At 40.7% G+C, this 225,165-nt stretch overlaps 1 protein-coding gene across 1 annotated transcript; it reads left to right on the forward strand.

Moving 5' to 3' along the window:
• Window positions 1-49,487: 49,487 nt before the first annotated feature.
• kirrel3 (kirre like nephrin family adhesion molecule 3) lies at window positions 49,488-205,996 on the forward strand. The gene is made up of 17 exons (XM_022746322.1): window positions 49,488-49,553; window positions 49,693-49,760; window positions 146,306-146,455; window positions 151,522-151,671; window positions 164,386-164,543; window positions 171,405-171,555; window positions 180,960-181,065; window positions 187,039-187,187; window positions 187,371-187,498; window positions 187,975-188,101; window positions 194,954-195,054; window positions 198,323-198,521; window positions 200,023-200,130; window positions 200,636-200,719; window positions 201,022-201,131; window positions 201,904-201,990; window positions 204,959-205,996. Exons 2-17 carry the CDS (start codon window positions 49,718-49,720, stop codon window positions 205,418-205,420), a joined length of 2,313 nt encoding a protein of 770 aa, XP_022602043.1. The 5' UTR covers window positions 49,488-49,553; window positions 49,693-49,717; the 3' UTR covers window positions 205,421-205,996.
• Window positions 205,997-225,165: the final 19,169 nt, after the last annotated feature.

A 225,165-nucleotide genomic window follows, 5' to 3' on the forward strand; every position in this document is an offset into this window, starting at 1 on the left:
TTTTTTTGCATATGCTCTTTGCAAAAATTAAAATGTGCTCTAACCCATAATTTAATGTAACTTTAAGGTTTGAAAATTGGGTGAAGCCTGAAAACATGTGAATATGAAATGAGCACTGGGAATTGATTAGATATTTCCTGTTGACAAACCCTTGAAGAAGAATAAATCATTCATGAGTCAAAGAGTTAATTTAGACTGATCTGTGAATTCTGACGTCAAGGATTAGATGCATTAAAAGCTAAGATGAAGGAGAAGGAAAGCCTGGCCAAGCGTGTGTGCATCATTGTTAATCCCTCATTCCTGCTTTTAGGGGTTCTTAATTAATTAAAGGATGTATGGCAAAAACTGAGCAGTAATCTCCAAAGCTGTGCCTTTTAATTCCAGCTTCATGTTTTATGACCAGAGTCTAAATGAAGTAATACTGTCATGGCCAGCACTTATCTCTCTCTTCTTTCCTTACTAAAATTTCTATTTCACCTCTCTCCTATAGTCACTCCCATCTCCCTTGCTCAACATCCCTTTCACTCCCACTCGTACTTGTTTGCTGCCTCGCTTTTCTTTCCAGCCATCTCTTTAAGGTGTGATCTATTTTGAATTGATGATAGTTTAATGCGTTTTTTTTTTTTTTTTCCTATTTCACCAGAGTCTTATCATGTCATTAGCAAAGAAAAAAAAACCCAGATGAATAATAGATCTAATGGTGAGACATCCCTGGAAACATCTCCTATAACTCTGCTGGTGAGATGAGAGGGAAAAGACAAGGTGCTTTTGTTTAACAGGACTCTGTATCCTACTAATCAATGGCTCGTGGCTGAATGTGAAGGACAGCTGACAGATGTTAAGCAGGAAGAGTGATGGGAAATTGTATACTGCGCCACAACGGTTGTATTTTCTTTTTTTCCCCAGTGGTAAAGGAGTCCTCTTTTGGAGCTGTGTGATGTCACTTCATACCCCAGCAGGGTTTGTGAGTGGGCTAAAGTCAGCGCAACCCTCCCGTAGGTCCCGAGGCTAGCACACCCTGCCAGTTTCTCTCCATACACAGCGCTCTCAGCTCTGTCAGCTTAATTGGCTCGCCTCCCATCAGTGAGATACCCCAACCCCGTCGTAATTGGCTCCCTTTTAGCCACCCAGCCAATGCTATTGTTCAGGTACACAGTGTGTCGCTATGGATGCGGTGATCACTCACACATGAATTCAGGGACAAAAGGCCCATGGGCTGTCTCTCAACCAGTTTCCTGAACTGCAGCTATATTTCTGCCAACAACTACCACAATGCACTTTTCTTTTTTTTTTTTTTAAATGTCTCTCGCCTTCAAGCCAATACCTTAGTGCCTTGTTTGGTAAAAGGTAATTTATTCACTCTCTGCAGCTCCTCCACATGATGTAGGGACCCCATGCCAGCAGCTGTGCTAGCGCTGCCGTATGTGTTTAAGTTCATCTTGTGTGATGTTTACATAGGAAGATCACGGTGCTCCTAAATGCCAGTCAACCCACAGAGACAGGAGTGAGAGATAATGATTGAGAAAAGAATGAGAGAGCAACTGTGTGTGAGAGAGAGAGAGAGAGAGAGAGAGAGAGAGAGAGAGAGAGAGAGAGAGAGAGAGAGAGAGAGAGAGAGAGAGAGAGAGAGAGAGAGAGAGAGAGAGAGAGAGAGAGAGAGATATAAGACTTCCCACAGACTGCATGGACCAATTCTGGTTCTGTCTGAGTAAAGGTAGTCAATGTTACCCCGTGTGCCACTTTCACCCCGGCTGGGTCAGTCACCTGCCAGTGAGTAATGAGCCCCAATGAGGGTGAACTCCCTGTTCCCCTGTGCCCTGGCCTGTCTCTGCTAATGAGCTTCTGAATAAATCAATGTTGGTGCCCCCCCCCTCCAACTCCTGGTCCATCCTCCTATATCCCTTTTCAGTTCACTTACCCCCCCATGCCTCTCTCCACTCGTACCCGTCACCTGGCCTTGTCACCTTACCCCGTAATGAGCCCTCAAGAACACCTTACATCCCCTACCAACATCCTTGGTCTCCTAATTGTGGGTATTTGTTTGTGGGACAGTCTGCCTTCTCCACGTTTGAAGAGTGTGATATCCAGATGAATCTCTTCATGTTTGTTTGTCAGTGTTGCTGCTGCCGGGAGCTGAGATTGCACGTCTGTGTTTGGAGTGATACATTCAAACTCTTTGCAGCTTCTTTCTCTCTCATCTTTTCTACTGGTGTTCGGGTGATAAATAAAGATATAAAAATACATCTTGCTCCTGCATGCCCCATTAGTCTGGTCTTAATTTGGTTCCCACTGGAGCATGGGGGAGTGAATGTCCGTATTTGGCATCCGGTAGACAGACATAGGCTTCTTTGCAAGAGGTGATGATGAATATTGCTAGGGAAGGATTATTGGACCACGAACCTGCCCACTCTGTCCCATAAATAGTCTCAAACAGTTGGACTCTGACTGGTCAGAGCTGCGTGTGAAATAACCAGGGGATATTTCATATGCAGAGCTGGATAAAGTAGGCCATAGCTTCTGGTTTTGGTGATGAAGTCATACATGGCAGTCTGACTCACAGTAAACATTGGGAATTCAATTTAGAATATGAAAATAATAGCATGTAGATAAAAAAGCATTTATTTGTGAGACATGGTAATCCTTACTGGGGAATCTTAATACATTTCTTGGTTGGGAAATTACTAAACAGAAAATCAGGCAGCATGCCGTGATGGTGATTTTCCAAAATAGGCATTAGAACACAAGCAAACGCAGAGAAAAGAAGATCTGTGTCAGAGGCAACTTATTGGGGAACCCAAAGAAAAAAAAAGTAAGCTCTGAGGTAAGAGCTTTACAGTATAGTCAGCACTGCTGTTCCCCACAGATTGCCTTTTCAAGGTGACTGACCCCTGAGCAAATGTTACTAGTTAAAGCATTGGCTGCCATGCATCAGGATCAAACATCTTTTTTTCTTTCACCTCGACTGATTCGTTTCTTCACAGATTGCCTACCCCAGAAAACTTTGGGGGCTTCATTCGACATTGGGGAATCAATCATGGGGTGACAATATTCCAGACCAGAGTGTTGTTTGCGAATCTGTTGTCTGTGATGCCTGCAAAACCCCGGCTGTGATTGCCAAGCCTCTCGATGTGTTGGTTTTGGAGTTATTTTTCATTGTAGGCCTTTTTTCCTCTTTCCTTGGCTTCGATTCTCTCCCCCTCTCTCACTCCTTCATATGCCTCTCTCTCTCTCTCTCACTCTCTCTCTCTCTCCCCCTCTTCCCACTGTTACATTTATGCCTCTCAATGCGAACCTTGGAGAGTATTGATGTAAGGAGTGCCAGTGCTGTTTTTGGAGATGCTAACAAATAAGCTTGCTCCACAAAGGTGACTGCCAAGCAGGGATTAATGTAAAACAGAAAATATTAGTACTCAGTGCCAGATCTAGGCAGAAAAACAGTGCCGAGTCAAGTAGTCCCCCCCCCTTCCTAAAGTGATTCATCTTCTCTTTTCCCTTCCTATAGTCCGTTCTCTGCGTTTGGCAGGATGATACAACCCATTCATGTCACGTTGTGTCCCTTCTTTGAATATATAAGGCTCTGAATTATAGTGAGCACAAAGAACTCAGAGTGTATGTTTACTGATTATATATGTATGTTTGTACATAAATTCAGCGCAGCTCTAAATACACCCAAATCACAATATACAGTAATTGAATTAATTAACATTCACCCGTAGGCTTCATACGGGGCTTAAGGTACAGGTGTACCTAAAAACCAGTAACTCAATGTTGTGTTTTAGCTTTTCATAAACTCCCAATGCCAACATCCAAAAACAGGAGCTTATCTGAAGTGGGGCAGGACTTCAGCTCTTTATTTCAACCTTCCTGTTACACCCTGTCTTTCTTATAAAACGTCTCTCATCCCAATAAGTAGACCATGCATGTGTGTGTGCTGTGAACTGTCAATATGCTCTTTAATATTGCCATGTAAACTGCTGCTATATAAAAAAAAAAAAACAAATTTCCTCTTGGAAGACAATAAAGGATTTATCTTGCCTATCTTAACTTTCTGAAAGACTGTCTTAGCCAAACAATAACAAGCTAATCTATCATGGAGTAGAGAAAGGGGGTAGTGATCCAGGAATAGTTTAAGACAAAATGTCAGCTTGCATGATGTGCATAATTTAAACGCAGAAGAGTATTTCTTTTGTTTTTTCAAGCCTTGGTTTTTACAAACTTGATACAGAACAATGGCTGTTTTGGTCAGACATGACTGTGGTCAAACCAGGTGCCTTATGTGTTATGAGGACAGATGCTTACTGGTTTAGGATCAGTTGCAACTTGGCATCATTCCATCTACTGGATATGAGACTGTTGAATAATTGTAAGCTATTGACTTTATAAACTGTTTCCACATTAGATTTTCCACATTACATTTCTCATTTCTCTAATTAATGAGAATGAGGCCTGTTCTATTTATCCTTACTGAACAATTACACAGAAGGTAAATTAATTAACTGTAGTCAGTGGTAGCTATGCAGAAGTGACTAATGAATGCCTTTAACTGAATTAATTTCCTTTTAATCACAATAACAGAAGATGTTGCTTATGTAAAGACAACAGAAGAGTTTGGGCTTGTTGCTGATGAGACTTGTGTTTATCCAGATTTACATCATGGAAGTCATCTCCAGATTAGCCACTGCATACACTTTGCTCCAACTCTCAAATATAGAAAATCACAAATTATTTTCTCCATACCCTCTAGCACTTGATTAGCATTCCCACACCAGACGCACAGATATGGTTTTGGTTTATTAGCTCCATACCAGTATTTCCATACATAAATATTCGTATGCATACTAAGCTGTTCCACCAGAAAGACTTAGGACTGCAGCAGATTGCATGCACTGGAAATGTGTGTGTGGGCTGCCACAAACTAAGTTTCACTCTGGTGACTTTGCCTCAGGCTACATATGTAGTGTATCCAGACATGAAATGGTAAATGCATATTTGAATACGTTGCTAGTCCACCACATTTCCACCTGATCAACAGAATAAGAAAAAAAAATTCAATTTTGCTTGATATTTTGATTCTGATGATCTATAGGGAACTCAACTGGATCTCCTAACAACTATGCTCATATGCAGCTACTTTGTATTAGTAGTTTAATTACATATTTTTAAATACACCTTCTGCCTAACTGAAAAATCCAAAATCTATAAATATATTTCACAAGTTTAATTACTGGATACAAAATGTCTACTATAAAACCTCCATACTCAGTGCATGTGTACAACAGCCTTCAGCTTTCCCAGTCACACTTGTGCAAGCTGCATATTGAACCACGATTTCCTTCCAAACTATTTGTGATGTCACAAAATCCTGTCTGAAAGTATGCGTTTTTGTAGAACTCTGCAATTACACATCACGCTGCAGTGAAGAACATCCCTGTGAAGTAACAATAAAAACACTTGGACTGGTACTGATGTTACCACAACCACAATTTGTCCCAAATCCAAACCAGCTAGTGTTTTGTTGTGTAACCTTAACATTACTAGAGATGCCACACAAAGATGTTGTAGGAATACACAGTATACTTCCCCTAAAATATATGAATTATAACTGCAAATCCGAAGTAGAAGCATATGGATATGATATTGAAGATATACACTTTTATCACCGAATGCCAGTTTTGGAACGGGCAATAAGTATTTATAATCATACTGCTTGAGCCCAAAATAAAAATGGCGGAAGACTTGGTTTCAGTTTTACTTTGTTAAATAAGTTAAGTTAATTTAATGATGACTTGTGTAGTGTCAGGCAGTTGTGCATCAAATATCCACTGTTGCCTCACTTACATTTGATTTGAATATCCCCTGGCACTTGCAATGTAATATATTTTGCAATTATAGGTATGTCAACGGTATGTTAATTTACAAAATATTGTTATTTGTATATTTCAGTGTGTATTGTAACATAAGCATTGCATGCTGAATATTATAACAGGGACACAAGTAGCAATATATAACATATTAAACTGTCTACAGTATTATTACAGATAATTTGTTTCATTGTCGAATTTGAAAATGCTTTACTTTGACAATGGGTATCAACGTGTTTCAATATTTATTCCGTTTTAATTTCCTTCACTTCACTTTTGCCTTTTCAGGCTAATTAATTTTATGCTTATCCAATCTGATGCTTATCATATTAATTACTACACTTAAAATAACTACAGCATAATGAGTCTTTGTTTCCTCTGTGTCAGATGGACTTTTAAGGCTAGTTGAAAGATACCATGAAATTAATCATACCAGGTGTGACAGATGTCCCAGATCAAATTATTTTGTAGTTCCTTTTAGGGTTCAGGTTAACATTTTCCCTTGTGAAATTATCTAAGTGTTGCTCTCAGCAGCTCTCTGGGAGTTATAGTCCCATCAATGGGTTTTGTCCCTAGATCTCCTGCAGCTTCCTGCCAGGTACACCTCCAAAGGGACTCGCACATGGAGTTCATAGCGTAGGTTGAGGCAGGGAAATTATCTCACTCATATGTAATTCAATTTAAGGAGCTGCTGCTGCAAAACACTATTGTCACTAACAGCTATTCACTGGCCAGGAGTGGTGTGAGAAATACTCTGACCCTACAACAGGGATTTTGAAAATATAAAATAGATATAGATTTTTGTTCATAATTCATAAATATTTTATTTTGCATTTCACAAAAAAAAGCACCACACAGCACATCTCCCGTGCTATTTAAGTGATGTTTGCTTGGGGCTCAGAATGTTGCCCTACACAATCAGCATTGCTCTTCCTGGATGTGATTTCTGACAACTGGCCAAATACTTCTTTCCAGCACCTTGGCCCATGCTTTTCCCAGAATAGCATAGCAGTGTGTTTCCTCATTAGCTGAAACACAACATGCTGTTGTTTTTTTCTGGTGATCTATCTGAACCACTGAGCATCTCAACCAACCAATGTTATCCACAAAACCCCAACAACACCAGAGATGACTTGTAGAGTAATTTGGGTCATTTTGACCTGGAGGCTTTGAGAATCATCTTTTCCTCCTTCAGAAAATGCTGTCAAGATAATGAATGGCGCAGTGTATGGCTATACTTTATGTGAGCATTTACAATTTCTGAGGGCAGATTATTTTATGACCATCAGTTACAAAAAAATTGGTTTCCCTTCTTAATTCTTATTGTATGAATATAAATATACTTAATCTAAAAGCCCCCGACTAGTTGCCTCACCCTTGATTGTAAAGATAAATGATGCCCAGCAGTAGTGTCCCATTAACTATATTATTGTAGGCAATAATAATGCATCATTATCTGATCCGTGTCTCCAGTTTCAATGTATTGTCTTTAGAGAGAATGTATCCCCAGTTCAACCGAGATGACATTCTGATAATGCAGCTCTGTGCCTGAGGAAATGCTGCATGAATGCTTGAAGCTTTTTCATCTGAAAACTAGATAGAGAAAGAGGGACACCATTCTGGTGACATAACTTTCACTGTCTCAGCAGGGTCACAGAGATCATTACAGTGTAAGCATCCATTACATAAAGTCCCTATTCTCTTTCTGTAAGATTAATAGAAAAATATTTGCTGAACTGCACAATGCATGATGGCATAGATATTTACACTGAGACAAGATGAAATGTAATGGTCTACAACTCAGCTGACTGACCAGATGGAGAGCCCTTGCTGAGGGTGACTCACTCCTCCTCTGCGGTACTCCTACTGCCACCACTTGCATCTCCTGTCCTGTCCTTTCCTCTCCAATCCACCTGCTACCACTACTGCTGCTTCTACCTTTTGGATTGCTATATTTGTGACTGAGCCCATTGATGTGGAAAAACCCATCATCTGGGCCAGTAGATCTGGAAATAGAGTACTCGTCGAGGTCGGCCAAAGACAAGCCTTGTTCCGAGAGAGCTCACCCAGCCAAGGGTGCAGGGGGCAATGAGTTCCAGCTTGGGAGCGCCGGAGGTCTCTGCTGGCTATTTTCTCCACATTCACTCTGGGGCCTGTGGTGTTCTGAAGCTAAGACAACACTTCCCACTGACTGGAGGCTGCTCGGGCCTTTGGGTCACCATATCACTACAGTGCTTTGAGATATTCTCGAAAACACAGCGTGCTAGATTCTGCCTTCTGCCTGAAAATTTGAATTTTTAAATGATTAGGTGCAGTGGAAGCTGGAGGCATGAATCAATAAAGCTAACTAGATGCAGGGCTGCTCAGTCAATTAGGCCAACTGGGGGCTTTTGACAAGTAATATAAAGGCTTAAAAGGAAACAGAATGAGAAAGGTATGGGTGGTGGTGTGGTTTATCAGTTATTGTGCTGCATTTGATTGCATCTAATGAAAATTGCAATACTCAATATTATTAAAGCTTGTATGCCTTTCCTTTTGCACTCTTTGCAGTAGTAAAACTAAGGTCATGTCCTCATATTTGATACACTGACAGTATATCAAATACCAACTACTAAGACTCTCTAGTGGCAACTGAAACCAACAATCAAATACCTATTTTAAAAGCTGAGGATGTGGTGAAAAGACGTGTTTAAATCCTCATTAATTTAGTCAGTGATCAAAAGCAAAACATATTATCCCTGCTATATTTAATGAAATATGCCATTATTGCCTAAACGTCTTTTTTTCCCCCATCAATTACAGGTATGTTTTAACCCAAGAGATTCATGGGATCACAGCACTTAGCTCATCGGGGAGTGAGCTAACCTCTCTCCTTCATCCCACTCTAAAATGACCCTTAGGCCTATACTGTGGCATAGTTAATGGAGTGCGCCTACATGAATTATTAACAGTGCTTACATTCCCTTTATACTTGCCATCCTATCGATATTCAACCCTTTGCATACCCAGGGGTATGTGGGCGAATTTTTACACATCAGGATGAATTGCCCTTTTCACATACATGCTGCTCCCTCTCAGATAAATATCTCTTATACTGTGGGATGAGCAGACTATGCTGAATAAAACATCTGCCTCGGAAGAAAATAAAATAAAATTGAAAAATATGTCCTTCCCACAGTTACAGTCAACAGACCAGAATTTAACTGCTGGTGACAACAGTGAATTATGACAATGCTGCGCTCGCAGTCCTCCAGTTCTTTGGGTTTACGCTGCAGGGACACCTTGAGGTGTACATTATTAAAGCTTACTTGGATTTATAACAACATCTTCCATGGAGAGTAATCCAAGAGGTAAAATCAATGGCCAAAAAACAGCATCCACAAACTATAAAACATCTCCTCTTTTGCAAAGTGCTTGTAAACCTTTTTGGGCTATCATCACCGGACTCGGCTGGATAGCTCTGTGGAGATTCACGTTAAGCAAAAAAAAAAAAGAGGGAAAAGCAACCTCCTTGAATTCTTATGAGGTACACTAGGGAGTCATAAGGGAGCTATTACATTGACTTCGTCTCCTGGTATGGTGGGACCTATGGCTGGATTGTTCCCAGTGCAATATGATGCACTTAGTTCCAGAACCAAATTCTGGGAACGTCTTCCCTAGGGTTAATCATCTTGGTAGCTTAGCTATTGATTGTTTGTGTGTGTGTGTGTGTGTGTGTGTGTGTGTGTGTGTGTGTGTGTGTGTGTGTGTGTCTGTGTGTTGTGTGTGGGGGGAGGGGGTTGTTTGTGTGTTTGAAAGATATAGAGACTCCAAAGCAGATGGCAACTCATTTACCACAGGCAAACGAGAGAGAAAGCCTTTAAGCCATTTCATGTAAGCCATTTCATGTAAACAGTCAGCCTGTAAACAATCATGAATTAAGGCATTCTCAAAGTGCCGAAGACACCACAGCGTTGTTTATATAAGTGATGGAAGAGGAGTGCAGGGGTTTCAGTGATCTAGATCAGGTTCTGTGGTGTCCAGTCTGGATTTAGATTTTACCAGTTGTGCAGTGACACTTCAAAATTAAAATAAATGAATCACTGCAAACCTAAGAGAATGTATTCACTGCAGACTTCAAGAAACCAAGAGAATAATAAATGTATTCCCATATGTGATAATAAACATTTGGAGGTAATTGCAAATTATTTTTATTTTTTTCCTCCTCATGCAACTTAGAGATTGTTTGTGTGCTGGGTATAGATAGCATGGTGATAAAGGATGCTAACTATCCTGGCTTTAATAGCAGCTCTGAGGTGATGAATGTGTGAAAATGTGTGGTATTAAAATTACTTAAAGCAATTTGTCCTCCTCCCTCGGCTCTCTCATTCTCTACCCTTTCCCCTTTTTTTGTTCTCCCTCTCCCATCTTCCCCCATTTGTTTTATTTACCTCTCCATTTCTCCCCTTTCCTCCACCCCACTCTCACCCTTTCCTCCTGCCTTTCCAAACAGTCTCCTCTTTGTACTGCCAGCCAATGTTTTCTCTCTCTTTTCTGACTCAGTCGGCTCATGTCCCCCCGAGGGCTCTGGGCATGCTGGGTCCTCGGTCTCCTTAGCCTCCATGGTTCCCTGTCTGACTATATGAGAATGAATTTCTATGGCTTGTTAATAGACCGCCCACTCTTATACATCTCATCACTCTCTGACATCATGAGGCTGATTGCCCACAGTGAAAGCATTCGTCTTGGTATTAACCCTTTCAGCAAGAGATCCCTTTCTCATCCTCATCAGTTCAAACACACTCTGACCGAAGGCACACAGATGATGGGGAAGCCTGTTGACTCTCCAGGCACTCCCATACACGTCTATCAATGGTTAAGCCTATGTACACAACAGTTTGGCTTATAAGCTTACATATACAAAGATTTACTTTTACAGACAACTCTTACAATGCATGCATCATTGTTATTGCTATAATAGAAGGATTACTATTAGTATTGCTAGTCCTCCCCCACAATTAAAGTCAAATGGTACAGTATTCAGCATTGGCATGAAAATGTAGCTGCCACCAGTATAACTAGAGGTATAATATGTACTGTATTTACGCACACACATGACTGGTCACACAGCAGTCGTTAGTTAACTTGCTGTGAATTTGACCTCCAGTGCAGTTAGAGGACACTTAATAAAGTGATGATGGGTCAGGAGACTCTGGACATATGGCACTCAGTGCTTAATCACAGTGATCTAACATTACATCCTCAGGGTTTTCTTTTTGCTCAGAGAACTTCTTAATTACAGGCTTATATGCAAGGCTTGTGTATGTAGTCCTTCACTGTTGAAATAAATGCACCAAATGAATGCTAATGAGATGCATGGCAAAAAGAAAAAAATGTGATACTGTGCACCGCTATTAACATACTTCTTCTTGAGGAGCCATTAGAAAATAAGATTCTATTCTGGTAACTGGGGAGTGGAGGAAGGGGCAGTTTGAACTCTCTAAAATTCATTGTAGCATTGCAACGATTTTCTTTTTCATTAAAAGGAAATGTGTGGCTCTCCCTTTCTCCAGAGTATAAACTGAGTTTTGGGCGCAAACTATTCTTAACTCTGCACCCAGCAGGGCACATTTGAGCTATTTCTGTTCTTATGCTAATTTGCCAGTAATTGTTGAAGCCACACACCGACATAGTAATTCAAGTGTCCATATTAATGTGCCCTTACAGTAACAATTTCTATTTCCAGCGTGTCAGCACCTCTTGGCAGAGATGGTATCTTTAAACAGAACCTCTCACACTCATTACAGCACAGAGACACTGAAATAGAACAACATCTTTTTTGTGCAGCCAAAAGCAATATCCATACTGACAAAGTTGTTTCACTATGATGAAATATTGACACTTTGTGTAGAAAACTGTACTGCAAAGTAAACTGCTTTTGTCTCACACAAAGCTGAATGGATCCTGACATTCAGCAGATTTAAATTTGAGATTACATTGACTGATTATTACAAAAGAATTCAATACAAAGCATTGCAATTCATTTAAGCACTGAGTTGTAAATTCAAGGTGAAGCAAAACTTTTTTTTTTTTAAGTACAATTAGAAACTTGATGACATTCAAAACTTCTTAAGTCTTGTAGTGGTAATATCAACTGTAAAAATAGGTGCTCCTTATGAAGCATGGAACAAGTTGGTGTTCTTAATGTAGAAAACTATTCCCCTTTAAAAGTAAGTAAGTTACAGTTGTAAGTTGTGTCCACCTCTAGCTGTCTATATTTTCTCGTATTTAAAACCCACATTACACATTAGAAGGGGGATTTTAACATCCATTTATTACTGTTGTGAGGCAATGTGCGTATTCCTTATACGTTCGCACCAGCCACATCCATGTGATCATTTTCGAAGTGATAGCATACACACAGAACGATGTATGACTCATTCTTTGGTCGAATGACTGGGGAAAGTTTTGGCCCTATAGAAGAATCATAATACTGTATAGGCAGTTACACACAGCTACACACAGAGTGGTTTGAGAGCCTCTGCGCTGGTATGGAAAGATGTAAGCTAATTTGATGAAATATTTTCATTTGATATTTAATTTTTTTTTTAGTTTTCCTCAGAAACTACTTCTTTCTAAGGTCATGTAAGCAGTTACATAAGGAAGTGCTAATAACATTCTGCTAGCTGCAACATAGTGTTGAGGTCATGAAACATTTATTGAGTATTTTGTTCTGTTTAAGAAGACAATTCACACCAGCGATGTAATTATACATTATAATTGGACAGATATATTCCACAAAGGTTTTTATTATGTAAAAGTTTATAATAGCTCGGTTAAAATGCAAACAATTTAAACATAATTTCTGCAAAAAAACAAAACAAAAAAACATTAAATGTCAGTAGACAAGATTATCACTGTTGCTGATGTGTTTACCACTTTGTTGGATTTGTCCATCTTCTTCTGACAGATATCATGAGCAACAGTAAGCTAAAGCACAGTGCCATCCTCATCCCTATCGTTAGTACATCATTTGTGCGGAGGATGCCGTCCTTGAAGATGTCCCTCGATGCCCTCAGTGCATGTTTCAAATGAAAATAAGCTATATTGGGCAGTTTTAATCTCCACAACAGCACAATATTTCAAAGCTAAGTTGTTTTCACACAAATCAAGGAGTCACATTTTGTTCTTTGTGTCTGTATACTGTGCTCAACACAGTCTCACTAATGCCAAGCATGAGACTCCGTTTTCAGGTTTTCTTTCTTTGTTTTGTTTTTTTTTTTTTATTGCATTTCTCATCAGAGATCTAAAAGTATTTCTTAGAATGTAAGGGGTTATTGTGCTTGTGTGCATGTGTGTGTGTGTGTGTGTGTGTATGAAAATGTGATTGTTTTTTCTGCTAATTATGTAGAACGGTGTGTTTTGCTGTGGGAGAATCAGGAGAGGAATGATTGCCAAGAGTTTTGTTTTACAGCTAGAAAAATGTTGGAGGCCTGTTTTAACACGGCACACTGTCACACATTATATCAAAGGTCTCTCACAACCCATTTTTTTTTTTTTTACTTTTGGGAAAAGAAAGTGGGAGAACATTCATCACAGCTTGCATGTCCAATGTATTAAATAGCAGGACATAGACAAATGTAAAACCTAATGAAAAAAGATACATTGATACATTTACTCAAGCTGCTCACCACAGAAACCAGCATTGTATGTAATGGCTACACACTGACAGTCCAACATTTTTCAAACAATGTGGCAGTTACAGTAAGTTAATCATTCTTGGTGTTTATGTTAATCTACCTAATTTGAATAAACACACACGGTCTGACTTGTGCATAAATCCATACAAGAAGAATGCTTGCTAATTATCAACTTTACTGATGTAGCAATTTGACAAACACATCAGAACATGAAACAACAAAACTTTTATTACATATGTCCGTGGCTGCGTCCGACCTCAGGGGCCGCATCCTTCAGAGGACGTGATGTACAAAAGTGTAGCCTTTCATAGCCTTCATAGACCACTAAGGCCTAACCGAAATGAGATGGTCTGGTCTACAGAGGATAGCCACTTTGCCATCTGTGGCCGCCCTTACCATTGCGTTGCAAAGCGCGGCTTCTGTCGCCAAGCATCCTTGACAACTTTATTTCATTAAAGGTTGAGGTTTTAAGGCCTTTGGCTTCAACAGTTGTAACGTTAGCTGTTGAACTGAGCTGAAACCCAATACTTACATTTAAGTGTAATCTTCAGGATCTCTATCAGCGTTGTTTGCTGCCATATTATTTTCATTACTGGCACGCAATGAATCTTGGGATAGACTGAGCCACGAAGGATCCACCCCTTGGAGCCTTCGTTGCCCATATTTTAAGGAGCCTTCGAAATGGGACAGCCTTGTCACGCCACTGTGATGCAGTCATTTATTAAATGCAACCCTTGAAGGATGTGCCCCCTTTTGTGATGGTATTATGATTCTGAGGGAGAATTATGAAATACAACTGTACATAACTTATTATACTTATTAATCTTAGGTATGATTTTTATTTTATGAAAGCAAGTTTCTTTAATAATCTTAGCTACTGTTTATTAGACTATTAGTGACATCACAAGAAAGCAGAAAAAATTTTAAATTCAGGTGTACACACATTTGTTACAAAAGACAAAAGGAAAAGGGGGAATAACACTACAGAGCTATGGTGGGTGAAAAGTTGAGTACCAGAGATCAAATCTATTTTGAAGATGATATGCGAGCGAAGCAAGGAGTCAAATCAACAGCATAACATCTTATTTGTGAATTGCAGATTAAAGTTATCAATTATGAAAGCACCAGGGTTTTAGCAAGTTTTTTTTGTGAGGATACTTGCTTGCACCCTGGTGAGTCCTCTTCTCATGTTGCACAGTTGGGTCCAAGTAAACAAAGTCCTCATGAATTTGTTTTGTACTGACGGGCTATTCCTAATGTTGGACTGTGAAGCTGAAAGGTGATGACCAGTCCACCAGAGTCTTTGGATCTGGATAGGATCCTCTGGAGGAGAGCTCCTCATCAGCTGGTGACATATTGAAAGATTTTCTTGGCTCTCGACTCCCCCTTGTCTCTCAGGTGGGGGACTTTTGTAGAGTTTGGCAGCCCTGTCCCAGCAGATAAGTCCAAGGCTGAATTTCTTTCCCAGTCCACCCACGGAACCAACGTTGCTCTGGATTTACCGAGATGGAGAGCCCTACAGGCCGCTAAAGGGCTCCACTCTGACTCTGAACTGGCTTTTCTTCTCTTCAATGCGTAAGTCATTTGATGGATGCATAATGTTATATGTATGTTTTCATTAGTGACAGTTACAGTAGGCATAGTAACATAAGCTGCAGTAGCAGCACAGTGTATTTTTTTCTGTCTTCTGTCACATAGTTCTGCATAAAAGCAGTTAGCTGTAACTTATCTCTGTGCTAAACACTGCTCACCTGTTATGCTGGCTGTAGCTTCATATTTACTGTATAGACACGCAATCTTCTCATCTGACTCTCAGTATAGTCAAGTATATCCTTTTAATCATTTGAACTTTAAATATGTATCTATAGTAGCTCTTTAAGTTTCTACTTTCACATGCTGTTAGATGCTTTCACGCTGTAATTATTTCATTACTAATAAGGATTTGCAGGTAGAACTGCACTGAGCTGATGGTAATGAAGAGGCGTGTGATGAGAGGGACATGCAATGTTGAATTTATTGCCTGGATAGCCCATATTCTGCCAAAATATGAGCAAAAGAACTAGACTTATTTTGCTCACACTAGATAAAGGAGAAAGGCTGCTCAATGCACACCGTTGTAAGACCTTGAGAACAGATTAGACATAGGTCCCCGGACTGAAATAAATAAATAAATAAATACACAGTGGAGATATTGGCCTTCAGACTGGTTTTAAGCCTCTTTTAGCTGATAGCTCCTGAGGTGATCAATGTTAGCAAAGCCCCTTCAGAAATGATCTCGATCTGAAAAGGGCACCCTGTGTAAAAGGGCAGATCTCTGCAGTCTCTCCAAATTACAATAATAATTCTTGACGAATACACTCATAAAAAGGAATGGGTTATTAATCAGTGTCCCTACTGGACTAGTACCTGCAGAAATTTTATTAACTTTATTTTGAGCACATTACTCTTCTATCACCCAGTTGGAATACACTATATTCAGAGGTGCGGCTTAATTGTCTCCATATTTCTACGTTGCCACTGAAAGACAATGATGAGGGGTTTTAGTGGGTCTCTTAACTTCGTTTGCACACTGTAATTTCCAGAGATTAACAGATGTGTTTCATTACCTTACTGGCCCAGCGAAGATACCGAACCTGGTGGTGTTTTGCATGACAACCACACCAGACAAGTCTTTGGATACCATTGACAACATTTAAACGGGGGGGAAATTGATGCTGTAAGCAGAGCCACTGCTGCCAGATGGCAATAGTGGAATGAAAAGCAGGTAGTAAAAGCCTCAGGTCATGATTAAGCGGACTGCTGGATAAAGCACACTGCTGCAAATGCATGTTGCATAGTGATCAACAAATGCCAGGCAGCACAGGAATCATCCATTCCTTCCCAACAGGTTTCAGGTTCGTGTGGATAAATACTGAGGATTTGTAAGACTTAATACATGTTTATTTGATGACTGCTGTAACCTAACAGAAACAGACTTTAAAGATATCCTGGTAAATTCTGTAAGTAAACATGCCAGTAATCTGTACCTTTGACCAGTGTGTTGGTAGCTGGTAGATGCACTGGAGCTTTATCTCGCTTGGTAAAACAGCACAAACGGAGCTTGGCCTAGGGCAAACTAGAGTCATCCACAGCGAAGATGGGCCTACATTTCTATCATCTTCTGAGATGGAGAACCTATTTTAGGCAGATGAATGACTGAGCACGAATGAAATACAGATTTTGAAACAAAGACAGTTTTCCTCTGCAAATATATCACACAGGTCAGAGCGGCTGCGACTCATGCGCCAATTGCTGCCAAGGCAGGGAAGAATTCTTAGAAAGAGAAAGGCAAGTGTTATTCTAACACTACCAGTATCATTGCCCTTAGGGATATGGTGAGGTATGTTAATTAATACATAAATCATAAATTATCATCATTCCTTAGACTGGGGAACATGAGCTTCAGACAGTGTGTGTGTGTGTGTGTGTGTGCGCGCGCATGGTTTTTTGGATGACTCTGAATTTGGAATAGAATGAGGAGGGAAAAAAAAAAACCTGCTGGTCTCCTCCCGTTCTTCGCCCTCCCTGCCCACACCAGCCCCCCGAGGAGGTGATCGGACGCGTCTGTTTCCCGGAGATAAAGGGCTGCTCACCACATCCCCAGAGCTGGGAGAAGTTGGCACAGAGCACGCTGGCAGTCTGCTCATGTAACAGACCCTGTCACTGACACTGAGAGAGAGAGAGAGACAGAGAGAGACTGACGGTGAGACAGAGGGGCGGGTGAAATGGGCTAAATAAGAGAAGAAAAGGTAGGTGAGATGTTAAAGGGGTGCTGTCTGGCTCTGCACCAAGAAAAAGAAAAAAAAATCATTCATGGAAACAAGTGTTCACAACAAAACATAGAATCCTTACATTGGAATTGCAATGTCAAAAAAAGAAAATTGTGTTACTTGGATTCAAAATGGTACAAAATTTGTACAATCAATCAGTTCTGCTGGAAGTAGAGGTTTCACCTATTGAATCAATTGCAACTTTTACTATTAACTGTCATCTTGGATCATTCACTAAATTTGACAACACATGGGGAGCTCAATGGCCAAACAGGTCCTCTTACCTGAATGACAAAATAGATGTCTGTCTGTGTCTCCCAAAACAATCCATAGCAACATTTCAGAAATGACTCAGGGGAGCGTTTGCTCAACTTCTACTGCTATGGTTAAGTTATAGTTAGCCTATACTTCAACATGTTTGGAATTATTTGCTTTCTTGCTGTTAGTTAAATGAGGAGATTGCAACAAGTCTTCCAAACTGAACACCCATATAGGTCGCTTTTTGAAACCCTCTGATATGATCCATAGGAGTGACTCCAGACATAGTGCCCCTCGAGCAGCAGGTGTACCTGACCTTGGTTTTCACGGTTACAATAAAAAACACACAAACTTTACCGACAGCGGCGTACCTACCTTTGGTTACCTATAGTAACGCTCATGGCTTGGTTAGGTTTAGTTAGGTTAGGTTTAAATATTGTCATTTGGGTAAAAATAAGTACTCCCTCAACATTCAGTTATTACATCACCCAGTTATGGTTATAACATGGTTATTACAATAATGACAACATGTTTAACTTTGTGGAATGGTCATGGATAATAGAAACTGCTGCTTTCACGTGGGAATCGAACACCACTCTCCTGTGTTATGTTGACCCGTCCATCCACTGGTGCTGACATCACCGCACGTTCCCCTTTGCTTCTGTCATAATTACTACGGTCGCTAGATGTCGCCTAACAACAAAACGTAACTATGGGTCATAATAACGTGCTGTACAAATGACCTACGGGCTCACTTTTTACAGGAAACAGTCTCGGAGATTGATACCACTGTCATGTCCGTCCAGTCTTTGTGCTAAGGTAAGGTATCTAACTGCTGCTGCTACTAGCTTCATATTTATTGAGCAGACATGAGAGTGTTACCAAACTTATGTAACTCTCTGTTCCTCTCGGCTTTCCTTCAATGAACTAAACTGAATCTATATGGTTAAGATTAGAAGAAGGTGTTTAAGCCACATAGTTTAAGCGTTTGAAGAAAAAATAAAAGAAGAAAAGAACTGTTGTTTTTCTGATGAGGAAAGTCTCAAATAGCTATAGGCAAGACAAGACAGAAAGAAAAATCAATATTGATCTTTAAAATAAAGTGTAAATGGCATACAATGCCGTCTCTTTAGCTTAATTTCAGCACATTAAAGTGTAATTGCATTAATCTTTTACTTACTTTCCCATTTAAGGGCTTCTAAAATCCTTTTAAGTTTTTCCATTACCTTGCATCTCTCCTTAATATCTGCCCTCTAATTAATTTCGTTAGGTGAGCAATCTCTCCCATCTCTTCACACATGAGTGCATGCCGGAGGCACATGAATCAAAATACAGATGTACACAGACACACATACACACCCACACACACATAGCTTACACACAAATCCACTGAGACTAAGCTCAATATCGGTCTGGTTACAAGCATACCACTATAGCCTCTCTGCTTTCATTTTCCCAAATGTAGGTTGTCCTATACGCTCCACCATAGGGAATATCAATAGACCAACTGTAGTATTCAAAGAGATCAATACTGTAGAATATTGTTTCTTTCTCTCTCTCTTTGTGTCACTCTTTTTCTCCTCAGATCATAGGAGGCTTTTTATGCAGAGTCACTGACACAAATCCTACATGCTGCATTTCCCCAAAACACTAAATTAGAATTTTGTTGATCAATGGTCTGTGTGACCCAAATAAGAAAGATGCCCTTGGATTTAGGTTGAGGCAGTTGTATGAAAAATGAATCTCTTCAGTGTTATACTTGGTGATGAAGACTTACAAACCTTACTTACAAATCTTAACAGTTTGAGCAAAATTTTTAACTGTTTGATTCTCAGTGATTGACCCCGTTAATTAGGTCTTTGGAGAGAGATGGAGACAAAGGACCAGCTGGATATGCAAATCAAACCCAACACAAGTAGAACTATATTTACATTTGGGGACAAAACTAATTATTATGTTACTGGTGTATTAAAAATGACTCACAGCTTTGCACAGAGAGAAGACCTGTTTAATGTACACATTCAGAAATACTAATACTAAGTATTTTTGGACATTTTTATGTCTTTATTAAAAAAGTATGCATTACAGAATTAACAGGAAGGAAATGTGGGCAGAGAGAGGAAAAATTTCAGTTTTGTGCAAGTAGGTGTGTAGTGGGTCTCAGTTGTGGTCCTAATCTCAACCACAACCGCTCTAGAGATTTAATGAAATTACATTTTTATAAAAAATTAAAATAATAAACATATAAAATCATTCAATGAAGAACAGCGGACAAGAATCACTGTAGCTGTTTTAATGACAAACTGTAACTCTGTGTTATATTGTAATCACATAATCTCATTTGTAGTATTGTCACATAATTCAGTTTGTGTTATGTTCACATAATTTATGTCCACCATGATCAATTTGTGCTTCAAATCTGCCTTATTAGTTTAGGAATCATTGCATGAAATGGCACTAAGCCTGTTCCAATCACTATAAGACAACATCATCGCCCTGAGAGCAAAGTTAACAAAAACTGATACAATAAATATAGAAACACTTTTAGGTGAAACAAAAATGAGACTAATATTCATGAAAATGACTTGTGTCTGGTGTTCTTTGTCCATTTGGCTCTATGTTTGTTATCTGTGTACAATTAATTGTGAGCGTAATCATTCGATACACAGCGGATCAAAGGATCTCTGTGGGGCCTCTGATACAAGGGATACACATCTCCTAGCTAATTATTGATTGGTTACAACAGTCTCTGTAAATGGTTGTCAGTGCAGAACAGTGATAATAGGCAAAGAATTGTTATCAGTGTGTATTAATGATTTTGTTATGGTGTTTTATGAGTTGGTTTCTTTCTTTTTGTTTCCCTTGTTAAAATTTTCTTTCTAATGAGGGGGTAGAGTGTGCCAATTGGCATTTAGTCTTTCATGTCACAACTTCTAATTTAGCTTGCTGCCTTGCTTTGAATCAATACCCCATTATTTGAAGTTCATTAGAAACCTATTATTGTTTGACAGTACACTCATTAAAATTGTGACCTGGGTGGATAATTGAATTGCATGCCTATTAGAAGAGATGTATAGAATAGTATTTACTTATTTATTTTAATCAGTTGTTTATTAGATTGTTCTGTAGGTTTGCTTTGTAACAGTTACAGTTTCGAGACCGTTGTTTGCACTTTTTGCTTTATATTTTCAAAGGTGAACATGTCTATATTACTGCACATGTCAATTTACTTCCTTTTCTTCCTTTAGAGAATTTTTAACCTTGTCAACATGTCCATATGGTGTTTCTTTTCTTTTTTTGATAGTTTCATGAAAACGGATTCAGACAGCCACAGTTTCATACACAACATACCTAAGGAACCAATCCTGTCAACTTGATTGGTTGGATGGTGGGTGGGCAAAATAAACCTGACACTTCGTCGGTACAGAGAGTGAGAGTTTGCATGAACACAAGCAGTAATGCTGCTTCAGCCACTGCCAGCTAACACACAACATAAACAAATAAAGGATGCTTACTGCGCTAACTGGTCGAAGCTCAAGCTTATGGTCAAGGGTATTCCACTTGACGCTCCCCCTGGAGGCCTGGAGCACTTCCTTTGTGTTGTGTGAGTATTCAGCACTTTTCTCTGTTGCATTTGTTTGGGGGGGGGGGGGGGGGGGGGGGTTGTGTGTTTTTGTTGTTGCGTCGTTTCTGTAGTTGCAGCGTGTTTGCTGTTAATGTGTTTGTTTTGGCTTCCTGGTGCTGTTGTATTTGTTTTATATTTTTGCATTTTTGATTCTGCATCGTTTATGAATTTGCACCTTGTTTCTCCAATTGGAAATGTTTTAGGCCTTTGCAGCGCGTTTGTCCTTGTCAGCCACCGTAGGAAAACTATGTTAAACAAAATATCAATCATAGCAGAGTATTTTTACAGAGTTGAAAACATGTCTGGAGAGGAACTAGAAAGTATATTTTGATAAAGAATGTTTTTTCTTGTTTCATAACAAGTGGTGAGTTCTTCAAATCTTTCATAATACTTTATGTAAATTCTGTTTCATAACACATGCCCTACTCTTGACCCATGGCTGATTTGTTTCTTCTTTTCTATGTCTTATTTTTTGTCGTATAACCTTGTCTCACTTGTTTGTCTTTAATTTAAAAGACTTTTTTGTTTAAAAAAAAAAGTGCTGATATGTGTTTCAAATTAGTTCTATTACACAGTATGTATACTGACAAAACACATTAATGAAAATATTCATGTATAATCTATGTGTGGCACAGGTTTACAAACTGATTAAGAATTATTTAGCTATTCATTCGTCCATTTTCCACTCTATTCAGGTCGGAGTCACAGAGATAACAGCTGACCAGTCATTGCTTACAGCAGCAGCTTCCTCCGGCTCATCCTCAGCTGAGGTTCTTCAGGGGATTCTGAGAAGTGATGTCTGTCCAGGATGTCTTGGGTGTGTACCAAAGTCTCTTCACAGTCAGTTATGTCGGGAACACCTTCACGGGAACATGCCCAGGAGTGTCTCATTTTCTGTCTGGAGAAGCAACAGCTCCTCACCCTTCAATCTGCGGCAGGAAAATCTACAATCTTTTTCAGACCGACGTTATTAAGACCTCAGGTTAGGGTCAGAATGCAGATCAGCTTTGCTGTGACTCAGCTATTTCCACTTTTGTTGATATTGTAATTATCTAATTATGCGCAATATTACAACTCATCTACAAATGTATTACTCTTTTATTCCATTAGCAAATGCTGACTCAATGTAGAAGGATAGGGCTGGCAGTAGCAGTGCCGCAGCAGCAACCCTGGCATTGTGGACACGTGTGCCAGATGCAGCAGTTCAGTGAGGTAGTCACGTCATGTGAGGTAAGCGGCAGCTATTTTCCCATGTTTTTTTCTCAAGAAACAGGCATTTACCATACGACCAAATTAATTCCTTAGCATTAATCCAAAACCAGGGGACGCCCCTAGAAATTTGTCCCTTTCATGTCCCCCTTTTTTTTCCTCAAAGGAGAACACAGGACGTGATATACTGAGCACATACTGTATGTGTGCTGTAACATGTGGAGAACATAATTAGTTAATGTCAGCCAGCTAGCATAGCCTAGCTGTCTTCTTAGATCACATGATAAACTCACCTCTCATTAATATGATTAAGATAATTTTTAAATGATGAGCAGTGATTCATTTGCTGATCATAACTACTTTTCGATGATCTAATCTTTCTGACTTAGACACTGCTCGGTTCAGTAAGAATAACATTAGCCCTGCCCACATGAGCGCACAGCCATTCACAAGAGCAACACCACAACTATTTTCATCACTCAGACAAATTTAAGATGTGGAGGCGATTCAGAGAAACACTGGCTGGTTTTACATGGAAAATCCAGAAACATGACAGATCTGTTTGATTTGGCTGGGTAAATATGTGTGCTGCTCATCTTATTGCGCACACAAAGTACTTTTGAAGCCAACTGATGCTTCCTCAGAAATCTTCCTAGAACTAATCAGTTCAAATCACAGTGATTGCTCTCAGAAGAAAATTAATCTAATTTTCTGTCAAAGCAGCTGCCAGTTACTTAAGATCTGATCTCTTTCATTCTTTCACTCTCATTTTCCCCTCCCTCACTTTCCCCACTCTCTCTTTAGGCCCTGGTTAATTAAAATGGAAAGGAAAGGATTTGCAGCCAGTAATTCAGGACAACTTATAGTGGAAGTTAATTATAGAGCACAATGAATCATATGAAGAACACTTTCAACTAGTGGTGAAAAAAAAATTAAAAATTTTCAACCTGTTTAGATGGACTGCAGATGACTAGTGTTCAAACAACACTTAGAGCAGATGAGATGAAAGTGTTTAATATGCAGACACAATTTTACTCAACTGAGCACATGCTCTTATAGATCAGATCAGCTGTGTGTTTGTGTACAGTATTTTGATGATAAAAGATGTCAAACACAGACTTCCTCGGGTTTGATTTTAGAAAATGTGGCATAGAATATGCAGATATTTTGACTTGATAAAAGGTGTGACTGATGCTGAGTTTCAGACAAACTATAAATCACCCCTCTGTCACATCTGTGTTCCTGTAACTCCACTTTAGTTTTTTTAGGAGGCATTTATTTCATTATTTGAATCACTGATAAAACATAATGCATCAACAATTGATGTAAATCCCAGTTCATTATCAATAGAAACGTCAAATTCCCAGTGTTGTGATGTGTTAGTGACTGTACTTCTAATAAGGAACTGTTTTCATCCGTGTATTAATGTTTTATCTTCACTGTGTGTATGCCATCTTTCCATCTTTAATAATGTGTCAGTATATTGAGTATTTTATGCTGGTAAAAATTTATACTATATATTTTTTATGCCAAAGATAGAAATAAAAATATATATGAAAATGTCTTATGGCTATAGGTATATGTAGTTGTGTGACCGACACTATTATCCATGGGAGTATCAACACACATTTTTAATAGTCAGTTCTAAAGTAAATCAACACTTTAAATGATATAAAAGCATTTCATAGTTAAGAAGATATTTGCTCTTTAATGATTCACAAGATAGAAATAACAACTGTGGGGACAAAATGCTAATTTCTTTGAATTTAATCTATTTACAGCAGATCACCCAGTTTAGTTGCAAGGGACCAGCCCGTGACCAAACTCCACAGTTTGGTGTAGTTTGTAAAACATGAAGCTATCAAACATTGAAGTGAAGTGTTGTGGGGACCACACAAACACAGAAGGATCAGTCATTTGGAAGTGGCCAGAAATGTAGAACGACCCAGACGCTTTGCAAAGCTCCTCATCTGACCAAACTGAGCTCTTCAACTTAGAGCTTGGTCAGAAACCAAGATCCCATCAGACAGGGGCTGAAACTAATTCAGGCCAGGATTTGACTCCATCCCAGACTGTTAATTTTGTTAACTTATTTGTTGATATAATGGGTACCGGACTAGTTATAAATTTGGCCACTGTGTTCATCTGGGAGTGACTCACCAAGAGATATGAAAATGAATTATGTTCCATTATGAATATTTTTTAACCATTTGTAGCAATTCTGTGCTATAACATAAGAAAGCGGAGGCTACATGTGGACTATATAGTCACAGCAGATGTAGGCTGTAATTATATTGTGTCAGTAAATTAACAGAACATCAGGTGAAGGGCTGAGGTTTTCCACTGTGCTCTCTCTCTCTCTCTCTCTCTTATAGGTCTTCACTTTTCCCACCTCTCATCAACACTGGATAATTACTATTTTTGATGGCCATTATCAAAAGCAAATTCAATGTAGGAAGGCAGGGCTGGTAGTAGCAGCACCACACACACACGATGCGAGCGGTGGTAGCCGCTGGTAGCATCATACATAGGTGAGGTGATGCAAGAGGTCCGCCAACTCGTTGCAGCTTGTTATATTATGGCCGGTCAAGTTGATTGTTCACAGCACAGGCCAAAACGACCCTCACACCACAGGGAAATGACCCAGTGCTCCCGACGGGACGAGTTTCTTGAATGCATTGCAAAGTAAGTCAATACCCCACTTAAAGCAGGAAAATATTGACTTAACTAAAACCCCTCAGTTATGATGCAGAGTGCTATATCTGAAACCATTCACCTGAGGTGGCATCTGCCTACAAGGCTTAATGGCAGAGAACGGGGCAATAATAGCGGGCACGAATAGCGGCTGTAATGAATGGAAGCAAATACAGGTAAATTCATGAGGGGAGAACCTGTGTTAGAGCACTGTGGACATTTATGTAGGACCGCTGCATCTTTAGGCCAAGGCCAAGAATTGAGTCTGAACTTCTGTAAAATGACTTTAAGAAAATGAGCATATAATTATTACACTACAATATCAATTTATCATTTCAGAGGAATAAATAAGCCTTAATAAGACCGTGATCCGCCAACAGCCACCATAACAGCTTCCTTGCTCCCCTTCACGATTTTCCACTTCTCTAAAACTCGATGGATGAACACCATTCTTCCAAAATTTATTCCATCCTATGGTGTTTTGATGATGGAGCTAACAAGTTGGCCTAAAATCTCCTGTACTGACTGCGAGAGCCACAGCATATGAATTATTCATTTGATTTTCATACTAATCAAACCATTCAGTAACGCGTCATGCCCTATAGGGAAACATCAGCCTTGGTTATGTTTCTTCATTCGTCATTTGGGGTTTTCCTTTCATTTGAGTTAGTCATCTGATATGTACATTATGTCTACGACAACCAGAATATAATTAAATGCCACCACAAAAATGACTGTGACAGACATTTAGTTAGAAATCCACATTTTCGTGTTTTTCCTGGAGTTTTAAATACAAAGTTATTTTTTTCCACAGAAAGCTGATTTATTTCATGTTTTAAGTTTTGCACGTTTCGGTTTTGGTTTTTTCCTGTAAAACTGTTCACTGCCATTTCATTTGACTGTCTTTAAGTGGTTTATTTTTATATTAAATCAGACAAAGGGAATACAGTGTGGAGACAGATGGTTATCATGCCTAGCGATGAGCATTAACTATTGTTAGCATATCTCTGCAAATTTATGCTATTTCATGCTTCTCTTAGTAGACCCAGCCTTTAATCCCATTGTTCGCTGCACAAAATCCAATTTGCACCAATTTCATACACTGCTGCACTGAACTTACACCAATCTACAGTATCTACCTTCAGCATTTGAATCAATTTTGCACTTAGTGTATGTTGTCTTACATGAAGTGCTGCTGGCAGCTCTATAGCTTTTTTTCTATTTTTTCTTTATTTTTGGGCTGCACATACTGTACAGTCATCACTGTTATCACACGTTTATTTCTGATTACAGGAGTAGGAAGCAAACCTGACACTGAGGGTTAATATTTCATTTGTCATCTCAACATTCACATAATTTGGTCGCCTCATCAGATTGTCATAAGATGACATTGCACTGCTTTTTCCAATTATCAGAGAAGAGAGGAAATTCAGATTAAATGTGAGAGCACGAAAAGAGAGAAGGGAAATATTAACACAGAAATATAATTAAATGTCAGTCATACATAAAAAAATAATAATATTACCACATAATTGTTACTGCAGAGAATATAGTGGAAGAGTTGGTTTCAAATAGATTTATATGGCAGCAGACTGAGAAAAGATGATGTGTATCATCCAAACAATTCAAAGAGGCCTAATGAGTTTCCTTATTATTGCAGCATGCCACTGTTTCAACTTCTGTACGACTTGCATTATTGATGCTGCTGAAGTTATTCAGAGGATGGTGTGTATGTGACATTTCATTATTTGATATCCAAAAAGCTTTTGAATATTCTTTATTCTATCATTTAGGTAATCAGCACAACCAAACAAGCTTTGTTGCCTCCTCTGCGAATGGATGAATCTAACCCCCCCAAATAGCAACATGGAAGTCGAGTATTAAAGAAACGCATATGTGCGCATCTGGAATAGAGGGGAAATCAATGCAACAACATGGTTAACATTCATTCAGTCGCTTGTGTGCGGAGACGAGTGTGCATTTCAGTGTGATGATGCACTCGTTCAGATTTCATTGATTCACGGAAGAAAACTGCTTGTGGATGCAGTCGGGGTTCATTAACTGTGATACTTTTCCAGGATGCTCGTTGTGTGGACCATTATTAAACTCCAGTTAACAGCTGCAGAAGACCATATTAGCTGAAGAGAGATTTTTTGTTCATGACACACTCCCAAATCCCAGCACAGCGAGAGCACTATGAGACTTTCTGCCATGCTAAGACATCTGCTTTCAAACATTAATAATACTTCATAGCCTTAAATGGAATCCCTGTGGTGAATATGTCCATTTTTGTGCAAGTGTTACATGCAAAATTCTCTACATTTATTCATTCTCTTTAGATAATTTCAATACGTAGATTTTTTTCTTATGCGTGCATGCTGTTGACTCTTTCTTTTGAACTTGTCATAACACACTTATTGGGTCGGAGTAGCTGTAGCATTTCTAAGGACACACCAAAATGATGAAAAAATACTGAAGACAAAATGTTGGATCATCCATCCAGCTTAGCTTGCATTGTGTTCCCAAAACAAAATGTGAAGTGACAGTAAGGTTTTTGTTCTCTTGTGTCAGATGCTACTTTTTCTTCATGTAACCGAAGCCACCAGTCCTGAAAGATAAATGTTGTCATGGCAGTATTCTGTTATTACAGCACATGTACGGAATGACTCTCCACCTCACGGTTCATTTTATTGCAGGGCCAGCACGTGCTGAGTCTCCCTGCAGTAACTAATATGGGATTTTTCTCATTACAGGCTTTGTGATCACGAGACAGAAACGGGTAAGGCTGTAAGTAGAACAGGAAGAAAACACAGATGCACCATAGAAGATAAGATGGTGTTGATCAATAGCTTCAAATTCTAATAGGATTGACCCCCCCCCCCAGCAAATTGCATTGATCTGTAACAGAAAAAAAAAAATGAGTGGACACATGGCAATGTTCACCCTCTGCATTAATGTTTCTGTTGTAGTCAGCAGTCACTTTGTGTGGGAATGCATGATGTTCCCATACAGTCAGATTGTTTTTGTTATACAAGTTTAAATAGCATTCAATGACATTGTAAAATCAGGATAATATTGAACATAATGGAAAATGTGCATGATTTATATTACTTCTGAAAAGCCATGTTCAGTATTATCTAACATTAAATAATGTGAAAATGTCAGCGACTCCTCAACAATACTCAGCAGATGTGGAGTCATACCTTCGCGCTAATAAGGAGACAGAGCATTTTATGACCTCTTTAACTTTTTCTTTTTCAATACAACAGGACAAAAAGTGCAAGAACTTCCTAGATAACAGAATTATGCATCAATCAAATTCAGCGGATGCATTTTGAAACTAACCTTTAAAGTCGCTCTGTTCTGCACAGTTAATTGCAGAGCTGGCAAACTCCAGCAGGGCCAATAATTCTCAAGATCAGGCCACAGGTCATTGGCTTCAAACGGTTGAGCCAGTATACTTGATCATCACTTTATGGCTGCCCTCTTCAGCTGTGGATGAATATGTTACTTAGATGAAACAATTTACTGTACGGGCCTGGCAGGAAACTGACAACTGTTTCCTCCAAAATCACACGAACATAAACACTCTCTAAACACAGTCCCTGAATGCCTCCTATATTGTACAGCTTAGATTTATTTGTGTAGATAGATTGTTGGATGAAATGCCAGACTTGCTTGTTTACTGTGCAAAGACAAGAGACTTTTCTCATCTTTGGTTCTTTCACGTCAAGTCTGGCCATCAGTTATAAATAATAATATTCTTTACAGAGTGTTGAAAGTCATTTCTTGCGGCGCAGTGACCCAGTATGACATATCGACGGATTGAAGTCAAGGAGTCAGACTGAAGATGAGTTCAAAACCAACTCTGCTTCCTCTGTCCATTCGCCAGTGTTACATGCAGCGTATTACATATTGAAAAGCCTTCATTTGAAACATATTGTTCTTTATTATAAATGCTTTATTTATCTACCTCCTTGCATGTTCTGCTCTGTTAAGCATCAATACACTGAGCCTATATAGTAATGGTTTATTCAGCAGTGATTTGCCATAGTCTGGTAGTTTAACATATCCGTACATTTTGACTATATACAGTGTATAATATTTTCTAAATAGTTCTAATACAACATAGATATTCAAAGGTGTAGACCCCTCCTCCTCGGTTGTTGACAAGACAAGATACGACGTTTAGACACACATACACACATAAAACTCACTAAAACACTGGCTCACTTTATAGTCTTCTCTTGAAAGCCCCTTTGAGTGCAGTGGTGCCATAAACAATGACCATTATTTGAGCGATAAGAAAGGATGGCATGGAAAAAGCAATGTCTCTCAGTGGTTGTGCGCGCTTGGCTCATTTATTAATTTATTTTAGTATAGAAGAAAGCCCCAGGGAGCAGAATGTTTTAAAAATCCATGATTAATGAAACATTAATCATGAATTTTGTAGAGGAACAGGAAGAGTTGTCACTCTCTATTTGGCCCCATTAGGAGTTGGATGGAAGGAGGAGACAAGCAAAGGGAATAAGGGTGGCAGATTGTGTGGTGGAAGAAGATGATTTGGGGGTGGATGTCAAGGAAGGAGAGGAGGGAGGGGGGACAGCAAATGAAAATGATGGGAAACAACTCTTTGGAATTCATAAGATGTAGACATAGGAGGAAGCATCTGACAATGCTATGGAGGTTTATTTTAAGCCCCTAGATAATCAGCCAGAACACTGCGTGGGCAATAATAGTATGGGCATGAACAGGAAACAACGTGCCAGCTTTACCTTTAGATCACTAATGGTGGCACTTACAGAGTGGTGTTACAAATTTCAATTTTTTTTAATCCTGAATTAAATGGCAGTTGACTGAAATTAAAAAAAGAAATGCAAAATGCCACAATATCAATCTATGCAGTATCAAAACAGTAAAGTAACAGGTCATAGCCTACATGTTAAATTATATATATATATATGTATATATATATATATATATATATATATATGTATGTGTAGACTATGACCTTGTATACTATACTTCACACTTTAAACTGCACTTTAAATCACTTATGTCACCCTCTCCCTGAAATGAATTCATTTTGGCATCCATGTCTTTGTGCTCTGTGTGTAACATATCCTCCCATGGGTATGCAAATCATGAGGCTTATAGAACTACAATAGCACTTGTCAATATTTGTGCCAGGTACAACAATCCCCTCTTGCCTAACCTTCTGCTGAATGCTAAGTGCCCAAATCGAAGTGAGAGACAGCAGTGAAAGGAGACTTTTCAACAGCAATGCCTTTGAGGCAAACATTTCTGTGTAGAATAGATGGGTAGGGATGGGTGGAGTGAAAGGACGCAATGAAACAAACATGGCAACTGTTTCTGTTGTGAACTTCCAGTGATTTCACAGCTCTTGGAATTTGACAGTGGAGGCACCATTGAGTGACTGCTGATAACAGTGGTGGGGGCTTTGAGGGAACAACAAAACTCAGCAGTGTTAACCCTGCATACTAATTCAGCCTGCAGACAGTGTGTTAGATCTGACTTACTGAGTGTTGGATGTAGATGATGCATTGTTTTTTTTGTTAGTTTTTTTTTCACATTTTTTTTTTGGCATTTCTGCATTTATTTGTTCTGACAGCGATAGTGGAAACTGACGGGAAAGACAGAGGAGAGAGAGCGAGGGGGGACGGCATGCAGCAAAGGGCCTGGGCCGGATCCAAACTCAGGCACTGTAGTTAGGACTGTGTCTTGACAAATGGTACACACTCTACCAGGTGAGCTACTGGCGCACCCCAGATGATGCATTGTTTATTAGACCAAGAACTCAAGTACACCCACAAAGATTCTAAGTGCAGGAGGTTGACAGTATAGAAAGGACTTTGAATAGAGTTACATTTAAACAGATATGATAATCAACATTTTGGTAGATGATCCAAAGTAACACAAGTGAAGCAACAGAGGAAAAAAAGGAACAGCAGTTGCAAGGTGAAACCAACAACAAGGACATTGTAGACATATGCACTGCATAAAAGACTCAGTATTTGAATGTAACTTAATTTGAAACAGTTGTGTTGCAGTGTTTGGTAATTTAGTGGTGACTTAGTTGCTCTAAATTAAAGGTCTTTTCTGAGTGTATACACATATACTGTTGCTATCTAGCATAATGCAAGGATCAACAAGAAAATAGTATGATATGGATGGATGGATACTACATCACATATTTGAATGTGTTTTTAAAAAGTAATCAAAAACATGTAGCCAAGCCTTTTCAAATTTGAATTATAATAAAAGCACCCACATGCGCGCACACGCACACACAAACACATACACACACACACATGCAATCGCTCCAAATTGTTAATATGAGCACAATATCACACCAGAAATGTGTTGTTTAAGGCCTCCGACTCATATCTGGTGTGAAATTCAGATCTGTGAAAGTAGTCTTGATCTTGCAAATGAAAACGGAATAAGGTTCTGATTCATTGCTTTCCTCTGGCCGAGCGCAGCGGTGGTGTTGGGTGAGGGAGAGGACATGCAGGGCAGCAGCGCAAATGGAACTAAAGGTGATCTAATGGTCTCCGGTAGCAATCAAGAGGTACAGAGAGCCTCATGGTGGAATGGATGCAGGGGTGGTTGGTGGCATGTGCTAGAGTGGAGTTTTCCTTTCTGTATTCCTGCCATCACTTGCCCTGAGGGCCAGGGTACAAAGACATACTGGGGCCAGGAGAGTCAAGTCATTTCCTCCCTCTGCACCAATCCAGCCCTTTGGCATAGCTCGCATCTGACACTGATCCCACATCTGTCAGAGGCTAAAACCTGCCTGGCTTTTGATAGCAAACCTCTTGCACTCTTTGGCCTTCTTTTGACAGAAGCTCTGGCTATCCTGATGGGCCATGCATAGCTGAGCAACATCAAAGACATGGCCAGACCGGTGTCCTCCATCAAACCTGAAAAGAAGTAAATTATGAGCAGGCCTGATCGCCAGCACATCCTGTAAATACTTAATGTGTTTTAACAATGATATGGTTATTTGAAATGATTATATTAGAAATTAATAATCATGAACACAAACATTTCTGGTCAGTGGAATGTCATGAGTGCTTGATCCATGATACACAGCAATTGAAATGTTGGTGTTGGTGTATCAAAGGCCTTCCTCATGTTTTATTAGAGGTGCTCACAGTCAGATGCATGCCCCATGCTCCCACTTGCAGCCGCCCCACCCCACCCCCACTACCATGTTGCTCCATTTATCAAAAGCTGAAATAATGTGGCAGGGATTTATTATCTTATTCAGGAGCCAGGCTTCATTTGCACAACAGAGGCCACAATCCTCAATCTGGCATTGATTTCTTTTGATTTATGTGGAACGAGCAGTGTTAGGAGTGCATGTTCATTGAGCCTGGTGCCCCTCTATTCTCCTTTGTTTACAGTGACAGTGATGTGGACTATGATGAAACATAGAATCAAATCAACACAACTACCTTTCCTGTAGATGAGCATTTAAGAGTTATGTGGCTCAATATTAATTCAGGAGGAAAAAAACAAGGTCTCTCGTGAGCTACACTTGTCAGCTTTGCCCGTATCCTCATGTTACACTCCTTGAAATACATATTGTTTGCATGTTTTCATGTGATGCTGATGTTAGCCTACAAGCAAGAAAACACCCCAGGAGCGATGTGGTTTAAAGTTAAGTCAGAACAGTAGCTGCACACAGGCAAAGTGTTTAAATAAGGATGTGCAAGAGCTTTTTGCTGCAGAAAAAGTCAAACTTCCAGCATTTAATGAAGACAAGCAAGGTCTTTTCCCTTCCACGGCAACCATAACTCTGCAGCTGCCCAGTGGATTTCAAGATGACAGCTCGGGCAGAGGCACGGGCTCTAAACATGGCTGATCAGGGTAACAACATTGTTTATATAACAGCGGCGAACTACCCAGAATGCCACACATCACAACAGGCAATTCTGCTGCCTTTCAGGTTTAATTTGAGGGTGTTTACATCCACACCCAATGAACCATGTAGAAATCACTGCCCTTTTTATGGAAAAAATACTCCCCTGCTACTTACACTCCTCACCCAGAATGGATGTGAACACCTGCTGAAAGTCAGCAATTTAACCTCACAGTCATTGTTTCATTTCTAACTCTAGTGTGGTGGAAGAGAGTCAAACAATGAAAAATGTAACACCGTCTTCAAAATGCATTATAAAGCTACTCCTGAAACCTTACAATGTCCATCACTTCCTTTAGAATACATTAAAAAATGTTATGCAAAACATATTAATTCTGATATAAATTATCTGTAACAAACATGTTTTTGTCTTTATCAGTGTTTTATAATTGTTGTCAGTGGAAAATGCAGCTAGATATTGTGTGGATGTATGTGACTTCTTCTCTTTTTGAGAAAGCAGCTCGAAAGTGAATACCTAATAAAGCCTGTGAAGTCAAGGGTTAGAATAATAAGATACGATTCTATAACTTGAACAATTGCTTTGGCTCATTGAAGTCTGTTCCTATCTGGGTCCTTGTAATCCTCTTGGTGCATGCGTTGGTGCAGAGAAGTTGCTGCACCTCGTGAAAATGATGGGTAATCAAACTTTGGACCAACTTGCTTCGCTCCAGACAGGTCAAGAAGGTTCTTTTTTTCACCCTATTGTCTTCCTCCTACTCTCCTCAACAACAGCTGTGCAGCATGCCTGCGGTGGCAACTGCGATTTGGATCACTTGCTCACTGATCACGCTTAACATGACTTGTCAGTGTTGTTTCTTTGACAATCTTATGCAGATTCAGAGGTTATGTGCGCGGTTGGAATGCAAAATTCATTCATTATGCTGTAATATAGTTAATGGTATACAGTTAGAAGGAGTTTTGGAAGCAACAGCACATGGATCTTCAATCAAGGCTATTGAACTTTGTATTGATTTGAGCCGATGCCGTTGGAGGAAAGCTGTTGAGGCCCATGTTTTTTAAAGGTTGTGTGGTTTTGATTATGACTGAAATGCTAATATGTGTGGGGGATGTTACTGTATATTAGTGGGTTGTAGGGTTAGTGAGGTCTCTCCTGTGCATTTTGACTATTTGCTATGTTTCACAAAGGAAGGAGATTTTCAATCCTATAATGATTGAAGAGCTGATGTGGTGGAGGTAAAGTGCTATTGTATTTACTCTGAGATAGATAGAGGACATAAATCAGCAATAATTTAAAATAAAGAAAAATATACAATATATTCTTGGTTAATTAACTTGTCAAATCTATGGGGACTAATAGTTCATTTCTTACCAAAAATATGTTAGATGGTAGTGTCAAACCTTCTGACAAGCTAGCAAGCTAAGGAACTGGAAAATGTTGCTGAGCAGAGGGATGTCTGGACTACCTTGCTTTACCTGCTGCCATGGTGACCCAACTCCAGATAAGCGACAGAAAATGGATAGATCGATGGATGCTTCATCAATCAAGCTTGTGATATGGTTTAGTGTGCATGCTGCACATGCACTGTGTAAGCTTTCTTTCAGTTTGTGCTATTTCACTTAATAACAAAATATCTCCACAGTTACTTTAATGCTCAAGTACAAGATAGAATAGTGATGTAGTTCAGCTTGAGGTCAAAGGAAATCAAACTGTCCACACTTTTTATGAGATTGTTCCCACCCAACCAAATAATAAGTCAGCCATTTATTCATTCATCTGTTTGCTAAACCCATTTTTCCTTTCCTTCTGGTTTTCTGGAGGGAATCTATCCCAGCATGCTTTTAGCAAAAGGCAGGGAACCACCATGGTTCACAGCATAAGACATTAACGATTCTTCTTTTGTTTTAGTGTGTGCTTGGATTTGGCCGTTTTAAAATGCATTAACAGCAGTGTAGGTATCAAACACCCTGCTCTTCTAATCTAACACCCTGTATTTAGCTCCCTGCCATTCCACCGCCACCAGCATCAAGGTGCTTTTGTTGTTGTGTTACATTTGCTGAACAGCAGCCACTGTGGACACAAGTGTTAATTACAGGATCATGGCCCATCGAGTTTCCCTACACTTCCCAAGATTCTCTTGAGCCAGTTGCCTAAATGACATCATCGCTAGGCAATCTGACAGAGAGCAAGTGGAACGAGACCAAAAGGACACAACAAGCAAGTCCTCCAGTGAGGTGTGTGTTTACTTCCTGATTTCTCTAAAACCACCAAAATGTAACAGCAGCAGCAAGTAGATATGTTAGTGAATTATCAGCATGTCAGACTGTAGCAGGAATGTCATGATACACACACACAAACACACATATATATATATTATATATATTATATTAAACATATTAAAATGGAAAACAAGTTTCTGTTGCTTGACATGTAAATAGTATTAAGACATACTATCTAAACTTTACTTGTAATATGTATGTATAGGTATATAATGTTGGCAGCTTTAAACTACATTAACCAATTAGCAGGAATCACAATCATTTAAACGTCTTTATAAATCCATACCGAAAAACACTTCCCCATTAGCTACCGCATCTATCCACTTGGAATTAAATCACCCAGGCGCCTAAAGACACCGCAGTGAATACTACCTGAGTATAAAGACTTGACATTTGCTGCTCCTCCCTTTCACTGCTGCATGCACAACAGATAAAAGAAGGTATTAAATTCACTGTGTCTTGCAATGTGTAGGGGAACCTAAAAGAGATTGTGTGAACTCCCTGCCACACCTCCCAATTCTATTCCTCCTCCTCCCCTATCTTCAAAGAAGGAAAGAAACTACCAAGAACAGGGTTTAGGTCCCAGGAGACACACGACGAATGGGATCCTCTGACTACTGCATGTAATATTTCACAATTTAACCTCCTCGGATGATAGTTGAAGGTGGATTAGCGCACATCATTAGAAAGATAGTGATTTTTCGATTTAAATGTAAATCAGTCTTATTTTTTTCAATTATTATTATGCTGTATAACTTTAGGTGTGGGAGCAAGAATTGATAGGTCTCAAACTTAAAGAAGAGTCCCTGAAAAATTAAGACAAACCTGTAAAGCATGTTGGGTTTTCACTGACAACTTGTATTGATCAATGAATCGGAATTTATTGTGCTGAAATCCTCATCTGACTGAACACATGGGAAAGAATTCTTAAAGAAACTGCATCATATTGATGATTTTTACCGCAAAGTTTGATACAGCAAGAAGTTTTAATGAGATCAGAAGGATGTAGTGATTCATTCAGAACATGATAAGACTTGTGAAGAACACAATAAAGTCCAACACACAGCCTTAAATCCTCTGACCAGTTTCAGAAGTCTGGATGGGTAACTTAAAAAAAAAAAAAAAAAAAAAAGCTTTCTTGGCAACCTTCCACCAGTCAGTCCTGTTATCACAAAGATGATTTTTCACAAGAACTTCAGTTGTGGGCGCCCGTCCAGCAAGACCGTACTATTGTGAAGAACAATTCTGACAGGAGATGTTATCACTGAAGTGCTCACAGCAAAGCAGAGCCTGCTTGACATGTGGTGACCATTATATGCATGGGAGCAAATCAGTTTGAAACAATTTACTGTGGGAATCTGCAAATCTAGACCGACTCATATGAACACTGACCACCACATTTTTGACTTCCTAGTGAGTAGATGAGATAGATCTGCCCCAGTTTACGCGAACAGACTCCCTACTGCTCCTTGATGGTCCGGCCATATCACAAATCAGACTTGATAGGGAAGGACTAGTTGCACACATATGCAAATTACCCAGCAATTACACACGCTAGTTAACACATCCGCATCCCAGCATTATACCCTAAAAGGTAACAACAACCACTTATTTATACTTATATATTTGGAAACACTGTGTTAGAGGTCTAACGGATACCGGTTTCCACTGTATATTTATCACTAGTTGCTTTTTTAGTACTGAAGTCCACATGCTGGCATCCGCAGCACAGTTTCCTCCTGCGCTTGTGGGCGAATATGCAAACAGTGTTGAAGAAATGACTCGGAGTCTGGACAAATACGGCTTCACACTCAACGGTCGGTCTGCTTCTCCTCTGTTCACGCCCAGTCAACAGGACAAAGACGGGCGTCACAAATGAAGATGAGGAATCACACACAGCCCAGTTCTGTCACTCATAATTACTCTCCCTTTGTTCCAGAACACTTCGCTGTACTAACTGTTACAATATAGAGCTTCACAGAATAACAAAGTACACCAAACATTGAGCCGTAACTTTAGGGCATCAACTGTAATTGTAATTCTAGTGGTCTTGGAGAAGGTTAATTCAGTAAATGGTTTTGCCTGACATCAGAGTAAATACATAACATCTTTTTTATGTTGAAATACTGGTTTATTTTATTCAAATTATGTAAGTTTGTTGAATACAATATATTAAAAGTCTGTATTGTGGCATGTAGACCACAAGCTAATCGTGGAGTTTTCCTTTTCCACTGTCGACATACATTGTTAGATAATTTTAACAAATCTGTGGTTGTCTGATTACACTGTCATAACGCTGTGCCTACGTAATTTGGTTACCTGGGTCCTCAGCGACATTACACTGAAGAGAAGTGAACGGGATAGATGAGGGCCCCAGCGAGGGGGGCTGGCAATTGAAGAAAGAGCTGAACGAAATTAGAGGGCACATAAAGTGCTTCCGACACTGGTGAATCTGTTTTCCTCAGCAATTACAGGAAGATAGCTTTTATTTCATCTATGCTGGGGGCTGGGGGTTTGGGGGGTGGGGTGGGGTGGGTGGGTTGCTGCGGCACTATGGCTGTCAGCAAATACAAGCAAAATCTACAGCCTAGAGGTTTTTGAGGATATTTTAATGACCTGCCTTGTCCTTTACACGGCTCACAATCTGATTATTAGTAGTGGAGGACAAGAGGCTAATTGAAGTGTCACTCAGAGCTAAAGTGTCTTTCTTTTTTCCCTTTATGTGTTGAGAGAGGAGAATCATCTTTTTGAATAAGTCATCAGCACTTGAAATATAGTGATGGCCATTGATTATTTCTTAAAGGCACACTGAAGTTGAACAGAGGGAGCAAGCATAATGCATAATGAATGAAAAAACAGGATGCAGGATAAATTCCATATTTGTATATGCATACAGTATAATGTGTGCATATACACATATATTTATCATTATTTCTGGGTTAGACCAAAAACAGGAGCTGTTGCCTTTAAAATGAAGGTTTTAAAAAAAGGAATGACTAACCTCGTAAACAAATCACTATGGAGACTTTCACCATAGGTCACATAGATTGTTCAATGTACAATACATTCCTCCTGTGTTACAAAGAGCGGTGCCTTGGTTCCTTTGATTCACACCAACGTCACTGAGCTTTGCAGAGAGCGGTTAGTTTGACTTGATTTTGGAAAAAAAAAAAATGACAGCAGCAGAAGAAATCAGTGTTTTGTTTGGATTGTAGTGTTTTGTTGTGTCTCTGACAGCGATCAGCCATCAACAATTTCCATCTCAGGTCAGTGTAACACCCTCCGGGCCATTAATCAAGACTGCAGCACAACAGCAGCGTTCAAGGGTTGTGAAAGGAAAACACAGTCTGACCCACATAAAGCTCTCATTCAACGAAAATAGCCCGATTAACACCCATAGGATTTGCATGGAGAAAAAGTAACTGATTTCAAACCTAATGCTACAGCTGCTACAGCAATGAAGACAATGATATTGTTATTTATATTATTATTTTACAGTGGTATATTGATTTAAATGCCATACAGTATTTACCTTAATACTATTCATCCTTTTTATGACACGTAATTATGTAGGGTGCAATTAATGCTAACTGACAACATGTTAGGGCTACACAACCTTGTATATTGTGGAAATGTCAGTTTTTTCCCTTCCATGACCATTGCACCAGATGCACCCAGTATCCGAACATCAGAGAAACTAATTACATTTTCACTAAGGCATAAGCAGAAATGAATATACTGCTTGCAGTTTGAGGCCACTGCCTCCCTCTCCCTCTCCTCTGTGTTAACGCCCCTCCCCTCACTGCCTTAAAGTACCTGGCTAAAGACCAGCAATTTCACTGTTGCCTTTTCTTAACTCCTGCATATTTTATAACAGCATTAAGGCATCATATTAGTTTTAGCATGCTTTATTGCAACTGGTTGAAGAAGTCAGCTGCAGGCTGCTCTCTGTAGTTGCGCTTTTGTGCACTGTGCTGTAAGCAGTAAGCATTATCACTGCATACTGCTTACACACTGTCTGAACACTGTCTGCTGCTGTAGTTAACAATTTTCTTCTGAGAATAATTGCTGTTACTGTTTTAAAGACTATTTATGTCTGTTTGCATACCAAAGCTAAACATGTGCTCTGAGTTCAACAGCTGGACACAAACACATAAGTGAATGATTGTTATAGTAAAACAAGGGGAAATTAATATGCACATTAATATGGGCATACATCGAATAAAACAGTTGTGTGATTCGTTTCTTGAAACAAAATAAAAGGTGTATGGATAGCGGAAGATTGTCTTTCCCTTATGTTTTATATATTGAAATCTCCTTGGCAGAATGTATTCATGCCGGGAAGCTGTACAAACAAAAGATAGATTTACTGGAAAAAGAGGTTAAGGTGTAACACAAACACCATCTAACAGGATTCTCCACAGCTGCCAAAGAAACCTTTGGCATCCATCAAACTAGAGAGAAGGCTTTTACTTTGAAAATATGATTAACCTTTTGCAGCATCACCAAAGACTAAATCCAAACAATAAGAGCAGCTAAGTTTAAAAGCAAATATACGTGGCTGCACGTTGAGTGTACACAGGTACTACTGCTAGCATGAACAAATGTGAAAAACAAATCCCAAACAGACAGCTATGAAACACAGTGCTGACTGCTTTATTTGGTGTGTCAGTGTCAAAGCTAAAATTGATATCACACAATATCTCCACAATCAGCATTGCTTTGATGAAATACATGTGCTATTGGACTCTTGGATGTATTTGTGTACAGCTTGATTAATCTTTTCTTTGTTAGAGTTTCACCAGAACCCGAGTGATCATCGGTGCAGCATTTAAGAAGGTGGAGAAAGCGTCAGACAGCGGGAAAAATCTCAATCTGGATGAACTGTAGGCCTATTTGGTTGACAGTTAAGCAAGCTCGTGTTTATTGTTGATGCACCATAGCAAACTTTAGCTTTGCTATGCTTAGCAGTGCATTCTCAACCATCTGATTCTGCTCTCTCCATTCTCTTTTGCTACAGTATTGACATTTAAATTTTCACTTTAAGCAATTTAATACATCAATACATATTTATATTGGAGGAATTCTGAAGTTTTTGATTCACTGATAATGTGAAAACTTGTCATAATACAAAATTTGGAAATGTTGGGTTCCCAAATATTGAGTATGTTTGCATACACACTAGTATACCACTTCCTGGGTTGTGTTGCACATAAATATTATATCCTAGTTTCACAAACTTGGATAAGGCCTTATTTTAGTTTTGAGAAACCCATATTTTCTAGCTGATTTAAAGCCTGGATACTCCTGCATGTAAACACCTTGTCAGGGTTCCATTGTTTGCCATGTGTGCAGGAGCATCCACAGAGGTAGTCACGGTGGAATTTGTAATTAAAACAAAACAAAACAAAAACAAAAAGTGTAACACCACTCAGCTATGATGCCCTGTAGTTATCACTGATACGAGTCTGGCACTGATGAATAAGAACTAAGCACTTTGATCTGTGTTACAGTAAGAACATATCTTTTCTTGCTTGGAAAGCAGCTTCATATTGTCTCCAGCTGCTCGTTGGTTACTGTTTGTTTTCAATTGTTGTCTTTGAAATTCAGTGCACTGGTGTTGAATCAGTATGGTGCATGTTTAATGCACTCATCTGTGCAGCTGATTAAGATAATAATGTACATAACAGCACTGATTAATAGTGTTTTATTGTACTGCAGTGCTTTGTCTGTATGCCTGTGAGTAATTATTGTGTGAATTTGGTATTGGATCAGATGGGCATCTGTGAGGTGTACACATCTGTGATGATTGTGTGTGAATGGTGTTAATTGGCCACAGCAAGAGCTGCCGACAACCCAACTATTGAACAACTATTGAGCACAGAGACCCCCCAGAACGCCAGCTGCTGTGTAATTTGAGCTGGATTGTTGTACTGGATTGATTAAGTGCAAACAATGCTTAGATTTTGTAATCTGTCAAAAAGTTAAAAAGCTGCGCATTATGCATTATAAATGTAATATAAATTACCTTACCTTTATAAATTTATATTTACATCAATATAAATGCAGTACAAATAAACTTTATTTTACCAGCCTCAGCTGATATCTAGAACAAATTGATTGAAATTGAATTTTGATTAGTCAAAAAATTCAAGATTTATATTGTAACTGTCCATTCAAGGCAGTTACCACCACAAATCAATGTTGCAAAAGAAAAGTAATGTACCAAAACACATTTTTTACATGTACCATTAGGAAAATTTATGCTTAACTGTTTACCTGTTACACCTTTGCAAAGGAAACACACCCGATGGCAGTAATTTACCAGGTGAGTGCAGCATTATTAGTGAGGTTCTCGATCAACTCACAGGGTTAACTTCATGAGAATCACATCTAAAAAAAACCTGTCTGTGTTGTACCGTAGTCTGAAATACATTTAAATTTAAAGCATATAATTTTCGTGTGGGCTTCACTTTTTCGCAAGAGTAATTTGTTTATGGCGGTAAAGGCTTGTCTTCGGGCGTGTGAGAGGCTCAGATTTTGCGGCTCATTCTGAATTTTCAATTAAGACCACTGGCAAAACACTTACAGTAGGTTAGCTGAATATTATTAGTGTAGGCTAATAATGGGCTGAATCATCACATTTTTTTTCATGTTCTTTTCTGCACAACATCAGCGCTTTATGTATTTTACGAGGTCTATGCTATCCCAGTGCAGACCAACATGTCCTCCACTGGGATGCTTCCCTTTGGAGATGTACCCTAAAGCACCGTGCATGACTGTATGCAACCAAAATAATAATAATCCTAATAAAAAATAGAACTGTAAAAACATGGGCTTGACTTGTTTATCTGCTCAAAAATATTTTGATAAAGGAATTCTGAGTCTGATTAAAATGTGAAGGCTTAAATTAATACAATTATTATTGATTTGATATTTTATTTTCTTTCATTTAAGCTCACTATTCATTTTCCTAATACAGCCATGATGCCAGGCACCTCTACAACCCAGGTTCATAAATTCACACACGAAATACAATGGCAGTAACATCCAGGAATTTTGTTCTTTAGCTTAATGTTTTCCTGTAGGCGATGTGTTCACCTCTCTACGATTAACATATGGACAGTCCTCTTCAAGCCTGAGGGGGAATCCATAGTTCAACACACTGCTTTTGTTTACCGCACGCTATGCCAGGGAACAGAAGCAGCAGAGGTAATGCATGCAATGAAGATGTCGATGTTCGATCTGTCAGATGTAAAACAACATGCGCCCATTTCCCTATCAAGAAGGGAATCCAGCTTGACTTATGCAAAGACCCGTGACCCCTGACAAGCTTTCTTGAGGTCACACCGCTGACCATTGCTCTTCACTTGTCTTCAGCTGAGCATGGCAAACAAATCCATACTGCTATTTTGCATACCATGTAAAAAGCTCATTTCCATGGTGCAATTAAGATGCAATTCAAATGGCGGGGAGTCAAATGACCCAGCTGCCCTGTAGCAGTGTGAACTTGACTGAGTCAGAGAAGAGCTCCAGGCTTGAGCAGGCTCTGGTCTTGCTTTGGAAAAAAAAAAAATTCACTTTAGATCAACAAAAGTACATGTTTGCAAAGATGCGCCCGCGTTGACTTTGATGTGAACGAGCTTGCTAACTGTGAGGATTCACAGTTGGGGTTCTTAGTCCACTAGCACCCAGTTTGTGATCAAAATGTATCCAACATGCAGTGTGAAATATAACATTTCTGGTCATTTCTGATGGGAGGATATGTACATTTCATCAAGCAATACAAACCTGCTTGGTGCAGGTTTGTATTTCTAGTTGCCCCAACGTTTTTAGTTGTAATCTCATTCTTCCTGTTGAACCTTGCACTCGTCCTCTTTGAGTCATCCGCAGCCCGAATTTCACTTCATTTCAAAGCATAATTACGTCTTAAGTTTATATCAGCAAAGTCAGCAGAGTTCTGTCCCAAGGAGAGCAAGTGATCTTTCATGTAGGTGAGACATCAGTAAGGACAGAGTATTCAGATAAAGGAGTACAGTTCAGGAAAAAGTGATCCCTGAGCTTATGGTCTCCACTATGCATAAAATTGCTATTAATTTGTCCTTTAGGCTTTTTTTTTTTATTCTTATTCTAACTGGCATTAATGTCAGTCAGATGGGAACTATCAGTTAAGAGCATGAAGGAAGATGTGTTAACTGGGAATATACTCGTAAATCTATGATATACAGTAATTGTTTGATTAAGATTACAATATCATAACAACTGTCCACTTTGTTTTCCATTTGATGCTAAATGAAATGCAAATTAAATGAACAATATTCCATCAGCTTCCTTTTTCTCCAAGCGAGTGTCCTTGCCTTAAAAAGTGCTGTGGATGAAAATGAGAATGTCGTCATTCTTCTAGCCTCCTCTCAACACCTTGCCATACTGTTTAATTCCATTCATTTAGGTCCTCTGCTCTGCCACTTTCTAGACTTGATTAGAATGAGAATCTGAGGCACCAGGGATATAGAGATGTAGCATCTCTGGGGAATCATCTGACTGACAAAGATTGAGTGGATGTCCTTCCTTGAAAGACAACTGGCTGATTTGCTAATTTCAAAATACAAATTGATGGTAACACACACTTAACATACACATGAACACCGGGACGCACACACGTCTGCAGATAGCAGTGTTTCAGACCTTTCGGTGTCTCAACAGCGGATGTGCAGGCCCAAGAGAAATAAACAGATGTGTCACTTTCTATTTAGCTCAAAAACAGAGTGCCTGTCCATCATCTTAATGTGTCACTTTTTGAGTATGAGGATAAGACTTTGCATTTCATCTGGTGCAGGAAAAGGGAGGAGGCAAAAGATTTCATGGGTGGAATGGAACTAAAAAGGCGAGCAGCACAGCTTCAACTCTCCTTTTTTCCCATCATGGCAGCCATAGTGTTACAAAAGTTACAGTTTATGTATTAATTTAATTAATTATTAAGTTTGTTTATTTTTCTCCGTGCTATATATTACATCTTCTGTCAACAGTTTACCATTCAGTGCCATGAAGCATTACTCATGTCTTCCAAATTGCATTCTTTTTCACTCTGCCTTTAGTTTTGGATTGCTTCTCAATCTGTTCTGGTAATTTTTAAGCCTTCGGGTTTCAAAGGTCACTTTGTAACCCAGCCTGATTAATTAAATTAGTTAGGAGCTGCTGTTTTGCAGTGTAGTTGCAAGATGTGCTCCTTGAGCTTTGAAATGCAGGCTTGAGAAAGTACTGGATAAATAAGATTTATTGCCATTTCTCACTTAAAAAGAAACCTCTGGCTGCCTTGAATAATCCTGTGTCTTGAAAGTCAGTCTAACATGAAAAGCAGTCCGTTATCCTGGTGTTACAATGCCGACATAAGCATTACTCTTTTAATAATACACATATATTTCTTTGTTGCTCAGTTACATTAAATGATAAGGCCTGGCTTGAGGGCTTCAGATGAGTGTTAATAAAATTCAGGCTTTTTGCCATTTTAAACCCTGTGAAACCAAAACTGATGTTATATTGGATGGATATTTGCGTAGGGCTTTACGTATGGGGTTTATTGTTCTAGTACAAGCAAGCAGCAGTGAAGCAGCCCCACACATTTTTTGTTTTTGATACAATGATTTCTTTTTCAACTGTTCCCTTGATTTTTTGTGGTAGGTTTACATGTTATGACACCCCTGTCTTCCACATATTATTGTTCCATACAATTAAACTGCGACCAGATTACATTTTCTATAAATGTAATAATGAATGTTTTTAATTTATATATTTGGCAAATCACAAATTTGACAAAAAAATCCTATTTGAAGTTGTTGTTTAGTTGCATGCAAATGTAGTTTCTAGGAGACGGGGTTGGGTGTTGAGGTGGTCATGAAACCTTAAAGGGCAACTCCACCAATTTTACACATCAAAGTCTGTTTTGGGGAGTGCTACTGCATAGGTGAAAACAGTTGTAGGTACAAAGAGGCTGCTGCAGGAAATCTGATGAATTGTCTCGGTCAGCATTGGTTGGATCTGAAGACTACAAGTTTGACTAGGAAGAAAAATCCATGCAATATAAAAGACAATACCTGTGGTTGTGCTGCATCGATTTTTTTTTTTTTTTTTTTTTTTTAACTGTCCGTTTTGAGTTTGACAGTGTTATACAAAAGCTCTTTTACAGGCAAATACTTCTTTTTGGTCTCTTTGTTTTGGATTATTTGAAGTTAAACATTTCTGTTAGCGAATCATTCCAAGTTCAGCCCTTAAATGTCAACTGTGGAATACAGACAAGATGATACCATTTGTGTGAAGGAGGGAATATTATAGTTTATCAAACCAGATGCGATCAGCAGCGATGGTCACAGTTGAATCCCCATGCACACTAAAATCTGAAGGTACCTCACTCGTTTTTAACACACAATAGAATTCCAGTTGATGGAAGCCACAAATTAAGAACTATCTAATACCAATAATAAAATACTGACTTGAAATGTACTAATAACACAGATTATTAAGATGAGAGAAGACATCCTTGCAATAGAAGCTTTTCTTATGAATAAATATAAAGCACACAAAGTATAAATTATAAGTTCAGTACAGAATGACCTTGAACTAACTTTTATAACACATCACTATTATAGAGATGGTCTGGAGTTAACAGTATGGGTGATTTACAAGCAGCGCTGACCGATAAATGTTATATCTTCTTTTTGTTTTAGCTCACTTCCACTTTCTCCTGAGCATGTCCTTTTGACTGTGGATTATGGTCATGACTGGTATAAAGAGGCTCTTAAACCCTGAGAAGAAGAGCTCCCTGTCTCCCAAGTCATTTAAGATTATGCCCCCTGTGGGTGCACTGTGGGTTTAACAGTGTATGAGCGCTTTACTAGACCTCACATCTTCTAATGTTTCCCCTCTGCCTGTGTAAGGACATTATAATACAATGTTGTTGAGGTTGTATTTTTTTCCCTTTTTCTTTCTTTCTTTTTTTCTTTTTTTTTTTTTTTTTTTGCTTTTTGTATGTGTCATTTTTTTTCAGACTGGCCAAGAGTTAAGATTTAGAGGTCCCCCTGCCTTAAATAGTTATTGTTAAGGCATCTGTTATCAATGCACAAGTTGTAAAAACATTAAAACATTGGTTTTGTTCCAGGTAGCAGTTGGGTTTAAATGACCAAACATATGAATGAGATGCAGGATGCAGCTACAAAAAAAGTAGATGCATTTTAATTAAGTATGAGCAAATGTCCTTGAGTTCTTTTCATTTGTTTATTTTTTTTTATTTTTTACCTCAAATTGAGTCTGATTTAAACTTACACAATAAACAAGATGGCTTCTGTCATGGCTCAGTTCATCATCCTCAAATGTGTCCAAATATTTCAGACATTTAAAAAATGTAATCCAGGCTAAGGGTTTATAGTCTAAAGTAAAGGATTGTGAGTATTGAACATAAAAATTTGTTTGCCTGTTTACCTCGTTTACCCTCATTGCTCACCCCTCAAGCACATAAGCTCCATTGTTATTCTTTGCCCCTACTCATCATGTTCTTAGGCAGAATGCAAATCTGTTATCCTCTGGTTCAGCCGCAGAGGGGTTGTTTTTGTGTGTAGCTGTTAGTTGCACTGATGAAAAGACCACCTGTCATACTCTGGCCCTTTGATTAGATTAGGAGGTCAAAGGGATGGATTAAATTGATATGAAGTAGACATAGGCCCTCATGCGGTGCTTACTGCGTCATTATCAGAGCTTTGATCTGGAGATACTGGGTATTACTGTACATCTTACATTAATAGAGGATGTATCCCTCAAGTCCAGATTTTAATGTTAATTATCTTTTATGAAAAAGATGTAATGATGTATTGTTTAATTACCTCACCTATAGTTTCTAGCTATGTTACCAAAGTCATCCAGGTCCTAAGACGTCTTCAAGGACTAAGGCAAAGGAGAAGTAGAAGTGAGGTCTTTGTAGAGGATGTTTTCCACTCATTTAAGAGGCTTTATTGGTTCCTGATTATTTGAAGTTGCTATAATCCATGATTTTACATACAAAAATGGATCAGATGACAAGCTACTTCTGCGTGAAAAGAGCCTGCTCATAGTGATGAACCCACATATAATTATCACTCAGCTCTGCCATCCCCCTCAGTATTACAGAGCATTTCAGCTTCTTTCAGCTTTAAGCCAAATGCTACCATGCTGATGTTTAGCAGGTGTTTTTAGCATGTTGGTTTCAGCATGCTAATATCACTCAACGGAGGGGAATGGTATTACATGTCAACTGTTGGACAAATTGAAATTTTGGCATGATGATGGTAGATAAGAAAATTTGAGGATCACAAAAATGATTCCTCCTGAAAAGTTGTCAAGATGTTTCACCCAAAACCACAAATGTGAACCTCTTGGAGATAGAATGAAAGTCAACATTCATTGGACGTTTGTATGAAATCTAATGCTAATCCATCTGGTAGATGTGAGATGTAAGATTTCACTGGATAAAATAAAACTTTGACCTGTTGGATGCATTATTTGGTGACTATGACTCAGGCCTGGGTTCGAATAACAGGAGGGAACTGTGGGGGGTGGGGGGGTGGGGGGTGAAGTTGGACCTCCCCTAAAGAGCTAAAAACAACAGTTCAGTTCAGGGGGCTTTAAACATCTATATATTATTCTTACCCGTAATTGTAAACATTGCAATATATTTCCCAAGTTCATGCCAGGAAGAATCTTGTAATACGATTTCAGACACCCCTAGAATGGACCATACCATTTCTTAACCATGACGTTAGTTGAGCCTGCCTCTCTCCAATCAGTGGCTTTCGTCCTCGTGCGTCTCTCCACCTGTGCGTCGCGCAGACACTGCAGGTAAATATGGCAGTAGCAAGCTATCTAGCTTGTTTGTTGTTGTTGTTGTTGTTGTATAATTCGCACTGTGAATACGAGTGAAAAGTTTACTGACCTTCAGTCCAAGAGTTGTTGAGATACATCAGTCTTGACCGAAGTGGAGGAACGACAGACTTGATATTGTTTTCCCTAAAACTTTCAAAATCCTGGAGAGATTCAAATGAAATTGGAAAGTTGCACTTTGTACTGAATGCACCCCCATGTACAAAGATACAAATTACTGTATTTATATTTATTTAATGGAATAAATGAATAATTTGTCCTATCTCAAGGGCAGAAATGCCAAAATTACTACTTTGTATTTGTCCACTAATCTCTCTTTTACTAACAGTACAGTGGTTTTATAGGACAACACATGTAGGGCTCTCTGATATACGTGGACCTTGCTTGACCTGGAACATAAAAGAAGAGAGAAATGCCCCTTTTTAAATATTTAACATGCATAACCCAGAAACCTTGTTAGTAAGCATGCAGTGCATTTGGGCATTTGATGACGTCTTGCATCATGGCTCCTTGAGTGAGTGACTATGAATCTAATTCACCCCTGATAAAAATTGAAAACTAATGAATACTACAGCTTTGGTCTTGAATGCTAATGTGATCTTTATCCATTCTCAAGGAAGGCAGCTCACAGATTTCAAAATTCAGTGCCCCCCATAGAATCCATAAAGAGGCAGGGTCGTAACTGGGGGGGGGTGAAACTGCCCTTTTTGTTTTGTTGGATGTCTGTGTTATTTGTAGCTATAGAGGCCAAGTCGCTCCTATTCTCATTTTAATTGGAACTGCACCCTCTGTCTTTCTCCCATGGCAGCTTTCATTCCCAGAGTGAGGACCCGAGTCCCCCAGCCTCACACTCAGCCACAGCCACCCAGACAGCCAGGCTGAGAGGCAGTGAGAGAGAGAGAGAGAGAGAGAGAGAGAGAGGGATGGAGGGAGGGAGGGAGGAGTCTAGTTAAGGAGCTCTATCCCCTGACTGTGTCTGCTCTGTGAGTGGTTGAGCAAGAGAGAGAGAGAGCGCATGAGAGAGAAAGAGAAGGAGGGGGGGCAAGTGAGGGCTGAAGAGACTCAGAATGGATGGGCAACGAGAAAACCGTGCGAGCGAGAGAGAAAGAGTGAGCGTGTGAATGCTGAGACTCAGCAGCGAAGACGCACAAAGTCTACAAGCACCACACCAACAAGAGAGCGTGTGAGGCAGAGCTGACCACGGACAACTCTGAAGAGTGACACACAGAGGAAAGAGACACAGAGAGAGACAGAGAAGAAGAGGAAGAAGAAGAAGAAGTAGAAGCAGAAGGAGAGAAAGAACGGAGACAGACTACCAGCCTTCCACTGGTAAAGGGAGACACCACTGAGGGACTGTAGCATCCGTCCCCCCCCCCCCCCCCAACAGCACAGAGGAGCACTGTCTCATCTCGTGCATGTGTTTGTGCCTGCCAACTTCAATTTCACACTCGCCCACTGTTTTTTGTAGGTTTTGCCCTCTCCACTCCCCAGTCATGATCCCTTGGGTCCTTCTGCTCCTGTGGATCTCCAGACATGGTAAGTTTTCCAGATTAAGTTGCTTATTCATCACATCTTGCGTGCTTGTGATTGCTATGTGACTTGCTGGCTGGGAACTGTGTCTCTGAATTCATCTCTTGCTGTGATGTCTGAGCTTGTGCTACCATTTGTGTATTTTTTTTTTTTACTGCTTATAATATGGCACTCCCGTGTGCGCTGTTCTGTCTGATGCAAACGAGAAAGGAGGAAATTAGAGGAAAGAGTCAGTGTGGCCGTCTTAAGGTTAAGCAGCTGTGAATAGTTGTAGCCTGCACTTTTCTCTGTCTGTAGTTTTTCATAGCTTTCAAACCAGACATGTTGAATACTTACTTTGTGGCTTTGATATTCCTGTCACAGACACACACAAACAAAAGCCCTCTAACCCTAGTCCAGTTCAGTCAAGCGTTCACTCCTAAGTCACATTGTTTTGAACTGACAGCCCTTCCCCGCTGAGTCCAACTACGGGGGGTCTGGTCAAAAGAAAAGAGAGAGAAGAAGTTAACGGTGAAATGCTTCAGAGGGCAGACTCGTGAGTATAGCGTGGCAGGTCCAGCCCTGTGGACACTATCTTCTGTTATTTTTTTATTCCTAGACAGTCTGTTTGTGGACAGAACGAGGATGGATTAGTTGTTTCCCCTGCTTGCCACCAGGTGGTTGTCTTTGGAAAACAATAGAGGAGTGTAAAGTACAGCAGAACTCTACCTCTGTGGTGTCTGCGTGATATACGGATGCATACAGGGCTGACTCAGACAGCGGATGTTTGTCATGCCTGGTCCACAACGAGCTCCCTGGGTTACGCTGTGAGGGGGTCAGGGTCAACGACACAGCCGCCACCCCTTTTCAAAGTTTGACCCCGTCACACTGGACTACATTCTAAGGAGGGCATTGACTGAATGAATGGATGTGTCTGTGAATCTGTGTGTGTGTGTGTGTGTGTGTGTGTGTGTGTGTCTTTGGTAGTTTCCCAGAGGGAGTTGTAACCTTTAGTTGAGAAACTGCACAGAAAAGGCCAGTCTTCTCCAATCAGAGATCTCAGTTTGTTGACGCATCGTCTTGGAATTGACAGCTCAAAGTCGGTAACACGCTGCTAACACAGCGGCAACAAATGAAACTTGGTAAACAAGATCATTTTCTACGGCACTGAATTCACCTGTTCCACATGTTGATTTATAGCTGATAACAGAGGGGGGAAAAAACACTTCTCATCAAATACAACAATTTACTGTGATTATACTTTTCTGCTGACTCATTTTTCTTGTAAAAAGAGAGAAAATAATGATATCAGGACAGACCAATTTGCAACTGACTGGAGTGATGAAGCTTCTAATTCTATCTCAGCTTCGCCTGCGCTTTAACAAGTGTAGATCTTTGCCAGAGAGGCTGTGAGCTTTACTGTCTGTTTCCTTTGCTTGTGTGTGACCCGGGATGGTGCCACAAACTGTGTCGACCCAGAGAGTGAGGGAGTCCACTGCCCTGCTGAGAGTCAGGGCAGTGGAAGCTTTCTCTATAGGTCATGGAGTTTGTTTCGGGGCAGTTATAGAACATCAGACGCTGTACCCTGGATGCCGTAACTGCTCCTGATGTTGCTGCTTTGCTATATTCTGTTCCCCTGATTTCACTGTCAAGTATTTGTGCACCATCTGGCTTATTGTGATGCTGAAATACACGATCAGTCATTAGTTTCTTCTCCTCCACTCTGCTCAGCATCTGCTAAGTTTTGTATCTGCAAATGACAGCACTGTGTATCTGTACTGCACTGTAATTTAATTTCTCACAAGTGTATAGCTTGAGTAATATCCTGGTTAAATTACACATTATTGACGTGCATGTCTCTTTGTTTTGGACTTTTATTCTGTCACCGTCACATTTTCATTCACATACCATCACAGGCATGGCCCCAGTTCTGGGAACAACATATTTCAGATAGTACCAGCTGGAATGAGGCGATTGCTACAACTGGAATGAGATGGGATTGCTGTGCATTTCAGCACAGTTGGTTATTACCATAATATAAAATACTGCTTCCCTCTGCCAGGTAAACAGGGGATAACAACCTACCTTCTCTATGCATGCCTCTAGGGGGAAAAAAGTGCTTCCCTGTAGCTTACTGTTGTTGTACAAATTACGGCTCTGTTTATGTGCCGAGCCGGTGTCAGCAGAAAGCTGCGGAAAACAATCTCGTTTTTATGAACAAGGGGACAGAGGGGAGTTGTGGTCATAGCAGTCATATACTTATACACAGCTACCCTGTGAGGGAGCGAGGAAGAAAGGGAGCGTGAAAATGCAAGAATGAGCATGAGAAAAGCAGAGAGAAGAGTCAGTCCGTATGCAGAGGCACTGTGCAGTTTTTTTTCTCTCAACTTTGCGAAAATAAATGGTTGAGTGCGAGCTTGACGGAGAGGGAGAATAAGAAGAGGGAAAGCTGTTGCGGGATGCTCTCCATCCTGGCAGTGCCGTTACCGCATCTAGGACACCTTTTCTTTTTTGCTGTCACCTCTCCTGACAGTGACAGATGACACAGCACCAGTCAGGAGGATTTGGGAGACAGTCTCCAGGAACATATTCACCTCAGGCCAAACTTGTCCAGAACCTCGTCCATCTCCTCGCACCGCTTCCTCACCATTCCTCCTCCTATCCAATCTATACAGTGTCCAACAGCTCTCACATTCTTCAGTTGGCTCCTGGTCTCTTTATTTCACTCCTCACCTTGCAGCGGCACATTTTTTCCCTCCCTCCCTCCCTGACTAACCGTCCCTCTTTTGCTCTCTCTCCCTATCTCTCTCTGTTGTGTTTTTTTTTTTCTTTGTTGTTTTTTTCTCTCTCTTTTGCTGGGAGATGCAGTGTGATTGAGAACCCTGGCCTTTGTCAGGGGGAAAGGGTGAAATATGTGAGAGCATGATGTTCCAATGGAGGAAGGGCAGTTTAAGAATAGTCTTGTACTGAATGTGCCAGACTCTGAAGAAAATGTGCTAGAGAAAAATCACACATTGGGAATGTTAAGTGTATGGGCTCAGTCCCTTTTTCTGCGCCTCTTTTCTTCTGTGTCTCTTTTTCTCTGCCTTTTTCTCTCTGAGTGACACCTTGTTAAATTAATATGCAAACTGTCTGGGTTTTTGTTTCACTTTTCTCAGGGAAATTAAATGTTGTAGTCGAGCTACGCTTGGCTCAAGGTTTGCCCACTAGGGGCAGTGCTGCTACACAGGAATGAAATCCCAATCTTCTTAAAAATCTCCTGCCCCCCCCCCCCCATTTGCCTTCATTACCCCCTCATATATCTCGTGTCAGAACTCCCGATTTCACCACCCAGCCAGACTAAGCTGTTTCTTAGTCCTGGAAATCATGTCTTAGTACCCCCAGCAGCCCCTATTTCATTTACTGCTGTCTATTAACTGCTGTCTGACGACTCTAAATCCGCTTTTCATGGGCGGCAGGCTTTGATACATATTTCTCAACCAAAGTATAATTAAATGTCTTTCCAATGTCATGTTTGGATGTGTGGATTTTTTATGGATGGAGAAATCATTCTCGCTTTTTCAAAGGAGGAAAAAAAAAAGAAAGAAAAAGAAATACAGCCCATTACATTGCACAACACTACTCAAACAGAAATACCAATTTTCAGTCTCATTATTATGAATAGTTATTTGTAAGCAAGGCTCACAGCTGTCTAATTCATGGATTACGACCATAATAACTCAGAGGTAATTAATTGATTTATCCTCATTCTATCGGTATGCTAAAAGCAATGTAGCATTTTTCCTGCATGTTGTCATAAGCTGTGTTCTTCCTGCAGTCGTATTTTCAACACCAGCAGCATGACTAACAACTGCTGAATAGAGACACAGTTTCTCATAAGCGTTGTCTGTATTCTGCTGGGAGTCTGGTACAGTACAATTAATATGCACTTTTCCAGTCACCATAAATGACAGTTGGATTGAGTAATGCTAACCCTGTCTGGATCGTGACATGCAAACACAGTGAGTGACAGATGATGTCATCAGTTCTTGATGGGGCCCAGTGGCATGCAGTTTGTTTTCTTGTTTGTGCCGCATGTCCCATCAAGGCTAGCCATCTTAAGTCACCTCAGCCGCTGTGACCCCTGCTCATTTCTGTGCCACGATAGATTAAGCCCACTGTAATCCCTCTGAGCCGAGTGCCCTGTTGGATATTTATGGTAATAAGTAAACATATGAATAAATAATCTAAGAGGCTGGCGCTGGGCAGCTGGAACTTGTAAGTCCCAATGTTTGTCAGTGCTTGTGGCATTAAAGAGAGATGCTCCTTCCAAGAAAAATCAGTTTTGGCTAAGACTTTGTATTTGGTTGGTGCCATGTAAGAAAAAAAAAGGAGTTTGGTCTGACTATCCAAACATTTGATAAATATAGACATAGGGATGATATTAAAGTGGTAGATGTATTCGTGTTAAGAACTCAACCCTCCAAATGTCTTAGTTATATGCAGTACTAAAATAAAAAAAAGTACAGTATACCCAGTGACTGCAGTCTGCATGAAAGCCTCATTTCGAGTCTTTCAGGATTCAGGTCAGCCGGGGAAAAGGAATATGATTAGTTTGGAGTCTTCTTGGAAAACCAGGCAATGATCTGCTTCCTCTCATGCAGTCAGTCAGCCAGTCAACAAAAATCAAGCTGTTTACCGTTGGGCTTCATTATCCATCCAGAAGACCCTCCTCCCAGCCCCAACAGTTTACTTTAGCACCAACCAATCAACCCCAAAGCCCCTCATCTCCTCTCTCTCTCTGAGACTTCGCCGCTGGATCTCATTCCTCGGGGATGAATTTATCCAGATTGGAGCACTCAGCAAAAGGGCATTATCCCGGATTACATGTCTGTTGGGCGGCAGTGTTAAGTAATTCAAGCAGATGCTGTTGTGATCACTGGGTCACCTGTGAAGCCAGGGTTAGCAGCTGCACTTCTTCATTCAGCTCTTTATTGTCACATCTTTGTCCCTCTGAGACCTTATCCTTGAGTGACACGAGAGAGATAGCCGGAGGTGGTCACATTTAATATTAAAAAAAAAAAAAAAAAAAAAAAAAACCTTCATGTAAAAATGCTGTCAAATGTATGGGAGTCTACAGAAGCTGTCTCTAGCCCCAGTCAGGATTTTATTTGGTGACAGATTATAGGATGGATTAATGGCTTCAATTGCAGTTTAATGCACAGGAAACAACAGGCTATGTTTTCCTGCTAAAGCAACTAAGGGCGGCTCCACAGGACTGTGTGTGTTCGGTTGTGGGGGTGTTTTAAGTAGAGTAGTGGTGCATCATACTCTGTTATTTTTTCCTTGGAGAGGACAAAGCATTGCCACAGCTGGGATGAAAGAAAAATGTTGGTGCTTTTTAGCTTGACTGTGTCTTTTCTCTGATAATCTTGTCTCTACCTAGCCGAGATTTTGATGGAAATTCTTTTAGGTTGCTACTGGGATTTGTGATTGCTTGTAGAACACAGGTTCTCTTCAAGGTGGGTTCAAACAATGTAACAAGAAGAAGTTTATTCTTTCCTGTCAAAACCCTGCTTTTGCAAGTCTGAGGCATTAATAAGCCTTTTGTTCAAGACATTCACACTGAGAAAATGTTAAACTCAAATGTTCATTTTGTCTCACATTCAGCCTTAACATATTTTTTCCCCACTTTTTTTTCTTCTTTTTTTTTTTTTTTTTTTTTTTTTTTTTTAACTGAATGAAAGCTCTCACCACAGGGATGAGTGAATTACATTTTTCAAATACAGTTTTGCCTGTTCAAGTAGTTATACTGCACAGACGCATTGAGTTGAGAATAAGGCACTCACACTTCATATTCAAAACACACAAAAAACACCTATAAAGGAAGGCTTCTGCTACTGTGAGGTGTGTGTTTCTAGAAGTGCAGTGCACGGCGTAGTTTAACGCGTATGGGTCTCACCACTGAGCTTGTCTCAACATCTGTCACGGAAACCATTGAGCGAAACAAACACAAGGTTAGGTGGGTAAAGGTGTAAAATGTGTGAACAAAAGAATGGTGAAATTATATCTTCCTACATGCTTGTATGTGGGGAAAAAAAGATACAGATTGCAGCTTTAACTCAAAGGTTAAGTGAGGTTTCGCTAATAAAACAAAATGCTTTAATTATTCAGTGTCACATAGAATTTATTGAATTTATGCCTCATACTTGACATCTGGGTCAGTGCACCTTTTAAGTGTAAGGGTTAAGGTTAAATTTACACATGTTCATGATCAGAGTTGTTGCTGTAGCTGAGTAGTATACAGACTGCATGCCTCCTTTTGAACATACGGCCAGTTACTCATGTTGTTACATCTCCTTAGAGGCTGATGCATGTTCAGTAATGTACATGTGACCCAGGCAGAGAGCTGTTGTGACCTGCAGAAACCTGCGTGCCATGTCAAGCAGATTTCTTTGGATGTGGGGGGAAAAAAAAAAACATTCATGTATAAATTGACTGCCCAATTTTCCTTTGGGATGGTGCAGATATGCAGCTATGAGCTTGAGGAAATCACATGCACTGAAATGCACTGCTGTACAGTCCTGCAACTGGTGTCGTGCACGTGTCCCGCTATTGCTTGAAACATTTGTGAGTAAACCAGCCAGCCAGTGCATTGGTGTGATTGTGAAAGGCTGTGTTAGCAAAGAGCCAAGAAGATGTATGTGGTGCTTCAGCAGAAGAGGCACTTGAGGAATAGGGTTGCTGATCTGATAACGACTTCCTAGTGTTTGGCGGGAAGTTTCTGGCACAGCTCAATATTACACCTGGATGAACTCACCCTTCTCTCCTCTCCCCTGTTTTCTCCCCATTTTTTCTCTGCTTCTCCCTCTCCCAACATTCTCATAATTCATAACAATGGACTCATGGAAAAGGTTTTTGTACTTCACACTTCACATGCATTCTCTACGCGCGTGAGTATATGCATGTGAGTATGTGTGGTGTCTGTGCATTTACTACTGTGCCACAACAATTACAGCTGCAAGCCTTGAATGGCAATATAAATGCAAATCAGCCTTTTAACTTTCTACAAGCAGAATCTGGGGAGGAAGAACCTTCTCACCTGTAGATGAATGTGTGACTGTGGATGTGTCCGCCTACCTTCGCAACTGCTGAGAAGTTGTTTTGAAAACAACAATGGCAATAGACGGCATGTACAGTACTTCCATTTGTAAGCAAACCTTGAGGCTGTTGTATGTGTCTGGACTCCAACATAATAAAGTCCACTCTTGGGAACAGATGTAAAACACCATGGTGGGGGACAATCGCGTGAAGAGATGCAACTCTTACATTACCTGCCTAAATGTGTGTTTCCATTGTAGTAGATACATTGAAATTATGCTCAGCAGTGCTTAAGAGAAAGACTCGGTAGCTTCTATTTACAGGGTTCAGGGCCAAAGACTCCAGCTGACTCCAACCTGGGTTGGAGCTTGTACTTCGACAAGATATAAATTCATGCAATGCCAGGAGAATACTGATTTAATAATGTCTGGCTTTGTTAGGAGTAGTATAAGGCACCAGGGATGTGCTAAATGTGGACTGCGTAGTAAAATGTTCAACATTTTGGAGAAGCAGAGCTAGCTAGTCATGCTCAAGGAGCTAAGCACCAGGCTGCCGCTGCCGCACACGAATCAGTCTCAGCCCCATATCTGGCTTTTTCACGCCAATGACCACTTCCAGCTGCAGCGACCATTTTAGGGCTCTGTATTCAGAAATGAAGCCCTAACTGCAGAGGTGCTGTGGACAACAAAGGTGGCTAATTCTCACTATTCCTACAAGTTATGTGAAGACGCAAGCCAGTTTTTCAGGTACTCTTCCCCAACGGCCAGATAGATACACAATAAGTTCTCAGGGGTTGACACATTTTATTCTGTAGACTTCTTACTGGTGTACTTCAATGTTTATTATGTGTCAAACCACATTGCTTGTCATTAATTTTAGTTAAGATATACTGACGTAAATTTTGACATGGATTTTTATCTTTTTTTATGTACACACAGACCTTTCAGAGACTGTATGCTCATGAAAATTTGCCCTTAAAGCATGAGGAAGTCATGACAATGTGTTGATAAAATTGTACATGAACCGGTTATTTAGTAAACAGATAGGAAACCAGTTCTCTCGATGGCACCAGACACCAATGGTGAGAGGCATGGCTTTTTGAAAGGCTATTTGATCTGGCACTGATACCAAAAGATGTTTTATTCAGCAAAGCACATCAAACACAATACCAGCACAAACTTGCTCTTGATCCAAGCCAAAACTTTTGAAATCTGCCAAGGGGGATGAGCCTCGAGAATGAAAAAATGTCTAATGCTGCCACCCCTCCCCCAACACACCCATACACTGTGTAGATGTGTGTAGATTTTCTTTTTTTTCTTTTTCACCAGATGCCAAATGAGGCTTTGAGCCACCTGCCTGTCCCGCTAAGACAATTAAGCAATTGGGAAGAAAGAGCCATTCACTAGTGGGGTTTGCAGTGTTAGCATAGGAGCCAGAAACTGCCCTGCATACCGCCCCTCCCCCACAAAAAAACTCTTTCAGTACCACTAATATTGGCGCTGTGCCGACTTCTTCTTCTTCTTCTTCTTCTTCTTCTTCTTCTTCGTTCCTATTTGTGTATTTGTTGAGGGAAATGCAGGAGCATTTGACAACGGTCTAAGGAAACCTGTGACACAGGGTGCTTCATTTGCATGTTGATAGAAAATCCCTCAATTGGTCTCCAGACGAATTCAGTGTGAGGCCTCTGTGTTGTTTACAAGGCAAAGCTTCATCTGGCAGAACCATCATACAAAAAGGCGTGCGTTGAAAGACACACACGCAAAAGCACATACACACATACATTCCATACCCTCACTTGCATTACCAAAGCGCAGTCCGCCAGAGCACAATAATGGATGAGAAACCGTCGAGTATTTGAGCACTGGGTGCTGAACAGTGTTGCTAGATTCTATAACATGCTATAAATAAAAGTTTGTATTGATCCTTGCACATTAATATATCCTAATATAAGAAAATAGCTGTATTGATTGTAAGCCTGTGCCTGTGATGTTTCTTTAATATGGTACTGCTGGGATTCACTCTGACCACTTTAATACATGGCCTATTTTTATCCACAATAATAATGTGGAGTCACAAGCAGGATCAGCTAAAGGCAATCCCTAGATATGTTTAACTGCTCTGGGTCTCTGCCACACCGCACCTGTCAATGCCTTAGCACTTCTTCTATCTTAAGTCCTGTCTTTATCAGCTGGGCTCCTCAAGTGGATGTCAGAAACCTGATCAAGTAAACAAAGCCATTTATCGTATAATTAATTTCTTAGTGGCCACTACAATAGTCGCTTTGCTGATTTGGAGGTTGAAGAGCTCTCGTCACACTCTCTGATTTTTATTTTATCAAGTGCAATTTAATATTGTGTAGGCTGGCCTGGGCACTGAAAAAAAAAATGCTAATACACATTGGGAAGTTTAAATGATTTGCTATCCTTTCAAATCTGTTGGCAGGGGTTTCAATCTGGCTGGTGTCCTGGGGGAATTCGCAGTGGTCATTGCTCAATGCCTGGGGGACATTAGTGCAAATCACAAAGGAGCCCAGAAGTCATTTCACTTTTCCACTTTCCTTTGGCCACTGCCCAATGCTAAATGGCACAGGACTGGCTCACAATACTGGGCAGGGCAAACCCCTTGCCTCTCTCCGTCTCTAACCTTTTAAACCTGATTTAATCAAATCAAAATACCACAGTGCAGACCCATTTGAGACAACCTGAAGACAAACAGTTGAAGAGGAAGCAAAAGGCCTTGGGTGAACTGAGGGCAAGGCCATCCATTACTTCCTGTGCAACGAAGAGCACAGGGACACGGAAAATGCCTGCGGTGCACGATGATGAACAGACTCCACATCAGAGATTGGATTAGAGTGGCACGACAGAGAACCCTAAAAGCCATGCGCAGTTTATTGAAGCCTTATCTAAAGCGATAATGTTACTAGAGAAAGGCTCATGTAATGATGGATGAAAGGACAACGCACTGTAAAGAACTAACATCAGGTGAGACGGGTATGGTGGATGGGCAGGTCCACCATGGTCAACTCATCTTCTTTAAAGAGCAGGAAGTATGACCAGTGGATAGTTGCTATAAAATGGACCGTCAATTGCTAGCACCTTGGTTACCCTGCAGTGTCATCATCACAGGTATATCTAGCTTGAAGAGGCTTAGTGCTCAGGTTCACTGCAATTTAGGTCCCATTTCATCACTGATACCCATGAGGCATTTTGGTGAAAATGGTAGCAGTGTTATTCCTGAGATTTGTAGTCTCCCTGAAAGCACTGATCTCTGCAGTGGTTTAGTTTATGGTATGTGAAAGCCATGTTTGACCAAGCCTCGTCTTCATATGCAAACTATTTTTGTGTGTGTGGAGTGCAATGGTCACCAGTGAAGCTCACAGAAAATAGAGCGAGAAAATGAGATGAAAATATAAAGTACATCTCAAGGATTTCATGGCGTCGTTTGGGGAAAGCAAAGCAGCATTTAGGTAAAAGTCCTCTCTTCATTTTCTCAGGATGACGAGAGGATTTTCTCCCCGCTGAAAGGCAATGTTATCTAATAACCGACGGATGATGGTAATGACAACACAATGCCTTCCAAGGTAAACAAAGATATCTATTGCTTTGGAAAGGAAGTGAGGGGAAAACAACGAACAACAAAGACAGAAAAAGAAAGAAAGAAACAAATCTCAAAAGGAAGAGAATTCTTGTCACAAATTAAAACATATCTGTGTCTCGCAGCCCTAATCCTTAATGCCAGTGTATTTGTTGTCTGAGTAGAGCATTTGTGTGTATGTGCAAACAAGCACAAATGTGATTATTCCTCGCTTTCGTTGTATGCTAATTTTATTACTTCACATTGTTTGCCTATCTTCCCCTAAACAGCTTTGGTTCAAACTACCTCTCAATGGCTTTCAAAGGACTCTGTGTTGTTTGTTTTCAGCAGAGTAGAAGAATAACTAAGAGATTTATATTATTATTATTATTAAAAAAAAAAAATCCCTTGTGGGACTTATAGCTTATGTTTCTCTGTGATCTGGTTGAGAAAAGTCAATGCCTCTGTCCCAAAACTGTGCGACACCGGCACAGCGGGACATTAAAAATGCAGAAGGGCATCTAAAGATGATCGTGGCAGCACACAGTGGGATGCTCAGAGGAGTCACCAACCCCCCCCCCCCATCACCTCCAGTGCATGGCCCCTGAACTATCCCCAGGTTATGAGCGTGAATTATTGATAAGACTTTCATTAAGAAATGCAATTTGCTCAGACCCTGCTGTACAAACTCTGACACAGCCTCATTTGAAACATCTATCTCATAAATTTATGTTGGATCTCTTGCAGCCCAAAGAGTCTCCTCCAAATGGATGTGCTCCACATCGAGTGCAGAGTTAATGGCATGGAGTCTACTGGCAGTCTTCATCCGCCACTACTTAACGCCTGATATTTCTCTCTTTTTTGTGCATTGAGATGTGTAGAATTAATGGATTACTTAAACATATGATTCATTGGATAAATATAGCAAAAAATGACAGCTATAAGTGTGTTGAAACCATTAAGATTCATCAATACCTAATGCACTTTCAAATACCGAAATACTGATGTATGTGCTCTCTGGCATTAGCTGAAGGACAAGCCTTAAAAGAGAGCCATATGTGGGTCCGGGGATTGGTTTTGTTGTTGTTTACTCCAAAGCAGACATCTTTTAGCTTCTTCCTCAGCTCTGATCCTTTTGATCATCACCTCCATATTGGATATAAAATGGAGAATGAACAGCTCTGGAATACAAGTGACTTTCAGAGTTCTGTGACTCTTTGAAGGCTGCCAAACAAGTGTCTTTCATCTCAAAAAAACCAGCAGCCACCTTGTACAAAAGGAGAACAGGACCAAAAAAGAATGAGAGGGAAAAGCAGTATCCTGGGCTTGGAAATGAAAAAGCGAAGATTGTGGGGTCTCTTTGTGATCGTGTTTCCTCCAAGGCTTCCTGTGAGGGAGATGACATGTATTTCATACAGCGCTGATAGCTGGGCATTTGTAAAACATTGGAAAAGCGTGAGAACAAAAAGAAAAAGTTCGACTCCATTTAGCAGGCCAAGTACACTATTTGCTTTCTGAAATGTCACGCTAATTCCTTCCATCCCTCTAGAGATGAAACGGTTACTGGTTTCACGCTATATCACGGTAGAAATGCCAGACGGTTAGTATTACCGTTTCAATTTTAATCATCATTATAACCGTGGCCGATTATCGCGGTTAATTACTGTGGTTAATTTGACTCAGCCTTCTAAAAACTTTTTACACCAAATTTAGTGGGTATAAGCAGGTTTTTAAAACGTGACAACCCGGCTCAAAAGGCTATTGACTCCTTTGACACTGCCTTGACGAGTTTGCCTTTCTGTTCGGAGCGATGTCACATGACCACGGAGCGCACACACACACACACACACACAGACGCAGGACAGGAAGAGTGAGCCGTTAGCCACTGAGGCGCCGTTAAAAACGCTCTGGTTAGTGATTGCGTGTTTTTAAACAGAGCTGCAGCTCACTGTCAGTCATCCCAAAGCGGAGCGCAGTGTAGCCGCGACGTTTCTGGTTGAACAGCACCGTGCTGGACAGGTGTGTCTGCAGTGTCTGTGCTCTGAAAGACGTCACAGCAGGGGAAAAAAAAAAAATGCTTATCCCCTTGTTTACAGACTTGCTTGATAATGATAGATGTGTTGGACGTGTTATTATTTTGTCAAACAACACTTATTTAAGTGCAAACATTCAGGTGGTGAAATGATTTTTCAGCTTGTGTTTTATTACTTTTTGAACATTTTCAGTGGATTTTAACAATACCGTGTTAATACTGATAACCATGATAATTTTGTCACTATAATCATGAAACTAAATTTCTATACCGTTTCATGTCTACATCCCTCATGATGTGACGAGCCGGAAGTATATTGATGCTTAAATCAGGTGCAACAGTTAACATATAGACATAGGCTACTGATGGTATTGAAATCCATCTAATTTGATTGATCTCGCTCCTTTGCACTGCGAGTCATGATAGCTTTTTCTATATCAATATACAAGTGGTTATCACGCTTTGATGCTGGTATTGTTGGGTTGCTAATGCACAACATGCATCAAGTTGATTTGAACAACAAAGGTCCTGACACATTAGTATGGAGAGAGCGGAATAGGGAGGGAATACAAAAGAATGAAAATGAACAAATTAGTGAATGAGAAAGTTCTGTTGTGTAGCAAAAAAAAAAAAAAAAAAGAAAAGAAGAAAGAAAGAGGCTCGTACTTCCAGAATCTGTTATCCTTGAATTAATGATGGAACAGGAGCAGTAGTGTTCCCCCACTGAGACATGAACCAGATTTCAACCCAGAGCTCCCTGGAGGTGAGGGCCGGCATCTCTCTGACAGGACATCTGGTCCCTGAGCATGGCCACCAGGGGGTCGATGTCGCCACCTTAATTGTAATGTCTCCCTCTTCTTCCCTGTAAAAAACTAGGGCAGCTTTCCATAAAAGGAGAAGAGGAAGGGGGGAGCGACTATTTGCTGGGCAGTGTCGGCATGCCACATCATTTAAGCTGACAGCTCTAATAAATTACAGCAACAGATCGCTGTGAACAAACAAAGCCTAATGGAAATAAAGTGAGAATTATCAGCCAAGAAATAAAAGGAAAAAGAATGAAATTAGTGCAAAGAGATTGGATGAAAGGATGTCAGGCCCGCATAACACAGGCATTAAATGGGCAAATTGTCACTTTGAGAGATAGGAAATGTTTCGTTCTCATCATTGCCTCTGTTGAAAATAGAGAATAATGAGAGAATCTTTGAGCAGACTGAACACGTCCTTTATCTGACTCCTAAAAATCTTCCCCTGCCATTTGCTTTTCTTTTCTGTTTCTCCTTGTTTTGCCTTCCAGAAAAAAATACATAAAAATGTAGATTTTTCTGCTCTGTAGGACCCTTGCTCCGTCAATTCAGCCAGGGCAGAGAAAGCCTGGAAGCCAGTGTTGTTAAAATGCTTAGGCATGTGGAAGAGAATGACGGAAGATGGGAGGAGGTGAAATGGTATGTCAGGGGAAACATTTGTCAGGTGCTATCAGGATGAAAGCTGTCCATCTAGAGACCTTTGAAAGAAAAGGCAGGTCAGAGAGGGAGAGAGGGTCCAAATAAACCACTCCAAAACTTGTGACTTTGTACAACCGGCCAGAATATGCAATGCAAAAGAAGAAGAGCCCCCAGAATATACCCCATTAGAACATGAACAGCCAGGTGCACAGTAAATGGTTTTTAAGCTTAATCTGAGAGAATGAAAGCTCCCACTTTGGCGAAGTGAACACACTGACTCTTAAGACCAGACAGGAATCAGAGTCTGAGTCATGGCTGAGTCATATCGGCTTGAGAGAATACAGGTGAAGCTAAGCTGAAGCAGTCCTCTGTGACTTTGATAATTTGGCAGCATGGGGAGATGAGGTCAATCACGGAGGTTTCACTGACTTTCCTTTTCCGTCTGTGATTTATATGATCTTCAGCTTTTTTGGAGCTATTCCCTTTGTTTTTGTTTCCAGTCGCTGATTCAACTCACCTAGTATTTATTTTTAATTTGTGTGTGTATGTATGTATGCATCTATGTGTGTGTGTGTGTGTGTGTGTAAATATATACATATATTTACACACACACTTTGTTTCTTTTTTAGAAAAAACCTATTGTCAGCCTTTTCGAAAAAGGCTTTCTATCCAAGTTTAATCAGGTCCCAGAAGATGACAGACTGAGGTAGGGAGAGTGCCATTTGGCTTTTCCAGAAAATAAAAATCTTTTTTAGTTCTCAGATTAAGTGGAGTGGTTGAAGATGCCACGGGGGTGCTGTTGTGTTACTGAATTAAATAGTGAAGCATCTGAGCCCTGCGGGGAGGTCCGTAACCACAGGCTGAAGTTTTCTCTAGCCCACTTTCTTAGCCAGAATGTATTGGACACGAGCCAAGGTTAGCCGGCACCATGGCCGTACAATCCCATTGCTTTTATAATGAGCTCTGAAAAAGAACTCGAGAGGTCAGACACCACGAGACTGATGAAAACTAATTGAAAATTTCACTCAATAACAATAAACCAATAAGCAGAACTGCTACCTCTTTATGCATGGGAGCTGTTTAAGTAAGCACTTAAACTGGAACAAGGAGGGTATCGAGGGGAGAGGGGTGTGAGACATAATATGTGTGCCTGGGGGACATAGTGCGTCCTGCTTTTTAGCCACACTCTGTGTTTATTTATGCCTTTGCATATTCTTGTGTTGATGTGTGGTCCCGCATGTACCTGTGTGCATCTGTGCATGCTTCGTGTGTGGCATGTACTCTACAGAGTTTGTGAGCTTAGTCGTGGTGTGTATGCATGTGTGTGAGTGCGAAGAGACCATAGAGAGCCGTCCAACAGAGAGCACTGCATTTCTAAAGGTGCCAGAATGAGTTTGTCACAGAGAGCGTAAACTTAAGGAGAAAGGGGACTGCGGAGAGAGAGAGACTTTCCCCAGGCACCCAGAGTCTGTCAGACCGATTAAGTCACACGGCTGGAGTGAGAGTTGGGAAACTGAACCAGAGCATGCTAGGGGAGCATAGTATGACAGCAAAGAAATAAAGAAATAAATAGCAACATGTAAGTATTAACATGACTTCATGTCACATGTGCACTTACTTATACCTGACCCCGAGAGACTCATGCTAGGACAGAGCACACCAGCCTGCCTCCCATCATCCCACCCCGCAGCTTCCTCACCCTCCGGCGACATAAAGCAGGTCAGGGGCATCTTAAAGTTCAAGAAATGCAACATGACAGGACAACTCTAACATATGCCTGTGTGACAGTGAAGCAAACAGATGACTGATGGCAGAGTGCAGTGTCTTAAGGGGAAGCGAGATGGAACACTGAGTTTATCTCTCTCTCCCTTACCTTACTTCTGCTCTTAGTTTCTTCTCAGAAACACAAAAAAAATTGGGACAAAAGCTGGAAGTTTTACCTTGAGAATGTATGGCCATATTCTTATTTTTGCAACACGAACGCAAAGAAAACATCAGCCCACTTGCAGGCCTGGCCTCTCTGTCACTGCTGCTGTATGTGCCAGAAATGCCAAGGACCTTCAAACCCTCTAGAAAGAAAGGCAGACTACCATGCCACGTGGCCCTATCATCCACCAGACTAAAAGATGAACTCTTGTTTTTTGTTTAGGAGATCCTGGCTGCTCTCAAGATGCCCTACTTGGTCTCTACCTCTTTCCATCTGTCTCTCTCTGCTACAGTGGGGAGCACTGCAGACTTGTTGGTATATTGCAGAAGGGCAGCATCATTAACAACACTGAAGGCTACCCACATAGAATGACACGAGAGATAGAGAATCGCTTCCAGTAGCAGGCTCAGTGAAGCCCGGTACATGGTGGATATTGCTCACTCGCTATAAATGTAAAAAAGGAAGCCATCTCAACTTTGTCCTCCCACGACTGACCACCCCCACACTGAAATTAACATCACTCGTCCTCCACTCCACAGGCTCTACAGTCCCACTGCTACACCAAAGCACAATCTATAGCACCTCTAGCATCAAATGCTAATTGCTCAGTATTCGAAGAGAGAAAAGGGCTCCCTGAATTAAGAGTCATTTAGCGAGAGACCGAGTTCAGCACAGCACTGCAATGCCTGTGAGCTAATTTCTCTGCTATCTTGCATGGAGCTCTAAAAGTGTAGTGCCAAGTGAAAATGTGCCCTCTCCACATTAAAATGCAAATTCAAACCCGTGTTTTGTTTCACTAGTCATGGCTGTGGCACAACAAAAGCACAGTTAATAGGTTCAAAGTTTTTTCCATGAAACAAGAAACTAGAAAACTACCTTTGTGGGAGAATATGGCTATTGTCTGTGTTTAGGGCTCGAAATCAATGAGTGCTAAACAACAACTTTGGTCTTTGCGCAGATTTTAATTTGTCAGACAAGAACTTGATTCAGCTGTGTTTCTTTCAAAGGGAATTGAAACAACTAGATTCCTCGGTATCGAGACGCACTGCAGGAAGTGTTTTTCCCTCCTTACACTGGTGCAAACAATGGGGGCAGTGTGCTCCTTTGATCAAGGGCACGTCTATGTTGATGACAATGAGATATCTGCAGGCTGTCCCAAGAGTGTTGTAACCCTATCTTCAAAGTACACTTATTTTTCCTTCTCGACAACAGCCTCTTTTCTGCAGCTTTCTTTCGCTGTGTTGACTGAGTCTTTTATTTGTCAAGATCAGTCAGCAACACCAATAGAGCATCACAGGACTGAAACTGCTGATTATAAATGCTGATGACATTTTGGTCCGACATGCAATGCAATTAGACACAAAAACAAGTAAATCAACTATTTCTTAAGCGGCCATTTTAAAAAAAAAATAATCATCTTTCCCTCAAGGAATACTATGTCTTCATTACATGGTGTCATTTTGAATATTTCAGTCAGTGTATGTGTGGGTGTGTTTTGGGCGCAAATGTGGGAGGCCAGTTTCTCTTTCTGGTTTTCTTAGGGCCACGCACTGCCACTTCTTTGTGCCCTCTGTCTTGAGTTGTAGCAGCAAGACAGGCATAAAGAGCAATCCTCTATGACTGGAACTGACCCCAGTGCTGTGTCTGGGTCAAGGGCTGGGCCAGTGGCACCAGCTGGGTCCCTCTGCCACTTGCAATACATACTTGGATAGTGCCATACAACTGTAGACAGCACATGGGGGTCGTAGTGACACGCACTTGAAGAGCACTGTGCTGGTACTACTGAGCTCTCTGATCTATCTGTCTGTATACCTGTCTTTGTGAGATTGTATTTCATAGGAAATCACCTGGATCTAACTGACAATACCCCGATCACTCTAATTAGGCAGATAATGTGGATCAGCGTACTTGGCTCACCATTGAGCCTTGTGTATTTAACATATAGAGGCCTAACTAGGAAGCTTTCCAATGTGCCAGCCTTAAATAAGGCTTTAATTAAGCATGAGCTTGCAAATTAGTAGTTCCTTAATTACATGGATAGGTATTTGGTGGACACTCAATCTTTGTCATTGGAGACAAATATCAACTTACAAAAAAAAAGAAAAAAGGACGAGGTGTTCATTGCGCTACAGAATGAAAGGTTGTCTTACCAAGAAATTGACAAAAACAAAACAAAACATAGACTTTACACTTACAGTACACATAGACATCTACAAATGGGAAGAACTGATCGTTAAAAGCTCTATTTTGTTTTCTAGAAATAGTAAGTCTGAGCTCCCACTTGTGGCCTGCAGATGCTCGTGTATTCACTACAACACACACATAACAACAGCAGTGTATGGATCAATCAACAAATTGGTGATTTTTTTTTTTTTTCCAGCAGTGAAGGTAATGTTTATCCTGAAGGTGACACTAGCCAACAGGCCCTGGAGTTAAACAAAAATCAAAAATGATTTTCCCTTTTTTGATCATGAATGTGCTGTACATATCTGACTGAACATCCCCCACTGGAGTATGCACTCCATTATCTTGCAGTGTTGTAGAAAAAAGGGTCCACAGAAAAACCAAAAATAGCAATCATTGTAGGAGTTGTTGAGTTACAGTGTTTTGCTTTGGATGAACAAACAGAACTCACTCATACAAACCTGACTATTCTTTGACTGGGGAAAAAATGGTAGATGGTGTTAACCTCACCTGTGTACCAAATGTAGCCTATAGTATGTTGTCTGCTCCGTGTGACTTGTTAGAGTGACTGGGATCTGAGCTCTTTCCAACAAAAACAAATCCCATTTTGTGTTTAAAAATATGCAATTATGTAACTCCATAATTTGATGTAGATTTAGTCTTAAAACCCTTAGGTAGACGCTGCGGTGCATATTTACATGTTCAGTCTCACTGTCAGCTGGTCAATAAAACAATAAAACACAACAGTGTAATGAAAAGAATATGCCCACTGAGCCAGACACAGAGCCACAGAGCCAGCTCAGACTCTTTAATCCAAGCGCCCCTTTTCCTTTCACTTCTCCTTGCAGAGTGCTCTGAACCTGCTGCGAAATTGAATTTTCCACCTCTGTGTGTACGTGAACCAGCCAAGCACTGCATTGTCAGAGTACTCAATTAGCTCCCAAGGCAGAAGCCAAAATGTTTTCCAACAGCAAATGTATTCTTCACAGTGCAAGCGCTCATTAGCATAATACTTCTATTCCTATAGTGCAGAGTTAGAGTGCCCTCCATGCCATATCATATCATACTTAGGGATAAAGTAGCCTTCAGTGAAGAGAAATGTTGACCTCTGCTTAAAATGTCTCATTAGCATTAGTAAATACCCTTCCTGGTGTGTGTAGCACCTATCATCTAGCAGATAGATTCTGTATAGGTCTGCATTTCTTCATTTTCCTCTAGTGCTCGGGTTTTTTATCAGACTTCACATGAAACCGAAAGTAGTCCTTGGAGTCTCTTGTGCAGTAACTCATGAAAACAGATGTTGAAATGTTCTTGTCCTCGTTCTCATTGGTGAAGCTGAGCATACAATATGTTAGTCCTGTAATAAATCTAGAGAACAAAAGAAATTCAAGCCTTTAAGACCTTTTAATGTTTACTGAAAGTTGTTTTAAGTTTGCAGAAAATGAATCACGTTGTTTACTGAATGTGCTGACATTGAAACACTTGGCTGAAGCATTAGAAATAATCTGCACTGACAAGTAGCTAAACAGTTCTCTGACAAAGTGACATTGAAGTCACACAACTACACAAACTTTTCTATTGTTTTTCCAGCTGAATGGCTGAAAGGAGGCAATAGAAAAGAAAAAATAAAACATAAAGACGAAAGCATGTCTCAACAACTGGAGACACTTGGTAACTTGGCAACTACTCGCACTTGGAGCCCACGCACTCATTTTTGTTTGACTAAAGTGGCAATGTGGCAGTACAGTGGATGGAGCACAGTCGGCCATACAGACAGGGTTGTTATCTTGCCCCCCAGTGCCCTATAGTGCCCGCTCACTCTCATTATTAAGGTGCCACCGACTCCAAATTTAGAGCTTCTGTGTTTGTCACCTGCCCTGAGCCTTGTATATCAGCCCTAGTGCACACAAACACACACCTATGACAGCTCCCATCACGCAGACAAGGCATGGATATCAAATTGGATGTGGAGGGTTTTTGTTAATGGTTTGCAGAAGTGGGAGTCTCACTCACACCCCATACTGGTGTAAATTGTGCCATCAGCCTTTTTCACACAGGGTCACGTCACAGAAATTGGGCAGAGATTAAAAGTGAGACAAAGTATCACTCTGCCAAAGCATCTTAATACAAGTGCAACTAAAGGCAAGGAAAGGTGAAATGGGTAATGCGTGTGATTTTTTTTTTTGTTGTTTTTATTTTTTGTTTTCTAATGTTCCGCTTCTTAATTGAACCTTTGACTAACAATTTCAACACAAAATATGTATATATATTTTATATATATATATAGTATATGTATAGTTTATTTCAAGGGAATAAAAATATGAAGTAAAATAAAATAAAATGAAGTATCTGTTATATTTTCCATGCACATGGTGTTTGGTAACTGATGAAATTATCTAACGTACTTAACATTAAAAGTCTGAAATAGACAGAAAAAAACCCACTCTTAATGAGTTAAAGTGATTTACTTTATAGTCCTGTAGCTATTCAATTTGAAGCTGAAGTAATTAGAGGGAAGAAAGTGTGAAAAGGAATGTGAGAGGCAGCTTTCTTCCTCGGTGGAAAACAGAGTTGCAAGACTATACATTAACTTTGAGATGTTAACCATAAAGAATATAATTGGAAAAAAACATTACCACTGTCTTCTTTTTGTATTCCCCCTAGGCTAAAATGTTAACTGTGTAGACACAAGTGTGATTGTGTGTGTGTGTGTGTGTGGGCATGTCTTTCAAAGTGGGCATTTGTGTCTGCAGTAAAGCTTCAGAGTTAACCTTCCCAAGGCTTTTAATGGAGCACTCAGATTAGTGCGCCCTCTATAAGGCAGAGACAGCGCCAGGATTAACCTTGTTTTAAATGTGCCGTGTGAGAAAGATTGGTTGACCTTGCTGTGACCTAGGCTTTGGACAAACCATCGCACTTGATAGAAACTGGCCGTTAATGGACTTCACAGTGCCAAGAAACACCCTGACGACATATGCTCATGTTTGAGATTAATATTGTTTGCCTTCCAACGCTCACTACTTGCTATAGCTTCAAATTAATTTCCGTCTTTGGCAAGTCGTTTTGGCCCCTGTCCCTTGGCAGACCTGCTTTGAAGCAGCATTTTTTTTTCTTTCCTCAGAATGACTATGATCTAACTTCGTGATTTGCTCTCATCACACCTGCCTTAACCAGTAACAGTCTAAATCTTGAGAAGTCAATAGTGTCTGTGCGACTTGTGTCAAGGCAAGAAAAGTGATGCATAAACAAACACAGAAAGACAAGCCAGTTCTGTCTTTCTTATCTAATCGAGAGGCCTGCACATCAGATGTTTCACAATGTTGGCATAAATGATGACGTTTGAACCAAAGGCCGTCCTTGTCAGGTCAGGAGGGAAACCGAGTCACTGCAGAAACAGGGGAAGGGGTACCTTTAATCCTCCCCATTAACTGAGTTCATTGCCTGGGATTGGAGCAGTTGGAATCTCTGCAGATGAGCTGCACTTCCTGAGAAAATGAAACAGGATGATGGAGATCAGTGACAATACCGGCTGGATAATCATGCCCAAATCACAGCCATCTGCTCTCAATATCCACTCCGATCTACACGCACTACTGTCAATCCCTCCCCACCAAATCCCTAAATCCTGACAATCTGTAGCACTCAGCTTAGGACCTCTGTTAATCCACCTAGCAAGCCCACATTACTGGACAGGAAGGTACAAGATCCCCTGGACCCTTCCTCCCTCTAGAAACCAAATTTGTCCCTTCATGTCCCATTTTTATACTCCACATCAGTGATCCATCGGTGTTTGATGGCGTCCTCTTAAAGCAAGCAGGTGTAAACTTTTGATGTGATTGTATCTACACTGATTCATGAATTGCAGGAAGCCAAATACATATGCAGAGTTAGTTTTAGTCTTCAGCAATTATTTAGTCAACAACAACATCCAGGATTACCAGGAGATGCCTTGACACCAAGCCTGATGTGGGTGGAATGTGGATTTTTTTTTTTTTTTTCGCATGGCCTGATTCAAACACATAATGCCACCACAGAGACTTGGATGCACTGTATTGCCACAGCTTAATCTACTCTTTTTTAACAGTAACAAAGTACAACTAACAATATTTCACCAAAGTGTGTATGTGTTGCTTGTACATTGTTGGAAACAAAAGGGTCCCAGCCCTGTGGCTAAAGGGCAATTTCGGGGGCCTGAAATACCAATTGGCTCACTGTTGAGTTTGATAGGATGAGGAATCTTGATAAATGAAATGTACCTTGACTTTTCCTGATGAATCCGCTCGGCTGCAAACCTCAGCTGCAGTGCCTATTATTGCCTTGAATCCCACTGTTTGTGATTGGTGTGACCGCCAGAGAGGTCAGCAACGCAGATACAGAAAATGTTAGTAAGAAAACCATAGAGTCTAACCCCTTTACAAATAATGTAGAAGAATGAAGCAGTTTCTCCTTGACACCCACATTGGTTTCAGCACATATCTAGACATCAGTACATTATCTATTATGTGTTTTGTGTTTCTGGACCATTCTGACAACTATTATTTTGATTTCCGTAGTATTACACTTGTTTATGCCAGCCTCTCTTATGATGTTTTTTGTTAAATGCCTCTGCTGCTATCTGTTCAAATTGTAAACCTGTGCTCATGAAACAATAGGCTGACTGCAGCGTTTTGTAGCTTTATCTTTCCTCCTGGGGCCATGTGAAGGTCTTTCTGGCCATATACATGCCACGGCAAGGGAATGATTTCTTCTACTACTCTCAATATATCTTCCTTGAAGGGAACATTGAGGAGCAGGGAAAAGGAGCTATTCCCACATTGCTCATATTGTCACTTTCAGAATAGAAGGACTAATCTGTGTTAATCATGCCATAAACACATTGATTGTTTACTTTGTGATTGTTTTAGTCCGGCGATTTGGACAGATGTTTCGAAAGGTTTCACATGTGGCTCACGATTAGCTATGAATTCATCAACCGGTTTGACTACAAGCGAGGGTCATTATCTACCTTCAGCTTTAATAACTAGTGTCTGATTTCAAAACCCCACTGTTAAGCACCTGCATTTTTCCTCTAAAAATAATTCAGTTAAAACCATTGATTTTGCGTATATACATTAGAGGTGCTTTAGTTCCATCATAATTAATTGGTCATCCACAAAAAAAGAGCTGTTACCTCATTCTCAGCTGTGAAGTTCTGATTTAGTAAGTTCATGATCTGCATCCAAAAATTCTGTGTCCTTGGGGATCTAAATTTCATTTACACTGATAAACAGTTGCAAACAGTACCAGTTTGATTAATTACTAAACTTCAAATAAACACAGCTAAGCTCAAGTGCTGACTGTAAACCTGCAGGAAACTGATGAGCCCTCGTCCTTGCTGAACAAAAAGGAGTGACCGGCTCATTGAGTGGCGCTTATATTCTTCTCATCTTCTTTTGAGGCAGTGGAGTCTCAAAGAAACTGGCAAGCACCTCTGGTTTCATTTTCCAAGAAAAGTACCCCAAGAGCATTGAACTTAAGTAGGATTAGACCGCAGAATACAGTCACATTTGTTTATATAAGTACTGCCTCTTGGTTCTCGATGGAAGTCTGCTCTCTCCAGTAAGAGTCAAAGTAAGAGCTCCGTGGTCCTTTTGTTGACAAGTCGTTGAAGAGATTTATCACCATCTGACATTCCTCTTTACCTGTCATTTTGCTCATATATTAAAATTCAGCAAATATATACATGTACCTATTTCTAAAAGCCTTGATGCATAAAAATATTTTCAACCAACATTTTTGTTCACTTGAGTATAGGTTTAGTGTATATATATATATATATATATATATGTTTGTCATTTTGTTTGTCATTTTGTCCCTGCATGTTAGCACTGCTTTTGATCATTCATTACATTACATTCTTCAGTTAAAAATCTATCATGAAGTTTACCCAAAAATACATCTACAACATATGCTGCATATACAAACAAACAGCAGCTACCAACGACTGTGGCGGATTAGCCCTTGAAATGCGAGACATGGCGCTGATTTCTAAGCTCTGTAATTCTTTGAAAGAATGACCAGGCATTCCTATTTTAACTCTGAGTGATGGAGAGAGAGGACATGAAAAAATAGATATTTCCCCACTTCATTGTTCTATACTGACAATAGATAGACTCAAGTCCACTTTTCCATAGGATTTACTACATTATTGTGGGCTTCAGTTATATGTATTCCCCTTGAGAGTTCACAGTCTTCTCATCTGTATAAACTATCTGGCAAGAGACAGTTTGATGTCTATCATCTGTTATAGGAATGATCAGGATAAATTCTTGGTTTTGCTCAGTAAAATTGTCAAATGCTTGTAGATGGGATATGGAACCAAAAAGCCCGGACTTAAAAGTCTTTATTGTGTAGACATCAAATCTTCTCTGTGAGTTGGGAGTTCTTAGTGTAAGTTGCTATGGCAATAAGCGAAGCAGGCATGTTGTTGGGGGAATTCAGTATGGGGCATGATATGGATGACTAACGTGCTGCGCTCAACTAGCTTTGTAGATGCAAAGATCATATCTTTATGCAAGATTGAGCTTCTCTCCATTTAGCACGAGCTGGATTAGATGGGTGCACACACATAGCCCGCCCCATTTTGATGGTACTTAGGGGATGTTACATGGGACACATTTAAAAAAAAAAAAAAAAAAAAAGCTGACAATTTTGAATAGACATCCTGTAGGCTGATGCTCAAAACACGTGCCTGTGTAAAGCATGGTTCAAGTCTTTGGTGTCATGTCAAGTCAAAAGGTATTTTCGAAATGTATTTTCTAAACGTGCATACCGGAAGTAAGCATGTGCATTGAATGGCTGTTGTTCATAATTGATTTTTTCACAGAAAAAAATACTGACATGAGGTCTCCATGTTGAATGTGCTTGAAGTACATTTGTGTGGCAACTTTCATTTACAAAATGTTTCCTTCTTTTAGTTGTTGCTAGTGGTTACACAAATAACCCGAGCTCCAAGATCTTGAGCTGAGGCTCACCTGTTGCTGTTGTTACATGCAGTTTTATTCTGGTGAATTCATTTAGAATAGCAAAAAAAATGTATCGGTGTCTGGTTAAACTGTTTGGTTACTAAAAGGTCATCCAATTCAGACCAATAAGAATCCAGAAATTTCAGTGACCATGGTACTTTGGAGTACACAATAAATCTTGGTGTTCGTCATCATCAAATCCTCTTGCCTTACAAAATTAATATTAAAAACATACAGTGTTTTATTCCCCTATTTCCTGAGAAAAAGAAAACCAAAATAATGAGCCCTATTTATAGTCAGTGGACATGCTGCTTATGACTGCAGCTTGGGCAAAAGCTGCATTTGATCACATTTTCATCTAAATGAAACGCTGAAATATTTCTAAATATTTCATTTCCTTGTCATGTTCTTTGGGAGACAAGCGCAGGTATTTCTAATCTACACTCGGGGATGCAGAGTACAGAAAGCACTTGTTTAATAAATTGACTTTGATATTTACTGTTCAGTGCAACATGCATTACAGCGTAGTTACAAAGTCAAGGTGAGCATTTGAAGTAGTGGAACACCAACGACCGTTCTCCAGTGAAGATTATCTACAGCCAGCCCAAGAGCCATCCATTTTAGTGACTTTATCATTACCCCGCACAGAGTATGGATCCACAGAGCGAAATGGAATGGCTGGGAAACTAATGGCACTTGACAGATACTGGTGTGAGATAGCATGCTTATCTTTGTATTATGTGAAAAGAAGGCATTTTCCCAGATCACACTTTGTGTGTGCGTGTGTGTGTGTGTGTGGAATGTGGGGGTGGTGGGTGGTGGAAGTTGTGGTGGGTGATTTGGAGGGGGTGTGGATAGGAGGGGGGTTGGTAAGGAGAGAGGCATATAACATAATGGAACAACCCATTCTGTCACTTTCAAACCAGTAATTTGTAATGGCTGGTTAAATGTTCCTAGCTATCCTCTCGCAAGCTTTTCTTAAAGGGAACATGAAATGTACCAAAAGTGTTGTTTTTAACCATCTCTTCAGTGGGAAGCAATAAAAACAGCACCGTGGCCCTCCCCAGAGCATTAAATGTGTCTTTGTAATACTGTGGTGTGAATATACCAGACTAGGTTCAAAAAAGAAAAAAAGAGTAGACCATAGACCAGTGGTTTAAGTGAATAGGAGCTGTCTTGTGGATGGGGTTTCTATAATCACAAATTACAGTTGATTTTTATATGAGATTTGTCTTGTTGCTGTAGCTTATACATTAGTGTATGCCTTATTAATTCCGCTATATGCATAAGATGATTGACTCATTTCCCATCCTGGAGCTGGGTCTCTCCATTGACAAGCAGTAAAAGTGACAGCCGGGTTGTGAGCCTCCCCGACGGTAGACGTACTGCTCTCTACAAGGTGGGTGGTTCCACCCCCTGATTGCTAATTACAATTAGTTACGATTCAATTACACAAGGTCATTGACTGAATCAATCTTTTACAGGAACGTCTCTGTGTCAGGCTATTGACTGAGGGGTAGCACTCAACATGCACAGACCTATAATTTGTATATTTTCTCAGCATTTGGAACAGCATGTGGAAAAAAAAAAAAAAAAACTCCTACAACTGTCATAAATAGAAGTAGGGAGAAGGCTGTAATATATAGGCTTTCCTCTCTATGTCACCTCATGTGGTAGCCACTTTGTCATGAATGATGGACTGGGGGAACGGGGATGTGCCTGTCGCTTTGTCTTTTTTTTTTTTCCCTCACCGATCTGAGACTTGAGTGAGCAGCACCAGAGATTGCATTACCTCCCCATTGGCTGTTTACAGAGCCTAAGTGATAAGAGAAATGACTTAGTAAATAACTAAGACGTCCCTGCAAGCTCTCTTCCTCCGTGTGGGGGTGTGTGTTTGTGTGTATGTGTGTGTGTGTGTGTGTGTGTTTGATACACTCATCTACTAAACTGCTCTCAATTAACTGGGTGATTGTTTTCACCAGATTGGCCCCAGTGATTAGAAAGTGTGTCCCGAGCCCGAGTGTATTTGTGCGTATGTGTGGGTGTGTTTTTAACAGTTTGAAGGTTGCTGCGATCAAGGTCGCGCTGGAGGAGAGCCTGATTAGACTTGTATAAGACGATATGTAACATATCGCTATCTCTCCCACTGATGCTGTCAGTGTTGCCTACTGAACACTGTCATTACGGAGAAATCTGCTTGTTTTGATTCAATAAACTGTTTACTGAGGCATACTGATCTGACTTGGATATTGCTGATTATACACAGAAAAAGCTCATAAATCTTACATTGGTCTATGAGATGAGGTCATTTAAATGCATGGCAGGACATACTGCTAAACATCCCTATAGAAAATGATTTTCAGGCTCTCTCTCTGTGTGTGATGCATAATGCAATTTCCACTACTACTACTGCTACCGCATGTTATAAGTTGTCTAATTTAAAGCTACCAAGACTGACCATGGCTTTCCAGAGCACATTTTTAAATTTAGCCAGACATTTCCTTTATCTCCTCTGAAATAATTGGCATCTGTTACTGCTCTCTTTGCTATCATTGCAATTGTTTTTTTTTTCCATATGACTCCTATAGCCATATGGTTAGAGTTTTTGTCCCACCCATCATTTTCCAGGTCCACCAACCTCTGTTTCTTTTGCATTTAACAAGCAGCTCGGTTACACAGGCCAAAATCAAAGCTCACCCACTTCTCCTTGCTGCACAGATTAATCTGAGGCACTCAGCATGAAATTAAGAATTGATTATTGTAAGACGACTCTGCTTGGTTAACTCCATTCAGTGGCATTCTCACACACAGACTGACGCGCCATCCTGTCCCCGGGGCCCTGGCATTAATTCTCTTAGATCTTTGCAGGTGACCTCACTGTTTAAAGATTTACACTGGTGAGACTTTGCTCCCAGTGTCCTTGCCAATGAGAGCCTCGGAGCTCACTAGTGACAGCCACAGCTCTTTGTTGCCTAACAGATGAAGAACAGAGGAATCAGCCATGCAGACCCTCATAAGTCTCCTCTACAATTACGGCTGTGCTCCCCGCCATGAACTCTTTATTGTCCATCATAATTTTGTTAAGGGTTTGCTCCAGGCATGGCTGATATGAGAGAAGAATAAACAACTTGTACGCTGAGATGCACTGCGTCGTGGTGGCAAGCAGCCAGGCGCTGACAGGTATGACAGCAATGTTCTCACAAGTAAAAGATTTTAGGGCAAAGTTATTGTATATTTGATGAGTTGTGGTTCCTCCCTTACTGTTGTGGCTGAAGCTCAGAATTTCTCAATAAAGCAGTTGCCTCTGCTGTGATGAATAACTGTAATCAATGCAACATTTTTTCCCCAAAAGTACAGCTAAACTTCGCATAGCTAAAGTACATCCAGCACATGTCACTGTGTGTGTTTCTGCACAGAAATACATCGAAAACATCTCTACATGGATAAGCCACTCTGCGATGACTCTTTGTATATGTGAGAGTCTGTGTCTGTCTGCCTGTCTGTCTGCCTGTCTCCCTTGCCCCTCATATTGGAAACAGATCATCCTCACCCCTTGGTCGTAATCCTACACAACGTGTGGTCCAGACAGGGGCCACAATCTTGTGATAAGTCGTCGGGGTTTTACGGGCACACACAGAGATCCATCCGGGGAGTCTGACTGGTATCCCTCTCCTGCCTCTGTCCCCATTTCCTTATCCAACATAGCCTTTCCTTAAATAGCTGTCTTTGAACTAATCTGAAGAAAATCTGTCCTGTAGATGATGATAATCAGTTTCTACTCTTTAATAAGGCAAAGCAGATAAATGCTTCCATGCTGATAACTATTTATAAGAGCCAAGGGTGTAGAAGGTACACTGGGAAGAAAAGGTGGGCTGACAGCTAATTATGTTGTTGTAATTTATTTCTCTAATTATTTATTTATTTTCATAGTTGTGCTTCCTTTGAGTTATATTTAAAGGAATCCTTTGTTGGACATAGTTTCATTTTCCCAGTTTGGGGTTTTTTTTTTTCTCCAAGTCTCTGATCCCCGGCTTCGCTATTTTGAAAGCAAAGAGTCATATGGGACATAGTATCACTGACTAGGCAATTTTACCTCAAAGCATTGAAAGTTCGCCGCAGGTACACTAACTTCTCACACTTTCCACACCTACATGCTGTCAACCAATATCCAGCAGAAATAAAAGAAATAAAGGTTTTGGTACTTTAGGCTTGCTTTCCTAACACAGGGCATCGCTTGCAGGGTCTAAGAAGGATTCAACCCACGATTTTCTTTTGTTCCTTATGTTTTTCTTTTTGAGGTGAATAGTGGGTGGGGGTTACACGGTCTCCCAGAGGAGTCGCAGCTAATCAATATTGGCTACAAGTGGGTAGCTCATTGATGCTTTGTCTGCTCTGTACATGATGGAAATCTCTGGTGCTACTTTTACATGTCTATCCCCTCTCAGATTTTTTTTGCTCTGTCCATCCTTGTGTTTTTATCATCTATAGTCTCGCCCGCCTGCTCTCGCTCTGTCTGTCTTGTCTGGATCCTCAGTTCAGTGCTCCCCACGTTCAGGTGCTGCTTCGCCTGTGGCCAAATGACCACCCGCTCACTATGCTCGCTGATACAATAATTCCACCTCATGCACTGGCCTGATATTTGTCAGCTTAAGGGCTATGAGGGGGCTCTGTCTGTCATTTAGTAAGACAGCGGTGCATACTTATTTGCCATTCTATTTTGAGGCTTGATTGACGGGCCGACAGCCTTGACATTCTTGCAGGCGTTGTGGAGCCTGTTATTATGCATACATTAACATTCTGATAAACACATGGTCGGCCATTGAGGAAATAATTACATGCCATCACTCTACTGTCTGGAAAGAGTGCACTTTGTTGTGTGTGTGTGTACGCACGCACACGCATTCATCTGCATGTTTCATCCCATAACTACGATCTCTGTTCCTCTGCCCCCCCCCCCCCCCCCCCCCCGTCCATTAATGACTTCAACAGCACCCCCTCTCATTTGGAAAGCACTCTGCTCAAGCTCATGGCGTACCACATCTCTCGGAACCCACGCAAAAATCTCTAATAGTTTTTTTTTTTGCAAGGTAAACATACTTCCCAGCAAGATTTGAGTTTTAACTCCACAAATCGCTTGTGTCTCATACCCTTTGTGTCTTGAACAGAGCTGTGGAGAAACAGCACGCAGGCTTGTTTGTGACATATTACATCTCCAACAGTTAAGTTAAAAAGAAAAATATATGCATTGAAGTTTATTAATAGAGCGCTTCTGTGCCATAACAGTTTATGAATTCAGTCCCGATGATAAGTTAAGCCAGTGAGGGGGTCATGGAAAGTTTTTCAGCAACTAATGCAGTTTTCATACCTTTCATGCCTTTTCACGATCACGGCGACGTTAACAACGCTGCCACCAGTAAAGCACATGATGTACTATTTTATAATGTCATCAAGTCGAACATTTTCTCGTCTAAAACATATAATACGCTATGACACTTTTGTCAAACCATCACTTTTCAAAACCGACATCCGTATTAAAGTTGGCAGTTGACTCACAATGTTACCTTGCCCCAGCACAAATGACCCACTGGGCTAATTATAGTTTGGCAAGCAACATATTGACTAACTTCCCAGAGGCTCTCAGTCACCACCTAAATCGAAGTCTGTTCACAGCAAAATGACACATGGTATCAATCAAGCAGCCCGTATCTCCCAACACCTCAGATCTGATTGATGGGTCATGGCAGTGAATGATCATCAGAGTGTCAGTGGGTCGTCCTGCCTAATCTGCACCACTCTGACATTAACTTCTGAAAACGAGTATATAAACAACTCATTTCGCACAAACAAGAGGAGCATTGCAGTGTTTTGCGGTGCATAAGTCTTAAGAATAATATTGTGTGTCTTGGTTATTACAGCCCACCCCCCTCACTTCCTCACACCTTGATCTGCAGCCCTGACACTTTGTAAAATATACAAGTGTCAGCAAATGCAGTATATGCAGCTCCCGGAGCACTCCTAAAATGCCTTTATAAAATCATGAAGCAAACAATAAAAAAAGAGGCTAAGAGTTGCAAGTCTGGCAGAATGTGTCAGATTATGCTACAGTCAGCCAAGCTAATTTGGCGGTAACTCCTGAATTTTTGTGAGCACTTGCACCTGGTACCGTGCATGTGTGTATGTGCTTGGTGTTTACATAGTTACATCTCATGTGTGTAGTGAGTGTGCTTGAGAGCTTGGGATTTGGCTAGCAGCTTGGGGTCAGATGACCCTTTGGCCCAGAATCTGTATTCCTGTGAAACCTGCAACACCCACAAATCCTCACTCCGTCGTCATGCTGATTCTGTCGAAGAGGAGAGCCCTCTGGAGGCCCCATAGGGAGAAAAAACCCCTTGGTAAAAGTGCAAATGGCAACATGAAGTATGTCAAGCTGACAAGTAGGACCCATTGGTCCTAAGGGAGCCTTGTCGGTTAACTGCTGCCTGCTAAACCCAGTATTTGGTGCAGTTTGACTCCCAAGCTCCTTTTATCTTATAGGGCCCCCATCGGTAAATCAAAGACTGCAAACACTATCTCCCCTTTGTACCTTGAATAGAGCTCAGGCACTCATGAGAGAGACAGCGCTTACATGAAAGAATACCTAATGCCTGTATGCCAACGGGGGCTGCCCGGTACTAGAGCGGAAACCGACTGGAAAAGTGAAAGCAATGTGATGTGATCGTCAGGCTCTTTTAACACATAGTCCTAGCGAGAGTGGGGCTTTCAATTATTCAACCTTTTTCTATGCCCTTGAAGTGTACATTAGTCTTGTTTCATTCTCTGTGTGTTAACAAGCAATGTCTGGCCGGCTCCAGCAAGGATGTGGCTGTCACCACCATTTCACTTCATTGCTTTTTCGGTCGGGTTGGAAAAAAAAGGCCAAAGTACAGTGTTGTCGTCAGAAATCAGCTAAAAGCAGCGTGGTGACAAATAAATGGAAGTGCTGCTCTTTATAACACAGAGTTCCAAATCATAATAACACACACCTGAGTTTGCAGACTCTTGAGGATAGTGGCTTTGTGTGGGGGATGATACATTAAGTAGGCAGATCAGTGTGAACAGATGTTAATGTAAAGGTTTTTGAGAATGGGATTTTGAATTTTTTTTTAACATTACTGCTACATTTCTCAGAAAACTGTTGGATTCCATATTATGTGTTACAAATATTAATTCATTATGAAGAAAACATGTACTGCTTTAAAATATTTGTTGTTTTAGCCATATTACATATTGTCAAATTGATGTCTAAAACAAACTTATTACTGAGTGTCATAATGTCCTTACTGCATTCATTGAGCAGTTATTATACAGTACGTGAGAATCAAAGGATTAGACGGGTAGACTATGAATGACAAGGATTTAGTCTTAATCATATCATTTCATATGTGTAGAAATACATTTCCCATTGTCACCCGAAACTTCAATGTAAATGAAATTCAGTTACAACAGAGAATACAGTGAGCATCAAAATGAGGAATTATAAAAGTTAAGTATGGTATAACTAGCTTGCAAGAGAGTACACATGCTATCTATACCACAAGCTAGTAAAACAAATTTTCAGCTCATGAAATCAGATGAATTCTATGTTTCATATGTTTTCAAAAATTAATTATTTTTATTTAAATGACAAAATACTAGCCAGGTAGTATGCACCTTGCTAGGGAAAACTCTACATTTAGTATATTTGAGCATGTACATATCAAATACTTCAAAGCAGTTAATGACTGGTAGGAACACACAGATAGCTTACAGCAAGGATATCTCCTCCTGACCTGGATTTCAACATTGTCTCAAGACTGGATCTTCATGGTGTGCCAGCCAGCACAGCTTGAGTGCTTATATTTAGACAAGATTGCCGTCTGCCCCAAAATTACTCATACTGTGGCTCCCCTGGGATTCCTGTTAGCTCATCCACTGCTCCTTTCTTCAAAAAGCCAAAGGGGCTGTGACCTTTCCTTGCTGCCTGTGGTGTTTGTCCTTTGCATCCAACCATACCTTGACCTTTTCAGTCCTTTTAGATTCCAGCAGGTAATCAATTAGCTGCTACTTAGATTATCACAGTCAAAGGTGAATAAGACCGCAGTGAAAGAGTCCTGTATGAAACACTTCTTTTAATGATTTCTCAGCTTCCTTGGTCCTTTGGGTGTGTGAGGTGAGCTGATGTATGAAACATGTCTGTTACTTTCTCTTTGTGTACAGGGAGTAGGTATGGTGTTGTGATGGGATTTGTCCTTGAAGACAATGAAAGGACACAGGAAAAATGCCTAGGGTGGTTTTTAGATTGTTAACGCACAGACTTGGTTCTGTTTGTCTTTGCTACAGTTTGAGGGAATGCAGGCAACAACTGAAAAAAGGTCTCGGAGAATGATGGACATTTCTCAATCTGTGCCATTTTAATTAACTAAATACGCTATCAAAGTCTGATAATTTGCTTCGTCAAGCCTTATCTAATGAGCCCATTTTTCCACCTTTCGAGGAAAGACTCTAGATTTGGACTCTTTTAAAAACAGTTGATTGGGTTGTTTTTTTCCCTGATAATTGCTCTCTTATTCAATCTGTAGTGTGTCTCTAAAATAGATTTTAGGGCAAAGAACCAGCATTTTTCCAGGATTAAAACATACCCTCTGACTCAAAAGTGAGCCTCCCTGGTGACAACAAAGCCTGTTTGGTGGATCATCGACCTTCAACCTGTAAAGGAGCCCAGTAGTCTGCTGGGATCATGGAGCAGATGCTCATGGCTGCCTTCTCTTGAGTGGGTGGCCTGGGTTAAGGATTTGCCAGTGTTTATAGTCAAGTATGAAAGTTATTTGGCATGAATAATAGCATGTGTACCCTTGATGTGAAGCTTGGAAGACGTGAAAGCTCAGGGTGAGTCATAAAGATTCAGGTTTGGCAGGAGGTAAAACAAAAGCGTTGCTGGAGTTGATCGGAGACGACAGGTAGGTGGATACTTCAAGAGGGAAGCAGCCTGTTGCTGTCTGAAATCATACAGATAAAATGATAAGCCTGTTCAGTTGTGAGGTGTGACAACAGCAGGGGTGATGGGTAATGGCCTGGACCATTAGATCTGGATTCCCACATGACGACCTTGTGGCCAGTAACAGGTATAGTGGTTTAGAAATGGAAATGTTCAGCTTAACTAAGGTGGTTGGTTTAAGTCTATCTCGGTAAATTTCATTAGAGGGACGGCAATGTCGGTCTTTCAGTCAGTCCACCCACTTTGGTTAAGGGGTGAAATGTCACTATTGAACTATTGAATGGATTGCCATGAAACAGATATTCATGGTCCCCAGAGAACAAATCATAATGACTTTGGTAACCCGCTAGCAGGTCAAATCCCTCCCTTATCCAGTGAAACAGCTCAATAACTACCAGTTAGACTGGCGCAAAATGTAAATTCAGAAATTCATGCTTCCCAGATGATGTACTTGATCGAGCTTGTTGCTACCCTGAAACTTTTCCTCCGTGAAGAGGCCAAAATCTGTGGTTTTTGTGAAATGTCTCGAAAACCGTTGTTTGGATTGTCATTACAACTGATAAAGATACAGGTTACAGATACTGGTTTCATGCTAATTGATAAGTTGTTAGCATATAAGCATGTTCACACTCTATACTCAGAGAGTGAACATGATAGGCATTTAACTACTTAAATCAGCATGTTAGCATTGTCATTGTGAACATGATGCCACACTGACGTTAGCATTCAAATCACCGCTGTGCCTAAACCTCACAGAGCCACTTGCATGACTGGAGTCTTGCTTACTGACTCATGTATTGAACATTATGTTGCTGCTGTTTATTGTTTTTCCTTAATCATTACCGATAATTGATTATAATAATTGTTAACATAATAACAACACAAAGGGATCACTGATGCAATCAGTGACAAGGCTGAGTTCACACCCCCAACACCCATTCGTTCACAGCACACTGTTGTTCATTGGAAACAAACACATACTGTATCTTCACCACTCACATGCCCATTCTTGGGCGAGCTCTTCTCTCTCTGTCATATCATTTTTCTTCCCCTCTATCCCCTTCCTTCTCTCACTGCTTCTATTCTTCTCTTCTCTCACTCTCCTTCCCTTCCCAAGGCTTCCTTTAAGGGACACACACCACTTTATCACACTGATGAATCTGGTGGGCTTCTCAAGGAGAGGCCGTCCGCCCGTAATGCAAAGACAAATGCCCCCTGTCCCCCGTCAGCCGCTTCTTATGTTTAAGGTGATGCAGAGAGACAGGTTGATTAAAAGAAGGTTAAGAGATGCGCTGGGGCCGTCACTCAGCCATCATGACGGATTGGTGACAAGCGGGTCAAGGGTGTTGCAGCCCAGAGATGGTGGTAGAAGAATTGAAATGGTCCCCCAAGAACACCCCCTCGCCTACATACACGCATACACACAAACCCTCCTCTCCTCCCTTTTTCCCCTTGCTCTCACCGTGCCGCCACAGTCCAACTGGATTTACGATCGTACAGGTGTTCACGGAGACGTCTCGACCATGTTTTAATTAAGCCAGACATTTACACAGGAACAGTGGCAAAGTCACATAGAGGGGAATGGGACCTGAAGGGATGAGGAAATTGACCTTTTCTCAGTTTGTCTTGCTGAATGATTCAAATTCACTGTGTTCCATAATTCATGCTAAATCATGTAGTATTCTTACAGGTCAAGGAGTGTGCGCGTGTAAGAGGAAAAAATAGATTTCAGCCAAACAGAGATGTTATTGTTTCATACAAGGTTCTGTACGTAGAAAACAAGCAAAACCATAAAAATGAACATAAACTGGGAAAGAGATGCTTTATTTTACTGAAGACTGTTTTAAGACTGTTTTCTCAGGTAGTTTGTTTGACCTTGAACATACTTTAGGTGTAAAAAAAAAAAAAAAGCTTGGGTAAGAGAGAAAAGGAGAGGAGGTAATTCCCCCTGCAGCCGTTCAGCCATATCTAAACCAGAGATCCATGCTGTCACTGCAGAATCGCATATGCTAAGAGTCCCATGTGCACGCAAACTTGGGGCATATACTGTATGAGCATCCACTCACACAGCTGCAAAGACAATTAATAGAAGGATGAATGTGCCATATCTCAAGTATGGCATATTCTGGAAACTTGAGGAAATAAATTGGTTTGTGATTATTTTCAGGCAAGTGATTAAATATCAGGTTCAATTATGCTAAACTTGAGTAAAACCAGAGAAAGTAAAGAAACATCTAAAATTAATCCTTTTTTTCTCTAACAACATGATGAAGCCCTTTGAATATTAAGCAGCTTCATTTTACTGAAGAGCATAATGATAACTAGCTGTGGTACTGCAAGCCATTCTCTGCTAATTGTTAGCAGAGGGTCAATGTGTTACGCTGGCTTTACTATAGAATCAGATACGCTGTGGCGTGGTGTATAGTCTCATACGCATGTGACTGAGTCAGATGCACTGGGGTGATGATGGTGGGCTGTGAGCTTTAAAGAAAATACTAGAAAAACTCCAGTCACAGTTAAACAGTAAACCAAAGCTAATGTTATTATTGTTGCTGATGTTCTGCAGCTGTTTCCTTCCTGTCTTCATAATGCATGAGTTAGACTGCGCGCCTGTTATTATTTTGGAAGCGGTGGCCTTGCAACATCAAACACAGCGACTTAAGGGAGGAAGCAGGCACCACATCCAACTAGTATAATCTCGGCAGCCATCTGTCTGTCACACTGTCTCGGGAGGGAAGGATCAAACCAGACAAAGATGGATTCTTGCTTTTCTGGATTCCAATTCAGATCTGTAAGAGTATGTACAATCGCAGCCTTGTTTAGCACCTGAGAATTACACAGCAAAGCCAAGTTTGTTGACTGAGGAGAGTTTATCTAAAATTCCTTTAAATTTTTTCCACTCTAATTTTATTTGCCACAGAGTTTTGCTCAGGGATAATGCCTGAAGTTAAATTCGGAGGGAAGCTGAGTAATCTCTTGAAGAGAAAAGTTGTATTTTTGTGAGATTTAGGAGGCACCAGTCTCTCTCACCCCCGCCCTGTCTCGAATGACCACATCATGAGTTCCATGCGTCAAATGTGGACCCGACTGTCTGTGGGTTTCCATGTATTACTGTGGGAGAACTTTGCTCTTCATTTCATTCTGAAATGATGAGGAGAAGATCCATCTTTCTATTTTTTTTTCGCCCCCACCTCTCCTAGTGGCATCTGAGGTATGCTTATCTGAAGCAGCAGATGCACAGGGCTCATGGGACCTCATCAGAAAGGCTCTGTGAAGGCATGCCTGCTGCTGGTGAACCGTTACCTCCATTCCTTCTCCATCCTTTTGAGCCCCCTAACCTCTAGCCTTCTGGGCTGAGGGACAGGCACACCAATTACTTAAACCAGGGAAGAAGCTAATGTCATATGTAGTGGAGTGACAACTTGCCTCGCATAGGAAAGGTCCCATCTAGCCTCAATAAGTTTTTCCTCATTCCTCAAGAGCAAATGCATAGCAAGTGGGGCCTCGAGAGAACAGTGGCAGAATACTGGTTAGGGATGAGCATTGGAGATAGTGCTGTGGAGCACTGCTTGAGGAAGTGTATGCAAACCAAAACCATAAATTAGAAGCAGCATTTTTTTTCATTCATTTTTTTGGGGGGGAGGTGGAGCCAGTGTCAGGGTGAGACACCTGAGTCCGGTTTTGGTACTGAGCCAAAATGCTTCTGCAGTGTTATCACAAGCGTAGGCCAATCTTAATAGGGCATTTAGATGTAGAATTTGTAGCACATTAAGACCCGCAATTATTTTTAAATGCATACTTTTCTATCATATCGTATTAGGCTTAAACTAAACCCCAAAAATGGGTTAAAATGGTCTGGTAGGCATGTTGTTGCATGCTGCTGAATTCCAGTGCCAGGGAGGTCATAGCTAAATTAGAGCACCAATCTGCTCAGAAACACAGCTATAAGGGAATAATCAGATCTTTTTTTTTTTCCAGTGGAGAAACTTTGGAGCCTTCACCAGCTCCAAGACACAAACTAGACATGTCAGGGTCGAGCTTGGTTATTTGGACGGGATTATTTTGGTGGCCTTGGAATGCCATTCACAGTGTGCCATGCTTGTGATAATAAATACTAGTATGATTAATGAATGCATTTGTTGGCAATGTGTGCGTCAATGGCATGATTTGTTTATGTTTGTGCACTGCTATAGAGAGGGGAAAGATCTGTGTAAATTGTGTGTGTTATATGACCATTGACCGTGAAGAGGAGCAGGGGACTCACAAGGTTAATTTTGGTCCGCCTGGGTACAGGACTCACACATCAGCTCTTACTGGATTCAGCAAGTTGCACCGTGTGTATGTGTGTGTGTGTGTGTGTGTGTGTGTGTGTGTGTGTGTGTGTGAGAGAGAGAAAGACAGCTTATTTTTGTGTGTGACTGTGTCCTCGACCATGTCCACATATATATATGTTTGTTCTATATTTAATTCCTTAATTACTCTACGTACTGATCATTTGCCATGTTGTGAATATTTCTCCACAGAAAGACATTATATTTCCACATTTCCCTTCAGTTCACCTGCCTCTGCCTTTCAGCGGCCCCCTGTCTCCTCTTCCTCTTCGGGTTTGCATTTTTAATTATCAAATCAAACAAGATCTCCAGATTATGACGCTGCTCATATCATCCCACCAGGTTCTGTTGTGATAGAGAAACAGTGGCTTTTCCTTTGCTACCGTTATCACTCTGGGAGCCGTTGTGTTTGGTAAATCTCTGAAATCTCTCCTCCCTTTATCAGGAAACTGCAGGTGTACAGTTCACACTGTATATCAGCGCAGGCTACAGAGTCTCTAAAAGCTCAGGGGTGAAAACAATGTGTTTGCTGCTCTCAGCCCACAGCTACTGTAGGTGCAGTGTGATGGTGATTGTTTAAAAGCAACTAACCTTTCCATTACCTTGAAAGAAGGTGTCTTATAAAGAAATCTGCTACATGTGAACAAAGATAATGGATCTGGGGAGAAAAAATAAAACAGGCATCAAAGAATGAACTGCAGGAAAATTTCACATTCATAAATAACCTTTGTCCTTCTTTTACCACTGGAGTTCACAGATTTCACACACTGGAATTACTGGAGCAAATATCAGGTTTAAAAATCATCATGACTTTGGAAATTGTCAGTACTTTTTGTAGCAGAGAAAGACTTTTTATCTGTTGCTGCTTTCAGCAAAACCTCACATTCACACCTGTGAAACCCAATCTGATTTGCCAGGTCCATTGTAAGGTCTGCGAGTAGCTCTACTAGAGCATTTCAGGGTTAAGTGCCCTGCCCCTGCTTTTCACTGTAAGTTACAGTCAACTGAGGTAAAAAGCTTGCAAAGACAAGCAACAACACAACAGTGTTATTGGGACCTGAAGATGAAGTGAAAACATGGGAATGCCAAAGCTGCTTTCCAACCTTTAGACACTTGATTAGAATTGATCCCAGTGAGGTCCACAGTGGAAACTTCTGCACTAGTAATTGTTTCTTTCCTTTGTGTGTGTGTGTATACAGTATATGTGTGTGTGCGTGTGTGTGTGTGTGTGTGTGTATCCGTCTGCGTGTGTGCGTGTGTATGTACATTCTGTTCCCTAAAGAACCCTTCTCCACATAGTACAAGTAAGAGTCTTAATTGCTGAAAATGTTGTGCTGCAAAGCACAGACATTCTGCTTCTCTGGCAGGTGCTAATTGATCACCCTTTGAAATATTTTTGACTTAATAAAAAAAAAAAAAAAAAAAAAAAAAAAGAGAGAGAAAGAAAGAAAAGTTTGTTATTGTTGGAAGCACAAACTTCTTTTAGTTAACTTCTCTGGAGTTCTGCCTTCAATAAAAAATGGTGCTGAGTTACAGCGCTAAATAATGACATCCTATCCATTTGTTGAGCTGAAACCTTGATTGATTTTTCTGCACTCTGAAACAGGCAATTTGACTTACATATACTGAACCCTTGGGGGATAAAGGCAGCTGTACATAGAGGACTATAGATACGCACAAACTCATTGTGAAACTTAATGCAATTTGATGCAATTATCGCCTCTGTGCTCTTCTGTGACAGTACTGTAAGTTGTCAATCAGACAAAGTGTGCTGAATTGATTGTCACATACATCCCTGTCATTACTGTTAAATAACATTTATTGTTTTATGTACTATATAGTGACCTCCATTTATGCTTCCTTAGAAAAAGAAGAAAAACACTATTTGCCTGTTGGCTGCCCAACATCCAGAGAAGTAGGAAGAAGTTGTGTTTACTTCTTTATTGAGAGATTTCTTCTCTGTGATTTGCCCAAACTTAGAGTTCACATGATTAAACAACCTTTTTGGCCCAAACTTGTAAACCCCCCTGACTGTCACCGCCATCGTTTAATCCAGTATAGAGTGCATATTTTTGGAAACGACCAAGGGAATAACAAATCCAGTCCCCGCAAAGCCCTTGGAAGGTGGGCCACAGTGGAGCTTGTATCCGCAGAAGGTGAAGCTTATTGGAAGCTGGGGAAGGGGAAGTGGGAAAGCTGTACTTGAGATAGGGCCAAGGAGGAGTTGTCAGCTTTGATTTATTAAGTGCAGCTCCTGCTCTGACTGCTGGTAACTTGTCAGTCCCCACATAATGGATGGGGCTCACAGCTCACTGCTCCGTGATTGGCTTTTTTTTCCCCCGGACCCTGTCCGTCGGGCCTCTCATCCATCGCTATCTTGCTCCCATTTCTAATTAATTTGTTATTCACAACCTCTACTACTTTTTCTCTTTGCTTGGGTACAGAAGACCCAGCAGGCCCCTCTTTTTCTCACTTTCTCTCTGCCTTCCACATCCTTCATTCAATATTCTCACTTGTGTTTGACAATGCCTCCCTGTGGTGTCAAAGTTGGCAAATGACTACTTCCCTCCCAATCCCATTCTTCTAACATGGTGTCGGTCCACAGAAATACAACTGCGTTCATCATTCACTCACCGGAGATGCTTGGACGCTTTTGTCTCTATCCTTCACCAGGGAGTCAGTGATAGCATAGGCTTAGAGCTTGGCAGAGCCCTCTTACCAATGTTATCCTGTGTAGGTATGTTAGGTTATAAAAATGTGACAAGCTTCTTTAGCTCTTCTCTGTGCTAAATGTACCTGGAGTGAATCGAATCCTCATCCCAAGAGCTCTCAATAATTGCAAACGTGGACCTGAGGAATGAAATACACATCGATGCTACAAAAGAAGGATGTTACAAGATGGTATAAGAGCACAGGAGAAGCATAGTGGTTTAAAAAGGCAGGGCGATCATAGTTAAATAGCACAGGTCTTTTCCATTTCCAGAGGCTTGCTAATTCAGACGAGAGCAGACAGACGGCGGAAATACGGCGTGCTCATGCTCGCAAATCTTGTCAACTCGCACAACGGATGTTCATAAACAAATACAAGTCATATAAAAAGATGAGACAATGTGGTCCACTTTATTTGGAATAACATTAAACTAGAGTGATAGGGGCAGCAATGTAGAGGATGACAGTTGTTGTTTGTCTTGTAAACAGTCAAGACAGAGAAAATGGGCAAAAGTGTCTTTCATGTTCGGCGCACAGCGTGGGGTCGTCTTAGCTTTTAAGGCAAAAGTTGCAAACAAGCATGCCTACTTGCACATACACGAGAAAAAAAACACAAGCCACGCGCTCAAGAGTTTGAGGTAAGCCTCTGTGATGTTTCAGCTATGACCCCCGCACTGAGCTCATGATCGAAGTCGCACACACACACATTTCCACACACGAACCTCACACCCAGCGTGAGCCTCGCTGCCCTGCGGTGGATCCCATCCGCCGTGATTCCCTCACATCGCCGTCCTCTGCGATTAGCTTTGTCTTTGGCCAGATGCGGTGCAGCGGGCCTGGAGGATCTAACACAGTGCGTGGAGCTATTACTCAAAAACAATCAGTCACAACCCACTCGGATTTCATGTTTTTTTTTCTCTGTTCTTTGTACTTCAACTGCCTCACAAGATCTGAGCACAGCGGGATGGCTTCCTTTGAATTTACAAGACACCCCCACCCCACCCCACCCCCACCCCCCATCCCCCAACATAAAGACAAATTTGTTATTGTAAATGTCATTGCTTTGGCCAATTTATCAACCCCTCCTGACAGTGTGACACAACTTGTTTAAGACAATGAGGCTCTTGCAGTGGTAAGCATCTTGGCCTCTGGTGCATTTAGCCACTTCTTGGGTATTTTACATTGAGTTGACCAGATTAGCGCAGTCATGACTGATCGCATTTGACAAATTAAGCTCACATTTCTCCACCACAGTGTCAAGCGTGTGCTGCATTTCTTGCTATCGGCTATACCTTATTCCACAGTATAAACTAAACCTGAAATCTTTAATTATATAATAGATTTTGTGTTGATTTTATTATTTTTTTTATTTGAACAGTTGTTGAGTCTATGAAATGTCAGGACACAGTAAAGAATGCGAGGCGATGACAACCAATCCAAAACCTAAAGACATTCAGATCCCATTGATATAAAACAGAAAAAAACAAATGACAAATGCCTAATGTTCGAGAAGCTGAAATCAGAAAATGTTTGGCATTTTTACTGAGTAAATTACTTCAACGTTTAATTGCCTTTTTAAAAATGTTGATTCATTTTTCTGTCAGTCTACTAATAGATTAATTCCTTCTCCACAAATTTACAAAGACGACAATGATAAAGGTGTACTAAGATAAAAATTAATGAAATGGTTTCTGGCATTTGGACACTGCTTTCACAGACCAAACAGCAGCGAGCAAAGACCAAAGAGGGGTTGACGGGTCGTGCACTTGCAGTTCCGTACAGCACAAGTTACATGGTGCGGGCGATGGTTCACAGCAGATATACGCATGAGGGAAAGAAAAGTGTGATTAGAAAGTGACATGGTAAACAAATAGAGGTGTCATTATCTGACAAGTCTGGACCTCAAGGGAAGGAGGTGGATTCTTTTTACAAGACAGAGTTATCGATTTGAATAACTCTACCCTATACCTAATGGGGTGCGTCATTTGGTGCTCCCCCTGCGGCGTCCGCAATCCATCTCTTATCTGTCAAGTGTGGCATAGGGGTGCACACCATTATTTGCGTGATTTATGAAGAATTTCATTGAAGGGGCAGTTTGTCATTCACAATCGTCCAGGATTTGCTCCATCAATAGGCCCATGCTGACTTAAATGGGGGAGGAAAGAGAGAATAGGAACGAGAGGGATGCTTGTAGGCAGGAAGTTGTGGGGATGCCAACAAGGAAGCAAGAATCAATACTTTTTAATGCTGTCTGAGATGAAGGGCAAGTTCAAATTTAATGATTTTAAGTTAGTCAGCCTGGTAATAATCCAATACACGTTACTATTTTATCACTCACAGCTCTCAGAAATCCACTTTTCCTCATTCAAATGACAAACACACTTTTGTTTCCTGCTCTCGCTGCTCTCCGATCAGATTCTGTTTTTGTCAGTGAATATTTAATAGTCAATGACAGCTGCAACCTCAGAAAAATAAATAATCACTCACGATAAATTCTGTAATCTCACACAAACACACACACACACACACACACACTTACACACACAGTACAGGCAGAGGAATGTTATTCTCTCTGATGCAGGCCTATTTGACATGTGAAGGTCAACACACGAATTGCAAATCACACGCTGGTTAGCAGCTTTTGAGGGCTGCCAGTAACTTATTTGTTTGCTTTCTTTTATCCCCTGCAAAAAAAAAAAAAAAAACTTCCAGTGAGCACAAAAACCCACGTGCACACAAACTTTCCAACTCAGATGTGGCAAAAAATAAAATAAAATAAAAAATTTGTTAGTGTGTGTGGGCGTCATGAGGAAACTGGTTGAACCAAAATTTTATTCTCTGTAACACCATTCACCTTGACTGAATTGCAGTCACTGGGGGTATGTCTGCTTTTGACACCAATAAACCTGCTGGCATATGTTCAATTAGCACGGAAACACCTGTCGGCAAACCTGTGGAAGATTTTGTTGACTTTTATATCCCTGCTTCTTGCCTCATTAAATGCATAGCTGTAACCGATGGTTCATCCACTTCCCAGTGAATTCCACAAGTCGAGGTGTACAGCCAGTTTACATTTTGCATTTCACCACAGTCTATTACAGAGCCCTCCTGTGGAGATAATGTATAGTATGTATGTTGCATATACAAGATACTGCAATCAGTACACCATCAAGAATTACACATCATTTTGCACTCTGTGTTGCTGCCATTACTATTTTCCTTGACAACCTGTTCAAGAGAAAGGCATCAGCGGTTGCTGCCCAGGTAGTCTGAACATCCAGTACGTTGGTTTAATCAAGTGATAAATGAGAACTGTCGCAGGGATGTCTGGAGCAAAGGCAGTCAAATGATAGTATTACTGTATCAATGCTGGATTACTTTCAAGCTCTGAGGTAAAACGGCTCCTTAGTTCAACAGACGAGTGCAGGTATGAGACATACAGAATGGCAGGAAATCTTTGCAGAAACCCTGAGATTGATCAGTCACTGCTCGGTTAGGATTTTTCTTCGGAAGCAAAAAAAATCTCAATTTGGCAGAAATGTGGATTTGAATGCTCCCATAAGTAAATGCTACATGCAGAGCAGTTACATTCAAGACGCTGAATTCCCCTGACAAACATCACATAAAGAAATGACACACAAAATAGATCAAATCTAGTCTAGGACTCAGCTCAGTTTGGAATATAATATAGTTTCTGCTCACATCTTTTGCTTTATGCCTTCATTAGGCTGTGGGGAGGCATAATACAAATCAAAAGTTTTGAAATTGATCGGCTATACTTTTGCATTTTGTGACTCATTGTAAGTTTTATTGGGATGCTGCCAAAGCTTCTCATACAGGATGCTAACTGGTGATGCACCATGCCTTAATGCATTTTTGAGAGAGTTCCAAAAACTTAAGTAAAAATGTATTCCAAAAAAAAAAAAAAAAATCAGTGCTTAGCCATCTATCTCATGGAGTTATTTTTCAGCTGATGACTACCCTGAATAAGATTAAGATCTAATAATAAAAAAAAGTTTAGTCCAACTAAAAGTTTGAGTAAAGTGTGATAAAAATAATAATCATGATCAAACATGAGTAGTACCTGCTGATCACTGATCAGAGGCTGAACATTTCAGACACATGAGTAATCGCTGTGGGACCTGTATGCAGACAGTGCCAAGCATATGCAACATGATGCCATTTCAATCTAAAGTTTTCTGCCGTTCAACTGCCTCTGTATTTGCTCAGTGTCTCTACAGTTTGCTTAACACATGCCACCCAAGTTCTTTCTTAGCAAATTACAGTTGTTTAGCGGCTGTGAAGCAAATCTTCGGACACATCATTATTCCAGGAAAGCAGGATTTATTTCTCTTCCTTAAGTGAACAGTCCGCTGACCGTCGATGTGAGACTGCTTCATTCAGGGACCAGCTGAAGCATGTTCAGGTTGCTCTCAGTTCTGCTTTGCTCCCTTTTTATGTTGAGAGAAGACACAGTATCACAAATAAGATTTCTTAATTGAATATGCATAAATAAGAGATTCACATTCATTTCATATTGATTTTGCCATTAACCTCATGTCAGCCATTTCTGTTGTTATTCATCCTCTTGAGGTCAAAGATACACAAGGTGCAGTAGATGCAATATCTGCAGTAGACTTAAGGATGGAAAACAGCAAATAAATACCTTTTGATGTCCAGGAGGTTAATGTCTGTACACTTCAACAGCTCTCTACGGGCCAGATTCCTGCAACCCTGGTAAAACTTCTATTAACATGGAGGTTGCTGATGACACTGTATCCAGTGTATAGCACAGAGCACCTGGAATTAATCAGAGGGGGATAAAAGATTGTCCCATGTGTTATCGCTCACTGCTTGTCCTTGACTAGACTTTCTGTTCTCTGTGATTGCCTTGTGTTTTCATCACGGCACTCCTATTTTTTATTTATTTATTTTTTCGTATCACAGTAATTCAGTTGCATTTTCCCTTGTATGGTCAGCAGCTATCAGCACCTTAGTGGTGCACAGTAAATTACGTCCAAGTCCTTTAGAAAATGCAGGACATTCATTGTGTATGATTGGGATAACAGTTATTTTCTTTTGTGTCTTTTTTTTGTTTTTTTTCACTAATCTTCACCTTGAAGTTAACAGAAAGCTTCAGGATAGTTCCAAAGAAAAACACATTGAGTATTTTGGCTTTTCATCAGTAGGTATAGGCAAAGGTCATATGCCATTAGTGCAAAGGTGGAGGTAAACAGAATCTATTTGAACTTGGTAAAAAAAAAAAAGAAATCGATAATAGTAATTGAAATAGTCACCATCTAAACTTCTTTTGTCATGACCAAGGACATAGCTATAGGTAACCTGTGAGAATCAGAAGAAGGAACCATTACCAACTCTTTCTCCATTTTCTTCTCTACATGCTTCCTCCTTGAACCCCTTTTCATCTCTCTCCGTCTCCTGTTCGCTTATTTGCCAGCCCTCGTTTATCTCGACAATCCAATAATTTATACTTAGAAGCGACTGGGCCAAGGGAAGCAGTGGAGGGTGAGCCAAAACAGCTAGCGATAGTGGCTAATTAGCTACAGCTGCTGATGGGACTGCTCCTCGCCGGCTGCCAGAGGAGCCTTGACAAAATTGTTATCAAATGCAATCAGAATAGACGAGCCATTTTTCACCGCATTACGATCCCGGGCAAATTGCAGATAGTGGGTGGGAGAGGGATGGGATGACAAAAGGGTGTTCTGTGAGAACAAATTTATGTGTAGGTATGTGGGAGTGAGGGAGAAGGAAAAGAGTAAGAAAACAGATTCATGAGATGCAGAGAGAGAGAGACAGGGAGACACATGGGACCCATCTATGCATGAGCACGTATATACATTACTAGTTTCACTGAGCAGTTGAGCCATTTCTTTCTAATTGAGGCTACAGAGTAGGGTAGCGGCAAGAACCCAGGAGAACACGTTTTATCTTAACATCCTCGCACCGTGGCTGCTTTTACATTCACCACAACAGTGTACCTTGCCACTCTTGCATCGTGTCTCTCTGTTACGAGCAGATGGAGGATCGTTCCATATGCAGCATATGTGTGGGCACAGCGCTGTGTACAGTATCTCTGTAATTTGCTAATTTTTTTTACTAAACACGTATATATCCATGGGGCTGTAGTCGAGGCAGTCTAGTCATCCAAGAATTTTCACAGTACAATAAGTAAGGAAACCTGTTGCTCTGCTAAGAGTAGAGCCGGTCTCAGTCCATTTTGTCCTGCAGGTTGGCCGTAATGAGGCCTTCTGGAGGAAGAGGACCACTAACCTGTCTGCTGCAGTGACAGCAAGGCTTCTTCCTCCTCAGACCTGGCTATAAATAAAGCCTCGCATACAGAGACACAGACATAGAAACGCAGCGCATGGCATGGTATCATAGACAGTGGCACAAACAGCATGTTGCTATACAGGATGTTGTGCTCTGAGGTATAACGGGGCACTGCTGGATGTGGCAAAATGTATTATCGAGTAATTTATGCAACTACAGACAGCAGAGTGTAACATCACTCATTTGATGTTTCATTTTATGTTAACTGTGGTCAAATGGATTTAGCTCGCTCCCGCCTCTGCATCTCACGCCTGCGCCCTCAGTTATTCTGAAATCAAACTCTGGCTTTTTAGTACAGCAGAGAACCTCGGACGGTCATTTTCAGGAATCTGTGCATGTTTGTGTGTGGGTGAGTGGTGTGTATGTAGGGTATATGCATGAAAGTGTGTGAGTGTGTATCTGTGTGTGTCTGTGGTGTCTTTCCCAGGTGTTTACCCTGGCGTTAGGTCTTGGTCTATGGAGGCTTGCATAGGCCAGCCTGCTGGCAGCAGCTGGAGAGTGTCAGCAGATGTGAATTGTCAAGCGTTGTGTTTGGTTCATTAGCTGCTCTTCCACTTGCACCAAACACAGCTGTTGCCTGGCCCACAGAGCAAAGGGGAATGTGTGTGTGTGTGTGTGTGTGTCAGAAAGTGCATGAGTGTGAAAAGGCTAGACGAATGTTCAGTTTATATTCCTATGTATTGTTGTACACACACACGTGTATTTCAGGTCTTTCCAATAATGTAGATACATAGATGAACCACTGACTCCTGTCGTTCTTCTCTCAATCACCTCAGTATGGTGTTGGATCCTTTCTTTCCATCTCTATTTTGCTTCAATATCTCCCTGCCAACTGTTTGGTTGTTCTGCCAGCTAACTAGCCAAAGTATAGATTCTGACTCTTTTTTTTTTTTCTTTTTTCCATCTGTCAAAGAAAACTTCTGCAACTCAACCGTGTATTTGTGGTGTGTTTTCTTTGCTCTCACTGTGTGTGAGCACACAGCACATAGACAAAGAACACGGACAACGTAGGAGATACTGTATTCTTTTTTTGAATGTATTTTCCTACACTTTTTTATTTGCAAATGAGTATCAACAAAAGCAGAAGATATACACTGACATGCGATATGTACATATATAAGAGCACAATGTAATATGTTGCTGCAGATGCTGAAACTGATTCTGCTATCGACAACAAACACAGTCCAAACCAATACATAAACTGCCGGTTGCATGAATAAGTAATATGTATTGTATTGTATTTTTCCTTTTCATAGCCGCGTCTGTACGCAGTGCAGTTGACTCCAATTCACTCATTTACTTTTTACATTTATTTGAATTTACTGTCATATTTCACACAAAAATGCAGTAGATTTATGATGGCCTGACCCTGTCACCAGCACAAACATTGTCAGCTATTGTTTCTTCTACCACTGACCTTCTAGGTAAACAACATTTCTTTGATACTTTGATTCAGACATAAACTTTTACCTTTTTTTCTGTTTTGCTCAAAAAAATATTTGCTTGTCACAGCTGCAACATCTCATTCTTGCCTCAAAAGGTTGAGCACCATATACTGTAGTACCTTACATAAGTGGCAGTGCATCCATTTTTAGTATTTGTGCCTTGGTGGTAATTAAAAGCACTGTGGTGCTCTACCCACACATCTTTGTATATACAACTGTTATTACTCTTGTCATTCTCTTATGATTATTTCTGTTGTTTGCCTGCAACATATCCGACCATTATTCTGGCTGGCCAAGGCTTGGCTGTGTACAATATGCATGCAGATTGCTTTACCCTGTGAATAAATATTTATTCAGAGCCAAGGTCTGTTGTAATTAACAAGAAGGCGGCTAGAGAAATTCTATTATCCTTCTCCCTGGAGTCACCAGCAGCTCTGCAAGTCTCAGGTCAGCTGGTCCGGTTATGGAGATGTCTCGTTCACACATGTATACACAGAGTGTGTGATGCGTGCTCAAGAATATGTGCGTATCTGCATGTTCCGTGTGTGTGTGGGTGTGTGTGTGTGTGTGTTTGTGTGTGGAAATGTTGGCAGAAACCAGATACAGAGGATTTCAGTCAACAAATGTCATAACTGCATTAAGCTCTTTCTCTGCCAGGAGTCTTGATTGGGTAGTAAATTGTGGTTGTATTTAGGAGATTATGCTGGAGATATAAAATCAATGATGACAGTAAAGTCTTACATTATTTGTATTTATAATGCAGATGAGTGTGCACAGTAAACATGTTAAATCCCAGTAAATGTCACTTCTGTATCTGGTGTTCATTGCACTGATGAAACCAAATAACATGTGATTCCCAAATTAGAGCCACAAAGATTGCAAGGATTGGTTTGAAAGATGCAACTTTTTTAGCAAATTGGCCCCAGTGGTCCTCTAACCACGAACACTTTGAAATGTTTCAATGCATATTTTGACATAAAAAAACAAAACAAAAACACAAAAAAAGGGGAATGTGACACTGTTAAGCTTGAGAGCTGAAAGAGAGTGAAGGAGAGGAGAGAGCACAGGGATAGTGCCTGGAAGGCAGTTTATAGCAGTGGGTTCTTCAGTACTGCCGATACAAGTAGAAAGCCCCTTCGCCTGTGTTTTAGTGAAATCCCTCCAGCCTAATTAGGTGAAAAAGCACAAGATGTTTATGAAGCATTCTAGGCAGCCAATGACAGACACTAAAGAGCCATCGACTGCAAAAGCGGCGACAGGGTGGATCGACGTGCCCACAGAAGAATATGCCGTGGGGGTATTTACCCTGAACCTGCAGAGCTTGCACAGATGACATCTTAATAAGCTGAGCACTATGATACATTTTTAACAGAGCCCGTCGGTCTCTCCGGAGGACTGTGCACCAGTGCCCACATCTAATTGGGTTTTCCCTTCCCCCAGCATCATTGTAGCATTACATTATTGTGGTATGAAGTTGTATCCTCATCCCCAACTACTTCACTGAGGATTGTCCGGCCATGACACCTTTCTCTTTTTCTCTTTTTTTCATAAAGTCCCTGTCTATTACTTTTCTGTCTAGAGTTGGATGACATCACGTACAAGACAGAAAGTATTCAGACCGTTGATTTAGTAACCTGTAATTGGTTCCTTCATCATGCAAGTTTTATAGTAAAGAGACTGGGACTGTAATTTCTGAAAACTCTTGCTTGACCTTTAGTGAAATGACATAACAAGCATCCTCTTGTCTATGCCTGATGTATTAAAAAAAGAAACCTAAACAGTGCTATGGTCGCTGCAGATCTGAAGCCGGGCAGGAGTGGGATTTGCTACATTTTCCCAGCAGACAAAAATGTTGTGACAAGTGGTCAGGGGCTGCTATTTGAAAACCCATGTTCTGCTGAGTAACCAGGCTCCCTCTTCCTTCTCATACCGCTTGCGAAGGAGTCGGTGTGACTTCAGCAAAAAGTGTTAAGCAACAAAAAGAGGAGCTGGTTAGGGTATGGAAACAGAACAATAACTTGGTACATGCTGCAGACGTTAAATGCATATGCATATGTTTGAAGGAAAGTCCTTACAACTAACAACAACAACAACAAATGTTTCAACACCCACACTTCCTGACAACATGAGGTGGATTGAGCTTTTCAGAGTATGGGTCTTTAGTGGTACCACTAGGCAGCTTTCGAGTGTTCGGACATGTGCCAGAGCTGGCACTGCTGCCAGTCTCTCTCACCCAGTGAGACACAATGACGAGGAACACAGCTTTGATGTTTTTATTCACACAGCTTTTGTTTACATGTTTACTGTTTCTGGCCATGCACATCACGTAAAAGACTGCTGCGACAGTCTGCATCAGACACGGGCGAGGTCAACGGGACAGACAGCCAAGCAAAACATTTTTCGAAAAAAGATAAAAAAAGATATTATTTTATTATCTGTCTCCTCGGAGGCTCAGCAGCACAATGGTACTCTCCCAGCCTCCCCACAAATTGCCCACCTTATGAGGCAGTGTTGTGGGAGTTGGATCTCTGGAGACCCGGTGGTTTAGACAGAGAGGGGGAACCGTATTCAGCCTGCATGAGCTGCCAGCGAATCTGTTAATTAAGCAAGCTAATGGTTGTAATTGTAGCTGGTGGTGAACCCAGCTGCTGAGGTAAATGCTAGGTTTAGTGCACTGGTTGTCAGGGTTCAAACTTTCTGTGTGTGCATGTGTGTGTGTACGTGCTTTAGGAGCAGGCACACATTTTTTTTTAATTTTTTTTTTTATGCATGAGTGAAGAAGAAAGCAGGCAGAAAAGAGGGAGATAGAGTCTTGTGTCTATGCTGAGTGGGAAGGAGGTGAGAGGTGAGCAAAAGGCAGGGAGGGTTATGGGAGATAGAAAGTTGAGGGAGAAAGATGGCTTTTTTAACCTCATGGCTTTCCTTTTCCTTCCTGGCATCAGGCGTCATTTGTGCAGCTGCTCTCGGCAAAATATCCAATAGGTGTTTGCCCTCTGCCCAGGGATCAGGGTGCTGAGGCTGGGCTAATGTCAGGCTAATGCTCCCAAGTTGGGAGCAGGTGTGCTGTGGCAGCTTCACAGACAGGTGTAGATATAATCTTTTCCCCCCGCTCAGCGTGTCAGATATTTATTCCAATTATCCAGCTATATTGGTGTTTCAACTTATTTTATTTCTTTTTATTTCACTTGGTTTGCTCAAGGACACATACCAGCTACATTAACTGCTGGATGGAACTTAATGAAAGGCACACACAATAATTCATTGATTTCCCCCGAGAGTGGTATTTTAAAAATGATTAAATTACCACGTGTGCTAAATATCTCTATCTCTGCTATATTTGTGGATGTTGCCCCAGCCTGACCATTTGTGCTCTGTTTGCCTGCTTGGATGTTTGTATCCTTTTTTTTTCCACAAGTAAAGACTCTTTACTTTTACATCTGCCTCCTGGGTTTTGCTCTTGGGTCCCTTTACTGAGAATTGTGTCAAAATCAGGATGGGAAAAAAAAACAAATTGTAAGCGAGAGAATGAGTAAGTGATAGAGTTGCATGAGCGATGATGAGTTGTGTTACCCCATTGGTTGGCCGAGTCTTGGACTTTTCTCATTGGCTTTTTCTCCTTCAAAAAGGATTTGACGTGAACATTTTCTATTCTGATCAGAAGGCGTTTACAGTGCGTCCATTCTGTGCAGTGAGTGGCAGAGAGGCTGTGCTCTTTGTGAGAGACAAAATAAGAAGGATATTATCGCTTCTAACTGATAAATTTACAAATAAATATAGCTGAAATCACAGCACAATTTACTGTATGTGTTTGTCGATCTTGTCAGACGACGTCGCGGTCATAAAATCAGGATTTTAGCAGTGGCAGAGCAGCAGCTTGGAAGTGACTGCTGGTTAATATGTGCTGTTAACGGGCTGCGATTCAGTCACTATTTCAAACTTGCTCTGTTGTCTGACAACATAAACATGTAAATGAGAACAGCCTTTTTGTGCATTTGGCTGCGCAATTTTATGAGCGTAGAGAGTAGGAGAGACACACTGATATCAATTGACTGTTGTGGCTACATCGATAACCTATGTTAGCCAAACTGTAGCAGAGGGCAACATCACTAGCATGACTCTTCTGTTTTTGTTGTAGTTTGCCAGCATATAACAATTAACTGATTTCAGCTTAAAATCTTTTGGAAAAGAGGTAAAACTGTACACAAATTCAGCTTGCTCTACCCCCCCCCCCTCGTCATACTGCAGTTAGTATTATCACATGCTTTCCTGTTCTTTTTGAATGTTAATCCAAAAGTGATCTCAGCCCATTTGGCATAAAGAAACAAGTTCTCGTTTACATCCGGAGATGAGAGAGGAAATCAGTGTTAGTCCTGCTATCTTATCTTTGACGGTCACACTTTGATCAATGGGTTAGCTGCCGTGTAAAATTTACCATGCCTGTATCAAACGCATGTTAAGCAGCAGTGGTCATCAGGGCACGAGGCTACGCAATGTTTCGTAAACCTCCTGTGACCTAATAGTGTCTGTCAGAAACCTTTCTTGTGCTTTTGATGAACTGCGGAGCATTTAGAAGAGGAGCTATCTTATAACATGATGATGGACGACATGCTTTACTGTGGTAGCAGATTTATTTATTTATTTAATTCTTTTTCAGAAAACCTTTTGACACGCACACATAGCATAACATCAAATGTGTCTGCTGTGTGCTGTGTTTACCCATGCACATGCTAATACTCCATCTACTTATAATTGTGGCTGCATAATCGAGGCTTATTCAAATTCTTAGCTGATTGTAGTTGTGTTGGATACATGTATCACCTAAATGCTTAAAATTGAAATGTAAATGTACCCCGTTGCATTCACTGCTATAAAAATGCATGCTCCTATTCTTATTGCTGTGCCACCGTGTGCAGCACATTGTCCATATGCAAAATAGGAAGTAATGAAATCTGGCATTGGGGTAGTAAATGCGTTCTTTTGTTGCACAAACCTGTGCATCGGCTGACACAGGAACCTGTCACAAAGCTGTTGCATGTGCAGGCCTAGGGGGAATTACACATTGATTTTATGAATAATCTCTGTTCAAGTCTATAAGCAATTTTATGTTACCCGTCTGTTAATCACAGAGGAGCCATCGAGAAGGGGAAGAAGCTGTGTGTTTTGCAGGGAGAGTGGGACAGTGTAGGTTTGTGTACGTATAGTAAGAGAGACAGACATAATCTAGATAGATAGATAAATAGATAGATAGATAGGGACAGAGAGGAAGTGAGAGGTAGAGAGCTGTAGTTCACTAACACATACACACACACACACACAGCATGCCCTTCCTCTGTCCTGTTGTCTGCTGCCCTGTTAGACCCTAATCCTTTTTATCTGTCTGCACTGTGTTCGCGGGTCTTTGTGTTTGTTTGGGCATGCGTGCGTGCGTGCGTGTGTGTGTGTGTCTGTACGTGTGCGACTGAGCAGTCATGTGTGTTTGCGTGTGGCTGTTTGTGATGAAGATGTCAGATGGAGCTGATTAGCCGCCTGTTACCTTCTCTCCCAGGAGATGGGGTCTTGCCACGGGCAGAGAGTGACAGATGCGGACCCATATTATTACTGCAGGAAAGAAAACTGGGTGGAATTTCTTTTTCCAAAACATTTCTTAGAGGCACTTGTTTAAATTACTAGTTGTGTTTTATGTATGTGTGTGTGTGTGTGTGTGTGTGTGTGTGTGTGTGTGTGTGTGTGTGTGTGTGTGTGTGTCCCTATGTGTTTATGTCTTTCTTAATGCATATGGTTATATATGTATGCTTTGTGATGTGTAAATGTATGCAGAGATTTACAAACATATTTAAAAAAAAAAAAAAAACATGCACACGCTCAAGTGTGTAGACATGGACGTGCAAAATATCCATGTGAACTTGTGACCTTGACAGTGTTATAAACCGAAGGTGGTTTATGCACCAGAGAGTCTCAGAGGTACTTAGACCGCTGTAGAGAGCCGGAGGACACAGCAACAGTAGATCAGAATCTGTTTTCTTGGCTTCGGGATAGCTTCTGATATTGAGCTTGGAATTACTTTCATGTAATCCATTCATTTTCATAGCTGATTCCTGGAGGAATCACATTCTGATGATTACTCTGGTAATCTCTTCCAAAGGCTTTTGGTCTCTGTATCAGTCAGTGGTATACAGTAGTTTGGACATTTCTTAGTGGTGTCAAAGAAACAGATGCTGCTATTTAACCAGCGGTGCTGTTTTCCTTAACTTACCCGATATTTTGTCACTCAGTCAATCTGCTGTGGGAAAATATCATGAAATTCATGTGTTACCTTAAATCATCATTTGAAATTATTTCACGTCAAAGGATATTTTTTTTCTCCTGCAGGGTAGCTTTGCTCTAAATAAGACACTATCAACACTCTGTGCTTGAGGTGGGCTACAGTCCCACATCAGTCACAAACCCTAGCCACAGCCAACCTGCATGTCCTTGATGTATGTTCTGGCTGGCGGGCCATGAGACGGGCACAGTAGGACAAGGAATTTTTATTTATTTATCTATTTATTTTTTGCATACCACCCCGCTGACCTGACACCACCACCAGCTCTCCAATGCCAGCGATTCCCCAGCGGTGCTTTTTGAATCAGTGGGAAAGAGCAAAATGCGAGAAGAAAGGAAGCTTCCCCATTGCTAGTGCATCCTTTGCCTCTGATCTGTGCTATTACTCCTTTTGACACCTGGTTCCGTGTGACTAGATGGCCTCCAGGCTGGACAACTAAGACAAGGAACAGGGGCAGCAGATACAAATGACCCCCCTCGGGCCATTCTTTTCGTCCTGTAGGAGATGAGGAGGCGGGGGAGGACAGAGAGGAACGAGGTTCAATGGGGTTACACTTTCTGTGCCTACGTGCTATGTGGAGGCACCCCAGCTGAGGTGGCCACAGAGTCTCCTTAAAAGCATTGAGATGTTCTGAGCTCTCTAGCCGATAATGATGGACCTCGAGTGGAGAGAGAATGGCGGTTAAACTAAGGGCTGTACATACACAGGAATTCAGTGATTACAGGGACACATCCTGCAGATTTCTTTGTCGGGTGTTCTTGTCAGCTTGTGTAGTTTTCGTCGTCTGGCAGCTCGGGAATAGCATTAGCGCATAGCACCACTTGCAGCACAGTGACAACATGAAACAGCTGCTCAAAAAGTTGAGTCTTCATCATTTTGTCTCGGGTTTCCATGTGGAAGAGGACAGCGAGGCAACAGGTTGTGTGAGGGCCCATTAGTGAAAGACACGTAACATATTTAAGGGAGGATTTTTTTTTTTGTCTCCTTTGTCTCTTTTTTTTTTTTTTTTTTTTTTTTTTTTTAAGGTTGTTAGCAGTGGCATGCTATAGTGGCTAAAAGCCATTATTGATAAGGTTAAGATAGCTGGGGTCTTACATCAGCAGTTGGGTTTTCTCCCTGCAAACCTGGTGAGCGTCATTAGCAAAAGCTGCAGAGGGAGAGTAACCAGCACTGAAAGCCTGAGTGCACACAAACCTGTGCGACAAACACAGGTGGCAGCAATAAGAGTAGTGGGCTTTCAAGTGCCAGCAATGGCTGAGTTATCATCATGTTGTCACCTCTGTCCCTAAAAAGAGGACTAAATGGCCAGTCTGCTTCTTCCCACCACCTACGAAAGGTCATTTGCAGAGAGGCAGGGCTTTCAAACAAAATGTGCCTTTTTTTTCTGGGGGCTTTGATGAAGGCGCAACGGCTTCTGTCTGGGCAAAAATATTTATCCTGCGATTTAGGTTCCAGTTGTTTTTTCCTCTCCACACAGTATATCCGCCAGCTTGTGTAACTTTTTTTTTTTTTTTTTTTTTTTAACACCATTTGGAATATGTGTGTACCTCAGGTGTTCTTGTGCTAAAAACACTCCATGTAGCTCTACAGTCCAGAGAGGGAGGACTGATGAAGAGACCATGTGAGTGGGAGTGAGGGGAATTTATGTTTTGTTCTTTGCAATCTCAAATGTGATGATTAGGTTAGGGCACCCTGCAAATGGATAAACAAAATAAACAGAAATGTTAACCTGCAAAGCAGCAGCAGCTATAATTTCCCTCACCAAATTATAGTCATTCAAACTTATATCTAGTTTCCCTTTATTTCTGGTTTGCGAAATAGATTGTAAGACACACCAGCACTTGAATCGTATGAGCCCGTCCGATTCCACCTCCCTGTTCGTATCTGACTCCCAAATGATGTTAAAAAAATAAAGAATCACCTCAGACCTTGCTGACAGTGCATTTTGAGACCAAATATTTAATTTTTGTTAGCTCACTCATGATGCTTTACAATGACCATTACTTCATACTAGATAGAATTCTATTTCTCTCACTGCTGGCCTATTAGTTGGAATATGCGACAGGTATTGTAATTCTGATCATAGCTGCACCATCCATTAGAGAAACAGATACACAGAGGTGAGATGACTAAAATAATCACTAGTCTTTGTATTGACCTTTTTGTGGGCAACATGCGTTGCGCCGTTGTCAGGTTCATCTGGTGGTGTTCAGCTGTGGTGAAGCAGCTCAATGAAAATGGCTGAAATGTCTTTAAAAAAAAAAAAAAATTGTGTTTGGAGGTGAACTACAGCACAGACGGCTTCACACGGGTCCAAATGTCTTAAAAAATACACGAGGGTGAAGAGAGAAGAGGATTTTTGTGGATAGCAAGGATGAGTGATTCAGAGAAAGATGGGGGCGTTTTTTAATCCGGCATGTCGCCACTTAAATCCCAGTCACTTAATTTAACCTCCTTTTGTTTAATTAACCTCAGATTTCAGAGCTAATTAGGTTCAGGTATTAAAGACAGATTATTTTTTTTCTCACTCTAGCTGCTGGCAGAAGTGTGGCTGTGGTCTCGCCTTACGTCAGATGAGATCCGATCTGGCGTCAGATTGAGCCTTTGGGGAAGATGGAATCCAGTGACGAGGATTGTGTGTGTGTGTGTGTGTGTGACAGACAGTTAGGATGTAGGGCTCAAGTGTTGTGCCAATGCCATCACATTGAAATGCTATGGTTTTTGTACGTGCGTTCAGAAATATTTAGTATACCTTGAGATCCACCACACAATCAACACTATCACAGTGCAGAACAATGGTGAGCCAAGCAGAACAAAAGCTTATTTTTCATGAACAGAAAAACTAATTAAGAACAGTAAAAAGGATCAAGGCTTTCTATTCTGTTTCTTTTCACTTCTTTTTGTTGTGACTTTCTGCCTGTAGATGCTTGAAAAGTCAGTTTCCAATTGAATTTGACAAAGTGGGTTTCTGTTTATGTGACCACACACACACACACACACACACAGCTCTTCTGCTTTTTCTCCAGATACAGAGTATATGTTCTTTTAGTCCCAAGGGCCTGATCTCATAATGTATGCCCTCAAACATCTTTCCATGCTGTTAATGCTTTCTACTTGAATATAAGCATTGAAATGGATAACACAACTATTGGAAATGTTGACTCCCGTTTTTAATAAGGCCCTATAGGAGGACAACGGCAACATACTGAGAGGGGATTGGCACCAGTATGTACTGCTCAGTGACAGAACATGCCACAAGCAGCGTCCTCTGTTCACCCAATCACCAAAGCTGTCACGTCAGGTCTGAATAGTCTGATGAAAGATCCATGGCAAGCGGCCCCCGCACTAACCTCCCATGACCCACAAATCAATGGGCTCACAGCAGGGTGTGGGAGGGAGGGGTGACAAGAGCATCCGTCATGTCTGGTGGTCCACAATACTTGGAGGTTAATTATTGAGGCGGTGATTGCAAATGGCCGAGCCACTTGTGCGAATGGAGCGTAAACAAAAGCAAATTGGAAGCAGGTATTACACAGCTTCCATATTAGGGAAGGGTTTCGCCTGATTACAACAATCACCACGTGTCTCTGGGCAAGATGAGCGAGGCTCATGAAGTGGTTTTAAAGCACAGGCCTTCACATCTATCCCTCCCTCCATCCATCCATCCATCGCTCCTGCTTGATCCTCTACCGCCACTTATCCATATTTGAAATTACAAAAGCCTCTCTTTTGGGTGGCTTATCACTCATGTAATGACAAAGTTCAAATGTGAATCCATCCGCGCAGCTCAGAAAGCCATCGAAATCCTCTCTGAGAGGTGCCGGTGGCCACAGCGACTGCGTCAATTTACAAAGTATCTGGTGTCTAAAAAACGGATTAAAATTTTGCGGCTTTAGATTGAAAACAAGTTCAACACTCTTGCGGACATGAGAGCTAAATCCATTTTATAACGCGCCTTTTTTGAGAGCATGGAATGATGTTTTTATTTTTGAGTCACAGCACACTGTGTTCCAGTATATTCGGTCAGCATAACAGTCTGTAAACATGTCCTTATTAGGCACATTTGTCTATGTAGCTACACCATTTATCAAATGTGGATGGTATTGACTTCCACCTTTATGCACAGGGTTACAGGAGGGTTTATGAAGCATCACAATCAAGTACAATGACAGAAAATAGGTGCAAAAAAGTCACACAGAGATAATTATGAGGTCAGACCCTCTTTGGACTCGGTGCAGATTGTACTGGAATACAGAAACACGCAAACATCACTATCACATATTTAAGCTGAATTAATCTATACTCTATACATTTGAAAGAAACTTAAGGCACTTTCACATAATGGCCAGATCTCATTTTACGCTTCTTTGGTTCCTGCTCAAAAAAAAAAAAAGGCCAGCATCATATGTTTGTGTATATATCAATACTGAGAGCTGAGTGAAAATGCCAAAGCCTGTAAATCATTTAGTTTGTCGCTCGGTGCAGGTGACTTTTTCTTGAAAGGAACTCTTTTGATTTCTCTGACATCGCCTCCTCTCATCACAGCGGCACCTACCATTTCCCACCTGTGCGTAAGGGCTCCGAAAACTCCCTTAAACCCGCACAAAGAAAAGAGATTGGTGCATATTTTTGATCGAAGGCATTTATATTTTCATGTAGTTTACTTTCATGCCCCATGCAGCAAATAGAAAAGTGCATTCACACATACTAACACACACACACACACACACACAGACACACACACATAGACCCCTTCATCTCCTTTACAGCCCTGAACCCCTGAATAAATAAATCATTGGAATTGTCAAAGCTTTGCAGCTATCTTACCAACTGAAGAATATTTAGTATTAGGTGATTCTCACTGTAGGATACCGCTGTGGTATTGATGTTTCTTCGCCTGCCTTTCTGAGTTTAAACTATCGAGGCAAACAGGCACACGCACACACACACACCTCACAAACTTAACACAGCACAACGACAACAACAAAAAACACAATGAAGGGCCTCTCATCCAGGGCCTCAGTATAATTAACTGGAGAGGCTGAGTTTAGGGATTACTCCAGGAGGGGCGGTGAATTAAAGCTCAGCTGATGAGTTGAAGTTTCTTAATTTGTTCTCCCCCGTAATTCCAGAATGGATTAGCAGTAGCTTTAGTCGCCTCTTTCCACCGATTAGCATGGCTCGCTCGGTTTAGCATTTAACGGCAGGGAGGAGAGAGGAGAGGGGAGCAGTGGGGATGGTTACACAGCTTATGAGTCAACTTGTTCAGTGGTAAATGCGCAGCAGTGTTCAGCAGATAAAGGCATTCACCTACTCGGAGAGTCGGAGACAATGAAATCGGGTCCATTGTCCCACTTAAATCAGTGTGATAAGTGGTAAAAGAAAATTTTAAATATGTTACCTCGTCTGGCTGCGGTGCTGCGTTTTCCACTGAATCTGGCTGTTTATTGTACTGAGATTGAAATTAGAAATTGTGTTACTGTTTATTGTGATTTATTGCAGACAGACTGGAGCACATTAGTCATGAGGAAGTCTCTTACACAGGACACTGTTCCTGCTGTATCCATACAGCATCTTTATTTTATCTCCCCTCAGTCTCCACGTCTCCTTCCTCCCCTCCCTCCCTCCCTGTCCGTCTGTCTCCTCGGCAGCACCAGGATAGTTGACTTAAGACTGTCAATTAGGGTTAAAAGGCTCCGAGGGTGGTGTAGAGCAGCCGAGTATGACGGCTGGACCTGGCACAGCACCTGATGCCTAATAACAGAAATTGACAGGGCTTGTTTTTAATTCTCCTGCTACTCGGGGCCATATTGCTCAGGAGCACAATACAGCCGGAGGGTGGAAAGCCACACCTTCAGGCAGGTTTCTCCATTAGCCTTATGCACTCTTCACATGCATGCTGCGGAGGACAAGCGTGTCAATAATACACAAACCTTGAGTGCCAGTTGAAAACCAGTTGATGGAAAATGCCGTGCTCTGTCTCGGATGTAAGCAGCACCAGCACAGCGTAATGTTATTCTCTCTCCTTTCCCCACTGAAAACAAATGGAATCTGAGAACAGCAAAAGATGAGATCTGATATGAAATTCCAGTGAGAACCTTTTACGTGGTTGCTCAAATTATATAGTGTGCCTTCACTGAAACATCTAATCAAAGCTTGAAATCGACAGTGTTATTCTTGAAAGCCAGTGCATTTGATGGGCGCAGTGCACTTTCCATCAATGCTTGTGTCTAGGAGACTGACAACAAACAACGTGTGAGGCAAACTGCGTAGATTGTGGAGTTAACACTGTTTGATTTTTGCAGACCTGCAAGAAGCAGATATTCTTCTTTAAATCTGCCTTTTGCCTCTCATAAGCTCCTCTTAGCACCACAATCAATAAGACCCCACTCCAACTTAATCCTCTCTCATTTAAGCAATAAGTCATGTTTATAGCATATTTTGAGACACCGTGTCATTGGTAGAGAGACTTTTCCTTGTTTTCGAAAGCTGGATGTACCCAAGGAATCATAATTAGCTTGCAGTGATCTCTCTCTGATAACATTTCCACAATAACAAGTCACAAAGTAATTTACACAGAATAATAATAAGAGCAAAACATTAAGATTTTTTGTCCCATTTGTCTGATTGCGTGATTACATTTCTTAAGCTTTTTGTTGCACCATTTGAGAACAAAACGTGACTCGACGATAAAATGAAAAAAAAAAAAAACCCCCGTGAGGCTGCTGCCAGTATTTGGGCTCTCACACTGTCAAAACACCCAATAAAGTAGGTGAAAAGGTCCCGTAGCCAATTAGGGAGCAGTAAAAGACTGAGGCTCAGGAGAGGCTTCATTGTGAAACAGCTTCACTGCAACATCCTCAGATTATTTTTAGCCTCTGCCCCAGAGCAGAGGCTTGTGAAAGGTGTGTGAATATGCCCTTGCCTGGGAAATGTCACACCTGCACCGCAACATCAAGTGTTGAATTCATTCCTAGCTTAAGGTATGAAGTCAAAACCACTTTGGGTCTAGAGCTGAACATGTGCACTCTCATTAGGATCTCTTGTACATGTATTGGGAGTGGGGGTGTGTGTATGTGTGTGTGTGTGTGTGTCTGTGTGTGCGTGTGGGGGGGGGGGTGCGTGCGCAACTCTAAAGCCTATGGCTGACAAATTAGTGGGTAGATGTGGCACTGTAAGCATGAACAGGCGGTTTGTCCGATTAGAGTGACGTAGGCATCTCATTGGTGGACAGCTTTCATCAGGAAACTCAATTGCCATGGCGACAGCTGCATGACTCAGGATGGGAGCAGTGGGCGGGCGTGTGACATACTGTGTCACATTTGCAGGCACTTATATTGCTTATGCAGGTACTTATGCTGCTATCGCTTTTGTTTATGATAGGCTGTTGTCGTTTCACCATGGATGGATACTTTGACAGAGTAAAGGATAGTGAAGTGGAGGGTGGTCATTGAGTAAAATGTGAGGGGCCTTTGGGTGTTAGTGCTTCACTAATAAGCAGTTTGTTCATTTAGGTTTTATCATGCACAGGGTACAGGAAGTTTATGACACTACAAAAAACAGAGTGCTTGTTACGAGTTGTTATGTTTGCCCATGCATGTATCACAGATAGAGAGGGAGTTAGTGTATGCTGGGGTGGAAATGCACACGTGTGTATGTAAGTGTGAACGAAACAGAGACCTCTGTTCATGGTATTAAATGAAGGGACCCGTTCTTTAGCCAGAGGGTCCGGGTATCGCTGACCTCTGCTGTGACCACAGTCGTGTTGACAGCAGCTGCACTTCACACATGCACCCCGAGGCCTGATGTGTCCACTATCCTTCAGAGATGAGCCCAGACCATACAAAGACATATAGAGCGCAGCCTGGGCACTGAAACAACAACAACCACAGATTGGTGTGTCACTCACTAACAAAGACCCAAAGTGGTGGAGCCACCTTTCACATTGTTTCATGTCAGCTAGTTAGTACACCTCTTTCAGGGAGGATGTGAAACCTAAGTATGTGCTTAAAAAAAAAGAGAATAAACATGTGTCGACGTGTGGAGTATAAATCCATCCATGTCGCACTTTACTGAGGTGGAATTTTCTCTCCCTTCATGTTTGTTCTGGATATTGTGTCAGATTTTTGTGGTTTTTGATGGGTAGAGAAGCAGCATGCGCTTATTTTAGATGTGGCGCGGAGACATAATTAAGTTCTTGAGGTCTGACTTGTGAAAATGTTTCCTCCTAGCCAGACGAGTCTGGCACAAGCAATCTTTGTGAATTTCTTTTTTTTTTTTAGTATTTTAAGTGTAATTTCCACTGAACATATTAACACGTAACACATTTATTTGAGCAGTATTTTGGCTAATCGGTAAAGAGGAGCCAAATATGAAAACATAAACAAATACCTCCAGAGTGTAATTTTTCTCACATGTGTTGGCTGGACAGTTATATTTTCCCCAGGATTAATTCCTACAGTATATAGTCATTAAGCTTTGGGTAATCATATTGTATAAGTATTCCTTGTGGTCCAGAGCAAAGGTTTCCCTCTACTCATTTAATGTACATGTGCTTATTATGAAATGAATGTGGCAGTTAATTTTATGGTAATCAAAGCCCCATTTTCCCAAGGTTACTCATAAAGTCATGTCTTTGTACTTTTTTTTTTTTTTTAAGCATTAAACAGAGTTGAAGTTGCTATCAGGGGTATTGGGGTAATTGCCATTGTTCAGTAGAGTAATACCTGACCACAGGTGAGCCGATAATAGGGACAAAAGGCTATGTTCATTATGTGTCCAAGTCAGCTCTTTTATGGAGTGGGTGGGATATCGCATGACTGATTTGACCATGAGCCTCTATGAAGAAGAAAGGTTCTCCACAACTTCCATTATGCCATTCCATAATTCATCAAACAGGCAGAATTTTTTCAAGCGGGGGATCCGTCATCAGCTTAGAGATTTTTATCGACAATAGGCTGCCTTGTAGTTCACTGATTGGTTCCCAGACGAGCCGAGCAGTGGATGAGAAACGAACATGAAACGCTGCGTTAGGATACCTGTCAAATCCGTCAGTTCCCCAAACCTTGTGTGCATGGCCCTCCTTATGATGAATTAATGATTAATCAGGATTTTGAAAAACAAAAAAGTCTCAGTGAATGATGGAAGAATAATGAGACTGTCTTTGATCATGTAATGTTGGCTCTTGTCAGTAATTTGTGGTAAGTCATCTAAATTCAGTGACTGAAATTCACTGTAAGCTGCAAGTTTAAAATGAAACCAATGTGTTCCTCAAAATCTTTCCCTTCAACAAACCCACCAGTGAATCCTTCCTGATTCCAGGAAGATTTGAGTTACAGCTCTCCTGCTCTGCAGCATTCTCTCAGGCCGGCTCAGACATCTGATCCTCACAGTGGACAAACCATTATTATGTCCATGATTGGACTCCCTGTGTGGGAATACCCAGTGCTCTCCTCTCTGACTGTGTGAGCCTGATGCTGTGTGGCAGGTCCGGCACTCCACTGCCTAAACACATCTGTCATGTTTTGTCATAGTGACACAGCAACCAGCTGACTCCCACCTCTGTGGTAGGGTATACTATATCACGCTGCAGATATGTCTGTGTGCATGAAAACATCTGCAAATAAAAAAGAGAGAGACGGATAGACAGAGGTGGGGTTGGAGTGGTAATGTAATTTAATATTAAGCACTATCAAGGCAGTGCTTGATTAGACAGCACAGCCTGCAGAAGTGACAAGGATTCTGGGATATGACTGAGCATGTGTACAAGAAGAAGAAAAAAAAAAAAACCCCTGCACAAACGTACACTACCAAGCAAACACTTGCATAAATACGCCCCCTTTCAAAAGCTGCTCATGAACCCGCAGCCTTAAAAGTTCAAGTCTTGGGCGTCCTGCTGGCCCAGACGTCTGATATGTACCAAATGTAATACAGCTATACAGCTTCTTCAATCTGAATCTGAGCGGGGAGCTTTGTTCTCTTCCCATGTTTCCTGTCACTCTCCACTGTGCTGTCTAATAAAGGTAAAAAAAAAAAAAAAAGTTCATCTCTGGCTTGCCCCCCTATCTCACGTTTGCTTCCATGAGACAAACCTATCACAGCAATATCAGAAAATTTATGATATATGAAAATATCAGAAAAAGAAATCTTGCAGGTACTTCACAAGCCTTCTTACCCATTTGAACCTGCTCTTATTTAACACCATGTGCAAAACTATTCTCTTTGATTCCCTCTTCTATGAACTTGCTCAGCCAGTATTGATATCAACAGGAATTGATCTGATCTAACCTAGAAATGCGAAACTCAGCATGTTGTGTTCTTCTGGGTCTGTGTTTACCCTTTAGCATCCACAGTCCAAAAATTGACTCACGGAATCGAACGATAAACAAGTGTCCAAGGAAAAAGCTTAAAGTTTTATGTGTGAGTTGTTTTCACAAGATGATGAATTCTCTTGTTTTTGCTGTTGCCTTGTTATGATTATGATGATTACATAAGACTCATATTAGAGCACTGTCTGACATGGGAATGCACAATCAATAACTTATGTAAAGTAAATAATGTGGAAAATAACGACTTAGCTTTTCTGGCTCTCTGAACTTAAAAGTTCAAAATCCAGTTTTGTTTCTTTCTGTCTCAGTCTCACACACACACACACACACACACACACACACACACACAAAATGGGAATGGATGCGATGTAAAAACGTAGCATGGTAAAGCTAGCTTAAAGGGAGCCATCCTGTTATGCAAGACTACTTCTTTGTGGTCAAGGTTCTCTGCGGGCTGTGCAGCTGGATTTTGATGGGCAGTTCCCCCCCATGGATTATTTAAGCATGGATACAATTTGTATTGTGTCTCTATGGAGGCAAAAAAAAAAAAAGAAATGTTATTAGTAGCTCTTGAAATGAGCAACACACAGACGCACATCTCTTAGGACTGTGTGTGCCCACATGCTCCTTGAGCTATGCTAATTAACCCATCACAGTGAGGAGAACAGAGATGTTGATGAATGAAGATGTCGGACAGGACAGCATCCATGTACTAAGTGCAGGGATCACACTGGAGATCTCAGGGCTGAAATCTCAATAAGGTCTCAAATGAACATGTTTCTGTCTCACCACACCGGCTGTCTTTTGTCATTTGTGGCATGTCCCACAATCCACTACACAGAGCGTTTTTTTTAGATGTGATTATGTGGTTGTGTTCACTTTTTCTAGTATTATTTAATGTATTTATTCATTGTATTTTTTATTTTACATGCTTGATTTTGAGTTTTGTGAGCTGGTGATTTGAGTACACATAACAATTTCACTCTCAAACAATATTAGTGAATAAATACAATATCTCATGTAGCATACAAGACTGCACTCTCATTGATGCATGCAATAAATCTGCATTTTGGAGAGACTGAGCTATTGTTTGTACAGACTGAAGCCCACAGGTACTGTGGCCCCCTGTGTTTTGATAGGGGACTTAAAATAACTCATTGTAGAGAGGAAGATTAGTGATTTCAGTGGCACTGTTCAAACCGCAGGAAACAATGTGCCCGAAGCCAAAGAAAACCTGCTGGCAAAGGCTCTTTTGATCATTGCAACATGCATGAGGTCATTTACTTATTGCTCAGTAGCTTGTGGGCTGTCCCTTTTAATGCTAGCCTCAGCCACAGGGGTTCCAGAGAAAATGCACGTGGGTAGACTGTCACTGCTAAGCACTTACAGTGCAGAGACAACAAGCTAAGTTGAAACACTTGTTCCCAGTGGCCAGGCAGCGTGAGTGACAGGGATGGAGGAATGAAAGCCACTGTCACTCAAGATTTTCTTGCCTGTCATCAGAAATGCGGTGCCTGTCATCACATCGAGCAGACGACGGGGCACAGGTGGAGCTAAAAGTGGGAAGAGCTATGGAGAGAGTTAACAGTGACTGACAGGGAGAACAGAGCAATTACAGTACCTGCAAAGGTTTTGAGTTCAGTCGAGGTGAGGGTAATTGAGGAGGTAATATGTATCAGTCCCTTTAAATCTTTCTGTTTCCTTCTCTGCGCGTTTTTGTCAGATATTCACAAACTACTGATAATGTGCCAGGTTCCTCATTTTAAGTAAAAGGGTTCGATTATACATAACTATTACAAAACAGTGACTCTCAGTCTCTTTGCTCAGGTGCCTTTTTATGAGAAGCACTACCCAGCTAAATTTCTCAAAATTGCCTGACTTCTGACCAACCTGAAATCATATTCTCTGCTCATACAGCCTAGAATAAGGTCATTTAAATAGGATTATAGCCCAGTTTTTTTTCACTACAGAGTTTTCCCTCCAAAAAAATGTCAAATAAGTAGCTGAAATTATTTGGTCACAGATATTATACCATATGTGGGCTGTATATACAAATTATTGAGTGATTAAATTCAGGTAATTCCCGCACTGCTCCTTATAAGCTAAAAGAATCAAAGGGTCATGTTCAGAGCAACGGCATCTCCAAGTGTTCGAGCTCTCTAAACAGCGGGAGACAAACATGGCTCCTCTCCAGGAACACAAGATGGCAGAGGCAGATGGCCTATTACATCCCATAATGCCTAATTGTAAATGATGAGGCAGGTGTCAAATTAGGCCTACCTACAAATGAATGGGAATTCACAACACAGTGGCCGAGGTGAATATATTCTGTAATCTGTAAGGGACACTCAGATAGAAGGGATTACTGTGACTTTATACAAGAACAAGACATGTATAGACTGTTTCATGAAGCGACCCATTAGTGATAAAAACGGAATATATTCAAATGCTGTCTCCAAATCCAATTACAGAGCGCGAGAAAGATGACAGGGTGCACATGCAGCAGTGTCGAGTTCACCGAGGTTCATTTCACTCAGACAGGAGAGGTTGCGGCAGGTGGCAGAAGTGTAAATATCACACCAATAGTTCTTCAGAGCAATCTTCAGAAAGTACTGACCTCTGCACAGACGCTATGCAGGAAACGCTCTCAGTGGATGTTGAAATTCAAATCAAATCGGCAACAAGTGTGCGTCGAAGTTTAGCTTCTGCTTACTTGGGAGACCATAATACCTCTAAAATGTGTTTACTTACGGACTTGAATATATGTTTTTCAGCATTCGATGAATTATTTATCACCTTTGTTCAGCTGATTCAGGTGCCGTGTGTCCCTCTGTCTTTGAAAAGCGTAAATGATGATGATTTAAAGTTTGTGTGTATATACTTTCCTGTGGGTCACACATGTCAGTCTGGTCAGTTTACTCATATTGTTCATTTTCATTTGTTCATTTGTAATTTCCTCAAAGAGCCCAATCCACCAATTTTAGACGTTAAGACTAAAGTAAAGGTAAATTGTTACCTGTCATGGAGAGCACTGCTCACCCTGTGAAAACAGGGAATGTCGTTTGTGGCTCTGGGGGGAAGGTAACGGCTCTGATGACGTCATCAAGGCCATTATCAGTTCAGATAGAGACATAAATTATCTGACAAAACCTGCGTTATAAACTAGGGGCGTAGAGTTTGAAAGATTAGGACAGGGGAGGTCTAATGAAACACAGCATTGCATAGCATTATGGGAGCATTTTCAAAGCCCGTCTAATACTGGGGATTAAAGTCAGGATATCTCAGCTGCTGTTGCTCCAGTTTTGACCAGTATTTCTTTCATTTCTCTTGTGAAGGCCCCCATATGTTGTGGACATGCAATAAGTAGTATATTTTATAGTAGTTATTTGTAAGTTTTGCTATTACTACATAGCCAACCTTAGCATTAAAAGCTTTTCTCTGTTCAGAATCAAACTTGTTTTATTTACTCACCAAAGCTCTCTCCGGTGGTGGTATGCTTCTATCACTTCTTTTCCTCTACTGAAGTTAGCGTGCTAACCAGCTAGCCCGGATCCAGCCGGCCTGTAACGTCATTTTATAATGCCATACCGAGTCACTGTAGCTTCCAGTGTGCCCTCAACAAGTAGCGTATTATAACCTGAAGCTCTGAGCCAAGGTAAATAAGTAAACAGCTGTTTATGCTGACATTGGTGTGTAGCAATAGCAAACTTAGAAATAATGAATAAATAGATAAATAAATAATAAATAATGTTCTTTTCAGAGGAAGTACAGAAAATATAGATACAATACTGTTATTGCATCAAAAATGTTGACTGAGGAGGAGAAAAGCTATCCATGCCAATAGTGTTTACACAAGTCTTTGAAATGAAACAAATGGCTATGTGAAAAGTGATTGGGCATCAATTAGTTGCTCAAGGTCACTGGTACAAGGCTTTAGAAGGGCACTTTGATTGTCTCAGTCAGTTAAACAAGTCCGTATTGCTTTCTCCTCATCTCTCTATTTGCTCATCCCTCTCTCCTCACAGGTCACCGTGTCCTTATTCTCCTCCTCGTCCTCCCAAACCTGATTATTGCCTCTCCATCCAGACACAGTCACTTCTGTTAATTAGAACAAACCTTTTAGTCATTGAACATACATCTTCTCTTCTCAGACTGGCCAAGACCGGAGTAATACGCCACAGACTGTCATTAATTTGAAGTGTCTACCCTTTCTGTCTTTTTTCCCCAACCCCTGCCACCTCTCTGTGGTGGCAGCACAGCTCCTGTCCAGAAGCGTCGAGCTGCTAAATGGCCACAACCAACCGTCCAGAACGACCCGGCAGTGAATATTAAAAATCCATCAGGCAGCAAATCAACAAGCCAGTACATGGCAAACACTATTATTTTCATATGGTGTTACTGTCACCCTTGGCCCCCCATTAACGCAGCGGTGTTATAAGGAAAGTGAATCAGTGCCATTATTGCGTCTGAGAACCAACAACCTATTAGGGACTTTTGACCTGCTGGTTCAAAATTCTGTCACAGCCGTGTGACGACGACCATTGTGTGTGTGTGTGTGCGTGTGCGTGTGTGTGTAGAAGGAACTTCAGAAGGACACCCACAGCTGAAGGAAAAAAAAGAAGAAAAAAAAAAAACACAGGAATTCTGAGAGCTTTGGACAAAGAATAGATGTTGATTGCTTGCACTCATAGCCAAAGGTTGTCCCTATAAAAGCTTGCCCTTTCCTGAGCAGCCTGGCCCCTGTCTCTTACGAGCACGCTCAAATGCTTTTAACGATGCTCTCTACCATCTTTGTTCTCAGCATTCGCCCCGGGAAGACACTATTCCATTACCCCCCCCACACACCCCCCCCTTGGAGGAACACACAAACTCATTTGATGAACCTGTACAGCATGTAGAGATGTGCAGCCCTGAGGTGCTGGGCGGGGTTATACAGGTGGAGCGCTGGGAATTTAGGTTGTATAGTACAACATAGTATACAGGGCGAAAAAAGATAAGAAACTGAAATAGAATCAAAACTCTTGCTGTTTGATGACCCCTGTGTCAGAACGCACTGCTGGAGACTTTGGAAAGGCATACATGGAGCAACGGAGAGGCAACGGTAGTGATAGATCAAGGACATGTTTACACTCACATTATGCTGCAGTTGTAAGGCTCTGCTCTGTGATACTGTGTATTTGCTGACCAAGACGAAGAGGAAAGGGGGTGTGCGGATGATGGAAGTGCAAGTTTACAGCTTCTCTTCAAAAGACTGTTTCAGGCAGCGAGGAGAGTGGGGGGCGGCTGTGGGAATCAGTCTTGTTTATTTTAATACGCATATGCGATCATTTTGGGTTTTAATATAAAACGAGTACCTATTAAGCTGCAAAGAAGTAGTCCTTTTTATTATTATCATTATTTCCAAAGTAACACATCTTTGATCATCTTTTGCTTGGCAAGGACATTTGCAGTGGGAACAACTTGATTCATCATGACACCTTTAAAATTTATTCAAATGGAAACTAAATGAACAGGGCTTGCTCTTGAATGAAAATGAAAAAAAAAACAAACAAAAAAACTCTTCAGGTGTTAACATAGGTCTTGTGAGACAACTTCTACCACTGCCGCTCCCTGTGTTCCTTGTTTAGGCTGGTGATGTATTGCATCTCTCCAGGATTTCTCTCCACTGTTTGGTTAATATGGGCTTCAGTAAGTTGCCAGTGTACTCTCATTGCCATGCACAACAAATAAACAGCAAATCCCTAGACAGCCAGCCTTGGGCAAAGGACTCCGTCCCCCTGACTCACTCCACACGGGCAGCTGAGTGTCCCACATTGCCTGCCCACTCCACAGCATATGGAAGCAAATATCTGCCAATGGTGCAAATGGTGGTTTAGATCCATCTGAGCCCAACTGTCACAGGGTGGCACCTGGGGCATGAGTCTCCTCAAACTAAACTCTGTTACAATCAGGCCACGGGTGCGGTGAAGAGAAACTGCTGCAATATAAGCTTTCCCCTCCCTGCAGCCAGCTTAATAAGCATTTCATCTCTCCCGGTCTCCAAAACCATTTGCACAGACATCTATAAAAACGTGAAATGATAACCTTGAATTGTGTGTAAATGCTGGTTTTATTGTTGATATATACTTCTAAGTCTTATAGAGGGGGCTAAATTGGATTTTGAAATTATTACTGTATATGTTTTTTGACACAGCATTCTTTTTTTTCTTTTTTCTTATGCAAATAAATGAACACCGGCTGCTGTCTCTAATGCTCCTTCGCTCCCTGCCACAGGGCAGACATTAGTGTCACACTCTCTTCAATAGAGACGTGTCATAAAAGACACATCAATAACCAGAGACGTCTCAATGTTCTCCATTATTATTATTCTTTAATGCTAGCAGAGGCATGATTTAATGTCTTGCACATTTTTCTCCTGTCTGCCGTTGCTTATCTGTGGAGTTTCATTAGCATACAAAGCCCTGTTTTAGTGGTAGGGGGTTTGTGGTAGATAGCAGCCAGCCAGTTAGCTCATCTTACTAACCCCCTTTGTGTGCGTTTCTTGCTGCCAGGGCTAAAGATGATGGTTTTGTGGCACGTTTGGGAGGCTCTATCACATTAATCCTTCCCACACACCGCTCTAAAGCCAGCAGCACACAATCCTGCTGCAGATTTGCTCAGATGGCCTCAGATAGTATAAGCAAGAGGGTCGGAGACAAACAGCATCTGGCAAGGGAAGAAAGAAGTTGGGCAAAGGTAAAAAGTCATTCAGGCATCTGTGCTTACTCAGCTGAGTTTGTGTGTATGTGAGAGAGAGAGAGAGAGAGAGAAAGAGAGACACAGCAAGAATATAGACTCTGCTTAGATGGGCGGTTTTATTTTTGGGAAATCATTCCACGCCTTTCAGAACAGGACTCATAAGGCATCTCCTCCTATTCCATCTGGGAAATGGTGCTGGCTTTTTTTGTATGCCACGCCTGTCATGCATTTGGGGGCTGCAGTGTAAACTTGCTGCCAGGCTTGGCCTGAAAAACGCATCTCTATGCAGGGAGCTGCTGCCTTCAGCAGCATGGTTGTTGTCCGCCCTCATCCTTCCAAGTATCTCCAGCATCTTCAAGCCCTTCCAGCTTTCTGTTACCTAAATGGGAAGCATCTGCAATGTCAGGGGGAGACAACAAGCTATTCATTTTCCCTCAGACTCGCCTCCCTAACCGTGACGAGTTCTTTCACACACTTACAGGAACAAGACAGCACGCAACATACACACACAAAATTATGAGGGGCCAAAAAAAAATATGGCACAATTTCTCAACTTCAGACTGGAGGCTCTCCAAAGTACAGAGGAAAATTTAATTTATCATGAATAACTCTGACGTAATTTATTTTTCTCACCCCTCCTGTTCACTGGATCTGCCCTTGTGCCAGTGGGTAAACTCAAGCCAATAAGCTGCACTATTTTAAGGATACTGTTTAACATACACCACATGTACACTTTCCCATGTAAGACAGCTGCGTCAGTGATGTGCCATCACTATAGGAGTGAGCTGGTGTCACTTTAATTTTCCCATACAGCACCTGGTATGATACTAGCATACACTCAAAATGTCAGCTTGCACCAGGTGCTGTAATGGCAAGAGGAGGCGTGCACGTTATGTGTGTAAAGGTGGGTATTGTAGATGTTGGAAGTTGCAGTGGGAATAAAACTGCATTCATTATAATGTGTTACCTAGCTCAGAGGAAGAAGCTATATGAGGTGTATAATGACATTTAGCGCTAGCACAGAAGTCTGGGAATTTATCTAATTACCAAGCAAATCATCAAGGAGGCTGTGGGCTGCTTCAAAAAGCATCGGCAAAAAAAGAAGACAGAGGTCACATAAAAACGCAAGAATGTTCCAAGTTGCGTGCAATATCTGCCCGCATCAACGCTGAATGTTTATGTCAGGGCTGTACATTTCCACACGACTCACACCCAAACAACACTCACACAAAAGGTCCCCCTTGGCTTACGCAGCTGTTGGCTTTAATAACTTGCATTAGAGTAAGCACATCCCTAGAGGGTAGTGCTCCAAGATGAAGTCTAACGCTTCCATCTCCCTAGGTCACAGCACCCTATCCTTCACACTGGCAAGCCAGCGCTTGGACATGGAGTAAATCTAGGGCACTGTGTGCTCATGTTTGATCTTATCACAGTTGTGTAAATTTCCTTCAACACTGTAAAGTTATGCCTTAGCTGGCTCAGGGCGCGAGGTGAGTGTGCAGAAATATTTGCTGCACGGAGTGTTTGTGTGTGTGTGTGTGCATGCATGCGTGCGTGCGTGCGTGCGTGCGTGTGTGTGTGTTCTTGATCTTCGCAGGAAATCTGACAGGCCAGAGTGCCTGCGGATTAGAGAGGCCTCTGTTTGGGTGGCTGCATAATTAGGACAACTCTGTTGACAGTGCTGCAAAGTGGCCTGCTTTTTTAACACTGCAATTTTTCCCCTTCTCTGTTGTGTCCCTCCACTTTATAGGTCTCTCAATGTTCAGCTCGGCCTTGAAAGAAAACCATACCTACTGTAAATGAACACATTCAGGGAGTTGGCAGTAGCTGGGACGTGGTAAAGCCGAGTCCGGTGTAAGTGCAGCAAAGAGGCTGGACTTTTGAAAATGAATCTAATGAGCTCTATTGTTATATTAGGCAGCAGAGAGGCTGTGCGGTTGAGGAGTACTGGGTTTACAGTAAGTTCTGTCTCCATGTTGTTTCCCTTGAGTGTGCAGGTTTTCTCCCCACAGTCCAGACTCATGGGGTCAGATCAACCGGAAACTTTAAATTGTTGTATAGTTGTGCACATTTGTTAGTTTACGTTTTAGCCCTTCAGACTGACACGCTATCCAGAGTGTTTCCCCCGCCTTTCACCTCCAGTAATGCATGCTGAGATGGGCTTTACCTCCCTGTGACCTTCAGTGGCAATAAGCAGGTAGAAAATAGATGTTTGGATGGATTCCTGGATTTATGGCCGCAAGGTTAAAAGCATTACCTGTGTAGATGGACTGAGGAAGAAATATAGGGAGTGATATTTCTTTTTCCTGCAATTTATGAAAGTTTTTTAAGTAAAAAATAAGTGAAGAATTAAAAATACACACTGCAGGTAGCCCACATTTTCATTTCCCCCATCTGAGTCAGTCATTTGCTTTGATCAAATTCGCTAAAGATGTTATTGTTTGCCTTTACTAGTAGTATGCCTGTTTTTCCTCTATCCTTCTGAGCTCCCCCCTTTTTTTTCTTGCTTCTTATTTCATCTGTTTGAGCTTTTTGAGGCCCTCAGAAGAGAGAAGAGAATGTGACAGTTCCACAGGGAACAGTTGTCATACTTACTGTAAACTACAACAACATGTCTAATTGAGCCACGCAGCTCAGTGCCATCCTCGTGCCAAAACCAGTCAGGAACTGCTCAGTTGAACTGTGAGTGGAGACTCTGTGTCTGTGTGTCTGTCTCTGCATGTTGAACATGTTGTGAGTGTGTGTAAGTTTGTGTGTGTGTGTGTGTGTGCGTGTGTGTGTGTGTGTGGTGGTGTGGGTGGGTGTGTGTGTGTGTGGGGGGGGGGGGTGGCTGGCTGGCTGGCTGGCTGGCTGGCTGGCTGGCTGGCTAAAATGAGGGATCCTTGCTATCTGTGGGCATGTCGTGCACCAGGTAATAGCTGACATTTCTTCATTTGTGAACTTAATTGCTGATTTACACTGTCTCTAATGGCATGTGAAGTCAGATCCAAACTCTGTAATGGGCAAGGGAATCTAGCCAGAGGTGTCCAAACGGTTCACTCCTCCTCTCTGTCTCTCCTCCCCTCTTTCTCCCTCTCTGTCTCTTCCACTCTTCTGTGGCTGGCTGACATCTTCTCTGCATCCTTTATTTATGCACTCTTTCATCAGTATGGTGTTCTCCTGGCAAAGTACCAAGTCAAATTGTCACTTAAGATCAGAGATGAATTTATCTCTCTCTCACTCACTTTTTTTTTCTTTTGCTGTCTTCCCATCTCTCCAATCCCTTCATGGGATGACTTGTGCAGTCCCTGCATGCAGAGGCTAACAAACGCTTTAGAGATCAGTTGACTGGAAAGAATGGAAAGCAGGCTGGCAGAAAGCGAGTCAATGGCTCGGCTTAAACTGACACTAAGCAGAATCACATTGTACGCAATTTTTCCCTTGCATTTAGTGAGGATTATGAATTTTCTGAAATAGGACACAATATGTTTTGTTTATGATTAGGGATGCAAATTTTGCACTCAAAATGAATATTTTCTGTATGAAATGCATCCCAATCAGTAACATAATAATAAGTTACAGCATTATTGCCTGTTACCATTTTCCTATTTTATGTGGTTATGAGGTGGAGACAAAGAGATGGAGGGAGAGATCAACCATTTATTACAGCATAAGGCCCAAGTCATTTCCTGGAAATGAATACACGCTGGGGTGTGATATATGGGATCCCCTCTTCCATGTAACAGCAATCTAAGTGTCCTTTATGATTTCATTCAAAATCCCTCGTCCTTGTGTGGTGCAACTAAACACATTAAGGCAAAAATGACGGATGGCCCCTATGAGTGTAAGGAAAGCGGGTGGAGGATACAAAATGTATTCTCCACCTGCAGGGGTGGGGGATGGGAGAGTTCCTATTAATTATAGTGAAAGGAATTTGCCCCATTGCATATTGTTCAGGTCCAGTGGATGCCATAGTTGCATGCGTGTGTCTGTGTGTGTGTGTGTGTGTGTGTGTGTGTGTGTGTGTGTGTGTGTGTGTGTGTGGTGGCTGTGTGTGTGTGTGTGTGTGTGTGTGTGTGTGTGTGTGTGTGTGTGTGTGTGTGTGTGATGGCTCAAATGTCCCACTGTGGCATGCCAGTGTTGCACTAAACGGAGCTGACTTTAATGGCTGCCTTAATGAAATGCCTGAGCCCTAATTAAGCCCTCTCCACATTGTTGGGGACAAGCTAGATTCAGTCACTCTCTCACTCCGAGTTCCCTAAAGGCCTGTTCCTCCTCTTCCTCCAGGACGTGTTGCCTTGACATCTAAAAGCTTCCTTCTAATGGATAAATTGTTCCTGGCATGTATGTTTGTCTGTGCCAACATATGCTCGAGCAACAGAGCTTTGATAGCACAAAATCTACTGTCAGCTTCTTTCTTCTGGCAGCACATGAGCACTGAACCAGTGCACATTTCATTTTTTTTTTCTTTTTTGCTCATCAGGGACCTTTCTAAATGGAGAATATCATTGATTAGAGAAATATTAGACTTGGTATTTCCTAATTGTCTTTGCTACACTCGCTCAGAAATAACTCCTTTGTAAAACAGCAGGCTGAGAATCTTGTTTGTGAGTTGATAATTCGCAACACATCTGTCACTGCCTCACGCGTTCAACCTTTTAATAAGGGAATGACTTTCCTAAAGACAGCATCATGAGTATGAGAAGCATGTCGAGTGAGCTGACCTTCTGGATGTTCTTTAGCAATGTGACACGTCGTGGTGACATCCAGACAAAGTGACTCTTTGAGATATTAAAGGTTTTGGTCATGCGCACACCTAGCAGTGATTGATGCCACAGTCACAGCTAAGCCATTTTTTTTTCACCTTCCTCACAGACATACAGGAAAACAATCATTCTCCATCTTTCACAGACACACACTATACACCTACAGTATGGCGGCATAATTAATTGCCAGAATACCTTAATGAATGTTTTGCTCTTGTCAGGAGCAGATCATAAGTAAATATAAAATTGTGTGATAAACATCCTCTGTTTGATTTTTTTTCTGTGTAATTGGCAGCTTTGACCTTCAGCTGCGTTGAAGTGCAAAGCAAACATTTGATAAAATCAGTTCACATATCTCAACAGCACTGTTTCGTTTCTTCTCCCCTCTATTTCATTTGGCTCGCTTTAATCATGTTTCTCTGCTAGCTGTCACAAATAAATAATGAGTAGACTCAAGATGTCTTTGATTTGCAGGGCCTTAGCTGGGTCAAAGCTCAATTGGCGCGGACAAGAAAAAAAAAAGCATCCCGTTTGCTGAAGGCTCATTAGCTCTTTGCAGCGTGAAGCCAGGGTCACTGGATGATAATGAGTCTTTTTATTGAAAACCTCTTGATCCTGGAGATCGCGAATATATGCTCCATCGTGATGGAAACAGAGAGAGGGAACAGTTTCTCCAGATGACAAATTATATGCTTTAGGTTTGGAGAAAGAGAGAGACAGAGGGCGGATAGAGACAGACAGAGGAGAGAGAGAGAGAGAGAGAGAGAAAGAGAGGGAGAGAGGGAGAGGACATAATATATATCTATGTGCCTCCAAAGCCCGCAGATGAAAAGTCACATCATGTCAGACCCAGTTTTGATGCATGCTGCCCACAGATGAGGCAGCAGGCAGATATACTGTGGGTAAGAAGGCTACTCGATCAACATTTCTGGAGGGATATCAACATCAGTGTTTGATAGTGTCCCATATAGATGAAAAATGCAAATAAATCATTCCTATCTCTCAGAGCCAACTGTGAGAATGAATACAAAGAGCCATTAGCAAAACAGAAGTACAAAATACGTCCTTGCTGTGCTGGATTACTTTTGTAAACCTCACATCTGTCCTTCCTGTTTGTACCCATTCCCTGTGCTCTGTTTTAAATTGCAGATAGAATCATATACTGATTGAGTTAGCGTTGGTTACTCTCAAAATCACTGGCTTCCAGCAACAGTGGTTCCCTGGACACCCCATGCTAATCTGATTCTTACGTGCACTCAACTGATTTCCACTTCTCAAGGTTTGTTTCTGTCTGCCCTGGCTGCACAATAAACAAACTCAAAATCTGTGCACACGCAAATACATACATACGCTGTGTGTGTTTCTGTGTGTCCGCATGCATGCATAAAACATTAGCTTATAGGATTACTACTGATCAGTGAATACATCTGCAACAGGCTCGATCCTGGCAACATGGGAACATTTGGTGCATCATTAGGCACATCATTCCAACAGGTGTAGGAGAAACCATGCTGTGGCAGCACAAAAGAAAAACACATTGTCATGCAATAAGCCAGTGATTTCCCTGTTTTCAGGCAGAACATATTATGCCGCGCTAGCATGTGCCTGGGTAGTCAAGAGGATGGATTTTCATGGGCACAAATGTTTTCTATAAACCCAGGGTTGTTTTCAATTGAAGTGGAACTTAGTTGAGGTCGGCTTCTATAAATAATGCTCTTTTTAAGACAGTGTCTTTTCACAAGTTATCATCCTCTCTACAGAGCTGTTTTCCACTTGCCTCCACCCCCATTATTCTGGCATATCCCAGCCCTCTCATCCCTCTCCCTGCCCGTTCTCTGCGTGACGACTTCATTACCTCCGAGATGCAGGGATACCAGCGATAATTATTCATAAAAAATATGCACCTGCAAATTAATGGAGAGGTGTTGTGCACTATCCCGGTAATGTATTTGAAGGTATTTTTAACACGGGGTAAGGCTGGTGCACAGGTTAGGACCTGCAACTTATTATTCATATTCAACACTATTTCAGCCAAGGTTAAATTTGGGTGTTAATGAACAAAGTAGTAATAATGGTGTCACTACAAGGAGTCTGTGTTAATGCGTGCTGCTCATTTCAGTCAGATTCCTCACTTACATACGGCACTCAGGCTGTTTCCTATCAGGGAAACACTTTACTGGGACTTTGGCAGAAGCAATTTTCAATCCAGTAGCAAATTGCCCAGTGCTTAGAACTAACAGAAATGGTTTTGGACAACTGTAGCTAGGAATATGTTGTATTGCATGGTGTATGACACTGAATGTAGAATGTATGTGTGTCTTTACAGTCTGTGGTCGAGCACAGGTTTTTTTTTTTTTATTTTATTTGGGAACAGTTATGACACCTAGTGTCAACCTCTATGGAATTAGCTGTTTGTATTCAGACATCTGTGGGGTGCATATGGCAGCAGGTGGGGGGAAAAAAAGCTGTGAAAAGGTAGAGCTACAGATAGAGAGGCAGAGAGGCATCAGAGTCAGAAAAAGCTCAAGACAGAAGGTTCAGGTTGTGACATGTTAATTGCACTTCTGCAGCCAGGTGCAGGAGAGAGTTGTCATCCTGTAAGGTCGAAAACTGCCTGGGAGCCATAGCGCCACTCCTCTTCATTCACACCTGAAGGGTAGAACTGACACAAACAAACCCATACACACACACACACACACACACACACACACACACCAGCACTGCCTGCAGTAGCATAACAGAATCTGATGTTTATCATCCCAAAGGGCATCACGTCACATCGCCAGTCCAACTCACTCCAACTGATTGCAACAAACTCGCTTACTGAGATGTAGCCTCACCTTCACATGCCACCATCCATTTATAGCCCTTTTCGAGCAGCAGGTGAGGTACTTGTGTACTTTCCCAGGCATCAGTGTAGTTTAAAGTTTACAGATTAAAATTCATGCCCTCCAAAAAGTCTACTTTTTCATGGTGGTACTTTCTGATTGGCAAAGAAATGTCAGGATGGAGATTCTAGTTGATGTCTGTGAATGTGGCCGCAGCTTTGAGATTTAAGGGGACAGACAGAGCTGTTTTAGCTCTAGTGGTCGATATTCCCAATGTGCACTCACCTTAGGTAAAATTTCAAATGATTGCATACACAGTGTACAAGCCTCTGGGCTGTGCAAATACTGTAAGGCATTGCCACAGAGATGCTGCAAGGCAACAGGAGAGAAGTCACACTGTGGGGACTACCTTACTAAAGGTCAGACTGTCAGTGCGGGGCAGCCACTCTAATCTCCCCTGACCTGACCTTCAGTAGCGCAACATTAGCTCCATTAGTGTCCAAAAACGCAGCACGCCATTTCTATATGCAGACACATTTGTATTTATATGCGGCTGTTCGTGCGTACACCTGATAGTGTTCATGTGCTTGTGTGTGTCTGTGTGAGAGCCTTGCAGAATTTTCCAGCTTGCAACTGGCATCAGGCCCAGCAGCGGGACAAAAGCTCTGACAACCTCGGCAATGGCAGCCAAGGGTAATAGCCAAAGGTAACTCCACGAGTGTTGGAGTCACGGAGGCAGTTCAGAGACCAGGCAGAAAGCAAGTGCAGAAGAGCCTGTAAGTGCCCCGTATAAACTGCATAGGACCATGACTGCTTCGTGTTGAGGGGGCCTCTAATTGGTTTAGAACCCATGTCATCACCACTTAGAGCAGTTTAAGATTTGCCTCCACAACCCAACAGCCACATACACTAAGTGGAGATGTGATGAGCACCGACCCTGGATCATGAACAGGTTTAAATGGAAGATCGTTTTGATATAATGAGGTATCGTTCGTCTCTGGAGAGAACTCGACAGTAGATGGCACAGTTTTTATGTCTGCTTTTCACGCCTGGCATTCTGGCCGTAACGGTCTATATTCCCATTGAGCTCTCATTAAGGCAAACACTGTCCAGGATGTTTCCCCCACTCTAAAACCTGTAGTGGTCATTCAGCTTTCTTTCTCTCTCACTTTTGTAGTAGAGCTAAAATTGTGAAGCATTGACAGTAAACTGACTTTTTCTTCTAATTTTAATGAGATACAGATTGTGAAGGGAAGTATTCAGTGACACACTTGATCGTCCCTTGTTGAGCCAGTGGAAATCACTTGGGGATGTCTGACCACTCTCAAACAGCTCAGCCTCCTTTATAAACACTTCACGGTGGGAGCAACCCTGTTGTAAAATCGACACCCAACTGAGTTAATAGTGTGGAGGAGGTAAAGTTACGAGGGTGCCTTGTTGATTGTTTCTTCTTCTTTTTTTCTGTGTGCACAGAAAAATGGAAATTGTCAAGAGCAAAGCTGATATCAGATTAGAGAAATGAGAGAGCGGAGGTGGAGACGTTGCTGGGTGAATGGGTGAATGGGTTGGGGGGGTGTGGGGGGGTTGGAGGTAGAGATGGGAGGAGCGTGGGGGTTCAGTGCTCTTCCCCTATTGGGAGCTGAGTTATGGCCCCGGGCAATGCTGTCAGCAAAAGAAAGTTCAAGAGGTGTGGAAAAAAGGAGAGGAGTAGTCTTGGAAAAAAAAAAGACTTCACAGTCTAGTAACCAGGATGCTGAGCTAGATGTGGCGAAGTGCCCCAGGGGAGGCCAGAAGCGCTGAGAGACAGTAACCTGAGATGAGAGGTACCTGAGCCACAGCATCAAACCACTCCTGTGATCCACTGAAGACTACTCTCTCTGTGTTCACTCACTGAATCGCCAACAATGGCTAACAGGAGCGATCGTTACCGTCTGGTCAGGCTGGTCTCGCTAGTTGTGACAGACACCAGTCAAGCAGAGTGAATTTAGGTTTACAAGTGTGTGTTTCTTTGCTGTACTTCTTTTATCAGAAGGGCTTTTGGGATGAAAACATCCTCTCTGCTTTTGAAAATGTGTTACATTTTGATTTATGGATGTATACCATCTGTTGAAAGCAGACAGTATATGTTTACTAACTAAGGTGATTGACCCTCCACGTCCTCTCTTGAGTAAGGTGTGTTTATTTCTATTAAAGTCATTTCATAAACAGCTCTTTAGATATATGAATATTACGTGACTCCAAAGAGAAAATGCTAAAAGTAAAAGGAGCATTTTCAATTAGTTTTTAGGCTTTTTGCCCACAGAGTTTCTGGCAAACCTTTTTTCTATCATTACCCTCCCATTTATATTACTGCCTTAAGTCCCCTAAATCCTATGACTGCTGCATCTCGCACAGCTGTGCACTTTTATGGCATTTTGCTAATGTACTGTAAATGACATAAAATATGACAAGCTTAGTTTTCTGCCAGCTCTTACTTTTATATCATTTTTTACACCATTTTGAATTCCCATTTATTTATTTGAAGGCAGATGTAATTTTATGTCCTTGCCATGGCTGTAAAGTGCTACTTTGAAATGCAAATGAAGCTTTGATTGAGAGATTTTCATAAAAAATGGGTGTTTTGTGCGAGGTGGCAGTGAGAAAGCAACTCCAATGGGAGATGTTTTGTGGTCCCATTTGGGACAGGGTGATGTATCACTGGAGAACCACAGAGACTGGTAGAGGACGTTCTAGGACAGACGGTTGAGCTCCTAACTCCAGTTCCCTCCACAACGAGAAGACAGTTATCTTGTCTGGTGTTCTCACTGTAAACCACACCTCGTATAAAAGCTCCCCTTCCAAACACACTACAGCTCTCCGACCTTTTTCACCACTTTAAAGACATCGCCTACAGCTTTCTGGAAATAATGTTTTTTGTCCATTTAAGGGCAGATTTCAAAGAAAAGCTTTGGTAATCCAAATGAAATTACAGGATAGAGTGTCTGCTTATTGCCTTATATGCACTTAAAGGTAGAGTGTATACTTGAAAGGTAATGGCTTTCTGCAGTCAAGTATTATGGTGGCTCCCACACTGAAATGGATCTCTTTACTCCTGTCTTGGCAGAGTCCTCTTAGTAAAGGTGTGGCATAATGTAGTTCCGACTCAGGCCTCTTATCTCATGTCAGTGGTATCCTGCACACCTTGATAAAACCTCCTTTCCTCCCTTGTCTTGTAACAACATTCCACTCTGTCTGACAGGTACTGTAGCTAGCAGGAGCCTTCCTCTCATCTTTCTCTCTCTGTCTCTCCCTCTCTCTTTCTCTACACACACACACACACACACGCACGCAAGTCTTTCTCCATTTTTCCAAAAAGCTTTTTCCACTAATGTAGCAGATAACGCTTGCAGCGATGGACATGCATTTGAATAAATCCAAAGTGTATTACACTCATCCTCATCACCTGTGTTTATGTGTTCAGCGGCTGACACCTTACAACCTGCTAACCAGACAGGGGTTAAGTTAAATATGCTCTAATGGAACAACAGAAGCTGTTATTAAAGCCGTGTTATTGGGCAGAGGTGGTGACACTTATCTATCAAAAAATGGATTACTGTCTGTACAGTTGTTTGAACAAGGTAAGCATGGCACAAGTATAAAGAAACTACAGTTACTGGCTTATGGTTGTATGCCTCCACCAACCAGTCAAGTTGCAGAAAATATGGTCATGATGTCCCTTCTGTTCCTGAGTTACAGTGTTGAATAATGACCAGAAGTGTTTTGGCTGAATATTATGATGTCGCAGTAATTTTGACCTTTGACCATTTGGATATATGTCATCATAAAATCTAATCAGTTCATCCTCGAGTCCAAGTGAATTTTGTACCAAACTTGTAGGAATTCCTTCAAGGCGTTCCTGAGATATTGTGTGCATGATAATGAGATGGATGGACAACCTGATACATGATGCTTCTGGCTGTCAATGGCATGGAGGCGTAAAAATATGGATGTTAAGATTTCTGCCTTTGAGATACCGCTCTTTTAAAGTGACACATAAGATCAGTAGCCGTTACTTGAGCTTTATCTCACTAAGGTGTCTTAAGTGGTGCTCTGGCATTTGTGACACATTTTATATTTTATTTTATTTTATTGTGACAGATTTGTTAAGAGTTTGAATAAGTGTGGTAGCGCAGCTGTGGCTGTGAACCCGGCCTAAAGAAATGCTGCTAAGCCATTCCCTCTCACTCTCTGTGCACAGAGGGAGACATTCTGGGGCTCCACATTGACCCTGTTTTAATACTACATCTACAAGGTAAAAGAAGTTAAGTCAAAAAAGCGGTATAATTTCCAATCCTAGAGCAACACAAAATTGTAATTACAGCTGACTTGACAATCGACGATGCAGGGATCATTATTGCAACATTTATGAGCATTTATGGTAAAGGCAGAATGCCTGCGTTGGCTGTAATGGCCATGGCTGAGCCACTGACGTGGTGATTTAACCTGGCATTTTGGCTGTGGCAAGCCGCTCCTCCAAATCAAGGCTAAGTGGCGGATTCATCAGTGCCCTGTCGAGATGAAACACTCGCCCAGCGGTGACACAGAGATGAGGCCCTGATTGGGACAAATACGTCTCCCTCTGGTGTCAGCTCTCATTCACCGGTCTGAGCGCCGGCTGAAAGAAAGACAAATGTTTTGATTAGGGGTCTCTTTCAATGTCACAGCAGCCAGCGAAGAAGAATGAGATGAGGCTGTCTCCAAGGGAAGCAAATAGTTGACGACGATGAGAGGAAAATGGATGTCTCCGCTGTCTTGAGGGTGTCGAATGGGGATTTTATGAGTCAGAGGAAGCTCAGTGAGGGCATCTCTTTTAATGAGGCCGCATTCCTTTTTCCAGAAGACCATTTCAATTTCTGCTTGGTGATTGTTAAAACAACGTTTGTGAAAATTTCCTGTTCAGTTACCATTAAGCAGCGTGTGACTTTCTGTCACTAACACATTGTCTATTGACATTTCTCATTGCAGATAAGTATAAGGCCATTAATCAGTGGAAGTATAAATATCTATCAATCTGGCAATGGCTATAGAAAAAAACATAAATAAGTTAAAGGAAGCCTGCTGAGCCTACAGTTTTTCCCCAAATCTCACACTCCACACCGTCTCCTTGCTCACCCTGCCAGCGATGACACAGACTTAACACGCTGTCTCATGTAGCCGAACATTTCCTCATAAAAAAACAGAATGGTGATGCCTGTGCTCTGCAGCTTACAGTGAATAGAGTCAGTGGAAAAATATACACCATGGCTTTGAAAGAGGTACCTTGACAGACATGATGTGCATTTCAGTGGGATCCCGAAAACAGTAAACAGCTCAAAGCGCCGTCACTGTTGCACTGTGAGAACCTCATCTCGGACAAAATAGTTTTGAGAGAGTGGCTTATTTATGGAGCATCCACCCGCCCTCCACACCTGTCAGACATTTGTTCGCCTTTTTGTGGGTTCTCTACTGTAATGATTTCTGTAAAAAATGTTCTAATGTAGGCTAGATATGGTCATGAAAAATTGCAGTTTGTTTATTAACAATAAGGTGGTGAAATAAGGTCACACGGAAGGGGAATGTCTTCATTAACAATGAACATGCGAAACATATTATCCTAGAGTTGGCTTTTTATCCCAAATGGCAACAAATCTGAATTTAATAAACACCTCTACGTATTTTTTTTTTTTTTAAAGCATGACAACTTGTAAGCAACTCTTTTCCTTTTATTAAAACCTTTATATGAAGTGGACACCTTTCCTAAACCGCCTCGACACTCAGATACATCCCTTTTAGCCTTATTGTCCAAGGGCTTTGATATATCTTTTGATTTAATCTCACTTAAAGAGAAAAAAAATGCTCCAAGTCTTGAAAGTCAAGGTACACTTTTATCTTGTCAGCCCTACAAAATATGAGTTATGGCTGGACAAAAGGCAGCTTAATGTGGCTTTCTGTGCCTGTGACATGTCATGTAATAGAAAAATGGGACTCTCCCTCAAAATATATGATATGCCCTATTGGACTAAGGCCCTCTCTACACCGCATCCATCAAATCAGCCACCTGAGTCTGTTTCAAATGCTCATCATTCCTTAATGAACATGATCAATCCCAATGTAGCCTCACTTTGAACACCCTTCAAGGTCCCTCCCTCGCACAAACATCTTCCCTTTGCAAATCATCCTGTCATCTCGTCTTGATGTCTTAACATCCGTACACTTAGCAAACACTGGAGTGCTCACGTGTCAGCAAAGAGACAACAGCAAGGCTGGCTTTGGGCTCTGAAAACAAACATTCATACAAATACACCTGTGACAGAGAGCACTGAGGAGGCAGGAGGCGGTGAAGTGGTGAAAGGTGACAAAGAAAGGGTGTAATGATGGAGTGGAGAAACAGAAGGGCCCCTTCCTATTCAATCAGGCCCCATCTGAACCCCCAGACTCCTTCTCTCCTCCATCTCCCTCACTCATTTGCATCTCTTTTATGTCCCTGCTTCCCATTATGCAAAAGTGTACGCTAAAAAAGTAGTCCGGTTTGCAAAGTGAGTCGCTCCATTTCCCTGCACTTTTTTAATCAATACAAGCCAGGGGAGGAGGGTTATGTGCTGTTCGGTCGCATTTATGCTAACTAGAATATTTGAACCGCTCTCTTTGAACTGTAGTTACCTTGGAAACCAGCCCACAGGAGTTGCTGCTTTATAACAGTAATTACAATCAGTGGTCAGACTAGGTCTTGTGTTTAGAGAACAAAGCACACATGCGTCCAGTAAGTAGACTACTTTGTTTGTATCGTTCTATTTCACACCCCTTGGGCTGCTTAGAGGCTGACAACCTTGAAGACCTTTACACTTCATTAAAGCACTCTCTCCCTTTATCCATTATGGGAGATGTTCAAACAGATTTGTTTGTTTTCTGTGCTGGATTTTGGAAGACGGTAAAAATCCATTCCATGGCTCATGATGCCTTGATGACCTGTGGATCCAACTGTATGCACACTGCCAGAAAAGATGCAGCCTAGAGAGATGTAATAAACCGTTTGTGGCCCTTGATACTCCGGTTTCTGATGTCCGTGAAATCTCACTTCTTCTGGCCGTGTAGCTGATGATAAAGCGAGTGCCTGCAAGGCCTTCCCGCTGTTGCCATTTGTAATTTTTAGAAGTCATCATCGGAGGTGATCCGTCTTGATTGTGCCTTGGCAACTGTCATGCTCCACTAATGCACAGTGTGAGAGAGGGCATAAATACAACGTCTTCCGGCAGCACTGATGTTTATCTTCCCTGCTTCATGAATTTGCATTCCCACAGACAAATTTTACTCATAATGGCAGGCATCACAACACAGATAGGCTCGGTGTATTATTAGTCTGGATACAGTGTTTGTTTTACAAGTGGACAGGCAGGAATAAAGGATTTGAACATTCTGATGAGGAAGACAGATTGATAGTAATACATGCCTCCTCTAATGGCCTTGATAGAGCTTTATGAAATATTCATTATTGGTAACTATCGTTACCAATGGTAACTATCATAGTAACATCGCCAGCTGCATCTCGGGGATGAGTTTTTCTTTTCCTATTTTTTTTTGTCTTTTAGATGCAATTTTAATGTCTTCTTAATGTCTGATTTTAATGTATTTCTATCCCTCTGTAAAGCACTTTAAATTGCCTTGTGTCTGAATGGTGCTCCATAAGTAAGGTTGCCTTGGCTTGCCTTTATATTAACGAAGAAGGCCATCTAACAAAAGCCCTAGATGCTCTGAGAAATACTGCATCGGTCCATATTGCAATTTGTGTTAAAACCTTGGTGGAAGCAGGTTAAAAAACGTTTGAATTCCAGCATCTGAATTACCATTATAGTGGTGAATACCTGGTACCACCCAGAGCAAACCTACAATAAATGCTAAGGCGAATATTTGAGTCCTTGTCATTCATGCTGTTTCTTCCCTCTCAGAAAATATACGTTTGTTTGTGGCCTCATATAATTTTCACTTTTCAGAGCACACTGAAGGCAATTTATGTCAGAATGACAATGACAATGACAGTTTTTAAGAAAATATTGCAGTTTAACCATCTCTTGTCCATTGAATATAGATGTAGACCCTGTTTTCTGTTACTACATGCTTTACTGCTCATGGAGTTTTACATTCATGGTGCAAAAGGTGCACTTACCTATTCATTTTAAGGCTCAGGAATCATGTGCACATGACCAGGATGATCAAAATTTCTCCCTAATGACACAGACAAATAAGTATTTGCTATTAGTTTTTATGTAACTTGTAGAGTAAAGCTTCTGCAAAGGTTCTACCATCTTTGAAGTGTTTCTCCTTTTCATCTGCCACTTAATGGACAGTGTTGTCATGTTATGACATTTTAAGCTACCCAGTCTTTAGTTTGTGGAACTGTAGCGTGGGGGCACAATGCTTTTGGCATCGGCAGCATGCCAATGTCTGGCTCATTACATCTGAGCCAGGTGCATCTGTTCAGCCATTGTGGGTCAACACTGTGTTTTTGAGAAAATCTGGAAGGATGAATAAAAAGTGACATTAAAATCAGGGAAACGTCGGCTTTGCGTTAATACACTTGTACTGAGTTACAACGGAATACCGTCACTTTGACTGCTTGTTTGACTCTGATCCTCTCCATCACCGGTCCCCTCCACTTCCCGTGGATGTGCACAACTTTCACACCTGACAAATTTACTGCATCTCATCAGTAACATACTTTATTACTTTTGAGCTGCCTGTAATAACCAGATAATGTCTCCACTGGTTCACCTGCCTTATGATTCTCTTCTCTTCTCTTTGCGAACTTGCCCTGTGAAGTAATCGCATTACACTGAAGGGATGTGACATTAATTTAAGAAACCTCTATAAGAAATTGCACGTTTGCATGCAAAGGAAACCATATTCACCTGTATGAACAGCCATGAAATATCAGGGCACTGCTGCCTGACACATTCCTGATGTAGGGGGAAAAAAATAGACACTCTTTTGGAGGAAATTGCTTGAAGACAATTGCAGCTCTTTTCTTCTTCTTCTGCAGTATTGGCAGCGGAGTTCTCAGTGCACTGTGCTGATTATGATAACAGCGCCACCACATCAGCGTAATGCCGCAACTGCAGTTACAAATGACAGAAATCCACAGAGCGCAATGCTTCTCAGAAAATAGTGTTTTCCGTGAAGACAGCCGTCAGAGTTTTGTCGAGAGCTGGAGGTTGCACGAAAGTTGACGGAGGCGGCCGCCTGGTAATTCTCTATGCAGGAAAAACCCTGATTTCCAGTGACTTTCATCTGCAGAGTTAGTGCCTGCATGCCCTCAGACTTAAACACTGAGATTAGTGTGCTGTGACATAGTCTGTCTAGTGCTGTGTTTATGTGTTGTGCACTGGCTTTGCCATTCATTTCCATTTATTATGTACATAAACATGTGATATTAGAAATATGCCAGGTTATGGGTTTAGGTCAGAGTGCCATATCTAAAAAACAAAATGACACTCTAACTTCCCTATTAAACCCTTACAAGTAGTAAATCAATCCCAGCCAGTCAGAATTATTGGGTGACTTATGTGGTGACCCTTTACTTCTGAATTTACATTATGAATAAATTAGATTATAAAACATAGCTGTTTGAAACATGACTTTCAGTGGTTATGACTGGTAATTAGTTTGCTGTTTTCTTGCCAAGTTTCTGTCACATAGTAAGGCTGTTTAACACCTCTGAAATTGGGCACGTTTCCTTTTTCAAATCTGTCCTTTCAATCATTTATCACCAATCTGAAACTAGCTTTCACAAACATGGATGAGAGTCATTGTAACCACAGGCAAGATGGAAGTCCCTCTTTTGTAGTTTCCATCCTCTAAATGGATTGATGAATCTCGCAGCAGCATGCTTCACTGGCAAGTGTCAAATTAATGATTATGCTGCAGATAATTAAAGTGCACAAATCATGGACATTAGACCTACGGTGAGAATGAGAGAATGCATGCTGGAGTTGTGGGCTTATGACTAATCAGTGGCTGTTGATGAAGGACAAGAATAACATGTCAAAGGAGTGGGAGATCTGGTGAAGAGAAGGGGGAGGGTGTGGATTACATTAGGCAAGTTTCAGTATGGGAGAGATAAAGCTGTAGAGAGAGCAATCCATATTACGGGAGATGTGTGTTTATTTTGAACTATAGGCTGGAAATAAAGACACCACTGGAGTCCCTCTAGAAATGTTGAGTAACAATTTACAGAGCCTTGCAAAGGACAGAAAAAAAGTCTAATCATATGCTTAGAAAATGTACCTCTTTGTTTCCTGTAGTGTGCATCACCTCTTTGTGGTTCAAACAAATGGACCAATAGGGGCCCCTGCAGGGAGAGTGGATGATATTTTTTCATTTGACTTAGGTCCTTGTGGTCATTGCAATAGGATATATAAGAATAACTTGATTTAGTTTCTAAATTCACTCTTTTACCAAAAGCATCTAACACCTGTCCCCTATGGCAGCACTACCAGTGGATTAGAAGCAGATAAAAATAAACCTCTACCCCTCATCGCCCTCCACCTGTTTCTCTCTCCAGTACTTCCACTTCCATGCCACTGAAAACTACCACCAGCAGTGTCCTAAAAAGCTCAAAGCATGGTCATTGACTACCAAGCCACAACAGATACGACTAACTCACCAACTTCACCATATTCTGAAGCCCCCCTGTGCTTCTAAATTGCTGGTATGAAATGGGCAGGACAGAGGGGTAATAGTTTTTGATAATGATCCTGGGCTAAGCTTTGGTGCTGTGTGGCCACATGCTGCACAGACAGCATGCTGATTATTTCTGTGAAGTGGGCTGGATGTGTGTCAGTAACGGTAATTTCCAGGCCTGATTGGCAAAGAGCGATGAAATTGGGGGCAGTTAGCACTGAGGGGGAAAATAGTGCTGGAGTGTGTGGAAATGCAGCATCCGTCCAATGGTAAACAAATTATCTGAAGTGAAATGACAACATTAGGCAGTGCAACGCGCCGGTCCACATTATGAATATGGCTCTGTGCAAAGCCTTTAACTACCTGCATTTTTCCACCATTTCAAACAACTGGGCAGTCCTTATCAAAGATCTCTGGCCCCACCTTCCTAAATGCAGGGCATTCAATCAAATCTCGCATGAATCATAGTCATAGTCAAACATCTCCAGTAAGGGCTAAGGCGTATCATCAGTCTGCATACAGTGTTTGTTTCACAAGTGGACAGGCAGGAATAAAGGGCTTGAACGTTCTGATGAGGAAGACAGATTGATGGTGATACATGCATCCTCTAATGGGGTTGATCGAGCTTTATGAAATATTCATTAATGGTAACTATTGTTGTAACATTGCCAGCTGCATCTGAGGGATTACATTTTTATATTAATGAAGAAGGCCATGTAACAAAAGCCCTAGCTGCCCTGAGAAATAGCGCATCATTCCATTGTCACAATGCATGTTAACACCTTTGTGACAGCAGGTTAGAAAAGATTGAATTCCAGCATCTGAATTCCCATTATTGCAGTGAATACCAGTTACCACCCAGAGCAGACCTACAATGAAAGCTATGGAAAGTATTTGAGGCCTTGTCATTCATTGCTGTTCCTTCCCTCTCAGTAAGTATACCTTTGTTCGTGGCCTTTTTCTCGTATTGAAGGCAATTTCTGTCAGAATGACTTGAGTTAAGAAAAAAAAAAAGAAAACAAAAGAAAAAAATGTTGTGCTTAAACCACAATCAAAATTATCCAGTAATGGATAAGACATAGAGTTCTGCAAGGGGATTCACCCCTGTGATTTACCTTCATATACCTGAATATATAAAAGATAAATACAGATATGGTTTTTTTCTATTTCCTGTTTCTTTTCTCTATAATAACCTGAGCGTTGTTGACAGATTTAATGAGGTTGATTGTCATGTAAAGTCGGCAACACCAGGTATACCCATTAAGAATATATACAGTATAACCTTGTGCTGATTAATGCAGTCATTGTAATATGTTTGATGAATTCCTTCTAATCCTTGAAGATGTACTCCATGAGGACCATTGTTGAAATGCTGTTTCTTTGAATATCATATTCAAACTGAGGTGGAGATAGATAGATAGATAAAGATAGAAAAAGAAGGTACACTTTTTTTTCTTCCATCTAACACTCCAACCCTGCAGAACCTGCAGTGTGCCTTTAAGAAAAGGTGGCTGTTAGATAATAGTTGGATAAGCTCTTATGAACGATTTGAGGAAAAGCATAATGCTTGATTTAGCAAATCCAAAGAACGGAAGTAAAACATTTCTCTATCATTGTTACTAATCTTCCCCGACAGTATGTGAAAACAAACTAAGTAGATAACTTTTTTTTTTTTTTTTTAAGTTCTATTCATAGTACAGGTTTGGCTGTTGCTGAGTGAGAAAACCCAGGGGGCTGTCTGTTGTCTCTAGCGACAGACAAAAGGTGTCTGTTTCTGCGCTGTGTGCCCACACATTTACAGAACCTAACCCCTGAAGTCAAAGCCCATTTATCTCACAGCAAATTGTCATGTCTAGACTATTTTTTCAATTTATTATTTATTATTTTTTCCAACCAAGCTCTCTAGTAAACCCCATTAGGAAGCTTAATAAAGCGTTATTAACACGGATCTCCAGCTCGGCGGGCACCTGAGCACAATCACCCTCCTCCCCTCCTGATAAAGTCTGCAAAATGAGGTGCTTAATTCTTAATTGGGCATATTAGTTGTGAAAATATTTTCCATGAATAAGTGCATGCCTGGTAGAGAATAAAAAAGAGGTAGACTAGGGAGGGGAGCACATTTTTTTTTTTCTTATTTTTTTTTTTTTTTGCAAGCTCTGTGATGCCCAGTGAAGGATAAATCTGGCAGATGTGACAGAGATTTATTCCGTGTAGATCCACCTTGATGTAAGCCCCAGCCCTCTCAAACACATCACCTCCATTTCTGTACCGCTATGTCACTATGAAGACACGTTTGTTGCAAGACTCAGCCAGGCTTTAAATTTAATGAAGGGGGTCACGTTTTAACTGCTCAAGTGACAAGTACAAGCTGGTGTCAGTTAAGTCTTTGATTCTCTCTTTCACAGGTGTATTTTAATAGCTCTTCGAGGGCATCAATCAATAGAGCAGTGAAGAAAGAAAATGTGCTTAAAGAATACATGTTCAATATAATACAGAGGTAAGATTTCGTTACAGTTCAAGACAAGCAGAAGCCGCCTTGTTGGGGTGCTCAGTCTGAATTCTGATTGATAGTTGGTAGTTATTCTCTATGCTCATAGGTAGCAGCCATGTTACTTTTAGCAGCTATGATGATTCAGCTTTAGGATAAGGTTCTTTTTAAAGGGTGAGCAATTCACTATTGGTTCCATAAAGTCAGGACTAACTTTCACTCTTCAGTATGGCTTAAGATCCAAAAAGCTGGATGCAACTCAGCAGTGGCATTTGGTAAATCTTACCTGTCTGGGAAATGCTTATGTCTTTCAAACTCCTGCCCCCAGTTTGAAATACATGATTTTTGTTAAGTCTCCAAGCCAAATCCTGGTGACATCATCTGGGTTGTTTTCCAGTCACTGGAAAGCTTCCTCCAGAGCCAGAGAAGACATTATAATACTGTCTGCAAAGGCTGAGTAGTACTTCTTGTGACAACTAAACTGATCTTGATCTGCAGAATGAGTGGCGTGCCCCTTTAAAGGATCTATTTGTAAGTTTTGCTATTGCTACATAGACAGCACTAACAACAGCTCTTTACTTACCAATCAAGATGAAACATTAAACGAATTTAGCATCAAACTTCAATCCTTTCCTCACCAAGAGCTGTCTCCAGCGGTGGAAACCAATGCCAATGTCTTGTCTTCATCACATCTTTTCTTCTACTGAAGTTAGCACGCTAACCAGCTAGCCCCGGCCTGTCTTGTCACTTTCCGATAGCGACTCACTGTAGTCTCCAATCTGCCCTGAAGATGTAGTGCGGCTCAGAGGGCGTATTATAATCTGTTGTCTTGTAAACGCAACGATGGCTAAAGCTCTTGTGAAGTGGCAATCACCACCACCCGCTCCCGGGAAGAAAACCACGTGGGCAGAGAACACTTACAAATAGCCCCTTTAAGTTATGCAGAAACTACAGTACAAGTAATGGCCCACGTGTGTGTATTTTTTTGAGAGAGATGTGTGATTCAGTTGAGTACAGTTAATTAATATTTTTGAAGATGCTGTTTGAGAAGTCAAGTATTTGTTTACAACAGTTCCAGGCCAAAGCGTGACACAGAATTAGCATGAACTCCTACTGCAAATTGTGTGCCAAAATCTGTCTCCATGCAGACACAACATCAAACGTATAAAACAGCTTTGAATGTTTCTCACTTAAGTGAAAGCTGTAATCAGGCCGATACTGGTGGTCTTCATGGTGAAAATGCGTAGCAGCATGACAGGTAGCCTGTCTCTGAAAAATAATCTCCAATCTTGTTTTTTTTTCTTTACTACACATGAGACTAGAGAAGGAAGACAGGATTGAGGATATAGGTGAGGTATAGGAAGTATGCAGGCATGTGCGCTGCCAACAGAGAGATCCCTCCAACGTTAAATCAATTACAGCACAGGTTGAACTGTTTGATAATATCAGTCATGACTGAGCAGATACAAGATTCCCTGGCGTGTGCAGTGTTTTTCCAGAACATGCCAGGAGATCTGTTGAGTGGCTGTCTATATGTTAGCGTGCTTCATCTGCGTGCTGGCTGGGTAGCAGAGTACAGGCATGATAAGCTCCTCACATGGGAGCACAGTCAGGGCTGAACAAAGCTGTCTAGGCTTGAAGGGCAATACATATGGTGAGATAAAGTCTCACCTCACCAGCATCAGCCACGATATATGCATGCACATTTACAATGGGTCTGGTCAGATGGGGAGAAGCTGCGGAGTCTCAAGATGAAGAAAAGCTCATTACAGTATACAATATGCTTTGAGGTACAGCACATTATGTTTTTTCCTGATATTGGTTTAGTAATGGATGTATATTAAAATCAGGCAGTGTACAGGTTTGTATATTTCTGTGTGTGTGTGTGTGTGTGTGTGTGTCTGTGTGGGGTGCGTAGGCATGTGTGACACAGGGGAGAGTGTATGCAGAGCACGAATCAATGTGGAAACTTCTGCTTATCGTTAACAAACTATCCATCACCTGGAATTCAGTTCAAGGCTGAAAAATGACTCGTGGGGACTCTAATGGCATTTTCCAACTAAATTAAAATCAGTTTCCTGTGTGACAACAGCCTTTGCTATGATGTGGTTTGATATCATACAACAAAGCTCATCAATTTCCTTGTCTGCAATAGGATAAGTAATTTCCCTTTGAATATAAAACTGAGCATACAGAGAACTGCAGTAGATGGCTGCCATGTGACACAAAGATGTTGTAAGATGAAAATGTGCTGCGTTGTCTTTGCTCTGCTTGTTATTGTAATTCACAACATGTTATTATTCCATCAGCTTTTATATGATTATGTTAGAAAATGTGTGCGTGAGGCCAATTCTTGTGCCTGTGTTTTTCACGTTTCAAGTAGGAACGAGGAAGATTACGTTGTTGGAGAAAAGGGTAGAATGAGCTCAGAAGTTTGGAACAAAGAAATAGCTGTGAACTAAACTGTCTCGGTAAAATGTGAGAGAGGAAGAGACACTTTTAAACCTTTGCTGCAATTTGTGCTCTCAAATCAGACTGAGAGTGTCTGTATGACTGCATGTCAGTGTGTGTGTGTGTGTGCGTGTGTGTGTGTAGGATTTAGCTGATAGGCAGCCTGCCAGTGTTTCTAACTACACATCAGTACCACTCTGTACCCTCCACTCTGATCCATAAAACCACCCCCCACCTCCCTACACCGTACCCCTCCCCATTAACACACCCTCTGTCTCTAATGGAGTTCACTGCACACCACTTTCCGCCTGAACACGCAGTAGAGGAGTGCAGCTAATAGCAGTTGCACAGTTGGAATACATGGGTGTGAGCTGGAGTTAATGTATGCCACTAGAGCAGTGTTGGCAGACAAGATCGTGTTATCTGCTGTGGTGTGTACGGGCCCAGCCCATCTGTACGGTGACATCCTTCATAAATGAACCATGCTGAGCTGTGACGGCTGTCTCTAAGCCTGCGCTTCAGTCCTGGTGCCGCGCTGACACCTCTGATGCATGTACAGTATCTTGTCTCCAAATCATGAATAGTCAAAGAATATGTCACATTTGTAAATCACCCTTTAGGGTTCTTACAACTTGAGTTTGACAAGAGGTTTGAGTGAAATTGGTGGGAATGGGCATATGGTGCACTTCCCTTCATTCTCAGCTCATTCAGCACTTGAAACGTTAAAAGCAGGTGTTTGTAAGAACTCCACTTATTCCCCTCTTTGATCTTGAATTTTCGATCCCCTCCTGTCTCGATTAAATTAAAATAATGTAATGATTTAAATGGGCTGGACCTAACCTTTCCCTTATTCTTTCCCTTTTCTTCTTCATGATTTGTTCTTCAGGGGTGGAGGCCATGTTTTCCCAGCAGCCACAGGACTTGGTGGTGGTGGCAGGACAGCCCGTGACATTACCATGCACCATCCCCGGTTACCATGGCGTTGTCCTGTGGATCAAAGATGGTCTGGCACTGGGAGTTGGCAGAGACCTCTCTGGTAAGGAGCAACATTTATCCCCTTGTCACCCTACATTTCTCCATCCCCCTCAGTTTCCTCTATTAATTATACTCTCTAATATAACTGTCATATTCAAATGGTTGCTGTTTGTCATCTAAAGCCCCCTCATGTCAACATCCTACCCTCTGCCAAATATATCACTCCACAGACAGATAAAAGAGGCCCCATTATAGTGTGTTACAAAAGAAGTATTACATTACAAGTGTTGCGTGAAACATCAATAATGATATCACACAACATGACCAAACAGAATCAAAAATTCATTTATGTCGCTGTGTTAGATGCAGACCTAAATCCCTTACACTTTGTGTTTGGCAGAGAAGCACAAAAATCTGAATGAAATGTGAAATCAATAGTGGCACTGGTCTTTTTCTGGTGCTTCAGGCTGCTAAATGGCTTTTTGAAGAGTGGCTGGCATCCTCTAATTACACCGCACCTCGTGTGTAATTGCCTTAATTGTTTAATTTGGAGTAAAAGTGACTACTGCACTGTCATTTAGTAGCCTGTTGTTCCACCAATCGAAGCGTTATGTATATTCATGACCTTGATGAATTCAAGGAAACACATCACTCCCCTACATAAACATTTACAACCTTTTGAAGCACTGAGCTATTGAACGAGAAAATCCATCAAAGCGCTGTACACCCACATCATTTATTGAAATGATCATTAAATTCTTCCAAAACAGAGATCCATTTGAATCAGTGCACAGTGCTCCATACACAACAGGATGCGTTACTCTACGAGGGCACAGTCTTTATTTTAAAGCTTTCTAATTTGCCTCACACTCCTTTAGTCTGTGACCATCGAGAGAATTGAGTAATTGCAATTCAAGGCACAATGAGACAATATCCAACTGTGGCAATTTTTAAAACACAGTAGTCTCTTATGATCAGGAATGATTAAATATGTATTCCACTAGTGATTGAGGGTCTTCTACTATCTGACCTTTACCAAACACTCTTAGAGGCCTTCCCTGTCACCGATGTGGTCTGTAATTAAACCTCAGTGGCTGACAGAGCCCCAGTAAAGCCATCCTATTCCCTCTTCAAGTCCTTATCAGGCCCAGGGGATGCTGAGAGGTTGCAGTAAACAATGGTCCTGCAGTCTTTGAGTCTCCTTTGGAGGAAGAGGAGGCAGACAGGGAGAGTGCTTATGATTGTGAGAGACAGAATGTGAGAGGGAGACATAATGGAACAGAGAGTACAATTCTTTTTTAGGGTAAGAGTGAGGCTGAGCTGTTTATTTTATCCTCTTGTATTTTATTAATTTAGCAAGATAAGACAATGAAGATGGAATGTCATTTTCCAAAAACGGGCAAAATCACATGAAAGAAAACAGAGAAAGGAGAGAAGGTTGGATCACAACACTTAAGGGAGCTAGAGTAGATCAACCTTTAATAACACGTCTGTGAATAGTTTAACAGGCAAACAGAATGCATAGTCCTGACCTTGCTCTTCTCCACAGAAATTCTCTTCTTCTTATCAGGCAGAATAATCAGGCCCAAGATGTAGAGTAGAAGTGATCTTATTGTCTTAAGCTGTTTAAAAAATCCACCGGGTTTTGAATGAGGAGGAATAGCATCCTGCCTGGAGAAGATAGGTCGCTAAAATCAACAGTAAGATAGGGACAGGGGCTGAGTGCCTTCTATTGAGACGGATGACACTTTTTCAAAATAAAGCGCTCCACAGCTGTCCCTTTTATCACTCCTGCCGACATAAACAAGCAATGCATGCGGCAGTAAAAGAGTGATGGTACATCCACTGCAAGATGTACACAATGAAAGGAAAGTGGCAGCTGTATACATAAAAAGTGCAACGAATCAAATGTTGCATGGAGCATTTCAATAATATAGGTCTGCTCGCCTATTCATAGAAAGAAGCTGCGTCAGCAACGGCATGCTCCGCTTGGGACTTGTCTCCATTCACAGGAGCAGTGATTAAACTGAGAGAACTCTTTCACCATTCAGTGCTAGAAATCACAGCACAAAAGCCAATGATTCCTATCTGTCCCTGAATTTCCTATTCATTCCCCTTTGTGTCATGCTTTTCCACTCTAATTAAAGAAAAGTAAAGTAGCCCCACAGCAGCTCAGAACATACCAATCAATGTCATGAATATGCATGACAGAGAATGTATCTGCTACGCATGATGATGCTGACAACAGGAAAAAAAAACATCTATAAGTGAATTCTCTTGGTTGACGCAGAGAAGGAAGTGCGTGTATACATTATGCCATGCACTTAGAATGAGCTCTTGAAAAGAGAAGCAATTAGTAGATCCTCAGCAGGCAGCATGTGACAATCTTCTCGTGAGAGCAAACTCGTCACCTGTTCACAGCCGAAGCTAACCTGTTTCTATCCCCTGGTGGTTACACTCCGTGAAACAGGCCCTAGGTGAATGCTATAAATCACTAGCCCACGCCTCAAGTGTGTGTATACTTACTTGCACACACACACACACACACACACACACAAACATATGCGTACACCATTGATCCAGCCTCAAGACAAATCCATTCTCCCCTGATGGATTCATTACTCCTTAATGGGCCTATTTTACATTGTTTGCTTTGGGTAACACATTGTGTCTTTGAAATTTGCTGAGATCTAAGATCAATGGCTCTTTATAGGTACACATCACATGTGCAGAGGTGATCAGTCTTCGTGTGTGCCAGTGTAATTTCCGTCATATTGACAAAACGCATAATCAAGGTGCTAATAAGGTGGCAAAAACATATTACAGTATGTTTGTGTTCTTTAAAAATGAGATGATAACATTCTTATCATTTACTATTCACCACAAATGACTTTGATCCTTGTGGATCCAGCAAACGCACAGATATGAAACTGGAACAGAGCCTTATCCCCACACGACAAAATTATTCTTAGGTTGCCAGAGGCACAGATGAGCTAATTGGCCAGATCAACTGTTTGTATGACAGAAATTTACATGGTTTATACCTCGCGACAATTAAGAGAGCAAAACAACAAGTGCATATGAAGTAAATTCTGCTTCTGGGATGGGTGTTTGACGGCATTGGTAGGTGGGCTGGAGTCAAATCAAGGTCACATCACTCAGAATGTGCAATGATCATTACCCTTGTGATCCACGATGGCATTATTGCTTTGAATCTCATCAATGAACATAAAATTGAAGCAAAATGGTTCTCTGGTTGACCTTGTGCGCATAATGGTGCGTCTTCTATTTTAGGCTCTATTCTGAGCATGAAAACACAGAAATCTCCTCTCCAGTCAGCCGTTATTAGTATTACTATTTGAAGCGTTTAGTTTTGATCAGGTTTCTATTAAGCCTGTTACATTTACAAGCTGTTATGGAAGACTGGCTGTAGCTCAGTGTAAGACACATTATAGCAAGCAAATTCAAAGTTTTTTTATATTCATTTTATCACCTGTGTAATTAGTTTCCCCACAAAACATCCACCAGCACAGCCTCCATCTTTGCTTAATTTTTAGTTAGCTCGCCAGTTATTTAGCCAGCCTCATTTTTTCTTCTATTTACGTTTAGGCCTTCTTTTGTCCTTCACCCTCCCACTGTTTAGACCCTTAAGATTAAAGGCTACACGTAGGAGGATGAAATGCAGAGAGTGGCTTAATCGGCTGTAACTCACCCCACCAGCATAAAATGAGCCCACTTCATGCTCTATTAAAGGCAACTGGATTCAATGAAGCAACAGTCTGTAATTGGACTTTGAGGATACGATGGGTTTTTGCAGTAGACAAATTCAAGGACTTGAAAGCTGTTATACGGCTGCCCAGTCTGTTATGTTCCTTTTTTGGGTGCTAAAACGTATAACCAGCCAGTAAAACCTTTACAGTGAAAGACTGAAGTGTTTGGGGATCTCTGAAGTGAACATGAGTCATTGGCTAGCTGTTACTGAGAAATCAATATTTTACACTCCAACATTTGTTGGCATTGATCCAACAGTTGGATGGTAACTGATAGACTTTTTTTGGATAGGAAATGACAAGTGTGTGAATCTAATGTATGAAGTTTTATTTCACAAAGCACAAAGTTGGAGTGAAGCTTTCTTAAAAGTCTGGCCTTGATCTGCTGTAAAACTCACCAAGCCCATCCACCAGTTTCATCATTGATCAGTTACTTAAGGACCACTGAAGGAAAAAGCTATTCTTCTCAGGAAATTCTTTCCATTTTTTGGAGTGCACTTTTTATGAGCAGATATTCTCATTTCATTCCACATGCTGTATCCACAATAATTAGAAAGATGGAGTGAGAGAAAAAGGATCATCAGAGACGAGCAATTCCAAAAGCATGAGAAATACCCCATAAAGCTTCCCAGTCAAACACATTCTTCTTCCTGCTTATTTGCCCCGGTGGAGGAATGCACTCCATAGCACACTCGCAATGCATATCTCGATAATAGTTAAGGGGATATCTTTAAAACCATCTCACTTGACTTGTGTAAAATGCCCAGGTCCCTTGGATATCGCTCTGCTTTCTTGCATTATTAAACTATAAATCATTTCACTGAGCAATGCTGAAACAACTCAAACTCGAGCTGTTCCTGTTTACGGTTGCAGTAAAACATCATTCTCCAGAATGCAGCAACCTCTGCCGCAGCTCATTAATGTTGCCAGGAGTGCTATAAAAACATGCATGAAAATGCATTGTTAGTAAATTAACAAATGAATCAAAAAATGCATTCACCTATAAAATCATTCACCAACCTGCTATTTGATTTATCTTGTTTTGCAGCTCAATTAAAATTAACATGCTCATGGCAATACTGTGGACTGAAACATGGACACATTTGCTATTTACCAGCTTAAACAAGTTTGCCAATTACAGTTGACTACATGGTAGTAAACATGTTATCATGGAGCCTCCTCTATGCAGTGTACAGGAGGCTATATGATAACACACTTGTGTCTTTTTGTAAGCCTTTGTTGTTGCTATAAGTTTACAAAGCTTTAAAATGACAATTTTACCTTCTGGCTATTGGCTAAATGTGCAGCATTTTCATTTTGGAGGTGACTAAAAAGAACAAATGTGTTTGCGCCGCAGGCTATCCTCGTTACACAGTGATTGGCGACCACGGTTCAGGAGAGCATCATTTGCGAATCCAGCGTGTCGAGCTGATGGATGACGCCGTGTTTGAGTGCCAGGCTGTCCAGGCTGCCATGAGGTCCCGTCCTGCCCGTCTCACTGTGCTGGGTGAGTCCAAATTAAACACACACGGACTCCAAAGAACACCACTGTACTGGCGCCAACCGCCTCTAAATATCGAGGTTCAAAGCAACTCATGAAAAAAGGCTTCTCATTCTCTCTTTAGTTCTTCAGTATTTCATGTTACATTGCAGGTGCTTCTGAGGATTTAAGGGGCACAATAGCAAAGTCAGCTCACCATCAAAGAATGTGTTGTTATTACTCTCTTAGATATGTTTGTGATATCTGATCTTTCATTTGAACAATTGCAGCATAAGCAGTGTTAACTACCATACTGAGATCGACGTCCAGGTGTTCTATAGGAGAACAGGACAATGATCCAGAGCAAATCTTGAGCCCCTTAGATGTATTTTATATTAAAACCATCAGAAATGAATTAAATCAATGCTAACGTTTCCCATTTGGCATCCAGTGTCAATATGACAAAACTTTTACAGACCCTTACATTTCCATTTTAATTTCCTTCCTCTGTGTGCGGCCTCCATTTTCATTATTACTGTAAGCTTGAGAGGTTACAGGGTCTTAATTAAACTTTATTGGGTTATCATTCAGCATTGCCAATCTTGCTTTATTGGCTAACACGAGTGCAATCACATCTCTTTCTTGGGCCCTTCAAGTTTCCTGCTGCCTCCTGTCTCCCGCTGCCTCTCACAACCTCCCCCACTGGAGGATTGCTGGAAAAGATAGCTGGAGTCAATGACAAAGCGAAAGAGAACAAGGGAGAAGGAATGAGGAGAAAAAAGAGTTGCGAGGGAGAGAGAGGGGTGTCTGCCACGCAGTATCCTTGCCACGAGCGACTGATCTGCCTTATTGATCCAGCCTAATGAAAAGTGAAACTAACGATTTGTTGGGGAGAAGGCAGCAGGAGAAAAAGAGAGAGGGGAAGACAAATTGCGGCATAACATTTCTCTGGCTGCCAAGCTCCCCTGCAAATGGATATGAGTGAATAATTATGGATACTTCTACAGAGAGCTAAAAATGTCTGTTGCAACTGCACTTTCCCACCTTCTGCTACTGTCCTCCTGTCAATACTTGATCAGATCTTTGAGTGTTTAGCTGCTCTGACATCAAGCTTTACCAAGAACCTTTGAGTTGAATCACAGTGTCAAGAACAGGGGGGAAAAAAGACTCATTGACAACTGGCAAACACTTCAGCAAGGTCTTTGTCAATGGATTTGATCAATTCAGCTGTATCCAATCAAGTTTGTTTTAGATTTCAATATAATCATCACCAGGAGATGATTGGTTATTTTTTAATGGGGAGAGGGGGTGGCCTGATGGGAGGACCCCCTTGCTTCCCCATCACCAAACCATAGGAGAGAGGGGAGGGGGAGGAGGGCCTCCCTATGCCTTTTTTCAGAGGCTTTTTCAGATGTTTTGAACTAATCATTAGGGGCATTTACTAAACTGTGTAATGATTGTTACGTTATTTTGTCCAGTAATCACAGTCTGTTGAAAAAAGATTTGTTTTATTTGAACGAGTGCTGCCATGCTTTCTCTTCCCCACGTCTGTTGTTGTGCTCCTCTGCACAAGAGAGAGTAAAAGAGACCTGCAACCTCACACTTCTTTAAGTTTGCTTTATATTAGGACTGCAGGATTATTATATAGGTCTAGCTCTAGCCTTGGTCTACACGTTGCTACTTGTCACTTTGATCAAGAAGGTGACACTACAACTGACTCTACAGTCTACAATGTGGTATAGAACTGGATATTAAAAGTATATAGTTTAAAGAATATTATAGATCCAAGACGAAATTGACTAAAGGGGGGAGACTGAGAGAAAAAGGCATAATTGCAAATACGTCTTCTGCTTCAGCACCACGGACAGCGCCATGGATTTATCATTACACAGCACAGTTAGGCTACTGATGTTTCAGAGCCGTGGTCGGGGGCCATGGATTCTAACTTGCACAAACCTCAGTCAGATAAACAATCAATGAGTCAGACAGACTAGACTTTCATATTCAACTAAACAACACCTCTGCCCCTGTATCCTCTTTGCTACGAGGTGACAAAGATGTGGGGGGCGGGTTAACAATGGAGATGCATTTTGGTCATCCTGCTAATAAAGCGGATGTCATATTCGCTCATTCTTCCTTAAATTGCCTACTGATTATCACTAAAATATCATATTTAATGCCAGTTTCTTTTGCCTCCTTAGTATCCGTGGGAGGTCTGAAACTGCCATTTCATTTGAAAACATTTCCATGTAGCTACCATACACAGTGGATACAAATAATTCTAATTTTTTCTTTTAATCCCCATGACACTCTGCTTTCCTGATTTGGCAAACCCTCCACTGAGAACTCCAAGTAATTAAAAACAAAGAAACAAACTATTTGGAAATGCTTGACTTTGGACAGCAAGCAACGTACAACAGGAAGTGCAGTAGTTGGCCCTACTGGCTTTAATAAGTAATCAGTGATGAGGAGGGGGAAACCTTTATTACCTATTTGGCTGAGTGAGTGTGAGAGAGTTTATCATTCCTCCCAATAAGCCTGAATGGAAGGTGTTTGTTTAATCCCCTGCCGAGCTACGTCGCTGACTCCTGAACGCGCTGCCAGGGAGAACTCCAGGCTGACATACGCACAAGGTAATGGAGGAAATATATGCAAGGCCTGTGTCACTGCAAACTCCAAGCTGTCAATTACTTGCCAGTGGTGACAGAGTGTGTCTATCGACTTGGAAGACAGCTACGGCCCCACACACCTATGCGCACACACACAAAAATGCATAGGCATAAACACAATATGCTTACACACACACCCGCACCCACCAGTGCACACACACGTAGCCTCCCTTCCCTGAGCTGACAGCAGAATAAATCTAAAACTCTCCCCTCCATCTTTCATAACTCAATATCAGCCCAAACTCCTCCATGTGCCATATCAGAGGAACTTCTCTTGACTTTGATAGGCTCAGAAATAACATAACACAAATATTTCCTAACACATAGAGAAAAACCTTTATCACTGCCAAAGAATAAAAATTGCGTGTTTGTTTTCTGCTTTTCTTCCAAATGCAGTTTGTCCTTGAAAGACAAACAGTTCACGTGATTCAAAAAATGTGGCAGCAGTGTATTTAACTAAACAGCCAATTTACTAGAAAATATTTAATAAGTCGCAAACCCATCATTTACTTTTCAGCCAACATTCCAAGTTCAAGAGCGATACAATTAAAAGAGAAAAACAATGATCACATCAACATTTATCAGCAGTAATGAAGTTCCCTCATCAAAAACCTCTGCAAAGAAAACTGACAGTGAACTTAACCCATTCGAGCGTTTGCATGGCTTGCAGGCGTACCCTCAGATGCCAAAGGAGAATCAAGGTCTTGTGAATTAGTCATGAAGGAAGAGAATAGAGGGTTTCAGGTCCAAAAAAGACCCCTGAGGCTAATTATATCCCTTGCAGCAAGTTGGCACTGCTCCAGACCTTTGCTCTAATCTTTCTACCTTAGGTTGGGGACCACTAGAACAAAGGGAGGGGAGATCACCGTTGTTTGATTAAGGTCTTTAGCTGGAAAACTTGTGTAAGGTGTTATGTTTTTTTCTTTTTGTTGTTTTTTTTTTCTTTTGTTAATCTGGAACGTGTTAATCTTTTCTACAAAGGAAAATGTGTCATAGTATGATGAAATGTGGTGCTACCTATTGACTCCTTGCTGTAACTTTAATAGATCAGTCTGTGTCTTGGGTATTTTTGGTTGCACTCTCTTACTCTTTCTCCTCTTTCTCTACACCTCACTGAATCATTCCTAGTCAGAGAACTGACTGTAGTTGAGAACTACATTTTCAAAATTGAAGTACTGTGCTAAAAAGATATACAATTCATGTTTAAAGTAATACAGAGTGGGTTTGTACATCTATGTAATCTCTGTTAATTGAAGGTATGCACCAAAGATAAACTCCAAAGATAACAAAGTGGCCAATATGGCCTCTCTCTATTGTGTTCATTCTCATTTCATTAATTACAGTTGAACTGCTGCTTTTCTTTCAGTAAAAAAAAAATTTGTTTTTTTTCACATAAACTGACTGATTTGACCTTTTAACCTTTGTCAGTTTCTTTTGAGACTCAAAGCATAGAAATGATTTGTTTTTCCTAAATTCAAGACTGCAAAGGACGTGGCAAAAATGTTACCTTTCAAATTGTAGTAAGGGCTTCAGTTTGGTTTGGTTTTAAATATGTTTTTTGGCACACGTTTTCATAATTATTTACTTCTCTGTTCCAGCGCTGCCCAGTGCAGTGTCATAAGGTTAATGCTGCAATCCATGCTGTTGAGATCAAGAATGCTTTAGAGATTGTCCTTACTTGAAGTAAATAAAGAAGTGTAACAAAGCCTGACAATTCATTAGGAGAAAATATTTCCCTTTACTGAAAACACATTTCTGTCAGGTTCTGTAAACCTTTTGGGTACACTCAAAATATTTTTAAAAAAAGTTTTGAACCTAAGGTCACAGGTGCAGTCGCAAAACACATTACATACCAAGTCATTATCAAAATGTTATGACCAAACCAAAAGTACTCATGAACTATCACTGTTAATTATTACAATAGTTATACTGTTAAAATGAAAAAGGCACACCCACAGAAAGTGTTGGAAAGACTGAGAACAGTTTGCAGTTAGATGTGTGTGGTGTTGCGTGAATGTGAAATAATAGCTCCTCTCTTTTTTCCCTTCATATAGTTACTGCTGGTGTGAGATGATAGTCTCAGTAATTTGTTAGCTTTACATTTGAACTAATATCTTATTTCTTACATGATTAAAATGTACATACAGCTGTTGAAGGGGGTGAAACTTCACCAGACCCTCCACAAGTTCTTTTAAAATGACTGCACGTGATGCTAGTCGTCTGACAAACATTTTTGATGGCACGCCATTTGAATGAACCATTGTGTGCAAGATATTTGTTTTCCTTTCCTGCTTTGTTAATGTTTTGGACCCGCGCTTCAGCAACAGTATTCATGTTCACAAAAGCTCAAGGGTATCTTTTGTTATTGTTGTTTCCAATTGCCAAAGCTGAATCAGCCATTTCTGTGGATAAGTCGGAATTCATTATTTCTCAAGGATCATGCTGCCATCCTTTTAGTAATGAAGGTGAACTCTGAGGGCAGGGTGAGAAAAAGCTACTGAGGAATTAGAAGTTTTCATGCCAAAAACAAGACATAGAAAATGTTCCACGTAGTCCATGAATGTGTAGTTTGTCTGTGGTGCTGGCTCTGCTTGATTTACTGTCTATGTGATATCATGGAAAGGCGTATAAATAGAATTCCACTTTTAAGGACATTTCGCATTTTGAGATTTTCACGTCATTAGATGTTGATTAGTCTCGTGTGTCCGGGTTAGGGGTTAGTTAGTGAGGAAATTACACAGTGTGAATTCATACGCCACTTGGTGATACCAGGCTGTTCACTGCTACTTCAGTCAGTAATACTGTTCACAGGGAGTGAGGCTGCTTTCCAATGGCAGGTCTGTAATAAGAGATGTTTGGTAGTTGTTTCTTGGAAAAAAAAGTTTATTAAAAGAACTAACTTGAAATAAATTGCTTATACGTTGAGTCAGAATAGCTTCTGTAGAGTTGTGTTACAGTTTAGTCAGTCTGCTGTTGAAAAGGAGCTGTTTGTAAGTTTTGCTATTGCTACACAGCCAATATTAGAATTAGCAACTGTATACTTAACGGTCTAGAAGAAGCACTTTGAGTTCAGTACCAAACTTCATTCTTGCCAAGAGCTGCTTCCAGCGGTAGAAAGCAACAATACTGTCAACTCTTGTTTTGCTTCTATTTCTGTCACTGCTTTTCTTCTACTGAAGTTAGCACGCTAATCAGCTGGCCCCGGTCTGGCTGGATCGTCTCATCACTTTCCAATAGCGAGTCACTGTAGCATCCAGTCTGACCTGAAAAAGTAGTGTTGCTCAGCAGGTGTATTATGACCTCTTGTCTTGTAAACACTATGATGGGTGAAGCTCTTGGCAGGCGACAATCACCACCACCTGCTCCCTGCAAGAAAACATATTCGGCAGTAAAGAAAACGTACAATTAGCCTCTTTATGGAGTGATGTTTGTTGTTATATTAACTTACTATTAATCACAGTAAGTAGGATTAAGATTTTTATGCATGAGCATTTTGCATGTGTAGATCCACATGTTTTTGTTCTCTTTATTTCATCATTTTAAGGTAACAGAAATCAGCCATATCCATATCCCTCTGAGTGCTGCTGTTGAAATGGTGTGTATAAATGTGTCATTCAAATTCTGAGCCACTTAAATAAAAATTTTGCAGCAGTCCAAGTACGTGTTCAGAGAGAAGGTAAATAAGGGAAAAAAAGGCCTTCAGTATAAGTAACCAATTTGTCCCTTACAAAAGTTAATTTCAGTCTAGCCAAGCATCTTAGTCGAAGCATAAGGAGGGATAAGGTGTCCGAAAACGGCAGTCGTTCTGGGAGAAAATATGACTAATGTTTATATTATACTGCCTTTTCTGCTATTTTGTCTGAAACAGGAGATGGAATGATAACTACATCAATGATATCAGAGAGACGGTGAACAGGTGTGTGATTATGGAAGACAGACTGTATGTAGGATGCTTTTTTTTTTTTTTTTTTTTTTTTTTTTTCTCAGCATTTCAGCAGAAATGACGTGAATACATCTGTGCTGTGCAAAACAACACAACTGACTGTGTACAGGTGCTGGGCTGATTTGAATTCACACTACATAGTAAATAGGTTTGCTTCTGCTAACTGTAATTATTGCTGGAAACTAATGATTGGCATTTAGAAAAAGCTAAAACCATATGGTCTAATAATCGGCAGAATCTTGAAATAACAGTTGTTTTTTTTTTTGATTTTTTTAACTGTGCTTTAGGAGCCCGCATTTCAAATTTCCAGCCCCCCCACCACCACCACCACCACCACCACACACACATACACACATAGCTACATAGCACAACTCAGCCGGGTGGTGAGCAGCGATGTCAGCACCCTCCCAATCTGTGGAGAGCAGCTTCTGGGGCTGCACATGGCTGCGCTGTGACGGAGCAGGCGCTGCACGTCTCTGACAGCTCTGGCATCTCCCTACTCCTCATCTCATCTTCATCCTCGCTTCCCTCAGTTTTATTTGGCACCATTCATTTGGTAGATCATAACACCAAGACTACCAAAAGATCACTAAGCCTTTCCATGCTGCACTTATTAAAATGTTACCAAAGATTTGTCTTGTGTATATGCCAGCCTTTGAGTCTTTGCTTGTTTGTCCTCTGTTCCATTCATTTCCTCTCTCTCCCTTCTTCTTCTATCCCATATTTACCCTCCCACTTTATTATTCCTTACCATGTGGCAGCACACACTTCCCTGCAAATTAATCCTCTGCTTCTTCTTTTTTTATTTTTTTATTTCGTGTATACATTTTGTACAGTCTGCCATACTGTTTGTGATTCCCATCTGCTATTCTGTTTGTGAGAGTTAAATGATTTTGTGTATATCTCTCACTTTCATTTTCATTCAATCATCTCACTCCTCCACTTTCTCTCGTCCTGTGTGTGTGTAGTGATGTGTGTGTGGTGTGTGTGTTGTTGTGTTGTGGTGTGTGTTGTGGGTTGTGTGTGTGTGTGTGTGTGTGCACGTGGCTGAGGATCTTCTGGCTTTCAAACAGATGTACAATGACAGCACTTGAAGAGGGCCAGTGATTTGGGCCAGTGAGCCACGCATGTCGTGTATCCACCTGCGTTGGGTATTCCTCTCCTCTCCCTTTTGTCTTCTTTTTTTCCTGATCTATCTATCACAAACTCTGCAAGCTGTCGCAGCGGGGTGACAGGCGGCCCGTGCACGCATTCTTCTGAAATAGACAGGCAAGTCAGGAAGCTCATTGTTGTTCAGGACACGTCTGCTGAAGCACAGCGTTACAGCGGCCACACATTGCCAGCCTTCCCCTCCCCTATACCATCCAGCCTCCTTGTGAGGAGCCCTCTCTCATTCATTCGCCTCCAAATTGCTTTTTCTCCCTTGCTCATGCTCCTGGAAAGCTGGGGGTACTCGCAGGATTTCATTGGCTGCTTTGGAGAAGTTCCCTCTAAATATTGGTTTGGCCTGCAGGTTCACCAGCAGCCACACCAGTTGTTACCAGACTGAAGAGGACTTCTCTTCCAATTCCAGCACATGCTATCAGCTGCCTCTCACATAAATTCAAGTTTTATGTTCGGTGTTTGGGGAATTTTATGTTCTGTGTTTGGAGAATTCATATGTATCATGGGACAAAAGGCAGCTTTATGACCTCAAGGGTTTATTCAGGCCCCTCTTGGAGGTGACGGACTAACTGCCCTGTACTGTTGAGTTAATTACACATCAATATGCCTTGGTCTCATTTATGGATATCTTTGATTATACAGTAAAAGTAAATGACCTCACTGAAGTCCAGGCTTTCTGACATCACTGTGTCTTTTTTCTTTTTGATGTGTCCAAGACGGGGTTTATAGTCAGATATGGCTAGCATTGGTAGAATTGGAGAAAATACATAACGAATTGTTCATATAGAAGTATGAACTTATCTCGGACTGGCTGAGGTGATGGACCTCCATAAAAATTTTAGCAGCCTTAAAACAAAATAGTGGAATTGCCTATCGAAGGGACCAGGATGGGTTAATGATTAAGGTTAAGTTGTAACAGACCAATTGGATTTCTACATGAAATAAAAATTTAAAAAAAGACTGCTGTGAGCTTATAACCCATGTAACGAACTAGGATGTAATGAAGCCATGGGTCAAACTAACACCAAGAAACTCTTTCAAATGATGAAAGTAATGAACTGGCCGTATCTTACAGCTATTTTAAAGTCTTAAGTTGAGACCACATGCTTTACATCTTTGATTAATACAGACGTGAAAAGACAGCACATACCCCTGACTGATCTGGTATCAGTTATCTTTGATCTGTAAAAAACCTGAAATACGTGTGAATGTCGGCGTCTGTGCGTACACATGCCAACAGTGTCTATGTCTGTGCACGCACAGGAGAATGCAAATTTGTGAAAGTATTGAAAGGGATTACCTTATTATCCCCAAGAAAAAAAATGTACTGAGTGGAGCATGGGTCTGCAGTGAGTCAGCCCTGTAATTAAAGAGGAGTGATCAATCTGTACCACTGACCACACTACTTATGCCAAGACCATCGAATGGCTGCAGTAAAGAGCTAATTTAGAACCATTAGGGACTGCTGAGTTTGCAAACAGCCCAGTAATGATGATGGCTGACTCAAGTTCAAGGCTTGGCCTCTGTATAACTGTCAGACCTGGCAATCATAAGGCGGGCTCAGTGGAGGATCTCGGCTGAAGAGAAAGAGCTAAATATCGATTTAAATTAATTTTTTCTTTGTCGTTCATTTGTGTTCGTTCATGTATTCAGTCCACGCTCTTCTAGCGGTGGCAATCTCAAAAAGATGCCAAGGAAGCACAAGCTGAGTGCTAGTTACACACAGAAAACAATTCCAGTCCAGGCTGTCACAAACTGTCTCCACAATGAAGGACAGATAGATACAGAGGTATAGATGCAGGATGGAGGCAGCCAGGCATGTCCTTCTTCTCCTTGTCTGTTCACGATTCACCCTCAGTGTTCAGCTGGCAGGCAGCCCAACAGGGGGACATGACCTGAAAGTGTAGCAGTGCTCTATTTGGTCTGCCTGTGACCTCCTCTTTCCTGTGTAGCTCCACTATGCATGGAATCATAAACTCCTCTTGCACTGTATGCTCTGACATCCCTCAGTGGAAAATATAAGGCTGGATAATGGCAGACAACTGAGACTATTTAAGGTCAAACTGACTTACTGAGACAGTCAGCAAGGGTATAACCACATTCATTAGTTGTGTCGCCTTCTGACCAGGTAGCATGTATTTATAGACACTGATATGTTCAAATATGTGTGAAGGAGGAATATTTCCTTCAAGAGAGAGCAAAACTCATCGGATCTCTCTTTCTCTGAGAGTTTTTGAGCACTTGTAAGCAATAATAGGGAAATCACTCCACTTGAATGTGCAGTGAGTGAGTCCTATCATTCACATACTGTCAGAATTTCCTTTCTAATCTTCTCCTCTCCACAAAAAAAAAAAAAACGTTTATGGCTGCCTTATATGCCTGACATTTAATTAATGTTTCAGTCATGTGTGCAAGAGAGCAGTGACAGCAGGCCAATAACACTGGATCTTTGCAATCAACTGTCAGAGTGCTATCACCAAGCCTCACATGTTGCTAGTTTTCTTTTATGACAAATGGGAGAGCTGTCTCGCGACTGCCTGCTCATAATGCTTTTCACATGCTCCCTGTCTCATTTGCACACCATGCAGTAACTCTATTCTTAGCATAAGAATAAACTCATGTGATCTTCTTGACCTTGTTTCCAATTGCTGATGAAGGACCAGAAGGTGACCACATTCTCACAAAGATTCTTTCTTACTTGCATAGATCAGCACACTGTGTTGTCTGATCTGGTAGTGCTGACCTGAGATTCCTCCACCTCTCCCACCCATCCGCATATTAATGAGGAGCAGATGAAAGGGAGCCGGCCCGAATTAACGCCGCAATTCAAACTCAAACACACAACAGGAACTAGTGAGTGGGAATTGTCTTTGAAATAGCAGATTTACTGGTCCAGTTGGTCAGAGTTATTAGTCTGGTCTATAGTCGGAGTCCAGACTTTACTGTTCCCACAGTGCTCTGATTCACTCCTTACTCATTGTAAATGTGTGGTAATGATGCTTGTTTTGTCTGATAATTTGGATCAACAAATATTTTCCATTTTTTTAGTCAATTATTTTATGTAATGCAAAGGCACTAGTCATAACAGCGAAATATCACCCCCATGCACTAATCAACCGCAGCACTCGAAGACTAAGCAGAACAGGAGTGTGATGTTTATGACCAGTGTGCTGCCCCACTTGCTCTGCATCATGCTACAAATAATGCAAGGACCATTTGTGCAATTGACTAAAGCTACATCTTAAAAGTTGTAACCCTTAGATACAGTATCACTCCTGGTTGACTGTGGTTACCGTGGCAACATCAAGTGTGGTTTAAAACAACAGCAAATAATCTTTGAGCAACTGCTTTGTCAGGAATGCAGCTTAAGAGCAACTGTATGAACTAATGTTTTAATAAAGAAGTCGGTTACAAATAGGTGCAACTGCAATCTGATTTCATGTAATTTCACCATGAAACTAGAAATAGCAGTTAGTCTGCACATCTTCAACTCCTTAGCAAGGTAAGTGTCGCCTGCAGCCCTTCATCTAACAATTCACTGTGAATGCTCCTTCTCTTCCCATTACAGTTTTTAAAAACAATCGGCTGCATCGGTGTGGAATGCTTGGTTTGCATTAGCCGTAACTTAATACAGCTCTGATACAGCATTAGGCTGAAATAAAATTGAAATAAAACAGTGACACTGTGTTATGTGCTGCATCATTTCATGTGAAGCCCTTGAACACAGAACCCTATCTCAATCCAGCATGGGAACAGCGGACTGCCATTAACAATAAAAAAAATATGATAAAAAAAAAAGTAATTACAGAAGTAAATGGATTACAACATTTTCTGTCAGTAATTTCACTGAAGAGTGAGAAACATAGATTTCTGTATGCACAACTCTCTGGAACCACACTCACATTTATGTCTACCATAAAACAGCCTTTTTATACTTATTGTCATTAAATCTACAAAACAGTGCCCCAAATTAAATTTTCTTTATTTTCATTCATCTCAGTGCTGTCTGACAGCATAAATCTAACCCATAACAACCTTCCTTCCAATCATGATGCTTTTGCTGGGGAATATGGCAGCTGCCTGCAGCCTTTGATTTCATCTTGCCCCAGATCTGCATTGTAATGAGCACTCAGGTCAATCAATAATTCACCGCAGTTTCAGTTATAAAAAAAAATGGAAAAAAAAATAGATCAGCTCATGGGTAAAACAGGAATAGGTCTTTGATCAGTGCCATTTAGAGGCACATATAACACTGTTGTGATGCTTTCTTCTCTCTGTCATATTTGTCAAAGCCTAGAGGGGGGTTAGACATAGACTTAATTACATTTAATGCTGACATTTATGTGTGTACTGTATGTTTAATGGGGAAATTTGAGTGATGGCAGAGCTGATTGTTATTTAGATATTCATGCTGTGACTTGTGCAAAGCTTTTGGTGCCTCTACTACTGGTTTTTCATTACGTACGGGATGAATCTACTTCTCACTGTGAAGTCATTAACTTCCCCCGAACAAGTAAATGTGGCTTTTATTTTCTAAAGAAACATAATTTGTGTACAATAAACCAAAATGTGGTCTCTTTTTGGTACCGTCAGTGCAATGATTGTATGAGAATGCGCTGTATGATGAGGTTAGGTTTCACGCAGTCAAATCTTTGCAGGTGCCATTTGTAGATACAATAGTTTTGGCTCATGTGGTTTAGTATAGATTTTCAGTACCACGGTGTTGTGGGAATGCAATATATCAGACAAACAAGACTGATGCATGTAAAAGCAATAATAATGAAGGAAGTTAATGCCAGAGTGCACTTATGTTACATATAGATTAAAAACTAAATTACATGTCTACATACTTCACTAATAGTAGTACACAGTCTGTATTGATTTGCTGATAATATATCATCCATTCATTATCATCTGTTTATCATATGGCTAACGCCCCCTCTTTCTCTGTGTCTATATCAATAGTTCCCCCAGAGGACCCAGTCATCAGTGGAGGGCCGGTGGTGAGCCTCAGGGCTGGTGACCCACTCAATCTCACATGCCACGCCGACAACGCCAAGCCAGCAGCCTCAATCATTTGGATCCGCAATGGAGAGGTCCTTAACGGGGCCATGTACTCCAAGGTAAGCATAGAGGTGTGTGTCATACCAGGTTTGTAGACCGGCTGGGGACAGGACGGGGGTGGAACGGTGGGCGAGGGTTACACGGCGCCGGCACTTTCATTGTCAAGAGCAGTTCTTCTTTTATGAAAGTAAACTGAGATGGAGAACAAAAACAGCCGTTGCCTCATAGTTTTTGCATGTTGCGCTTAGCTCTAAATAACTACTGCAAAAACGTTAAACATCCATGAGGTGTTTCAGAGTGACTGCTTTAGTCATTGGTGGGCGTTTGCCTCAGCATCCAGACTGCTTTTATGAAATGAAATTCCTTGAAAATCCAGGTTGTGTTCTGATTACAAAAAGATAGCTGGCCTTTTTTTTCCCAGTATACAAATCAACTCAGACAAGCAGATGGCAAGATCATGGAACTATCAGTGACTTTGCATTTCTCTCTGGTGTTTTGATCTCCTCCTTCAGTGGCATTTTGTCGCCATTCATCTTCTCAACCTGTTATAAAATATAAGATGTCACTTTCTGTGCTGAAATCTGCCCGAACCTTTTTCGTGGCGCAGTATGATTCTCGATGACAGATCGTGTTTCTACTTCTGTTGCCATAGTACACAATAGCCACCATTCACACCAGCCCAATGTCATGATCACCTGACCCCGCAGACACTTGACTGACATTAGCCCACGAGGCTAATCATGCAGTCAACACTGTCATGTTCTATTTCCATTTAAACAAAGGACATAAAGAGACCAGGCACTTTAGAGCACTAACACCTCCCCCGCCTTCCCTTGCTCCGTGCGCTGCCTCATCCCATTATCGGCTTTTTTCAAAGAGCAGATAAATGCCATTGATTGGACCAGGCAGATTTGAATAAAGTGATTGCTGGAGATGCTGCTTACTAATGGTGGGCGGAGAGCGCGCTTCCTGCCATCACATCCTCTCGGAATGAAGGCAGATATGAGGACATTCTGTGCTGGTAGGTGATGGATGTGCACATGCCTATGCTGAGCCCAAGTATGTCCCTCTTCCCTCTTATCTCTATTGCCTACCATTAAAAAGCAATGGGTTCGATTAAAAGAAGATGACTCTTTTTTTGGGTCCGAAGAGCAGTAGGGGGACATTTTGTAAGCATAATCATCTGCTCTGATGGTCTTCTCATATCCCGCAGATGAGGAGGACTAATGTGAGCAGATGTGGTGGTGGATTCACCAAAATGGATTTTCTTGATGGTGTCATATCTAATGGTAGCTCTGACCCAAAGATAATTTCCCACTAAGGCCTCCCAAAACCTCATCTCTATGACCTCTTAGAACACTATTTACTGGATCAGTGGTTAAAGAGAGAAAGTATGATTAAAGGTGCTATGTGTAAGTTTTCGCTATTGCTACACAGTCAACATTAGCTTCCACAGCTGTTTACTTACCAGTCTAGATGTTCAGCATCAATCTTCATTCCTTTACTTCATCCAGCAGTGGGAAGCAAATCCAATTTCGCTTGTATTTCTCTCACTCTTATCACTTCTTCTACTGAAGTAAGCATGCTAACCAGCTAGCCCCAGCACATCCCCGTCTCATAATACTGCTTTGCGATAGTGAGTCACTGTTGTCTACCCTCAGTTCAGATTAAGAGGATGAAGAAGTTGTGCTGCAAAGAAGGTGTATACTAACAATCCATTATCATCACCACCACCACCCCAATCCAAAAAAAAAAACACATTAGATGGCTGAGAAACCTTTAAAGCTATCACTTGGCAAAAATGTGTGTTAATTTTACCATGTAAGAGAGTCACTTTGTGAAGATAGCTTTGAAAAACTGTAGAATATCATGGAGGGGGCAGCCCAAATAATTAAGAAGCTTGTCACAGTAAGGTGAATGGATCAAAAATCAACACTAGCTGTGAAGGCAGAGGAAATTAATGAATAATGTTCTCTCTTCCCTCAAACACTCAAATCCCATCTGCTCCAGTGGAGTTGCTCAGTGGCAAACAGCAAAGGCCTGTTTGTAATATGCAGCCTCCAGGTCTGAGCTGTGGTTTGGTGGTGTGCGCACTTGCTCTATGATACTTTTGCACTGGAATGGTACAACAAATCATTTGAAAAACATGATGCATTCCCCTACCAGAAAGTCATTCCCCCCGATGTGCTACACACTGTATTTTTCTGAATGCTCTGGTGGCAAGCTGAGAGGTGAGCAGGCGACCGGGAGTTATCACAGTGTTAGGAGGTTTAGAAAAAAAAAGAAAGAGAGAAAGACCTTTTTTATGAGCTGGTCTTGCTGGCAAGAACAGAATAGTGCTTTTTTATTGTATACTTTCTCAGCTGTGCCAGCTTTGCTCTTCCATGCCAGGTAAAATAGCTAAAGTTGACATGAAGCTGCTACCATTGATGGAGATCACTTTCAGCAGAGAAAATAATTATTCTTCATTATTTCCACCCTTTTTTTTACCTACAAGTGTTCAAAGCAGCTGGTTTCCCTGCCTCTCGGTTTCGTTATTTCTCTCCCGTAATTCATGGGAGTTTTTTATGTAATTAGAGCACTTTATTGCATTTTAATCGTCACACCCACTGAGTAATAGGGTCAGAAAATACTACAAATAAAGCAACTAATTAAATTTTGAGTGGGCATTTAACATGTTAGCTTTTTTTGTTATTGTTGGTGTAGTCTTTCCCAGCAGTAAGGGAGATTATTAAAGTCAAAGGGCTCTTTACCTTCAGCACTAATCTGTTTCATTGTGTCAGTTTTAAAAGATCTCAAAAGATTTTGGCAAACTAATTAACCTCATTTATTCTGTCTTAAAACTAAAAGTGTGATCTGAAATATAGATCTCTTCAATTACTTTTAACAACTTTTGAAATGATCTTTTTGAGGTGAGTTAAGTTAAACAAAAGAAACCTATTTAACCTCAGTGACCAAGAGGGTGGGTGGGGGTGGGGGTGGGGGGTGGATCTATTTTAATTTTTTCAGACAAAGTACAATATTGAAGCAATTAACTGTTTTAGTGAAAGAACCCCCGTGTGGTCCAGAATTAAACATGACTGATTGAATAAAACTCAGAGATACATTTGATATCAAGACAAAGGCGTGTTGGACGGGTTATCAGAATATTAATGATGTATGAATCTTGAGCGTTTGCTTACTTGGTAAATTCAGTACCATCCCTGGGAGGCTTCTTTCCTCTACATTCTACATTACTGACCCAATCAAGGCTTTCTCTGCATGCCAGCCAGGTCTCAGTGGGTCATTTTAATGTCTGAACATTTTAGATGACTTCAGGGTTTAATGAAATACTCATAAAGGATGAGTAATAGGGCTGTCTTAATGTTTTCCATGAACTCAATTATTAATCAGATTACATAGTTAAAGGTAAATATGAGACTTATATGGCTTTATAATAAAGTCAAACTTACAGCATTCATAAATTGATGAATAAGCTTTATCTTGTGCAGATAAAATGTCTGAAACACTGAAGACATTTCAGCCACATCCTGCAGAAACACAGTTCTACTATTTCACAGTAAAGTTGATGAAGGTTTTAATGTAATGAGTCTGCAAATTAATGCACATGTTGCGTTTTTTGTATAGTAGCTACGAAATAAAAGTCCGTCAGTTACACACAGGATACTAAGTTAGACCATTTTCTGGCACCAAAATCCCAAATTGTTCCCAGCACATATAATGTGACAGATAGTAACATATTAAAGACATTTAACGATGGTCTGATTTTAACCACACTTAAGACTCACAAACTGTTGTTTGGTTTTCCACAGCAGTTTTGTATTTCCAATAAAATTAAAACTCTTTCACCAATTGGAGTTAAGTTAGAATGGTTAAGGTTTTCAATAAAGTTATTTAGTTAATTCAAAAATTTAGCAGCACATCAAGTTTTATTTAGTAGATAATCTCTTTGGTTCAGCTGTTTGTTTTTTTAAATTAGGAGCTAATTTAGTCTGATAGGCTTCAAGCCACTGGCTGGTATTCTACTGACAGGTCACCCTCTTCTTCAGTTAAAGGTTGGCTGCGTTGTTGCAGCTTTAAGTGTAAGTTAAGTTAGCTATTGTTATCTTAGCTGGCTCGGGGTTTTTGTAGCTGTTGTGCATTATTTTGTGAGAAAGAAGAGAGTAGAAGAGATACTGCCAATTATGGTAAATAGCAGAGATTTTGTAAAGACGCTCAGCTCAAACCAAGGCTGAAATGCCAGGAAATATTAGACTTTGTCTCAAGAGAGCTCACAGTTTCTACTGATGTTTGCTAACACATTACACAACACATTAATCAGCTTGATAAGTTGAGGGGAGACGAGACTAGAGGTCAAAAATCATGTGATGCAGTTTTAAACATACCTTTCCATCTCAATCTTGTTACTTCTGCCTTTCCTCTCCTAGCATGGTTAAAAGTATTTTTCACATAGGCTGCAGGCAGTCATATGAAAATTTATCAGTTTGTAATGTGACATGGTGTTGAATTCAATGCAGCAGTGAGCTAACCCCCTTTCAAAGATTAATGACTTCAGACAGGTCCAGAGCGACGAGGGAAACAATCCTGATTGTGTCAGAAAGGATATTACATTGACATATCCCGTGTCTGACAGCTAATATGTTCTGCTTTAGAAGTGACATGCGCACAACTACGAATTTCATCCCATGGTTCCTCACATACAAATGGACTTCACAGAAACATGGATGGCATCGATAATGTCCTTACACTGCAAAATGCCCATTAATACCCAGAAAACCTTGTTTATCTTCATTGTTTTAATGTGATATGCCACTTAACAGGCACCTTGAAGTACATGCACTATGAAGTGGTTAGATGAAAAAATGTCTTTTGAAATGTCTTGCTATTTGATTTTACAAGGTCCATGACATTTTAATGATATTATTCAGAAATGGTATGCTTAAGGAAGAAAGAGAGCCCAAAGTTAGATTGCAGTTTTATTTAATAGAACTTTTGCATTGGAGAAAACGAGGAGATAATTACCACTGGTTTATACATATGACAATGAGGTGCAGTTTGACTCGGCTAATGATCAATGGGTAGTGATTATGGTAGTTGAAATATATATGTAGCTTTCTTAGGGGTGGGCGATATGACGATATTAGATCGTGAAGGATTACAACGTGAAGACGATCTTTCAAACTGCAGAGATCGTGGGATCGCCTAGGGCATATTCTATAAATTGCAGTTCTATGCTGATGCACCGACGCACCAGACGTATTGACGTCGTCAACCTGACCGACCAATCATAGCGAATTACGGGCAGTGATGCACTTTCCTACCCGCCTCCTTGTTTGTGTGTGTAGCGGTAGCACATTGAGAGCGATGGCTGAAAGCCAAACGGAGTCGGTCGCTAAAAAAAATTCCACCTCCATTATATGGAATTGGTTTGGATTTTCCGCAACTGATCAAGCGCAAGCAAATGTAATTTGCAAAGTTTGCACAGAAACCGTTCGCACGTTGGGTGGTAACACGCAGACCAGAATGTTGTTGTTGTTTACCTTAAACTTTACGTTGTTTGCACATGCAGCCAAAACTGCGACTATTTGAAATAAAATCTGTTAAGAAAGGTTATTTGGTCTAAATTGTCTGTTTTTCTTTTTCCAATTTAAGATTGTGATAAAATCAAAATCGTGATTTTATTTTTTAAAAATCGTGACATGATATTTTTGCCATATCGCCCACCCCTAAGTTTTCTTGAACTTTGTGAGAACATTTGTAATGTTACGTGTAATGTTCATTCATGGGATCTAAATTATCTTTTGTGCCTTTCAATAACTTGCACCTTTCACTAACCTATTGTACATATACTGTATATAAAGTGCCATTACATTTAAAGAGGAAGTTGCTTGGAGACTGAAATGCTGTAAGCGCCATAAGAATCCAAATAAAGGAAATATCCTTGAAGCAATCCATACATTTGCAAGGCTCATCTAAAGGTAGCAGTGCAGTAAAGCATGTCCACAGTGAGCTCCCCCTGGTCAGCACAGTTGATCTGTTTCTATATTAAGAAAATGTTTGATGTACTTCTCCATAGCAGGGTCTTCTTTTCTTCAAAAGCACAGTGCAACAGTGAGCCTCCTTTAAAGAGATGGCAGGGAAATGCATCTTGACTTTGTGGTTGACCACACTGTGTCCCGTTGCCCACACAATTTGTTCTAGTCAGTGACTTTGTCTCTGACTCTGTCCCGCACTGGTTAACATAGACTCTCAGAGCCCTCCCCTGAGCGTTTGAGGGAGACTGAGAGCTACTGAGCGCTACCAACCGATTCCAGATGGCTTCCACAATGTAGGGCTCAGAGGATGAGCGCTGAAAAGAAGATTGATTTCCTTTGTGGAGTATGACAAGCCATGCACTAGAGCGCAGCTCTCCAGACACACAAAAGAGGCTCAAAAAACATATTTCTACTTTTTTTTTTTTCTTCTTTTTTCATAACAATCAGCTTTGCCTCTGGTTTCCCAAGAGACAAGATGTGTGTATTCATGAATTTGCCGCTGTTTTTTTGTTTGTTTGTTTGTTTTTCCCCCCAATTTTGCACCTTCTCCATCAAAACTTATCTGTTGAACTGCTACTTTGACCTCTCTTCTGTTTATATATCATTTAAACTGTTTACAATCCCAATTTGAATTTAAGCTACTAAAGATACAACCCAGTCCGTATCTGACTTTAAGTTTATGGTTGTACAGTATTTGCAGTTTACTTCCCAAAATCAAAAATAGTTAGAGATTCTGACTCTTGGTTATAAAAGTGAATCCATGGTTCCAGCACGGCCAACCAACCATACTTGGTATAAATTTAGAGACTTAAAACAACACAACATCTACACAGCTGCCTGCACTGTTGCTTTCAACTTCACTCAGTCCCTGTTCACTCTTTGCAGACCTTGCTCCGGGATGGTAGGAGAGAGAGCACCGTGAGCACACTCTATCTATCGCCTTCCAACATCGAGACAGGTCAGCAGATCATCTGTAAGGCCTCCAACAAGGCAGTTCCCAATGGCAAGGAGACTAGTGTCACGATCGACATCCAGCGTAAGTATACCACCTCTCCTACTGTATCTCTGGCTTTATTGCTTTCAGTGTCTCTCCCTTTGAGAGTTATTGTTTTTTGAAGTCCCTTGGCTAATGATTGAAGTACAGATGGGAGGTGGGAGGGGCAGTCTCTATATGACATGTATTTCTCAAAATATGAGGTATTTCTCTCATGTAGAGGCAGAAAGTCAGACAAGCATAGGTGACTAACACTGTAAACGCGGAGGATTCATTTTAGGCTCTGATGGATATTTAAAATTGGTTTCCATTTTGCTTTCATACCATGTAGGTGGGTGGATGGGTTGGTGATGCATCACTTTTTTGTTCGTTATAATGAAATATCAGAGGAGGTGTCCATCTAAAATGAATGGGATTGTCTTTTTTTTTTGGTCCAACTACCTGCCTGATGTGGCACTATGCACACCATCTCCACCTCTTTTATTTCCTCGCTCACGCCATCAATCTTTTTGATGAGAGCATGCACAATTCCCCTCTAAAATAGACAAAGTAAGCCCAGCGTGTAAAACACATTCAGCCTCAATTGTCAGGGAATCTTTTTTCGATCAAGAAGCGTTCACAGTAAGAGAAGGGCTTTGAACAAAGGGATTTTGCATCACTCACAGCCCCTTCAACACCATTAAGTATGACTAATAAAGCAGAAAATGCTATTTAGAGAGCCATTATGACTGACGGCTCCATTCTTTTCATTATGTACACCACAAGAGGCAAGCATGGCAAGAGCGGGCACGGCACGAACAGGCCAACTCAGGCGCGGGAGTAAAAATGATTAACAGTTGTTAGTGTTTGCAACCCTTGCAGTTTGTCCTCGTCATTTTTTTTTTTTTTTTGTCATGCAGTCAAAGAGGGAAGTCTGCCCACATGTAAACTGATTTGTCACCATGTATAATGATGTGTCTGTGATAAATGCTCACCATCGTAGCATCATCCTCGCTTCTGAATGTATGATTTAACCCTGAAAAATGAGTGCAGCAGATTTCTCATAAGCATTCCAAAATGTGCTCTTTACACAATTAAAGCTCCTGAAAACATTATTCACAGTGTGAGATCAAACTGAGCGACAGCAGAGACTAATTGTCAAGATTCAGATTGTCTCCCACAAGGCTAAGCCTCTTGTTTCCCGTGCCTCCATGCTCACCCCCCCCCCCCCCCCCCATGCAGACTTGACAGGTAAAGTGTTAGGCACAGTTCAGCAGAGCCTCCGGAGTTTGTGTTAAGATCCACTTCCAAATTAAGCTGCTCCTGAAATGAAACATGCTGTAATTGAACTTTGATTCATTCGTGTTGGGTATCAATTTAGTTAATTTCAATGCTGCCTAATTTGATTTCAAGGTTCTTGGCTCAACAGCAGTATTTGTAACACTGCAGAAATACAAAAATACAACCTGTGGTGACAACTGTGTTGTGCAGCAGATGCGCTTGTATATGAGAGGTATTGGGCATTTTATGACTAAAGCATGAAACTTTCTCCAGTGTTCCTATAAACCATGAAGTTTATTTTAAGACATGGAGGCATTTCAGATGTGACCTCTGGGACAGGGCAGAGCCCCCTGGAGTAATGAGTGTGGTCCAGACCAAACTAGCATGCTAGCTTCTGATTAGCATGTTCGCTAATGTGCCAGCTAGTCATGTAGTTCCATAGAACACACAGCAGAAGTTGTCAGTGTTTTTAACAAGGTATAGCTACCTTAACACCAGGTGGGGTCTGCACTCCCCCTGCACTCTCTATCTGCCCCACTGGTGTTGTCTACTGTGAAGACGTGTTTGTTTTTTGTTGTAAAGGTGTGTTTAGATTTCTGAACTGTATGTTGTACACAAATAGAAGCTGAGTTTCCTGTCCATATTCACATGTCTATTTTTGCTACTGTAATTTGTTGAAGTGATAAATTTCACTGAACAATGATATTGCGCGAATGGAGTAGAAACCACTCAGATGTCAATGTACTAAACGCTACAAAGAAGGTGAGTAAAGAGGAGCACCCAGACTTTCTGTGACTATAAAAATAGGTGCTGAATAAATAAAGGATGGAGCACTGGCAAGGCAATGGGAATAGTAGCACAGGAACCTTGAGCTTCATCTCTTTGAAGACCGGATACCACATAGGTCTGGATAGGTCTGGCCTGTTCAATTGCTCCTCCATAGAGTACAGTGTAGGTAGGACAGCTGAGTGGTAAATATTGATGCGAAGCAGCTGTTGTCGTACAGGGGCAGCAGCATGCAAAAGCTGTGTCCTGATTCAGGGGCTCAATCCTCTAAAGAATGCAGCCAACAAAAGTGAGTCTTTAAATGACGTGAAGGCCAGGCCGAACCGAAACAGACTAGATAATTCAGTTATTTTCGCAGAGGAATTGTCCTCAAATGCCTCGTCAAAGTTTCACTACCTGTGAGTAACTTTGGAAAGTTACATGATACATGATGCGTCAGTGTAGCTTCTAATTATCCTTGAGACTGTGATTAATAACATATTGACAGCAATAATGAAGGGATGCCGGGATTTATTCCTGGCTTCCATTCTTTTTAATGCCTGACGTGGCATTTACATGGATAAATTTCAAGTGGTGTTTTTACCAGTGTTTTATAACCACCTGAACCAAAGGTTTATGTTATTTTTCCTGACTATGACTTTCCATTCAAAAACTTCATGATTTTTCACAGTAGACATGCAGACTTTGCAGAGGATCCAAAGCCTTAACTGGGACACAGTCAGCTACAGTGAGCAAGGAGTAGTCTGGACACAACACAGACTCACAGACAGGCTCAAAGGAGCGTACACCTGCATAGGGCAACACACAACACAGGTGAGACAGATGGGAGATACAACTAAGCACATCCACAGATCACAGACACACCAGGATGTGCTTTCCTCAAATCTCCTCTTCATCAAACATCTAATATACTGATCACATCACAGTTTTTCGAAAACTTGATTTTCATATTTTCCTTTTTTCTTATTCTTGTCGAATTCTATTGGGTTGTTCAAAAACACACAAAAAACCTTGACCCTGTACTGCCAATATTGGTTCTCAGCTCACAACTCATTCATTAATGATAATAATTCAATAATAAACGAAGCTGGAAGTTAACATTTTACAGACTGAGAGACCACTGTCATGCAGTGGAAAAAAGGCCAGACAGGAGAGTGTGTATTACATCTTTTGGAGCATGAGAAACTGAAACCTCTCTTTCTTCTGCCCACTCTGCTACCCTGTTAGTGAGCCTTTCTTAGAGAAGGTGAGAGTCATCATCCTACCTATCAATGCAATTGTTCCTTCAGGCGCTCCCTGTCAGCTTGTCAGCTCGTGAAATAAATGTAACACTTGACCATCTCTTCTTTACAACTGTGCTGCGGTGTTCTCTCTGTTCTCCAGCAAGATCCAGCCACATGTCAGGATCTAACAATACTGCCTCATAATTGTTGGCAGTGTTAAACGCTACTACAAAAAGTGCATAGCCAGTAGCTAAGCCAGCACTGACATGCCATATGTTCAGCATAAGTTGGATATCATCAGACTTTGCCAAGTTTTCCTGTGCTTTGTATCACAATGAAGTAGATCTGGGTGCTACACGTGGACTTAATGGTATTCATGTTTACATATTCATCACTCAAGGCACTGAAGTTACTGTTTAAGTCAATGTTATTCCTGTCATGATCTGTTCCCTGCTATATAATAATCTGCAAATACTGTATGTACATATGCCAAACATGAATAATTGCCATCTGCCTATGAAGAGTGGTCAGAATTAATATCCCCTTTCTCAAGCTAAAGAATTGTAATGTAAATTTGGAAACTACCTTCAGTTTATTTTTGTTTCAGTGGAGCACTACAAAAATGCAGTTTCAGTTTTATGGAGAGAGAAAAAAAAAAATATTATTTTGCACACAAAACCCCATGAATAAGGCGCTAATACCTCTAAAAAAAAAAATAATTGGTTGCCATGTTTAGTGCAAATAATACATTCTGTTTCATGTTCCTTTTCACTTTGTGCTCTCATGAGTTTTGTAAGTGGTGCAGCAGTGTGCCTCAGTCCCATAACAAAGATGGAGGGATTAATAGCAGTCTCTGGTGAACGGTTGCTATTAGTCTAAGTGGGACCCTGGTGAGGGCCGGATACAGGGAGTCGCTGGAGCTGCACTGCACTCTACAGCCACTACTGTCCCTCCAAGATCTGATTGAGTTACTTTGTAATTTACTGGCGTAACAGTCCATTTGATCTTTGGGTAGAACTTTTGCCTTAATTTTGGTCAGGATGATGAAATGAAAAGTGGAAAGTACAACCTTTACACTCAGCTCAATTGGCTTTGCTGAAAATTGAACTTGATTATGATTTCAAAGCATACAGTTTTGTTGAAGTAACGTTTGTGCTGACTGTGAGGACAGTCACATGAGTCTCAACTCAACTTATTTCCCTTTTTGTAATCAGAAGTAGGAAATTATGAGTTGACAGCTATTGAATACAGGGTAAATGCCTTGCAAATAATTCCCTGACACTGTGAGAGCTCAGTATTGAACGCACAGAGATGAAATTGATATTGATGCTTTCATCAAATACCCAGTAAGATGGCAAATAAGCAAATTTCCCCAAATGGCTGTGTATCTCCTGAAAATGAGGATAATGTCCACTGAGCATTTGAGTTCTCTGAATAAATACTGGTATTGCCTATTGCATGTCTCTTTGTGTGTATTAAGAAAAAGTCTCATTTATTTTCCTGCCCCGAGAAATCTAATTGACCGTATTAGTGAGATAATATTAATAGCAACAAAAGTAATTAAAATCTTCTTAATCTGTCTGCCCTTCTCAACATTTTGTATTCCACTCACTTCTACACTTAGGTGCCCTTTTTTCTCTCAGCTCCATCCTTATAGCAATCCAAATGAGAGTAATATAAACACAACTTGGCGCATTGCTCTACAGCTTAAACCGGCCTAAAAACCAATGCATTTCACAACCATATTTTCTTTTTATCATCACTTTAATGCTCCTGATTTACATCCACCTCAGCATTTTCATTCCCACAGAAGTTCATACAGCGTTATCTGACCTAAGGTTACACAAATTAGCATCTAAATACAGTATGTACTGGTGATGTTGCCAAAATGAAAGGAATTTAGAGCCATCGGAGGTGATTCAGAACCCTGGGTAGACTGCTGACTTCAGTTGTCCATACCAGTCCATTAGCTGGCTGTAATTATTTGATAGCAGAGGGGTGACTACCCCCTGACGCTGTTTTCTCCAGCAGCATGACTTAACTTGCATTACACCCTTTGGACTTTAATCAGTAAGCTCCTCTACCCCCCGGCATAAAACCACTGCAGTGAAATATGATTCTGATGCTACAGTTTCATGTCCCGCTGAATCCCACTCATCACACAACTTAAAATATTCCTCAAATATTTTCGAGTCCAGCTGCATATCTGCAGAGCATTGCCCCACATAGAAACACGCTTGCAAATACGCAGTGGGAAATGAATACGCTGGGGACGAGCAAAGCCAAGGTTTCTTGTGTGTTTGCATTGCAAACAAGCTGAGCCATGTGGGGGGAAAATGAATGCCATTTGTTGGGACTAATTAATAAAGAACATGCAGATGTGCAATTGGGGAGGATTTGCTTTTGGTAGCTGGCTCAGCTACATGCTCTCCCTGCTTAATCAAGCAGATAATGGCAAATTCATCAGAGACAGAATTTGAAAGTGAGTCGGAAAGAGCACAAGGATAAGGGGGGCGAGAAAAGGCTCAGAATTTTCTGTACATTAAATTAAGCTTTAATGATGCTGCAACACAGAGTTATCTCATATTCTTATATGTTAAGACGTGATTTCTTATCACGCTTCCAATGCCCTAAAGATCCGTCTGATGTTCTAAAGTAAGCTTTGACTACTATCTTTTGATTGCATCTGTAACAAAACTTTGATGCTCGTGAACATATTTAGACACTACTACAGATGCACTGTGAGGAAAGTGGCGCTCCTTATTTAAGCTGCTCTTTGAATACCAGAACATCTGCCTTCATTAGAGTGAGTAAATTCTTTGCTGTTCCACGGTTGACTGTCTCATGATCAATACGTTGGACCTCAGGTTGTCAGTCAGTCTGTTTTTCCCTGCAGTGTTCCACTCAGTCAGCCATATGACAGTCATGCCCATATTGCTAAGGCTATAAGCCACAAGCGGATAGCCCCCAAACGGCATCCCCCATCCTTCAGAGGCAGCCGACACTCCTGGAGTTTGAGGCTGGTCCTACTGGAGAACAGCTGTCTACAGTGACCCGGAGAGATTGGAAATTGAGCTTTAAGAAAGGGAAAAAACAATTTGTGTTGGCACTATCTCCAGGAAACAGAGAGAAGTTGGAAGATTGTTCCAAAAACACCATCTGGTCTCTACTTTGAACTAACCGATCAAAAGCTGTCGGCCAACTATAACACAACCCCAGCCCCTCCCAAACCCATTCATCCTGTTGTTTTCAGTGGAGCTCCGATCAGTGTTACTCCCCCCCCCCCCCTTTCCCTTTATCCAACCATCCCTCCCCCTCTCTCTTTCCCTTGCTACTCCTCTCTTGACGAATCTGAGGAATTAACAGCCTTGCATATTGATGTGCTGTCACATGATGCTTCAAATGCACTCGCTCAGGAACTCATGCATTTATACATCAAAGTAGCAAATGGACTTCTTTATTAAGTAGATGTCTGTCATATCTGAGAGGTCAAAGGTTAGGGATGTGACAGTCCCAGCTTCACACCCAAGGCCTTTGCTGGCAGACTTTTGACAGTCGTTGCTCCCATGGCTGTCTTTGCCTGTGGTTTCGTCTGGGAAATGGAACTATCCGACACATTGCTCGTCTGACTTAGAAATAGATGTAAAGTCTTCATGACACCTCGTCTTGCTAAGAGGAACTGAGGTCTTTTTTTGAGGGAGGGTCAGTTTTTACACCTAAATCATTTGAAAAGGACTTTAATTAGTAGCCGGGTTGACAGTAATGAGCATTTGTGTCCTTAGATGTCTCTTGGCAGTAAGACCAGAGAAAAAGATTTGCATGATTGAAAAGTACAGTATAGGAATGCTTTTAGTGAAAAAGGCTTGTGAATTTAGCTTCTACATAACTGTGTCTATTAGCACAGACACCACCTCCAGATCTCCCTCGCTCTCTTTTTATGTCTGCCTCTCTCTTTACTCTCCACTCTTCTTGCTGGATTTTATTACCACCTCCACCACTGCCACATCTGTCATTTTGCCCCTGAGGTTCCCTCTGCCCACATTTTTGTCCACGCAATTAACCGCTCGCGATGCTAAAAACACCTACAGGGCAGCTAAAACTGCTGCTCGAGGCATAAGATAGGTTTCCTGTTTTATTATGACACTCACCCACATGTCCTTTCATGTGTACACATACCCCCCTTTAAACATGTGCCTACACATACAAACACAGTTGGCTGCTCAGTACCTGGAGAGACTTGCTGGTTTCACTGTGGCCCTCAGTCTTCCAGGATCCACAGTTGTTGTTTTCTTTCCTGGCCTGGGGAGAACTGGCACAGGTGGAGCCCATGGATTTGAAGGTGGTAGAGTGGTTGGTGGAGGGGGGGGGGCAACTGTCCTGGAGGGAAATGTGCCCGCTGATCGGGAATATGGTGTGTATGCGTGAGTAGGGGGGAATACGGCACCTGGACCACCCCTCCTCTCTGGGGCTTTGTGGCAGCTGAGCCAGCCCAGAGCATCTGCACAGCCACAGGGTAAAATGCAGTTTTGCTACGCTTCTTGTCCACACACACACACACACACAGAATCACTTTCCATAACTATACACAGTGTTGTTTGGCTTCATTCTAGCAGTGTTTGTGTGCCTCTTTAATTCTGTGCAGATCTCTGTGCCCACTACTGCTCTTCATCCACATCCAAACACAGTCCCTGGTTAGTAGATTAGTATTATTGAACACAAAGCAGATAGACTTAGTACACCTTGAAAACAGATGGCTGCACCAGCATCAAACCCAGAACCAGCTCTTTCCCCTTGTGACGAGTTTACAATCCATGATGCCTTATCAGTATCACACTGGTACCACTAATGTCTCTGGAAGTGGCAGAAAACAGTTACCCTGCTATGCTTGTGGCATGTAACCGCTTTGGAAGGAAGTTTGTGGATATAAATGGAAATATGCAATTCACACTCAGCCACACTGAAAGATGAGTGTAGGTCATGTTCTAAGTATGTGTTAAATATGATATAAGGAACTCATATTAAGATGTGCTTCCATGAAGCAATATTTGGTTTCCTTGACAGCTAATTCATAATATATATTTCTCTCCATCCACCTGGTTCTCCATTAACATAAAGGTCAGCTTTATGATTTTTCCTTGCTGCATTTGAATCTCAATAAAACATAAGCAGCCTCTTTTTTAGAAACCCAAGGAGATAGCTTCACCTACTTGAAATTCGTTCTCCGAGTCTGTGGGGTAAAGAGCTGTTTGTTTCACATGGGACAGGATTGATATGGAAATGAACACGTATCTTCAAAAAGAATCCCACCTTTGTCAATTAGGATAAATTAAGTTGTTTATTAAATTTGCATAATATGAATACTTATTATTCTAAGAACTGTTTAATTGTACTGTATCACAGAGGTTGTTCATTGTTTTAATTGCAGTGGATTGCACTATGGACTATTCACTGTTTGCAAATTGCCATTTACTGAAACTCATTATCAAGTCAAGTTTTCCTTTGATTCGCTCCTTATAACATTGCTAATGAATATGTGGGAATAAAAATAGCATACTCTCTCTCACCCCACACCTGTGAAATACACCACAGTATTATTCAACAACTGGGCCTAGACCCCTAGGTGGGTGGCAGCAAGATTAAAATAGGGCATCAAATTATTCAGGAGTAATTGCCTATTATTCGAGGGAAAATGCTGCCACAAATTGTGATAAGTTGTCACAACTGCTCTAAGCGCTGCCACAGTGTTTTGTGAGATAATCTGAATAAAAAGACTTTCACCTAGTGGTTTTAAGTGGAGCATATTTACCTACAGTATTGTGTGTGTCATACAGCTACATAAAAGCTTGCCAAATCTGTTTTGGGTCACAAGAAAAAAAAAGAAAAACATTTGGCAAATGTAGGTTCCCCCAAATAAAACTGAGAATTTATTTTGCATGCTGGTGTGTTTGGCTCTTTTCTTTTGAGGTTGCATGTTTTCTAAGCTATTTATAAGGTGTCTATTTTGTCTCCTATGCAAAAATTTTGTGATATATTTTCTCTTTTTCTTTCCGAGCCTTATTCAGCCACAGAAAACGTCAACAACATAGTGTTTGTCTCAGGCTTACAGCTCACTACAGGATGTTTGAGGAGGCTGCCAGTTCTGTAAATGGTTGTTTCTGTGTCTCTATGTTTTTTTAGATCTCCCACTTGTCAATCTCTCAGTGGAGCCTCAGCCTGTTCTGGAGGGCAACCTTGTGAAATTCCACTGCTCCGCAAAGGCCAACCCTCCTGTCACACTCTACAGGTGAGAACTGTTTCTAGTCATGAATGCACAAAACACGAAAGATCCTATAACTTGGAAAAGAAAAAGAAAAAGTCTGGCAATTAACTTTAAATGAGGGCCCCTGATCAATTGCTGGTGGGTAATTTATTTTCACATTAAGTCAACTTTAACACTTCATTACTGATAGCATTAATCATTGCCAGACACCTTCTTATGATGCCATCTTATGATGTTATATCTGCCCACACTTTGAAATGAAGAGAAGGAAAACAATGAAACACTGTCATGCTGAACAATTTAATGAAACTACACTACAAAAAAAAAATTCATCTGGGGAAACCTTGTCATGTTCCAGTGGTTTGCAGCAAAGCAATGCGGTGCTTTGTTGCATAGCTGTTTGCTTTGTGGTCATACAATCTCCCTTGAACATTCGATGTCCATCAGTGTGTCGGAGGAATGCAGGAAATATGATGTGTGTGACATCTGATGAAGCTGTCAAGATTAAAGCTTTTTTTTTTCCGAGATTGGGTTGTGTTTCACGGTTTACAGTAGAAAGACAGGTTCCCCCCCTGGGGTCTGCTGGTGTTTTTAGGTGTGTGTATGGTACAGTGTGCGATACAGCAATATTCTGTTTCAATATATTATTCTATTTTCATTATTTTAATGACAAATGTTTCAAAAATGCAACTGTATTTCAATCTATGAAGATGTGGTCATTCGACTACACTCGCAGCAAAATGCCACGTGACCAACTCTCTGAGGAAGGTTCAAATCTGCCTAAGGAAAATGTTTGATTATGGTTATGACTGGAGTGTTTGGATGCATTATTGCCATTTCTAAAGACTCCAGAGACTAAAGATTTGAGAAATTATATATGTTTAAAATCTTCACCAGATGTAGTAGGTTTACACCAAGAATGTGAAGGTTCTTTAGCGTCTCCAGGGCTGCAAAAGCACCATCTTGACTTCCATTGGAAGTCAACGGAATGACATAAGGATTACTCCTCGCAGTCTAGTTGGATAACAGTTTTGAGAACATGTTTCCACCTTGGCTGTTATGTGAAGGTTGTTGACACAGATAACTAATTTAAGTTCATTGCCAGTTTGAAATTGCAACAGCAAAAAATAAAGAAAACATCAAGGGATTTCAATGCTCTCTGACAAAGAGAGAACCTTTGCACCTTTTGTGTTGGTGCAAGTGCACAGCTGGAAAAACCACCTTCCAACAGCTCATTGTGCAGCAGTCAAGTGCTGTCCTATCAACTACTTCCTGTGGTTATTGAACCTTATTGATGGATACATTCTTCATTGCTCTTGTTAGTAATTTGTCTTACTATACCTGTAATTGTGATGAAATAACTACTAAATTGGCAGTAATTATTCTGGTAAAATCTTGCATGGCCTTCCACAAGTGTAATACTGAAATGATTTGTTAAGAGATGGTTTTCTGTGTGGGAGGTTTTAAAAACCCAGCAAAAAATAAATTGGATGAAATCGATAGCAAAGGGAATTGGCCGACTCGGAATCTTGTAATGGTACTGGGAAATAAAATAGATGTACAACACACTCACAGGTGGCAAAACAGAGATGTTGCCTTTTTGATGGATTCTGCCCTTTTGAAAAAGAAAAGGAGGGAGGGAGGGCAGTGATATTGTGGAAAACAAGGTTTGTATTTGATTGTGTAGGTTCACAGCAGAGACAGGACGTCTATTGCGCCTGCAGAGGGATTTTACCTCCATTGTTATGAGACTGGATCAATGCTGAAATCAGGCTTCTCCCCAGGGTATCAAGAGCTAAGATGCAATGGCAGTTGAGTCGACTTTTTCCTTTAGTATGAAAACTACAGCGTGAAAAAAGGTTGGAGGTTGAAGCTAAAGGAGACTAAAACCACCACTTCCCCATCATTTATTTCTTCCTTTCTTTCTCTTTTCTCTGGCCGTCTCTCTGCTGTCTGGTTCTCTGTCATTCACACAATCCACAGAAGGATTGAATAATATCTAGACATACTAATAACTTTTGAAACTTCAAGGTTATACTCTCTCAGTTCTCCAGTTTCATAGTCTCCCACTTAGATTTATCTGCAATTTATACAAGCACGTCGCGACTCGCATGCACCATTGGAGTTCAGGGCATGGTAGACAGGGGATTTTTGGGCCCCATAATGCCTGCCTGAGAGGCTTCAACTGGGGAGAGCCCCCCACAAATTCACCCCCAAGAGAGCAATATCACAGAGGAGAGCAGGAAGCTGGTCAAGCAGTGTGGGGCCATTATTCAGTGCTAATACACTCTGTCTACCCCAGATCAGATACGGCACAAGGACAGAGTAGCTCTTAGACGGATGGCCTCTTTTCCATCCCCAAGAGAGCCATCTATTCCCACTGTGCACTGAGCCTCTTTGCCATCCTCCAATTCAGTGGACACTTGAGACACTGGCCCAACATATTGGTGGCACTAGTCAAAGGCATGGTGCTTTCTGCTGCCTGCAAACCTTTGTGGTTGCCACGCTGGTTCAATAAATCTGACTTTAAATGTGAAAATGGAAATAAGATGTATTTCTACAGATACCTAAAACCAGAACACAGTTCAAGGGGGCAGTAAAGAGGGAAGGAGGGGGAGGGGGGGGGCTGGAGGAGAAGATGAAAGTGGTGCTGAAAGTGTGAATGAAGTAAGAGTAATGGGCATGTGTTTCAGTCAGCACTCAGGGAATCAAAGCACTCTGAGAGGGAAAGACGAGTGGGTCGGAACATCTTCATTACTGTTTATAATGGTAGGAGGGCTAACTGGCATACATCATAACCACTCAACCACCCTCTGATGAAGACACAGAGGGTTTTTCTCTAATCCAAACAAGAACCCGCCAGAGAGACGAGAAAGAATAACAAACAAAGCAAATCAGGTCCCTCGTCTACACATACAGCCATGCACAGAGCGACAACAAAAACCCCTCCTTTGCATGGCACTGCAGCAAACAACATCCCAATCCTCCCCACACTTACACTCTCAGTGTTGTTATTGTTGTTGTTGCTGCTGAATTGTTTGTGTGCTTTTGACACTACAATTGCCATACCTTCCTTCTCTGTAAATCTTGGAGTTGGCTAATTGATACATTTTGCTTGATGCCACTCCAACCGCTATTCCCAAACCACATTCTTTATGCCTACATTAGCTGCAGCCAGACGAGCTTTAAATGAGCAAAACAAAGTACTCTTACTTTTTTTTTTTTTTTTTTTTAAGTTAAAAGTGTAAATGCCAAGGTGCAAGTGTAACTGGTTCAGTAATTTGCGGTGCAATTCCAAAATTGTAGATTTATGTGCACCATTCCTGCAAATACAAATCAGTGCAAGTTGAAAATTAAAGTCTACAAGTCAGTAATAACCCCCGAAAAGTTTGGTATAACTCTGAAAAGTTAGGTGAAAAACGCTACAGATATCCAAGAAGTCAAAAAAGTCTCCTGCATACCCCAGAAAAGTTTTTTTTTTTTTTTTTACTCCAAAGTTATTCCCAACTTTTTGGGTCTATCCAATATTTTCCGATAGATACACACGCATATACTTATCTCCACAGCTTATTTTTACTCAATAATTCCTTGGCAGATCATAAAAAAAGCTCTGTAATTTAAGTCCACGTCAAAACTACTGCGTGCTATTGCTAAACCTGCATATTTATTTTATATTCCACTGAGATTTCAGTAGTCATCACTTTCAGATTGCATGTTAGGGAGAATAGAAACGCACTGTGCTGTGCTTAACCATGCTGATAATAACTGTAGGGCCTGATTTATTCTGGGTCTTGATGCTGATGGCACAGATACCTTTCTAATTTAATTGTTACTGTTTTATTGCCTTAATCACATTCTGCAAATACAAAACTCTCCCCCTCTTCCACGTCTCCTTCATCCTCTGCTTCCATTAACGGCAGACCTGTTTATCTATATAACAGTGTTAGCTTACATAGCCTTGCACAAGCAAAAACACACACCGTGCACATTGAGGGCGCAGGATTCACACGCTTTGTCTGGGTCAAATCACTGAAGAGGATAGAGCAGTGTAAAGTGAGTCAGCTATTGAGTAAGCTCGTGCTGGCCCCTTCTAACCTCCCAAAGGGAATGCAGGTGTTTGTGTTGCCCTGGGCCAGCTATGTTTAGACATGATTCTTGGACAAGACCCAGCGCACCAACAGAGCTCCCATGCTCCCTGCGGACGACGGCATTCTGTCTCTGCTCCCTCTAACAGTGTCAAGGGCTCCCAAACCTGGCAGCGGCAACCTCCACTCGGGAGCAGCCGGCTGCCCAAACATCTGTGCTTACCCCGTCTCAGCTCCCACAGTATGAGCTAGAAAAGTGTGGATGGAAATAAGTGACATATTGATATTTATGCAGTTGTCATAGTCCGCATCACTTTCATTATTGTCATCTTCATGATGGTCATGATAATGAAAAGCATCACCATCTTCATCAGCAGATGGAATTTGGCCAATTGTCACTGAAATGTACATTTTTACTTTTGTGATGTGACTGAAAGCTCCAGAACACCTACTTAATGGACCTTGAGGAGAGATTGAACTTTGAAACTCCTCATCATCATCATCGTCGTCATCATCATCATCATCATCATTTTCAATGTTGTCACTACTCTCATCATCATCATCGTCTTCATCATGATTACCACAACCATCGCCAGTGTAATTAATATCATCGTCATCATCATTATCATCATCGTCGTGTAAACAGCAGCATCATCATTAACATAATAGTTTTCACATTTGCAATCTTGTAGCATCCACTTGACTTCCTGGCTCCATCCTGATTGCTCTGCGATGCAAAGAAATAGGCCTTGTAGATATAAAGTGCTATATCTACAAAGCTATCCACTGGAGAAAGCATCTGTTTGTATTCACACAGACACTATGCAGGTACTACTACTACTGGATCTGTTATGTAAAAGGGCAGACAGGCCAAGAACAAGTGTCTGCCCTAATTTAAATATTTTTGGAAACACAGGTGTTGTGAAGCTCTCAGCTGTGTCCTTGTCACACAAGAACACAACTCTGAAAAGATCTACTGCTGTAAAAAAAAAAAAGCTGAAGAAAAAAAAATCCCATGAAGCCCAATTAGAATTCTGCTTCACTTCACTTACTGATTGAATGAGGTAATCTGTTCTCATTTAAATGATAGCATTTCAGCCAAGCATGGGGCCAGCTTAGTCATGGAAAACAAATGAGTTCCCTATCCCGTGAAAACTGCTCTCAGTACTGGCAGAATATAAAATGGAGACAGGCACCGGTTCCGTTGTCATTGTTTTCATTTGCCACATCAGCATGCAGCCACATCTCTATTGTGGAGGATGGCAGCGTTTATATACATGATGCATTGTATATCCCTCAGCACCATCTAAATTTTCCAAAGAGACCCGAGACGTCCACAGATGCCTTCGCTTCACTTTTATAAATGGAACTTGTCTGTTGAAACAGCAGAGAGCCATCCACACCACGCAGAGCGAGACGTCGCTCCCTGTGACATCATAAAAGTATCACCTCAACACTTGAGGAATGTCTGTATCCCCGTCATAGAAGCTATCACTCACAAACACAAACAGATGTTCTTTATGTGATCCCGTGTCAATTTATTAACGTCAGCTGTTGTGTGTAATACAGTATGTGTCAACCAACGTCTTCAAAGGTGGAGGAGCTACCCATTTGTCATTCTGTGATTTGTTTTTCTTAGCTGGCACCCTGTGCTGCACTCTCTGCCTGGCGTAATGAGGAACGTGCTGTCTGCTCCGAGTCGCCGGGGAGCTTGTCACAGCATGGAAGGCTGCCACAAAAATATGCTGAAGCCAGCACAGAGAACCTGCCCCAGAATGATGATTTATTCACACAAAAGAAAGCTATTGACATAAGGAAGTGTGAAAACCTGTCTTAATGCCTTTTCCCCTTTTCCTTCATTTTTCCATTTCTTCCTCTCTCCCCATTCTCTGCCTTCTAATCTTCACACCAGGTGGGCCAAAGGAGGGAGTATAATCAAGGAGGTCTCCGGGGACACGTATGAGGTTATTGTGGACCACTCCTTCTTTACAGAACCTGTTTCCTGCGAGGTTACCAACCCTCTGGGCAGCACCAACATCAGCCGCAATGTTGATGTTTATTGTAAGTGGCTCCTTAAGCACTACTGCATGTCTTTCAGTGATGCCGGCAACACTATAATGCACGATCAATTATATCTTTTTTATATATACATATTTTGACACCAAGCTCTAACAGGTGGTGCTACAAAAGCTTATCCTTAATGCTGGATGAATTACAGACAGTTCATGATGTTTATTTCAACAGTTGGCCCTCGCATGGCTGCAGAGCCTCAGTCCTTGCAAGTGGACCTTGGATCTGATGCTGTATTCAACTGCGCTTGGACAGGAAATCCTTCTCTTACCATAGTGTGGATGAAGAGGGGATCTGGAGTGGTGAGTATATTGATTCGCAATCACAAACTGTCTCTGTTAAAGCCTGTTTTTGAGACTTTCTGTGATTCCCACAGCCTTCGTGTCCTAGAGTATATGAAGTACTTTGGGTAGTTTTCTTATGCCATAGCAGTCTGTTTTGAAATGTCCATTAAACCCGAGATTTTAAAGCCATTACAGCCCTAGCCTCTTGGCCACCTGCTCTCACATGAGATCTGTTGATTTGATCCACAAATTCAGATGCATTCCACCTTTCCTTTTGTCAACATCAAAGGCCAAAGCCAACCCATTTACTCCACTGAGCTCAGACCCTAAATTGGATTTTAATAATTGAGCAGAGGTGCCCTTTAAGGTATTAAATGGTCCATGTGCTGCCTTGGTTCTTTCCCATAGCGCTGCCTTGTTGCTATCTCAAATGCAAAGGTGCCTTTGTTCTCATTGCGTCTGATGATCTTTGACTTTCTTTTTTTCCCCTACAGGTTCTTAGCAACGAGAACCTCTTGACACTGAAATCTGTGAGACAGGAGGATGCTGGGAAATACGTTTGCCGGGCTGTAGTCCCACGTGTGGGAGCGGGGGAGAAGGAGGTTTCTCTCACTGTCAATGGTGAGCTGTATTACTGACATGACTTCACACAGACGGGCCCAGATGCACACCCACAAAGTTGTCAAACACATACACATCCAAGTGTGAATCTTGAGGTCTGGGGTCAATGGCAGCAAGAAGAAAGCAATTTGTCACAGGAGTCAGTATTCCGCTTCCTCCGTGGTTCATAAAAGCCTTCTTTCTATAAAACTTCCAACAGAATATGCTGCTTTATTTCTCTCCTGTCGTCTATAGCCTTTTCTTGGCAGCACAGTTAATTTTACAGATACAGTAACAAAAAAACATGCCATCACACACGCACGCACACACACACACACACACACACACACACACACACACAAACACACAAACACACAAACACACACACACAGCACAGGGATGTGGCACATGAAAATTAATTTTCCTGACAAAGGTAATGTGATAAAAAGAGAGCTGTTTCATCAACAGTCATCACTGTGAAGTCTTCAAACATGAAAGCGATAAATATGGACTTAGTCTTTTCGAGATATGGTCACACATTTCATTAACAGGTGAAATGTACTTGAATGCTAATTATATTCCGCATGAGTCACAGGGAAGCTGCCTTTTCTGAGGCACTGACTGACTAATGAATACCAGCCTTGGTGGGAGACCTGGCAACTCTCAAACAAATGACTTCATTATCAGTGCTTGATATTCAGAGAGCATGCTTTGGTGTGGCAGAGGTTCTCAGTTGTGGGATTTACATGTCTCTTATTTTCCTCGTGTCCATCTGAACACAACCTGGGACACAACAAAAAAAAAAAAAAAAAAAATGAAAGAAAGCAGAGAGGGCTTTAAGATGCTGAAAAGACGATGCTAAGTTAAAATGCTGACAGTGTCTCATTGTACATTTTGAAAGCTAACAAAAGAGTTTGCCTGTAAGCAACACTGGTGCTGATTTGAGGATGAAGATACATCAAGTAGCAAACAGTGTGTGTAAAGATTTTCTTTTCAAAATCCAGACATTAGCTTTGCATATCAGAGAGAATGGGATACCAGTATTCCCTCCAGCACAAGATCTATGAACTGCAATGAGCGTCCTCCTTCTCAGCGAGGAATTCAGCTGAAATCGAGGCAGAAGAGGCGTAAGGCAAAATCATGACTAATTCTATTGTCTCCCCTTCTGTTGATAGCAACCTATACTGGCATCCTTTCTGCAGCCTTAATATGCAAACAGAATACATAATAACCAGAGTACCAGTTTATTCCAATGCATCTCTTTTCTGCTCGTGTAACCATGGAGATTGTGTTGTTTTCAGAAATGATGTCACGAGTGAAAGAAGATGGATTGTTTTAATAAAGATTAGAACACTACACAACTCTGAGAACACTGGGAAACATACAACAAAGCTGAAATGGCATGTTTATTTAGTCTCTGCAGACTTCATCCAAGCAGGTTCTGGATGACTTGTAGTCTTTTTTTTTGTTGTTTATATTCTTCCTCTCTTCTTTTGCGTCTCGCACCTCCCTGCCTGAATTGGTATTTGACATTCAAAAGCCTCCCTTCTTTTTACCCTTCTGAATAATTGAAATTCATCTCTTTTTTTTCCCCAAACCACATGAGGAATCCTGAGTCATTTCTTACTTGGTCCTTGAGGCGAATCAGAATGTCAAACTTGTGAAAGTGCAAACAGTGCGGTTGAAGTGGTGGCGTGAAGGGGGTGCGGGTGGGGGTGGGGGGGGGTGGGGGGGTTCTCTCCTGAGGTTCGTGGATTGTCCTATGCCCCTGTCTCAACTGCAGATGAATGTGAGCTCTTTACCTCTTATCAGCCCATAAGCCCAACATCACTGACAGTCAGCAGGACTCAATTGATTCTGACAATGAATAACTAGCATAACGGATGAGTGAGCTTTTCGGGGAGGACGACCATGATACAGTAACATCCAGGCTACGCTGTGCATATTTAGAGTATTCATGATGCGACGGTGTCTGCTGCACATTTGAATTTTTCTTTGCTGTTTGTTTTCCCTGCAGGTGTCCCCCCGATTCCTTAATGCCATCATTTAAATTACATGTGTTTATAATTTGTCACTCCTCTGTCTCTCTCCTCTCTGCCGTTGTGTGTCACCGGCTCCCACTGTGGCACACCACATAGACATGAGGATTCCTGCTTTCCCTGGGGAAGAATGTAATTTAATTATAATCAAACAGCTAGCAGGGGAGGCAGTTTGTGTTTAAGTCACTAATGGATACATATTGCTTACTCAAATCAAACATCCTCAGAGTGGAAAGCTCCTCAGCATTTCATATGTGTCATATCCGTCAAGTGGCTGCATGTATGAAGAGGGGTGGGGGGGGGCTGCTGTGTACGTCCAAGCGTGTGATTATTTATATAGCATACAAAATATATGCATGGCTTTTTCCACAGTCCTGCAGAAGTCGGAATTGAGAGAAGTTATCTGACATGCTTGAAAGGATTTAGCTTGTATATGCTAAATGACCATATATTCATGCAATACATATTATTATCCATGTGTGTGAGTAGAACTGTACAGCCATTTGTGTGTGTGTGTGTGTGTGTGTCTTTGGGCTAAGCAATATGTATAATAACTCACATACAGTACTTGGGCAGCCTGGGGAGAGAAAGCCCATTTCCACAACAAGGAAGAGGGAGGGCTGGAGAATCACCCAACATCCCACAGAGCACTGGGTTGTTATAGATCTTTCTTTTTTTTTCTGCTGTTAGACAGCCTTTATGTACGAAGTTAATTACCATTCCAGCCTTCTTTAAACTGGCAATGACACCATAAAAGAAAGAAAAGCACAAATTAATGAAGGAGAAAACTGCATTTAAGATGCAGCACATTTTATCTGACCAGCTAAATTTAAGCATAGTAAGATATGATCAGCAAGACTTTCCGGGAGACTTTGAACTCACGTTCCCCATTATGTGCACCTGCCACATGCAGTGTCTCTACCTAGCCCAGACACTAATTTATTATGTGTAGAAAAATATATCTTTAATATATTCCCTCACCATTTTTAAAAAGCTAGATGAGCAGTGAGGTTTTCTACCCGGACGCTTCATTCATTAGTTAGGGTTTACAGGCTTATATGACTGCTGGAGCACAACAGCTCTGAGATCAGCAGCTCCAAGGTGCCTTTTATGTGTCCAGGGAGGGCGAGAGGGTCCAAAAATCTTCCTTTGTACATGCAATCAAGTGGAAAGGAAGCCTAGAAAATAAATAGCCAGCACATTAGCAGTCAGTTCCCACTGATAATAATCAGTGGGTTTCATGGCAGCTTGGATCGTCATCAGGTCAAATAACTACAAACTCACATCACAGGTATAATTTAAACACCGGCTAAAGGCATGAATTTACCTGTTAATGGAATAGCGGGATTGGATCTTATAGTTGCACCCCCTTGTGCCCTTTATGATAGTGTTGTGTCTGCATTGAGAATGTTGAGATCCTTCATGATATACTGTCAAGCAGTCTCATCGTCATTCTTAACATGTTCAGTACTGATTGAAATCACGCTGCAAATTTGGATAAAGCTTTAATTATAGCTGGAGAATAACATGATTATCTGCACCGAGTTGTTGCTGTAAATGCATTTTGCAGTGAAGTGCAGTATGGATCACGCTCCACAAAGAGAAAGAGAGGGGGAGAAATTACAGTCTGGTCCCTGTTGTAAAGATGGATGGAGCCAAAGCAGGCAAACGAGGTGAAGAGTATTCAGGGTAGTAAAGAGCGTGTTTCTACAGAAGTTAAACATAATGGCTACCTCTGACGGCCAATTAGGGATGAAGATAAAATTATTTGTGATTACAGCTCCTCATCCACTCGGACTTGCTGCTGTTAATGTAATATAGGGCAGCTGAAATAAAATAGCAGGAAGATTAAGCAGTAATGATTCAACCCCGGTCTTGCAGTAACACATATTATATAAACTATCATTGGAGATAAAAAGTTAATAACAACAGTAACACTCTCATTAACACATTGTATCTGATTACTCTTTTCTGTTATGTTTGGAGACATTATGACTTCAAAGTCACCCTAGAAGCATTCCTCTTATGGAAATCATGTAACCACTATTTATTTGCATTATGAGAATGTCAAAACAAGTATGTGTCTATGTATTTACATCTAAACACATCGAATACTTAAGCCAGTACATTTAATCTAACAAGGTTGTTAACTCATCAACACAAAAAACTGACTCTGCTTGGAAGCTTCAACACATAGGCAGGATCGCTGCACCATGGATTTCTCCCAGAGGAGAATGTGGCCACCAGTGACCATACAAGACATTTTTCTTCTGTTTCAGTTGCCCTCTGGATGTTTTGTGCTCTCTTTTATCACACAAAGAAAACAGAGAAATCAAAAGAGCTGCGTTGAGGTAGCAAGGAAATGTCAAGCTTTGGTTCAAAGCGGATGCCTCAGTTTAGAAAAGGAAATGTAAGCCCTGGCCCTTTGACACCCACACCGATATTGTGTAATCAGACTCCAGCGTCCACTCCAGAGTTAACACCTCCTCAAATGAATGGGCGAAACATTGCACCCAACATTTTGATTACCTCCCCTGCTGCTAACATTGATGTTGTAGTGCCACCCACCTTCGCTCTACCAACGTGTTTGTGCTCTGATCACATAGTGCAAGTGGTAAACACGTACTTACATGCACACGCACACACAAATGCACATGGATACTTTCAAGTGAGGCTGAGCCAGTGTGATAAAACTATTTAATTATATTTCTCATTTGCAGCTCTGATCCATAAGATAGATCCTGCCCAGCCCCCAGGCAATTGATCTTGTTGTATGTTGACATTTGGAGCTCCTGCAAACCACATACTTACATTTCATCTCTTAATCACAAGTTAATGCATGCACATCACACGTGCAAATGTCCTCATATTAACTATAGCACACACATGCTGTACTAATACATGTTGGCAAAGTAGTGAAAGACGGGAAACAGCTTTTAGTACATTTTTCTCAAATTGTCTGCAGCGTTCATTCTGCAGCACTAGCAGCCTTCCAGCATCCTCCAGTAGCATACCAAGACACCATCTGGCAAAGTCTCATTAAAATGCTAATTCATTTTAATAAGAGACAGGTAATAAACTGCAATTATGTATCGTCAGAGAGAGCGGGAGTTTGAGGGAAGTTGGCGGGGAAGCGAGTTGTCTCACTAATCAAGAAGCTGCCTCACTTGCCACCCCCTCAAACCCACATTCTTAACCTTAACCATCACAAGAGATGTGCTTAATGTTTGATTTCAACATCTTAAAGGGCGTTTTTCCAAGTAAAAAAAAAAAAAAAAAGGATAGGATGGAAACCTTTCCTGGTGTTATTTTTGTGGGAGCGTCTGGTGAAATCCAGCCTTTAAATTTAAGAAAATATGGGTAGATGAGAGCAGTTCGTGGAGAGATTATGTCAGTGTGTGCTTGTATTTTTTAAATTGAATTATATCCACAATAAGTCTGGATGGCTCAAAAGAAAATTTGCCCACAGAATAACAAAATCACTCAGAATGTGGTGAGCTGGTAATGTGAACAAAGTCAAGGCTGATGATTGAAGCCCATATGATTTTTTTTTTTTTTTTTTTTTTAAATGATAATGTCGGAAACAGCCAATCAGGAGCGGAGAAAAATGCTATCCAAAATTTATAGTTGCATGCAAACAGCAGAAGATGAATAATCAATGAACAATCACTGTCCAGGTCAGGAAAAAATGAAACAGGAAAGTCAAAGGAAAATTGTGAAATTGTGTGTTAAAATTACCATCAAGATTACCAGCTGCCTTTTTCACTCTTGGTAAATAGAATTCAAATATAAAACTAATGTAAACCATTGGCTCTACTGTGCTTTTCTATCATTTTACTTACAGTGAGCTCTTCAGAACCAATGGGAAAATACTCTTAAAAGACAGAATTGGGTCATGTTTGACATCTTGTCTTCATATTAGCGCTGTCACCTGGCGTGAACAGCCTCCAGACCAGATGGCAAGCAGACCAGTCGTTTAGACTGAGCTGCCCTTGTCAGACGAGATCTTGTAGCCTGACCAAGGTTTAACACATGCTGGCTCCAAGTCCATACCTGCAGCTCATGTTAATTGAACCAGTCCTGATTACATAGTTTGCAATTCTAATAAAGTCAATCAATTTAATCAATCAATCTTTTTGGAGAAACCTGAACTACACAGAACATCTTTAGAGTTTATGCAAGAGGTTTATTTATAGTATACTTATAATATGAACAATGAATAGCTCTAAATATAATATATTATAATATGAAATAAAACATACTGATGTTCTTTGCATTTTTATTGCATATTTATAGAGAGCTGGGGTTTAATGTCTAGTTATTTTCTGAGTGGTTCAAGGGTCAAATCTGCTTCGATTCAGGTGAAACACTGCAACAAGTGTGTTATCTCCCCACAATGGCATTTTTCTCTTTCCATCTGTCTGTTCCTGATTACACTCCAAAGAACTGCTGTAGCACTCTCCAGCAGCGTTTATCTCAGTGGGAGAAATCAAACCAGCCATAAATCAACAATTTCTTGATCCAGAATGAGGCCTGGGCCTCCACTTATGCCCTTCATTCAGTCCTGGCATGTCCTTGGCTCGACTGTACCAAGGGATGAGGAATGTTCACACCGTACCGCAATACAATTTTCCCCAGGAGTCTCAAATTACCAAACACTTGAGGTGTTACTGCTTGGAACAGTGGAGCGATTACAACATAATGTACCACAAGAACTCGATTGAGCAGAATTGTCATATAACCTGAAACTGAAAATGAATTTAATTATTCATGTTTCAATTTCTATGACTCATCTTCAAACTTTTTTATGATTTTTTTTTTTCTCTTTTTTCAGGGCCACCTACTATCTCCAGCACACAGACTCAGCAAGCTTTACATGGAGAAAAAGGACAAATCAAATGTTTCATTCGAAGTACACCACCTCCAGACCGCATTGTAAGTACATCATCTGGACTGTTTCGTTTATTCTGATCTCATCTCCGTCTCAGCTTTTCCTGTTTTCGTTGCCAGAACACACCTGAAACTACAATCATGAATAGGTTTTTTATGGCTTTATATCACCTGAACAGCAAAAATTAGATCATATAATGGCTGATCTTTTCCTATCTGCCTCTGGAATATAATGCCTGACTGAACACTATTGATCTGTTAACTACACGTGGACAATACCCACAAATAAAAGCCTGAAGAATTTGGTACCATTAGCTCCATCGTTTGTTTTCATATTAAAAGGTGAGCATGAAACTACAGTTTGAACCCTCAATTTCTCATTTAATCCACACTTATGCTCTGTTAGCACTGATCCCATTAAGATTTATGGACCTTATATAAACAACCTACTCTCTGAGCTCACTTTGAGCATATTATTAATTTGTGTGTGTGTGTGTGTGTGCGCGCTGGTGTGTATGTATTTGCATATTTATGCAGTTAATTGCTATACTTTGTCATCTAATGTGTGTTTTTATTATATTGATGTCCTGAATTAACTAGCAACATAATTAATATCAGGTTTATTTGAGAGGTATGCCTGTGGAGGCTGGGCTGCTCAGTCTTCAGTGTTTATTCTGGATTCCAAACTTTTTATTAAAAAGAGAATTGTGATTCATCAATAATACAGTATATGGTTATGTTAAGTCAAGTTAGTTGAATTTATGAAGATTTATAATCACGAAACCAAGGACTTTACAACATCCAACATCATCTATCCTCAGACTCCAAAAGAGATTTTAAGAGTAAGGACACAAAAAGCTTTTTGTCTTTCCATAAGAACATGAAAAGACTTGAATCAAGGCAAAATTTGTAAGATTGTAACACTGCATTTCCACCTCTTTATTTAGCCACCTGTCCATTAGTGCAAGCATGAAGTTGAATGTGTTTTTTATCCCGAGTGCCATGTCGTCTTTCTCGCTTTGTCTCCAGTATAATGAATTTCCTTGTTTTGTAGTTAAAAATCAGCAAAGATCTATTATGTAATTCTCACCATAGTCACCCAGAATGCATGCCGTCTCCACCTCCGACAAAGGCAGCAACTGAATGGCACGTGTTAAATTACCATAGCGTTGCATAAATAAAAAACAGTATATGCAAATATCTATTGCTTTCTAATGTTTCTCTCACCACATCACAACACAAATGTCAACACAACTTCACGTTAGTCATTTTGTTATGCTATTATTTCAAATTACATTTATTCAAAATATTCTGTTTTTAGACACCAAGTAGTAATTAATTAGAAGTAAATTTGTATGTACACATTTCATAACAGACTGAGTTTGCATCCCCTGCTGCCTATAACCTAGAATTCTTTTATTCCCATCAACATCCAATGATGGGAACTAGACTTAGTAAGTTCTGTTTTTAATGAATAAGAAAAGCAGTTATTTGATTGAATAAAGTGCTTTGCAAATAAATATTACCACTTATCATTTGAAATATTTCTGGTAGATACAAAATGTCCAGAAGGTCAAAGAAATACATCTGAATAAAGTGTGTGCAACAGTAAGAGTAAATAATTCTGCTTCTGAAAGAATACTGTAAGTTTTGTTGTTGTTAAGGCGCAATCTGTATTTTTAAAATATTTTGCCATCATAATTTTTAGTCTACTCCAAATGATGCACAATATCTATTACCCAACCTTCTTATACTCCTCCGGTTCGCAGCAAGCACAGCTCTATAAACGGTTGCCTGCAGTCTCTCAACAGCCAAATCCAAAAAACACAGAGTTTCAAGCACCGTGGTGAAAAGAGAACTGCTTTGGGTACATGCAGTTTGCAATTATCCATTAGACATTAGCTCAGTCTACAGATGCTGCAGATATCTCACTCGGCTGGCAGTTTGTCAAACAGAGATGAGCAGCAGAAAATGGGCAGTTAACAAAAGCAGTTTTAACCATAACATGCTGGTCAAACGTGTTTTACCAATCCACAACAGAACAGAACATTATTGTATTCCTGTTTATTTGTGTCCTGTGAAGATTTTTTTGAATTCACTTAGCTATTCACCGGAAAAAATGAGCTAATGTCCCTGTATTGATACTAGTAACTCATACCACCTTATAACAGACTGAAACATAGCTCTCCTCTTATTATTTTAGAGTACATGGTTCGTGTCTTCATGGTCACCATGTGTCTCCATGGATACATGCACTTTCAGCAGCACAACATAAACCACACAAGAACATATAGGTGAAATTATATAATGACCAGGCCAGCACCATCCCATTAAACACCTTCCAATGAACTCAAACACCCACTGAAAGAAGCATCTGCTGATTAACACTGGGTGGTTATGTAAGTTATATAAAGCACGGATGTGTGATGGCTTGGTCACCTTTAATACTTGGACGCTATAGGTCCCTTGTTGAGTTACTCTCGTAACAAGTAGTAGTTGTTATCAGGTGAAAGTCGGTTTCTATTCTTTTCGTCACTGAGCATATTTAGATGGCTTGCTAGACTTTGACACACTAGAAAGCTTTATGGCTGTAGCTTTTCAAAACCACATGAGGCACTGTACAAAAGGAGGTTTCATTGTTAACATACAAGGTTTTGTTTGTATTCAGTATTCCTCAACAAAATTCACACAATGCATGTTTACCTCATAACAAGACAAAGAGTCTACAGCCATGCGAGCAGCTCTGTGAGGCTGTACTTGGGCCTTGAGCTAAATGCCGAATGTTAATGTCAACACGCTACCAAATCTTCACCCACTGGTGGTGCTAGATGAAAAGTTATGGAATCACCAAAGGATTCAAATTTGTCTTGAGGGGGACATGAATGTTTGTCGCTAACTTCATGGCTATCCATCCAGAAGCTGTTGAGACATTTCACTCAAAACCAGAAATGTCAACTTCATGCTGTGGAGGAAAAGTCGGGGGGTCACTAAAGTCAATAGGCTTTGTCTTCTCAGGACCATGAATGTTTGCATAAATTTCATGAAAATCCATCCAATAATTTTGGAGATATTTCAAAGTGGCAGACCTACTGAGAGACCATCATTGCCACAGCATTGCTAAAAACTAGCAAAGCCTGTTAAGGAGTTGAAAGTTGAATTTTTTACATGGGCAATACTGCCTCGGGCACTTACTGGTAGAACATAAGGTATTTGGAAAATAAAGAGACTCATTACATCACTCCTCTGCAGCGCCTGTAGTGGTCAAAAACTTAAAATATTACCTACCACCTCTTCGCCCTCTGTCTCCTCTCAGGCTTGGTCATGGAAGGAAACCGTGTTGGAGTCTGGAACATCTGGCCGCTACACCGTAGAGACGGTCACCACAGAAGAAGGAGTAATCTCCACACTCACCATGAGTAATATTGTTCCAGCTGATTTCCAGACAATCTACAACTGCACAGCGTGGAACAGCTTTGGCTCTGACACCGAGATCATACGCCTTAAGGAACAAGGTGGGAGCCAAGGTCCGACAGGTTCCAGCTTCCTCTTCTTCACGTCACGTGATAGTGGTTTTCTAGATAGTGGTAGATGGCGTATGGTGACACAGCAATGGTGTTTGTATCAGTGTGGTTGTGCCTGCCTGCGTCTGTATATTTTGTACACAATCGGTGCATTTGTGGGTGAATGTACTTTTATGTATGTAGGTAAGTGGGATGGAATTTGATTACTAATTGAATTATATTGAGACACAAATTTTCAATAGATACAGACACAGATTTTAGTATACAATCATTTCTCACTTTGATACAACAATTTTTTATTTACTATTAGAAATATGTTGTTCAAAAATGAAATTTTACCAATTTGGAATTGAAGGATGGTAATACATAGTTACACTGCATGACCTAAATTCTGAAGCTTTTGATGTACAGTAAATGTGACACCGATAAATTCCTTATAAATTAGTTTTCTGGGTTAACATGAAGTGCAGCTCCCTGGTAATTTGAACTGCTGACCATCAGCAGACACTGCTCCCTGCATATGAAACGCACTGTCTCTGCTGCTTTCTTTATGTAAACAAGACACAAAGTAAAACATTTCTTTTGCTTTAAAAATGAATACTTTTTATCTGTTGACCTTTCCCCCTCTGCCTAGGGGGAAGCTGTGTTTTCTATCCACTTATCATAAATGATAAATTATAAGCTGCTTATGTGAAAGTGACATTGATCAATGAAGACATTAAATAGGCTTTAATGGTGTAGGAAGAGCACTTGGTTGTTCAGCGTTTGTACAAAAAGCAAGAAGGTCATAAATGTGGGCTGGTAACTCAGGTCCTCATTAAACCACTCTTTAATGAGGACTTTTAATGTTGGAGCAGCATATAGATGTGTGCCTGCAGGTTTAATCTCTTTCTTGTCACAGATGCACTGTAACATCCTTGCAGAAACACACAAACATGATTATGCTTAAAGGAATGCGCGCAGTCTTGCACTCCTCTCAGTGAAAATAAAAGCCCTCAGTGAAATGCTTCTATTTGCCTAAATGAGTGTAAATAAAAAAGTTATTAGACAGTAGGATAATGAGATTATATTAGAAGGAAAATGTTTACCCGGCACAGATAACAAAAGATTTGGTAATTCGTTTTTGTAACATTTTCCAGTTATTGGGATATGCAGTGCAGAAGTTGTGGCATTGTGCCTGTGTATTTTCATTACATAGCCTTGTGCCTGAGGGACAATACCCAAGTCACTTACAGGGATAAAATATAGCATATCTCCCCTTATTTCCTGATTGTTGCAGAGACAGAGAGGAGGGAGAGATGAGGAGACTTGGTGCATGTGTGTTTGTGTGTGTGTGTGCGTGTGTGTGTGTATGTGAGAAAAAGAATGGTGGACTTCACATTTTGACTGTTCTATTGTGTGCTATCTGTCACTATATTGAATTTAATGTATATTTGAGATTATTCGTGATATGTTATTGTAGAAGGACATGTCTCTTTTTTGCTCTCTGCAGAGTCTCTCCCAGTGGCAGTGATCATCGGCATTGCTGTGGGAGCTTTTGTGGCCCTTATTGTCCTCATGGGCACCATCGGAGCATTTTGTTGCACCCGCTCCCAGAGAAGTACGTCTCCTCTTCCCTTTCAAATCTGCTGAGGCATGCATGCCAAAGTACTGTATGGCCCCCAAGCACGCTAAAACATGTCCATCTATTCAAATGATTATATTTAATAATATAATATAATATATTCAACATTTTTTTTAGTAATCTTAGCTGTTTGTAAATTTTGAGTTGATAAGTCATTGGCAGCTGCTTCAAGATTTCTGTCACAAGATAAATTGCTGGAACATAGTGTCAAACTTAATAAAAGATGAAATCACTGAGATGGTGAGGTGCTGAGATGGACATCTTTTTGTGGTGCAGAGATTGTGATAAGGGTTCATTTCATGCAATCTCAGTCTGGCTGCATTCGCTTTTGAGGCTATTTACAGTACATCCTGCGCTATGTTCACTGCCACCCACCCATGTACCATGTGACTCTGGTTAGAGACAGTCAGCCACTGTCTCTTTCCAAGAACCAAATTGTGCTACTGGTCCCTTCAGCATGTCTATTGTCTGTATACTACAGAGGAAGCGCACCTGGTTATGCCCTCACTGCCCGTCTCCATCTGTGCTCACCAGAGAGAACTTGCAAGCAAAATTAAGACAGAAAGTAAGACTTTGTTATATGACAGTATCATCAGCATTGTCCCCAACAGAATGAGCCACCGTGAAAGGCTGTGTGAGATTGCATATGTATGCAGAAAAAGATAATCTTGTGTTGGCAGGAAACAAATGATTAATAATGCTTTGTATTGTTTTCGGGAAATGGGGGAGCTCCCACAAACCAAACCCAGGGATCTTTGCTAAATTCTGTAATACTGCAAACTGCACTGGGGGAAATGATAATGTCAACAAATACAGAATGGTGTTTATCCAGCTTATTGAGATATATGTGTCGTCTGTTTCTGCCAGATCTGAAAGGAGTCGTGTCTGCGAAAAATGACATCCGGGTGGAGATTGTACACAAAGACCACAATGCAGCACGAGAAAACGAAGAACACACCTCCATGAAACAACTGATGGTGAGTGTGAGTGTCGCAGCATACTACTTTCCACTTCTTCCTGTTTTCAGAAATAAAATCTTTTTTCTTTTTTTTTTTGGGGGGGGTGGGGGGGTTATATTTTTGCATGGCCATCTTAAGCTGACAGTAACATAATGAATGCACTTTACTATCTGCATTGTTATTTCCTGTGAAATACATTAGTTTGTGAGTAATGGAAGAACAGAAAGGCATATAGATTGTACATATATGCTGCAGTCAAAGCATAGGGGATACATTTATCAATATGATGCCAGTATTTCTATGAGCAGAACAGACCCCAATACATTGTAACTATGGAGATGCCGATGCATACTGGGTAATCCTACAGTGGGTGTACTTCTGTATCTGCATGCCCTCTAGACACACAAAGACCTGTTTCCTCTTTGGAACTCTACCAGTGTTTTGGTTTTCATGTAATTTGCTCCAGGGCTGGGCTATTTGTAGTTTGAGCTTTTAGATTAGATTTTCTTTCAAAAATACTTAATACAGTCGATACTTGATGTTAGTGCAGGGAAATGAGCTTAGCTACCTTGCAAATTTACATTTTGTAAAGATAAATAAAAGATATTCACGGATACATTATTAATGTTCCCTGCCAGCCCTAAATGAAGGTGAAACATATCTGACTGATATTAAAAAAGAAGAGGGTAATAAAAGAGAAATCATTCAGTCTCAAAATGTCATTACTCTGAGTGCAAGAGTTTCAAAAACTACACAGACTCTTAGTATACTTTCCTTGACTTCTGTGCAGGTTGAACGAGGAGAGTTCCAGCAGGAATCTGTTCTCAAGCAGCTGGAGGTATTACAAGAGGAAGAGAAGGAGTATCAGCACATTAAGGTAAAATCAGTGGTGCACTGGCCATCAGACAAATCCCAGTGTGCTGCCACATTTGTGGGCCGGTGGGCCATCAAAAGTTCTGTCTTTTTACTGCCCCCCCTCTGTGCGCCTGTCATTCGGGGTGCACAGGAGAGTGCGTGTTTTCTGGGACTAGGCTCACCGACCCAACCCAGTGGATAAGTCCAGAGTTGAATTTCTTTCCCAGTGCACCCCTGGGTACAGCTCATGAAACAATGACAGCGTGAACGCAGCAGAACAAGAGTAAAAGGTGGTGAGAGAGAGAGAGAGAGAGAGAGAGAGAGAGAACGCCTCCTGGGCAGAAGGTGGTCTTCAACTCTGGGACGAAAATAGCTAAGAAGCATTAATCCCCCTCCTGCTACACATGATTTTCTAACGATAAGACCACAGGCGAAATGACTCCTGTTAGAGGTCTGATTTTATTAATTAGTCTCATCAACGGTGGTTCAAGAAATCAGCGGTTGGTTGGCCCATAAGCTGTTATTTAAGTTACTTAAGTGGTTACTTATACCTTATACATGGGACAGGACTATTGTAAAGCACATATAGGACTGGAAGAAGTGCTGGGCATTTATTAGATGTGCTGATTTAGCTCTCTCAGCAGCATTTCTAACCTCTTTCAATTTGGAATATACTTAACTTTTGCCAACTCTTTTTAGCACACTCATAGAAATGGGTTATGTGACATATCAAAGCCTCTGGGACCTGAAGATAAACCTTTATCCAGTCTATTTAGCAAATCATGTCCAGAAAAACTCTCAGTTTCTTTTGGCTTTAATAAGGATATATGTGACTTTCTTTTTTTCTTTCTGGTCCCAGTGTTGTTATTTGTAAGCCGTGAGTGTTTACAAAGTCTTACAGCTTTATTATAATATTCTCAGATATTCCAAACTTTTAAACTAATCCCTTAGTTCATTCTTTTTTTCTGTTACACCAGACAGTTTACACTTGTAACAAGTCCCAAAACAAATTAAAACAAACACACACACTGGATTTTATCACTTTTTTTCTAGTGATAAGTACACCTGAATTTCAGAGTAAACTCTTGGATTACTGAAGAATGAGGTTATTTAAAAACTGTATCTACACTAACACACAGCTATGCAGCTAAAGTATTCATTTTAATCTCATCGCCACTAAACAAGCAGCATAACCATCAGCGTGTGAGACAGACTGAGTAAACACAGCGTGAGTCACAGCCCTGTTTCGACTCTTCGGGTGGCAGGTAACAAGAGACAATAATGATATATTTAGAAACATGATTTACGAGTCTGACGTCAGGCCACTGTTTGATCAATGACATCCACCCTATAGTGTCTTTTTACATCCTCTGATATCAACAATCTCGCTCCCTAACACTTTTGGAGCTCATATGCAGGCTGGGTCTGCACATATGAAAAAAACTTAAATGTCACTTTGGTCAGATCCAACTAAACGTGTCTTATTCAGTTAAGCCCATATTCAGTGAATGTAATAAAACTGACTTCAGGGCTATTTATGGCTGTCCACCTATCTACATGGCAGTGAATGGATCAGCCTGTAAAGATGAGGCACTTTGCTTTCAGTTCTCACATGAAAGCACTCCACCACTTGTAACTCTTGCCATAAATGATCCACACGCAATTTGGAAGATTGTACAGATTGTACAGGTTCTTGTATCAAGGCCCCACTCACTTCCTGATAGGCTAACTTTTATTAAAGGATGGCTACCCTCTCCTCTTGCTGTTGTCAGACCAGCAAAGTAACCTTGAAAATTAAATTACTACTTTGCAAGTTGTTCATTCAAATGAGTCAATAAAACACATAAAAAAATCCCCCTTACACCAATAATAATTTACTATTTTAAAACAAGTCAGGGTCACAGTTACAGTTAAAATACATAATATTGTGCATTAACTAAAAGTTAAATGGATTTCATCAGAAATACACGCCATGTCAACAGTGTAATGAGACAATATGAGCAAGGGGATATTTTTAGCGTCCGCTCAGACTCTGCTGCATGCTGGAGCTCATCAGTGCCACAGAAAAAGATTCTGTCCCATTCATTTGTCCTCTTGTTCAAATGAATGTTAGCATTGGCTCCCTAGAGTGTGCCTCTGTTGTGTTTGCCTGCTTACCTGCACCCCTGCATCCCTCGGGCTGGATTTTTTGATATTTAATGACAGCATGCATGAGGCGAGGGGGGGGGGCTGAAAAAGAGACAAAGGCCAGACGCAAACAATCTCCCTGTCTGTTGTCTGATAATGACAAGCCTAACGAGGATCCTCTCAGGTTGTCTTTCTCATTTCCCCATTATGAGCATTCTTCTTCTGGGATTTGCCACCATGCTCACTATGCTTGACATTCACATCCATTCACGCAGGGAAAAAAAAAAAAAAAACACACACAGATACACACACACACACACACACACAAACACACACAAGCCCGAACTGGACCCTTAGCAACAGCACAGTGCTTGCAGCCTAGCATACAAGTGGCACAGTTGTAGCCTCAGAAGCCATTTCACTGCATACATGAAATAACAGACACTACAACCCGTGGAGGTCCAATTAAAGCTGGTATGTGAGTAAACTTTGCAATGATGCGTAGGATGCCAAACTCTGAATCATCAAGGCCCACTTAATTAGAGAAGCATGATTTTAAGGTTAGCATGGGGGCTGCCTAAATCCTACCACTAAGCTTTGCCACTATTTTTCGTTTTTCTCATGATGTACGCAGCAGCCTGTTTCCTTATTTATTCAGCAATTTGAATAGTAATTACTGCCAGTTTGACCTTGGCTCCTGGAGAGCTTCGACTAGAATACATGTGAATGCATATAGAAAGAAAAGGATGGTTTTCTTTTCCCCCTTTTTTCCTATATTGTTGTGTTGTTGCATTTAGGTAGAAAAACAACAAATACATACATATAAAAATAGTAATAATAATCTTTCTTTCTTGGATTTTTAGGACCCTACAAATGGCTACTACAGTGTTAATACCTTCAAGGAGCACCACACACCAACCATGGCAGGGAATCAGTCCACTGAGGTGCGGAACCCCACAAACACAGGTACCCTGGGCAAGCAACGAGTACCGACGGGCATGTCCTTCACTAACATCTACTCCACTCTGGGAGCAGGTCCCAACCGCCTGTATGACTACAGCCAACGCTTTGTGCTGGGCATGGGCAGCAGCTCCATCGAGCTATGCGAGCGGGAGTTCCAGCGCGGCTCACTTAGCGACTCCAGCTCCTTTATCGACACACAGTGTGACAGCAGCGTCAGCAGCTACAGTAAGCCGGACGGCTACGTGCAGTTCGACAAAGACAGCAAGGCATCAGCCTCCTCCTCCTCCCATTATTCCCAGTCCTCTTCGCAGAACTCAGACCTCACACGGCCCCTTCAGAAGCGCATGCAAACCCATGTCTGACCACCAGGGAGGGAGGGTGTTTGAACGGGGTGTAACAAGCGGCCAGGATTGTAAAACTGTGAAAGAATCAGCTCCCAGGGGCTCCTGAAGTAACTGTGTCACTGTGTGTTTCCTCTGGATGCCTGGAGACGCAGGGGCTGGCTTTAACACACCGTGTGACTTGTTTAGACTTCTCAATATCCCAAAAAGTGGATCAAGAAGCCTTATATTCCTCATGCTTAGCTCATCAACCACCTCCTTTTTTAAACCCATAATCAGAATTGTGCCACAGAGAGGTTATTTGCCAACACAGAGACAACACAAGTTTGGAATCTGAACATTCAATTCTTGGTTTTTACAGTGGGATTGTTAGAAGATTGGATGGCAGAAATACAAGGCTTTTGTGTGACAATCAGTTCCCCTGGCAAGACCGTTTTTGCCTTTTGAAGATTGTCATTCAGAAAAACTGAGATTGTTGTAACGAGTGTTGAAGCACTCAGCACGAAAAGCACGATAATGAGTGTGAGCCAATGTCCTGCTGCTCCCCTGTAGTTTGAAGCACAAAAAACGAATGTGCACGTGTTTTTTTTTTTTGTTTTCGTGTTTTTTTTTTTAGTGTTAAAAACGATAACTCCCCCCCCCCCCACCCCCCACCTTTCCTTCAAACACTGTATGTGAAGCTTGGCTTGTTGAAACTCGTCTCCTGTGTAGGTGGAAGAAAACTTTCTCCGTGTGCCCACAGACGTTTCCAGCGTTGAAAAGAACGGCTGTTTTTCTCTCCGCAGCTGTATCTGGGCCACAAGAGCTGAGCAGATAAAGAGGGGCTGAGATCTCATTTTAAATCCCTGAGTCATTATTTTACTTTGACACTCTGCGATAAAAGAATATCAGTGTATATATGTGACTGCAATTTCTTTTCTAGCATCTAATTTCTGCCTCTGATTTCCCTCATGGAGGACTCTAAATGAGACACGAGCGCCTCTTCTTTTCCATATCTTCTTTGCCTTGAGGGTCTGTTTGAACTACGTCAATACAAACTTTGACTAAGTGAGATAGACACGCGCTATCAGCTCTTCTGTTGATGGGGAAGCTGCATCTTCCGTTGTGTTAACGCACCGAATCCCGCTCCAAGGCATGCGGCAGGAAAGCCCACAAACTGCAACACGTGTTGTGAGTTTCTCCTGCTAATGCCACAGATCATCAGCCATATACTTGGGGGGTACCTCCTGAATGAAATGTAAACATTATATTTTAGCCGAGCTTCTTATTGTGTGGTTATCCCATTGCTGTTGTCAATATCACTGTTGACACTGAAGCTTAGTGCATCCTGACTGTATACCTACCTGTGATCGTGCTGGTCATCAAGGGACATGACAAGCAAATTTAGAAAATGTGTTTTATTTTGCCATCTGCTGTTCATGTTTGGCTACTGTGGAGCTGACGGATGGTGTCACGCTGATGCTTTTCAAAGTGCATCGTTTTGTTCTGTTCTGTTCTGTTCTCTCCAGCACTGTATGTGACATATATGAAATTGGATTTATTATTTAATCACTGACACTGTATTTGTTTTAGTTGAGCTAGTAGAGACAGAGAGTAGTGGTTTCACTTGCAGCTACACAAACACTCGTACTTTACATAAAAGTTCAAAGTGAGCCTGTTTGTCAGGAGTGTCGTCGTCGTGGTGGAAATCTGTGTGAGCGGGAGAATCACCAGGAGTTCAGATGTCTCGGGCAGAAGGATTTATTGTGAGCTTTGGCACCAAGGAGAAAATGATGAGCAGTACAAAGCCAGCATGTGAATCAGAGTAGTGCTACACCAATTTCCCAAGGATATCTCGTCCAGCAGGGCATATAAAACCCAGTATAACGTGTCCTTATCTAACTATTGTTAAGTGTGTCTTTTGCCTTTTGTCATTCTCCACTCATACTTGTCTGGAACCGTCAATAAAGCTATGCTTGTCCCTACATTCTTATATGAAGACCTTGGTTACTGTAGCTACGGAGGAAAAAGATCCATCTAGACTCAGAAGCTGAACAGTGAACCAGTCACTCTCACTATGATGTCCTTATGGCCATAAGGAAGGAAAATTCCTTACAGCATTGACCACTTGGAATCCCACTGCAGATGTGTGCATATAGTCTAGACACTGTAAAGTAGTATTTTATCTTTATCTTCGCCTGGATGCTACCACACATCACATCGTGTCAAGTTAAATTCAGACCTTTAAATCAGATGTAAACCCAACAAAGTTTGGCGTTAAAGCGAGCTTTGATGAATAAGGGCAACCCCTTTACAGCAAACAGATCATTTCTGTAACAGCCACAGTTGCATCATATATTACATCACATTTGATTTAAGCCATCAAAAGCCTCATACGTCTGCGGGTTTTCAAAGTCTGCCCCCCCCCCCATCCTTTATAGAATCAGATTGGTTGTTATTTGATCACTTATTTGAAGGGTAAAGACAAGTTCATGGAAAATAACAAGAAACTGCTGTAAAACAGCAGCTTGCAATGTCACTGTCACTTCTGTTTTGTCAAACCCAACAAAAACATAACAGAGTATAAAAGGTTGTGATATATTATCTAATTAGGTTTTTCTGTATATTCCATAGTGCTGTCAACTGGGCTAAAGTGAGCCTGAAACTACAAAATCTGCCACTCAACCCAAGAAAACCAAACGAGGCATTTCTGACAAAAGCAAGTTGTTGTTGTAAGCACTTTACATATGATTATATTCAAGGCATTTGAATGGGGTTTTCCACTTGAGTGGCAGTGGTTTGGACTCTAATTTTACAAATGGATTGGCGCCCATTGTACAGCTTAAGACAAAAAGCTCTGTTTCAATGCTGATAATCCAGCTTGGCACTTAGCAGACTGTATATAAATCTCTAATGCTGTCTTTCTCTGTATATAATTTTTTCCTGGCTTTTCTTTCTTTCTCAGTCAGATTTCACTATATCGGAGCTCAACAAATCCACGTAGCGTCAAAACTGTACAGACAGACAATCATTTTCTCTTTGTTTCCCTTCCAAAAATGTTATCAACCCTGCTTGTTTCTCACAAATTACATGAAAGGCTTGTGCGAGTAGTTTCTCTACCCCAGATCTCACGGGGGAAAAACTCACACTCTGCACACTGAGCACACAGGAGGCTATAGGATGAGAAGCTGAGCTTAGCTGGGACAGCTTTGAAGTGAGAGATGCAGTATGAGGTTATTATACCTTCAGCCCTTCCGAGAGATGCCCAAATGCCCAGCAATATATTGCATTTGGCACCATGATGACTGTCAAGTATGCCTGTGCCATTTTTTTAATTTAGTTTCCTTAGCATTTATGAGTTCAGGACAAAATTCTTACCTTGATATTGGCAGGAGTCAGTTACAGTGTAGATGCTACAGTGTGACCTAGTTTGCATGGGACAAGATACAGATTATTATTTGCATATATTATTATGCATCATGTTACATCCACAGCATCAGAATTCAAAAGTGTTCCCCATTTAAAAGTTACCATAATGCAGACATTCAGCATGCCTCTGCCCTAAAAACAAAACTATTTGCCTCCTTTTCCAAAGGGTCCAGTTTTCCTTATCTGATGCAGCTCCCGCACTGATCCAAACATAATGCATTTTCCCAGTCCAGAGAATCTGCACACTGCACAGCAAACAGATAAATATTTGATAGGCCAGCCTTCTGTCCCATCTCCCCATTGCGGCAGCTACAGTGGGCATGAGAGCACCAGAGGATGTGAGTGCCATGTCAGTCTTTGGGAATCAAAGCCCATGTGGGGACAAAGTCTGCCCTGCTCACCTGTGGACGCCTCTCCGGCTGGTGCTGGCAGTGCCTGTTTGCCTGGCTACAAGCACCGCACAGATGCCAGGGCATAACAGATGAATAAACACAAAGACCCGGAACAATTACAAGGGGTTGCTGCCCTTTCCTGATAAAACAGAGCAACCCTTTCAGAGCAGAGGATGCAGGGTAGTCTGTTATTCAGAGATGGTAAAGAGTGGCCTGTAGTACACTGGACAAGGATGTTTCGAAGGTGAGAGACAGAGGTTATGAGCAATGTGAAGTGAAGACTAGTTGGTAGGTGTTTGTCATGGCTTCTCTGCCCACTGGCGATATTATATTTGTTTACTACACAAAACTGTTTGCTTGGTCTGAATAAACTGGAAAAAAGCGAATAAAGAAATGAGCACTGTCCATATCTCGCCTATGTGTGCAAAGGGTGATTTACATAAAGCTATTTGAAGTCTCCCTCATTGTATGATAGGTGTTACTGTCAGCACAGTAGAGAAGGTGCCATTAGAAACACTGAATTGGTCATAATAACCCTTCTTTGTTACTGTGTAAATGCTTTCTATCACTCTGTTTCTCTCTTTCTCTCTCACTTCTTTTCTTTTCTACCAATCAATACCTTGTTAGTACTTTAATAACACACTAATGTAAGGCCTGGACTAAGTAGTATTTGCAAATAATCCTCAGAGTTTGCTTTAGCTTGCAGGGCACTCCGGGAGTCAGTGTGCTTTGGTTTGCAGCATACAGTGTACAATAAGTCACAGAAGATTGAAAGAATCACTGAAAAGCATTTGAAAGTCAAATGAGTACACTTCTCTGTGATTGGTTGAATTGTTCTGGACTCCAAATAATGCAAACTAGTTTGCAAACACTACATGAGCCAGGTCTAAAAAAAAGTACTTAACTTACATGGTCATTTGAAGAGTTTGTATAAATAGTAAACCATAAGCATACAGTAATTGTAATGAAAAGACAACATGTAAATTCTACTGGGTCAACCACTATTTTCATGCAGTGGCCCGCTAAGAAAAAAAAATATGAAAAAAGGTTGTATTTTAACTGTTCTGGTCTGTGAATCTATGATGCTTTTGCTCTGTATATTTGGAGAATAAAAATGATGTTTGAGTTTGTGTGTATTTTGCACTGTTGTTTGTCAGTGAGAATGGATGAGCAGATTGAGTGAGATTCACATGGGATGCTTTTACCACTACATGAACATATAATTTGCTCAGAAGCACAATAGAATGTTGGTGGTTAATTAACAGTTATGTTCACTAACTATAAGCCTTCACAATCAGTTTTGGTCAGTGGTTTTTCTGAGAGGGAGTTACTAGTTGTTCATATTAGAAATGTTATGTTTGCTGTGCAAATAGTTCTTTTTAACAGTAGCTTTTTCTTTCTGTTTGTTCGTTTGCGTTGGGCTTTTCTGCTGTTTTCTTTGTCAAAATTCACTGATAAAAAAAACAAAAAAACAACCTTAAAATAAAATTGTTGTTATTGTCACAACAAAATGTACAATGCTCAGGGGGAAATGTAAATTATTAATAATCCAAGTCAGACATTCTACGACACCGTAAGGGAGAGGAGAAGAGGGCAGGTAATATGCACTTTCCAACTGTGCATCATATCCATATACATGACGACAACAACAACAAAACACAACCATCCAAATGAATCTACTTTGCTGAATTCAGCATTTGCCCCATCTATGTTTTCCCCCAGTGTGATCTAGGTCTCGGTTTGAAACAAAATACTGCTCCATACAGCTTTTTGTGATTTGCACTGATTACATCATATAAGACATAGAGAATGAGGAAGAAACTAAAAGGATGCTAAATAAGGGGTTGTAGAATTAACAATAACACAATCCTATTTACAGCAACAGCCTGTAGGTGTAGGGGCGCGAGAACAGAGACAGTCACACAGTCACATGCCTGATCCACCAATACATACACACACACACACACTCACACACACACACACAGTAGCAGCACCTCGCTGTCGTACAGCTACTATTTTGCGCCTGGCTCAAGTGCACTTTCACAGTATTTGTTGAGAGCGGGCAGACTGCTGTTTATTCACCTCCCCCTCTGATATTTTCCGAGGCAGTCAGCAGATTCACACCATTACATTTACATGCAGCTCTTTAATCCATTAATAGGACCATTGCAGTCTTACTCCAAATTAAATGAACTCACATAAACACCTTAGCTTGTCTCAAGTACTGGCTCCAATCCTGCAGGACTGAAACTTAAAAGTGATTTGAATTCCCTCATGCATAGAGTCAATACAATGCGAGGGCAATTACTCTTTAGCTGGATTAATCCACTTGCAGCCTGTATGGAAACGTAGCTTTCTTGAAGGAACAATTCTCTGATTTTGTGAACGCTGTGGGGCTTAGAAGAGGAAATAAATAAAGCATTTCGCTGCCGCACATCAAACTAGCACCCAGACAGACAAAGGAGTCGCTACAGTGCCTACATAAGGTTACCTCAAAGCAAGTGCTACAACCAGTCTGGTCTTGATATTGAGAATCCATCTGCTAACAACATGATTTCCCTGGAAGAGCTTCCCCTGCTGAATATAAAGTGCCTATGTTTTGCAAACATTATACAAATAGCGCCATTTGTGAATTTGTGATGGATTTGACTAATCACAGAGATCCAGCTCATTACTAAACAGATCTAGGCCAGACATTTGCTTGCAGTATCACTTTAAACCCCTCTCTTCAGAACTAGTTATTGGAAAGCACTAATCATTCATTCCTGCTTCTCCTGACAAAGTATGAAGCTCGCCTCACTCTCCGTGGGCCTCACCTCTTCCAAGTGATACAGTATTGTTCCAAAATGACTCATAAACGACTCTGCATCCTTTCAAATGAGCAGTTACGACAGGCTACTCTGTCATGAATTACCTTGGCGGATAATTGCATCTGGAATCCAATTTAACAAAGGCACAAATTTGGAGAGAATGGCAGACTAAGCGTTTGGTGCACCGACGCACTCCATTACAAAATTATCTACAGGCAGGTATTTACATGGTGTGAGGGGGAAAAAAAGTGGTCGGGGGCTGCAGCGTGAACAGCCTGAGCACACGTGAAATCCCTTCAACGAAACAAACATGTATTTGCTGAGATTATCATTCTGTTGTGTGTCTGTCAGACGTGTTTATACTCTCTCAAACTGTAAACCACATATAATAAATAGCTGGAAAGTGAGTTGATTGACATTTTGAAGCAGAACTCCACGCTGCTGCTTCCTTGATGCAATTGCCTATGAAATGTCTCCTTTATAGTCATGTGTTTTATTATGGATAGCTGTATCAGCAGAGAACTCACTCAACCAAAAACCCGTCTTTGAGAGAAACATGAAATAAAAAATAAAAAACAAAAATTTCCCCTGCTAACTGCACATCAGGTAGGAGGAGGAGAAAGTGTAAAGAAAACACTCTCAGAATTTGTTTATGAGCATCCTTATTTCAAGGTACTGCAGTTTGGAATGTCAGGTCTCCGCAGCACACTTGGACGTGGCTTTGATTGGCGACTTTGTAAATCTTTCATACCGGGCAGGTTTGTAGCGTTTGAGCTGACATAGCCTCTGGATGCCTCCACTCAGCAGGACTGCATTATTTAAATCAGTGGAGGTGGTTCTGTCTGCGAATCAGCCACCCAGTCCTGTGAGCGCTGCACATATGTGAACTGCCCCTGCTTTCCAAATGATAGATATTTGAAAACATAGCAAAGTATGCCCCTTTTTCTGGAGACATTTAATTATGATAAGTGTATAAATCCTGACAAGAAGGGTGTTATTTAATAAAATAGCTGCTCTGACCAACTATACACAGGAACATATGATTATATGTGGTTAAAAAAAAGATTCAAAGATAAATTATATTTTATCTTGCTGTATACATTTCACTCTAAAAAAATAACTCCAAATAAAAATCTGTCACATTTACTAAGCAAACCTGCAGGTGTACATTGCAAAGAAAAACAGTATAACGATTCCACTGTGCAAACAGACATCCATCCTTGGATTTGTCCTCACCCTTTAGATTTTCTTCCTTTTCTTTTCTTCCGCAAAGTTTCCCAAACAAGATGCTTAGTCCACAGTTGAATTACTATTAAAGACCTGCTCCCCGCCAGCTCCTGGGGGGTAAATAAAACAGAAAATCTCATGGCCTTGTGAGGGCACTGAAAATCGACCGAGGTGGCACAATGTTTTTTCTGGCGCAGGAACGTGGATTTAAAGTTGGTTAAGATAAATAAATCTCCCCTCCTGATTACAAGGCGACTGCAGAGTCAATCCCAGGGAGCATCTTAAATGAATTATTGATCCCATGACCTTTCCCTGTGTTAAGGTTTGCTCTTGCTTGTTCCAGCCCTGTTGACTGGACTCACACTATGGGCAGTTTGGATTGATCAAACATTAGCTTTCCATATTAGACTGTTAATTGTCCTGGCTGTATTTGCACAGTATTTTAACACTGGAAGCACAGGGGCCATGAGCACGTATCATTAAACATGCTTCAGCACACGCACAGACATGTCTCTGTCTGCATGTGTCTGAGCTCTTACTTTTTGATTTATGGCCAAACTGATTGAAAGGGCATTTTCAGCAACGTAATTGCACGGCGTCCTTGACATTTCAGCACAAACAAAAGTCAAACAAAGTCAAGATACAATATTTTAGAGATTTGTGAGGGAAAAAAATCAGATGCATGACAGACATTTGACTTAATTATATTCTCCATCATGCACTGTGTGTTTGACAGGGCTTGTTGACAGAGAATCGTCTGGATCAGGTCCTATTGTGCCAATTTAGTGGAGAGAAATGTCAACCAGTTAATCTTCTGCCAGTAATGATGTGATAGATGTGTCTTCTTTACAGAGACCTGCTTTAATTTCATCTCTGGTGCGTTGACATTTTGCAAATGTAGACAGGCTGAAATATATAAATTGTCAGAGGGTGGTATAACAAAAAAAAAAGACAGGCTTGGCCGGTTGTAAAGCAAAATGAGCATGTGCACTGAACAATCATCATTTTCCTAATTAAGGTTTGGTTTGCACTTGAGTACTGAGGGTTCTTTCTAATAGTTGGAGCTCTTAAATTGCTTTTCATTTGGAGTGCATTCAAAACAAATGGAACAGCCCGCAGACATGACATTTGGAGTGCAAGCCTCTCTTCTATTGCAAGTCCATTTGTTATACTCGTCCCTTTGAGTTGGAAGAATTCAAGAAAATGTTAGTGTGTATGAATACTAATTGCACGTGGACAGTGGACACAGGGAAGGAGTTAGAAGAGCAGTTGTTTGGGCTGCTTGCGAGTTGGCTGTTTGAAACCCCCAGCTTATCGAGTTAATTCCTGTAAATCATGATGAAACACTGTTTATTGCAGTTTGATGAAAGGCAGTGATGACCTTTATTTCAGTTAATCCACTGAAATAAAAGATTTCTTTCCCAAAGCTATAATACAGAAAAACAAGACCTTGGTCTCTGATGTTATCGAGAGAGTGGGGCTGGAGTCACTTCAATGCTAAAAAAATAGAGGGACGAGTTTTTGTGTTGCTGCTGATCAGCTTGGGGTATGGAACTGTTTGCACAAATATTGACTGAACTCCCATGGTTTATTTCACTGATAAACTATTTTCGACTAGGTTCCTTCTTTTTTTGAGCTAACAAACTCTCGTGGCCTCACAACTTTTACGGTTGATAACCCACTTCATACAAACACAAAACACTCAGTGGAAGATGATCTGGCTGATAAGACCATTGAAGTGCTCAGTTAAGGTTTATACAAAGCCTACTTTTCTTTAGAGGCTGACAGAATCACTCTCACATGTGTCTTTTGTGTTACAGAGAGAAGAAGATATCGATGTGACAATGCCAGCACACCAGCAACTACATGATCCAACAGCGCGTCCAAGGTGAAGATAACAGCAAAGATATAACTAATAAGTAAACTGTAACTTTGAGGTGAGGTGACAGAAAAGGGAAAGGAAAAGCCAGGGATGGTCAGCAGTGGATGTCAGCACGGTTTCATCCTGTGTGTGTGAGGGAAGACATGGGTGGGTGATGGACAAGCTCAAAGTGTCACAGACGGTCGTGCAGCCTGAGCTGACTGGCAGTAGGCAGATGGCTTCCTTCATGCAGAGCAGCGAGAGGGAAAGGGTAAAAGAAAGAGACAGAGGAGAGGTGCCCACACACAACCCTTCGACCCCTAACGATGCTCACCCCTCTCTCACCCACTGTTTGACCGAATGAGCGCCCCACATGGCGCCCGTTGCACAGCTGCTGGCGCCGACGTGACTCATGATGCCATGCCTGCTGGATGGAGACTATGGAGGGGGCGTTAAGTGTGTGTGTGTGTGTGTGTGTGTGTGTGTGTGTGTGTGTGCATGCGTGTGTGCGTGTTGTGAGTGTTTCAGAGAGACCGTTTGTGTGTCTGTGTAGAAGCGGGGCACATGGGGAGGGTAAAATGGGTCATGGATAAGAGTAGCCAATGCTTCACAGCGGGCCGGGATTGAAATGGGGGTCGGGCCAGGCCCCTTCTGCCCCCACAATTCACCCCAGAGCATGAGGTCCAGCGGAGGGTGTAATAATGCCTTAATTGTGCCATGGATGGGAGTTATTGAGTTATTCACACAAGCGTGGAAGAAGGGGGTTAGGCCCAGGGGTTGTGACCAAGCCTGTAGTCAAGGAAGGAATGGAGAAAGGACAGAAAACAATGAGTCATTTCTCTAACGAGCTGAACATTCCCTCTAAGTGTCTCTTGGTCAGTCAGATGTAAACCATTCACATTACAAAACAACCTCTTTGATGACATTATGTGAGCAGAAAGTTACTAATTAGGCACACAAAGCAAAACCCAGAGATTCGTAATGCAAAATGTCAGCGAGTGTTAATACTTTTATAATGTTTTTTTTTTCTTCATTTCAGCAGCATAGTTCTTTCTTTATTTTTTCTTCCCCTCCTTTTTTTTCTCTCTTTCAAGATGACCTTATTGCTTGTCGCAAATGCAGACCCTCTAAACAGTTCAAACAGACATCAGGTGCCATGTGAAAGTGGCAGATTGGAGACTATGGCAGAGATCAAACATTTAGGATCAGATATCAAACGAACACGACTTGCAGATATTCTGTTTCGAAAGGCTGAACTCTGCTCATTCATGTGAGGATGTCACTCAGGGATTATGTGTCCATACTGCCCCCCTGTGTTCACAGGCCTTGACAACGGTTTTCTGTCCACAGACTATCAATGTGTTTTTTTTCTGAACATGAGGCCTCCTGAGCAGCAAGTAACCCTATAAATCGCAGAAAAATAACATAGATACTGTTACTAATCAAGCTTTCAGACAAAATTGTATTGTATTGTTATAACACTTTTTATTTCAAATAACAAATCATTATACATGTGTTATTACATAGAATGAATCATATACTCTGAATGTTTGTCCTGGAGTGTCTGGAATATTAGCAACCTTATTTGCATGATGAGGAAATTTTGAACTCATTTACACATATGGAGCAAATTTTTCTAAAATGTCAGGTGTAATCAGGCTGCAGAATTAGCTGATTGAAGAACACCTCCATCTGTGATAACAATTAGAGGTCTATGGATAGAAGGAAGCTGATGCGAAAGTCAGTCAAATATCTTTCAGGTGCCTCACACAACTTTATCCACAAGGAGCAATTTTTACCAAAGAAGCCATTTATTTGATTTTGTCTTATTTAATTAACCTTTGATGGTATGAGTGTGTTATTCATCCCACCACACACATCAGTCTAATTCATCAAGTCCAAGAAAACGTATAATTCAGGCTGGTGCATCACTGCCGTCTCACAAGTTATTTATTTTTGTGGTGCTTTATAAAGGGCTCTCTAAGATTAAGTTTAATTTACCTTTTATGTTAGAAATCCTAATTATCTCAAAATCCCATGTGGAGAACAGTTGGGGTGCAATGAAGTGATAAATCCTTTTGATAGCTGAGTGGGACAGAGAGAGAAAGAAGGAGAGAGAACGTGGACTGGAAAGAGATAGGAAAACATGGATAGTCTGCGTGCATATTCAAATGAGAATTAATTTAAATGTCATCGATGGATGATCAGGAGACTGGAGATAAACAACACGGAGCAGGTCTTCAGTTATTTAAATTTGGTTTTAAATCATCTGTGCTCAGAGTCAATGGCAAAATCTTCCAGGTTTCAAACAATAACACATCATTTAGCTTGATTAAAGTCAAGCTAAATCATTTGTTTGTTTTAACTTGTGTGCTTTTTGTTTGTCTGCCGTGACAGCACCCCCTAGGACATAAAATAGAAATAATGATAGAAAAAAATGAAATGTGAAAAGTTAAATTAATTTTCTGTGTGAACCGGCAATAAGAATAGTTCACATATCGCACAAACTTCACAACAAGAACAAAAAGTAGCATCGAGTGGGAATCAATGCTAACGTTAGCTAGCTAGGCTGCCCAGCATCTTCTAGCTTCGGGGTCTTCCATAATGTTGAATGTTGTGAAAGGGAAGAAGTATTCAGTTACTGCACAAGTGACACTATTGTATGTGAGGGCAAAAGTTTTATCAACGTTATGCCATACAAGACTATGACATGCTCCAGTCAGTTGTGCACCACAAAAGTTGACCGTGTGTCTCCTAGCAACACCAACAACATCTGTTAACCGCTGGCATGATTTCCACTAAAATCTCCAGGAATGGTTTTATCCCCCTTAAAAAAAATGTAAATACAGTGTGTAGCCGACCATATGAATGAGAGTGAGGAAAATTAAAATTTCAATTTGACATTAAAGCTTTTAAGTGTAAATTATATAGGAAGTACATAATTCATCAGATTTTGTTGTAGTTTACAGTTGCTAGTTGAGGAAAGGGCACAACATACTGAACGTTATAAATATAACTTGCATCCTTATGTAACATCATTGCATTATGCAATTTATATAATGACAGTTTCACATTACTGTGTCTAAAGATACACAGGTTGTGCAAAGGTCAAAGACTGATGCTTGATGAACTGCTGAAGTTATCAACAATATTTACTATTGTTAGAAATTTAAATGGTCATATCCCAATCATGTCATTTGTTTTGGGCAAAACAACAGCTGGATGAAGCTGAGTGTATGACAAAGGTTTTCTTTGTAGGCAAACTATCAGGATAGCAAACAAAGATTTACATACATCTACAGACATAAATGGGTGTCAAGGGAACATTTGCAGCTCACACAACATCAGTCCAGCAGAAATCATATTGAAAGCAGACTGTGGATGACAACATTATGACACTACAGTAACATAACAGGTTAAAATATCCGCCCATGTCACTCAATAAACATCAAAATGCCAAATATATAGCACCATATAGATGTGTACTTTTCTTCAGTCTGGTCACAGACTAAGAAAATATGTCTAATTTCTTTTATTAAACTTTGAAGTCAGTAAAGGTTTCAGAGGTGTATGCTTTGATGGAGTAATATGTCATGGACTGCCTTTGCCATGCTACCTTTCTGAACATTTCTTACCCTTTCTGACCTTTCAGAAATGAATATGTTTTGTTGCCTAGTTGACAAGCGGTTCTATAAGCCTGCAAGAAAGAATGGAAGAGTTATGACACTAGAAGCAAGGCTGTATTCCTTATTTAACCCACACACACACACACAAAAAACCAAAAAAAACAAGCGAACCAAGATCCAGTAAACTCAAAAGCTGTTGTATTTACTGTTAGGTAAGTGCAGCAGGCAAATTGGATCATGATCAAATACAGTATTATTGATTAGATTTCTGCGTGGGCCAAGATCCTGACTTTATTTGCGCATTGACATGGTGAGCAATATCATGGCAAGCATTCCATTACGCAAACAAACAGATGCACACACACACACACACACACACACACACACACACATACACACACGCTGCCCCAGGGCAATTCACTGTTACATTTCAGATGTAAGATGTGGAATTTGAGGAAGAAAATCCAATAGCTACAGTAAGAGGCGACAGTATCAGACCTGAAGAGCACGCACTAATTCAAACCAGAGTGCAGAAGGTTCAAGGCGAAGGCAAGCCGTCTGAGAACGATACCTGTCGAGCCCAAAGGCCTAAAACTCAATACTGCCAAAGGAGTCCTTGCAATCCTATAAAAAAGAATTAAGAGCTGTTGGAGGGCTAGAAAAGGAGGCACAAATGGAACCTTGCTATATCTGACCAAAAAGTCTGCAGTACGGTACTTCACAGTAAATAGAAATTCATTGCAGAAAGAAGTCAGTGGAGACAGACAGAGAGTGAGGCACATTCAATGGGTTAGTTTCTCAGTTATCAGCCTCTCCAATTTAATTCTCCCAAAGAATAAAAGTACCTGTTCTTCCAGAGTAAAAGGGATTCTACTGTACATACTGGAAAAATAATATAACCTTGTTGTTTAGGTGTGTCCATAAAACTGTCCATTATCTTGCCTTGACTTAGTGTGCAGCAATTTGCAAGGACCTTCTAACATCTATAGTATAAAAGGCAACCCATTTATTCTTCATTCTCATGTGGCGCCCACCGTCTCACTTGGAAAATGAAGAAAAATAAGACTGCTGTTTCCTCACTTTAACAAAGTTTTAAGCATCTTAACGCAAAGTTTGCAGTTCATTTAGCTCTAAAGGCTATGTCTCCATGTATGTTTGAGTGAAAGCTTGTGGTTTAATGTGTGCCTTTCTTGGGATAGCACTATGTTTGTTGAATAAGCAAATTGAATAATGACATCTAGTATGGATCTGTTAAATTCTCATGAAATGCTGAAAATCCATAGGGATAGAAGCAAGAGCCTGTAGGTGGGTGATGGAAGCTCATCAAGTGAATTTCGCAGGTCAGTGTGAAGCTCATGGTGAAAATGTGGGAGGTGATGTTCTGCACAGTACTGTGTTTTAAAGACAGAAGCATGCAACAGCATTTTAATGTTTATTAAAGGCGAACTATGCGATCAAGATGTTAACACAATGATGGCCAGGCCAACGAAATTCAAAACAAAGACCTGGAACCTGCTCTGACTGCCAAATACATAGGTACACCCTCTAATAGATACAGACAGAAACTAAATTCAAGTGTTTCTTTTAATTCTTATCATTTCTATAGTCCATTTTTGTATGCCTTACTATACATTACTTTTTAATGTCTTACTGTACAGTGATATTCTTGTGACTTACTATTCTATGACTTTTTTTAAGGGGAGGCATGATGGAGCACTGGTTAGAACCATTGCCTCAGCGTGAGAAGGTTCTGAGTTCGAATCACAAGCCTGGGGTGCTTTCTGTGTGGAGTTTGCATGTTCTTCCTGTGCCTGCATGGGTTCAGTTTGGGTACTCTGCACATTAGGTTATTTGGCAACGCTAATGAATTACTATATTGTGACATTTTTATGACTTATGATGTATTTTAACATTTCTATGCCTTAATATAATGACCTTTTTTGGCATTTTGTGGCCCTGCTACGCGATGAAATTTGCTTTCACTTTTATGCCTTACTACACTATGACATCTTTTGGCATTTTTATGCCTTAATATACTGTGTGGTTTTTTTGACGTTTGTATGCCTTACGATACTATGAAGTTTTTTGCTATTTTTATGCTTGAGTATACCATGATGTTTTTTCACAATTTTACCTTATTGTATGACATTTTTTGCCATTTTGATGCATTACTATACTATGACGTTTTTTTGTTGATTTTATGCCTGATTATACTGTGATGTTTTTTTGACAATTTTATGTCTTACTGTGCTATGAGTAAGGCATAAACATTTTTTCGACATTTTTGCTTTACTATACTTTTTGGGCGCTTTTATGCCCTACGATACTGTAGTGTTTTATGCATTTTTTTTTGATCACTATACTATGACGTTTTTAACATTTTTATACCTTACTACCCTATGTCGTTTTTTGGCATTTTTATGCTCTAATATACTGTGACATTTTATGCTGGAGTATACTATGACATTTTATGCCGGAGTATACTATGACATTTTTTGCTGTTTTTATATCCTACTATATTATGTCGTTTTTTGCCATTTTTTGCCTTACTTTATGATGACGTTTTTATAATTTTTATACCTTACTACACTATGTCTTTTTTTGGCAAATTTCAGTCCTAATATACTATAACGATTTATGCCTGAGTATACTATGACATTTTTTGCCGTTTTTATGCCTTACTATACTATTTCGTTTTTTGCCATTTTTTGCCTTACTATACTATGACATTTTTTGCAATTTTTATACCTGACTAAATTTGTCATTTTTTGGTGTTTTTTATGCCCTAACATACTATGAAGTTTAATGCCTTGGTATACTATGACATTTTTTGCCATTTTAATGCCTTACTATACTATGTCGTTTTTTGCCATTTTTTTGCCTTATCATACTATGACTTTTTTTTTTACAATTTTTATACCTTACTAAATTTTGTAATTTTTTGGTGATTTTAATGCACTAACATACTATGAAGTTTAATGCCTTAGTATACTATGACATTTTTTAACATTTTTATGCCTTACTATACTATGTCGTTTTTTGCAATTTTTTGCCTTACTATACTATGACATTTTATGCCTCACTATACTATGATGTTTTTATGACATTTTTATGCCTTACTATACTATGTACTTTTTTGCCATTTTTTTGCCTTATCATACTATGGCTTTTTTTTTTACAATTTTTATACCTTACTAAATTTTGTCATTTTTTGGTATTTTTTTTTGCCCTAACATACTATGAAGTTTAATGCCTTGGTATACTATGACATTTTTTGCCATTTTTATGCCTTACTATACTATGTACTTTTTTGCCATTTTTTTGCCTTATCATACTATGGCTTTTTTTTTTACAATTTTTATACCTTACTAAATTTTGTCATTTTTTGGTATTTTTTTTTGCCCTAACATACTATGAAGTTTAATGCCTTGGTATACTATGACATTTTTTGCCATTTTTATGCCTTACTATACTATGTACTTTTTTGCCATTTTTTTGCCTTATCATACTATGGCTTTTTTTTTTACAATTTTTATACCTTACTAAATTTTGTAATTTTTTGGTGATTTTAATGCACTAACATACGATGAAGTTTAATGCCTTAGTATACTATGCCATTTTTTAACATTTTTATGCCTTACTATACTATGTCGTTTTTTGCCATTTTTTGCCTTACTATACTATGACATTTTTTACAATTTTTATACCTGACTAAATTTTCTCATTTTTTGGTGTTTTTTATGCCCTAATATACTACAAAGTTTAATGCCTGAGTATACTATGACGTTTTTTGTTGTTTTTATGCCTTACTATACTACGTCGTTTTTTGCCATTCTTTGCCTTACTATACAATGACATTTTTGGCAATTTTAATACCTGACTAAATTTTGTCATTTTTTAGTGTTTTTTATGCCCTAATATACTTTAACGATTTATGTCTGAGTATACTATGACATTTTTTGACATTTTTATGCCTTACTATACTATGTCATTTTTTGACATTTTTTGCCTTACTATACTATGACGTTTTTATCATTTTCATGCCTTACTACACTATGTCTTTTTTTGGCGCTTTTAAGCCCAAATATACTGTAACTATTTATGCATGAGTATACTATGACACTTTGTGCCGTTTTTATACCTTACTATACTATGTTGTTTTTTGACATTTTTTGCCTTATGACGTTTTTATCATTTTTATACCTTACTACACTATATCTTTTTTTGGCACTTTTAAGCCCTAATGTTTTATAACGATTTATATCTTAGTATACTATGACATTTTTTGCCGTTTTTATGCCTTATTACACGATATCGCTTTTTGCCATTTTTTACCTTACTATACTATGACATTTTTTTTTTACAATTTTTATACCTTACTAAATTTATTAATTTTTTAGTGTTTTTAATGCCCTAACATACTATGAAGTTTAATGCCTTAGTATACTATGACATTTTTTGACGTTTTTGTGCCTTACTATACTACGTCGTTTTTTGCCATTTTTTTGCCTTACTATACGATGACATTTTTTGCAATTTTAATACCTGACTAAATTTTCTCATTTTTTAGTGTTTTTTATGCACTAATATATTATGAAGTTTAATGTCTTAGTATACTATGACATTTTTTAACGTTTTTATGCCTTACTATACTATGTCGTTTTTTGCCATTTTTTGCCTTACTATACTATGACATTTTTTTAATACATTACTGAATTTTGTAATTTTTTGGTGTTTTTAATGCCCTAACATACTGTGAAGTTTAAGGCCTGAGTATACTATGACATTTTTTACCTTTTTATGCCTTACTATACGATGTCCTTTTTTGCCGTTTTTTACCTTACTATACTATGACATTTTTAACATTATTATACCTTACAAAATTTTGTAATTTTTTTGTGTTTTTAATGCCCTAAAATACTATGAAGTTTAATGCCTTAGTATACTATGACGTTTTTTGACGTTTTTGTGCCTTACTATACTACGTCGTTTTTTGCCATTTTTTTGCCTTACTATACGATGACATTTTTTGCAATTTTAATACCTGACTAAATTTTCTCATTTTTTAGTGTTTTTTATGCACTAATATATTATGAAGTTTAATGTCTTAGTATACTATGACATTTTTTAACGTTTTTATGCCTTACTATACTATGTCGTTTTTTGCCATTTTTTGCCTTACTATACTATGACATTTTTTTAATACAATACTGAATTTTGTAATTTTTTGGTGTTTTTAATGCCCTAACATACTGTGAAGTTTAAGGCCTGAGTATACTATGACATTTTTTACCTTTTTTATGCCTTACTATACGATGTCCTTTTTTGCCGTTTTTTGCCTTACTATACTATGACATTTTTAACATTTTTATACCTTACTACACTATGTCGTTTTTTGGCACTTTTAGGCCCTAATATACTATAACGATTTATATCTGGGTATACTATGACATTTTTTGTCATTTTTATGCCTTGCTATACTATGTCGTTTTTTTCCATTTTTTGCCTTACTATACTATGACATTTTTTTACAATTTTTATACCTTACTACACTATGTCGTTTTTTTGGCACTTTTAGGCCGTAATATACTATAACGATTTATATCTGGGTATACTATGATATTTTTTGTCATTTTTATGCCTTGCTATACTATGTCATTTTTGTCCATTTTTTGCCTTACTATACTATGACATTTTTTTACAATTTTTATACCTTACTAAATTTTGTAATTTTTTGGTGTTTTTAATGCCCTAATATACTATGAAGTTTAATGCCTTAGTATACTATGACATTTTTTGATGTTTTCATGCCTTACTATACTATGTCGTTTTTTGCCATTTTTTGCCTTACTATACTATGACATTTTTATCATTTTTATACCTTACTACACTATGTCGTTTTTTGGCACTTTTAAGCCCTAATGTTTTATAATGATTTATATCTTAGTATACTATGATATTTTTTACCGTTTTTTGCCTAACTATACTATGACGTTTTTAACATTTTTATAACTTACTACATTATGTCATTTTTGGGGGTTTTTATGCCCTACTATTGCTGTTTGAAAATAAAAAAAATTAAAAAAAAAACACACAGAAATCAAAAGCTGGATTTGAACCAACAACCTTCACAATGAGAGGCAACAGTTCCAACCATAGTACTATCATACCTTGACAGTTCATAGAGTAACTTAATCAGCGGTTTTGTCATCCCAGCATAGCAAAGCATAAAAGCATTGTATTGTAAGAAGGCATAAAAATGTTAAAAGGTCATGGTAATGTAGGGTATGAAAATATCAAAAAATGTCATAATATATTAAGGCATATAAATGATAGAATAATATGTCATCCCAAAATAGGACATAAAAATGTGAAAAAATGTCATAGTATAGTAAGGCATAAAAAGGCATGAAAAGGAAAAAAACAAAATAGTATACTACAA

This window comes from Seriola dumerili, unplaced genomic scaffold, assembly GCF_002260705.1.
Source record: "Seriola dumerili isolate Sdu_G_001 unplaced genomic scaffold, Sdu_1.0 BDQW01000102.1, whole genome shotgun sequence".
Classification (NCBI taxonomy): Eukaryota; Metazoa; Chordata; class Actinopteri; order Carangiformes; family Carangidae; genus Seriola; species Seriola dumerili.

Excerpts from the sequence above, each read along its gene's own strand:
- kirrel3 (XM_022746322.1), top strand. The coding sequence starts at position 49,718 with ATGATCCCTTGGGTCCTTCTGCTCCTGTGGATCTCCAGACATG. Across the intron at positions 198,522-200,022 it reads CATACGCCTTAAGGAACAAG|AGTCTCTCCCAGTGGCAGTG; the intron begins GTGGGAGCCAAG and ends TGCTCTCTGCAG. Across the intron at positions 201,991-204,958 it reads AGGAGTATCAGCACATTAAG|GACCCTACAAATGGCTACTA; the intron begins GTAAAATCAGTG and ends TTGGATTTTTAG.